The sequence below is a fragment of the Phacochoerus africanus genome, chromosome 9 (genome assembly GCF_016906955.1).
Source record: "Phacochoerus africanus isolate WHEZ1 chromosome 9, ROS_Pafr_v1, whole genome shotgun sequence".
NCBI lineage: Eukaryota > Metazoa > Chordata > Mammalia > Artiodactyla > Suidae > Phacochoerus > Phacochoerus africanus.
Window position 1 is genome coordinate 125,130,008 of NC_062552.1, and position 279,586 is coordinate 125,409,593.

The following is a 279,586-nucleotide window of genomic DNA, read 5'->3' on the forward strand; positions in this document are numbered from 1 at the left end:
CCCTGCCAACCAAGCTCCGTATCTCACTCAGGTGGCGTGGAGGGGCTTCTATTAGTTGAAACCAAGAAACCCTGGGCAATGCCTTGTGTGCCTGGGCGGAGCTCACTTGACCGGGGCAAAGCACAGAGAGTTTGAAGTGGTGGTATTTCTCTCTTGGCGTGAACAGTTAGAAATTCTTCTCAGAGATCCGCTTGGCATTAGGGCTACTTAGGGAGGAAAGAAAGGCACAGACAGGGATTAGCTTCCCCCAAAGAAAACTTTCTCTTGCTGCCTAAGTTTGACTCAGGCCAGCACCTACAGCCATTCTTTAAAAGCAGAAGGCACTGCTGGCTCCCAGGTTCTTAACCGGAGAAAGACCCAAGAATGCCTAACCTGAATCAAAACATCAGACAACAAGAATTAAGAATGTTGGCGTTCCCATCATGGCGCAGCGGAAACGAATCTAACTAGGAACCATGAGGTTGCAGGTTCGATCCCTGGCCTCACTCAGTGGATCGGGGATCCAGTGTGGCTGTGGCTGTGGTGTAGGCTGGCAGGTACAGCTCCGATGAGACCCCTAGCCTGGGAACCTCCATATGCCGCTGATGTGGCCCTAGAAAAGGCAAAAAAAAAAGACCAAAAAAAAATTAGGAATGTTCTATTAAAAAGGGGTGGAGGGGGGAGTTCTCATTGTGGCTCAGAGGTAACAAACCCAACTAGCATCCATGAGGTCGCAGATTCGATCCCTGGCCTCACTCAATGGGTTAAGGATCCTGCATTGTTGTGGCTGTGGTGTAGGCCGGCAGCCACATCTCTGATTCAACCCCTAGTCTAGGAACTTCCTATGCTGTGGTCGCAGCCCTAAAAAGACAAAAAACAGGGTGGGGGTGGGCTGTACTCTTTACAAGTGTCAATTATGAAAGAAAAAGGAAGGAAGGAAGGAAGAAAGGAAGGAAGGCAGGAAGGAAGGGGGAAAGCCTGCAGAAATATTCCAGATGGCATATTCCAGACTGAAGTATGGACAATTCAGAGATAGGACAATTCAGTGCAATACCTGACCTTAGGTTGGATATTATAATGGAGGGAGAAAGATGCCCGAGAAAGCATAATTAGGTCAATGGAAAAATTGGAATCTGGGTTAATAGATGCAAACTATTGCCTTTGGAATGGATTAGCAATGAGACCCAGCTGTATAGCACTGGGAACCGTCTAGTCACTTAGGATGGAGCAGGATAATGTGCGAAAAAAGAATCTATACACGTATGTGTAACTGGGTCACCTTGCTGTACAGTAGAAAATTGACAGAACGCCGTAAACCAGCTATGACGGAAAAAATCAAAATCATTATAAATGAAAAAAAATTAAACACTTGGAATATGGAAAGGAGATTAAAGTACTGTATCCATATGTAAATTTATGCATTTATTGTGCTTCTGTAAGAGAATATCCCTCTTCTTAGGAAATACACACTCAAGTATCAGGGAGAAATACTGTAATATAAGCAACTTACTTTCAAATGGCTCAAAAAAATTATGTTTGTAGATATAGATACATAGAGCAAACGGGGTAAAATGTTAACAGTAGGAACACTGAGTAAAAGGTACATGGGTGCTCTTACACCATTTTCGTTTTCATAAAATTTTATAATTTAGAAAGGATTCCAGAGTTCCTGTTGTAGCTCAAGGGAAACGAATCTGATTAGTATCCATAAGGATGCAGGTTCCATCCCTGACCTCACACAGTGGGTTAAGGATCTGACATTGCTATGAGCTGTGGTGTAGGTCGTAGATGAGGCTCAGTTCTGTCGTTGCTGTGGCTGTGGCGTAGGCTAGTGGCTGCAGTTCTGATTAGACCCCTAGCCTGGGAATCTCCATATACCGTGGGTGTGGCCTTAAAAAGACCAAAAAAAAAAAAAAAAGATTCCCAAATCCAAATTTAAAGGAAAAAGCTGATAGGATGGTTACAGAATGGCTTTGATGGATTAAAATATAACGAGTTTGTTTTTTGGGGGTTTTTTTTGTTTTTTTTTTTTAGGGCTGCACCCACCTCATAGCTTCCCAGGCTAAGGGTCAAATTGGATCTGTAGCCACTGGGCTACACCACAGCCACAGGAACACAGGATCCAAGTCATGTCTATGACCTACGCCACAGCTATACAGCAGCCCCAGGTCCTTAACCCACTGCGCGAGGCCATGGTTTGAACCTTCGTCCTCAGGGATGTTAGATTCTCCTCTGAGCCACAACGGGAACTCCCTCTTTTATTTATTTGTTTATTTTTTATTTCTATTTTTTGCTTTTTAGAGTCATACTCTGCGGAAGTTACCCGGGGAAGGGGTCAAATCGGAGCTGCCTGCCACAGCAACTTGAGATCTGAGCCACATCTGTGAACTACACCACAGCTCACAGCAATGCCAGATCCCTAACCCACTGAGCGAGGCCAGGGGTCAAACCCACATCCTTGTGGATACTAGTTGGTTTCATAACCCACTGAGCCACAATGGGAACTCCCTCAAAAACACTATTTAAAAATAAAAATAAAAAAGGAATTTATCATGAAACAGAATAAAATACTTTGGAATAAGTGTAATCAAGGAGGGAAAAGACTTGTTCACTAGAAACTATAACACATCTCTGAAAAAACAAAAGAAGGTAAAAATACATCAAAAGACAAACGGTGCAGGAGTTCCCACCGTGGCACAGTGGAAACAAATCTGACTAGGAACCATGTGGTTGCGGGTTCAATCCCTGGCCTCGCTTGGTGGGTTAAGGATCTGGTGTTGCCATGAGCTTGGGTGTAGGCCACATACGAAGCTTGGATCCTGAGCAGGTGCGAAGGCCGGCAGCTATAGCTCTGATTTGACCCCTAGCCTGGGAATCTACATATGCCACAGGTGGGGCCCTAAAAGGCAAAAAGAAAAAAAAAAGAAAGACAACTGTGCATGGAGTGGAATGCATAAAATTATTACAATGTCAAAATACCCAAAGCAATCTACAGATTTAATGCAATCCTTACCAAAACCCCAATGGCGTTTTCTGAAGAAATGGAAAAATCCATCTTAAAATTCCTATGGAATCTCAAGGTATCCTAAATAGACAAAGCAATCTTGAAAAAGAAGAACAAAGTTGGAGGTCTCACACTTTCTAATTTCAAAGCGTATTACAAAGCTACAGTAATCAAAACAGTATGGGACTGGCATAAAAGTAGGTGTATAGAAAAATGGAGTAGAATAGAAAGCCCAGAGATAAACCCTCGGACATAGAGTCAAATGGTTTTTAAACAAGGGGGCCAACACCATTCATACAGAAAGGATAGTTTCCTCAACAAATGGTTGTGAGGAAGTTTCCATTGTGGCTCAGCAGGTTAAGAACCTGACTAGTATCCATAAGTACGCAGGTACAATCCCTGGCCTTGCTCAGTGGGTTAAGGATCCAGTGTTGCTGCAAGCTGTGGCGTAAGTTGCAGATGCAGCTCCGATTCAGCCCCTGGCCCAGGAACTTCTATATGCCACAGGTGTGGCCCTTAAAAAAAAATGGTTGTGGAAAAACTGGATATCCACATGCAAAGGAATGAAGTTGGACTTACTTATGCCATGTACAAAAATTAACTCAAAATGAATCAAAGATCTAAACATAAGAGCTAAAACCATAAAACTCTTGGATGAAACACAGAGGAAAAGCTTCGCAACATTGGATTTGGCAATGATTCTCTGGACTTGACACCAAAAGCACAGGCAATACGATAACCAAAAAATGGATAAATGGGATGACATCAAAATTTTAAATTTCTGTGCATCACAATCAACGAGTGAAAAGGTAACCTATGGAGCAGGAGAAAATAATGGCAAATCATATATCTGATAAGGGGTTCATATCCGGAATGTATAAAGAACTCCTACAACTCAACTACAAAAAACAAACGAGCTGATTGAAAAATATCCTTGATTATTTCTCCAAAGAGGATACAATAGCCAACAAGTATATGAGAAGATGCTCGACATCAGTAATAATTGGGGAAATTCCAATCATCTCATACCAGTCAGGTTGGCTACTATCAAAAACATTTTTTAAATAAGAGTTTCCTGGTGGCCTATCAGTAAAGGAGCTGGTGTTGTCATTGCTGTAGCACAGGTTCAATTCCTGGCCCAGGAACTTCCATATGCCAAGGGTACAACCAAAAAAAAAAAAAAAAAGGAAAAAAAAAGCAAGTGTTCATGAAGATGTGGGGACCCCTTGGGCATTGTTGTTGGGAGCAAAATGGCACAGCCTCTTTGGTAAAATACGACAGTTACTCAAAAATTTAAAAACAGAATCACTTTGAGTTCCCATTTGTGGCTCAGCAGTAACAAACCCAACTAGTATCCATGAGGTCACGGGTTTGATCCCTGGCCTCACTGAGTGGGTTGATCCTGCCTTGATGTGAGCTGTGGTGTAGGCTGCAGATGCAGCTTGGATCTGGCATTGCTGTGGTTGTGGCTGTGGTATAGGCTGGCAGCTGCAGCTCCAATTCAATTGCCTTGGCCTGGAAACCTCCAAATGCCTCGGGGTGCGGCTCTACAGAGCAAAAAAAAAATTACCATATAATCGATCCTGCAAGTCCACTTCCGGGTCTACATTCAAACATTCAAAAGAATTGAAAGCAGGAGCTAGAAGAAGTATTTACACATCCGTGTTCATAAGAGGTTTATTCATAACAGCCAAGAGGTGGAACCAACCCAAGTGTCCATCAAGGGATAAACCAATAGACCAAAATAAATAAATACAATGGACTGCTATTCAGCTTTCAGAAGGAAGACTGGGCACAATATGGATGAAACCTCCAGAACATTCTGCTGAGTAAAATCAGCCTGTCACAAAGAGACCCCTACTGCAGGATTCTGCCTGGCTGAGGCAACCCACAGTACCCAAATTCACAGAAACAGAGAGGGACCAGGGGAGGGAGGGAAAAACAAGAAGCTGTTACAGTTCTGAAAGGTGGATAAATTCTGGACGTGAATGTGTGAGTATGGTTACAAAGACTGAACTGTACATTTTAAAAGGGGTAACAGAAAAATCCCTTTTTTTTTCTGCGGTATATGGAAGTTCCCAGGCTGGGGATCAAACAGGAGCTGCGGCGGAGGCTTACAACACAGGACCTGAGCCGCATCTGCGACCTGCACTGCAGTGGGTGGCAACGCCGGATCCTTAACCCGGGAGAGAGGCCAGGGATCGAACCTGCATCCTCAGAGAGACAATGTTGGGTTCTTAACCCTCTGAGATACAAGAGGAACGCCAACAAATTTTATGTTATGTGTATTTTACCACAATTTTAAACCAAAAATTTTTGAAAGGCAGTCTCATATCCTCAGTTAAGACTCGGATGGTGGTTTTGAGGCGGTCTTTTCAGGTCCCCAAGGTGAAGTCGTTGCCTGGAAGGGAATTCTGCTCATGAGATAAGATACTGCTCTCATCTCTCTAAGGCACAGCTGAGGTTTCCTCTTTCTGAACATAAAGGGCAGAAAGATGATGGCAACACGTGTGCGTGTGTGTGTGTGTGCGTGCACATGTGTATACAGCAAAATGTTAGAGTTCTGTCCAGATGGAGATTTTCTTCTTCGCTGAAGTCTGTAGACACATTTTCAGCCCATTACGGTCCGAGGCGCTGACAGTAGCCACGGAGGGTGCAGGGCAGGTTGTAGCGTATCCATCACACGTGGGTTTAGACCGAGGTTTCTCCCTCTCGGCGGCACTGGCACTGGGGGCAGGAGGAGTCTTCGTGGTGGGGGTGCCCCGTGCGTTGGATGAAGCTCAGCGGCATCCCTTGGTTTCTAACCCCTTGATGCGAGAAGCAGCCCCCTCACCCAGTTGTGACAAGCAAAAGTGTGTACAGATATTTCCAGATGTCCCCTGGGGTGGGGACAGAATCCCCCCACTTTGAGAACCATTGGCTGAGGGGGTCTGAGATCACGTGGATTCCACACATAACCCCGAGTCTTCTGAATCCAGCTCTCCCACTTCTCCCTGGTACGGGTTGGTCTCCACTGAAGGCCCCCCAGAGCCCACCCCCAGCCTTCCCTGCCCTGCTCCATGCGCTGCAGTGGGACATCCGAGGAACACATCGCTGGTTCCCTGGCCCTCTGGCTCCAGGCGGTTAAGCCTGCGGGAGGCACTGGGGAGAGGGAGGAGAGGAGAGAAGTTGAGGTTTTACCCCCCCGCTTCGGCTCCCCATACTCAGGGCTCTGAAAGTGACTCTGCCAGGCTCTGGGAGCACCAGTGCCCCCTCTGCCAGGTAGGTGCTGGCAGGTGGACAGCTCCCAGGCTGTCCCCTTTGCTTGGCCCCTCTGTGCCTCTATACATGGTTCTTTCATTCTTTTTTGTCTTCCTTTTCTTTTTTTTCTTTCTGGCTGCCCCTCAGCACACGGAGCTCCCAGGCCAGGGATCAGATCCGAGCCACAGTCGTCACCTAAGCCACTGCTGTGGCCAAGTGGGATCCTTAACTGGCTGCATTGGGCTGGGGATGGAACCCACATTCCAGCGCTCCCAAGATGGCACCAATCTTGCTGCGCCACAGCGGGAGCTCCTCATTCATCTTTTTTTTTTTTTGTCTTTTTGCCTTTTCTAGGGCCGCTCCCTCGGCATATGGAGGTTCCCAGGCTAGGGGTTGAATCGGAGCTGTAGCCACCAGCCTAAGCCAGGGCCACAGCAACGCGGGATCCAAGCCACGTCTGCAACCTACACCACAGGTCACGGCAACGCCAGATCATTAACCCACTGAGCAAGGGCAGGGACCGAACCCGCAACCTCATGGTTCCTAGTCGGATTTGTTCACCACTGCGCCACGACGGGAACTCCTCATTCATTTATTTCTAATTTGACCTTCTGGACTGGGCCATCTGTTTTCTGCCTGTTAAAGCCCCCAAGCCCCAGACATTGAACAAGAACTCAAATTCAGCACTCGCATGCCACAGCTGTTCACCAATACCTTCCCTTCCAGCAGGCCCTCTGCTGCCCGCCATCCTTCGAAAGGGCCCTCCTCTCCCCGGACCCTCCTCACTCCAGGTGTCGTCTAATGCTCTTGCCGTATTCTCTGCTCTCCGACTCGGGTTAGACTATTTCTGTCCTGTCTTTTCTCCTCCACTGGATGTAGGGATTTGGAAGGAAAAAAGAAAGGATTTGTACTGACGTGACAATGAAATTCTGTGTGGTTGCCCATTTTTCTTCAATGCTTAGATACGAAGTCAATTCAAGTATTTTTAGAACTTTCACACATTGGTTTAGGGCAATCTATGAAACTTTAAGTTTTTAGAAACTTCATCGGTTTCTCCCCATTTGGCTTGGGTAGGGAAAGCACTCCAGGCCTGCCCCGTGGAACTGAGTGGTGTTTATTCCCAGCGAGTGGGGACTGGCCCATAGAACTCCCTTTTTTCTTTTTTTTTTTGGCTGCTCCACCAGCATGTGAAAGCTCCTGAGCAGGGACCGAACCTGAGCCACAGCAGTGACAAGGCCAAATCCTTAACCGTTAAGCCACCAGGGAACTCCTAGCTCATGAAACCTATCAAAGCTCTATGGGGGCTAAGCGAGAGGCTCCTCTGAGTCTGACAGAGGGCTCTGGGTGCCCTTGGGCTTAAGTTGATAACTTGGGCGGGGGGGGGGGGGGAGTTCCGTGGATCCTCAGAACTGAGGAGCACATGACATCAAGTCATTGTCCACTTGGTGGCACCCAAACTCTCCGAGTGTTTGTGATGAGGCAGGCTCTCTGGTCAGCCTCTACAAGGATATTTCATTTTAATGTAATCTGACTAAAATTTATTCCCCACCCTCAACCCCAAAGCCGAGGCAAATTTGTAGCACGTGAATACAGATCCAAACTCAACAAGACATGAGTGTTTAATGACATTTCTGTGGAAACAAAGCGAGGAAACGGTAGAGGCAGTAAATGAGTTGAACTTCTCGGGTGGGGAAAGCCTCAGGGGTGGCCTCCAAGAAGCTACTGTTCAGTCCAGGCCGCTGACAGGTGGAGAGCAGGGGCTGGGAGCCTGGCGGTAGGCGTACCCCAGGCTGAGGGGGAGACCAGCCAAAGAGAGGCAGCAGGAGGTCCCAGAACAGTCTGAGATGATGGGCCAAACCGCAGAAGCGGGGGCTCAGTCTCTTCCATAAACACTCAGCACTGGGAAACACAGAATGCCTGGGCCATGAACCCGACCCCAGGAAGCTCAGCCGAAAATCCAAGGACGCAAGACCACCTCGATGCCCAGGAGCCCAGACGGGTGAGACGGCCATGAAGAAACTCAAGCTGGTGGCCAGAGCCCAGAGAGGGAGTTTGGGCTACAGCACAGAGGGCGGGACTAAGTTGGGACCCGTCTCAGAGGGGATGGTGAGGGCGGGGCCTCTGCGTCACAGCATCTTTGAAGATAGGTCGGTGGGAAGACCTCCTGGGGATGGACTAAGAAGGGATGCCATGGCTGATGCCAGGTCGAGAGCCATCGTCTCTCTGCCCGGCTCTCCTGCACCATCCTGCTCCCCAGAGTGAGGAGCAGGACTCTGGTCCGAGGGCTGATAACCGCAGCGCGGCCAGAGAGCCAAGTCCTCTGGGACCCTCTGAGCCCGAGACAGACTTCAGGGACACCATGAAGCCATTCCCTCTGTGAGAAGCCAGCCAGCGGGTTGCTAGGGGCCGCATCAGGGAAGCGTTCCAGCAGCGCAGGGGTCGGAAGGGGTTTTGGGTAACACAGGCCGCGTCTGTATGAAGGCGGAAGGCAGGCATCTGGGAAGGGGTAACCCTCAGGCACACACGCGCTTGCGGAAGAAGACATTCCATCTCTCTGTCCCACTGACAGCCTATTTTGAGTCTCTTCTTTGGAGAGCGGAAGCTCCATCTACCCTTAGCATTCCTGTAAATGCCGCAGCACCAGGATACTGTCCCAGTGCCCAGGGTCCCCTGTGAATATTCTATAACGAACTGTTGGTGAACATTGGCTGGCCTTCTCTAATGTGGGCAAATGAACACCAGTTCAATGGCCACTGAAGACACAGGCCAGCTGATGGTACTGATTCCAATTTCTCTGGTTGCTCTGGCTTCTGAGTCACTGGGTGGTCACTGGGCAGCTCTTCTGCTATCTTGCCCCCTACTTTCCCTCAAACTCAAACTGGCCTGATAAATACCTACCCTAACGTGCACCGACCCTCTGAGGGTCCGATCTGCATCTCCACTGGCCAACTAAGACACCGCTATGGGCGTGTTGCCGATGTAGCACAAACTCATGTCCCAAGGCTGAACTCACATGCCTTCAAAAGCCCGCTCTCCGCCCCTGTCCTCTTCTCATCACTGCGTCCCAAACTACAAAGGCGAGCACTCGCCTTTATCTTCAATTCTGGCTCTCTCCCACCCCGAGCAAGTCTGCCTCCTGGGTATGTGTGATCCTTCCTGCCACAGAGATGCCCCATGAGCACAGGACTGGCCTGTAATTACATCCTGGTTGCTCCCTTTCTCCAACATTCCAACCACGGATGTTTTCCTAAAGCACAAATCTGAGCAAGTCACTCCCCAGTTTTGTACCCTTCAGTGACTCCTAACTGCATTCAAAAAGAAGCCCAGGCAGTTCCGGTTGTGGTGCGGCGGAAACAAATCTGACTAGAACCCAAGGCCAGGTTTGATCCCTGGCCTTGCTCAGTGGGTTAAGGATCCAGCGTTGCCGTGAGCTGTGGTGTAGGTCGAAGATGCGGCTCAGATCTGGTGTTGCTGTATTTGTGGTGTAGGCCAGCAGCTAAGAACTTCCACATGCCATGAGTGTGGCCTTAAAAAGCAAAAAAATAAAAAGGCCCAATTCCTTGCCAAGGCCTACTTGTCTCAGTTGGAAATCTTTGTTCCTTCACTCTCATCTCCAGCCATAACTCCTGTGTTCTTTCACGATTCCAAGTCAGACCACTCTCACGGCAGTCCTTGCAAACTTGTTGCATGGCACGTCTTCAGATTGCTGGCTTTTTTGTGTCCACCCCAAGGATGTTCAGTGCTTGACCACAAAGGTAGTGCCTCGTTCACTTTGGAATCCCTTGCATGGTGCTTTGCCCACAGTGGGCATCCAACAATGTTTGTTGAATGAATGAATGATGTGCAACACTGCATCGAGGGCTATGAAACAAAGATACTAGGCATAGACTTGCCTTGGGGACACCCTTCTGCACCCCACCCCCAACTCCATGATCATAAGCTAACAGTTTCAGAATTAACCTTTTTGATATGGACTTACACTGTTTTTTCAAATTGTCAGCATATATTTTATTTTTCAAATGTTATTAACTAAGGCATTGCTTTATCCACCCCCAGCCCCAAAGTGGTTTTTTTTTTTAACTGTTTTGGAGAAACTATTAACCTACTTAAAAGACCAATCAAAAAACCTTTCTTCTGTACAAATAGCTGTTTAAGGCTGTGCAGTTTACCTGCAGATGTTTGTCTAAAGGCACACTTTCAGACACCTGCCGACAGAACTTACTTTCGGGACCTCCCACGACACTCCTCACTTTAGATTTTTTTTTCCTCCTTCTGTCTTTTAGCTTTCCTGTGTAGAGCAGCACAGAACAACTGAAATTGCTTTGCATGGCAACTTTCAAGAGTGAAAACCGGGGCCGAAGAGAACACAGTGGCTTCTAAGCCCCAGTTAAGATTCAGCGCCAAATCATCGCGGGTTAAGACATGATGCTTCCCGCACAAGAAATCTGCTCGCACAGGAAATCTGCTGCTAGCCTTAATACCTAATGTATTTCTGCACTAACAGATTGTGGGAAGAGCATCAGAGTTAGCCGTCATTCCTTGGAAAAACTCATCTTCCCCCAGAGCTATTTGCGAGGTGAGAGAAATCACGTGATTCCTGGTCACACTGCAGTTTCCTCACAAGGCTTATGATCAAGCTAAATGAAATAATGAAGTCCCATTGGCGAAGCTGGGGCCCGAAATGGGGCGGGGCCAGGCCTGGGGGCGGGGCCGACGCGGCACGGGGCGGGGCGAGGTGGCCCTGTGGGCGGGGCCTAGCGGGACCAGCGAAACCGCTGCTCGCGTGGCTCCCGGCCCGGTCAGACGCTACCGGGCGCCTTCGAGCTTGGCGAGCACCGCGGCGGGGAGAGGACGAGGCCAGCGGCCGCCGTTGGCGCCGGGCCGCGCCCCGCCGGCTGCTGAAGTTGTGCCTTTTCCACGTCTCACTTGCTCCCTGCTCTCTCCGTCCCGAGCCTCCACAGCAGTCGCCGGCCTGTCGCCTCAGTCGCAGCCCCATGCTTCCTCCCCAGACGTGGCTCGGCTCGCCCAGCCGGCCTCTCGGCGCAGCCGCCGCCGCCGCCGCCGCCGCCGCCCCGCCTGAGACGGACGGGAGCCGGAGCGCGGCGGGGCAGAACGAGGCCGCGCGCAAGGGCGGGGATGCCGGCGAGCGGTGGAGCACGTGAGGGCGCCTCGGCCAATGGCCCGGCCGGCGCGGGGGCGGGGCTGGCGGCGCGGGGGCGGGGCTGGCGGCGCGGGGGCGGGGCTGGCGGCGCGGGGGTGGGGCGGGCCCGCGGGCTGGGGAGGGGAGGGGCGGGCCGGGGGAGGGGCGGAGAGACGCCGCCGCTGCCTCTGCCGCCGCCGCTGCCGCCGCCGCCGCCGCGGCTGCCGCAGCCTCTGGGAACCTGGAAAAGGGGAAGCGCGAGCGAACGAACGACTCAGTCCCCGGGCGGCGGCAGCGGCAGCGGCGGCGGCGGCGGCGGCAGCGGCCGGGTGGAGGCGCGACGGCCGGGGCGGGGGCGCTGCTGCTGCGGGGGGCAGGCGGCGGGGGCGGCGGCGGCGGCGGCCCGCACCAGCCATGCCGAATAAAAACAAGAAGGAGAAAGTGAGTCGGGGCCCCGGCCGCCGGACGGGCCGGGCGGGAAGGGGAAGGGGCCGCGCGGAGGACGGCGGGGAACTGCCCGGGAGCGGGGTTCGGCGGGGCTCCGGGGTCCCGCGGGTGCCGGAGGGCCATCTGCCCGCTCCTGGGTGGGGGCGGGGGCGGCGGGTAGCGCTGGGGCCCCAGTGCCCAGGCCGGGACGGGGGTCCCCGATGGCCGGGCGGGCTGGGGGGTGCGGCCGGGGCGGGGCACCTCGTGGGCGTGAGGCGGCAGGTGGGGCCGCGGAGGTGGTGGACCCAGCCTCACAGACGCCTGGACGGGGGCTTCGGGATGGGGGTTGCAGGTTCTGGCAGGGACCCCCGGCCGGGGAGAAAGGGAGCGAATGGACCCGCTTCATGTTTGGGAGGAATTGTCTCCTCTCCAGAGGGACGCTCTGGGGCTCTGAAATACTATTATTATCCTGGGAGGCGGCGGCGATGGCTGGGAGTGCGCTGCGTTTGCATTTGGGGGGCGGGGGGGTTGTTTCTGCTCCAGGTGGAGCTCTGTAGCTTCAGAATCACCCCAGAAATCCTCGCTCACGGGGCTTAGGGTGGGAAGGAAAAGAAGAGATGTGATGTGGCTCTTTCGATAGGCCCAGAGCACTGTATAAATGTGCGTTTACCTGCTTCTGCTTAAAGTTTTCACCGCGAAATAATGCAGGCGAGGAAAACACGGAGCGTCTGAATTTGGGTGGGGAGGTGGTGGGGGGTGTCACAGCACAATATTGTTTCTCTAGCTAAACCATATGGTATGGATTAAAACTATCAAAAGTCATGGTTAAATTGTGTAAACAATTTAAAAACTGCATTTTGATATATCTGATGTTTAGCAGTCTAAAATCGAGAAGCCTAATTGACTCTGCTTGATAATTCCCAGGAATCACCAAAAGCAGGGAAAAGTGGAAAAAGTTCAAAAGAAGGACAAGACATAATAGAATCAGAGGTAACTGTTCTTAAATATTCACTTACCATTTTTCTTTTTCTTCATGAATACCTTTTAACTTAGGGTAGAAAAAACTGAGGGAGTAAAAACCTAGGGTCTTCTAGTTATGTTTCCCTATATGAGATTTTTTTTTTCTTGTGTCTTTCATTAACCCACCATTTTAGGTATTTGGGTTTTAATTATTTGTCTTTGGGGAGCTCTGAATGTTTTCATGAAAGTTGTGCCTGTCTGTGCAGCTGGTATTGTTAAGTTCACACCCAGACCCCCCCACTCCCCCCGCCCCCACCCCCTGCCTCAGATCTTAGCAGCCCTTCTTTGGAGAGTGGTTTCATGGGCTTGCTCAGAGTGAAGCTGTTTCCTTTGGCTTTCCTCTCCTCCCCTTCCTTTGCAAGCAGCCAGGTCTTCTCTCAGTGGTGCCTCTTCTCCTGTCATCCATGCTTTCCCTGGGTGCAGTCCTTGCTGCAGGCTCTTCTCTGTGGAGGTCTGATCACCTGAGCCTCCTTCCCCAGTAGTGTTGGTATATCTTGTCTCCTTCTGGTATTTGTGGACAATCTTCTATCATGCTTTGCTTTTTTTTTTTTCCTGTGTCTGCATCAGCTGGTTCTGACTTCCTGTGCGCCTTGGCTTTGTGCTGGTTGAGGAACGGTGGAAATGCTGGTATCTGCCTTGGGGGATTGTGCTTTGAGAGCATTTGCAGAGCCAGCACTTGGCTTTGCCTTTCCTTCCTTGGGCTCAGGGTCCAGGAGCTGCAGGGACCCAAGCAGAGCTAATAGGCCCCTTTGAATCACTGGTAGCAGAGAAGTTGCTTGATTTGGTGTCGTAGCTCTCCAGAGCTGGATTGTGAAGGTCCCTAGTCTTATCACAGATGACAGTAATTTGCAAGTGTCAGACCCTTTCCTGTAAGCCAAATTAGAATCAAGTTCAGCTCAGTCTGGGAAATAAGTTAAAGGGCCATTATCTGCAGTAGGCGAGTTCTGTTTTTGTTTTTTTTAAGGCCCAGGTTGTCATGTGGTATCCGTATCATTTGGTGCCTTCTAAGTCGCCCTCCTCTTGAGCAGGTGGTTTATGCCAGCAAATATGTTGCCCTCCCCCACGCAAAAAACCGAAATCCAAAAGGTTCCTTAAACATCCGTGTGTTGTGTCAGTCTGTCCCTGTTCTTTCTTTATAGCAGACAGTCAAGTTTTACTGCAACATTCTTGCATTCGACTTGCTTGTTTCTGTGTCGATCTTTTGACCAAAAATTGGTTTAATTGAAATTTAGGGAGTTCCCGGCGTGGCGCATCAGAAATGAATTCGGGAGTTCCCGTCGTGGCGCAGTGGTTAACGAATCCGACTAGGAACCATGAGGTTGCGGGTTCGGTCCCTGCCCTTGCTCAGTGGGTTAACGATCTGGCGTTGCCATGAGCTGTGGTGTAGGTTGCAGACGCGGCTCGGATCCCGCGTTGCTGTGGCTCTGGCGTAGGCCGGGGGCTACAGCTCCGATTAGACCCCTAGCCTGGGAACCTCCATATGCTGCGGGAGCGGCCTAAGAAATAGCAACAACAACAACAACAACAACAACAAAAGACAAAAGACAAAAAAAAAATGAATTCGACTAGGAACCATGAGGTTGCGGGTTCAATCCCTGACATTGCTCAGTGGGTTAAGGATCTGGTGTTGCCATGAGCTGTGGTGTAGGTCGAAGTTGTGGCTTAGATCCTGCGTGGCTGTGGCTGTGGTGTAGGCCAGCAGCTGTAGCTCCAATTGGACCTGTAGCCTTGGACCCTCCATGTGCCAAGGGTGCGGCCCGAAAAAAACAAAAAAGCAAGCAAGCAGTTTGGTCGCTGTGTAAGGGTGTGTCTGCTTTTTCTTTGCTGTGCTTTTGCTCTTACATTTAAACGGCTGGGACTCCTGCTGCCCCGCACCGTTCTTGCTCACATACCTGTCGCTCATTTTTAGTGACACACACACACACACCCTAATGAAAGAAACCCGGTTGTAAGGATGGCACATGTTCAGCTTGAACCTGAAAAAAAAAAAATCTTCCTTCCAGCAACTCGAAGGTAGCAAAGCCACTACAAAGTAAATGCGTGTCTGAGGTGGCTCGGGTCTCAGACTGCCTGGAGCTGTGCCCTGCCGTGTCCAGGGCGATGCTCCAGTGGTCTTTCTGTATCTTTTCCAGCGCGGCTGTCTAAGAGCTAGAGCTAAAGGGCTTGAAATCCCCACTGCAAACTCCTGACACGAGGGGCCCTTCGTCCTTCCTCCTAAGGACCCCAGAGGCGGCAGGTGGCCTAAGCGTCCTAAGCGTGACTCGCGGCGGATGGCGGTGCACGTCTTGCAGGGGCCCGCGGAGGCGCCTCCGGGCCTCCGAACGCTGGTTGAGCGCTGCTTTTCCCAGGCCGCCGTCTCCCCCCAGTCTCCCTGCTTCGCTTCTAGTCCCGCCCACGTCCTGGCACGATTGCCTCAGCTTCCTCTCCCCTCTGCCCGTGTCACCCCGGACTGGGTAGGGCTGCCGTGCCCTCGCTGCCTTTCAGAGCTTCGCCGTCAGCCTGGGCTCAGGTTGCCTTGTGGACGCGCCGCCGGTAGGACAGTGGGCCCCCGGGGGGGGGTCGCGCGCCACCCCCCCGCATCCCCGGAGAGTGCAGGGCAGGTGCTCCTCGGGGCAGAGACGCCGTTCACCAGCTTGGCGTGGGCTTGACCGGAAACACCGCTTCGAGCGTGGCCAAGGCCCTTAGACACAAGTCCAGCCGACGACATCCTGGCCTCGCGGAAAACCGAGGAGCCGGCGGCCTACATAGCAGCAGACCCCTTTGTGGTTAGAGCAAGGGGACCCTTGATAGCGTGGATTTTTAGCAGGAAGATGAGGTCCTGCAGTAAAGGACGGAGTGGTTGGGGGACAGTGCTTCAGCCAGGGCTCAGTTAATAAAAATACTGACCCCCATGGCTGTACCAACCTCCGTGGCCATATTCCCCCCTCTCCGGAATGACCTGGTGAGTTGCCCATTTGGCCATTTTTAACTGTATGCCATAGATGAGACAACTCTTGAAGTTTGCCGTTACGTCGGGTATACTGTTCCGTGTGAGAAAATGCCATTAAAGGTTGTCACTGCTGCGGTGTCACTCTTGCCTCTTAGTGGAAATTTCTACTCCTGGAACGATGTGTATCGATGCATCCTTTCTTTTTTTCCTCTTTCAAATGGAATGTTTGACGTTGACCGGCTTACCCATCGGTGTCCTGGGAGTCAGAGTGTCCACCCAGTGCTTCCTGCTGGTTTAATTCATAGCCCAGGTCGAGGAGTGAGGCTGCAGGTGGGAAACTGGTGATTGGCAGAGGAAGCTCATCTCTGGGCAGCCGTTCTCAGTGCAGCGTTCAGATCTCTAGAAACATAGGCTTGTTAGAATCTTAGTAAATGGCTCTGATGTCTAAAGCCCCTTTTGGAGGATGGGGCCATGCGACCCTGTTTTTTGTTGTTGTCGTTTGACTCTGTGTACTGTGTCCAGAGTTATGTTTTGAAGAGCGTTAATGCTTTTGTAGTTCAAGCGTGTTGGAGGTCATTTGAGTGGTGTTCTCCAGTTGTGTGTTTTACTCATCCTGCTTCAGCTTGGTTTTGTTTGAAAGTCTCTGCAGCAACTCTTACATAAGTTCTGTTGCTGAAGGGAAAGCTGAACAATCAATCCCTCTCCAACCTGTTAGCTTTCGACGCCTTCCACCGTTAGGAGTAGCTTTTCTTTCTGTGGGTAGTCTGTCCCTTTACTGTCCCCTGTCCCTCTCCCCTCTCCCCTGGTTCCAGACGCGGGGAACCAGGCTTGCTGGGGTCCCCTAGGTGTAGGTGGTGGCGTCCTGATTTAGAAGCTTAAACTGCAATTTTAGAAATATTTAGTAATTCGTGTAATAATAGCAGTAACACCCATTACGTGTTAACATGAATTGCACTTATATGAAAGATACCTTTTCATGAAAATGTTTTGGACTTTCTGGTCCATTGACTATAGCAGGAGTTTTAAGCTGGGTGAGTTGGAGGAGGTCAGTGAACATGGTTCTGTTGTGTGTTTTCTGGGGAGGCAGCCGTGACGGTCACCTCCCGAGAGGAGCATTCCCAACTCCCGTCCCCCAGACACGGAAAGCCACTGTGTGGAGGCTGGGCTCTGACCTCGGCTCTCACCGGGGCCAGCCCGGTTCTCTTCTCCACCGTTCTTTTCCCGACACCCCATGCTGGTGTCCAGTGCACTCACAGGACTCAGAGGAGTCGTGCTTTGACAACGTTCTGAAATTCCCAGGAAATCGCTAGGTAGGAAGTGGCCTTTCCTCCCATCAGTCGCTGCCGGCCCCCTCTGCTTAGAGCCCAGGGCTGGGGCGAGGTGCCAGCTCTGCACAGAGGCCAGCTGGCCATGCACAGGGGGCCGTGGAGGCAGGAGGTGCCTGTGCCCCCTGTCCTCAGGGGAGCGAGGGGGCAGCTGGCTCTCCCCTGAGCTGTCCCCTCTCCAGCGCCCACTCCATCGTATGCTTCAGGCTGGATGCTCGGTAGCCCCTGCGTGCCTCCCACTCAAGACCCATGGCACTGAAGCCGTGTGGGCCCCGCGGTCCTGTGTGCTGCAGGGGCTTGGGCACCTTGGGCCTAGTGGCTAGATGCCAGTAGCTCCCACCCCTCCAGTGGTGACAGCCAGAGCACCTCCAGACATTGCCCAGTGTCTCCCAGGGCCCCGGATTGCGACCACTGCTCTAGAAACACCCCTCCCCGAAGCATGTACATGTGCTCGTGAACCACGCCTGGGCCATGTTGGCGAAAATAGCAGTTTTCAACCAAAAGGGACATCAACACCTCTTTGCCCTCGAAAATTCATGAGGATCCTAAGTTTTATTTAGGTGGGCTGTAGCTATCTGCTGTTCTTCATATGAGAAGCTAAAATTGAGAACTTTTTTGTTTTATTTTTTGTCTTTTTGTCTTTTTAGGGCTGCACCTGTGGCATATGGAGGTTCCCAGGCTAGGAGTCTAATCAGAGCTGTAGCTGCCGGCCTACACCACAGCCACAGCAACACGGGATCCGAGCCGGGTCTGTGACCTACACCACAGTTCATGACAACACCGGATCTTTAACCCAATGGGCAAGGCCAGGGATCCAGCCCGGCAACCTCATGATTCCTAGTTGGATTTGTTTCCACTGCACCACGACGGGAACTCCTAAAATTGAGAATTGTAAAATATTCATTAATTCATCTAATAATAACAGCACACCCATTACATGTTAACATAAATAGAATGTTTTTATGAGAAATAACTGTTTATGAAAGTTCACAGAGAAAAATGGCTTTCTCGATGTTTTTGTAAATCCCTTTGATGTCAGGCTTAATGGAAGATAGCTGGTCCCCGGAGTCTGTGCCTGGAGTCAGTCTAACCTGACAGCGCCAGTCTATGCCTGTGAAAAATCAGTGTCCCGGTGGCTATAAAGACAAGGCCGGTCTCAGTATCATAGAAATAGTAGACCCCCCTGGAGTTCCCGTCATGGCGCAGCGGTAATGAACCCAACTAGCATCCATGAGGATGCAGGTTTGATCTCCGGCCTTGCTCAGTGGGTCGGGGATCTGGCGTAGCCGTGAGCTGTGGTGTAGGTCGCAGACGTGGCTCGGATCCTGCGTTGTTGTGGCTGTGGTGTAGGTCAGCAGCCATAGCTCCAATTCGACCCCAGCCTGGGAACCCCCATTGCTGCACCATTTGGCCCTGAAAACAACAACAACAACAGCAAAAAGATCCCAGAAGGGGCCTGAGGGCCTCCACTTTGAGAACCATTGTAGAATTCTCTTCCCATCCTCTGGCCTGTTTAGGTGAATCCTCTCATCTTTTTGTTCAAGTTCATTTATTCTGAAATTCAGTGGAAACCTTTTCTCACCATCTTGGTTCCTGCTAAAAAAAATTTTTGTCTTTCTGTCTCTTCTAGGGCCGCACTCGTGGCATGTGGAGGTTCCCAGGCTAGGGGTCCAATCGGAGCTGTAGCCATCGGCCTACAGCAGAGCCACAGCAATGTGGGATCCGAGCCGCGTCTGCAACCTACACCACAGCTCACGGCAACCCCAGATCCTTAACCCATTGAGCGAGGTCAGGGATCAAACCTGCATCCTCATGGATCCTAGTCAGATTCGTTAACCACTGCGCCACGACAGGAACTGCCTATCTTTCTTACTTTAAATTTATTTTTCCGAGTTCCCGTTGTGGCTCAGTGGGTTAAGAACCCGACTAGTTTCCATGAGGACGCCCATTTGATCCCTGGGCTCGCTTGGTCGGTTAAGAATCCGGCATTGCCGCAAGCTGTGGTGTAGGTTGCAAATGCAGCTTGGATCTGGCATTGCTGTGGCTGTGACATAGGCCGGCGGCTGCAGCTCCAGTTCCCCTGGCCTGGGAACTTCCACATGCTGCAGGTGTGGCCCTAAAAAGAGAAAGAAATTATTTGGGGAGTATTTTTCAGAAGACACCTGCATATTTTAAATATTTCCTAAGCTGTGCGTGTGTGTGTATAGAGAAGGAGAGAGCGAGCTTTGTTTTGAGCATCGCTTGTTCCGTGCAGGCCCCAGGGAGAGGATTGAGGGCTGTTGTCCTTGCTGTGAAGCACTCAGCCCTGTGGTCTGTGAGGCGTCACGCCTGATGCTCCTGTTGCCGGGGAGTCACTTGTTCAGTCACACTCGCAGCCGTGAGTTGATGGGACAAGATGGGCAACGTTTTTGTAAAGAGCCACCTGGAGCTTTGGGTGAGGAAATCCGATGTTTTAAAGCATCTCAGCCAACACGGGCTCATCGTTCAGTCATGGGGCTCGCGGATGCGTGTTGGTGGTGGGAACACGTCGCAGGGGACCCAGCAGATGACATCCGTCAGCACGTCTCCCTCTTAAGTCGAAGCTCTGTTACGGGATGCGTAATTCTAGAGAGAGGCCGTCACGTGGCGTACAGGAAATGGTCCCAGGTGTTCCGTTCATGACGGCGGCTCCTAGTGAGTGCAGACCTGGAGCTCTGCCGGGCGGCGGCGGCGGGGTCTCCGCCTGCGTGTGGGAAGTGAGTCACTCTGCACCAGCGTGAGTCCTGGGGATGCTTTCCTAAGTCACAGGAAAAATTCCTCCGAAAGGTTGCAACTCTCACAAGTCCTCAGTGTTTCCGTAAACATTGGGAACCAGCCAAGTCAGGGTGTGACTGATGCTGCTGGGCGTGGCCCGGCATTTTGGTAACAGCCTCGCATTTTTTTTGTCAGTACGTTGTGTTGAGCAAAGACTTCCCGGGTGCTTCTTTTTTTCTTTTTCTTTCTTTCTTTCTTTTTTTTTTTCTAGTTTTGCTGAAGTAGAGTTGATTTGCAGTGTTGTGATAGTTGCTGTATGACAAAGGGATTCAGTTAGACAGGACCACACATCCGTTCTCTTTGCAGATTCTTTCCCACATAGATGGTCACGAATACTCGGTCGAGTTCCCTGTGCCAGACGGCAGGCCCCCGTTGGCCAGTCATCCCCTGTACCTCAGTGTGCAAATGCCATCCCCAGTCCATCCCCCGACCCCCGCCCTTGGTCAGGTTTGAGAACAGCCCCTGCAGGGAAGGGCTGCTCCCCAAACCCCAACGACAGTGTCATCTTCATTTTCTCCACCTGGGGGAGCGAGAGAGCGGGCCTAGAAATTACGCTTTCGAAGGGGAGAGGGGAAAGCATCGTTCATTTGAGGACTTTGTATTTTCCTTTATCTTGAATGGGCTTTTTGTTTTTTGTTTTTTCGGCCACACCTGGGGGCATGTGGAAGTTCTTGGGCCAGGAATCGAACCTGAGCCACAGCAGCAACCCGAGCCACAGCAGCAACCCGAGCCACAGCGGTGGCAATGCTGGATCCTTAACCTGTTAGGCCACCAGGGAACTCCTCACAAGTGTTTTTTAAGATGAGCTTTAGGGAGTTCCCTGGTGGCCTAGTAGGTTAAGAAACCAATGTTGTTGCTGCTGTGGCTCAGGTCACTGGTCTGGTGCAGGTTCAATCCCAAGCCCGGGAGGGAACTTCCGTGTGCCCTGGGTGTGGCCAAAAAAATAAAAAAATCATAAAGATGAACTTTAGCACAGTTCTAAAGGGATGTTGGCTCTGACCTAAGGCCGTCTTTGCCCAGTGGGATATCAGTGCCCGGTGGCTCTGAGCTGCTGAACCTGTGCTGTCCTACATGTTAGCCACTGGCCACATGAGTCTGTTTAGGGTGAAATTAAAATTAAATTGGATTGAGAAATTCAGTTCCTCAGTCACACTGGGCACATTTCCAGTGCTCAGGGGCCACATGCAGCTAATGGCCCCCTGTTGGATAGCAGATGCAGAGCTTCCCCACATGGCAGAAAGTTCTGTTGGCAGAGCTACCTTAGACCCTGGCAATATCTTTCAAAGTAATTCTAACATGAGCGCATTTAACTTAACTTTTTTAGCTATCACTCTTCTTAATGTGAAATATCAAATTTAAGATTAAATTTAAGAGGAAAGAAGACATAAATTGGCAAAAGAGGAGGAAATGGATAAAATTAGGGAAAAGAGAAAGGTGAGAAGAAAAGGGGCTTTGGTGGTCAGCTGGAGGTAGCGGCCACTCACCACTTAGTCCAGGACCCGCCTGCCTTCCAAAGACCCACACCTAAAACTAGATTCGGCTGTGCTCTTCCCCACGGGAGTGGGCCCTGAGTGACCACAGAAGAACATTTGGCGGGTAGAGGGGTTGGGGTTTAAAAAGTAAAACAGGGAGTTCCCGTCGTGGCGCAGCGGATATGAATCCGACTAGGAACCATGAGGTTGCGGGTTCGATCCCTGGCCTTGCTCAGTGGGTTAAGGGTCTGGCGTTGCCGTGAGCTGTGGTGTAGTCACAGACACGCCTCAGATGCCGTGTTGCCGTGGCTGTGGTGTAGACCGGCAGCTGTAGCTCCGATTTGACCCCTAGCCTGGGAACCTCCATATTTCATGGGTGTGGCCCTAAAAAGACAAAAAACAAACAAAAAAAAGTAAAACAGTACAAAAGTCTGTAGTTTCCCATTTTAGGTGATTTACTCTCAGCCCTGTGTCTCAGAGCAAACCTCTCTAGACTCTTGCTTTTTTGAGTTTTATTTTTGTTTTGTTCTGTTTTAATGGCTGCACCCGCAGCTGATGCAAGTTCCTGGGCCAGGGATTCAGTCTGAACCACAGCTTCGGCAGTGCCGGATCCTTTAACCCACTGTGCTGGGCCGGGGATCAAACCCACACCTCCGCAGTGACTGGAGCGGCTGCAGTTGGATTCCTACCCCACAGCAGGAACTCTCTATTCTTTTTTTTTTTTTTTTTAATTTTTATTATTGGCGTATAGTTGGCTTACAGTGTTGTCTTAGTTTCAGGTGTACACCAGAGTGGTTCTGTTACACGTATGTATACACATCCGCCCCTTTTCAGGTTTGCTGCCGGAAGAGGTTGTTACGGAGCATTGAGCAGACTTGCCTGTTGTCTGGACCGCTTGATTCGCGCCGCAGTCCCCGTCTCCTGGGAGGCAGGTCTGAGCACTAGAGGGAAGAGGCCTTTCTGCTCGTGGAGTGAACTTTCTGTCTCGCAGGGTCACCTTCCCCCCTTTACCTGGCCCTCCCTTCCCAGTCACCCCACAGCTACGTTCCGAGAGCCTGCCTTGTGCTGAGCCCCTTCGCCGGTGCTGGGGGTTCAGCCTGGGACACGGCAGGACCCCCACCCTGGCGCAGTTTGCTTTCTCGGAGTGCCGTGTGCACTCATGTTTCTGAGGGGCACTGGTCGCCTTTGGCGTGAGACCGTCTCGCACTTGGCAGAGCCGTGGCCCTGGGGCTCTTGACCTCAGTAGCACCCCCTGGTCATGGTGACACTGAAACTGCACTCGCACATTTCCAGACACCCCTGGGGGGGGCAGGACCCCCTCCGGCAGCCCCTGTGCTGGAGACCAGGAGGCTGCTTCGGGTGGTCAGGGACCGTCTCCGAGGAGATAATGTCACAGGAGCGACCTGAGTGCAAAGAAGGAGCCGGAGATGCAGAGGTTTGGGGAAGGGTGTTCCAGCCAGGGGAAGCATCTGCGCAGAGGCCCTGAGGCAGGCGTGAGCTTGGCGTGTCCACCGGCGGGAAGCCCACTTTGGCTGAAAGGAGTGAGGGCGGCGAGTGGGAGGGTGGAGTTGGAGAGATGCACGCAGGCCAGGCCCGGTAGGTCTTAGCCGCCGTCAGCAAGGTTTTGGAGTCTTATTTCTAAGGATGCTGGGAAGCCAGTGGGGTGAGCAGCAAAGTGAGAAGATCTGACTTACATGTTTAAAAAGATCTCAGAGTTCCCATTGTGGCGCAGCGGAAACGAATCTAACTGGTATCCATGAGGACAAAGGTTTGATCCCTGGCCTCACTCAGTGGGTCAGGGATCCAGCGTTGCCCTGAGCTGTGGTGTAGGTCACAGATGCAGCTTGGATCCCACGTGGCTGTGGCTGTGGTGTAGGCCGCAGCTGTAGCTCCGATTCGACCCTTAGCCTGGGAACCTCCATTTGCAGCTTTGTTTTTGATTTGACCCCGTTCACCATCTAGAAGCCATCGGGAGACCAGTCATTTGGCCCCTGCCCAGTTGAACAGTAAGGTTTTACATCTAGTTGTGATTTTTTTTGGGGGGGGGGGTCTTACCCACAGTATATGGAAGTTCCTGGGCTAGGAATGGAACCTGTGCCACAGCAGCGACCCAAGCTGCTGCAGTAACAACACCGGATCCTCAACCCACAGAGCCGCAAGGGAACTCCTGGTTGGGAGTTTTTGGAATTTCAGTGTTGGAATGGAGGAGAAGAGGTGTTTGTTTAGTACAGTGATCCTTTATATGGAAAACCATCTAGAGTGAGGCTTTGTCGCAACTCTAGTTGTCTCTTTTGTTGTTTGAATGGAATATCTCAAAGTACAGAGAACCCAACAAACACCCATGTATCTGCTGACCAGATTTTTTTTTCCACTCCAATTTTGGGGTGCTGCCTGGCTGTATAGGAGGTTAGGGGTTTAGGGGCACCCATGGGCACAGAGACTCTCAGGCTTGACACACCTGGTGTTAGTTAGAAACCACGCTTCTCCTGGGGGTTGCTGTGGAAGAACTGGGGTGGGGGCCTGAGCCCCTGGGTAGACAGTGCCCTCTTCCTCCCCCGCTCCCTGGGGCGCTGTGGGGTATAGCGGCCCAGCCAGGGCAGCTCCAGACCCCCACTGCCCAGGCCTGGACGATGCCGGCACCCCGTGGTGACAGACCCCAGCCCTCACCGAAGCCTCTGTAGCCCTCCTCCCATGAAGGGGCCCTGGGAAGGGAAGGCCCCTACCACCCACCTAGAAGTGCCGCTGCCTCTAGCTTGGGGGTGGGGGTGGGGTGGGGGGTCCCCACGCCTGCTTAGAAACCTCTGGGGACTACTGACTTCCAGTGACTTCCAGACAAAGGAAAAGGGCAGCCCTTTGGCTAAGTGATGCAGGGTTTGATGAATCCCATCATGGAGCTGAAATGAAGAGGCCGAAGAAAACCCAGGGGCACATCTCTCCTCACTGAAGGAAGAGATAAAAACAGAACTGCCCACAAGCTCCATTCGGAGAGTGCGGACGCAGGGAAGAGGTCAGCCTGTTTTAGATCTAACCCAAGTCAACTAAACAGGACCATTGCTCTTGGCAAAAACGGTCTGTAATTCCAAGCAAGACAGGCCAGTTTTCATTTTGCAAGTAAGCGCCTGGGCCAAGGAAGCTCCCTATCGTTTGTCAGGCATGGTTCAGCCAGCATCGGTGCCTTCCGCGCCTGAGCACAAGCCAGCCCTGCGAGCCTGCCACCTGCAGCCCGGGCTGCCAGCGAGTCAGCCTGGAGGGACAAGGACCCTTTGGGACCCCTCGTGGGGTAAGTGGCTGTGGTGTGGATTTCTCTGTCCAACACTGGTTCCTCCCTTGCATGCTTTGGTGCTGTCCTTGACATGAACTGGAGTTGGTTCATAGTTTAAAAAAAAAAATGAGCTCTTTCAGGACCTTCTAGCTGTGACTCAGCAGGATTGGTGGTATCTCTAGCACCAGGCAGCAGGTTCGACGCCCGGCTCCGAACATTGGGTTAAGGATCTGGTATTACTGCGGCATAGGTTGCAACTGTGGCTGGGATCTGATTGATCCCGGGCCCAGGAACACCATATGCTGTCGAGCAGCCAAAAAAAAGCAAGAAAAAAACCCAAAAAACAAGCTCTTTCAGAGAGCTACCAGTCTCCTCTTGGAGGGAGACCCACCTCCCATCGCCAGGCCCTATTTAGAGGTCAGTGGGGGTCACAGAAGAGGGAAGCTCCTGGTTCTGCCTGGGACGGGGTGGCGAGGGCAGGGGTTCCCTAAACAAGCTGAAGAGGAACAGATGAGACACGTTTTTATAGGCGGTAAAATAAACAACACGAAACTTAGGGGCATTCAGTAGGTTGACCGTGTTTTGCACGTGTCACCACTCTCCAGTTCCAGAACATTTTACTCACCCCAAAAGGAAACTCCCACACATTAAGCCCTCGCTTTTCATTTCTTCCTGCGCCTAGGCCCTGGCAGCCACTAATCTGCCGTCTCTCTTTGTGGATTTTCCTGTTCTGGTTATTTCATACAAGAGATGGCCTTTTGTGGCTGGCTTCTTTCATTTTGCCTAATGTTTTCAAGGTCCGTCAGTGTCATAGCTTCTATCAAGATAACCATTCTTTTTTTTTTTTTTTTGCTTTTTAGGGCCACACCCGTGGCATATGGAAGTTCCCAGGCTAGGAGTCGAATCAGAGCTGTAGCTGCCAGCCTACACCTACAGCACAGCTCAAGGCAGCACTAGATCCTTAACCCACTGAGCAAAGCCAGGGATTGAACCTGAAGCCTCATGGATTGCTCTTGGGTTTGTTTCCTCTGGGCCCCAGTGGGAACTCTTTTTTTTTTTTTTTAATTATAGCCACCCTAGTGGGTGTGATTCAGCAAGTCGCTTGGTTTTCCCTTGCATTTCCCTAATGGCTAAAGGCATTGCGCCTCTTTTCATTTGCTTATTGGCCATTTCTGTATCTTCAGAAAAATGTCTGTTGAAGTTCTTTGCCAGTTTTTTTATTCTAGTTTTTTTTTTTTTTTTTGAAGTTTAGGTGATTTCTAGTGTGGTGTTGATTTCTGCTGTGTAGCAAAGTGATTCAGTTATACATATATACATTCTTTTTTATTTATTTATTTTGTCTTTTTGTCTTTTTAGGGCTGCGCCCACGACACATGGAAGTTCCCAGGCTAGGGGTCAATCGGAGCCACAGCAACGTAGGATCCGAGCCTCGTCTGCAACCTATACCACAGCTCACGGCAACGCCGGATCCTTAAACCACTGAGTGAAGCCAGGATGCTAGTCAGGTTCATTAACCACTGAGTCACGATGGGAACTCCTATACATTCTTTTTTAAAATATTCTTTTCCAGAGTTCCCATCGTGGCACAGAGGAAACGAATCCAACTTGGAACCATGAGGTTGCAGGGTTGACCCCTGGCCTCGCTCAGTGGGTTAAGGATCTGGCGTTGCCGTGAGCTGTGGTGTAGGTCGCAGACACGGCTCAGATCTGGCATTGCTGTGACTGTGGTGTAGGCCGGCAGCTGTAGCTCCGATTTGACCCCTAGTCTGGGACCCTCCATATGCCATGAGTGTGCCCCCCCCCAAAAAAATATCTATGTATGTGTGTGAACAGCTATATTCTTTTCCATCATGGTTTATCGCGGGATGCTGAATATCGTTTCTTGGGCTATGCAGGAGGACCTTGCTTCTCCAGTCTGTGTATAATAGTTTGCATCTGCTAACCCCAGACTCTCACTCCATTCCCCCCCCCTCCCCAAGCCACAGGTCCATTTTCTGTTTTTTTTTTATTATTTATATATTTTTTCTTTTTTTCCATTGCAGTTATAGTTGTACAACGACCATCACAAACAAACTTTGTAGCATTTCCATCCCAAACCCGCAGTGTATATCCCCCCACCCCCCAACCTGTCCCATTTGGAAAACATAAGTTTTTCAAAGTCTGTGAGTCAGTATCTGTTCTGTAAAGAAGTTATTGTGTCCTTTTTTCAGATTCCACATGTCAGTGGTAGCATTTGATGCTGGTGTCTCACCGTCCGACTGACCTCACTTAGCAGGATCATTTCTAGGTCCATCCATGTGGCTGCAAATGCCGTTGTTTCTTTCCTTTGAGTGGCTGAGTAATATTCCATTGTGTGTATGTACCACATCTTCTCGATCCGCTCCTCTGTCCATGGGCATTTAGGGAGTTTCCATGTCTTGGCTGTTGTATGGAGGGCTGCAGTGAGCACTGGAGTACATGTGTCTTTTTGAGTCATGGTTTTCTCTGGGTAGATGCCCAGGAGCACGGGTCCATTTTCTCTATGTGTGAATCTCTGTTTCATAGATAAGATCATTTGTGTCATAATTTAGATTCTACATGTAAGTGATATCATATGGTATTTTTCAGACTGACTTCACTTTGTATGAGAATCTCTAGTTGCATCCTTGTTGCTGCAAATGGCATGATTTCATTCTTTTTTAGGCTGGGTAATATTCCGTGGCATATATATGGTGCGCCTTTATCCATTCATCTGTTGATGGACATGCAGGTTATTTCTGTGTTCTGGCTGTTGTGAATAGTGGTGCTGTGAACATAGGGGTGCGTATATATTTTGAGTTATAGTTTTGTCTGGATACATACCAGGAATGGGATTGCTGGAAGCGTATGTTTTTGCTGGCTTTTAAAATCTGTGTTTGTCTTTCTGTTGTTAGGGTTCTTAACACAGGCGTATTCACTTTATTGCACTTTGCAGATACTGGGTTTTTTAATAAATGGAAGGTTTGTAGCAACCCTGTGTTGTCAGAAGATAGTTGGCATTTTTTAGCAATAGCATATTTTTAATGAAGGTATGTACATTGTTTTTCTTAGGTGTAATATTATTGCACACTTAATGGTCAACAGTATAGTGAAAAGGTAACTTTTATATGCACTGGGAAACCAAAAACTTGGTCTGGCTTGCTTTATCGTGACATCTGCTTTAGTGCAGTGGTCTGGAGCAGAACCTGTAATAGCTTCGATACCCCTGAGGCTGTTGCCTGTTCTGGATACTAGACAGTATCAGATACATAACCTGCAGATGTTTTCGCCTGTTCTGTGGATTATATCTTCATTTTCCTAATAGTGGTTTTTTTTCCCCCCTTTTTAGGGTCGTACTCGTGGCATATGGAGGTTCCCAGGCTAGGAGTCGAATCGGAGCTACAGCTGCTGGCCTACACCACAGGCGCAGCAACACAGGATTGGAGCTGAGTCTTCGACCTACACCACAGCTCATGGCAACACTGGATCCTTAACCCACTGAGCAAGGCCAGGGATCAAACCAGCAACCGCATGGTTCCTAGTCAGATTCATTTCCCCTGTGTCACGACAGGAACTCCCTTAATAGTGTTCTTTGATACACAAAAGCTTTAAATTCTTACGAAGTCCAATTTATCTTTTTCCTTTTATCGCTTGCACTTTTGGTGTTACAGCTAGGAAGCCACTGTCAAGTCCAAGATCACGAAGATTTACCTCTGTTTAAGAGTTCGATGGTTTTAGCTCTTCTATTTAGGTTTTGATCCGTTTGGGGTCAGTTTTATGTACTGTGAGGTGGGGAGCCAGCTTTTCTCTTCTGCAGGTCGTTGTCCAGGGGTCTCAGCAACGTTTGTTGGAGACACTTCTTTTCCCTTCAGTGGTCTTGGCTCTTAAATCTATGCCATCGATCTCTCTGCACGGCTGTCCTTATGCCACTATCACACTACTCTGGCGGACACTCTTCTAAATATCCTAAAAGGCAACCAGGCGGCGGTGTCAGCCGCTGGTTAGCGTGTTGGAGAAATAAACCAGTCACGGGCTTGATGGGAGAGGCGGGAGCTCGGGCTCCTGGTGTGGTCCTCGTGGAGGTGGAGTCGCAGCCGTAGCTGAACCTACTTCCACCCGCTTCGCCTCCCACGCTGGCCAGGCGGGGCCGGGCAGCGCTCGGCGGCGGGCTCTCCCCTTGGCCCGGGTGCCGGAGCCTCGCCAGCCCCTAGCCCCGGCCTGCGCGCGCTCTCAGGGCTGCGCGCGCCCGCGCACGGACCCGCATGCGCCTGCGCGCAGACGCACCGCTCTTTTCCCGCGCGTCCTTGCACGTGCCCAGTGGGGGCCCTCCCGGGGCTTCGCGGGCGCCCTGCTCTCTCGCGGCGGATGGTCCCCCAGCAGGGGAAGGCCACCCGGTCCTCCCGGCAGAGATGCCTGGGGCCGAGGGGCGGGCCTGCAGGCCCCGCAGGCGGAGGGGGCTGGCGGCCCGAGCCCGCGGGGCCTTCGTAGATGGCCGTGAAGCTGGAGCGGCCGGTGGCTCCACCCTCTCTAGCTGCTCTCTCCCCGTCCCGTCCCGAGGAGAGCGCTCTGCTCTCCGGGGAGGCCAGGGGGAGGCGAGACCTCGGGGTCAGCGGGAGAGGAGACGGCGGCGGCGGCGGTGGTGGCAGGTCTTAGGGGTAACTCTGTGGTCTAGACCTTGGAGCCTTCCGCAGCGGGCCCCCTCCCGTGGAGTGGTTCTCTTTTGTGTGTCGGAGCACTAATCCCCATGTTTTGTTGTGTGAGATGCACAGTCCATCCTCCTGTCAGGGTAGGAGCAGCAGTGGGGCTGTTTTTGTTCATATTTGTACCCAGTTATTTGTTGGGGTCATCACGTGTACAGCACTGGCTTCAGCTTTATAGAAAAATAAAAAGAAACTTTCATCTCCTGGACACGTAACAACGTTTAAAATATCTCCTAGGAGGCGCCCTTCCAGACCAGAGTTAACACTAGGGTTTTCTGGAAGCATCTAGAGAAAGCTGTGCAGGATGGTTTTACTTAACTTGGGGGATTCTGTGGAGAGTTAGGGATGGGATTTTTAAGGAAGAAAGTCCCATGTCACTTCAGGAAAGAGTGACATGTCAAGGTCAAAGCCCAAGAAAGCACATTTTGAGGAAGGAACAGTCGGTCCACTTTAGGAGAAAGGGGAACCCAGGCCCTGGCTCCCAGTTTAGAGTTCTGTCTGCGGGCAGTATGGCATCTCCGCAAACTTCACAAGTATGTTTAAGCACAGGATTAACAATAATTCAGTTCTTACTTCTTTACGCTTACTTATTACTGTTACTTTATTAAAAATAAAGCAGCTCAGGAGTTCCCATCATGGCACAGTGGAAAAGAATCTGACGAGGAACCATGAGATTGCGGTTCAATCCCTGGCCTCGCTCAGTGGGTTAAGGATCCGGCGTTGCTGTGACCTGTGGTGTAGGTCGCAGATGCGGCTCGGATCTGCCGTTGCTGTGGCTGTGGTGTAGGCCGGCAGCTATAGCTCTGATTGGACCCCTGGCCTGGGAACCTCCATGTGCCTCGGGTGCAGCCCTAAAAAAAAGCAGGAAAAAAAAGCATGGGTTCCCATGACTAGGAACCCAGCACAACTAAAAAAATAAATAAATAAATAGAGCAGCTGTTTCTTTTTAGTAAAAATCCCATTCAAGGAGGAGAGCAGATAACTGGGGGCTCAAGTTGGTGTGTCTCCTTGGCGTAATTGGAAGAGGCTTGGTGGGGTCATGTTTTTATGACAAATTTAAAAAGCCTGTGTGCAGATGCCAACTCCACTCTTGGGCCTGGGAGGAGTGAGTGTGTTGCACAAAGAATCTCGGTGGCGGCCACTCACCTTTGCATCTGTCAGCTGTCACCACTGAGGCTGAGCACAGCTGAGCCCCTCAGGGCTCCCAGGCGAGCTCGATCCCTTAGGCCTGCAGGGTGGCAGGGGCTCCCAGCTCCCCTGTGGCCTCCACACTCAGACACCACCGCTGCTTGAGCGCTTGCAGTGCCCCTTCTCACCCCACATGTTGACAGCATGTGGCCCCAGCTGTCACGATGCCACCTGGAGGTGGGCGCGCTGAAGGTGGAGCCTGGAGACGATGCAGGGAGGGGCTCGAAAGAAGTCCGTCTGGGAGGCTCAGGAGGAAGGCGCTTTTACGTAGCCTTCACTGATCTTCAGGGCTGAGTGGTGAACCAGCAGGGAAAGCTGTCCTTTGTGAGGTGTTCAACGGTATTAGTTTCCCGTTGCTGCTGTGCAAATTTGCCACAGACGTGGTGGCTTGAAGAAAGGATACCAGCTCATTATCTTACAGTTCTGGAGGTCAGACGTTTAAAACGGGGCCCTCTGGCACCTTCTGGAAGCTCCAGAGAACAGTTCCAGTGTTTTCCAGCTTCTGGGGGTGCCTGCACGCCTTGGCTCAGGGCCCCTTCCTCTGTGGTCAGAGCACCATCTTCCAGTCTCCCTGCGATCTCGGCTTCGATGCCTCGTTGCCTGCTCTCGTCTTGCCAAGACCTGTGTGGATCCCCAGGGCCCAGCCTGGCAACCCGGGGTCCTTAGCCTCATCACACCCCCAAAGTTCCTTTTGCCCAGTAAGGAAACACCCTCACAGGCTCCAGGATGAGGGTGTGAACATCTTTGAAGGGTCACTGTCAACCTGTCAGCACGTCAGCCCAGGGTCAGAGCGTTGGAAGAAGACCCGCGCGGTTAGGGGCCTGTGCACGGTCTCTGGAAACCCAGCCTCGCTGGAGGTGGGTGGAGGCTCGGGAGAGGAAGGACGTGTGTGCAGGACAGCGAAGGAGCCTGTCCCAGGGTGCGACTTTTGTTTGTGTGTGTGTTTTCCCCTGTTTCAACTGTGCTGTAAAATACAGCCGTTTGACATGTTCATCTGTTGTTGTCTTCACTTTTGGAAACAGATTTCCAGCAGGAAAAACAGCCTTGTTGCTGCCCCGTCTACGGTATCTAATAAAATAAAAGTGCCAGCCCCTCAGCCCATAGTGAAGAAAGACAAACGGCAAAATTCTTCCAGGTTTAGCGCCAGCAATAGCAGAGAACTTCAGAAACTACCGTCTTTAAAAGGTAAGTTTTATTATTCATCTTTTAAACGTTAAAGTTTGCCCATTTGGGGGAAGGAGTAGTTTACGTTTCGATAGTTTGCTAGCTGCTTGTACCTTTGCTGTGTTTAAATTCTGTAAGGTTATTTTTTCTTCTTAGTAAGTTTTTTGTTTTTGTTTTTTTAGATTGAATGCCACTAACCCAACTAATATTTCAAATTACAGAGCAATTTAATCAGGAGCATGTAAACACGCGTACTTCACAGATATAAAATACTGAAAAAAACAAAACCCACCAAGGAAAGGCTTTCAGTCTTTTCATGTTGATTGTAATTAAGCTAGGCAGTTTTCTTTGCAGTAATTCTCTTTCATTCGTCTCAGAACTCCAGCAGCTCAGAAGGGGGTTACTGCAGGTAGAGGACTTGTAAAATCTGTGCCACCGCCGCTTCGTTTGTGCGGTGGTGGAGCAGCGAGGGCGGGAACCAGTCCTCTCTGGACTTTCTCCTGGTGAGTCATGGGAGGGTTTCCTCTCCCCGGGGCTTCCTATGAGTTTGGTCAGGGAGCGGTGCTCTGGGCTCCCGATGTCCCCCCAAACGACATAGCTACCCCTTTCCATCTGAGGGTGATCAGGCCCTAAAAGGGCTCCTCTGGGAGACTTTGAAAAGGTCGAAGCACGTAAGACCTTACTTATCAGGGGAAGTAGGGTCAGGCCCCCAAAGTCAGATGTGAACCCTCTGAAGACTTGCATTTACGAAGCTCTAAGACTAGTGTAATAAAACATGGGGCATTTTTCATTCCTTAAATTCAGAGCAGTGGGTCTGGTACAGTTAATTTTCACCCGAGTGAACTCGGGGCAGGAGGCCCGTCGTCTTGGCAGGTGCACTCCCGCGCCTTCTGCCCGCGGGGCGGGGCGCCGCGGAGCGGGAGCTCACGCAGATGCGCGGGCAGGGGGGGAGGCTGGAGGGCCGGAGCAGTGGGTGGCGGAGGGAGGGACTTCATGGATGCCTTTGCAGCCCCTCACTGGCTCGGCCTCCAGGCCCTCCTCTCCCTGTGTGTCACGGGGCTTGTGTCTGGCTGCCGTTTGCTTTGGCTCTGTGGCAGGTAACGTGCATCCTAGGTCGGGTCTGGGGAGCCTTCCCCTCCCAGGCGGCCCGTCCTTCCTCCGTGTCGCTCACTGTCAGACGCTGTGTGGAGCGCCTGCAGGCCCCCTGCTCCAGGTCCCGGGCGTCCCGCCTCAGGCAGAACCCGGGGCCTGCTCTGCTGGCGCCAGCACCCCACCCCACCAGTGGGAGGGGGCCCGCCAGGGAGGAAGGGGACGCCTGCTGCCCTGAGGAGGCCCAGCGGGAAAACTCAAACGTCGGGGCGGGGTGGGGGGGAGGCTGCCGAGGCCCAGGCCCCAGGGCCCATCGCAGCTGGAGCGTGGGCCCTGCTCTCACGGCTCGGAGGACGGGTTCTCTGTTGCACACCCACGTGTCAGGCCGTGCCCCTCATTGCTGCCTCATTCAGCACGTCGTTCTTGGCTGTTGCAGAGTATCTGTGCCATAAATAACAATTTGTGCGTGTTAACTTTTGTCTGGTTTGGAAAAAATAGGAATTGATTGGGATTACATTGAAGTTATATTAACCGGGGGGAGATTATTATTTTTGTGATATTCTTTTCCCATCTAGGAAAATGGTAAATCACCTCCATTTTTTTTATTTTTGAGTCTTATTTTCTGATTTTTTAAAAGATTTTACCATTTTCTTGGGAATCTTTACCTTTGCATTAAATTTACTCCTAAGCACTTGATAGTTTTTGTCACTCTTAGGACAGAATTACATTTTTTTCATTTCTGCTTCTAATTAGTTCTTACTCACCTAACAAAAAGATGTTGGTCTTTAAATATTTTCTTATTCTGTCACCTTACCAAATTTTCTTATTAATCTCAGTAATTTTTTTTTTACTAGTGTCTGCATATACAGTCTTGTCATTTGTAAGTAGCTGCTTTTATCTCTCTTCCAATATTTATACCAACATATGCTGGTTATTTTAATGTTATCACGCCATTAGCTAGGACCAGTCACACACAGATAACAGACCTGAGAGCAGGCCTCCCGTTATCTGCCATTTTGGTGGAAGGCTTCGGCGTTTCCTTTCTCGGGTGAAGGTAGCCCTGGCTTCCTGACGCCTGGCCTTTACCCACCGCTCGCAGGTGCTTGGTTACCACCAGTACCACCTGTCTCCTTGGTTTCGTGGTAGCGCTGCTGCTGAGTTTTACGGGACGCCTCATGGTCTTTCTCCATGGGATGTTAATGTCGCTGTGTTGATAGCTTTTCTGCTTTTGAGCTCTCCTTGCATTACTGGGATAAACCTCAGTATTGTCCCAGTGTGACTTTTTACATGTGCTGGCTTCAGTGTATTAATTCTCCTTAGACTCTCTGCTTCCATGTTTCCTACATGAAGCTGGTCTGTAGTTTCCTCCCTTTTTTGTCCTACTGTATTTTATCAAACCTAAGATGCACTGATAGTGATCTTTCCTGAAGCTGAAAATGTTTTAGGCCACTCTCTCACGCTGCCATATGATGCCAGGGATGGTAAAATGCACCCGTTTCAGCAAAAGTCAAATACGGAATAACATACGCATCTTACAGGCCATGACATAGAACTCGGCTGGGCCCGCTCTTCGCTCAGTGATAAGTCTGCATGTTTCTTCCCTGTTGGGTCATTTCCGAGTGGGTCCCGTATTAACTCATATGTTCTTTAATGCATCGTTTAGTTTCTTCTGCATCTGTGGAGGTGATCTCTCTTTATGAGTTCGTTTATTCTTTTGATTATTTGTTTTAAATGTATATCATTCCCACTTTTAGTTACTTATCCTGTTTTATTTTATTCTTTTCTCTTTTTGTTAAGTTAAATACAGAGTTCGCTTTATTTAAAGCTGTGTATTCCTGAGTGTAACTTGAGATCTATCCATAGTATTTCTTTTTTTTTTAATTGTACTTTTTTTTAGAATTTTATTAAAGCATAAGTTACTTACTGTACAATTCACTCATTGGGAGTTCCCATTGTGGCGCAGCAGAAACGAATCCGACTGGTAACCATGAGGTTTTGGGTTTGATCCCTGGCTTTGCTCAGTGGGTTAAGGATCCAGCATTGCTGTGAGCTATAGCACAGGTCACAGACGTGTCTTGAATCCTGCATTGCTGTGGCTGTGGCATAAGGCCGGCAGCTACAGCCTCTATTTGACCCGTAGCCTGGGAACCTCCATATGCTGTGGGTGTGGCTCTAAAAAGCAAAATAAAAAAAATTCACTCATTGTATTTGGATATTTTGATTGTTTTCATAAACATGTGGAGTGGTGCACCCGTATGACAATACAGTTTAATGACAATACGTCCCTTAAAAAGTTGCTCTTCTGCCCACTGCCGTCACTCCCATCCCCCGCTCCAGACAACCACTGATCGACTTTCTGTCTCTGGATTGGCCTTTTCTGAACATTTCATTGATGTAAATGAAATTGGCGACACGGAGTCTTTTACGTCTAATTCTTCTTAGGATGTTTTTGCGATTCATCCGCCTTGGGGGTTTGTTCCTTTGGAATGCTGAGTCATGTTCTCTACTCGGTGAACTTGCCACATTTTATTTTTGCATGCCCCACTTGATGGGTATTTTAGCTATTATGAGTAAGGCTGCTCCCAGTCTTTGTTGGAATCTCTCCTGGGGAGATACCCAGAAGTGGAACTGCTGGCTCGTATGTAAATGGAGCTGCTGTATGTTTAGCGTTTTAAAAAACTGCCGAACTGTTTCCCAGACCATTTTAAGTTCCCACCAGCAATCTACAAGGATTCCAGTGTATCCACATTCTTGCCGATACCTGTCATTGTCTGTCTTCTCGACTAACGTCTTTCTTACGAGTGCGTACTGGTGTCTCCTTACGGCTTTAATTTGCATTTCCCCGATGACTACAGATGTGAAGCATCTTTTCACATACCTGTTAGCCATTTGTATATCTTCTTTGATGAAATGTCTATCAAATTTTTTGCCTATTTTTAAATTGGCTGTCTTTTTATTGCTGAATTATAGCAATTTTTTGTATAATCTGGATATGAGCCCTTTATCAGCTATATTATTGGCAAATATTTTTCTCTCAGTTTGTGTCTTAACTTTTTTTTTTGTCTCTTTTTTAGTGCTGCACCTGCAGCTTATGGAGGTCAAACCAGAGCTGGCCGACACCACAGCAGTGCCAGAGCCGAGCCCTGTCTGTGCCCTACACCACAGTTCATAGCAATGCTGGATCCTTAACCCACAGAGTGAGGCCAGGGACTGAACCTGCATCCTCATGGGTGCTAGTCAGATTTGTTTCCTCTGAGCCGCACCGGGAGCTCTGTGTCTTGACTTTTTACTCTTAGGAGTGTCTTTGAAGCCCAAAAGTTTGGAACTTTGATGAAGTCCAGTTTGTCACACTTTTCTTCTCTGGGTCTGCTTTCGGTGTTGTATCTAAGAACTCTGCCTAACTGACGGTCGCAAAGGTTTTTTTCCCATGTTTTCTTCTAGAAGTTTTATAGTTTCCTTATATTTAAGTCCACAATCCATCTCAAGTTCATTTTTTGTGTCTTGAGGTAGAAGTATAAATTCACCTTTTTGCACACGAATGTCCAGTTGTCCCAGCACCGTTTGTCCCAAATGCTGTTTTCCACAGATGTCTTGGGACCCTCGTCAGGACCCAGTTGACCATAAACGTGGAGGTTAATTTCTGGACCCTCAGCTTTATCACATCCGTCTACACGCCTGCCCTGTGCCAGGACCACACTGTCTCACTGTGCTGTCTCATGGTGGCATCTCACTGTTTTATTTTTTATTTAAAACTTCTATTGGAACATAGTTAACTGAGGAAGTTGTGTTAATTTCAGGTGTACAGCAAAGTAAATCAGTTACGCATATGCATGGATCCCTTCCTTTTCAGGCTCTTTGCCCATGTAGGTTGTTACACGGCACCGAGTCAGTTTCCCTGTGCTGCCCAGCAGGTCCTGTTACCATCTGTTTTATACCCAGTACTGTGCGCGTGTCGGTCCCAGCCCCCTAACTTATCCCCCCACTATTTTAATTTGTATTTCTATCACGAGGTCAGGGGGCTTTGCAAAGCTTTACTGGCCCATTTCCACTGGACGAGTGACAGTTTCTTAATTTTTTTTAAAGAGGTCTTTATTCTGCTCTGTTACATGTTAACAATACTTTTTTCCATTACAGTTTGTCTTTCATTTTAGCTGTTCTGCTGAGCTGGTTTCCGAGTTAACTGATGATGAAGTTAAACATCCCTTGGTAGGTTTATCACCTGCTCAGATGTATTCTTTTTTTTTTTTTTTTTCCTTTGGTCTTTTTACAGCTGCACTTGCGGCATGTGGAGGTTCCCAGGCGAGGGGTCGAATCAGAGCTGCATCTATGACCTACACCACAGCTCGCAGCCAACACTGAATCCTTAATCCACTGAGTGGGGCCAGGGATCGAACCTGCATCTTCATGAATACTAGTCAGTTTTGTTACTGCTGAGCCACAGCAGGAACTCCATGCTCAGATATATTCTTTTGTGAAGTGCCAGTTTAAGTCTTTGGGCCCTCCTTTCTCTTGGGTTATAGGATTTTTTTAAAAAAACCCATTTGGAAGATCTCATGGTAGCTCAGTGGTTAACAAACCCAGCTAGTATCCATGAGGACCCAGGTTCGATCCCTGGCCTTGCTCAGTGGGTTAAGGATCCAGTGTTGCTGTGAGCTGTGGTGTAGGTCACAGACGAGGCTCAGACCCAAAGTTGCTGTGGCTCTGGTGTAGGCCAGTAGCTGCAGCTCCAATTTGACCTCTCGCCTGGGAACCTCCATATGCCACGGGCGCAGCCCTAAGAAGACAAGCAATGACAATAATGAAGCCCAGTGATTTGTGTCATTCTGGGTTGGCTTTCCCGCATGCGTGCTGTGTTCCTTCAGGACGTAGTACCAAGTCTCTTGTTCTGGGATTTTTATTTTGAGGATTTGTTCTGTTCCTTTGCTTTTGTTTGCTCCTATGCAGACTCCTCTTGTGTAAGTATTGAATCTTCTTTGCCTGTTTTTATATCTGTTGTCTCAGTGTTTCTGTCATTTCCCTTTTCAGTTTTTTTTCGCTTTTGCAGGTACTATTCCCTGTAAGGCATTTTATGTTGTGCTTATCTGCTCTTGTATTCTTTTCAGCTAGTCTTCACTTCTGAAATTATTTTTTTCTTTTCTTTTTAATTCTTTACAGAGTTATTACCTATTTCTGAGTTCTTCTATTAATATTCATGTAGTCCTTTGACGCATTATGTTATTCCTTTAATGTCTCTTGTCTCATCCTGAAATATCAGGCTGTAGTTTTTAATGTCTTTGTGGGCTGTCTCTCTGTCATGTTTTTACTGCCGTGTAGGTGTCGTTCTGCTCCTTTTCACTTTTTCCTTGTGAGAACTCTGTGTGGGTCTTGACTTTGACTCTTATGATGCCTGTGCGTGTGTGTGCACGTGTGTGTGTGTGTGTGTGTGAACTTAGAGAAGGGGAGCTTGGGCTCTAGCACTCTAGCTGGGGTTCTTGTGAAATTTTCCAAACTGTCTCTGGTGGCTCAGGCCCTGAGCGCCCCAGCTCGGTCGTCCGCCCCAGCTGACGCCCAGTCCTGCGCTCTCCATTTCCTCCCTCCTTCTCTGTTCCCTGTGGATTCTCTTCGCAGAAGTTTCTCCCCAGGGTGACTAGTTCTGGAAGGGAGCTGCGGCTTCTGAATTTTGAGGGTGCCCAGGGCCCCTCCAGTCTTGGCTGTGGACTCCATGCCCTTACCTGTGGGGGTACAGACCTGTTCTGCTTTCGGCTGCCATCCCCCGCTGGGTTCATCTGGCTCTTGCTGGTTTCAGCGTTCCTGCTCCTGGGGACACCCGTTGCCATCTTCCTCCCGGGCTACCCCATATGCTCCCACATCCATGGGGACACTTTTTCACCTGATTTTGTTGTAGGCGTTGGCCATGGCTTTGGGTGTTGCCATCTCAGTTGCTCTGTGTGATTTTAGGTAGGAATTTGAAGTGGTTGGAAAACCATGGCACCCTTTTTTCATAACATCCAACCTTGGGAGCAGCCAAGATGCCCTTCAGTAGGAGACTGGATATGCAGGCGGCGGCGCATGCAGGCAGTGGGGTGATATTCGGCAGGAGAAAGAAATGAGCCGCCCGGCCGTGAAGAGACAGGGAGGAATGTTCAGTGCATCTCACTGCGTGGAAGAAGCCAACCTGGAAGGGCCGCATGCTCTGTGAGTCCAGCTATAGGACGTTCTGGAAAATTCAAAACTGTGGAGACGGTAAAAGGATCAGTGGTCGGGAGGAGAGGGGTGAGGAGTTGGAGATTTTTAGGACAGTGAGCCTCCTTGGTGTGTTACCGTCATGGTGAACACTGGTCTTCAGTTCCTGCTGTATCAGCATTGGTCCACCAGCTGTAAGAAATGTCTCACCTTATTGCAAGATGTTCGTACAGGAGAGGCTGGGGAGGGTGGGGAGGTACGTGAGAACGCGGCACTTCGCATTCAGTGTCTTTGTACACCTGATAACTATAGTATATTGATTTGTTGATTTAGTTGTCTTTTTAGGCCCATATCCGTGACATATGGAGGTTCCCAGCTAGGGGTCAAATTGGAGCTGTAGCCACCCGCCTACACCAGAGCCACAGCAATGTGGGATCTGAGCCACGTTTGCAATCTACAACACAGCTCACGGCAGCACCGGATCCTTAACCTACTTAGTGAGGCCAGGGATCAAATCTGCAACCTCATGGATGCTGGTCAGGTTCATTACTGAGCCACAACGAGAACTCCAGTTTATTTATTTATTTATTTATTTATTTATTTATTGTCTTTTTGCCATTTCTAGGGCCGCTCCCGCGGCATATGGAGGTTCCCAGGCTAGGGGTCGAATTAGAGCTGTAGCCACTGGCCCACACCAGAGCCACAGCAACGCGGGATCCGAGCCGCGTCTGCAACCTACACCACAGCTCACGGCAACGCCGGATCGTTAACCCACTGAGCAAGGGCAGGGACCGAACCCGCAGCCTCATGGTTCCTAGTCGGATTCGTTAACCACTGCGCCACGACAGGAACTCCATCCAGTGTATTAATTTAAGAAGTGGTTGCCAGAGGCAGGAGGTGGGGAGGTAGGTGCCGTGGGTGGAGGAGGTCGGTGGAGCAGCCCATGCGGTTGGAAAGTAAACGGACCCTGGAGCTCAGGTGAGCAGCGTGACGACGACGGGGTCGATGACGCTGCACGGACTGTTGCAGAGTTGCCGGTAGAGATCTTCGGAGGTCTCAGCGCAAGAACAGCTTCTGTCTGTCTGGTGAGGGATGCTCACTAGACTTCCAAGGATGCCGTGATGGATGGAGATAGCGAGTCATTGTGTTGGACACGTGACTCTAATGTGATGCTATATGTCAGTTACACCTCAAAACAGGGGAGCTGCTGCTGCCACCTCTTCCGACTCCCCCGTTGTCGGCTGTCTGAGTCGCAGCCTTTTTAAATCCTCCTCATATTTAGATGTTTCTGCTCATCTTTCATGTTATTCTTCATCCCTTTCTGCATCTCAGACGCTGCATCCGAGGTCAAATCCTTCTGCTTGAATACATCATTTAGAATTTTCTTTAATGAGGGTGTGCTGGTGGCCACTGTTTATCTGGAAAATGTCTTCATGTTGCCTTCGTTCTTGAAAGATGCTCACTGAGTGTCTGACTGTAGGTGGTTCTGTCCCTCCAGTACACTGAAGATAAGCATTTCATTGCTGGAGTTCGTGTGGTGGCTCAGCGGGAGTGAACCCGACTAGAATCCATGAGGACACGGGTTCCATCCCTGGCTCGCTTGGTGGGTTAAGGACCCAGCGTTGCCATGAGCTGTGGTGTAGGATCTGGCATTGCTAGGGGTCGAAACTCTGATTCAACTCCTGGCCTGGGAACCTCCATATGCCACTGTTGCAGCCCGAAAAAGACCCCCAAAAAAGAAAATTTTCATTGCCTTTTGACTTCTATTAATATTGAGAAGCCAGATCATTCTCTCTCTCTCCTTCTTTTTTTTTTTTTTGTTTTTTGTTGGTCTTTTTAGGGCTGTACCCGTGGCATGTGGGGGCTCCCAGGATAGGAGTCCAGTCGGAGCTGCAGCTGCCAGCCGACACCACAACACAGGAACACAGGATCCTTAACCCAAAGCAAAGGATCGAACCTGCATCCTCCTGGATACTAGTCAGATTTGTTTCTGCCAAGCCATGACAGGAACTCCCAGATCGTTCTTTTTGAAGGTATTGTTTCTGATTTTTGGCCACTTTCCTGATTTTTGACTATGACATTGATTTTTCAGTTGTTCCCTGCTAGCTGTCCAAGTATGGATTTCTTTTCTGTCTTTTTTGCAATTCATTTTGAATCTGTGGATTGTTACATTTCCTCAGTTGTAGAAGGTTCTCAGCCATTATTTCTTCAGTTATTATCTCTCTATTTCTTTTTTTTTCTTTTTTTTTTTTTTTCCCCCTTTTGACTCTAATCAAACACGTATTAGAATTGGAGTTCCCATTGTGGTGCAGCGGAAATGAATCCAACTAGGAACCGTGAGGTTGCAGGTTCGATCCCTGGCCTTGCTCAGTGGGTTAAGGATCCCACGTTGCCGTGAGTTGTGGTGTAGGTTGCAGACGCAGATCGGATCTGGTGTTGCTGTGGCTCTAGTGTAGGCCGGCAGCTTGTAGCTCCAGTTCAACCCTTAGCCTGGGAACTTCCATATGCCATGAGTGCAGACCTAGAAAAGCAAAGAAAAGAAAAGAAACATGTGTTGGAATCTTTTACTCACTGTCCCCCCACCACACACACCTTCCCTTCCCAGGACCCGGCTGTGTAACCGCTTCGGGCCTTGTCCATCTTCCTGTTCTTGTTTGTTTAACAGGGAGGCTGAATGGAGAGTCCTCAGGCCCTGTTCATTCGAACATTTCTCTGAATTAGCTTTTCTTTTAATATTTTTTGGTCTGGAAGGCAGAAATGTTCAATGAAGAGTGGATTTTTTTAGGTGACAATGAATCACGGACTTTGTCTCTTGAGGCCTTTCGCTTTGTTTTAGAAAAGAAAGGCCCAAGGAGGCATCGAAGTTAAAATGACACAACTAGGGCTTAATAGCAATTCACTGGCCACCCTTGGGCAGAAGTACAGAGTTGGTAATGAGTGGTAGGCCTTTTGGGAAAGAAATTGTTACATTGCTGTTGGGAGAACATACATTAAATTGTAAAAATCGGGTTTTGGAATGGCAGGTAAAATTTATATTTCCTGCTGTCCTTTTGTGAAAATACAATACTTCAACCTTATTCAAAGCAGGTGATTTTTTGATGCAGCAGAAAGTGCTGCCAGTCAAGTGGGCCGTCGTTTCCGCGTGAGGGAGGCTGAATTAGTACTTGGGTAGAGGAGCCTCCCTGGCGCCACTGGCCGCGGATGCAGATGGAGTTCCAGACGCTCCCGGAGCCCTTGCTCTGGGCTCCCGGGCTCAGGAACTCGGCGCTCGTCAGTCTTGTCTTCTGCCGCGTGTTCCGATCTGTGTCTTCTCCTGAGATCGCCCACAGTAATGGGAGGAGACAGCTTGGTGAGGCAGGTGACAGGTCGCAGCAAATACTCACTGACCAGCTGGGTTGTCCAGAGTGGTAGAAGATAGTTAGGACAGCGACGATGACCAGAGGTGGCCCTTGCCGTCCGGGAGGCGGTGGCCCCAGACCCACTGAGTTTTCCAGCTCCAGCCCCTCGTTCTGCTTGTAGCGAGGCTGCCACGGAGGCTGCTCCTGTGAGTGACTAAGAGCTGGTCTCAGGCAGCGGGAGCCCCGTCTGGCCCCTTAGGGCGGGTGCCCTCCCATCCGCTCTTCCTCAGGGCACAGACGTGCTCCAGAGCCAGTCTCAGGCCTCTGCCGGTCAAATCCTGTGAGCCCCAGGGAGCTGGGTTCAACTGGCATCTGTAATCTCACATTTAATATTTAGCTCAGGCCTTCCCCAGACCTTCTCCAGATTCCTTCTAGCCCTTTACATTCAGCTCCTAACACACACACACACAGACACACACACACACACACACACACACACACACACACACACCCACACCCACCCCTTGCATGTTCCTGCGCTCTGTCCAGGCCTGGGTTTCCCCCAAGCCTTCCCTCCTCCAGTGTTTCCCGAGCCGACCCGACTCAGGCCAGCCTCATCTTTTTCTTAACTTGTACTAAAATGTACCCAGCACTGTATCGATGGTTTCAGCCGTTCACGAGTATGCCTTTCAGAGGTGTTAGAGAGACTCACACACGGGGGGCCGTCACCGCTGTCTGCTCAGCACCCCAGCGGACGCCCCGGCCTCTCCCGTCTCCGTCTTCCCCTCCCCTGGCTCCCGGCACCCACTCTTCCTCCCGCCCTTGATCTGACTCCTCTGGGGCCTCCCATGCGTGCAGTCACACAGTTTGTGTCTGGCCATTTACACTCCGTGAAGTGTTTTTAAGGTTTGCCCATGGCGGAACATGTGCTAAGATTCTCTCCCAACATTCTTTTCTTTCTTTTTTTGAGGGGGGGGGTCTTTTTAGGGCCACACTCGCCATGTATGGAAGTTCCCAGGCTAGGGGTGGAATCGGAGCTACAGGCGCCTGCCTACACCACAGCCACAGCATCTCGGAATCCGAGCCACGTGTGCAACCTACACTGCAGCTCATGGCAACATCGGATCCTTAACCCACCGAGCGGGGCCAGGGATCGAACCCACATCCTCATGGATATTGGTTGGGAATATTTCCACTGAGCCACAGCGGGAACTCCTGTCCCACCTCGCAAGGCTGAATAACATTCCACCATGTGAATGGACCAGTGTTTACTAGCTCCTCAGGGAGGACCCCAGGGTCGTAGAACCCCACACACCACTTCAGTGTGGCTGGGGGCAGAGGCTCTTTGCATCCAGCATCTGTGCGGATCCCCGAGGCACAGGTTTGCTGAAGGGACGGGACCCTCCGGCTGGTCAGCCTGTCCTTGCCGCACCCTCCTGTTTTCTGTAGGGCTGGAACCCGGCCCCGGATCCCCACTGCCTGCACCGTGCGTTCTTCTTGGTGAAACGAGGCTTGTTGCTAATCGTTGGCACAAAAGAGCTTTGACTTGTCACCTGTGTCCTGTACTTTGTGTGGGTTTCCTGCTTTCTTTGAACAAGGAAGGGGTGTGCGGACCTGCTGTGGCTTTCAAGATTTTCCAGCCCAGCTGTGGGAGAGCAGAGGTAAGGAGAGGCCTCTTAAGAGCTGTGCTGGGGCAGATCTTACTCGGTTGGCTCTGCCGGCCTCTGCTGCCCTCTCCTGGGATAAGCTCGCCCACCCTTTAACGGCTCCCAGGACTCGCTCAGATCAACAAGCAGCAAGTGCCTGTCGCTCTGCCCTTGCTGTTGGCGAGCGGAAGTGGCCTGGCAAGCTCTGAACACAGCTGAGTGTGAGGTGTCTTTGATTTGCCTAAGGAAAAAGTCTATTTTAAACCATAAGTGAAGCCAAATTTTTTAAGTTAGATCTCCCACCCAACAGAACATACTTCACCTGTGCCCTCGTGGTTTCCAGCAAAGGGTGGGCTCTGCCGGCAGCACTGGTGCCTTGTAGTGACTATGCCACAGTTCTCTAGGCTCAAAACACAACCTTCTTTAAATGAAGGAAACTGTAAAACTTCTTCATTAAAATATGAGCATATTTAACGTGCCTAAAATTGCTCAGGGAGATGAAAATTAAAACCTTCAGCTGAATTTAGAAATGAAAATCTGAAAGTTTTATTCAATAGTGCTATCTACAAATGGGACGCATTTTAGGCAGTTTGTTTTTAAATAAATACCCAAACAAGGTGACAGAGGAAGCAGAAAATAAGGATTAACTCCTTTTTAACCCTTCATCGTTGTACAGTAGAGATGCGTATGTTTGTGGGCCTTGATAGGCAGACGCACTGAGAGCTGTGTTCGGGTCTGGAAGGAGCTCTGCCCTGAGCCCAGAGAGCGCCTTTCCTCCGAGTTGGCTCTCGCCCTCCGGGCGGCTGCAGCAGCAGCGGGATGGAAGAGCAGCGGGCCGTCCTGGGAGAGCCCACAGGCGGGGCGGGAAGCCGCCGTGGAGGCAGGCAGGGCTGGGCCCAGACGGTGATCGGAGCGTGTGGTGGGAGATGGACGGGGCTTGTGTTCCAGGGCTGGGACCTGGCCTCCAGGTCACTGGCAGGCGGATCCCTCTTGTTACTGCTGCTGGGATAAGGTGGAAGGTGACGGGGTTTCGTAGGATCAGAATTGGGCGTCGTTCCCAGCGGATCCGCCAGTGCCTTGCTGCACCCTCACCTTGCAGCCCGGGGGTCACAGCTGCACCCTAACGCTGCAGCTCGGGGGTCAGGGCCGTGCTCCTCAAGTGCTCCAGCGTCCGCCACGTCCAGCACCTCCCGAGGTCCCCACTCCCGTGACCTTTGTGCCTCCTCACAACCCGGGAGGTGGGGAGACCAGCCCCCCCCCCCGCCCCCCGTCACAGAGGAGGAAAGCAGCAGCAGCCTGGGCTTATCCAGGGCAGCATCTCCGGAGCAGGCAGGAGTTGAGGACTCGCCCAGGCGCTGCGGTGACACCCGTGGGAGCCCCTTGGGGCTGGGGGCGCTCGCTGAGGCCTTGCCTCCTCAGGAGGAGAGTGCTCTGGAGGCCGCGTGGACCACGGCTTAGGTGTGCTCGGGATGCGTGCAGACCTGCCGTGAAAGTTGAAGGAGTCCCTGCCTGTTCTCGCGGCGGGGAGTCGACGTCCTCTCATTTGCTGGTCCGTTGGCCGTGCCTGGTTGAGGCTAATTTCTGGGTGTTTTTACCATAATTCTTCTGCATCGTGGTTCCCGGGTTCCCATCACTGCCCTTTCTCTGTTTTTAGCCGGAACCTGAGAGGCACCATTCACTAAGGAGTTCTCTCTCTGCTGAAATTTAATCTATGTCTTTTTTTAGCTGTTGCCTTCAATTTTCGTGAAAGCATTGTGTGCTTATTTTAGCAATACTGAAAAATATAGGGAAGTTTCAGAAAGAAGAACTACCCATAGCTCAAAGGTCACTCGTGTTGCCATTTTGAGTGGTTTTTTAATGATCATAATATTTTGGAAAATTTTTATGCTGCCCTTTTCACTTTTATTTTACAAATTTAAGTATTTTGATGGATGTGTAGTATTTCACTGTGGAGATAATCCCTTTGACATTAGAGTAGTTTCTGGTATTTTAGAATCATAAATAAAAATCTGATACCCTTGGAGTTCCCATTGTGGTTCAGCGGGTTAAGAACCCAGCTAGTACCCATGAGGATGTGGATTTGATCCCTGGCCTCCATCAGCGGACTAAGGATCTGGTGTTGTCACAAGTTGCAGTGTAGGTCGCTGATGCGGCTCGGATCCCACATTGTTGTGGCCTAATGTCGACCAGCAGCTATAGCTCCGATTCAGCCCCTAGCCCCGGGAACTTCCATGTGCCACAGGTGCGCCTTAAAAAGAAAAAAAAAATCTGATACCCTCAAAAAGAATAAAATATTTGGAATTAGCATAGTGGCGGTGAAAGACTTGCCTGCTGAAAATTACAAAGCATTGCTGAAAGATATTAAAGATACCAATAAATGGGAAAATGTGTGTTCACAAATTGGGAAGACTTAATGTTAAGACGCCAATACTGCCCAAAGAGATCTACAGATTCAGTGCACTCTCTATCAAAGTCCTAACCGTATTTTTTTTCAGAGCTAGAAAAATCTATCCTAAAATTCACTTAGAATCTTCAGGGACCCCAGATAACCGAAGTAATCTTAAAAAAGAAAAACAAGGCGTTTGCACTGAGGCAGAGGAGGTTAGGGATCTGGCATTGTCTCTGCCATGGCACGGGTTCACTCCCTGGCCCAGCACAGGGGGTTAAGGACCTGGCATTGCTGCCGCTGTGGTGTAGGTTGCAGCTGTGGCTCAGATTCGATCCTTGGCCCAGGAACTTCCATGTGTCACGGGGGCAGGCAAAAATGAAGAACAAAATTGCAAGTTGGAAGTCTTAAATTTTCTTAGTTCAAAACTTACTGCAAAGCTACAGATGTGAAGACAGACTTACAGACCAATGGAGTAGATTAGAGAGCCCAGAAACAAGCCCTCGCGTGTACGGGCAAGTGGTTTTTAACATGGGTGCCACCCACTCTGGGAAAGCGACAGTCTTTGCTACAAATGATGCTGGAGAAGAATTGATATCCACACACAAAAGAGTGAACCCAGGGCCTTCTGTCAAACAAAAATTAACTCAAAGTGGACTGAAGACCTAAGTTTTCTCAGGGGAAAAGCTTCATGACATCAGATTTGTCAGTGATTTCTTAGGACACCAGAGCAAGGCAACAAAAGCTGAAGTGGGTAAATTGGACTACGTCATAATTTAAGACTTCTGTTCAGCAAAGGACACCGTCAACAAAGTGAAAAGCCTCCCCCAAAGTGGGGAAAAAAATACTTGGAAGTCATTTATCTGAGAGAGGATTAGTATCCAGAATTTATAAAGAACTGCAGCTCCACAACGGGAAAACAGACAACTCAGTTAAAGAATATGCAGAGGACTAGATGTTTCTCCAGAGGAGATACGCAAATGGCCAATGAGCACATGGAAACCCGAGTGACATCACTGATCGTCAGGGAAACGCAAATCAAACCCGCAGGGAGGTGCCACTTAACACCCGCTGGGATGGCTACTGTCAGGAAAGCCCCGGAAGGAGTTACTGTCGTGGCTCAGCGGTGCGGAATCTGGCTGGGATCTATGAGGACTCGGGTTCGATCCCTCGTCTCGCTCAGTGGGTTAAGGATCTCGCGTTGCTGTGAGCTGTGGCGTAGGTCACAGATGTGCCTCCCATCTGGCGTGGCTGTGGCCGTGGTGTGGGATGGCAGCTGCGGCTCCCCCCCAGCTGGGGAACCTCCATGTGCTGCAGACGCAGCCCTAAAAAGCAAAACAAAACAAAACAAAAAACCTCCCAGAAGAGAGCAAGTGTTGGGGGCCTGTAGAGAAACTGGAACCCTGTTCGCTGCTGGTGGGAATGTAAAATGGTGCTGCCGCTCTGGAAAACAGCACGGCAGGTGTTCCCTCGTAACGTTAAAAACGAATCACCGTACTTGGCACTTTGGGTGCATACCCCAAAGAATTGAAGGCAAGGCCTTCCCCAGGTACTTGTACACCTGTATTACAGCAGCAGTATTCACGCCAGCCAAAGGCAGAAATGGCCCCGGTGTCTGTGGAGGGACACACAGGCCGAAGTGTGGTGTGTGCCCGTGGTAGAACACCCTTCAGCCTTGACAAGGGAGGAGAGCTGACACGGGCTTCCCCATGGCTGGACCCTGAGGACCCGGCCCCGAGGGGAGTAATCCGGTCACAGAAAGACAATCCGTGTGATTCCACTGACATGAGGGCCCCGGAGGAGTCACATTCATGGAGACAGAGAGTAGGAGGGTGGGGGCCAGGGGCTGGGGGGAGGGGGAGAGGAGGGAGGGTCTGGTGGGGGCAGGTGGTTTTGCAAGACGACGTGAGCTCTGGGGATGGCGGAGGGGTGGTGGCGGCACAGCGGTGTGAATGTGCGTGCACCAGTGAGAGCGGAGCCCCGAAGTGATTAAGGTGGTAAGGTGTGTGTGTGTGTACACTAGCACAGCTTTTAAAGTGAGTGTTTTAAAAATGGACGCACAGTCGTGGTTGTTACATTTCTGGAATGGATTCACACAAGTACAGTTACTTAAAGCATCTTGACATGTTGCCAAATTATTTTCCAAAAGGATCAAAACAATTTATAGATTTGTGGGCAAAGTTAGAACATGCCTTTACCAGTATTATAATTTTTAAGAATTATTGCTGATTTGGTGGGTGGAGAAATAGTTTTTTCATATAGTTATTGATCAGTTACAGTTCTCTAAGCCGAATCATGTAAACACTGAGGTATCAGTTTTTATTAATTAATTACAGTATATTATTAACTTGTAATTATACTGTTTATATTTCCTTTTGATTTTTTGTAGAGGACATACGGAAATTTGTTTTGTTTGTCTGTTTGTTTGTTTTGCTTTTTAGTGCCACACCCATAGCATATGGAGGTTCCCAGGCTAGGGGTCAAATCAGAGCTACAGCTGCCAGCCTGCGCCACAGCAACAGGGGAAACAAAGCCATGTCTGTGACCTACACCACAGCTCACCGCAACGCCGGATCCTTCACCCACTGAGCAAGGCCAGGGATCAAACCTGGGTCCTCATGGATGCTAGTCAGATTTGTTTCCGCTGAGCCACGACAGGAACTCCCTGTCCAGTGTTTGTTTTTTTTTTTTTTTGTCTTTTGTCTTTTGTTGTTGTTGTTGTTGTTGTTGCTATTTCTTGGGCCGCTCCCGCGGCATATGGAGGTTCCCAGGCTAGGGGTCGAATCAGAGCTGTAGCCAGGGGCCTACGTCAGAGCCACAGCAACTCGGGATCCGAGCCTCGTCTGCAACCTACACCACAGCTTACGGCAACGCCGGATCGTTAACCCACTGAGCAAGGGCAGGGACCGAACCCGCAACCTCATGGTTCCTAGTCGGATTCATTAACCACTGCGCCACGCCGGGAACTCCTATTTTTTTTTTTTTAATTGTCTTTTTAGGGCCGAACCCGCAGCACATGGAAGTTCCCAGGCTAGGGGTCCAATCAGAGCTGCAGCTGCCAGCCTGAGCCAGAACCACAGCCACAGCCATGCCAGATCCCAGCGGCATCTGTGATCACGGCAACACCGGATCCTTAACCCACTGAGCGAGGCCAGAACTCAAACCCACAACCTCATGGTCCCTAGTTGGATTTGTTTCTGCTGCGCCACAACGGGAACTCCTGTCCAGTGTATCTTTAAATGTCCTATTCTGGCTGGAGAATTGATATTCACTTCCCTTTTTCTCTAAAAGCTGTGGGGATTTGTGGGGAAGGGGTAATTTTTGATCTTAGGAGAACTTAATTGTCCTTTTTTTGAATGTGACCCATGTCCAATTTTCTTTCGGCGTGTGGTGAAGACTCAAATTGACTTTTCCCTACGTACAGCCAACTGCTTATCTGAGTAATTCTCCCGTTTGCGTGGATTTGAGCTTCCTTCTTTGTCGTGACACCACACCTGTGTAGCTTACACCCGCTGGTTTAGCGGCCGCTGCCCTCTGTCCCATGACCCGCCGCCTCAGCACACATCCTCCTGTCCTGAGTTCCTTCCTAAGCTTTATAGTTGGCAGGACCTGCCTCTCAGAAGAGGTGTTCTCATTCTGCTTCTTTTTTATCTTTCCAGGTGAGCTTTAGAATTATTCTGTCAAGTATCCAGAAACATAAGGAGACTCCCCTGAATTTTGACTGGAATTGCTTTAAGACTATAAATCAAAAAAAAAAAAAAACAAGACTATAAATCAATTTGGGGAAATAGTAACATCAGCTTATTTGTAGTGTTGAGTGCTTCCAGTCCAGAAACACACTTTATTTGTTCCAGCGTTTTTTCTTTCTCATGTTGTTTATCTGTTTATTGGCTTCCTTATATTTTAGAGTGTGTTTCATCGGTGATTTTCTGATCACAGACTGCAAGCTCTTTAGGGAACTACTTTATATGCAGAAGGCTTCAGAAGAGCATGGAGGAAAATCACTAATAAAGTTGAGCCTCTTTGATCTGAGATCATTAGGAAAAATACATCAAGAAGTGTCTTCACTTTGACTTTAATCTGGGTTCCGGGAGTCTTTCCCCGTTATTTCAGCCTTCGGCTCCTCAGCACGGTCTTGGGACAGACCCTTCTCCCCCTCACCTCCTGTGAAATAGTCATTTGCGAGCATCCAAGAGCTCTCTTTTAAAGTCGGGATCTGCAGCAGGCACCTGCTTCCTGACCCCACCCCAGGCCCCCTGCCAGCCTCGTTCCTGACGGCTCTGCAGTCTAGTTCATCTGGCGTCACCCCCGGGGTGAGAAGGTGGTGGCGAATCTTGGACGGGAGGCCGTCCTCGCGCTTCTGAGGAGCCCAGTGGGTCAGCAGCCAGGATCTAAGCTCACTGCCCGACTCAGGGCAGGGGCCGTTGAGATGGCAGAGGAACCAGGCTCGCCTGACCCCTGCTCCCCATGCTTGCTGTCAGTAAATCACGGCGGCTTTGGGATCTGGAAGCATCCGTCAGCTCTGTGGAGCGGGGAAGGGGGGGGTTGGTTTGTGATTGTCTTTTAATGGCTGTCGATCGATACCCATAGTAAAACCACATTCTTACCTGTGCGGGGTACTTAGCAAGCACCCCTGAACGCTTGTAGCCCTTCGTTCGCTCACTGAACTGTGTCGAGTGGCTGCCCACAGAGGGGCCTGCAAGCCCGGCCTCTTTCAGGTGTTTCCTGTGGGGAATCATGTCTAGGAATTCCCGTTCACAGCCCAGGAATGGGGAGGGCAGGGGGAGGTGTGTGAAAACGACAGAAGACGACAATATGGTTTGGACGGACTGGGGGGGGGGTGTGCGTGTGTGAGAAGGGAGGAACTTTTTTTTTTCAGTTCTACCGGGCGGAGATCCCTCTCATAGCTTCTTCATTTTCCTCTGGAGCTATAGTAGTAATAGCACTTCCCGTAGGGCCTGGACTCTGCCGCGCACACACGCCTCCCCAGGTTGCTCCGGTTCCGAGATGACGCCCTTCTCTTTGGAATAGCTTTTTCCATTAGCCTCCTTTGAAGATAGGGAACTAAGATCTGAATAGTAGCTTATTAAGAGCTAGCTCCGTAGGAGTTCCCGTCGTGGCTCAGCAGTTAATGAATCCGACGAGGAACCAAGAGGTTGCGGGTTCGATCCCTGGCCTTGCTCAGTGGGTTGGGGATCCGGCATTGCCATGAGCTGTGGTGGAGGTTGCAGATGCGGCTCAGATCCCGAGTTGCTGTGGCTGTGGCTGTGGTGTAGGCCAGCGGCTACAGCTCCTATTCAACCTCTAGCCTGGGAACCTCCATATGCCGCGGGAGCGGCCCTAGAAATGGTTTAAAAAGACCAAAAAAAAAAGGTAGTTTCATAAAAATAAGTGAAAATATTTTATTAAAATAAAATAGTTCCTTTCGTGGTTCAGCAGTTAACAACCCTGAGTGGGATCCATGAGGATGCGGGTTCAATCCTTGGCCTTGCTCAGTGGGTTAAGGATCCAGCGCTGCTGCCAGCTGTGGTGTAGGTTGCAGACAAGGCTCAGATCCCCCACTGCTGTGGCTGTGGTGTAGGCCGGCAGCGGTTGCTTTGACTCGACCCCGAGCCTGGGAACTTCCATGTGCCTCGAGTGAGGCCCTAAAAAGCAAAAAATAAATAAATGAAGTAGGAAAAATTAAAAGTAATATGTTGACATCTTTAAGGTATAAAAATAAACATTTGAATATTTTAACTTTCACAGTGTGTAGCGCTTTCTAGCTATTAACTTTAAAGAAGCTTTTTTTTATAATTTTAAACTGAATTTTTCCAGTAAAAAAATTAGACCCCAAGAAAAACCAGTGTTTGAGGATTAATTAGCTCATGACATGGTAGTAGGAGAGGTTGAACAAGAGTCCAAACTAATGACTTGGGATTGTTTAAAAAAAAAAAAAAAAACTAGCTGGCCAAAACGCTAAAATGATGCAGCTATTAAAGTAATTAGAGCAGAAAATAGGAAGTGGCCAGGTGGGTATGTGGGGTACCAATTAGGGAAATGCTGAAATGTAAAGTTCACATAAACACATATGCACACTTTTTTTTTTTTTTTTTTGGCCGCTCTCTCAGAATCATTTGTTTACGGTCTGGCCGGGTTGTGGCCTCAGCCCTGCCTCTTAAGGGATGGGATCTTTGCCTGAAAGTTACTGAGAAACGAAGACTGCAGAACGCCAAAAAATGTCCAGGCTTTTCACGCACACTGACAGCCAAACAGAACGCTCTTTCCATTTGCAGTTTTTTTAGTGTCATTTTAAGTTGCAGCTTTCGGCCAATCGGCGCGCCCGGGCCTGCTGACGTCACGAAGCAGCCCGTTCCCTCCAGCTGCAGAGCTTCAGTTTGTCTTTTTTTTAAACTAAAATGGAGGCTGGTTTCTTGCCTTAAGGAGTACACTGCCTTTCCCGCTGGAGTCTAGATGTTGACATGTAATAAAGCGGGCAGCAGGATGGTGGTGGATGCGGCCAACTCCAACGGGCCCTTCCAGCCCGCGGCCCTTCTCCATATTCGAGGTAAGTTACTGTGTGTTTCACTGAAACGGAACCTTCTGTGGTTAGTTAACAAATGGCTATTGTGCTTCAGATAAGAGAAGCAGGAAGTCCTTTCTCGCAGAATTCACCCCGTTTCACGGCCCACCTAACCGAGGGAGGCTGGGTGTGTCACTGCAATTTGGCATTTTACGAACTACTTACAGACATTTGAGTCTCGAGAGAGGCCTTGCATGCATAGTTCAAAGCTGGTTTTTCTGCTTTCTGCTCGCTCTCCCCTCCCCCTCTCCGAGCCGCTGAGGTCAGAGGATGTGAAGTCACTGCCGGGGAGGGGGGGGGGTGCTGGGCGGGGGTGGGAAGGAGAGGCGGGCAGCTCGCCTGGCAAGTTGTCCGTGTGGAGAGTTTCTCTTGCATCCGTGGTGTTTAACTCGGGGACACGTCTCTGAATTCAGGATGAATGGCAGTAGGAGAATGTGCAGAAACGTTTGGAAGAGAGCTTGCTTTAAAAGGATTGCTTTCCTTCTTGCTTTGGAGCCCCAAAGCGAAACATGCTCGTGCTTTGAAGCACCGAAATCCATTGTGGGTCGTAATTTCTGAGCTGTTAGGTTCTCATGGACGGGAAGGAAATGCTGTGCGCTTGAGTAGGCTCCGTGTGGACGTTTGTCTTAGGAGTTTAAAATGGCAACAAGTTTTCAATGTGTTAATGGATCGTTTTTACTAATTACAGTTTCCTGCTTGTAGTTTCTGCAAAAATTGGGTTCACGATTTAGCTTAAAAACACAAACACCATAGCAGCTTATCATTATATTAAAATATAGGTATCAGGATAATCATATACTTAGCTTTTTAAAATATTTGTACAAAAATTTTGTTCATAATTGGTGACATAGAAAACGAATGTTAAGCTTCATCAAATCACTTTAAAATTTTTATTGCAGCTCTGCCCTAACGAAACAGTTTGAACTGTCAGAATCTCCTTTCAGGACCCATGTTAAGGAAGGGTGGGGGCAGGATTTCTAGGTGACTGAGAGTCTTCATGACTAAAATGCCAGACAGGATTCGTCAGGTCCTGGGGTGTACCCAGGGAAGATGAAACCGCACGAGTGCCCGGTCAGGTTGAATAAAATGGGTGCTGCTTCTCTCTTTAATGAAGCTGGTGGGAGTTAGTGTGCTCCATGACCAGCCTGTTTTGGCGGGACCCAGGGAGGAGCAAATGTTGACCGCAGTTCGCATTGAGGTGGTTTAGCTGCGGGAGCCAAGTGGGCAAAAGCAAAATGTGATTGTTTCGATTTTAGTGCTTAAACACTGGCTAGTCAGCATGGGAGAGTGTTATTGCATATAAAATCTAGCTTTTATGCTTCTGAGTTTTCTTGCAAATAAAAGATTTTTTTAGTGTGTGAGTTTTCTGATTTTTATTAGACACTTAATGTCCTACTCATCTTTTGAACTGTGAATTTATTCTGAAATGGACTCATTGGATTTTCTATCTTAGACCACTTTTTGTTTTAATTCCAGGACTTATGACGAGTTTGGGTTTTTTTGTTTTTTGCTGCTGGTTAAGTTGTGGGTTGTTTGCTGTCTAATTGTGGAGGGGAAAAGTAGTGAAGTGTATTCGTCTAAGAGAGACTTGGGGTTTGAAGAAGGGGTACTTTTAGGGCCTTCAACTAACTTCTGGTTAAAACAGTGGGGGCAGTTTTAATTTTAAAACCGAAACAACGCTTCCTTTACCCATCATGACTTTTTAGAGCAAGCATGTTAATGTGCATTTAACGTGAATTTATGTTTTTTATGTTTATCGGGTTTCAGAGTCTCGATCAGCTCAGTACCCAGTTAGAAGCTCTGCTTTGTGGTGGGTGCTGAGGACTCATTTTAGTGGAGGTGGGCACAGGGCCCTGCGGCAGGAGGGCCCCGGAGGAGCTGGCCCTGGGCAGGTGCTGGTCGAGGGGGCCGGCGTGATGGTGATGCCGTGGGAAGGGGAGGCGGCCAGGAGGCCGCACTGAGGCTTGCATCCCTCACCGGGAGAGGAGGACCTTCCACTCGGAGGGAAAGAAACCAGCCCAGGGTCACACGGCCTGTAAGCGGCCGGGCCAAAAGCCGACCCAGCAGCTTTTTGTTTTGTTTGGAATCTTTTGGCGGTGGGGGCACCTGCAGCATGTGGAGGTTCCCGGGCTAGGGGTCGCATCAGAGATGTGGCTGTCGGCTTACACCACAGCCACAGCCACAGCCACGCCAGATCTGAGCTGCGGCTGCAGCCTGCACCACAGCTCACGGCAACGCCGGATCTGAGCAAGGCCTGGGATCAAACCCGCGTCCTCATGGATACTACTTGGTTTCGTTACCACCGAGCCACAATGGGAATCCCCCCCCCACCTTTTTTTCCATTTTAAAGTAGAAATTTCAGCTGTTTGTAGAACCTTTCGCCACAGGATTATAATAGTGGGTTTTCCCAGCACCTTGTCAGCATCGTCTGTTGCAGTGACCTCTCGTGTATGACAGTCTTTGTGCCTAAGGTGCATTTCTTCATTCATCTTACAAATATTTGTCGAGTCCCTACCACCACGTGCCAGGCAGGTTCCTAGTCTGGAATATGAAGGGAATCCTCTGGGCCCTCGCAGAGCTTCCCCCCCTCCCCCGCCCACTCGGGGACAGTCAGGTAAACAATTAACATGCTTTGGTGACAAAGCGAGTGCTCCCCAAAGGTTTGAGCCTCCCTTCCTGTCACATAGCCTAGAATTTGCAGTTAATTTAGTGAATTATGTCCTGCAGGGACAGACTGTGGAAAGTCAGCCTGAACTTTTCTGTTTGGAGGAGGCGAACGGGTCACCTGGAACTCGATGGCTGTAAATTTAGCCCGATGACTTAAATCCTGTGCCTGCTTGTCCAAGAGAACTTGTCTGCCGAGGTGGGAACTCTCTGTGCCGTCCCCCTCGGTGGCCCTGGTCACGTGTGACTGTGGAACACTCAGAATGTGGCTCGTGCAACTGAGAAGCCAGATGTTACATTTTATTCCTTTTTAGCTACTCTAAATGTAAACAGTCGTGCTCCGGTGGCTGTGATGGACAGCGCAGTTGGAGACTGGGACCGAGAGACTTTTTCAGGAAGGGCTGCAGAGTGAGTGTTCTTGGCTGTGAAGGCAGCCGCAGACAACAAGTCACTAAGTGGGCATGACGTGTTCCAATAAAGCTTTATTTACAAAACAGCTGGCCAGATCTGGCCCTTTGGACATAGTTGGCTGACTCCTGTTCCAGACTCTTCTTTGACTTTTAATTGTCTGTGAAGTGTACCAAAATACATGTCACTGCCAGAGCCAGGCTAGAGGCAAGAGCAGCCAAGCCGAAAAGGCGTGAGTGGCCGGAGGGGAGGAGAGCGAGCCCCATCCTCTTCCAGCTGGCTTTTGCTCTGGCTCAGGAAAGTTGTTAACTGCCCGGCCTTGCGATGGGTAAATGCGCGCGGCTGGCGAGTGCAGGAAAGAGGAGGCGCCGGCGAGCAGGCTCTTCCTTCCGAGTGAACCCTCTTCTCCTGGGGAGTGGGAGTCTGATGGCGGAAAGGTGCGTTTCCTCGCGCGCGCTCCCAAGTCTGCGGTTTCCCGGAAGAACGGAGAGGAGAGCCCGCGGGGGGCGCTGTGCGGCCGGGCCCAGGCCTTCCTTTCCCGCCGCAGCCGGTGCGATGCCAGCCTGGGTGCCGGCACACAGCGTGGGACTCCGGCTTGGTGGCGGCGGTAAATGTTGAGGATGGAGAGCTGCCTCCCTCCTCCCCACAAGGAGTGAGGAAGAAGGGTTCGTTGACGGCCCCAGTAAAAGACCCTCCAAGGCCAAAGCGGTGTTTCTCTGGATGGTGTAACAGCCCACCTAGCGTCTAGTGACGGGAGACTCTGTAAGCTGTGAGGGGACTTTGTAGGAGTCCCCCTTTAAAGCCACCTGCAGCGATCCTCTGGGGAAAGGTGTTTCTCTCGGGTCCCTGACAGCAGGAGGTACCCGGTAACGAATGGGGGGGGGGGGTGTGTGTGTGAAGCTGCACACCTCTCCTGAATTAGTTCTCCCCGAACCGCCCCTGGCTCCTGCCTTGGAGCAGCAGCTAAACTCCTACAACTTTTTCATTAAAAGATGTTCATTACAGGGGTTCCCACTGTGGCGAAGGGAAAATGAATCCGACTAGTATCCGTGAGGATGTGGGTTCAGTCCCTGACCTCGCTCAGGGGGTCGGGGATCCAGCCGTTGCCTTGAGCTGTGGTGTAGGTTCCAGTTGTGACTCAGATCCCGCGTTGCTGTGGCTGTGGTGTAGGCCGGCAGCTGTAGCTCAGATTCGACCCCTAGCCTGGGAACTTCCACATGCCACGGGTGCAGCCCTAAAAAGCAAAAAAGAAAAAAATTGTGTAGAAGAATGAGACAAAAGTAAAGAGTTAAGGGAGTTCCCATTGTGGCCCATCGGTAATGAAGCCAACTAGTATCCGTGAGGACTTGGATTCGATCCCTGGTCCCACTCAGGGGGCTGAGGCTCCCGCGTCGCTGTGGCGTAGATCACGGACGCAGCTTGCATCCGGTGCGCTGTGGCCGTGGCTGTGGCCGGGCCGGCCTGACCGCTGCAGCTCCTGTTTGACCCCTAAGAAGATAAGGTCCGTGGTCGGAAAGAGTGTGGGCACTGAAATCCAGGGAAGGCCCAAGTCCTCGCAGGCCCAGTGCTTTGGGGCATCTACCCGGTTTCGGTACCAGGTGGCACCGCAGGGTGGTTCTCTTGCGGATCCAGCGAGCAGGACAGGACAAGCTTTGTGGGCACTGCCTGACCCCTCCCCCCCCCCCAGCATTCCTGCTGGGAGTGAGCAGGACATGTCCTAGTCTCTCCTGCCCAAGGTCACCAGCCTGCTCCCTGTGCCCAAGCCACTGCTGCCTGTGCCAGCTACCTGTCCCCAAGCCACTGCTGCTCTGTCCCAGGAGGCAAGGCAGCATTTACAGAGTGCCTTCAGCGTGGTCCAGGGCAGATCCCGCAGCACTTCTGGGAGAGGAGGAGAGCCGTGGGGACAGTGACACGGGAGTCTGAGCTCACTCGTGCCCCACGCCAGGTCAGGGTGCCGGGAGGTGGCTGTGCGGCTTCCACATCAGGTGAACCTGTGACACGTGCGGTCGTGGAATGGGTTTGAGTGTCTGGAGTTCAGTCTGCAGGCCCACTCTCGGTGTGTGGGAGCGTCGCTGACCCCTTCTCCGCTGCCCCATTTCACCTGCCGGGTCTGTCAGGCATCGACTGTGGGCTCCTTGTCTGACCTCCTCCTGCAGTCGGGAGCCCGCTGGGCAGGGTCACGGGCCGCCAGGCGCTTCTCACCACATCTAGCACCTAGCTCCCTGCAGTGTGAGCACACGGTCACCGTCGGTGGAGGGAAATGAAAGTATTTCTCTGAATGACGGCTCAGGTGATGGTTACGTGGTGTGTCCTCAGCTGACGACTGGGTCGGCTCAGCAGCACTCGGGAGCAGCTGTGACTGGTGGAAAAGGCACGCGCAGGTGACCACGCTGTGGGCCTTGCTTCAGACCCAGTCTCCTCTTCCTCTCAGGTGGGAAAAGTACCACCAGACTTGGGGAGAACTCCAAAAATTAGTTTATCTCACTGATGGGCCTAAGGAAAAGTCTTTCTTATTAATCTTGCAAAGACGTTAGCTAAAATGCACAAGGACAAACTACTACAGCAAGAGAAATCTGATTTTGTCTAGGCCCGTGAATTATCCATAAGTCAAAAACCCTTCTAGTTAAAAAAAGAAAGAAACTAAAGAGATGCAGGAGTGAAATACGGTGAGTGAGTTTCTATCAGATCTTTGTTCTAAGAAAAAAACAAACAAACCCCAGATCAGACCTACAGAAGACGTTGCTGTGGCTGTTGGGAAAGCTGAGTACAGAACGTGGGACACTGTGGAGTTACTGTTAGTTTTAAAGGTATTGTGACTTGTAGCAACTGGCCTTATTCTTTTTTCTTTTGGGGCCGCACCTGCAGCATATGGAAGTTCCAGCCTAGGGGTCAAATCAGAGCTACAGCTGCCAGCCTACACCACAGCCACAGCAACGCCAGATCCCAGCCACGTCTGTGACCTACACCACCGGTCACGGTAGTGCTGGCTCCCCGACCCACTGAGCGAGGCCAGGGATCGAACCTGCATCCTCATGGATACTAGTCGGATTCGTTTCCGCTGTGCCACAGCGGGAACTCCCTATCCTCATTCTTAGGAGCTGCAGATGGAAATGTTTAGGGGTGAAGCATTATGATCTCTGCAGGTTACTTCAAATAACAGAGAGAAAAATAACCAGAGCAGATATGCTAATATGTGAACGTTGTTGATATAGGGGAGTGGGCATATAGTATGCAATTATTCGGCTCCTGTGTAGGTTTAAACTTCGTAACGTTTGAGAGAAGTACCTTTAAAATGTTTTGCTTTAACATAAAAAAAGACGTGCAAAGGAAATGTAATCACTTAGAAATTGTTTGCTAAATGGTCTTTTATGTTCCAGTTTTGAGTTTTCCCGTGTTCTTCCTCAGGTGTCATTGTGGACAAATCCGTGGCCGTCAGTGGCATCAGCAGTCAGGGGCTTGGTCATCCTGGGTGGGACGAGGCTGAGGCCCTGCCAGACAGCAGTCCCCTCGCTGCTACCTCCTGGCGGCTGCACAGGCAGCCACACCATCTTACCAAGTGGTGTTTGGAGGTGTGCAACTTTTTTTTTTTGGGGGGGGGGCGGTTTATGGGCATTTCTAATGGCCTTTTAACGTGTAACAGCCTTTAAGGCCCACACTCGGGTGAGAACCTCAGGGCTGGGGTCTGATCCCTGCCCGTACCCCACCACGCCACCTGTCCGCTGAGCCAGCCTGGGCAAGGAGCTCGCTCCTGTGCCTGGAGGTGGGATGAAGCGGGTGTAAAATGACCTGCCTCTGTGCATTTTATGAGGGTGAAGCATTGAATACATAGAAAATGCCTAAAGTGTTTGTGAGGCTCTGGGAGTGTGGGGGTGGCCTGGCTAACGGTCCCTGTTGTAGGGTGTTGTCGTAATCCAGAGCCCAGCGTCTTAACCACAGCCTGTCGTATTTTTCTGCCACTGTGTTACCTACATTTGTTCCTCCTGCAGCTCGTCGTCTGCCCTCTCCCTCCCCGCCTCGCCAGGTCCCTGGTGCACTTTGTCACTTCCCCCTGGAAGACATCGGTCCTTGAGGATCGTGCCGCGTGCTCTGTGTTCGGCTGGTGGGCGGTCCGTGGACGTTCCTGCTGAGACCGATCTCTGTGCGGGGCGACTCCCGATCGTCCTTCTCGGGGTCCAGTCCGTTATAAGAAATCAGCATTTAATACCTTCCTCTCCTCACCCCATGTGTAGCTCTTTTGAAGAGAAGTGTTTTAGCCTGACACGCATAAGGAATGTTGTGTTTAGAAGGTAGGGATTTTGTCTGTGACCAGTCCTAAGTAAGGTGACTTCGCTTGTCATTTTCGCCTTCGTGGTTTTTAAACGCAGATGTTGCTTTCCGACGCGGTCACAATTTGACTTCCAAAAATGTGCTGTGTTATCCTCACGTCCCATTACGTTAAACGCCTCTGAATTCCTTTTTCATCATGGGATTTTAAAATTCAGAGAGTGTTTGGGTCCAAACTAAAACCTTCTACCTTATCATTTGCAGTGTAATAGTGTGTTTTTTTTTTAATTTTATTGAAATACAGTTGATTTACAGTGTTGTGTTTATTTCTTGTGCACAGCGCAGTGATTCAGTAATAGCTGTATATGTGCTCTTTCATAGTCTTGTCCGTTACGGTTTGTCGCAGGATATTGAATGCGGCGTCCCGTGCTGTGCTGTCAGACCTTGTTGTTTGTCCATCCTGCTAACCCCGACCTCCCCGTCCGTCCCTCCCCAACTCCCCTCCCCCCGGCAACCGCACGTCTGCTCTCCTTGCCTGTGAGTCTGTTTCTGTTTTGTAGATAAGTTAATTTGCGCCGTATTTTAGGTCACACACGTGAGTGGTATTGTATGGTGTTCGTCTTTCTCTTTCTGATTCACTTAGCATGAGAATCTCTAGGTCCATCTGTGTTACTGCAGGTGACGTTTCCATTCTTGATGCCTGAGTCGTAGTCTGTTGTGTATATATGTAAAATACTGTATTTTCAGTAGAACTTGAGCCATTAGGTTTCTCAGTCTGTTGTTGATGTGCGTGAACTTTGTATACTAACCTTTCAGTTTTTGTTTGCTGGTTGTGTTATGAGACGTGTGTTCTCATTACGGTATTTTGACTCATAAAATTATGAGCATAGGGAACAAGCCTGGTTCTTCCTGAGCTGCTGGTCCTTTATTCCTGGCAGGCTTCGGGGAGGAAGACGTGGCGGGGGGTGTCTGGGTAGATCTCTCAGTACATATGCAACGAGGAGTTATTTTTCTTTGCCTCCAGGTAGTGGGTGTTACTGCACCCCGTTATCCAGGGTGGCCTTTGATAGCCTTGTTTTCATGACTCTGAAGCCGCGACAGTGTCCTCAGCGTTTGCAGAGGGCAGTGTGCACGCGTGTGGTCATTGGGCCCGTGGTGTCCCTGCGATGCTTTCAAGGGATCTTCAAGGGCAAAACTGTCTTCTTAAGAAAACCAAGGCAGGAGTTCCTGCTGTGGCTCAGCGGGAAGGAGCCCAACTAGCATCCACGAGGACGTGGGTTCGATCCCTGGCCTCGCTCGGTGGGTTAGGGATCCGTCATTGCCATGAACTGTGGTGTAGGTGGAAGATGCAGCTGGGTCTGTTGTGCTGTGGCTGTGATGTAGACCAGCCGCTGTAGTTCCAGTTCAGCCCCTGGCCTGGGGACTTCTGTATGTTGCACCTGCGGCCCTAAAGAGACACTCCCCCCCAAAAAAAAGGAATACCAAGGCCTTTTCTATGTGGCCATTTGCCCTGAAGGTGCAGAGGCGGTGGGGGTAAAACGGCTCCTTTTGTGGGGCAGGCAGTGGTGTCCAGCTGGAGACCACCATGAGCTCCACCATGTCACCACAGTCTGACCTGAGAAGGTCCTTGACGAAGCGTGAAATAAATGCTTGGTGTTATTAAGTCTCGGCCTCACGAGCACACCTTTAACACTCCGTGTGACGATGCACAGGGCGCACACAGAGCCTCTGGCACCTGCGGGACAGCAGCTGTCTCCAGGGACACTGTGCAGTACGCAGGGTGCAAGCTGAGCTAGCCACTTTTTTCAGGAACATCATTTTTACTTGAAAGAACAAAAGACAGATTGGGTTATGGAGACCTGAATAGTTGACAGATGCTTTCTCGAAAAGGAGCAAAGAAGCCCGTCAGTACAGGGGGAACAACAGTGACACTATTTGTTGCCCGTGATAAAATTCAAACTTGCAAGTGGAAACCTGCCTTTTGGAGAGCTTGTGTCTGCCTGCAAGAGCACAACAGCTCCCGATGCTGAGACGCCTGGCGACAGGACAGCGGGGCTTCTCGATGGGAAGAGGCGCACGGCTGCACACCTGCACGGTCAGTGATGCTGCGGACACAGAGGGAGAGGCACTCACGGTGCCGGACACACACGCCTCAGGGCTTGGCGTTGCTGAAACATCTGTCAGTGTGGTTTCAGGCTCCACTGCAAGCTCATCTTTAAGAAGCTACCACATGTTGACTGTTAGCATCGAGTCAAAGACAACCCAGGTTTTTGGAAAAGCCATTGACGGTACTCCCTTTTTTCAACTCAACAGGTCTGTTTGAGGCTGGGCTTCTTCTCGTATTCCTCAACCAGAACAGCTGATCAAGCACATTGAATGCAGAGGCAGAAATGCAGATCTGCCCGCTTTCTCTTAAGTCAGACGTTGAAGAGACGGGAGAATGGGAACTGTGTCATTCTTGCTGATTTTCCTAAAGTTATTTTTGTTGTGATTCTTAAGTTAACAGGAAATGGGCCTATTCCTGTTATCCTTTGTGAATTGCTAGGTGAAAATGTTTTAAACCTTCTCTAGTTTGTCAGCATCGCTGGTTGGCGCTCGCAGGATCTGAGCCCTTCAGGGTCTCCGGATGTTTGAGGACACCGTCCCCACACCTGCAAGTGGAAGGCCCTTGGCCTAGGAAATCTCTCCAGCGTGAGCTGGGTATGACCTGACCCTGTTTTTACCAAGCCTCTGTATTTTTTTCTCTTCTCCCCTCAAAAAAATCATTCCCAGATTAACTAGCCAGCTAATAATGTAAACTGGTCTGGGGGCCACAGTGGGAGGCGGTGACTGCACCAGTGCTTGGTTGGTGGACTCACCCCAGGACTCTCTCTGCCTTTAGGCAGCTTCCTTTTATCTTTTCCTAAACTTAAAAAAATAAATAAATAAATAAAAATTTAAAAATCCATACGTGAATATAGCTACTTTTCAATTTTTTTAAAAATTACAAGTAAAACTAAAATTCTCCATAACCTTATCCTCCAAATCAATCTCCTGCCTTTCCTGGCATCACCGAGCAAATAGTTTGGAGTTTGTGTGTATCGTTCCACACCTCTGTCTATGCGAGCGTGTGGATGTAAATTCACAAGAAGTGTGTGGTATTTGGGGAGGGGGTTATTTCTTTTTCTTTTGGGGGGGGCTTTTTAGGGCCACACCCACAGTATATGGAAGTTCCCATTCTAGGGGTCGAATTGGAGCTGCAGCTGCCAGCCTACACCACAGCCACAGCTACACGGGCTCTTTAACTCACTGAGCAGGGGCAGGGATCAAACCTGCATCTTCATGGATACTAGTGGGGTTCGTTACCGCTGAGCCACGTCGGGAACTCCAGGGGGGTTATTTCTTAAGGAAAAAAATTGACACGGTAGCAGTTTTAGAAAACTGAATCTTTTGCAAGTTTTTATCATCTTGATGATACGTGATGCTCCGAGCTCATGTTCCATCTCGTTATCCTGAATCGTGCTGGACATGCACACGCTGCACAGACGCTCCGCGTGGTCTCCCGCATCCTTCTGCTCATTTGGTGTGAACTCTGGGCAGAAGCAGCAGCTGGGCAGCGCCTGCCCGTGCCCGGGCCCCACCCCAGGGCTGGTGCAGATGCCTCACGCCCCAACCCAGTGGGAAGGAAGCTCTGTGCTTGTTTTACAGGCGTCAGAAGGGGGTGTCGGCCAGCAGACCGGACCAGACAGTGTGACAGGGCTCGCGCTGTCAGACTGAGACACGGGCCACCTCTGCTCCCCACGCTGCTGGAACCGTGGCCTGTTCTCTGCGCTCAGGCCTGTCCCGAGGGGGTGTCTTCCTTACGAGAGAACGCCAGCGACCCTCCTCTGCCAGCTCCGTAGAATAGTGTACGAGATGGGGAGACACCGGGGTCTTGTCGGCTTAGTAACCGCCCCTTCCCCACGCACGCCCTCCTAAGTCGGGCCCCGTGACAGCAGAATCCAGAGCTGCCCATCCCAGGCGAAGGCCTGACAGCATCAGTGACGGGGCCAGTGGCGTCCGTGACTGTGGCCATAGCTTCCCATTGGAGTCTGCGAATACATTATGGTTGAAAATGCAGTTGATAAAGTGACTGGTTTTGACGGGAAGTGAAAGATGGGAGCCTGCATTTGACTTCCAGCCCCCTGCCCCCGGGGACAAAAGCGCACGAGAAGAGCGAGCAGAAGCAGCAGCTCTGAGGCTTAATTGAGACACGTTCTCTGCTGGTAGGAAAGCTGAGGGGCTGTCCGGTGAGTGAGGCCTTTTCAAAGACTTGCGTAAATTCAGAAAAGGGTTTTCTCTGCGGTCACGTCACAGATGCCGTTATATTGAAGAGTGTTATGCACCTTGACCAAAGGTTGACTTAAGCTGACACTTTAACCCAAAGTTACACCTGTGCTGTCCTGAAGCTTTTTGCTTATCGTCCTCTCGGCCTGCTTCCTCCCCTTAAGCGTGCCTTTCTTATTTTATCTCATTGATTTTCCAGATGAGACCTTCGCAGGCTGAAACTGACCTTTGCTGAAGCGTTGGGGGCGGGGTGGTTGGGTTTTCTTACGCAAATAGGGCGCTGTGAGTGGGTAGGAGCTCTGAATTTTTCACTTCTGAGTTACGCGCGTCAGTTAAATGTAAACTTTCGAAATATTAATCCTGAGTTCTTACTTTTGATATGAGTTGCAATTGTCGGTATCCAATTAAATGAACGTAGATTGTCCCGCCTACATAAAGTGGGAAGATACCTTTTGGAGTGTGTGTGTGCTTATGTAAAGTCAAATATCAACTTATAAAAACCAGCTCGGTCTTTAGTCTTACGATGTAGTGTATGGGCTTCATCGTTTGCTTCTTTGAGCCTTTTCTCTGTTTTCAAAAAGGAGAGCCTTTAAGTGAAACGGAAGTTAAACTTGGAGCCCTAAACTACTCTTGAACGCTGTGAACATCGTGGGTGAAAATGTAGAGGGACGTTTAAGAAGCACCTTCCGTGTTGTCCGTCAGAAACGGGCTTAGCAGCCAGCGGCAGGCCTTGGCTGTGGCATCCGCCGTAACCGAACACGCTGCCCGGGTGAATGTTCGTGCCAGTTCAGAGTGTGCGGAGCCGAGGCCCAGCAACCGCCTTCGCCGCCTGCTGTCTCGCCCTCTCTCTGGTGCGCCAAGCGTTCCGGACATGCAGAAGTTTCTTCCAGGGTTTCTCAGAATGGTCTGGCCGGAAGATAAAGCGTTCTGGAAGACCGCTTTTTTTTCAGAGCAGCTTGGGCCTCCCCGGCGGCCGGGTGGCTGACACCCGGACGAGGAGGGAGGCTGTTGTTGTTTGTCCTTCTTAGCACCCAGGCGCCCGCCTCACGCTCAGAGCTCCTTGCAAGTGTTCATTGACCGTCCTCTTGGCTACGAGGCAGCAGGCAGCACCATTCGTCCCGTTTTTACAGCTGTAGAAGCCAAAGCAGTGGGTTCCTGGGCTTGCCCGAGGTCAGCAGGACAAGCTCTTGGGCCTTCTGACTCACCACCCAGGGCTCACACCTCCCTGGCTGTGCCCAGGGCTGCTCGCCAAGGCTCCTCTGTCCTGGAGCTCTGTCTGCGCAGCACTTTCTGCTCAGTTTTTCTGCCCAGTTTTTCAGCAGAGCAGCCGAGACCAGGTTAGTTGATCTCATGGTGTCATCTAGAAAAACAAGAGATGCAGATTCTGGGTCACGAAGGTAAGGCTGTCCCTTGGGGGTTTGTGGGTCTGGATGAGATGATCTCAGCAGAACTGAAAGTGCACCCCTTGCCCCTGAGCATAGCCTGGAAGATCCTGCCAAGGAACAGGGGCCCCGGGACTGCTTTCCGCGTAGTGTGAAGCGCCTTGCCCGGTGTGCAGGGCTCGTTTGGAAGCTGCGTGTTCAGTGCAGCTGACGCAGTGTCTCAGTCTAACATAAACTTCCTGCTGGTGAAGCTGCCTCGTGGCTGATTCTCAGAACCAGGACAGAGGGAGACCTGCCGTTCCCTTGCAAGTCCTATATTAGAGAGCTCTGGGCGCCGGGCAGAGAGGCGCTTTCTCTGAAAACGGGCTCTTGGGTACAGGCATTTGTCCAGGGGAAAACGGCGGTAAAGACGCTGCTTCCCGACGCCGTGTACCATCCTCGAGGGGTGTTTACATTGTAGTTAAAAACAGCCTGTGAGCTCTAGTTGCTGGTGTCAGGAAAGCCCTGCACTGCTTCCTTCCTCGCTCTGCCTTCTGGGCGCCCTGTGCACCTGCTCTTGTCGGCCCTGTCGGCCTCAGCACTGGTGTCGCAGCCGCACTCCACCCTTTGTCGTGCCAGATAAGGTTAAAACGAGACTAAAAATGTGTAGTTAACTGAGCTTGTTTCAAAAGGAAGGAAAACTATGGCATATACCTAACAGAGAGGAGAAGAAAATTTAGTTTGGACCTTCCGCCATGTGGCCCCACCCGAAACTTTGTTTCATTCCTTGGACACATATTTAGGAATCACCACCTGGCCGGGGCTGGTGGCCTGGGGGCTGCACAGGAGAAGTCGCACATGATGAGCTTGCTGGCGGGAAGTGTGTTGTGGACGGGGTGACTGTGACCGTGTGACAGGAGCACTAGAGAAGGGTTCACAGCAAGTGAGTAGCCTCGCTGTGTGGACAGGTGGGTGGAGAGGTGCGAGGGCAGGTGAGTGACCGGCGAGCCACAGCCCTGCCCTGGCCATTCCCAGGGAACCTCACAGACAGGTGGGGGGTGTCACTGTGTGTGTGTGACCCCTGTGACCATATGACAATGATTCAGAAAAGCAAAGGGAAGGCCTCGCATGCAGAGCGGGCGCGGGCGCGTGTGACTCCTGATGGCACGGTCAGAGCAGACTCCTCCTGTGTCTCGGAGGTTGTCGCCGTGCTCTGAGGGGTTAACCGGCTAGAACCCGCCAGTGAGAGGCCACGGGCACGGGGGGTTTGAGGCGGGAGTGCGCTGGGGCCCTGGCGGCCCGGCCGAGCGGAGGCCGCACTCTGGGCAGCCGGGCGCCTCCCTGCTAGGCACGCGGGCCCCTGGGCCGACCGTGCGCTTCTGGCCGAACGGACCTCTCCTTGCTCTGTTTCACCTGAACCCGGTTGCTGTGTTGCGGGCCTTGTCACTGAGCGTCGGCTCCCTTCCTTCCTTCCTCGCGTGTGCGGGTAAGGCTGTCAAAACCAGATCTACAGAGGGGGTTCTCAGACCTTTGCGGGGCAGGAGAGCGGATTTGAGAAGGAGGTTGGGGAAGGTGAGGCCAAATGGCTCTGGTTGTCCTGGCGGCACAAGAGGGGAGGCCCCTGCAGGGGGCGGAGGCCGGGTGAGGGTGAGGGGCAGCACAGCTCTGCGGGCGGGCGGGCGGACCCCAAGCATCCGGGCTCGGCGGGCGCTGGGTCTCTGGCCTGTGTTTTCACTTTCTTGGTGTGTTGTTTGCAACACAGGAGCCTCTAACTTGGAGGAACTTCAGCTTACCTAAATCTGTCTTCCGTTGCCTGGTTCTCGGGTGGTTGTTACACCTTGGTGCATGTGGTTTTTGGCCCGTGATGAGCAGCAGCTTTGGTGTGGGATCTCAGTTCCCAGGCCAGGGCCTGAGCCAGGGCCACCGTGGTGAGAGCAGCCTGTCCTAACCGCCAGACCACCAGGGAGCTGCCCGTGGCCAGGGTCGTGCCTCAGAGTTGGTTTCCCAACCCGGAGAGTTGCTCCTATGTTTTCTTCTGCAAGTGTTACTCTCCCAGCGCTTCCACTTGGTCTTTGCTCCATTTTGAGTTCATTTCTGTCTGTGGTGGCAGGTAAGGGTCCACGTCCAGTCCCGTGGGTGTGGCTTTTCAGTTTTCCCGGCACCTTTTGTTGGAAAGACTCTTCTTTCCCCACTGAAGGGCCTTGGCACGCCTGTCGAGGGTCAGTGGATGGTAGTTGCGGGGTTTATTTCTGGACTTCCTTCTGCTCCACTGGTCTGTATGTCTGCACCTCAGCTTTGCTTACTGTAGCTCTGCCAGAAGTTCTACCATCCGGAGGTGGGGGTCCTCCCACTTGGCTCTTCTTTCTCAAAGCTGTTTGCTTTCAGGGTGCCTCGCGTTTCCACGAAGGTCTTCGGACCTCCTTGCCAGGACTCCTGGCCTCTCGCCTCGCCCGGCTGGGGCCAGAACCTGTCCCCTGAGGGCGGTGCGGTGCGCACTCCCTGCTCCCTGGCAGCTCCTCTGACTGAAGAGAGAACCCGCTCCTGCGGGGGGTCTGGGGCCGTGGGTTCTAGTCAGAACCCCCAAGACGTTTGTTTCAAAATCTCAGGCTTTGTCGTGAAGAGCTATTTGACTTTTGTATTCTCTTTCGTTATTATTCCAGCATCATGTGAAAACGTCAGACACGCTTTAATTGCTTCGTAAACGTGATGTTCCAGGAAGTGTGTCCTGTTCGTCCTGGGGCTTCAGGCCCTTCCTCTTCTCCCGCCCCCGCTCGGAGCGCGTGCCCTAGTTTAAAAGGCTGGGTTGGGGGAGACCCGCCCCAAGGCTAGAGCCCTTGTGTTTGTAAGGTTGTCTCTTTGACCGGCTGCCACCTAAGCTCTCAGACCCCGCGGGACCAAGCAGACCTGCCTGCTTGTCAGTGGGTTGGTGGTTGGCGTCTCCTGCAAAGCTGCCGTCCTTTTCTGTCGATTCTTGAGATGGACAGAGACCTCGTCTGTCCTGGCCACCAGAAAGATTCCCACAGGATGAAGCCCGTGGCCTTCCCTGAGTTATGTCTTTTTGGAAGATCTCCTTCTTGGCCGGGGGTGCCTGCTCCGTTTATCTGGGTTCGCAGGGACGGAAGGCGACGGCCAGGGTCGGTCCTTTCCAGACGCCTGTGCGGCTCTGTGCGAGGCTTTTCTCTGTCCAGGTGATGTGGGGTGGCTTTCTCATAAAGCTCAGTTAATTTAATTTGCAGGGCCCTCTTTTCTTCAGAGATGTCCTTTTTGGAATAGAAGCATCTTGGGTAATTCTTGGGTGCTCGCTCGCTCTCGTCAGGGCGGTGAACCCGTGTCGGTCTCTCCGCTTCCTTGTGCGGTTTACTGGTCTGTGAAATCCTGACTCCGGAGCATGTTTTAAGCCACCAGTCCCAGGTTGACAGGCCTTCCTCACCTTGGGAATTACCACAGTGTTTCAGACAATTTATGTAACTGAAAAGCCCACTTCCTACTTCCTTTCTATGAAACGTCCAGAACAGGCAAGTGCGTAGAGACAGCAGATGAGCGGTTGCCGGGCTGAGGGGGGTGTGGGGGCGGGCTCCTTAAAGGGTGCCCGTGTTCGTTCTTCCAGGGGGATGGAAAGGTTTTGAGACTGGAGAGGGGGTGGTGGCACCACATCGTGAGTGCACTAGATGCCACTGAAGTATACGGTTTAAAATTGTTAATTGTATGTTACGTGCATTTCACCTCGATTTTTTTTTTTAAAGCCTATTTGATTCAGTGGTGTAATTATACATGAGGCCAGACGGTGGGAGGGGGGCGTGTCTTATCAGGTTATATGAATCCAGGTGAGCACAGGATATATGCTTACACTCACAGACATATATTATTAATTTGTGTCTCTAAGCATGATCCTTAGAAGCTAATTAGACAGACAGCCTTTCAGCTCTGGGACAGCCGAAAGGTTTAACCCGCCACCGAAACTACTCTCTCCTGGCAAGCAGGGCGTGTCACCAGCTTTTCACAGCCTCTGCAACTGCAGAGGGGAGGCTTTGAAATCACTTTCAGGAGCTCTCTGAACAAAGCTCCCCTTGCTGCTCGGTCTTGTGGCTCCGTCTTCGTGTCCCCGGGACACTGGCCACCAGGCTGGAGGCTGTCAGCGGCCTTCTGTCCTGTAAACCCGGGGCGGCGGGGGAGGGGGGGGTGACATGCAGTTGGCCCCCCAACCCCAGGAAGGCACAGAGGAGAAAGGGGGAGACCGTCTCTATGTTACCGTTAAGTGAGTAAGAGCCTTAATGCGATTCTGAGGGCAGTGTTGGGGGTTTCTGGACGTTTTCTCCTTGTTGCTTCCGGAAGAAAACCCACGGAGTTAAATGTCAGGTTAGGGCCCTGCCTGGATGTGGGGTTCCGGGGTGACCTGCACCCCCTGCTGTCCAGGCCCCTTGGTTTTCTGAGTGATGGAGCTCGTCGCCTCACCTTCATCTAAGGTGCCGGTGGCGCTTTGCTTTTACCGGCTTCAAGATGCCTCTTAAGGTCCTCGAGGGTGGATTTGTTCAAGACGGGCGATTTTCCCCTCTTGGACTCTACGTTTGCACATGTGCTGCGCGTCGGCGCTGTCTCGATGGTTTTCCTGTGCGTCGGCCCTGGTCGCAGAGGGACGGTCCGAAGCACCCAGGTCTCGCGGGGGCTCCCCAGCCGCCACCCTGTCACCCTGAAGTGGCGCCTTCCAGTGTGTTCCCTCTGGAGCTGCCGGCAGCTCAGCCCCACCCTGGTGGTGGTGGTCAGTGTTGTGTTCGGCTCTGCAGCGTTGCAGTTGGACTGGAAACGGAACGCTGGTTTAGTGTCCATAGTGACCGAAGAGGAACGTTCCGCAGTCGTCTCTGTTTGGTCCTCTGCTGCCACGGTCGCTCGGCATTCTCGTCCCCCGAGAGCCGGAGCTGAAGTAGGGCCTGCGTGGTGTCGGCTGAGCCACAGATTCACGACCGTCTCGTGAAGGGAGGCGGCTTGTGAAGAAACGTCTGCTTCGTTCAGGCCTGTGGTCAAGGCAGAGGCCCGGGATAGGGTGCGACTCAGAGGGAACCTGAAGTTCATCCCTCAAGATGCCAGCCGCTCTGCCACCCGGCCTCCAAGACCCCCGTGGGCCGTCGGCCACAGGAGAGAGGATTTCCAGACCCATCACGTTCTCAATTCGCCTTTTACAGCCTGGAACATTCTGCCTCCAGGCCTAGGACCGTCCGCCAGAGTCGAGAACTGGCTGCCACGGGCCCGAAATAAGACGAGGGTTTCTCCTAAACCCGCCCAGGCCCGTCCACCTCGGAGCCCTAACAGCCTCCCTGGCGGCTTTGGGGTGCTGACCCACCCGGTCCTGCTTTGAGGCCGACGACCACGGAGGGCGGCCCGGATCAGTGTACGTCAGACCCGCCGAGCCAGGGCTTCTGATGGGCCTGCCCGGGAGGGGGCTGCACAGGCTGGTGAACCTTTGGCTCCTAGCAGAGGGGGCTAAGGTTTAACAGAGCGCTCCTCTTCTGTTGAAGAGACGGGATTTCTGTCAAGTTGGGTTCAGAGGTTTAAGTGGATAATTCAGGCAGATCCGTGAAGCAGGGAGCTCAAAGGTGAGCAGAAGGGCCTCCCCTCAAGGAGCTTGCCGTCTGGCAAGGCCCCAGGAAACGGGCAGGAGAGGATGAAGAAATGCTGAGAGTCACAACGGGGCATCTGCCGCCACCTCCGGGCTCGTGGGGGTGGGTGGAGGGGCGAGGGGGGGTTGCAGCCGTGGCGGGGCTTCTTTAATTGCATTCCACCGGCACAGAGTTCTGAGCACTGCCGTATCCTACCTGTCCACCAGGTGAAAACGATAAAGGCACATCTTCCAGGTACGAACAACAGCAGTGCCATGTGGCAGAGCCAGGGTGGCAGCTCTCCAGGTGTGAACAGCCCACAGGAAGGGTGCCTTGCTCGGCTTTGCTGGAGTTCGTTGTTTTGCTGCAAATGAAATAGGAGCTTTCTTGTTGCTGTTTATGACAGTTCAATGTATCAGACGTGCTGGCATATTTTACATTTTGGCTACTTTCAAAACAAGAATTTGATATGACCTAAAACATTGGAACAGTATATTAGAGGAAAAAAAAAATTATTAGAAGCCAGTTTGGAAGCCCTTGAATGGAACTGTTCAGCACAATTGAGAAAAAAAATTCATGTTAATGGCCCAGTGGGCATAGCATCTTTTTAAGCTTCCTTCTAGCTTGTGATGCTAAAACCATTGCCGAACGCACAAAGGGAGGTGCTTACCTGCCTCTGATTTGTAACGTGGACGTGCCACCCTCATCGCTGTATCAGAAGAATTCATCTGATATTTACACTCGTCGAAGTTGAGTTTGGGTTGTCCAAAGACACCCTCATTTTAGCAGTGACGGTATGATGCAGATGTGAAGGCAGAACCCACAAGAACGAATGGCTGGAGGTCGATGGAGTTCCTGATGCCGGGTTCCTGAATGACCTCTGGTTTGTAGAACCAGAGACCGGCCGGGGTCAGCAGCCTCAGTGAGAGAGGCAGGATATCCTCCTGGGGCTGAAAGATCTGGTTTCTCCTTCAGGACGGTAGAGGAAGACCCCAGAGCCTGGGGCTGCTGAGAGTCCATACAGAGAACTGGGAACGAGGTGAAGGTTCCTCAGTCTCTCCAGTCGTCCAGGCTGCCTCCCTGTGCGGCCCGCACACCCCAGAGGTGGTGTTCACTGAGGCAGGGTTGAACTTTTTTTTTGTCTTTTTAGGGCCGCACCCGCAGCATATAGAGGTTCCCAGGCTAGGGGGTCCAATCAGAGCTGCAGGTGCCGGCTTACAGCACAGCCACAGCAACGCCGGATCTGTAACACGCTGAGCAAGGCCAGGGGTCAGACCTGCCACCTGATGGCTCCTAGTCAGATTTGTTTCCGCTGCTCCATGACGGCAACTCCCAGTTGAATATTATTGTAACAGTTTCGTGTTGATGAATGTAAAAATAGGTAACTGGCAAGCCAAGTCCACACTCCTGGGGTTGTTATTGCCCAGGACAGGGTTTGGTAAAAAGGGTGTCCATTTAAATAGAAGCGCCCAGTCATCGATAGGATGGCTGTGCACAGACGCGGCAGGAATCGCGGGGAGAGCCCCAGGCCGGCGCGGTGCGTTCGCTCCGAGCAGACTGTTGCAGAGAGCTCCTCCGTCTCCCACTTGGTTCTGGGCCCAGCAGCCCCGCTCGCAGCCGTCAGTCCGCTTCCATCCCGCCCTGGCCTTGCTCACCCTCTCCGCCCGTCCCCAGCCTCCCTGGCACGGCCCTTGGTGCCCTCGTTCACCGGGTCATTTCTAGCCGTTGCCTCGTTTGCAGATTGGGAATAGTGAGTCCCCCCGTGGAGCAGCGGGGTTTTCAGTGCGATGAGGATGGGCACCTGGCACGGGGTCGGGAGCACGCTGGAACCAGTCGCTCCCAAGTTCAGATCCCAGCGAGTGGACGCTGATGAATGGAATGGGCCTTCAGTGTTCAGGAGAAAAGCTTTGACTTGGCCAGAACCTTGCCCCAGATCAAGGTGTTGGGCTCGGCCAGGCTGCCCGGGAGTGGGGTCCGGGGGGCAGAGAACCCTGGATCTGCGCCTCGGGCTGACCCGGGGCCTGTGAGGGCTCTTGCTCAGCCTCCCGCAGCCCGGAGTCGTGTGACTGGAGCAGGTGTTTTAAGAAGGCGGGGTCACTGCGGCCAGCGGGGGATCCCAGACGCCGTCAGTTTGACGCCGTTGTTGCAGGATCACAGAGTTGCCTGAAGTCACCAGTGTGAGCCGGGGGTACGATTTTTCACCGCCGTGGGTAACCGCTGCTAATTCTGCGTCCTTTGCTGGCCCTGAGCACCGGCCCTGGAGCCTCGCGGCCGGGCGGGCTCTCCCAGGACGGGTTTCTCGTGTGGGTGTCAGAAATAGCAAGCGCTCCAAGTACGTTTTCGTTTTATGTTTTCTCTCCTCTACGGCTCAGAGTGCTTTGGTTCCAACGTCCGTTCACTGAATCCGACGTAAGAATGGTCCGTTCCTCGAGTCGCCCCGATTCGGGCCACTCAGGCAGTCGCATCCCTCGCGACGGCTTACCTCGCGAGTCCGGGCAGAGCGCGGCGAGCTGCCGTGGCCCCCAGAAGCCTGTCCGCGGGTCGGGAAGGCCCTGGTCTCCGCGCTCAGGCCGTGGGGGTTGTGTGCGCGAGGGGAGAAACCGAGATGGCCACAGCGAGGGCCAGTTTCAGGGGGAGTGGTCTTCTCAGTCTGGGCCAAAAGTAGTCTTCTCAAGACAGGAGAGAAGATGCTGACGTCAGGTGACCCCCGGGTTAGGCACCGGAGCCTGGCTGTCGAAGTCCCACAGGCCACCAGTGATTAATCAGAGTAACTGTTTACCTCTCGCGCTCAGAAGAAGAAATTCTCTTCCCAGACTTGGTGTCTTGTAGGTAAAATTTCAGAGCCCCATTGCCAGTCCTGGCACCCAGGTCTCGAACCTGGGAAGTCAGAATGCATACCTGATGCCCAGGGGCTGTCAGGTCAGGGCGTTGGTACAAAGGGTTTGTGCAGTAAGATGCCAACTTGGGGAGTTCCCTCCATGGCTCAGCAATAACGAACCTGACTAGGCTCCGTGAGGATGTGGGTTTGACCCCTGGCCCGGCTCAATGGGCTAAGGATCCGGTGTTGCCAGGAGCTGTGGTGTAGGTCGCAGATTCGGCTCAGATCCCGTGTTGCTGTGGCTGTGGTGTAGGCTGGCAGCTACAGCTCCACTTGGACCCCTAGCCTGGGAGCCTCCATATGCCACGGCTGCAGCCCTAAAAAAAAAGCAAAAAAAGATGCCAACTTGGTCTTGTCGTGAATCTGGTTAGAGACTAGAGCAGCGTCTCTGTGTGATGTGCTGGGAAAATCATACCTTAGCCCGCTGACCGATAGCACTCCTCTTTCCTCTGCCCAAGAGCTCGCATGTCTCCTGAGAGCTCTGAGAAAAAGTCCTCGAATCTTGGCAAGTCACTTTCTTAAAGACAGCTCACTTGTGAGCACATGATTTGAAAAGCCTCAGAGGAAAAAGGTCAGACGGCCTGGCAGGATCTTCTGTTTTGTTTCCCTCTCTCGCCAGATTCCCAGAGAAGCAGTTCACCCTTAGGAGTGTATTCGAAGGCCATTCCCAATAAGGGGGGCTGCAGCCTCTGTCTCCAGGGCTTGGGGTCTTGGGGGGCCCCAGCACTGTTGTGTTGCGGGGCGCAGAGCTCCTTGGCTGCGGCCCCCACGGGAGGCTGGCAGGTGCGGTGACAGCCGAGGTCCCAGCGCCTGGAGCGTGTGGACGAGCTCCACTGGGGAACTGGGACTCTCTCCCCGGTGACTTCCAGCTGAGGGCACGCTTTGCAGTCGGCTGCGTTCACGCGAATCCACTAGAAGGAAAAGATGATGACTGAGATATTTAGTGTGTGGTAGTATCCTTAGGTTGCACGTGGAGCAAAACCCCAGACGTTTGTGACGTGTTGAAAGGGTTCTTTTGTGCATCCCGTGCGTCCATCTAGGACACGCGCTGATGGGGAACTTGGCCCGTGTCCAAGTGGTTTGTATGAAGCACCACTGATCTTAATGCACAGGCTTCTTTTTTTTGGAGGGGGGGAGTTTTTAAGTTCTCAGAAGTAACATTTTCCTAGGGTGTTGTTTAGGTTTATAGAGTCGCAGGGGGGAGAGACACAGTCTTGATCCTGACCAGGTTGAGCAAGGCCGTGCTTCTCCCTGTAAGGAGCACATGGGCACCAGCCTGGGAGGTTTGAAGGGGCTCCTGGCCAACCGTGGAAGCCAGGACTGTCCCCTCACAGGCCATGGACAGGCTCTGAAGCCACACTGCCTGTGCCCTGTCACGTCTGAGCTTCTGAACTTTGTCACCCTAATTTCTGAATGGATGTTTCCTTGTTTGTATAGCAGGATTTATGGGCTTAAGATGAGTTAGAATAATACCTAGCATGCAGTAAGTGTGGAATAGTGGTGGGCTATTAGTATTCCTTAGAAGAGTCAGAAGTGAAGATAGCATGGAAAATTAGCAAGATAGATGCAGTAGGAAATTAGATTTTCAAAATTGTTTTAAGGAAATTCTCTAGTCCCCAAGCAAAAGTAAATAAGATTAGACTTGTAGCAGAAAGTATCCAAAAGGCTCTACACGGTTGAGGCCAGGAAGCTGGATGCGGCCTCACCTGAGCTGTGGATGAGGAGCTGGGGCTGGAAGTCCCCCGACCTGCCCCCTGGGAGAGAGCCGGCAGCCAGTCCAGCCACGGCCACGGGCAGGGACTTCCCTCCTGGGTCCCAGCCTGCCAGCTTGAGACCAGAATCCCAGCTTCTAGGGTCACACACACGTTTACAGCTAAGTTTATCGTTACTATAAACAAGTCATTCTGTTATTTTGGAAAATTCTGTTTCAAGGTTTATATCTCAAGGGTCTGAAGATAGTTCTTTTTCAAAAGCTATTTAAACTAAGTTTAATGTTTCAGTGTTAAATGCTTGACTGGGGTTTTGTATACATGTTTCTAGACTAGCAAAATTTAAGGATTCTTTCCATAATTTTTGAAGTTACATTTACCCTTAGATATATATACACTATCATACGTAACAAATTAAACAAATATGGGTCTAACTTCTGCTTTAAATTCTACCATGAGCAAACTCTTCCATACAGAATGGATAAACAGTGAGGTCCTACTGTGCAGCACAGGGAACTGGGTCCTCTTGGGATAGACCAGGATGGAAGCTAGTATGAGAAAAAGAACGCGCGCGCGCACACACACACACACACACACACACACACTCACACAGAATGTATACATTTCTGCACCGCAGACATTGGCCCAGCATTGTAAATCAACTATAATTTTTAAAAGTGCTTGAAAAAAGGTAATTCCGCAACATAGCAAACTTTATTTTCTGATTTCCTCAAAGAAAAGAAATCCTACATTGAGATGGGTGATAAAAGGGGATTAAAAAGAAATAGAAAGTAAAGCTGTGTTAGGCAGTTGCAAACAACCCCAAGGGCTGTAAATTAGTAGCAGGCAAAGTTGAATCCAGGGCACGGTAAGAGTCCAGGAGGCGGGGTCACGTGCCCACACTCGGCACGGCCTCCGTAGGCCAGCAGAACTGCCTCGTGAACGTGGGCCGTCCACCCAGACGATTCTGCGTCCAGAGCTAGAGGGACCACCAGACAAAACTGCTCATAAGGCTGGCGGGGTGGGGTGGGGGAGCACCTGGACGCCCTGCCCGCCCCGGATCAGGTGGTGACAGCCGGTCGTCACCGTGAACCAGGGAGACTTCAGAAACATGTGCGCCCCGCGCTCTTGGGTTTGACAAGCGATCGTTGGCAGAGAGGACCTCCGCAGATCCACGCGGCTGAACCCGGTGGGAACTGCACTCTTTGATCCTGCTGCGCTGAAAGCGGGGAGGAGGCCAGGGGGAGCCCAGGCCTCGCCCACTGTTCCTTAGCGCCCACATTTCAGCCCAGGTTAACTGCAGGACAGGCCTCCCCGCCTCGTCCGACCCCGCTCCAGGGTGTCTTCATTCCTAAAATCCTTTTGTTTGTGGGATGTGGGGCTTGGGGTTTACTTGCTTGTTGCCCCACGTGGGTAAAAGACCCTGTGGAAATTTTTATCCTCCAACTGGCCACCGGCGGGAATGGGAACAGCGGAACCGCGAGGACCGTGGAGGCGTCTCCCATCCGTCAGCATCCGCCCTCGATTCCCCGACCCACGTCCCGCCGTCCTGCTGCGCAGAGCTCCCGCCTTCCTGCTGCGTGGAGCGCGGGCGCGGCCCACGGCCCGGGCGTGAGGACCGTGAGGCCGGGGCTTGGCCGGGCTGCTGGCTTGGGCCTGGCTCTCCGCGCCGGAACCTCGAGGCCTGCAGTGAGTGAGTGAGGGAACACGGCGGCGATTGAGCCGTGGTTGCTTCCCGAGGAGGCGCCGAAACCACTCCCACACTTGCAACGAAGGCAAAGGGCCGGCCTGCGTTACCGAGCTCCTGTGTTCTGCACGTCCCTGGGGGCTCAAAGGTTGAGGATCCACGCTGTCACTGCTGTGACACAGGTTCAATCCCTGGCCCTGGAACTGCTGCGGGCTGTGGGCGTGGCCAAAAAACCCAGAAAGAGTGACTGGATTCCATGAGGACAAAAGCAGAAACGAATGAATCAGGAAACTGGGTGGGGGGTGGCCCCGAAACCGGCCTGGTTCTGGCAGAGGGGCGGTGGCCAAAGGCAGCAGGGAAGGGGAGAGACGCCTCTGGCCAGCCCGGGGCGGGCGGGACCGGCCGCAGAGCGGGGTCTCCTCGACCTGAGGACCGAGTTTGGTAAAGTTCCACTTTGGTCCCCCTCTGTGGCGTCGTTCCCTTTGAACTTGCCGAAGTAATCTCTAATCTGTAGGAAGATGAAGGTCGGCACAAAGGGTTTCCTTTCTTAGGCTCCACCCACTTGTCAGCGTGGGGCCTGTGCTCTGCCGCTGCCCCATGCGTGTGTATTTACATCCCCGCAGCATGGGGGTCTCGGCAGCACCCCCTCCTTCTGGGCCCTGGCCCCGCTTTGCTACGCCCTGGAGGCGACCCTGGTGTGGGCTCATCTCTTCGGGTTTCTGTTATCTTTTCTCGTGGGTCCTGCGAATCCTCGCCATTTGGTGCGTTCATTGATGCCCTTAAACAGAAGATTAAAAAAATACCATCTCAAGCTTTGCTTGCTGCCACACGGGAGGTTGGCCCTATCTGCTCTGTGGTTTCCCGCAAAGCCAGCTCTGCAGAGGGAGAGCTGTAGTTTTTTCATCAGGGCAGAGGCGTCTTTGGAGGATGGCCGTGAGCACTGTTCTACCAGCTCTGTCTGCGCCCCTGCTCCATGGGGCCTGGGGCCTTGGGGGCCGCACCACAGGACCCCAGATTGCTGCTCCGCCACCTCACGGCCACCCCCATCCTGCCTTCCCCCGCTCCCTGGTGTCCGCCAGCCACCCCCTCCGCCTGCTCTCCAGCCCAGCAGTCCCATTGCCTTGAAGGTTTAAGCCCTTCGCAAAATTCTCTGCCCTTCAGCGAGGTTTTGGAGTAGAACTAGACAAATATGGCCCATCTTTAATCATAAATCAAAGCATTTTGGGTAGTGTTATTTATTTTTAAAGCAATCCACTTCTTTTATTCATTTATTTATTTATTTTGCTTTTTAGGGCCGCACCCGCACCTGGTTCCCAGGCTAGGGGTCTAATCCGAGCTACAGCTGCCAGACCACGCCACAGCCACAGCAATGCAGGATCCGAGCCACATCTGCGACCTACACCACAGCTCACAGCACCACCGGGTCCTTAACCCACTGAGTGAGGCCAGGGATCAAACCCGCAACCTCATGGTTCCTAGTTGGATTTGTTTCTGCTGTGCCATGACAGGAACTCCTGATAGTGTTACTTAAACACACACACACACACACACACCCATGAGAAGGTTGGGTTTATTAGATTTTCGCTCCCAGGGACAGTGAAATTCCGAACAATTACCGATGCCGTTGGTCTGTTTGTGGCTCTTGGGGACATTGTCCGAGGGTTGAGTGAGATGAGCAGCAGGAGCAGCCGTGGGGTTGTCGGTAGCTCCTTCACACGCCTCTGCGCACCTGTGCACGGTGGACCCCCACCCACCCACCCCCGCCACTGCCATCCGAACGCCAGCGGTGCTTCCCTCTGGGTTTGCCTTTCTTAGGATGCTTGCATTTTATCTGTTTTACAGTCAGCATGGATTGTTTTTCTGAAAAGGTTTTTCAGAAATGCAGAATGCTTGTTGACTGCTGGTGAAGGCCTCACGTGCAAGTGCGAGCCCTTGGGTCTGGTGCTCCTCCGTGGGGTGCCCGCTTAGAAATTGCTCTCCTGTGTCAAAACACCGCCCCGCTGCTCCGCCCCCACTTCTGTCCGGAGACTCGGTTGTGGTTTCACCGTCGCCCCTTTAGGACTTGCTGCTGGCACTCTGGCCTCAGAGAGGAGTGCTCTTGCACCTTCTCTGGAGCCAAAACCTTGTCTGTCAGATGTGGAAACTGTGGCCCAGCAATGTCAAGCCACCTGGTGCAGCCGGACGCAGCGGTGTCTCCTGCCGCCCTCGTCTGCTTGACGCTTTCCCGTTTCACTTACCTTCTTACACATGTGAGCTTCAAGCATCCCCACCCCATTCCCAAAAAAACCACCCAGCTCCACCATAATCCTTTAGAAACCTTTCAAACGTGAAGGGTATTTTTCCGCTCACGTCCCGTTGCAGCACAGGTGGACAGCCTCAAACACCTGTGAGCTCATCCGGCAGAGTGGCTCCTCCATGAGCAGCAGGCACGGGTGTAAAAATTGGGTTTGGGGTTCGCTCAGCCCCTCAGCCAGCATTTAAGTAGCTGCCCTTGCTCTGTGCCGTCCTGAGAACCAGAAGAGCAGATTGCAGCCTGTGGCCTATTTGCCAGAACGTCCAAGTGAATTGTGTTACAGGCAAGCAGACCCCGTCAGCCTGGAAGGCCTCCTTTGTCCGGTGCAGATCCCGGGGCTGAGCGCGGCACATTCGTGGCCTCTGCTTGAAGATGCCTGGAGAGGATGAGAAGCGTGGCTCCCGTAGCGGACGGTTTTGAAGGATGGGAGCCGAGGCCAGACTGCGGGGTAGCAGCTAAGCCACCGCTGCGTCTGATGGTGACAGGAAACGAGCCCCATGACCGAGGACCTTCTCTGGCTTCGCCGTCACCCCAGCATCTCACATCTGCTCTGCTCAGCCACCCCGCGAGGGTTCCCCCCGTTTCCCAGTTGAGGAAACCGGGGTCCGGAGAGGTGAAGCATTCTGCAGAGGTCGCCAAGGGGAGCAGGTGGGGCTGGAATTCCAGGCCCTCAAGCCTCTGCTCCCCTGCTGCCGCTGTCTCGGGGCTTAATCAGCACCTGCGAGGTGAGGATTCAGAGTCAGAGTGACCTCAGGCCGCCCCGAGCAAACTTAGACCAAGAAGAACCCGTCTTTGGCAGTACTTTGTCCAGAAACGTGGGATTTAAAGGTTTCCCCAGATGGCACCAGCTCAGGTCACCCATTCTCACTGTGGCCTCAACTCTCAAGGACGGTGCCTGCCGTCCAAGCGCCCTGCCCTTGGGTCCCGTGAGCACACCCCCTGGGGGTACATAGGTGGCGTTTTTAATAAAGTCCTTGTGGTTTCAGATGTAGGAAGCTATCAAGAGTAAAAGTTCCTCCAGGAGTCCCCGCCGTGCCTCAGTGGTTAGCGAGCCCAACTAGTATCCATGAGGACGTGGGTTTGATCCCTGGCCTTGCTCAGTGGGTTAAGGATCCAGCGTTGTCGTGAGCTGTGGTGTAGATTGCAGACACAGCTCGGATCCGGCGTTGCTGTGGTGTAGGCCACGGCTATAGCGCCAATTCAACCCCTAGCCTGGGAACCTCCATATGCCGTGGATGTGGCCCTTTAAAAAAGTTTCCTTGGGGGTGAGGGGCCTGCCAAGGGGGACCCAATGAGGCTGGCAGGCGGGCCACGGGGCTGGCGTCTCATCCCCTCCGGCCCATTTGTGCTCCTGGTGTGGTTCTGGGCATCTGCCCTGTGCCCTGCCCGCATTCAGGAACAGCTTGCCAGGTTCTCCCAAGCTCTCACCAGACCCTGCGCATCAAGGAAAGAGGAACCAAGTAGAAGCATGACTCAGTTTCCATGTGATTCGAGATCAAGTCCTTAGAAGAGGATCAGCTGAATGTCTCTCAACACGCATCAAACACAGTGTTTCTTGTTTTAACTGATAGTAAAGATGTCAGATATTTAGGTGCCGCGCTCTCTCCAAGGGCAGACGAACCTCTTGGTGAGCCCCTTGGATGCCATGCTAAGCGTGTGAGGAGCGTGTGACTCGGGGAGCGGGCTGCCCTCAGCCCTGTGAGAAGCCTGAGTGATGGTGTGATCTGGGGCCTCCCTTTGAGGAGAGAGAGCTGGCCCGGGGCTGCTGCACCCAGCGGCCCCATGGAGTCACTGTTTGCTGGAGGAGTGGGAGGGAGCCTGGCCCTCGCCCTCTGGCCTGTGCCGTCCCTCCGGGAATCCACCTAGACATGCCGTCTCGGTGTGACATCCCTGTGACCAGGTGGTTGCGGAGCCCTGTGTCACCACGACTCACCCCTGCCACCTCGCCCTAAAGGGGCCGGCGTGGTGCTGCAGGGCAGCCTCAGGCCTCACCAACCCAGCCGGACTTCCCACTGGCACTTCGTCTCCCTGTGTGAAATCCCCCCTGTCCTTGAGACAGTGGGGTGACAGGCTGGAGCAGCATTTGCCTTTAGCCTGTGCCACGGGGTTCCTTCCTCCCTCCACGCGGGGCAGCCCATGCGCTGGCCCCAGAGAACGCCCTGCACGGGGTGTCCAGTCACTGGTCCTGAGCACCTGTGCTTCTGTCCTTGTCACACATCTGTTGAACACCTGTCACCTGCTGACAGCAGCAGAGGCGGAGGACGCCGTGCCCCCGATTTCCCTCCATGAGCCTCCCCAGGCGAGGCCAGGTGCCACGTCAGACGTCAGAAAGCCCCCAGGGAGCGTGTCCCGGGCCAAGCAGACCGGAGCTGCCATCCTTTGCTGGCTGACGTCCTTCCGCCCGGCCTCTGAGCGGGGATTAGCTGGCGGGCAGGTGAGAGGCAGCCTGGAACCCTGCCAGGTACATGTTAGCTAATACCAGCCTGCGGGGCGGGGCTGGGGGCACGAGGGGCACAAGGGGCGAGGGGCCAGCCCTGACCTTCACCTGCTTCGCCGCCCAGAGGGGCACACGGGTCTCGACTCCGGGGCTCCGCGGGCCCTCAAGGCTTACCTGACCGTGTCCTGCGCAGCTCCTTCCTGCCACAGCTCTGGGCCGGACCCACGTGGGGAGCCCAGAATCCGTTGTGAGAGCGCGCGTCTGGAAAGAAGCGCTCAGCTCTGTCTGAGGCGCAGGGAGAGGGAATAGAGCACATCAAACAAAAACTGAAAAAACGTCGCATTTGTATCCTGCTCACCGTTCTGCCCTGTCCTGTCTGCTGGTGAACATTCTGGAAGTTTCGCAGCCTTCCTTAGCTGGCTCTGACTTGCCAGACGTAGCAGGAGTCACTTTTCCTGCCATGACACCTGCCCCATGCTCTAGATAAGAGCTGCCACGTTGCTGGAGCTGACGGTCACTTTCATATTTCATCAGAAACGCCAGTGTGAGTGAAAGCTGGAGCCGCGTCGCCAGAAGTGTCAGAGACCTGCTCACCCGAACCGACTCCTTCCCCGCAGGCTGTCGGGAGCAGGTGCCGTGGCAGGACGTGTGGCCTCATCAGCGGATCCCGCCATTTGGGGATCTGGCTCCTTGCTCCTGGAGCTTGACTCAAGTCAAACGTTAAGACCGCTGTTGAGTTCCTCTTTTTTTTTTTTGTCTTTTTGTTGTTGTTGTTGTTGTTGCTATTTCTTGGGCCACTCCCGCGGCATATGGAGGTTCCCAGGCTAGGGGTTGAATCGGAGCTGTAGCCACCGGCCTACGCCAGAGCCACAGCAACGCGGGATCCAAGCCGCGTCTGCAGCCTACACCACAGCTTACGGCAACGCCGGACCATTAACCCACTGAGCAAGGGCAGGGACCAAACCCGCAACCTCATGGTTCCTAGTCGGATTCGTTAACCACTGCGCCACGACGGGAACTCCTTTTTTTTTTTTTTTTTTTGTCTGAGTTCCTCTTAAATGTCCCCGCAGCAGGAGGTGGGGACGCATCCCTGAGCAGACGTGTGTGTCCACCAGAGGCTTTCCCGTTTTCAGAACCCGGGGCTCAGGATCACGCCGTATCCTCGCCCTGTTCTCATGGCAGAGTCTGGGCTAGAAGTCATCCGTTTGTTTCTTCCCTGTGACTTCCTTCCCTGCAAAGTTCACTTGCCTTTTAATAAGAGCTTTTTTCTGGAAACCAGTCTCTACTGGCATTTATCTCATCTCGGTTCAGCTGCTGTCCTGGCCCTGCTCTCTGCCCACCTGGTCCCTGGTGAGGCTGCTGGTTCCTAGGTGCTAAGACAGGAGTGAATTGGACCTTGGCTTTTTCTGAAAGGAAAATACCTGCCTTATAAAATCATACTGTGGGAGTTCCCTGGTGGTGCAGTGGGTTAAGGATCTAGCATTGCCACTGCTGTGGTGTGGGTTCAATCCCTAGCCAGGAACTTCTGCATGCCATGGGTGCAGCCAAAAAGTAAAGATGAAATTATGCTGGGGTTTCAGGAGGAGAACTGGTGGGCTCGAGGGGCGGCGGAGTGGTGAGGAAGGTATCACCCCTTTCCCCGTGCAGAGAAAGGCAGGCTGAAAGGCAGAGAAACGCAGAGGGAGGGAGGAGCACCTGGGCTGGGGAGAAGCCCGTGGGCTCTGGGAGTCACACAGGATCACATGTCTGCCGCGGACTCAGCCCAAGAGGGACCACTCCTGATGGATTTCGAGCTACAGGTTGTCCCCAGCAAAACGTGTGTAAAGCACAAGCGATTTAGGGCAGTCCTGCGTCACCAAGCTGATGCCTGACTTAATGGAGCTGGCAGCACTTGGGTGTTGCCCATGCCCTGGCCTCCACTCTGGAGGACTGGAACAGGGTGCGTTTTGTACCCGGGGACCAGGGAGAGAGCTTGCTGCCTCTGCCAGAGCCCTGGATCTGCACCAGACAGAAAGTAGTTCAGGTAGCCAGGCCCAGTACTCTAGCCAGGTGAGCCCTCTGTCCCCTTTGCATTCCCAGGGGGCTCCTCAGCTCCTCGCGTTAGCAGTGTAGACGGCGTGAAGCAGGGGAGCGCTGGGGCCGAGTTTGAATGAAGTGGCAGCCGCTGAGACACCTGACCAGGGACAGGCACTGATTAAACCACCACCTCCCGACAGACCTAAGACGCCATTGACCGTGTGCCAAAGCTTGCCTTACGAGGTCCTTAGAGGCGCGCGGTTTCTTTGGTCGCAGCCAGCTGGTGACGTTGGGTTGCTCGCTGAGGTTCGCCGGGTCATGGTGCCATCCTGACTGGGGAGAGGACGCTCCTGGGAAACGAATGAGAAACCACCTCCTCCTGCTGTTCAAGTACAGGGGACTGGTTCGCAAAGGGAAGAAAAGCAAAAGACGAAAATGGCTACACTTGTTCTCCGCCCGGCCGCTGCCGCCGACGGCAGTGATATCCTGCGGCTGATCGAGGAACTGGCTAAATACGAATACATGGAAGAACAAGTAATATTGCCTGAAAGAGGTCCACTAGAAGATGGTTTCAGAGGGCACCGCTTCTCCCACTGCCTGGTTGCAGAAGTGCCCAAGGAGCAGCTAACTCCGGAAGGACACAGCATCGTTGGTTTGCCCGTGCACTGTTTTACTCATGACCCATGGATTGGCAAACTGTTGTATCTTGAGGACGCCTTCGTGAGGAGTGATTGAAGAGGCTTTGTCATAGGATCAGAAATCCTGAAGAATCTAAGCCAGGTTGCAGTGAAATGTCACTGCGGCAGCATGCGCTTCTTGGGAGCTGAGTGGAAAGAACCATCTATCGACTTGACAAAAGAAGAGGTGCTTCTGACCTGTCCAGTGAAGAGGGACGGGGACTCTTCAGGATCAACAAGGAGCACTTGCTAAAAAAGGCAGCAGAGGAATGAGGAGCGCTGGTGTGGACCGTGACAGCTCCCGTTCTGTTTTAGAACAAATTCTCAGCTTCCCTTGCTTTCTATCCTATTCGCAGTGGCATAATAGAAGGAGCACCTATTCCAAAGCTTTGTTACCAGTGGCGCTGTTGCATGTTTGAAATAAGGTCTCTTTGCAATGGCAATCTTGTATGCCAGTTGGAGTCAGGTTTCTCTCCAACATCTTTTGATGAACAACAAGGTGGTAGGATAATGTCTATGAAAAATGAATGAAGTTTTCATTCTTGTGAGTCATTTAAGTGTGTACAATGTACACACTGGTATTCAGAGTTTCTGTTTTGATTCTTTTTTAATAAACTGCCCTTTGATTTTTTTTTTTTTTTTGGCTTTTTGCTATTTCTTAGGCCGCTCCCGTGGCATATGGAGGTTCCCAGGCTAGGGGTTGAATCGGAGCTGTAGCCACCAGCCTACGCCAGAGCCACAGCAACACGGGATCCGAGCCGCGTCTGCAACCTACACCACAGCTCACGGCAACGCCAGATCGTTAACCCACTGAGCAAGGGCAGGGACCGAACCCGCAACCTCATGGTTCCTAGTCGGATTCATTAACCACTAAAAAAGAGTTACTTAGAGGGAGTTCCTGTCATTCCTGCTGTGGCTAAGCGGGTTGAGAGCCCAGCTAGTATCCACGAGGATGTGGATTTGATCCCTGGCCTTGATCAGTGGGTTGAGGATCCAGTGCTTCTGTGAGCTGTGGTGTACGTTGCAGAGGCAGGTCAGAACCCGGGTTGCTGCGGCTGTGGTGTAGGCCAGCAGCTGCACCTCTGATTCGACCCCTAGCCTGGGAACTTCCATATATCTCAGACGTGGCCCTAAAAAGACCAAAGAAGAAGGATTGCCAAGAAAGAAAGCAGAAACGGCAAGTGAAAGATGAACTTGAGGAGTTCCCTTCATGGCGCAGTGGTTAACGAATCTGACTAGGAACCATGAGGTTGCTGGTTCGATCCCTGGCCTTGCTCAGTGGGTTAAGGATCCGGTGTTGCTGTGGTGTAGGCTGGCGGCTACAGCTCCGATTCGACCCCTAGCCTGGGAACCTCCACATGCCGAGGGTGCAGCCCTAGAAGGCAACAACAACAACAAAGGATGAACTTGAGTTGTGGGACATGAACATGGAAGAGGTAAGTATTAACATGGCAAAGTTGTGATACATGCGTTGTGACGTTGGAGAAAGATTTATTGTGGCTTTGAAAACCACCAGCCACGTTAGAACCCTTTGAAAGGATTAACTCAGTTTTGAAATGACATAGGTGCCAAGGCTCAGGGCGGACGTCCGCTAATGAGTTTCATCACGTCATCTGCGTGCAAGTATTTCATTCCGTGTGTTTACGGTGCTTTCAGGTTGTAGCAGTTTGGTGTGAGAGACCCCAGTGACCAAAAACGGGCCGCTCCGGGCCAGCACCCGGCAGACCCGCGCTTGGCACGGCCGCCACCGTCGCCGTCACTGCGCGAGAAGAGGGGACGTTGGCTCGCAGACTCCGAGGGTGCAGCCTCCTCCCCTGAGGCAGAGCTTCCTGCCTCTGGCGTCTTCTTCTCAGTCCCCTTGTGTCGTTTCTGAAGAACTTCTTATCCCCAGGTCACGTTGTGATGCCCACCTGCCTGCGGGCCTCCCTCTGTGACCTGACCCCCTGCCCACAGCACGTCCCGGCTCTTCCAGCCGAAGGTGCCCAGGCATCTGACACATGGGTCATTACTTGAATATAAATAAGGTTTAAATTATGGCACCACGTAGTTAAATTACCTGAATCTGTTTCCTTCTGGTCAGTTTTTTTCATTCAACAGATGTTCATGCGCCCAGCGGTTCTAGGTACTGGGAATAAAGCGCCGAACAAGACAGAGCTACCCCTCTGTGAAAATGCAGGGCTCAGCGTCCAGTGTAACTAATTTAGGGTTTGTAAAATGTAATCTACTGTCCTCACTTAAAGTTCTCTCTTTGGGAGAAAAACTGGTTTTCCAGGGGAATTTGTCATATAACTTCAAAGTCCTCTGATTCGAGAAAGTGGACACCTGTGTATAAAGCCTGCCCAAGGAGCGTGACCCCGGCCCCGCCGCGGCCGAGCTCAAGAGCCCCCAGGACACCCCACTCTGCACCCACACCCCCAGCCCACCGCCCCAGGGCCATCGCACCTCGCCAGTCATAGCACTTCGCACATGTTTTAATGGTTGCCTTCGAGGTCAAGTATCATAGTTTTAATTTATCTCTGTGTTGTCATGCCTGGTACAGTGCCTGGCATGTATATGTTGGGGACATTTCTAGATTAGTTCCTGATGATACAGGCTCCACGTGTTCAGGACTCGAGATCTCAGTGTCCGTGTCTCCGTTGCTTCACACCAGATGCTTTAGATCCAGTAAACAGGTCACATCACCATTTTTGTATTATGCATCTGGAGTCATCATTTCCTTGAGAGAAAGAAAGGGAGGAGTTCCCATTGTGGCTCAGCAGTAACGATTCCTGGCCTTGTTCAGTGGGTTAAGGATCCGGCGTTGCCGAGAGCTGTGGTGTAGGCCAGCGGCTACAGCTCTGCTTCGACCCCTAGCCTGGGAACCTCCACATTCTGCAGGTGTGGCCCTAAAAAGACAAAAAAAAAAAAAAGGAAAGGAGGGGGAGAAACTTTAAATAATTAGAAAAAATTAGAGAGTGCTTCAAACTTCATCTCAGTTGGGAAATTTTTTTCAATTAAAAAAAGATATCCAGAGCTTAAATTCTTCCGCATCAATACTGCTGTGTAGAGGGCCGTGAGGAAGCGTTGGGCTCGGGTGTGTGTGTGTGTGTGTGTGTCTGTGCGCTCGCACCAGTCCCGGGCAGATCGAGGTTGGTTTGCAGGTCGCCAGTGTTGATGCCTCTGACCGTCGTGGGAGAGACTCCGTGTGCGCCTCTGCGGGGCTGTGCGTGCTGGGTGGCTCTGGGGACACAGGCCCTGCGCCGTGGCGCCTTTGGGAGGAGAGGCGGAGGCTCAGTCCGCTGTGTATGTCGGTGCTTTGAGGGGTTATCCACGTGTTCTGTAGCCTTTTCAGTGTGTGATGAAACTCACAGAAGCAGATACAACAAATACAAAGTATACGGAATAGATACAAAGCAGACATTCATGTAACCACCACCAGGTCCCCGGCCCCGCGCAGGTCCTGCCTGGGGCTTCGGGCTGCCTGTTCCCAGACTCTGAGCCGAACCATCCGGAGTCAGTCCTCTTTATCTTGCTTGTGGATCTCATTCATCCCTGGAGCCTGGGAGCACTGTGTCAGGTCCACCACAGGCGGGCAGGGGACCTTGGGTTGTTTCGGGTCTGAGCTGTCAGCCCAGCTGTGCTGGTTCTTTCACACGGCTGTGGTGCCCGTGGGTCTGCGTTTCAGTGGGTCAGGTGCCAGGAGCTCAGTTCCCGGCTCACAGGCACGTTTGTCCACCTCCACGCTTGCGGCCCCCGGCCCAGCACACCCCCCCCCAACGCCGTGTCGTCAGATGGGCCTGCTGATCCGTCGGGGGCCTGGCGGCATCTCTCTGTGGTTTTAACGCGCGAGCGGCAGTCCTTTCTCGAGCCGTTGGTGGATGTTCATGCCCCACTGAGCGAGGCCCAGTGAAGACTCTTGCCTGCTTTTCTCTTGGTTCTCTGGGTGTTACTTACTGATCTATTGGGAATGTTTACGTATTCGGGGCAGTGGTTAGTCGACTCTGTGTTTTCAAAGAGTTTCTCTATTCTGTGCCTGGTCTTTTCGTTTTTTGTGGTGTCTGAATGAAGAAAACGCTCTGAGGTCAGGGTACAGCGCTGTGCGTAGGTCTTAAGGTCTTCTCTGCGTGAGACGTTCTTGTGTATTAGTTTCTGCAAGCACTGGAGCTGTGTCTTTGGATCAGGTCCTGGCCCTTGTGGGAACTTCCAGCGTCGTCTTCCTCCTTTCCTTCCCTCCTGTCCGCGCATGCTTCCTTGTCCCAGTGCCACGAACTTAAAGCCTGTCCTGTCCCCGCTGCTGCGTAACCCGCTCTGTCCTAAGTCAGGCGCCTAAGTCCTCGGGGGCAGTGCAGGACCCGGCCCTTTCCCTTTTCCTTTTTTGTTTTTTGCTTTTCAGGGCCACACCTGCGGCATATTGAAGTTCGCAGGCCAGGGGTCAGATCAGAGCTACAGCTGCCGGCACAGCCACAGCATCGGGGGACCCAAGCTGCATCTGCGACCTACACCACAGCTCACAGCAACGCCAGATCCTTAACCCACTGAGCGAGGCCAGGGATCGAACCCGCATCCTCATGGATCCTTGTCAGGTTCGTTAACTGCTGAGCCACAAAGGGAACTCCAGGCCTGGCCCTTTTGATTTGTGAAGGCTTCTAGTGAGTGTCAATTTCTGAGCAGCAACTCCCCCCACCCCCCCACCACCATTGTTCTCCTCCCGGGGTCTTGTTAGTGTCGACCCTTTGTGTTTCCATGGATTTTTTTTTTGTCTTTTTTTGTCTTTTTTGGCATTTCTTGGGCTGCTCCCCTGGCATATGGAGGTTCCCAGGCTAGAGGTCCAATCGGAGCTGTAGCCACCAGCCTACGCCAGAGCCACAGCAACGCAGGATCCGAGCCGCGTCTGCAACCTACACCACAGCTCACGGCAACGCCGGATCGTTAACCCACTGAGCAAGGGCAGGGACCGAACCCACAACCTCATGGTTCCTAGTCGGATTCGTTAACCACTGCGCCACGACGGGAACTCCCTCCGTGGACCTTTAAATTCCCTTCCCCGCTCACAGAAGTCTCTGGATATGGACTGGGACGGCACTGGATCTGCAGGTCAGCCCCTTAGTCTGATAAGCATTGGCGAGTCCTAGCAAAGACCAGGCTGGACGGTAAACTGGTGGGAGCGTCCCCCTGAGATGGGAGGCAGCCCCTGCCCTCTCCTCTGGCTTCCCTGCAGCGTTGCTGAGGCAAGAGCCTCAGCAGTGTTCCCGCGTGGACGGATGGCACACACAGAGAAGCAAAGGGATTTGTGGATAGGTCAGGAGAATTCCTAAGAGTGAAGGTTGCTAGATACAGAAGTCATAGCCCGGGTCTTTTTTTTTCTATATCGCAGCAGCAGCTAGAAAATTCTCAAGTCTTTTTAAAGAGACTGTTTACAGTGGCATCGGGACATGACAAGCACCTAAGGGCAAGTCTGAAAAATGATGTGTGATGCACGTTCAGGAGTAAATTGTAAAATTTCATTGAAAGGCGTTTAAGGAAAAGAGTAATTGGAATAGTCCACATCCATGGGCCGGAAGATTCGGTGTTGCACAGACTGCACGCTCCCGCCATTGGTGTGGGGTGTTTACAGGGCCGCGTGTAGTCGAGATGTGAAGCGGAGCAGACGAGGGACCTGGTCTCCCAGATTCCGGGCTCTGGGACTCGTGGTATTGGTGTCAGAAGAGGCGACCGTGCAGCAGGAGGGCTCTGGGGTCTGCGGACACTTGATTAGCACTGAGGAGACGCAGGAGGCGGTGAGGGAAACGGTCCCTTCAGAAAACGGCCTGTGGGTTTTCTCTTTCAAAATCAGGGTCGCTGAACTTTTCTTGGGAGGGACTCGCCACCTGCTGACTGCCTCCTGTGGGAAATGGAGCCCAGTGGATCCGCTGCATGGCAGCGACGAAGCCAGATTGACCCCACATTGTTGGCAGCTGGACTCAACTTCATGCCTCCTCGCTTTGCACTGAGAATAACTGTGTTAGAAAGACGAGCCCCTGCCTTCGGAGAGTCTGCTGGCTGGGCTCCGTCTGCTGCAGGGTCTCTTGGCCGGGGCTCGGGCATGTGGGAGCCCAGGGCCCTCTGAGAGCCAGCCTGCCTCAGCGGCTCGAAGGGCCCTGGCGGCAGCTCTCCAAGTGACACAGGTGACGTTGGCTGGGCCAGTGGTCGGTGCAGCTCCAGCTCTGGCTCTTTCTCCCCTCAGGGTTGTGTCTGTTTGGGAAGAGCCAGCACCTGTCATGCCGAAAGTTGGTCCTTTTTGTATCCTGGAATGTTTCTCTTCGCCACCAAGACGTGCCTGTGGAAGTGGGCTTGGCTTTTTCTAAATAATTTTTCTACCCATGAGCAGAGTTCCCGTGATGCTTCTTTGCCCAGTCAGCTCTATCCTGTCCTGTCCTAAAACTTGGTGGTTCGAGGGTGCTGTCGCGTCCGGCAGCCCCTTCCACCAGCAAGGTGCACAGGTGATGCAATGGGTCATTTAGGACTCACGTGGGAAAGCCTGCAGTGGCCCCTTGCTGCCCAGCAGTGGCCTCCCAAGCCTCCGTCATCCTTGCCTGGCAGGGAGCGGTCGCACACACGCACCTTCAGTGTGCATCGGTTCCTGTGTTAAATGTTAGTGCATCTTATTTTTTCGTTGTAGAAGAAAATAGACGACCTATGGTTATCATTCTGGGTAACCCCCAGGGATCAGCCCCAGTTTGGAGGCCAGGGGTCAGTGCAAGGGTGTCCCCTCCTTAGAGCTCTCTCTGGGACCACTGCCCTCCTCACTGTGGGACAGAAACACCCCAGAGCTGGGCACGGGGGCTCCTGGCCCCACCCTAGTGGGAACCTTCATCAAGCACTCTTGAGTGTCCTTTCCCCACCCCAGGCCTCCCTTTACTAAATGCGTTTTCAGAAGGGTAAAACAGTCTCATCTTCAGATGCCGGGGGTTAGTGTCTTTGCTCTGCTCGCTTCCCCCTGCAGATTTTGCGTGGCTCTGTCCACACAGTGTGCTCCCGGTGTCATGAAACATTTACCTGGAGGGAGTTCCCTGGTGGCTCAGCATGTGAAGGACCCGACATTGCAACTGCTGTGGCTCAGGTCACTGCTGTGGCACGGATTTGATCCCTAGTCCAGGAACTTCCACAGGCCTTGGGCAGGGCCAAAAAAAAAAAAAAACCTTACCTGAAAATAATTGGAAAGTATCCCAAGTTCACAGTAACCAACCAGCGAAAGTACTTGGGGGGAAAGAGGGCGGGGAGATTTGTACAGACAGGAGGTGCCTGTGACGGTGTTTGTGCAGAAGAGTGTTAGGGCGCCTCACTGCAAAGAAGGATGGGCGGAAGAAGTGACATCAGTCTCCCGCCAAAGCTGTGGCGACCCTCCCGTGCTGCTCTCTCTCTGAGATCAGCAGTTCCCGCTTTGCGGTGCTGCCTGGGCTCCTCCCAGGGAGCTGTCCTCCTCACACCCCTTTCTGGGTACAGAGCCCCGTCCCTGGGGGGTCCGGCAGCCCCAGAAGCTGCAGCTTCGTCTTACATCCTGCTGGTCCGTGGATGCTCCCGGTTGGGCTCTTAGTCTGTCCTGAAGCAAAGGCTACCAGTGTCATCCCTCTGCCTACCACTCAGAGTAACGTGAGCCCCCGTCAGTCATGGGCGGCATCCAGGATCCCTTCTTTTTTTATGCTGCTTCCTAGAAGTACTTGTAAGACTTGGGTCCGATCCGGGGTCACGCCGTAACCACGGAGGAGTCAGGCAGTCTCGAAGAGCACCCACGGCAGGGTGACGGCCCAACAGGGTCCGTCTCCGGTAGTTGTTAACGTTTGGATCACATGACCCGGCAGTCGGAAGAGTAACGCCAGTGGAGGCGTAGTCTGTCGTGCCTTTTTTCTTCCTTGAAGATTAGCTGTGCTAACTTAATAGTTTTTAAAGAGTTTGTTTGTTTGTTTGTTTACTGTCTTTTTAGGGCCGCACTGCTGCATATGGAGGTTCCCAGGCAGGGGTCTAATCGGAGCTGTAGCTACCCCACAGCCACAGCAGCGCCAGATCCTCAACCCACTGAGGGAAGCCAGGGATCGAACCTGCATCCTCATTGATGCTAGTCAGATACATTTCCCGCTGAGTGGGAACTCCAAAGAGTTTATTTTTAATTACAAAAATAGCTTACGCTGTTAAAGAATCGGAATACCTGAAGGTAACAAAGCGTAGTCTTTGACCACCTCTGCTCGCTTTTATCCCCCAGTGGTGTGGTCCTGTTAACAGAAATAGCAGAAAATAGAGATTTTTTTTTAATATGCTGGCCAGGGAGTTCCTGTTGTGGCGCAGCGGGAATGAACCCGACTAGGAACCATGAGGTTGTGAGTTCGATCCCTGGCCTTTGCTCAGTGGGTTAAGGATCCGGCATTGCTGTGAGCTGTGGTGTAGGTCGCAGACGAGGCTCAGATCTGGCATTGCTGTGGCTGTGGTGTAGGCTGGCAGCTGTAGTTCTCTCATTGGACCCCTAGCCTGGGAAGCTCCATGTGCCACTAGTGCAGCCCTAAGAAGAAAAAAAAAAAATATTGATGAGGAGTTCCTGTTGTGGCTCAGCGGTTAATAAAACCCAACTAGTATCCATGAGGATGTGGGTTCAATCCCTGGCCTTGCTCAGTGGGTTAAGGGTTAAGGATCCGGTGTTGCCGTGAGCTGTGGTGTAGGTCGCAGCCGTGGCTCTGATCCCATGTTGCTGTGGCTGTGGCATAGGCCGACGGCTACGGCTCTAATTGGACCCCTAGTCTGGGAACCTCCATGTGCTGAGAGTTCAGCTGTAAAGACAAAAAGAAAAAAATGCTGACGGTAAATTAATTTGCATTCCAAAAAATACACAGGAGTTCCCTGGTGGCCTAGTGGTTGAGGATTCGGCATTATCACTGTTGTGGCTCAGGTTCAATCCCTGGCCCGGGAACTTCCACATGCCTTAAGAACAGGTGGGGGCGGAGGGGGGTAGATTTCCCTCTGTTCATCCTTCTCATCGTGATAGATTTGTCTCAGTGTCGGGGGTCACAGCTGAGTCGCCATGGGGTGCTCTGGGGGCAAACGACAGCTTCTCGGTTCTCTCCAGATGGACAGGCTGTAACCACTCCAGGTGGTCCTGGCAAAGTGGAGGGTAGGCGGAGGTGTGGCTGGAGTCAGGCACGGAGATGATGCAGAAAATGATAAGGCTTGCCGCTGAGAAGGCCTGGATGTTTGAATGTAAAGAGACCCACAAGTCGTGGGCTCAGAATGTTCCGGATCACAGTCTGACCCCGCAGTCACCCGTTGCCAGCTGTGCGCTGCTTTCCAGAGAGTGGGCCATATGGGTGGCGGTCCTGAGTGCCTGCTGCGGGCCGTGGGGGCACAGAGAACCTGGGAGCAGTCGCCTAGCACCTGCCCTCAGAGCGGCGGGATGGGAGGACATGCTCAGCGAGGTGGCTGAGTGTCGGGCACAGGCGCTGAACGACCGCCTGGGACGAGTCCTGTCTGAGCAGGGAGCCAGGGAGCCTGAGCAAGACCCCAGAGGGGAGGGGCAGTTAGGGGCAGGAAGGCGGGGGAGTGGCCTCTGATGTGGGGCCAGGCCAGGCCCGGCAAGCAGGAAAGCCCACACCATGGGGGCCCGCCAGGCACCGGCTGGTGTGGGGCCAGGGGCTCCCAGGAGCCTTCACCTTCCTAAAGATTGTGTGGGACCCGGAGAGCTTTTGTTTATGTGGATGTAGCTGCTGATACTGATCCCCTGCAAAATTAAACCAGAGAAAAAAGTGTTTATTAATTCCTTAAAAATAATTTCCCTCTGTTCATCCTTCTCACTTTATGAAAATAGCTGTATTTCCTAAAACAAAAAAAAAAAAACTAGTGAGAGAGTGGCATCACTTTATAGTTTTGCAACTCTCTAACGTCTGACTGAATAAGAGATGGCTGGAGTCCTGCGGCTGCTGCGTTCAGCCTGTTCCATGTTTCGGTTGAAACAGTGAAGGGAGATGCATGATTGGGCAAAGGAGCTGTATTTTAATGGACTTTTCAGGTGGTTGTGGACATTTTCTTTGATATTACACCAAAACTTAGTGAGAAGTTTCTTTCCTTTCTTTTTTCTTTTTTTTTTTTTTTAAGGCTGCGCCCACGGCATATGGAGGTTCCTAGGCTAGGGGTCTAATCAGAGCTCCAGCTGCTGGCCTACACCACAGCCACAGCCACAGCCACAGCCACACGGGCTCTGAGCTGCGTCTGCAACCTGCATCACAGCTCACGGCAACACCGGATCCTTAACCCACTGAGCAAGGCCAGGGATCGAACCCACATCTTCGTGGATACTAATCAGGTTCGTTACCTCTGAGCCATGATGGGAACTCCTAGTGAGAAGTTTCTTGAAGGAATCTGCAGCGTGGCATCAGTAAGCGGTGTGTCCATTTTATGATGTTAAAACCCAGCGGCTGTCTTGCCCTCGGAATGGCTCTTTCCCTCGACTGATATGTGGCACCGTTCATTGCTGTCGTGGGAAATGCTGGTTCACTGAGTCAGGCGCATCTTGGACACGTCTCGGTCGTCGCGTGTTAGTAAGTAAGTCCCACTTGTTAACGGCGCCACGGATCTCACCTTCACCCAAAAGGCTGCCCAGCTCCCACTGGCACACCGGAGTTTTTAAACTTCCCGGGATCCTGGGCAGCCGGGCAGCGCTCCAATCACTTTGAGCTCCACGCTGACTGACCCTGTCAGCCTGGGTCTTGTCTCTCTCGTACCACTGTAAAGATTACCTGAGAAGAATACCTGTGAATACCTACAAGTGCTTTGAGTCTGGCAGCTGGCCCAGGTGGGCACTCGCTCAGTAGTGGTGATTGTGGTTGTTACCTGTGCTGTTGCTACCTTGTTGTCATCGTATGTAACGTGTTGACCACACCCAGATTGAGGGCTGGCGTGTGCTTTGTGGGGCACCAGGATAGGCACCCTCACAGTTTGAGCAGGTGCCACACCGAGGCCCCCTGCTGGCTGCCAGGTAGCCGGTGCATGTCCCCGGGCCTCCCCTGTACGCTTAGAGCAACAGCTGACCCGAGGGAGAGAGCACCCTTCCCGTGACCTTTCTCACCTCGCCTGTACCTGTGTACCTGTCGTGTACCAGTGTACCTGTCCTGTACCTGTCTGGTACCTGTATACCTGTCGTGTGCCTGCCATGTACCTGTGTACCTGTGGTGCGCAGCCGTCCCTACACTGGCTGTGGTGTGTCTCTGTTCTCCTGCCCTACAGGTGCCGGCGTGTGAGAACTGGGGCTCGGTCGTGTTTGTTGAGTGCACGCGCTTAGAAGGAACTGCCTTTGGACAGTGCTGTCGACGTGGCTTCAGAGAGTTAAAAGCATAGAAACTTTATCATGCGAAGCATGTGATCGGAGCAGCAGCCAGCTGGGTCTTCTCCTTTTGTTTTCATTCAGGAATGTTCGACCTCAACGCCCGCCCCACCTCTTACTTCTTGAGTCTTCTATCACTTCAAATAAAAACAGTAGAAAGTTTAAGAGTGTCTCACAGTAATTCTGGGTTAGGCATTTTCACAATCAATATACTTTGCTTTTTTCTTTTCAGATGTTCCTCCTGCTGATCAAGAGAAGCTTTTTATCCAGAAGTTACGCCAGTGTTGTGTCCTCTTTGACTTTGTTTCTGATCCGCTGAGCGACCTAAAGTGGAAGGAAGTCAAACGAGCTGCTCTGAGTGAAATGGTGGAATACATCACCCACAGTCGCAATGTGATCACGGAGCCGATTTACCCAGAAGTAGTGCACATGGTAAGTGAGGGCCCTGTGGCCACCGAGCCCCAAGCGGACTCTGACGTCCTTACGACACGCTGAGACGTTTGAGCCGGACACGACACTTGCCACCAGAAAATCCTGTTCAAACACGTGTACTAGCGCAGAAGAAGGCCGATCTGTGTAGCATGTCCTGGATCGTGGATCAGGAGAGCGAGGGAGGTCGGGTGCCTTCCGGGGACCAGAGCGTCCTACACGTGTTGCCGCGTTTCCTCCTCACACCCGGTGAGGTAGAAGGTGTTAGAGCTTTGATGTGTACCGTTACCTTGCCCTCTTTCGACTTTTTTAAAGCTCTCTAGCCCTAATATGGGAGTGCCCTTACCTCATTTAGACGTGCAGGAGAATGCTGATGCTGGGAGGAGTTAAAAGAGAGGAGGGACCCAGCTGGTGTCCGCACGGGCCCACCCGATGGCTGTGACACACCCAGCCCTGTCTTGCTGCGTCGTCACTGCTGGTCTCTTTCAGCCCAGCCTCAGTCTTCTTCCATCTCACCCTGGCGTCCTGTTCCAGGTCCTTTGCAGGTCCCACTGTGACCCGGGAACATTTCAGGCTGTACCATTTCTAAAACTCCTAGGCCCAACTCCGCTTTTCTTTTGCATTTTTCTGAATTGTTGGTATTCTATCTGTCTTTGAAATAGTACTCCCTGGAGTTCCTGTCGTGGCGCAGTGGAAACGAATCCGACTAGGAACCATGAGGTTGCACGTTTGATCCCTGGCCTCGCTCAGTGGGTTAAGGATCCAGTGTTGCTGTGAGCTGTGGTGTAGGTCACAGACGAGGCTCAGATCTGGCACTGCTGTGGCCGTGGTGTAGGCCGGCAGCTGTAGCTCCAATTCGACCCCTAGCCTGGGAACCTGCATATGCCGTGGGTGCGGCCCTAAAAAGACAAAAGACAAAAAAAGAAAAAAAGAACCAGTACTCCTCTGTCATTAGGAAAAATCCTTGTTGCTGTGACATTTTAAATCCTAATTTTCATTGAATTCCTTAAGTTCCTTACTTTTTCCTCAAAGCTGTATATTTCAAAATTGACTAGACCTATTGACCTAAAATGTTTATTTTTGACTTTACTCTGTTTGATTTGGAAAAAAAAATGAAAGTCTTGTTCTTTTCACAGTTTGCAGTCTGTTACATCTGAAGTTGAGATCAGCTTGAGTATTACTGGTGACTTTCTTTTCAGAAAGATAGAAATTTTGTTCCGCTTTTTAATTTTTTATTGAAGTACCGTTGATTTTCAATGCTGTGTTAGTTTCAGGTGTACAGCAAAGGGACTCAGTTATACATATGTGTCTTTTTTTTTCCGGAGTCTTCTCCCTTTTCGCTTATTGTAAAATACTCAGTTCCCCGTACTCTTGACTGTCTGTTTCACACAGCGGCACGTATAGTGATGGACTGTTAAAGTGTGGGGCCCTCCAGCTCGCAGGCAGCCGAGGGCTGTGAGGGCCGTTGCTTCCTTCCCCAAAATCCCACCTGCAGAGGCCTCTAGGGGTGTCCTGAGCAGTAAACACTAAAACCTCACCCATACAGACCAAGGAAAAGTGGGGAATATCTCCTTTCTCTCCCCAGTTTCAACTCTCAGTTACTTTGGAAGGCTCCCCAAGCCCCAGAATCACAGAGGGAAATCTCTAATGTTCTCTCCCAACACGTTCGTCCTTCTCTTGTTCACGATACATTTCGTAATCCTCCTGGAACTTTGTTTTTAGGGCTCAGGACAGGGATGTGCCTTTGTCTTCTAAAATGATTGAAAAAGCTTAGAGTTCTCATTATGGCTCAGCAGTAACCAACCCAACTAGCATCCACGAGGACACAGGTTCGATCCCTGGCCTTGCTCAGTGGGTTAAGGCGCCGGGGTTGCCATGAGCTGTGGTGTAGGTCACAGATGAGGCTTGGATCCTGTGTTGCTGTGGCTGTGGTGTAGGCCAGCGCCTACAGCTCTGATTCGACCCCTATCTTGGGAACTTCCGTGTGCCTCAGGTGCGGCCCTGAAAAAAAGACCAAAAAAAAAGATTGAAATCTTTAGTCCTTACGTCATTTAATTCTGAATTAAATGCATTGATGTATTTCCTTTTAAGTTTATAAACACATGCACTTATTCTGTACTAAATGACATTTCTGGCAGGTCTTCCTGTTGGAAGGAGCCTCGGCTGCCCGTCGCTCCCGTCCCACAGGGAACTGGGAGGGCGGGGTCTGCAGAGAACAGGGAGACTCGGGGGGTCCCGGGTGTGGATCAGACGCCCATGCTTTGCACCCCGGCTGGGGCTGCCCGCCTGGCTCCGGCCCTGCTGCGGTTTCTCAGGCCGCGCACACGCCAGCACCGCCGCGGCCCGAGCCCTCGAGACTGTTTTGGGTTGAGCGCTCGTTTCGCCTCATCTCCCTGTCAACCGGGTCCTCCCGCGGTCTTGGCTTGGTCCCCACCCCGAAATTCAAGCCACGTTCAGGTGCCAGGCATTCTGCCCCCGCAGCACACAGCGTGTCCTTTCTCAGTTGAGAAGGCAGAGCGGTGGCCTCCGCCCTCCCGAAGCTCCGACCGGTCACCCGTCACTCGGCTGATGACAGTGCGACCGGGCTGGAGGGAGCTGCAGGACCGCCACCTGCCCACTTGTCCCGGGGAGCCGCGGGCCTCTCCTTGTCGCTGCGCGAGAGGGCCGCTGGTGGCCTCTCTGCTCGGCTGGAGCGAGGCAGCAGGAAGCTCAGCCTCTCCCTGCCCGGCCCTCGGGTGTGAGTGCGGGGCGCGGGGGGTAGGCCTCCTGTTTGATTTGCTGTCCTTTTGTTCTGTAGGCAGAGGGCGGTGATGAAAGACAGAATGAGGGAAGCGCGGGCTAGGGATGGCACTTGGCAGTGGTTTCCGACCGTCTCAGGAGGAGAGGACCAGGGCAGAGTTAGAGCAGCTGGTGGGGGGGTCTCAGCACACCCAGCGCCTGGACCCGCAGGGTTGCGGGGGCCAGGGCGGCGCGGGCCCCTCGTAGTGTCACCTACGTGCCACAGTGCGCCTGTCACCGCAGGGGCCCTCAGCCCACGTGCTTGAAGGACTGCGCCTTGTTGGCGTGTGCGCCTGTGTGGTTTTTGTTTTGTGGTAGTTTTTTCAAAGACGTTAACTCCCCCTCTGAAGACTCCAGAGCTCTTAGCTGTTACACCGCCTACGCCTGCTTCTTTTAAATAGGCCGCCTGTAGACTGGACTGCTGTGTGGTTTTCAACAGATTTATGGAGAGAGAATGCACATCTAAAATCCACCGCTTTAAAGGGGGTATAATATGTTTGGAGGACTGTGCAGCCGTCATCACATCTAATTTTATAACGTTTTCATCCCCCCGAAAGAAATCCCCTGCCCGTTAATAGTTACTGCCGCTCCCCCAGACCCCTTCCACTCGCCCCTGGCAGATACTCATCTACTTTCTCTCTACAGCTTTGCCTTGCGTGCGTATTTCATAGAAATGCAATTCTGCGACATGTGACTTTCTTTCATTTAGCAAGATGTCTTCTGTCACTTTCTTTTGGGGGGGGGCAGGGGGGAGTTGCACCCACGGCATGTGGACGTTCCTGGGCCAGGGGTCAAACCCGCACCACAGCAGCAACACCCAAGCCACTGCAGTGACAGCGCTGGATCCTCAACCCGCAGGGGAGCTGCACGCATGGTATCGTCACGTTTCATCCGTGCTGTCGCGTGTGTCGGGGTTTCTTTTTGTCGCTGGATAATTCTGCATTATGTGAACATAACACCCCCATTTCTTTTTTCGTTGTTGTTGTTGTTGTTGCTATTTCTTGGGCCGCTCCCGCGGCATATGGAGGTTCCCAGGCTAGGGGTCGAATCGGAGCTGTAGCCACCGGCCTACACCAGAGCCACAGCAACGCGGGATCCGAGCCGAATCTGCAACCTACACCACAGCTCACGGCAACGCCGGATCGTTAACCCCCTGAGCAAGGGCAGGGACCGAACCCGCAACCTCCTGGTTCCTAGTCGGATTCGTTAACCACTGCGCCACGACGGGAACTCCAACACCCCCATTTCTTTATCCATTTGTCCATTGATGGGCCTCTGAGGAATCTCTGCTGCTTGGCAGTTATGAGTGATGCTGCCGTGAGCGCTGTGTGCCAGCTTTTGTGTGCGCGTACGTTTTTCTTTCTCCTGGGCGTTGACCTGGGGGTGGCGCCGCTGGGTCACATGTTAACACCTCGAGTTTAGCGCTTGAAGAGCCGCGCTTCCCAAAGTGGCTGCGCGCTTGGCGTCCCCACCGGGAGGGCAGGGGGTTCCAGCCTCTCGCCTGGTCAGCACTGTCGTCCTGTCTTTCCGACACTGGCCGGAGGTGGGTGAGAGGTGGGGTCTCGCTGTGCTTTCGACTCGCGTCTCCCCCGTAACAGGCGTGACATCGTCTCGTGTGTGCTGTGTGTTTCGTACATCGTAGGCTTCGGTCCTAGAGCTCGAGGGAACCCCGTAGGTCATCCAGCCTGACGTATCTTCCAGGTGGACCTGGGTGCGGGGTGGGGGTGAAAAGCAGCGCCGCTCCGGGAGGAGAGCGCCCGGCCTCGGGAGTCTCGGGCCTACATCGCATAAACGTCCTGGTCTCCTAATGTCCGTCACTTAAAAAAGATAACCAGCTCTGTCTTGCTTTTCAATTAAGCTACCTAATTAATCTGTTTCTCAGGCATTGGCATCTTTCTTAGTGTCAAACCCCGACAGCAAAACCAAGTTACCGGTGCGGCCACGTCTTCCGTGACCACCGCTTCCGACTAATAATCAGGCCGTTGCAGCCTGGAGGGTGCAGGGAGCGCTTCCTCACAGAGTGAGCAGAATGGCAGTGTCGCTTCAAGGGAAATAACGGGCAGTGTGTGCTGTCCATGGCAGAGTGTGAGCTTCTGGGCAGAATTTTGAACTTGGGGGCATTTGACTCTGCCAGTGTGAGCTTCCGCTTGACGTCGGGGGGTGGCGGGTACGCACGTGGTCTGCAGTGCCTGGGACCACATGAGGTGGACATGATGCCTGCGCGGTCCCGGGAGTGCACGAAAACCAGTCGGGCTCCGGAGTTCCCGCCACGGCACAGCCTGGCCTCCTGCCTCTTCGGCGGCGTGGGTTCAATCCCCAGCTCGACACAGTGGGTCAAAGGATCTGGTGTTGCCACAGCTTGGGATAGGCAGCACCTGCAGCTGGGATTTGATCTCTGGCCTGGGAACTTCTCTATGCCACAGGTGCAGCCATAAAAATTTTTTTCAATAAAAAGATAAGGTTTATAATTCCACAGAATAGCTAGCCTTGAGTAGACGACTACTTGGTAGGTGTTGGTGTCGTATCAACGTCCACAGTTGTCTAAAAGGGCTATTCATTGACCCTCCCTTTTCCAACTGCTTATCTGCCAGAGACAGATTTTTTTCCCTAGATTTCATACAAATCAACACTCTGAACGTAGAAGCAGATGTAAGAATCCAGCTGTTTTTTACTAAGCCAGACAGTAAAGAGATGTGCAAAAACGTGAAACAGTGCCACTCTTCACACTGAATGTTTTTGGGGAAATATTTTTGTTTAATATGAGTTGTTTTTATGAAATAACTAACATTAGTTAGGAAAAATTCATTATTTGTCTGGATGTCCCCATTGCGGCTCACCAGAAAGAAATCAGACTGGTATCTGTTAGGATGCAGTTTCCATCCCTGGCTCTGCTTAGCGGGTTAAGGATCTGGTGTTGCTGTGAGCTACGGTGTAGGTCGCAGACTCAGCTCAGATCTTACGGCTGTGGCTGGGGTGTAGGCCCGAGGCTGCAGCTCTGATGTGACCCCTAGCCTGGGAACCTCCATATGCCATGGGTGCAGCCCTAAAAAGACAAAGAAAAAAAAGTTATTTTTTATGTTTATGTTATTTATATGACAATGAAATGGATTTATATTTTTATAGTAAATGAGTGTGTTTAAATCGCTCTGGTTTAATTTCTGATGCAGTCAGTGTCAATAGATAAAACTCTCATAAACGAAAGTTCTTTGGGATCCTCGATACTCTTTAGGAGTTTAAAGGGTCCTGAGACCAAAAAGTGTGGGAACCACCCGTCTCCACGGCTGCCACCCCGCTCCACCTGGTGCTGGTGCTCCGTGGCAGGTGTTCTCTGGGTTGTGCAGAGTGGCCCCCCTGCCTTGTCCGCGAGGTGAAACCTCGGTACTAGCGGTGACAGCTCTAACTCCCCTCTGTTAGTTCCGGGAGAAAGACTTGGAATATTTTTAAAATGCATGCTTATTTTATTTTGGTTTGCTTTTTTTTCTTTTTTTTTTTTTTCTTTGGCCAAAGGCACAGCATGTGGAAGTTCCTGGGCCAGGGATTCAAACCTGCTAAAATGTCAGGGAAGCAAATACAGAAACATAGAAGCTAATGTTCTTCCTCCCTCCTCTGCTCCCTAGTCCTGCCTCAGCCCACTCCCACCTCGCCCCAACCAACTCAGAGGTACCTTTTTTTTTTTTTTTTTCAAAAGGCTACTAAGAAACTTTTGGAAATGACAGATATGTTTATTATCCGGATTGTATGATGGTTTCACAGATGGATGCAAATTGTTTGCGTTTTGGGGTTTGTTTTGCTTTTGTCTTTTTAGGGCCGCACCCGCGGCCTATGGAGGCATATCCAGCAACGGCGGATCCTTAACCCGCTGAGCAAGGCCAAGGATTGAACCCGCGTCTTCGAAAATACTAGTCGGGTTCGTTAGCCACTGAGCCACAACGAGAACGCTGCAAATTGTACACTTTACAAACAGTTGCCTGAGTCAGTTATACCTCCCTGAAGCTGGGTTTTCTAAGCTCCTAAATTGGTGGGCCTTTCTTTTCATGAATATGTGTATTTGAAGAGAATCGGTATCTTGAAACTATCAAGCCTGTCAAACTTTGAACACAGCGTATTTCCCATTTTGATCGTCTTTGTGGTTTCCAGGATGTAGACCCATGTATATGTTTCTGCATACGTAGATTTTAGATCCATAAGCACTGCATTTTTTGGTGCTATTGTACGTAGGCTTTTAGTTTTCTAGTTCTAATTGGTTATTGTCTCTTTCTTTTTCTCTTTTTGTCTTTTTGCCTTTTCTCGGGCCACTCCCGCGGCATGTGGAGGTTCCCAGGCTAGGGGTCGAGTCGGAGCTGTAGCCGCCAGCCTACACCAGAGCCACAGCAACGCGGGATCCAAGCCGATTCTGCCACCTATGCCGCAGCTCAGGGCAACACCAGATCCTCAACCCACTGAGCAAGGCCAGGGATCAAACCCGAAACCGCATGGTTCCTAGTCGGGTTTGTTAACCACTGAGCCACAACAGGAATTCCTGTTGTCTCTTTCTTACAGTTGTATCAAATGCTCCATGTTATTCGGTATATAAATATTAGGGTTATTTATGAGTTGAATTGACTCCTTTATAACTATAAAATGATCCTTAAATCACTGGGCATAGTATTTTTCCAAAATGGATTCTGTGCGACGTTAACATAGCCGCTCCCAGCTGCCTTTCCACCAGTGTTGACTTGGCACACTTTTCCTTTCACTTTGGACCAGTTGGTAGCTTTACACAGATACGGATAACATGCAGTCGGGGCTCTGCCTTTTCCTGGGGGTGTTCAGACCGTTTTATTTTCCCGTGAGTATTGGTATCTGCCGTCTTGCTGTATTTTCTCTGCATACCCATCTGGTTTTTGTTTGAGGTCTCTCTTTTTCTGCTTTGTTCTCCCGGATCAATTGAATACTTCTTATGATTCCATTTTCTCTCTTTTCATTAGCGGCACATGGGAGCTCCTGGACTGGGGGTCGAATTCGAGTTGCAGCTGCCAGCCTACACCACAGCTATGGCAACACCAGATCCAAGCCACATCTTCAACCTACCCTGCAACTCACAGCCATGCGGGATCCTTAACCCAATGGGCGAGGCCAGGGATTGAACCCGCGTCCTCATGGGTGCTAGTTGGGTTGATTACCACTGAGTCACAACAGCAACTCCCTTTGTTGGCTTTTTAACTCTCACTCTTTATTGTTTGATCTCACTTACTTACCTTTTCTGGATACGTCTTTAATCGCAGTTGACCTTCGAGTAACAATGCGCCATTTCACAGAGATTATAAGTTCACGACCCACTTGCATGTCTTCTCTCCCAACTTTCTGCTCTTGTTGTCATTCATTTTATTTCTTCACGTGTTTTAAGCTCCACAATGTATTATTTTTAGAACACGTCTGCTTTAAAGAGATTTAAATAATTTTTTTGAAACCTTTTACACTTAACCTAGATAGTCACCATTTGCAGGTTCTTCATGCCAGGTGTGCATCTAACCATTTTCCTTCTCCTTGAGGGACTTTTTTTTTAATTTACTTTTATTTATTGAAATATAGTTGGTTTACAGTGCTGTGCCACTTTCTGCTGTACAGCAGAGTGACCCAAGCCGTGTGTGTGTGTGTTCCTTTTCTGTCTTCTCTGGTGATCTGTCCCAAGAGGCCAGCTCTAGCTCCCCATGCTGTGCAGCGGGACCTCCTTGCTTACCCATTCTAAATAGAATACTTCACGTCTACTGACCCCGAACTCCCCGTCCATCCCACTTCCTCCTCCCTCCCGCTTGGCAACCACAAGTGTGTTCTCTAGGTCTGTGAATCTGTTCTGTAGATAGGTTCATTTGTGCCATATTTTAGATTCTGCATATCAGTAATATCACATGGTATTTACCTTTCTGTTTTTGACTTAGTGTGAGAATCGCTGGTTGCCACCGTGTTGTTGCAAATGGCGTTATTTTGTTCTTTTTTATGGCTGAGGAGTAGTCCATTGTGTATATCTACCACATCTTTTTAATCCATTCACCTGTGGATGGACATTTAGGTTGCTTCCATGTCTTGGATGTTGTGCATGGTGCTGCTGTGAACATAGGGCTGCATGTATCTTTTTGAATTATAGTTTTGTCTGATATATGTGCAGGAGTGGGATTGCTGGATCATATGGTAGGTTTTTTTTGTTTTGTTTTGTTTTTTGTTTTTTTTGTCTTTCTAGGGCCACACCCACGGCATATGGAGGTTCCCAGGCTAAGGGTCTAATTGGAGCTGTAGCCACCAGCCACAGCCACACCAACACCAGATCTGAGCCACATCTGCAAGCTACACTACAGCTGCTGAGCGAGGCCCAGGAACGAACCCTCAACCTCATGGTTCCTAGTCGGATTCGTTTCCACTGCGCCACCACAGGAACTCCCATGTGGTAGTTGTGTTTTCAGCATTCTGAGGAACCTCCACACTGTTCTCCGTAGTGGTTGTACCAGTGCACCTTCCCACCAGCAGTGTAGGAGGGTTCCCGTTTCTGCACACCCTCTCCAGCATTTGTTACTTGTAGACTTGTTCATGACGGCCCTTCCGACCAGTTTGAGCTGGTACCTCGTGTAGTTTTGATTTGCATTTCTCTAATAATTGGTGATGCTGAGCACTTTTTCATGTGCCTGCCTGGCTGGCTGTCTTCTTTGGAGCAATGTCCATTTTTTGATTGGGTTGTTGTTTTTCTCTTGTTGAGTTGTGTGAGTTGTTTGCATATTTTGGAGATGAAGCCCTTGTCAGGTGCATCGTTTGCAACTGTTTTCTCCCATTCCTTGAGTTGTCTGTGTGTGTCTGTGTGTGTTTATGGTTTCCTTTGCTGTGCAAAAGCTTGGGGGTTTGATTGGGTACCGTTTGTTTATTTCTGTTTTTATTTCTGTTGCCTTGGGAGACGGACCTAAGAAAACATTTGTACAGTTGACGTCAGAGAATGTTTGGCCTGTGTTCTAAGAGTTTTGTGGTGTCATGTCTTATGTTTAAGTCTTTAAGCCATTTTGAGTTTGTTTTTGTACACGGTGTGAGGGTGTGTTGTAGTTTCATTGATTTACATGCATCTGTCCAGTTTTCCCAGCACCACTTGCTGAAGAGACTGTCTCTTTCCCATTTTGTATTCCTGCCTCCTTTGTCTAAGATTAATTGACCATAGGCATCTGGGTTTATTTCTGGTCCCTCTATTCTGTTCCATTGATCCATATGTCTGTTTTTGTACCAGTACCACACTCTTTTGATGACTGTGGCTTTGTGATATTGTCTGAAGTCTGGGAGGGTTGTGTCTCCTGCTTTGTTCTTTTTCCTCAGGATTGCTTTTGCAATTTGGGGTCTTTTATATTTCCATATACATTTTTGGATTATTCTAGTTCTGTGAAAAATGTCATGGGTAATTTGATAGGGATTGCATTAAATCTGTAGATTTTGGGGGGTAGTATGGTCATTTTAACTGCTAATTTTTCCAACCCAAGAGCATGGGCTATCTTTCCATTTCTTTGATTTCTCTTTAATTTCCTTTATTAATGTTTTATAGTTCTCAGCCTTCTTGCAAAACTTTAGTATTTCTTGCAGCACAGGTCTACTGGTGATTAATTTTTCGAGCATCTGTTTGTCTGCAAACGCCTTTCTTTTGCATTTGATTTTGGAAGAGATACAGGCATACTTGTCATGCTTCACTTTACTGCACTTTGAGTATGTTATGTTTTTCACAAATTGAAATTGGTGGCAGCCCTGCATCAAGAAAATCTATTGGCATCATTTTCCAAAGAAAACATTGGCTCATTTCATGTCTCTGGGTCACATTTTGGTAATTCCTGAAATATTCCAACCCCCTACCCCCACCCCCACCCCCCAAGAGCAAAAAGGTTGGGACTTACTGAAGGGTTAGGTGGTGGTTAGCATTTTTATCAATGAGGTATTTTTAACGAAGGTATGTACGTTTTTAGACGAAATGCTATTGCACACTTAGTAGAGTACAGTACAATGTAAACATAACGTTCACATGCGCTGGGAAGCCAAAAATTTCATGTGACTCAAGCTTTATCTTGACATTCTCTGTTTCAGTGGTCTGGGACTGAACCACAATACTGGTGGGTTTAAAACAACAGGTCATGGTTTAATCCTCTAAAATTTTTGCTCCACTGTCTTCTTGCTTGCATTGTTTCTGGTGAGAACTCTGCTGCCATTCCAGCCTCTGTTCTTCTGAACATACCATTCCTCTGCCTACAGCTTGGAAGTTCCCAGGCTTGTTCTTTTTCTTTTAGTCATTTTTTCCTTGTATGTTTCATTTGATGATTTCCTTTTCTGTCTTCAAGTTCATTAATCTTTTCTTCAGTGTCTCATCTTTTGTTTTTTGTTTTTGTTTTGCCTTTTTTTTTTTTTTTTTTTTTTAAGGGCCACACCTGCTCCATATGGAAGCTAGGGGTCGAATCTACTGGCCACAGCCACACCAACGTGGGATACGAGCCACGTCTGCAACCTACACCACAGCTCATGGCAGTGCTGGATCCCTGACCCACTGAGCAAGGCCAGGGATTGAACCCAAATCCTCACGGATACTAGTCGGATTTGTTTCTGCTGCACCACAACAGGAACTCCCTGTCTCATCTTTTATTTCCCATCCAGTAAATTTTTCATCTCACGCATCATAGTTTTCATCTCATGTAGTTTGTGTCTTTTCTGTCTTCATATCTCTGCCTAACTTTTTGAAAGTATAAAATATTGTTTTAGCCTTGTCTCTAATTCCACTATTGGGTCAGTTCCAGGTCAGTTCAACTGATCGGTTTTCCTTCACAATATAAATATTCTTTAAGATTTTTGTTTTTTCTATTATAGTTGACTTACAATGTTCTATCAGTTTTCGCTGTACAGCAAAGTAACCCAGTCATTCATACACACACACACACACACACACACACGCACGCATGCACGCACACACATACATATACACACATGTATACACATATATTCTTTTTCTCGTATTATCCTCCATCATGTTCCATCACAGGTGACTAGATATATAGCTATACCTGTATATCTACACCCTGTGTGTATACCTGTAAGTGTCTGTGTGTGTGTGTCTGTGTGTGTGTGTGAGAGAGAGAGAGATCCTGCAGCAGGATCTCATTGCTTATCCACTCCAAATGCAATAGTTTGTATCTTGTAAACGATGATTTCATGCCACTTTGTGTGGTAATTTTTTTTGGACGCCTGGCACTGTGGATTTTGCCTTTATGAGTGTGGCATACTTCCCTATTTCTGTTAACGTTCTGGGGATTATTTGGGATGCAGTTCAGTTACTTACAAACAGTTTGGTCCTTTCAGTTCTTGCTTTCCAAGATGCGTTAGGAAGGACCGTGGGCATAACCTTTCGTGGCTAATTATCCCCCTACTGAGGCAGGCTGTTCTCATGGTGAGTCCAGTGCTGCGTGAATTGATGGGTTTTTCCAGGCTGCTTGGTGGGAACAGGCATGCTCCCAGCCCTGGGTTAGTATCACCTCTCTCGGGTCTTCTCAGGTAGTTCTTTTTGCAGCCTCCAATAGTTTTCTTGCACAAATGTGCTGAACAGCCCTCAGCTGGATAGTCAAGGAGCCTCCGGACTCTCTGGAGTAATCTTTGTGCAGCTCCGTCCTCCCTGGGACTCTGCCTTGCAGGTTCTAGCCATCTGTCATCTGTGGGGCTTCCCTGGCTTCTTTCTCCCTGTGCTGCACCCTGGAAACTCTATCAAAGCAGAATGCTGGGCGTTCGTGTCCCACCCCTCAAATCTCTGTCTTTCCCTCTCTGAAACCCATGTCTTAAAATCCGTAATTCTATGTGTTTTTCCTTCATTTTTTTTGCTTGTTTCAGCAAGTAGGGTAACCCCATTCCGATTACTCTGTCTTGTTCAGAAGAGGAAGTCTCTGCCTCATTTGTAGTGCTCAGTACATAACTGTTCACACAGGTGATCCAGCAGTGGCTCAGCAAAAACATGCTGATCGAAGGGTGTGCGTGTAACGTGTCATTCTGTTACCTGTGTGCGTGTCGTCAGTGGAGGCGGCACGTAGCAAGCAAGCGGTCGGCTGTCCGAGTGTGGCCGGCAAATAAGCGCTTCCACTCTGAAGCTTCCCCTCGCGGTGTACGCGTCACGTGGAATGCAGACCATGTAGTTTTGCTCTTCTAAAGCCATCCTGAACTTTCTCAGTTTACTGAAAAAAAAAATCAGTATTGTAATAAAGCAGATGCTTAAGAATATCAATGGTAAACTCTAGTTAGTGGCTGCATGGTTATCAAATTCAGCTATTTTGCATTGAGGCTTCTCGTAATGATATTGGGTTAAATCATTCAGAAGCCGTGTAAAATTCACCTTTGGCCCAGACTAAATCACTTAAGAGAAACTCCTAAGAGTTCCCTGATGGCCTAACAGATTAAGGACTTGGCATGGTCACTGCTGTGGTGCAGGTTCGATCCCTGGCTCAGGAACTCTTCTGCATGCCACAGGCACAGCAAAAACAAAAACAAAACAAAAAACACAGAGAAACTTCCATTTCCAGTGTTATTTTTAAATAACACTAATTGAGTTCCCATTGTGGCTCACTGGGTTAAGAGCCCAGCTAATATCCACAAGGATGTGGGCTTGATCCCTGGCCTTGTTCAGTGGGTTAAGGATCTGGCGTTGCTGTGAGCTGTGGTGTGGGTCGCAGACACAGCTCTGATCCCACGTGGCTGTGGCGTAGGCTGTCAGCTGCAGCTCCGATTGAACCCCTAGCCTAGAAACTTCCATGTGCCGCAGGTGCGGCCATGAAAAGACAAAGAAAAACCACAAATTGAATTGACTTCTAAGTATTACAGATTCGTGGTTATCTCATGTAGGTACGTTTCTGTTCCTCGTCGTCGTTGTTGTTGTTGTTTGGCCATGATGTGCAGCGGCTCAAAGCAGGATCTCAGTTCCCCAGCCAGGGATTGAACCTGGGCTGCAGCCAAATCCTAACAGGGAAACCCCTAAATTTTCTATTCTTAAGCTCAAAAATAAAAATTAGAAAATAAACTCAAGCGTAATTATAAGTAACTGGCGTATTTTCATTTGAAGAAGATGGTATGATACATTTAGTTGTGAAATAGTCATAAAACTGAAATGTCCGTTGTTTGAAAAATTGAGATTAAGTTTCCTTTATTAAGTATCCTGCAAACGTTTGTAGTTATTTATTTCCGTACCTTTAACTTGGTTTAAGAACATTTTTGCATGACTGTAAAACAGCAAGCTGCTCAGAGTACAGCTTGTAGGGCTTTTCTTCCAGGATCTATTTGGAGGGAAAGCTGCGTTATTTGAAAACAGCTCTTACTTAGAGAAAGTAGCGCTGTCGAGTCATGGAACAGGGGACCTGGCCCCACCCACCTGGCGTGTTCATTGCGGTGCGATGGGCCCTGGGGGGTGGTGCTGGCATAGAGGCGTTGAACCAAGAACTACCCAACCATCCAGTTATATTTCACAGAGAAAATGGGCAGATGGAGTTCCTGCTGTGGCGCAGCAGAAATGAATCCGACTAGGATCCATGAAGATGCAGGTTCAATCCCTGGCCTCGATCAGTGGGTTGGGGAATCCACCGTTGCTGTGAGCTGGTTGCCGGGTGGTGTAGGTCGCAGATGTGGCTGGGACCCCTCATTGCTGTGGCTGTGGTGTAGGCTGGCAGCTGTAGCTCCGATTCAACCCCTAGCCTGGGAACCTCCATGTGCCAAGGGTGCAGCCCTAAAAAGCAAAAAGAAAGAGAGAGAGGAAGGAAGGAAATTGGCAGATGAAAGAAGAGCCTGAGATCAGGGACCCACCTGGTTCTGGGGTCAGGAAGGCTCTCCTGATGAAATTACATGGCAGCTGAGAGGTAAGGCTTAATTGGGAGGTTTTGGCAGTTGTCGGGTAATTAATTTGCATTGCTATTAATTAGGGGACTGGTGGGTGCTTTCCCCAAAGGACCTACTTGCTCTCAGCAGGTCTTTGAGGACCGACTGGGTGCGGGCGCCTGGGCAGGTGCTGGCGAGTCCGCAGTGAGTTCCCCAGGAGGACGCCTGGGTTCTGCTGTGAAACCCGAGTAAACTCGCTTTACCCGTGAGCAAAGGGACTGGTTTTCCCTTTAAGGCTGCTGCTAGCATTTTTATCATCTGAATCTAGATTGGCTGATCGCGGTCATCAAGGACCGGATCCGAGTTTTGTCCAGGGTGCTTGTGGGGACCCACGTCTGTGTGGCCTGGCGCGCGTCACCCTCATCCGTGCGCTGCGATTCCCGGCCTTCCTGGGGCTGCCGGCGCCTAGGCCCTTAGTCGTTCTTGCGGCCACAAACCCTGGGTCCTCCTGGCAGTTCTGTTTCCTGCTCGCCTGGCGTGGGTGGAGAGGGTGTTGCTCTCAGGTTGGCATCTGGGGCTTTGGAGTCGGTGGCCCAGTTGTGATGGTCTGACTGTTGCCTCTGTTGGTTTTCCTGGCTGTGTTTTGTCATCAGTAACCAAATAACAGCTTTCTATTCGGAAACAGAGCTTAGCAGGCAGTACGACCCCCAGAACCTGTTTCAGGAGGAAGAGCTGTAGCCTGGCCTCTGGTGGACTCCCCTTGACAAATCCCATTCACCTGAATAAAACAGTCCAAAACGTAGCAGAATGACCCTTGTGGTTTTCAACAGAGCCCTGAGTAAGCAGCCTTTCTTTCCTTGTCCCTGAAATGAGATTCTTCTCAGTGTTTCTCTTTGGAGACCACCCCTTCCTGCGGTAACCTTTGCATGTGCTGCCGCACTGCAGTTGTGTCCCAGCACGAATATTCTCTTACCTCGCCCACTGGGGGTGAATATTACAGGTATAGGAAGTCTGCATGTTATTGCCGAATTGTGAGAATTTGCCATCAAGTTGCTTCTCGAGCCATTTGGGTTTGCGTTTATTCAGTAAATTTCGCAATTAGGAGAAAAACAGCTGCAGGGTGGTTTAGGTACAAAGAGTAGACACGCCAGGAAAGCTGTAGACGCAGGCAGGCCGTGCCCAGGCCGCTTGGGTCACAGCGCCCACCGGCAGGCGTGGTGCCCTTCCCGAGGACTTCCTCCTTTCCCAATGCAAAGAAGGGGTTCGCCCGCCCTCAGTGGGTGAGAAAACCAAAGCCCGAGCAGGTTTTTCTTTCCCGGGCCCTGCTCTGGGTGAGAGGAGGGCCTGGGAACTTCCACATCCCACGAGGCCGTGCCGCCGCCTCTGCAGACCGGGTCCTAGCTCCTGTCTGGGGATGGGCTCGCTCCAGGTCAGTGGATCTCAGCTGAGAGGTCGTCGTGGTCTGTGTGGCCCCCATCAGATCCGGGACTTCCAGACCTGCAGTAGGAATGGATTCCTTCTGGCTTGCCTGGCACGATGTTGACGCCAGTGGCCTTGGGAGGCTCGCGGACGGCGCGCCGCCCGTCTGGATGGCGCCTGGCCACCAGCACCATGGTGCTCAACTGACTGGAGCCCGAAGCTGCTGTGCTGAGAAATGTCAGCAGGTTAGAAGCCCAGGAAGGCCTGCTCTAGGGCTCTGCTCTTTTGGTGTTTTGTGTTGTTTTGTTTGTCTTTTTAGGGCCGCTCGTGTGGCATATGGAAGTTCTCAGGCTGGGGGTCAAATAGGAGCAGCAGCTGCTGGCCTACACCAGAGCCACAGCAACACAGGATCTGAGCCATGTCTGCAACCTACACCACAGCTCACGGCAACGCCGGATCCTTAACCCACTGAGCGAGGCCGGGGATCGAACCCGCAACCTCATGGTTCCCAGTCGGATTCGTTAACCACTGAGCCACGACGGGAACTCCTTGGGCGCTGCTCTTTTATCTACACGTTGGTTTTTGGTATCTTTAGTCTTCTCTAGAGATGATAGGAAAGGAGAGTAGAAATTACGGTGTGAGGTATTTGTTGTGGGAAAGAAGTAACTTTTTATCAGAGCCAGACAGTCGTCAGACTTCCCGGCTCGAGGTGGCCGTCTTCCCAGGACACTTTCGCATTCAAAGCAAGTTGGCCTGGTCCCCTCGCAGGCCCCTAACTCAGCTCCTGGGCCTTGGTGAATGTGTAGGTGTCAGGGTCAGGCCGGAGCGGACCAGGCACCGGGCAGTGGTGCTTCTGGTCGAGGCTGAATCATCAGCTTCCCTGCAGCAATTTATGGAGGGTCCGAGCTGACCATGGACCAGTTGGAATTCTGGAGAAATGCAGCCGGTAGGATAGAGGCAGACCTGGGGCTGGGGACAGATTTTGGAGGAAGTGTCTGCTGCCATGTGCAGGCAGGTCCAGATGCCCCGGCCCCAGGGAAACCAGTGTTGCTCTGAGGAGACTTTTCACCTGATTGGAATCCGCCCCCACACTCCAGGGTCAGCTCCTCACCGAGAGGGGCCCCCCGGGTGTGACCACGGGGCCACGTGCCTTCATGAGGCACTAACTAGGTCGTTGGCGGAGGAGCAGGTGCTCTGGGACAAGCCAGCACAGCGGGCGTGTTTTATTTTTTTCAAACATGGCCTCTAACCGTGATCTGTTTTATGTCCCTTTCCTCCTGTTATAGTTGTCACGCCCTGAACGCCCCAACCCCAGACTCCCAACCTCACCCGCCTTCCCCTGTGGGCAGCCTGGTTAGGGAGGGACCCAACCTGACAGGGGAGGGCGGGGGCTGGCCAAGCCCTGAGCAGATCTCTGCCCAGCGAGGAGGGGGCACGGGGCGGCGGCGGGGGGGCGTCCTCTGGAGGAGGGAAGACCCCCTCCGAGCAGGGCAGCTGTCTGCCGGCGCCCCAGCCCCCAGCCCCTCTCCGAGCAAGCTGACCGCTCCCTTGGAGTTCCTGGGGGCCCGCCACCCCTCTCCCCCAGCCTCTGTGTCCCTAACACGCAGCCCTGGGGGCCTCGCAGGAGGCGACCCATGTGTGCCCTCTAGGTGTGCTGCACCCCGACATCACAGGCGCCCCAGCAAGCCTCCCAGAGAGGCAGCGCGGGTGTTGGCAGACACCTCCACCCCAGCACGCGTGTGCAACTCCTTCCTCTAAGGCCCCCCGTCTCTAGGCGACTCTCTTGGAGCCCCCTAATCACTGGCTTTGATGGAGAGGAGGGGAGCCCAGCTCAGGAAGCCCCCACCCCCCGCCCACAGGGCCTCAGGCTCTGTGCAGCCCAGGAAGGAGGGCGGCGCTGTGTCAGCTGGGCAGGTCCTGCTGCCCCACGCGCGCAGCCCAGGAGGGGACCAGGGGGCCGAAGGGTACAGCCTTTCCTTAGTGGGTGGGCTTTGGGATCGGGCCCTGGGGGCTGGCGACAGACGACCTGCCCTGCTACCTGGTCACAGCTGTCCAGCCTCTGGTCCCCCATCTGGGGAGCCTCCTCTGGGGCCCTGTGCACACACCCCGTTCACAGCTGCCAGCCCTCTGCTTTCTACGTAACATCTCAGCGTTACTCTTCTTTTTTTGGCCACCCCATGGCATGCGGAGTTCCCAGGCCAGGGATCAGATCCGAGCTGCAGCAACGCCAGATCTTCAACCCACGGTGTGGGGCCAGGGATGGAACCTGTGTCCCAGCGCTTCCAAGATCCTGTCGTGTCACAGCAGGAACTCCGCATTACTCATATTTTTACTAAGATTTTTGTCGTCACTTGTCCCAGCCATTCTTTGTTCCTTCTGTCCCCGGACTGTGTCTGCCCCCCTCATATGACGCAGGCAGCAAACACTTGATACCAAGCGTTCCGGAGCCCATGGCCTGGGAGGGTTTTTGTCCTGGAAAATGGTGCTACAGTGTGGGTTCCATGTCAGTAACAGAAGGACAAGATGAAACGAAACCGGTGCTGGGGAGTTTTAGCTTCTTTACAAGACTGATTTCTGAACAGCCAGGTTCGCCCCAGACACTGCACGGAGCCCTGACTGTGGTTGTGGAGCCGGATTCTGCCTCGTGTGTCAGACCTTTGGATTCTGGGCTCGGGGGCCAGAGAGCTTTTTTGATCCCTGGAGCCCAGTTCTGTAACTGGCATGTGGTGGGCTCAGAGATTCAGGGAAGTAACAAACTATTTAAACTGACTGCGAGAGAAAAAGAAGTTATGAGTTGGCGATAGAGGAGAATTAAACTTTGGCATTTACCCCAGGCCCTTGTCAACGTGTGTCGTGCTTTATCCAGTGTTAACCACGCGGGCAGAGAAGGCACCTGTGCTCCAAAGGAGTCTAGATTTTTTGTGGAAGACACATCTGCTGTAAAACACGCTGATGTTTATGGAGCTGAAACGAATGGGAGTGTGGGGCTACAGACAGCAGGGGTGGCGAGCAGAGCGGAGACCGGAGACTGGGAGTCCTGGGAGGGAGGAAGCTGAGCCCTCAGAGCCCCGTCGGGCCTGGGCTGCCGAGCCACGTCCTGTGATGTGACGCCGCCTCGCTCACCCGCATGCAGCCCTTTTCTCTGGAAACGGTCTCCAGCCGCCCTCCAGAAGTCACTCTGTCTTGACAGTTGCTGCTCCGTCACTGTCACTGCAGAGGACTTTGGCAGCCACACTCCAGTGCAGTGGGACCTCTGCTGTTTCTTTCATAACCTCACCCTTTTCTTTGAACATTCTCCCTGCCCTGCGCTCCCTGGTTATAACCCAGCTTTGGGAGCCACCCCCGCCCATCAGCAGGTGTTGAAGCTGCTCGCCTGAAAGGTCACCCGTCCACAGCCGTGGGTCAGGCTGCAGCTTTGACCCACACTGCTTCTCAGTGTTGAGAGAAGGAGGAGCCGGATAACCACTGGAAGCAGCTATCATTCAGATTACTTAAAGCAATTGTAAATGTTCTCTGTAAATGTTTTTAACGTCCCGATTATAATTACAAATGTGTGGATTTTAGTTTGCAGTTAACATGTTTCGAACCTTACCACCTTCCTCCAACCCTACGGGAGCAGAATTTGACCCAGAGGAAGATGAGCCAACGTTAGAAGCAGCCTGGCCTCACCTCCAGGTACTGGATCTGCGAGGGCGCGGAGGCCGGGGTGGGGGTGCCCTGGGCTCTTCTCCAGGGCAGGTGCGCTGGCCCCCGATGGGCCTCTGGGCCTTGGTGTCGGGCCCTTGCAAACCTGTGCGTGCGGAGAGAAGTATTGTAGCAGCAGAAAGAACATGTTTTTTATTTGTTTGGACACTTTATACGAAGATACGGAATTGTCATGTGTTCTCAGTGGGAATGACCACTTGAGTTGAGGTCAGAGGACCTGGGCAGACATTTCTCACTTTGGTACTTAGACATGCCCTGGGGCTCACCTGCCCACTGAGGCTTTTCTGTAGCACATGTGTTTTTTGGTTTGGTTTTGGGTTTTTTGTTTTTTTGCTGTTTTGGGCCACACCTGCAGCATATGGAAATTCCCAGGCTAAAGGTCTAATCAGAGATACAGCCACTGGCCTACGCCACAGCCACAGCAACGCGGGACCCGAGCTGCGCCTGCAACCCACACCACAGCTCACGGCAACGCCGGATCCTTAACCCACTGCTCAAGGCCAGGGATCAAACCCGTGTCCTCATGGTTACTAGTCAGATTCGTTTCCACTGCACCCCAGTGGGAACTCCCTGTAGCGCATCCGTAAGGAGAAAGGTTGACTGGGCAGGATGCACACCCCACAAGCTGGGCTTGGAGGTCTGGGCCAGCTGAGGGAGGGGAGGCAGGCAGGTGCAAAGCCTGGGAAGGAGCAGGCAGAAGGGCCCTCTCGGTAGCAGGACCTCCCCTCATGGTGTCTCTGATGCTGTGTAACCGTGACAGCCTGCGGCCCCCTCCTGAAGTGGGGAGGGGGCGTCCCAGCCCTGGGTGACTCTGTGACCCACTTGCCCAGCAGTTCCCGCTTCCTGTCCACCTGGCCTTTCTGCCAGGACACGCAGAGGTGACAGGCTGCAAACCTCACCTGGAGTTTGGTCACAGCCTGGCTTGTGGCTGCTGTCACTGTGGTGTCTGAGCATTGGTGACAGCTGCCATGGAAAGCAGTTGTTTCAGTGCCATTTAAGGGCATGGTCCACAGTTGTTGGCCCAAGTAAACAATGACCAGCCTCAGGTACCATTCAGTTAAGCCACGAGATTCGGCATAAACTCTGTAGATACATGCCCCTTTTCTTTTAAGGGTAATATTTGCAAAGATGCGACTCATGGTGTATTTTTTTTTTATCTCCATTTAATAAATACCACGTTTTTTAACTCATTGTTTTTTTTTCCTTCTAGCTTGTTTATGAATTTTTCTTAAGATTTTTAGAGTCTCCAGATTTCCAGCCTAATATAGCGAAGAAATATATTGATCAGAAGTTTGTATTGCAGGTAAGGTACGAATGAGCTGAAACTGCAGACACTCTAACACGCAGAGTGTTGAGTCACTGAGTGTCTTTTTCTTCTTGAAGCTTTTAGAGCTCTTCGACAGCGAAGACCCTCGAGAGAGAGATTTCCTTAAAACTACCCTTCACAGAATCTATGGAAAATTCTTAGGCTTAAGAGCTTACATCAGAAAACAGATAAATAATATATTTTATAGGTAAGTCTGTGCCTGGTGGCGTTTCCCTTTGTGCCTGACGTGTGGTTCGCACTCACCACCCCCGCCCCAAACCTCCTCCCCTTTGGCAGAGGGACCGAGGAGTACGAGTGGCCCTTTTTGAGCAGCCAACCTGTCAGGGACCGGTCTGCTCACGTCTCCTCCCTGCTCCCCCCCCCAACTCACACCCGTGTCTGTTCCGCCCTTTTCCCCCCAGTCTGGTCCCTCTGGATGTGGGCGTCCGTCCATCCAGAGCCAGCGTCTCCCCTGCACCTGGCGGTGCCCATTCTTCCTGCTGCGTCTCCGTGGGAGGAGGGAAGGAGGAGACATGAGCATCTTTGGGGGACCTTTGGGGGTGGGGGGGACTCGCACTCTGCGCCTGCTGGTTTGGGGGAGGCACAGCCCCAGGGTCCACGGGAGAACGCTCCCTAAGAGTCCAGTGTGGTGACCAGTACAGCTTGACTCCTGGACCCCTCACACCCTCCCCGGCCCCACATCTGAGCCCTGCCTGTGGTCCTAGCACATCCCAACTCCCTTCGTCTGCTGTGGCCTCCAGCTCCTCTGACAAGACCTCTGGATGAGCAGGTGCAGGTCCCGGGCGAGCCCTTGGACCCCCTGCCCAGACCTCGCGGCCTCTCTGATCCTCCCGGGATGGGGTGGTCTCACACTCTCCCGCCCGCCCTCTGGTCCCCCTCCCAGGCTTCCCGAGACCCCCAGCTTGGCGGACGGTCCAATCGGGGTGGGGGGGGCTGGCACATGGTGCCGGCAGCTTTATCGTAAACGGCCCCGGCCCCAGCTTCCTGCCTGGCTCCTGGCAGCACCAGGTAAATGCTAATGGATGAGCCCATCAGTATAGTTTCTCCTCCATCCCTGGAAGCCCACTGAACGAGCAGTTACTCCGTCAGGCTGGCTCCTCAGGATGCCCCCCACCCAGGGCCCTGTTCTGGGTGGGGCCAGAGCCCGGCCGAGGGCATCCCGCTGGGAGATGCTCAAGCGGATGGGTTTCCTATCGTCCAGCTGCAGGCCAGAGGGAGGGGAGGGTGCAGGCGCACCCTGGACGGGGGAACCCGGCAGCCCCGCCAGAGCACCCCAGAGAAGCCTGAGCGGGCGGGGAAAGACAAGGGCTGTTCGCAGTGCAGCCGTGTCGTGTCGGGTGAGGCAGGCAGGATTTCCCAGGTGTCAGCGTGAACTCTGCCGCCCTCTGCGGCTTCTTGCTCTGGTCAGCGTTTCCATGGGTGGGTGAAACAGACGGGATCAGAGGTGGCCCTGTGGTGGCAGACGGGCAGCGGGCTGCAGTTCTGCTGCAGAGCAGCCCTGTGGCAGTGACAGCATGACTTCCCACGTTCCGCGACACCCCCCCCGCCCCCCCTCGTGGGGCTCCAGGGACAGGTGTGCTCCACGCGGTCTCCCGGCGGCCAGGGCTGCTCACGGAGTCGAAGGCAGCCCAGCCTCGGGGGCGGGGGTGGCCTCCACCTCTGCCTGTGAACCCCCCCTCCACAGAGGACAGGGGCGCGTCGCCTGGGAGGTGGCCCGTGCCTGCTCTGCCTGCGTCTTTAGGCCTCCCTCCCATGCTGCACCCTCGGGAAGAGGACGAAGGGGAACTTCTCTCCGTCTCTCTCCTTTTTTTTCTCTTTTTTTTTTTTTTTTTTTTTTTCTCTCCCACAGTATGTGGAGCTCCCAGGCCAGGGATCAGATCTGAGCTGCAGTTGCGATCTGAGCCGAACGCCAGATCTTTTAACCCACTGTGCCAGGTGGGTGTCAAACCTGTGTCCTGGTGCTGCAGAGACACTGCCGATGCCCCTGTGCCACAGCAGGAACTCCTTACTTCTCTTTCTTATACCTACTTCAAATCTATAAAATAATTAGGAGTTAAGAATTTCTCTTGGGAGTTCCCATTGTAGCTCAGTGGGTTAAGAAGCAGACATAGCATCTATGAGGATGTGGGTTCGATCCCTGGCCTTGCTCAGTGGGTTAAGGATCCGGTGTTGCTGCAGGCTGTGGTGTAGTCGCAGATGTGGCTCGGATCTGGTGTTGCCGTGGCTGTGGTGTAGACCGAAGCTGCAGCTCTGATTCGACCCCTAGCCCAGTAACTTCAGTGTGCCACAGGTACAGCCTTAAAAAGAAAACAAAGAATTTCTTACTGAGAACATGGTAACGTTGATTGAAAGGAGCAAAGTGGCTTGTAGCGGAAGCCACCCCTGCTTAAACGTTGAGCAGGAGACAGGTCACAGTGACGCAGAGCTCAGCTGCCCAGTCTGTCCCAAGTGGAGTCGACCATGCAGGACTGCGGGAGCCACGCACGCCTACTGGCCAGGGTGCCCAGCCCTCCCAGTTACACGCAGAGGAGCAGGAAAACAAGTGCAATGAAGGGAGCCTCAGGTTGAGTTTCACAGACGGCAGCACCTCCCAGTGTAGACGCCCATGGAGGTGGGACTCCCGTGGCGGGCTTTCCATTCCAGGGCAGGGCCAGCAGCCGGGATGACGCGTCCCAGGCTGGCTTTAAAATTGAGTGAGATCTGGAGGGTGTGTGTGTCGGGGGGCGGGGGTAAAGCAAACAGCAGGGTGTTCCTTGTCAAATCTGGGTGGTGGAAATTCGGGCGCTTGTCGGGGCATCTGAGCTCACCACACGCCCTGCCCTCCTCCCGTGTCTGCATCCAGGCCTTGAGTCTCTCTGGAAACGGCCAGCAGCCCCCAGGACGTTCCCGCAGTAGCTGTGCTTGTTACCCGGCTACGTGGTTTTCTCCCTAAAAGCATTGTTCTCTTATTCAAGAGGCTTTTAGTCTTTTCCAGCCATTGTTTCGGTGTCGAATTCTAAACAGCAAATTGCTTTTTCTAGATTTATTTATGAAACAGAGCATCACAATGGCATAGCAGAATTACTGGAAATATTGGGAAGGTAAGTGTCTCCGTGTTACTCGTAGCGAATGGCCTCAGGGGGAATTTATGCCAAAAGGATCCAGTTCCTTGTGTTCCACCGCCCCCTCCCCAAAGCAAGGCACTTTAAACCGTTCTCCAAAAGATCTTAAACAAACCCCACCTCGCGCAGGGGCTGGCGAGGCCCCGGATCAGAACACATGAAATGACAGGCCTCTCCTGCTCCTGGGCTTCCACGCGTGACTATGGAAACACACTTCACTTATTTCCTCAAGAGCAGGGATAAAAGTAGTTACAATGAGAAGGTTTATATCTGACCCCGAGCAGCGTAGGTCATTTATCATGCAGTTGGGGTGTTGAGCAAATGCTGCTATTTCACATTGCTTTGATTTTATAGATTTTTCATACGTAAGCTGATAAAATAACGTTTCAAAAACTTCATCATATTCCGAGTTCTTGCTTGCGATCTTTTTCTTAAATTTTTTTGGAAATCGATAACCTAACGGTTTTCGATCCGCCCTCCTGGCTCACTGATCCCCAGAGTTCCTCAGGTTCCACGGCCAGGGCAGCCTGGACAGGCTGGTGCCCCGGCACCTTGGTCGGGGTCTCGGCGTAGGTCAGCGCCTGAGGGTTCGGAGGAGTCCTGCGGGGGAACCGGGCTCTTGCTTGTCTCGTCTCGTGGTTCCCAGCACCGCTTGGGCGCATGGCTGTCACCTGGAAGATGTGTGGTGCGGTGCTTCCGGAAACAGCACTCCTTGCCGTTTCTGATCCGACGTCAGACAAGCGTCAGTCCCCAAGCCTTGTGGCCACCTCTGCTCTGACGAGTGCCAGCAGGCGCCCTGTCCCTGTCCTGGCGGCAGCCAGTGCCAGCTTGAGCAGGTGCCGTCCCCAGCGACCGACCTGCTGGCCGCTCCCGCCTTCCGCTGCCTTACCTGCGAGATGGGAAGAGAGTCGCCCTCGGGTCCGAGGTGGTGGCGAGGCTGGGCTGAGCTGAGCCAAGGGGCCCTGTGGTCCCGCCCGCCCGTCCCCTCCTGGACGGCCCTTCAGCCGGGCGTGTGCCCGGGGCTCAGCGGCGAGGGGCAGGTTAGACGTCACCGTGACCGCCTCTGCGGCTCGCAGGAGCCAACCTCCCCGTAAAACCACACAGGCGGACGACTTGATGTCACAGAGAAAACCTGAGCGTGGAGGTGAAGAGAAGGGGCTCCCTTTCCTTGCAGAAGGAGCAACTTTCTTGCGGATTTTTATTAATCTTTGTTTTGTTTCTTGCTTTTTAGGGCCACGCCCACGGCATATGGAGGTTCCCAGGCGAGGGGTTGAATCGGAGCGGCAGCCGCCAGCCTACGCCACGGCCACAGCCACGCCAGATCCTTAACCCACTGGGCGAGGCCAGGGATCGAACCCGCATCCTCATGGATGCCAGTGGGTTCGTCACTGCTGAGCCGAGACAGGAACGCCTCTTGTTGGTTTTGAAACGACGCCTGTCCTGCACACGGACTCTGTCCCGCACGCCCTGGAAGAGCGAGGCAGAACTTGCCCGGGGAAGTGTGAGTCCTGAGGGCGGGCGGGTCTGCGCGGCCCTGCCCGAGGAAGGAGGCTTCGCCCCCGGACTCCCGGCCTGGGCGGCCCCGGTCGGCGCAGGACGCACAGTTAGCTCGGCTGCGGAGACAGAGCGGCTGTGCGTCCTCGACGGTGCTCGGACCTTTAGGTGTCTGTGCTCGTCCTCCCGCCTCCTTTCCGACACATGATGTGCTTGCTGGTTCTCGTGCTAAGAACAAAAACTGAAAGCAAAACAGCAAGGTGCATTTTTTAGTCTGGAATATGTAAACATGCAAATGGGAATACATTCTGTCTTCACAGTATAATTAATGGGTTCGCCTTACCGCTGAAAGAAGAGCACAAGATTTTCCTACTGAAGGTGTTGCTGCCTTTGCACAAAGTGAAGTCTCTGAGCGTCTACCACCCTCAGGTGAGGCTTCCTGCCCGGGACGTGCCGTGACGGGGGCCGCGGGCGGGGGCTCTGCTCGGACCCGAGCCAGGCCGCCCCCGAAACCCCAGCCTCTCACCCGGGAGCGCGTCCTCTCTGCTGTCGCACCGGTGGCTTGGGCGTCAGAGTTCTCGTAGCGATCCCTCTTTAGAAAAGTCAGGAAAACCTCGGGAATGGAGAATTCCAGAACTGATTTTACGCCTCGAGAAGGCATGACAACCGGAGTTGGGGGAGGCGTCTCTGAGGAAGTCTCCTGGGGGGTGACCCCCTCAGAGACAGAGTCTCCACGCCCACGGCCAATAAAATGGCCCAAGAGAAAGTTGGGTGTTTTTAAAGCTGGGGGGTTTCTTAAACTTTGTGGAAATATTCTTACAGTTACACGGAAAAACGGGTCTATAAGTGGCTTCTAACGGGGTGGTCGGCTGCATTTACCCAGGAAATTTGTTCGTCCCTCACTCTTGTAAGTTCTGTGCGGGCAGGACGCAAGCTGCACTGGCTGCAACACACAAAGCTTTCGGGGAGGTGCCTGCCTTCACTCAGGCCGCGTGCGCCTCGCTTGTGGCTGGTCCCAGGCCAGGCCCCGAGTGGGCACATCTGGGAGCGGGGCAGCTCACCTCGTAGGGTCAGAAAATGTGTTCTCAGGAGTTCCTCTTGTGGCGAAGTGAATACGAACCCCACCATAACCATGACGTTGCGGTCTCTGGCCTTGCTCAGTGGGTTAAGGATCCGGTATTGCCGTGAGCTGTGGTGTAGGTCACAGACGCGGCTCAGATCCTGCATGGCTATGGCTCCAGCGTGGGATAGCAGCTGCAGCTCCAATTCGACCCATATGCCACAGTGCAGCCTTAGAAAAGACGGGGAAAAAAAAAAGTGTTCTTCAGATGATTCTAATAATGACGCTGGCTTCCTGGGGAAAGTGGGTTTTTTGTTGTTGTTTCTTTGGTTTTTTGATTTTTGCTTTTTAGGGCCGCACCCTCGGCATAATGGAGGTTCCCAGGCTAGGGGTCAAATTGGAGCTACGGCTGCCGACCTACACCACAGCCATAGCAAGGCCGAATCCTTAACCCACTGAGCAAGGCCAGGGATTGAAGCTGCGTCCTCACAGAGACAGTGTCGGGTTCTTAACTGGCTGAGCCACGACAAGAACTCCCTGGGAAATCTTTTACTTAGAGTTTTTTCTCTGATTCCCACGAACTGATGGTATCTTTATATACAGCCGGTTTGTTATCATGTTAGCTGTTCTATATTAAAAATTAGTAGTTTAGGGATTTAAGGTGGAAACAGATTTTGTTCTTCTCAGCAGTTAGATTACCTGTCTATTACGGTCTTCAAAAGGCCACAAGAAAAACCCCACCAAACCTGGGCTCCCTTGTGCCCTGGCTGTTCACTGTTTTTTGTTTTTTGTTTTTTTCCAGGACCTCACCCACGGCATATGGAGGTTCCCAAGCTAGGGGTCAAATCGGAGCTGTAGCTGCCAGCCTACGCCACAGCCATGCCAGATCCGAGCCTGCAACCTGTGCCACAGCTCATGGCAGTGCTGGATCCTTAACCCACTGAGCAAAGCCAGGGATCGAACCCGCATCCTCGTGGTTACAGTCAGGTTTGTAACCTGCTGGGCCACAGTGGGAACTCCTTGTTTAGCTTTCTGATGTTTCTCCTCCAGCTGATCTGCTACACGTTGGGCCTGGGGTCCCTCCCTGCGAGTCCCACGCAGCACCTCCGGCAGGGCCTGTGGAGGGAGCCTACGCCCAGCTGGGGGGCGGGGGGACTCCAGGGGGAGGGGCAGCACTGATCACGTCCATCCCTGTCTCCCCAGAGGAGGGAGTCTAATGATGAGGCAGCATTTCCACGTTAATGTGAAATGTTAGGCGTTCCCGTCGTGGCGCAGTGGTTAACGCATCCGACTAGGAACCATGAGGTTGCGGGTTCGGTCCCTGGCCTTGCTTAGTGGGTTGAAGATCCTCTGTGGCTGTGGCTGTGGCGGCGGCCTCAGCTCTGATTAGACCCCTAGCCTGGGAACCTCCGTCTGCTGCTGGTGCGGCCCTAAAAAAGACAGAAAAACCAAAAAAATAAATAAATAAAGTGCAGCGTTAATACTTCTCCTCTCCCGCAGCTGGCGTACTGTGTGGTGCAGTTTTTAGAAAAGGACAGCACGCTCACCGAACCAGTAAGTTCGCCCTGCCTGGTCAGGGCCTTGCGGTGGGGGGCGGGTGTGTGTGTGCGTGCCTGTCTGTCTGTCTGTCTGGTCAGGGCCTTGCGGGGGGTGTGTGTGCGTGTGACTGTCTGTCTGGTCAGGGCCTTGCGGGGGAGGGGGGGCATGTGTCTGTCTGGTCAGGGCCTTGGGGCGGGGGGTGTGCGTGTGACTGTCTGTCTGTCTGGTCAGGGCCTTGGGGGGGGTGTGCGTGTCTGACTCGGTGTCAGTATCATAGTCTGGCTGCTTGGCCAAGACAGCCTCTTCATCTTAAGTTCTAACACTGATGAACACAAACTGATTTCATTCATCTGTTACAAATTTTCAAACTGTAGTCATTTGAACTCCAAGTTCCCTTGTCGCAGAAGTTATCCTGTGTGATAAGGTGGCCATCTTATTCCTCGTTGCATTTTACTCCTCCAGCAGCTTGGCCGCCAAATCTCACGCAATGTATTGCTTCCACGTCGTCTGCTTTCACTGCATCTTACTGACTCCAGTCGGGGGAATCGGAGTAAGGATTCAGAATGCTTGTTCTAAAGAGGCTTTGAGGTCTCGAAAATTTTTCCCAAGTTAACGTGTAGATTTTTTTTTTTTTTTTTTTCCCCCAGGGCCACACCTGTAGCATATGGAGGTTCCCAGGCTAGGGGTCGAGTTGGAGCTGCAGCTGCCAGCCTATGCCACAGCCATAGCAATGCACGATCTGAGCCGCGTCTGCAACCTACACCACAGCTTATGGCAAGGCCAGATCCTTAACCCACTGAGCGAGGCCAGGGATCGAACCCACGTCCTCATGGATATTAGTCAGGTTCTTAATCCACTGAGTCACAATGGGAACTCCCAGTGTAACTATTTGATGACCACTGCATCATAAATGAGCGTTAGATTGCTACCAATCAGTGCTTAGATTTCTAAATTTCTCAGCATTTTATCTGTATTGAGGAGTTCCCATCGTGGCTCAGCGGTTAACGAACCCACTAGCATCCATGAGGACCCAGGTTCCACCCCTGGCCTCGCTCAGTGGGTTAAGGATCCGGCTTTGCCAGGAGCTGTGGTGTAGGTCACAGATGCGCTCTGGATCTGGCATTGCTGTGGCTGTGGTGTAGGCCGGCGGCTACAGCTCCAATTGGACCCCCAGCCTGGGAACCTCCATATAATGCGGGTGCAGCCCTAAAAAATAAAAAAAAAATAAAAAATAAAAAACACACAACAACACAGTTTTATTGAGATATAAGTCATGTGCTATACAGCTCACCCACCTCAAATATACGATTCAATGGTTTGGGGTATATTAAGTTAATTTTTCTCAATTGTGGTAAAACATACTATATAGCATACAATTTGTGCTCTAAGTGTACAGTTTAGTGGCATCAGTTACATCCCCTGCGTTGTGTAGCTGTCACCAGTGTTTCTAAATATTTGTCATCGCCCCAAACAGAAACTCTCTCTCCATTAAAGAGAGACGCTCCCCTTTCCGTCAGCCGTCCGCCGATAACCTCACCTTTCTCCGCTGTTGACTCGTCTAGATCCGTTACTTCGCTGGGATCCCGCAGGAGCTGTCCTTTGAGACGGGCTTGTTTCACTCGGCGTAACATGCTCAGGTTTCGTCTGCTTCGCCGGGGTGCCAGCAGTTGGTTCCTTGTTACGGCTCAGCGGTGTTGCATGGATGGATGGGCAGCGTCTTTGTCCATCCTGTCAGTGGACACTCGCGTTGTTGCACCTCCTGCACCCTCCAAACACGCGCAAATATGTCTTGGTCTCCTCGCTTCCAGTTCCTTTGGGTGTATACCCGGCGGCGGAATTGCTGACTCATATGGTAATTCTGCATTCGGCGTTTGGAGGCGATGCCATACCTTTTTCCACAGGGGCCACAGCCTTTTGCATTCCCACTGGCAGTGCCCAGGGGCTCCGCTTACCCCACGTCCTCACCAGCGCTTGCTGTGTTCCCTTCTTCTTCGTATAAACACCCTAGTGAGTGTGAGGTAGACTCCCATGGTGGGTTTTTATATATACATTTAATGATCTTTATCTTTTTCCACCACCACATGGTGGTGTGATTTGTGTTTCCCTGAGCGCTCATGACGCAGCGTCTTTATGCTCATGTGTCGGCCATTTCTCTTTCTCCTCTGCAGAAGTGTCTTTAAGTTCACTTCCCATTTTTTAACTGGGTTTTTTTTACTGTTGAGTAATAAAGCAGGAGGTATGAGATGTCAGTTTACGTGTTTGAACAGCCTTTTAAAAGTCACTTTGGAATAGAACAGGTAAAGACTGTGATTCCTGAGGCTTTCTGTCCCATTAGCCATCTTTCACACTTGTGAAATTGTACTTATTTTACTCAACTTTCTAAAATTGAAAAAAATTGAAATGTAGTTAATTTACAATGCGTTAATTCCTGCTGCACTGCAAAACTAAAACTATCTGACTGAGTTGTCGTGAAATATGTGTATGCATACGCATCCTTTGTTAAAGTTTTCCCTTCCGTCATGGTACGGCTCTTGAACACCGGGGTCCGTGCTCTGCAGTGGGACTGGGCTGCCGTCCTTCCGTATGTGGCGACTTACATCGGCTGTGGCTCCAACCCCCCCGTCCCTCCCCCGGCAGCCCCAGGTCTGCTCTCCATGTCTGTGGGTCTGTTTCCGCTCTGGAGATGGGTTCATCTGTGCCGCATCGTAGACGCCGCGTGCAAATGATGTCGTGCGGCGTTTGTCTTTCTTCTCTGACTTAACTTCGCTCAGTACGAGAGTCTCTAGTTCCATCCATGCTGCTGCTGCAAATGGCATGATTTCACTCTTCCCTACAGCCGAGTGGTACTCCGTTGTGTGTATGGACCACATCTTCTCAATCCATCCGTCAGTGGACACCTAGGTTGCTTCCATGTCTTGGCTACTGTGAATAGTGTTGCTGTGAACATGGGGCTGCATGTGTATTTGTGAGTTATAGTTTTGTCCAGATACATCCCCAGGAGTGGGATTGCTGGATCATATGGCAGTTCTATATGTAGTTTTCTGGGGAACCTCCATACAGCTTTCCACCGTGGTTGTACCAATTTACCTTCCCACCAGCAGCGTGAGAGGGTCCCTTTTCTCCACACCCTCTCCAGCATTCATTATTTGTAGACGTTTTGTTTCTGACCAGTGTGGGGTGGTGCTTCATTGTAGTTTGACTTGCATTTCTCTAATAATGAGTGATATAGAGCATCTTTTCATGTGCCTCTTGGCCACCTGTATGTCTTCGTTAGAGAAATGTCTATTTAGGTCTTCTGGCTATTTTTTGATTGGGTTGTTTGGTTTTTTGTTGTTGAGTCGTAGGAGCTATTTGTATATTTTGGAGAGTAAGCCCTTGTTAGTCACATTGTTTGCAAATATTTTCTCCCATTTTGTAGATTGTCTTTCATTTTGTTTATGGGAAATTGTAGTTTTTATGGTCAAAACAATAGAAATTCTTCATACTGTACTCCTGAGTTAAACTGCTTCTGATCTCTCCTTTCTTTTTAAGCTTCTAAATTCTCTGTGTAGCATCCCCGTGTCACACACAAATTCAGGAAAAACCCCCGTCGCATCCCTCAGCGGCACACAGCCCCTTTCAGAGTGTCCCATCCCTGCACCCGTCCCCGGGTCTGGGCACACCCCTTCTCAGCTCTGTCCAGCATTCTGGAAGCCCCGTCCACGCTAAACCTGGGGTAACATCCGGTGAACATTCTGGAAGCCCCCCAGGAAAGGTGCCAACACTTCCCAGACTGCGGTACCAAACACAAAGTACTGACTCCAGTTGAGGGAGCGGATGTTATTCTGTCTTCCTGCCGAGCCGAAGATGTGTTTGGGTAAGGAAAGACAGGTGAGAAGGCAGCAGTCCTTTTTTAAAAGCCTTTTTAATGTCTTCCTTCAGTGGTGACACATCCTCAGTCCTGCCTGTGTTTGAAGACTGTCCCCACGCTAAAGGGCGAGGCCTTTTGCTGGAGGAGGTCCCGGGTGGAGACCCTCTGACACGCTCCCTGCCCTTTCCCCCCAGAAACTAGGGAGAGGAAGAACGTGCCGCTGTCCTCTGAGGTTTTCCTTTGTGCGTATTTCTCATACTCTCTAGTGGCTAAAGAGTTCACCGGATGTTACCCCAGGTTTAGCGTGGACGGAGGCGAGCTGTGAGGCTGCGGGGACCCCCCTGCCCCCGTGCCTGTGAGAACCTCCTAATCCTGCTGCAGCAGGACTCGGTGAGAAGTCCCCACCCCCGCCTGAAAGTAGCGTGAGGGCTGATGGAGTTTATAGGCTCCCACGGCTAAAGCTAGTGCCGCTTTACAGGGGTGGGAGCGTCTCCTTGCAGCGTCTGAAAGACGCAGGAGGCGGGACGCTGGCTTCAGTGGGGTCCTTCCCCTCAAATAGTAGATAGGAAGCCCCGGCTTGGCACAAGCACAAAGCCACTTCAAGCCCCCACACACCCGCTCCCCCATAGTTCCACCCAGAACCACTTCATTGCTTAATTTCCTGCAGCACAGATAATAAAATAGTAATCTCTTGATTAGAGCAGCTTAAGCTTCTGCACATGAAAAACGTTCAGCCCCTCTCATCAGGAAGTTTCTGCCTTTGAAATTCACGTATAATGACAAGACACAGGGCGTTTTGTCTTCCTTCAGCATCAGAAGCGTGTGGCTGACAGAGGTACAGAGTCCTGGGAAGGCCCTGGGAGGCCCTCGTGGGCATGCGTCTCACTGTCCTGCACCCGGGGTGCCCTGGGTCTGAGTGGGTCCAGGCTCAGAAATGTCCAAAGTCTGATTCCTTTAAAAGACGTTTATGGACCCCTGTTTGCAGGGGTTTTTGGTTCTTGTTTTTTCCTTTTTTAGGGCTGCACCTATGGCATATTGGAGCTGTAGTTCCCAGGCTGGGGGTCATATTGGAGCTGCAAGTGATTCCAGTACACAGAGTATAGATGATAATAAATGTCTGTCAAATGATTTTGAGCAAAAAGTAGGAAAGGCATTAAATGATGTGGTGGGTTTTTTTGGCTGCACCCACAGCATGTGGAAGTTCCCAGGCCAGGGAATGAACCCGAGCCACAGCAATGATGATGCAAGATCCTTAATCCACTGAGCCACAGGGGAACTCCCAAATGATGCATTTTTTTTTTAATTATTTATTTATTTTTGTCTTTTTAGGGCTGCACCTGCGACATGTAGAGGTTCCCAGGCTAGGGGTCGAATTGCAGCTGTAGCCACCAGCCTACACCCCAGCTACAGCAGTGTCAGATCCCAGATCCGAGCCGTGTCTGCGACCTACACCACAGCTCACAGCAACACTGGATCCTTAACCCACAGAGCAAGGCCAGGGATCAAACCCGCGTCCTCATGGATCCTAGTCAGGTTCTTAGTCCACTGAACCGCAGCAGGAGCTCCTATACAGAAGTGTTTGGCTTTTTGTACTTTTAGGCTTAGGGTAGCGATACTCTAGGGATTTTATTTATCCACATTCCGGATCTGATGTTTTGGGTGAACCGCTTTTACTGGTGTGATTGTGGTAGGAAATTTGGGGACCGCAGAACGAGGTAAAGAAAGAGCGCCTGGCAGAAACACCATCCACTGATGGGCACAGAAGGGAACGCCCAACACCCACCAACCGGGAAGCTGCAGCCGCCTGGCCGGCAAACCTGCTCTGGCGGGGTCCCAGCTAAGGCCGGGCGGCCGCAGCCTGCTCACTGCGGCCCCACGGTGGGACCGTGGGGCCCCCATCTCTGGTGAGGCCTCTGGGGTGTCCCGAGGTTACTAACAACGCCAGTGCTTGGTGTCTCTCGCTTTGGTGTGTTTTAGCACCGCTGGGAGCTCTTGGGACCCGCACACCGTGTAGCATGTTCGTGTATAAACCTGCGTGAACAGTCGCCTTGAGACAGAAGCAGGTGCTCCTGTGTGTGTGACTCTCCACACCAAGGCACACACGTGAACTCCCGTGGTCCCCACCGGGCTCCCCCTCTCTGAACTCACCCACTTGCCTGTTTCCTGGATTGGTTTGTTGGTTTGGTTTGTTTTTCAGGAACCGCCTCTCGCTGACATGTTGGTTTAAGCGAGGGTCACATAAATTAAAGTTGTGATTCTAAAGTATAAAATTTGGTGGGGTTCCCGTCGTGGCTCAGTGGTTAACGAATCTGACTAGGAACCATGAGGATGCGGGTTCGATCCCTGGCCTTGCTCAGTGGGTTAAGGGTCTGGCGTGGCTGTGAGCTGTAGGGTAGGTCAAAGATGTAGCTTGGATCCTACGTGGCTGAGGCTGTGGTGTAGACTGGCAGCCACAGCTCTGATTCCACCCCTAGCCTGGGAACCTCTGTATGCCTCGGGTGCGGCCCTGAAAAGACAAAAATAAATAAGTAAAAGTATATAAAATGTTTTCCTACCTCTCAAATTATTTTTAAAGACCCACGTTCTAGTTTACTGGAAAACTGCGCCCTGTACGAGGGAAGAGGCACCGTGTCCCCTGTCACTCCGCAGAGGAGACCCCCGAGCGAGGCAGCGGCCCCTCTCACCGCAGTCACGCAGCCTGTGGTCTCTTGGCAGGTGGTAATGGCCCTTCTCAAGTACTGGCCAAAGACCCACAGTCCGAAAGAGGTCATGTTTCTCAACGAGCTGGAGGAGATCCTGGACGTCATCGAGCCGTCCGAGTTCGTGAAGATCATGGAGCCGCTGTTCCGGCAGCTGGCCAAGTGCGTCTCCAGCCCCCACTTCCAGGTACGGCCGGCAGCGGGCAGCGGGCAGCGGCCGGCGCGCGGAGGCGGCGCAGCTCTCCAGCCTCGAAGCCCCTCCCTCCGTCCGTTCTTCGTTTATGACACGCATGAGTTTGTATCCCTTAGACCTTTAAAAAATGCGTGGCCGTGGTTTGTGCCGCTCCCACACTCCTGTCTGAGAGCAGCCTCAGGCGGGTCACTGCCCACTTCCCGCATCTCCAGCCCGTGGGCCTCCATTCAACACACGGGGACCCGGCCTCCTGTGTCCTTGAGACGATACTTGCTGTGAACTCATCGCGAACAAGGGAGAAGTCTAGGCACAGGTTGAGCAAAACCTCATGGCCTCCAGGGCATCAGCAGCCTGGCATGAGAGGGCAGCCGTGGCAGCCCAGCCCACCTGGCATCTGGTCCACACTGCCAGTGGCTTTGGAGCTGGCCACTGCGGTGGTCCCACGCCTCCCGAGGTGCCCACCCTGCTGCCCCCCTTCATCCTCAGCCACCATCCCCTGCCCCTCCCTGGGTCCCTCTGCAGGGACCGGCTCCACCGGCAATGGGGGCCACGATGCCACGCCCGCCAGCCCCCTGCCCGCCAGCTGCTGTTCCCCAGGGCCATCTCTTCTCCTGGGCAGGCCGTCTGCCCACTCTCTGTTCACGCATGTGGTGGAAGCTCCCCGGAGGCGAGATCACTGCAGGGTCCTCCGTGCCCAACAGCACTGCCCGTGGTGTAGACGCCTGATAGCCAGGTGGTGGACAGTGCAGTGGACTCATTTGACCTGCCTTTTCAGCGCCTGGCCCGTGTCTAGCAGGGGTGTTTATTGAACTCACGGGGAAGTCGGGGGCAGTGATCCTGATGGACAGGACACCGTCTGCCTCTTTGTCGGGGCTCCCGGGGCTGCAGCCTAGAGGGTTTAATGGGCGCAGGTAACAGCTCGCCGGGCCGGTGCCGTTCGCGAGAGGTGGACGTTTGTCGACTGTTTCAGTCGCCCCAGGAGCACCGTGCCCGTCTCTCTCGCAGGTGGCTGAGCGGGCGCTCTATTACTGGAACAACGAGTACATCATGAGTCTGATCAGCGACAACGCAGCCAAGATCCTGCCCATCATGTTCCCGTCCTTGTACCGCAACTCCAAGACCCACTGGAACAAGTAAGAGGACCGGCCGCATCGCCTCCAGTCGTTTTTAAGCTTTGCAGGTTTCGCTGGTACTTGAAACCCATGACCGTTGAGTCCCAGTCTGAATATCAGTGACCAAACGAGAGAGCGACCCCGTGGTGGCTGTGCCCGCCACCCCTCGCCCGCCCCACACGTCACCCCCTCGCGGCCCCGGCACCTTCCGGACCGCCGCCGCCGCCTCCTCAGTTCCCTGCGGAGGCGGTGAGGGTCGGCGTGTCCCCCCGGGGTCTGACCTCTGCATGTCCCCGGCCGGGGACTCGGGGCTCGCCTCCCCGACGCCACCGCCACCTCGGGCCGGCCCTCCAGTCAGAATTCACAGCCGCCAGAGCGCCATCTGTCACCTAGGCCGCCCCCCTCCTCGGCTCGCCCCGTCTCTGGCCGCCGCGGCCCGTCCGAGAACGTGGGCTCCCGCCTCGGGCCTTCGTGATGGGGAGTCACAAACACACTACACGGCGGCCTTTGCTTTCGAGCAGCCTTGCTGTGGAGGCGACGTAGGAGAAAGCGACCCTCGGTCGGGTCCCTGGCCCCTCAGCAGGGCTGGCCGTGGTGCCGCGAGCAGGAGAAGGAAGGACAGCAGCCAGCGTCAGGGACACGCTGGGCGAGTGGTGGTCATTCATGGTGCCTACGTCGCTTCCAAAACGTCTTTTTTTTTTTTTTTTTGGTTGCTCCCACAGCATGCGGCGTTCCTCGGCCAGGCCGAGGGCAGCAACCCAGGCTCCCTCAGTGACCACACCAGATCCTTCACCTGCTGCACCACACGGGCACGCCTCAACCTTTTCTGTGTAATGTTTATTTTTCACTGAGTCAGCAGAGGCTAACAAGCCCCCAGAGTTGAGCCACGGCCCCTGCGTGTGGTTTCGTGTGACGTCAGAGCTGGCGCTGACCTCTGACCAGCCTCCAGTCGCTGCCCGCTGCACAGAAAGAAAGGGCCTTTTAGGTGTTTTTCCAAATAGGATTTGGGTTTTAGGAAGGGAATTAAAAAGTACTTATGACTTGTTTTTGTCGTGGCTCCCAGTTCTGTGTCTTGACCAGGCTCTGCTGGGCAGTTTCTCTGCCCGTCTCTCTGAGGGCCCCTTAGTGGGGTTGCATCTGAGCGGAAGGAGCCAACATCCTCTTGCGGCTCCGCTGGATGTGGGGCGGCTCCCCTGCCCCCCGGCGTGTCAGAGCCTGAGAGAAGGGTTGAATAAGCTGTCCCATGGTGGTGTCGCTGAAAGCTCTCCCAGCCCTGCTTTGGCATTATTACAGTTAACTTGTCTGTCCTCGAGCTGACATTGGTAGCAAGCAGAGTCTTTATCGCTCTGATAAAGTTGGCCTGAACCATATTTGTTGGAGTTTCAGCACGTTCAGACTCTTTCCACGCACGGTGGCTTTTGGCTGCCCTCAGCCGGGACAGCGAGCCCAAGGGCCCAGGCGCCCGAAGGCGGGTGGCGAGGGGGCTCTGCCTTGGATCCGGCGAGCGGCTCAGTCACGGGCTCGGCGCTTAGGCGACTGGGCAACGGGGCCGCGGGCCGGGCTGACCGGTCGGGGGGCAGGCCGGCGGGAGGGAGCGGGCCGGGCTCCGGAGGTGAAGCCCTCGGGGTTTCAGCTCGCAGCTCTCTTTGCAGGACGATACACGGCCTGATCTACAACGCGCTGAAGCTCTTCATGGAGATGAACCAGAAGCTGTTTGATGACTGCACCCAGCAGTTCAAAGCAGAGAAGCTGAAGTAAGTGCCCCTTGCCAGAGCCACTGGGTCCTGGTTAGAACTCCTTTTGAAGAACGTGTGTTTGAAGTTAGCTGTTCCCGCTGTCATGCTCCCGGTTTAATCATCTTCGCCAGAAGGGCACGTAGGCTACGAATGGAACTTTCAGAATGTTCTCTGTTCTCAGAGGACGTCTGAGGCGAACTGGGCGGGACTGTGAGTTGCAGGCTCTGAGGTCGTGTGACAGGGCAGGACTCTTGGTCCAGCCTTGCTTTATTGTTCTAGTTTATTGATCTCCAGAAATGCAGTGTTTTCTGGAATCTGGTACCTAAGACCTTCCCACATCGGGGCCCTGCTCTCATGCTGAGGACTGTAGAGCCCACATCTGTGCGGGGACAGTCACGATGACCCTGTCCCTAGGCCGTGCTAACCGTGCGTTTCATTCTCAAAATCGCCTCCTGAGAGTCAAGTACGGGCTGTGGGCAGACGGGGTTCCCTGTCGCTGGAAGCTGGCCGAGGTCAGAGCCCTCCGAGGCACAGGCGTCATCTGCAGCACGTCCTGGCCAGGTGCTGGGTTCGTTCCTTAGACGTGGTGCATTTCTGTAGGCCAGGCCCCGTTTGGGCTCCAGCAACACGGCGGTGAATAAAACCGAGACCCTGGCCTCGCGGAGTGGGTACCTGGGAAGGGCAGGAGGAGCGAGGCAGTGAGACCCAGATGAGCAAGAGGCCGGCTGCAGGGCTAGGACAGGCGGGCGGCGGGCCCTGCAGACCCTCGGACAGCCTGGCCGCTCCTCCCGCAGCCGAGCGTGGGGTTCAGGCGGGAGGGTGTGAACGCTGGGCCCTTGCGATGGCAGGTCGTCTCCCTGATGGAGCGTCACAGCTCTCCAAGGGGCCCCGCCGGGACGCCGCGCCCTGGCTCTGCGGACCGGCGTGTGAGCTTCTCATCAGGGTCTTAGACGTCCTGCGGCCGGGCACCAAAACAGGAGCGAGGAAGGAGACGGGTGTGCCTGCGCCCGGGTTGCTGAGAGCGTGACTCTCAGACACGCTAAAGTTTCGGTATATGTATACTTTTAACTCTTTTCCTCTAAGTCCTGTTTCCTTTTTCTCCCATTACGAGCTTTGCAGTCCCCACAGTGACATCTGTGGAATGAGACAGTGACAGAGAAAAAAGAGGCCTTCTATTGCTGGCCCTGTATCCCCCTGAGGTTTTCTTGAATTTGATTCGTTTCTCTAACACCAGTGACATTTTACTATTTTTCAGAGAGAAGCTAAAAATGAAAGAACGAGAAGAAGCGTGGGTTAAAATAGAGAATCTAGCCAAAGCAAACCCCCAGGTACTAAAAAAGAGAGTAACGTGAAAACGGCTAGGGTGTGTCTTGAGTGTTTGTATGAGATAGGAATGTGGCTTCATCTGGGGGGGAGTCCATTCCACTAACACTGTATATTAAAACATCTGCAATAAAAATACTTTCCAACTTTTGTATAAGTACTTATTTTGCCCCACCAAGTCTTTACCACAGAAGTGGCTTTTCTTCTTAGTCTGCTTTTCGCATAAGATGAGAGCCTTGAGAACCCACTGTGGTAAAAGAGCGGGGCAGCACCCCTCGCCTTGGGCCAAGGTTGCCATTTGCGCTCTCTCTCAAATGTCATAGATGCTGTAGCTCAGACCCCGTTCCCTGCTCTTTACGGTCGATTCTAACGGAAAAGCAATTAGGTGTGAACTAGACTAAGGGCGGAGTCGATGTCCTCTTTCCGAAAATGAGGTTTCTACCGGCTGAGCCTTTTATCGTTAGTCAGCCGTGTTCACGACTAAGCCCTGATGTGCCCTGGCGGTGGGCACAGGCAATGGGGCTTCTGGAGCCGCAGCTGGGAGGCATGCTCCGCGTGGCGACGACGCAGGTGACTCCCAGGTGGCCGGGGTCTGGGGGCTGCACGTGACCTTCCGGTGGTGTCCCCACTGGTCCAGGGGACGGGGACTGTCCTGGCAGACCTTTCTTTTGTCTTTTTAGGGCCACCCCCATGGCATGTGGAAGTTCCCAGGCTAGGGGTCCAATCAGAACTGCAGCTGCTGGCCTCACCACAGCCACAGCATCGCAGCATCTGAGCCACGTCTGCAACCTACACCACAGCTCACGGCAACGCCAGATCCTTAACCCACTGAGCAGGGCCAGGAATCGAACCCACATCCGCATGGATCCTGTCCGGGTTTGTTTCTGCTGAGCTCCAGCGGGAACCCCCTGGCAGACCTTCCTTCTGGTGCCACGTGCCCATCTGATCATCCCTGAAACATCCTGTGCGTGAATCTGCCGCACCAGGCGTTCCCAGGCTGTCCTCAACTCCCCAGGAAAGAGCTTGCTTTCTGAGGAGTACTGCTCAGCTGCCCCTGCAGTCCTAAAAGGTTCTACAAGGTGAGCCGGATTGTAAGCGGTCTGCGTGTTTTCCTTGGCGAGAGGGATGCGTAAATCACTGTCATCTCAGTGCTGGGGGGCGGGGGGGTTCAGGCTCTCGGTGTCTAATGAAGAGCGTGTGTGGATATGAAGGTGAGAGTGTGTCATAACATACTGATTTGTATTCCCTTTGACAAAGTTACAGTCAAGGAAAATTGAATGACTGCCTTAAGTGTGTGTCTTTGATGCCTCCGGAAACAAGTAACTGGCGTGCTTCTAACCATTTCTATTCCATGGTCTCACCCAGAAATGCTGTTCTAAGGCGACTGTGAAACTGCGCGGTGGTTCATTTAGGTAGACGGCTGTGGGTATACACTTTCGAGAGTAGAATTTACGTTGAATGTGAGATTAATGTACTGACAGTGGTTGGAAAGCCACACAGCTGGGACGGGATCCAGCCCGGGGGCAGACGGGGTCCCCATCGGGCTTGTCAGGCACCCATCACACACCCTCCAAGGCCTGTAGACTACATGGAGATCGCGTGGCCTGGTCGTATTTGCTTTCCCCGGGGTGTAGGCACGGCCTCCTGGAAGAGCGCGCAGAGCTTTCCCGGACGAACCGGGGGAGCCGCTGGCGGTGTGAGCGCACGGTTCTGCCGCTGCGCTGGGGCAGCTGCTGCTTCCTAAATGTGTGTGCCCTCATTTCGCGTGTTCTGAACTCTGCCTGCGCGTTCTTGCATCCCATTTCCATCCCTTTGGCCGCTCTGTTTAAAAATGTCTCGGGCAACAGCATCCGGGCCGTGGGCTTTGCCTGCGCTCAGCCCTGCGCTGCGCTGCGCTGCGCTGCGCTGCCCGGGCGCGGCCGCCGCGTCTCTGCTGCCACCTTCGGTGGCGGCCCCGCCGCCCGGCCGCGTGCTCCCGCCCACGGCGCAGGGTCTGAAACGGAGAATAGGGCGTGAGCTCTTATTTCAGAGCCGAAAGTTAGGGCCTTGGTACCTGCCGCTCCTTTTCTGGAGAGAAAACCTTTTCTCACTTGTAATCACTGCTTCCCATTCATGACAGCAGCAAGTCAGCACGGCTGCGGATGGTAGGGTTTGCTCCCTGCCTCGGGAACGCGCCTACGCGGTTGCACAGGCGAAGCGGGTGCTGCCGTCCGCCCTGTGAGAGGCGGTTTCAGAGCACCTCACCGGAGGGCACGGGTTCTCACAAGCCAGGCTTTCATCCGCCCCGGGGATGCGAGGGTGTCCCCGCTCAGGCCCGCTGGGATTTGGAAAGTGGGGCCCTTCAGGATTTCGCTCACGTCCGAGCAGTGGTGGAGCTTCGGTTGGGGTTTTTTAATGTCAGGCATGATGTAATTTTTTAACGTCATGAACTGTTTAAGATTTCTAACATAGATGTGTTTTTCCTAATCCACCCAGGGGCTGGGTGACATTTTTACGCATCTCCCTTTTGTGGGGATCCCGTGAGATGAAAGCAAGGCTCCCCAGGGACTTTTATGTGTGGCTCTGGCTCAGGGTTCCTGTGCCTTTGCCGTGACAAGGAGGTGCCACAGGAGGCCCGGGGCCCGGAGTCTGACCGCCCGTCTCTCTTTGGGGAGACGTACCTTCCTTACTGCACCTGTTGAGAACTTCTGCCTTGGGAAGGTTTTCGTTCCCGGGGAAAGCCCTCTGCTGCCCGAGCCTGCTGGAGGCCCTGCCAGTGACATGGGTTTACTGTGGGCAGGTTGTGGCTCCTCATTCATAGCCCCCTCTGTCCTGAGCCCAGCAGGGACCGAGCCCGCACTGCCCTGGGCACGGCCACCGGCAGCTGTCACATGGAGCGCTGCTGGTCTCCTGGCGTGGCCGGAATCTGGGCTGTTGGTTAAAAATGATCCCTGCGCCACCTCGTGGTTTGTGCCCTGTGTGCTTACCCGCACCGGCCGAGCCCCTGAGGACAAGGCACGTGCAGGCCCCCAGCTCCTCTCTTGGCAGATGGGGTGGCACCAGCCACGTGTCCCAAGTCGTGGAACTTGCCCAGGACAGAGATGAGAGCGGGCCACGGCCCCCAGTGTCAGGGAGCTGCTGATGCACGAAGGGAGCCGGATAGCAGCAGAGAATTCTGTTCAGGAGTCAGACAGAGACACGCCTGAGGGGTGCACCAGCCGTGGTGGCCAGGTCCTTAGACACGTAAAGAACGGCTGGGATGTCCTCACAGCACCAGGACTGCAGCCCTGTAAGGGCGCCGGGCCCCTCGGGGGTGGGGCCGCCTCTTCAGGTCCCAACGGAGGGGCTCAGCCCAGCAGGGGCTCAAGGCATATGGAGCATCAGCGTGGGGAGGGCTCGGAGAAGGGACAGGACGTGGGGATTTTGTCCCCAGAACCGCGTGCAGGTGCTACAGTGTCATCCAGGGCAGAGCCTGGGCAGACTCGGGCTCCTCTGGGTACAGCGCAGACAGCAGCCTGGAAGGGCCCGCCCTCGGGGCTCCCATAGAAGCCTTTGGAAATGCTGCCGCCAGGCGGGGTTGATGGGAGTGGCGGGCAGAGGACACAGTGGGGAGCTGGCTACCCTCAGGGTTGAAGAAACGAAATGGAGCCAAGAACACGGCTTGTGCAAGTGAGCAGGCTGGCAACGGGGCTGGGCAGAGGCTGGGCGAGGCTCGGGATGGGGAGGCCTGGTGCGCGTCCCATCGGAGGTCGAGCTGCTCTGCCTGGACGCTGGTGGGAGGCAGGGGTCGGGGGGCTAGGCAGGGGCTCAGCTGCGGGCCGGGAGAGGTGCAGGCCCGTGGCCCGTGAGCTTCAGGGCCGGGCCCCTCCTTGCCTCCGTCCTCCTGCCAGACAGACGGGACCATAGCACGCATTTGAGAGGCTTGTACAAGAGGTGTGAGGTGTTGGAGTACCTGGCTGGGGGAAGATGCACAAGGAGGGGACAGTACATACCAGGGACAGTCACCCGTCAGAGGTACCTGAGCTCATTATAAGCATCACGACCACCTCTGACTGGTCTCAGGCCCGCGTCACACTCACCAAAGTCAGAAGTGGGGTGCTGCTCACCCTGGAACCCGGGGCCGCCCTGCGGACAGCAGGGGAGGGAGCCAACAGGCCCCTCTGACGTGGCCACAGTGGCATCGCGGTGGCAGTGAGATGTGAGCAGTGGGGCTGCTCGAGGTTGTGCTGTCTGGGCGGAGCGCAGAGCACAAGAGAATAAGGCCGGGGATGGGGTGAAGCAAGCTGGGGAGGGGCAGGTGGCCGCGGGAAGGCCTGGGGCCCGTCACACTGCTCCCTGGGAGTAAGGAGGCCGGAGGCCACGGCGGCCTGGACGGCAGGAGACGGCAGGGCCCAAGTGCTGCAGCCGTAGGCCGCGCTGCCTCGGCCTGGGCTCCCTTCCGGGGGGGCATCGGTGGGGTGGTGCCGCCGGGACGAGGCCCGAGCCGAGCCCACGCTGACCCCCAGTGACTCCGCGCTTTGCATTGCAGTGCGCAGTGTGTAGCCAGGCGGGCGCCCTGAGCATTCCGGTGGCAATGGAGACAGATGGGCCTTTATCGGAAGAGGCGCAGACGCTGGGAAAGACAGTGAACGAAGAGGCTCGCCAGGTAAAAGCGCGCCCCTTAGAGACGTGTTAAGACGTGCGCGTGACCTCAGAGCTGTGACAGCAGCGCCTCCCGCATCAGCAGGAGCGAAAAAATGTCGGTGACCACATGGGAGACGGTCAGTCGACACCCGGAGTGACCAGAGCGGAAGGAACCGTTCTCAGGGATGAAGTGCCCCTGAGCTGCGCCTCCGTCTGCTCTAACAGCAGCCCTCCCGACTCTGAGCTCCAGTCTGGTGTTAACTAGAGCAAAACCCCAAAGGTTTGCAGTAATAGCCTGTCTCTGCTCCTTCTGCCCCTCTCCGACTTCTGCCTTGGCCCAGAGGGCTCCCCTCTTACTTGTCCACGGAGCTAGTCCCGGCCTCCAGGCCCCAGGACACCAAGCAGAGCCCTGGTCCTGCCAACGGCAAGGTCACCCTCCTGCGCCAGGGCCGGGGCTCTGCCAGGACCTGTGCAACACCCACGCTCAGGTTGTGAAAACACATGTTTAGATGACCACCAAGCCAAAGAAAGATCCTGTCGCTAGACTGGGAACATATAGGATTTAGGTTTTTTTTTTTTAGATTGAAGGTTTGTTTGTTTTTTTTTTTTTTTTTGCTATTTCTTTGGGCCGCTCCCGCGGCATATGGAGATTCCCAGGCTAGGGGTCGAATCGGAGCTGTAGAAGCCGGCCTACGCCAGAGCCACAGCAACGCGGGATCCGAGCCACGTCTGCAACCTACACCACAGCTCACGGCAACGCCGAATCGTTAACCCACTGAGCAAGGGCAGGGACCGAACCCGCAACCTCATGGTTCCTAGTCGGATTCGTTAACCACTGCGCCACGACGGGAACTCCAGGATTTAGGTTTTAACGAGGGCAGTGTGTGGAGTTCCTGCCTGTGTGAGGGGCCTTGCGGTGGCTGTGAACCTCTCATCACGCCCCCTGTTCTCAGTCCACACAGACGAATACAGGGCTAACTGGATTTAGCCCTTTCTGACTCTGAAACTTTAACCCCTTTGAGCTGTGTAAGAATCCCTGAAGACAATGCTGCAGTTCTGAAAGGAAACAGGTTAGGGTATTAGCTGAAATACTGCAGACTAAGTAAATGAAGGTGGTTTATAGATGCTAGAGTCGTTAGGAGCTCAGAGAGGGGTTTTGTGTGTGTATGTGTGTATGTGTGTCTTTTGTCTAGTTAGGGCCACACCTGCAGCATATGGAGGCTCCCAGGCTAGAGGTCTAATCAGAGCTGTAGCCACTGGCCTACACCACAGCCACAGCAACACCAGATCTGAGCCTCATCTGCAACCTACACCACAGCTCACGGCCACACCGGATCCGTAACCCCCTGAGAGAGGCCAGGGATTGAACCCACAACCTCAAGGCTCCTAGTCAGATTTGTTTCTCCTGCAGCATGACAGGAACTCCGTTTTTTGTTTGTTTTTTAATCTGTTTTTAGTTCAAGTAAATTATATTCCCCCCCTTGATGCAACAGGATCAGATGTTACCAAGAGCACACACAGCAGGCCATCAAGACTGCACTGCCGAGCACGGCAGCCCCAATGCCCCTGTGACCTGGGGCTGTCAGCCCTGCTCTGTCTGCCCTGGCTGACACGGGGGCTCCCAAGCTCGGTGTGAAGAAAAGAACCTAGAAACATCTCATTCCTAGTTTCTGTTATTGATGCTATGTTGAAATGAGAATATTTTGGATACACTGGGTTAAATAAAAAAAGGTTATTAAAAGAAATGCCACCTGTTGCTTTTCACTTTCAACGTGGCTATTAGAAGATTTGGAATTGCGTGCATGGCTGGCATTGTTTTCCAGCCTGACAGCACTGGTCCACATGCCTTTTTCATGTTGCTGCTGGGGTACAGTGCCCACACCGACCCATCTGAGCCTCTTCCTACCCAGTGAGCTCTTGGCCTCTCTTTAAGATAGAGGCAGGTGGATGCAAAAACTAAAAACACAGTGGGAGGACTTCCTTCCACGGCGCAGCGGGTTGAGAAACCACCTGCAGCGGTTCAGGCTCGAGTTGCCATGGAAGCACAGGTTCAATCCCTGGCACAACACTGCGTGTTAACAAGAATCTGGCACTGGGAGTTCCCGTCGTGGCTCAGTGGTTAACGAACCCTACTAGCATCCATGAGGACACAGGTTCGATCCCTGGCCTCCCTCAGCGGGTTAAGGATCCAGTGTTGCCGTGAGCTGTGGTGTAGGTCACAGACGCGGCTTAGATCCTGAGATGCTGTAGCTGTGGTGCAGGCCGGCAGCTACAGCTCCGATTCGACTCCTAGCCTGGGAACCTCCATATGCCATGGGTGTGGACCTAAAAAGACAAAAAAAAAAAAAAAGAATCTGGCATTGCCACAGCTGCGGCTCAGATGCAATCCCTGGCCGGGAACTTCTGTGTGCCACAGATGTAGCCATTAAAAAAAAAAAAGCAGAAAAACATCAGGAGCTCATTTTTTACTTAATCCAGTTGGGTTCCAGAATTTTCTCACAGTATTCTTAGCAATGAATCAATTGAATAAAAACCATGCAAAGCCTTCTGTTTTTCTCTGTGCGGGTATTCATTTTCCTTCTCGACTTTTTCCTTCACTCGGAATCTGAGGTCAGCTCTTCGATCACCGTTTTCATTTTCCGGCTTCAGGTGGGCCGAGGACGTGCACACAGGCCTGCTGATGCGGACAGTCCCAGAGGGAGCCACGGCCAGCCTCCCCCGCCCGGCAGGCCTGTCTGCAGCTCTGTGACCACGTAGCCTTCAGGTCGCTCAGGACGCCCAGTGCCCATCGTGGGAAGGGCAATGGATGGCTTACAAGCCGTCTTTCCACGTTAGACGTTGCAGGGTTGGAGGATTCTTTCTGGTCCATCCTTGAGCTTGAGAATTAAACCTAAGAAAGGAACACACCACGCGGGGAATGTCGTGGACGTAGCACGTGATCACCCCATCTGTGGCCGTGGTTCTGGTGGAGGGCTTACCCCGTAGAAGACTGAGAAGCAAATCCGAATGGCTTTCTCCTCTCGAGACGAACGGCCTTGGAAGCGGCAGTGGTGGCCACTGCCCAGGGGACCTCCCAGCTGGCTGACCGTCCAGGGGCCCGGGAGGAGGTGCACCTGCACAGGCGACGAGGAGCACAGTCCCCAGAGTTCTGAGTCACGCTGTGCAGACAGCGTGTTTCCTGGAGAGCTCAGAGCGTGTTTGTCTTGCTGGTTTGTCTTCATGACTCTTGAAATCAGACTGTGCGACTGAGTTTTCTGTGTAATTGACATTCTTGCAAAAACGACTCCCCTCCTTTCCCCTCGGCAGATGTCCCCAGATCTCGTTTCTGGGTTGAAAGACTGGGCTTCTAAGAGAGCAGTTCTCTACCAAGTTGACACAGGCCAGTCAGAACCCCAGCAGTACCTGTGTTTTTAAAAATTGAGTAGCTAAAATTCATGTGGAAACGCAGAGATCAAGAATAGCTGAAATACGAGTTCCCTTCGTGGCTCAGCAGTTAATGAACCTGACTAGTATCCATGAAGATGCGGATTCAATCCCTGGCCTCACTCAGCAGGTTAAGGATCCAGCGTTGCTGTGAACTGTGGTGTAGGTCACAGACACAACTCAGATCCTGCATTGCTGTGGCTGTGGTGTAGGCTAGCAGCTGCAGCTCCGATTCGACCCTTGGCCTGGGAACCTCCATATGCTGTGGGTGTGGCCCTAAAAAGCAAAAAAAAAAAAAACTGAAATAACTCTGGAAAGACTAGCATGGCCCATTTAAGACTTAGTGTAGCTTTCTGTATGTCAGTGTGAGTATTGACCTATGTAGTGGAAGCTGTTTCTTAAACCTAAGAGCGTGGTCTCAGGTACAATACTTGGTGTGACAGACTCTTAATTTGGAGTCACGTTCCCGGAATTCGCCAAAACACTGTGGTTAAAGCAAAGATACCAGAGTTCCTGTCATGGTGCAGTGGTTAGCGAATCTGACTAGGAACTGTGAGGTTGCGGGTTCAATCCCTGGCCTTGCTCAGTGGGTTGAGGATCCGGCGTTGCCGTGAGCTGTGGTGTAAGTCACAGAAGCAGCTCAGATCCTGCATGGCTGTGGCTGTGGTGTAGGCCAGCAACTGTAGCTCCGATTCAACCCCTAGCCTGGGAACCTCCATATGCCACGGATGTGGCCCTAAAAAGACAAGAAGAAAAAAAAAAAAAAAAGCAAAGGTAGCAAGATGCAGGGGAAATTTATATCCATCATTTGGGGACCAAATTGACATAAGACGTTATCAGAGTTCCAAAGTAGGTTTTTCAGTTTTTCTGTGTAGTAGTTTGAACATTTTCAATGCCCTTTTGAGTTCATTTTATTTTTCCAAAGTAATTTCTCATTTCTTTGAAATAATTTGAATGTGGGCTCAGGACATGTGCGAGAGAAATGATGGAATTGTGGAAGAATCCGGGACAGGAGGCCCTGATGCAGTTGGTTAGAACTTCGTGGAGAAATTCTGCTGTATGTTTTCCTATCAGAACTATAATTTCAGGGTTTTTTTTTTAAAAACTCCGGTAACCCTTTTATAGAACCTCCAAAGAAAACTGGTAAATTTCGTGTGAATGATATTTCTATCAGTCTTTTTTTTTTTTTTTTTGGCTTTTTAGGGCCGCACCTGCAGCATAGGGAGGCTCCCAGACTAGTGGTCCAGTTGGAGCTGTAGCCGCTGGCCTACACCAGAGCCACAGCAACGCGGGATCCAAGCCACGTCTGCCACCTACACCACAGCTCATGGCAACACCAGATCCTTAACCCACTGAGCGAGCCAGGGATCAAACCCACAACCTCATGGTTCCTAGTCAGGTTTGTTTCTGCTGCGCCACAACGGGAACTGTGACATTTAAAATGTTCCCAGTTGTCCTTTTTAGCAGAAGGTGGGGAGGAAAGCCATGTCAGCCGTGCAGATCAGGAGGGAGGCAGTGAAGGTTATTCCTCCGTCGATGCGTGGGATGCACGCGAGGCTTGTGCACGTAGGAGAAGAGCTGACGGTGGCGCATGTGGTGCGTGGAAGGAAGTGTCTTCCCCTCCCCCCGCCATCCCAACCTGTGCTGGCGAAGCCAGAGATCTGGCCCCTTAGCAGACTTTGGTGGGTTCTGTCCTGAATTAAGCAGTGAGCCCTCTTCTGTACGGTTCTCACAGGCTCTGCAGGTGCAGCCTCCGGGGCTGCCATTGTCACACCGCTGTTTGCCTCGAGCACCTCCGCAGAGCTATGTGTGCCTGGTGTCACGTGTCTTGTCGGCCCCACCAGGACAGCTTGCTGTGCAGCACAGCCTCCGCCCGGGGCATCTGCTCAGGGTGCCTGGCTGCGGGATGTCGCCCTCTTTTCCCACCTCCCCCTTGCGGTTTGTCACATTGCCCTCTGCTTTCTACACGGGCTTAGAATGGCTGTGCAGAAAGGCTCAAATGGGTCCCTCACACTCTGTGTCCTTCCGGAAGCTTCCAGGGTCCCGTGGGCTTTCTGTTTGCACTTACCCGTTCCAGCGCCAAGGTTTTTATTATTGCCTTTCCATCAAAATGTGCCCTCTCTTCAGAATGCCTCTCGCAGCAGTGATTAAATATCTCAGGCACCCGAAAAGCTTGGTTTCGTTTGGCTTCGCTTTGCTTTGTTTTACAGCTTGACACGGAGTGGCCATAAAATTCAGGGTAGACGTTCCCTGAGTTTCTCGTGGGTCTGAGGCCAACATGTCCCCAGATGAGAGCACTTCTACAAGGACTGTGACCGAGACAAGCAGCCCTTCGGGGACGGGGGGGCCTCCACAGTCCTCTGACGTGGGTGGTGTGGTCCCGAAGCCACCTTGCACTAGTCCCCGGGGAAAGATGAGAATCCTTGCCTTTGCCATGAATGAACGTTCATATTCAAGTAGCATCTCTAGAAATAATCCTGGAATGATGTCGCGCTAGAGTCTGTCCGAGCCTTGCCACGCGCGTAGTTTTCATAGATGACGCTTGCAGAGAACCCTGGGAAGCTGTGGCTCTGCCAGTCCAGGCACTCACCACGCGCGGCTCTAGCAGGTCCTTGGGTATTTCGTTAAAGGGAAGAGAAGGACTTTGCGTATCGTGCCGGCGATGCTGGCCGCCTGGACGCTGGGGGGAGCTGTCAGGGATGTGTTCTTGTTTTTTCTGGTAGCTGTCTGATCACCACCACAAAAGCAACTCTTCTTTAAATGTTGTCTCCCTTTCGCTGGAGACACTGAAGAGAAGGGAAGATGTGATGCTGGCTCGTGGTCCTCACGAGCTGGCAGCCCGCAGGTACCCAGGTCGGGCTTAGGTGATTTCGACGGCTCGTGCTTAGGCTTCAGAGATACTGGGAGTGATACAGCGGTCCTGCCTCGGAAACCGAATACTCTTACTATTCATGGAAACGGACGCATCGCTCTACATACTCCCCACGTCAGGGCCCTTTCTTTGCAGACACAGTTCTGCAAGTCCTCATGCAGAAAGGGATTCATTTAGGGGAGTTCCTGTCGTGGCGCAGTGGTTCACGAATCCGACTAGGAACCATGAGGTTGCGGGTTCGGTCCCTGCCCTTGCTCAGTGGGTTAACGATCCGGCGTTGCCGTGAGCTGTGGTGTAGGTTGCAGACGCGGCTCGGATCCTGCGTTGCTGTGGCTCTGGCGTAGGCCGGTGGCTACAGCTCCGATTTGACCCCTAGCCTGGGAACCTCCATATGCCGCGGGAGCGGCCCAAGAAATAGCAACAACAATAACAACAACAACAAAAAAAAGACAAAAAAAAAAGAAAAGGATTCATTTAACTTTTTTTTTTGAAGTAAAGCCAAAATGCCCTAAGCTTCAGTAAGAAAATGGCAGTCATTTACCCTTCATCTTAGGAACTTTTACATAAATAGTTACAGTGTTTCTCGGTTCTAGAGGATGGGATTTTAGGTAAATATACTGTTTCTAAGCTCCAGAGGATTCTCCCACACATTGAATACCTCTCATCTTAGGGATCTTTTTTCAAATTTGAAAGAAGTTTTAGACCTGTTTGTTTGTTGGGTTTTTGTTTGTCTTTTTAGGGCCACACCCGCAGCATATGGACGTTCCCAGGCTAGGGGTGGAATGGGAGCTAAGCTGCCGACCTACACCACAGCCACAGCAAGGCCGGATCCTTAACCCACTGAGTGAGGCCAGGGATCGAACCCGTGTCCTCATGGACACTAGTCAGGTTCGTTAACCGCTGAGCCATGACGGGAATGCCAGTTTTAGACCTGGTATTGGCTTTGAATCCGGTTGAAAGAGGTGTTCCATTCATTCTTTTTATTTACAGAGGCTTGCTGAGATGCCTCCGTAGCGGGCAGAGCCTTGAATGGCTCTGGTCACAGTTGATGAAATAGGAGGGGCTTAGTAGAGCCGGTCCCTGTGCCAAGTGCGCCCCCAAGAGCCCCCAGGGTCAGCGCTGCACAGGCCGACCTTCCCAGCAGTCGTTGGGTCCCGTTGAGTAGACGAGCTGCCCCCTGGTCACTGCGGGTGGTGACTGTCCCCGCGGGCTCAGCGCAGAGCGCGCACGTCTGGGTCCCAGGTCTGCAGCCAACACCGTGCGTTTTCATTCCAGGCGCAGAAGGACCTGAAGAAGGACCGGCCCGTGGCGCGCCGCAAGTCCGAGCTGCCCCAGGACCTGCACGCCAAGGGCGCCCTGGAGGCCCCCGGCCGGGCCGAGGAGCTGGCCCCCCAGGACGGGCGCTAGCCCCGCCGCGGCGCCACCCTGCAGCACCTGTAGAAGCCCGTGCTCTGTGTGCCATGCCCGTCAGTTACACTCAAGTGCAAGCGCCCTCCGACCCGACCCGACCCGACCCAGGCAGTCACGCCCTCCCGCCTCGGCTCGAGCCCAGAGGTCAAACAAGGGGGACCTCCTGGGTCCGACCGCAGGGCTGCGGGCGCTCCCGGTGTCGCCCCCCCCCCCCCCCCGCACCCCGTGGCCTCGCGCCCCCGGCAGGTCCCAGATCAGACAGTCTCCCAAAGTCAGAGCTAAGGCAAGCGCCCTGGCCGCCCGCGCCACCTTCTGCCCGGATGGGATTGTGGTCATTCGAGGCAGCGGCCCTGAGGGTCCCGGGCCTCTTTCACCTCAGAGCAGCTCCGCCAGAAACCGTGACGTGGCGCTTTCAAGACTTCGCCGCCGGTGAGGTGGTTCCACATGGTGGCCGCGCCAGCAGTTGCTTTCGGGGGTGTTTTGGCTGGTTGGGGGGGGCGGCGGCGGCGGGGGAGTTGTTTTCATTTCATCGGAGTGCTCTGCTGTCCTTGTGACTGCACCCCCTGGGGAAGTGGCGGGACCGCCCTGGGCCCCGCGTTTCCCTGCGGCGTGGCTTCCCCCGCCGACCCCGCGCGCCCCGGGTCCCGTCCCTCTTGGGGGCCGCTCCCGCCGGACAGCCGCACCCGGCGCCGGGCCCTGGGAGACACACGTGGGCTTTAAAGGGAGCCTCCTCTTGACTGGAACCAGAATCTCGACAATGGCGTGTTCGTGTCTTACTTTGCAGATTTTTTTTCTCCCCTGTTCCCACGTTGTTGCCCTGGCACGAGGCTCTCGGATCAGTGAAAGGCTGCTCCCCGAGCCCGGCGCCTTCCGTAGGGAGTGAGGCCGAGAGCGCTTGGGGTGAGGCCGGTTCTCAGCCTGGGCGAGAGCTGCAGCCGCGGCGGGGCTCCCACGCGGCTCTGTGAGCAAGCGCGCTCAGCCCTCGCCTGCGAAGGAGAACACAGCGTCGGGGGTTTCGTGGGTCTTCAATGCTGCTAACTATTTGAGACTTCCTTGCATGTACTGAGCTTTTCGTTTTCGATGGAACAGCACGAGGAGACAAATCTTTAAACTTAGTGCTTTGTCTGTTCTTTATTGCTCTCAGGGTGGCCAGTATTTTGACTTACTTGTCCCGCTCGAAAGCATCTGAGACGCGTGCTGCTGCTGCTCTAAACTAGTGGCTCTGGTTTCCCCTCTCTGGCGTAAGATGCTAGAGCTTAATGGCAAATGTCTCGATGCATCACAGGTAAAGTGTGGCTTCTTTCAGGATCTGTCTCGGAGTCGAGGCCTCAGGAATCCACTAAAGCGATGGGAAGAGCAGCCCGGGGGCTGAATTTAGGTTGGTTGCACCTAAATCCTTGTCGTTGGAGGAGAGTCACGCGGGGAGGAGGGACGCCTTGTGTTCGGAGCGAGCCCTGAATTAGAAGCTTCCCCAGCTGGAAGCAGAGACACCCGCTTTGGGAGAAGAAACACCTGAGAAACTTGACAAGTACCCGCCCGCTTTACCATAATGACATTTATAGTTTTTAAAAAGTTTAGATGCCTTCTCCTTCTGAGGGAAAAAGGGTGCTTTTTATTGTATAAAGCAGCAGCGTCTTATGTATCCTGATATCCCATTGTTTGAACTTGCGTCTTTGGCTGATAGATTCTCAAGTATCCTTGACCTGGTGTTAGAATGTGTGTTCGAGAGGTTTCTGGGAAGCCTCTCCTTTTGCCCTCGGGAAAAAGCAAAATAGCAACGTTTGGGCGATGGGCAGAGCGTGGCATACAGAAGCATCTTTTTGTCTAGGTTTTACTTCTGCTCTTTATTGAAGACAAACATTCACCAAAAGGGAGGGGGAAACAAAAGTTTTGAGAGAAACTCATCTTCTTTGACAAGAGTTATTATTTAATATTTTGGCCTATTAAAGCTTTCCTGGTTAGAACTCTCAGACTCCCCGTGCCAGTTGTTCAACGGACATACTATCCCATACTGTTTCCTCTGTGCCCAACTGATTTCAAAAGTACTGCATTGCAAATAAACTGGTGACTGTTTTTCTTCATAAGGTCTGCATTTGGCATCTTCACTCTTTCCAAAATGTATCTCTACATCAGCAATGTCACTATTCCGAGTGTCTTTTTAGTGTGGCTGTAGTCTGGCTTCCTTTTACTATTGTACATACATTGTATCTTTGTTTTACGGTATCGAGTAATAAAAATGTAGACTTCATATTTTGTACAAAATGTCCTATGTACAGAATAAAAAAAGTTCATAGAAACAGCAAAACTAGGTAAGTGGCACAATTATTTTTCTTTAGGGAAGATCTGTAACTTTCTGCTTTAGTGAAATGTTTAGTGCCTACAACTTTTTTAACATTTTGTAATTCAGGACTTTTTGTTTCGACATTGTTTACGCAGAGAAACTTCATACACTTGCCATTTAATATGCTCTTTTCTCTAATTTAAAAAAAAAACCTCTAAAAATGGTGTATTATATGGACTAAATAAAGAACATGTGAATTTTATTGCTCATCATGATGCTACATTTAGCCATGGTGTTGGGCAAGCTGGTTCTGAGTATCCTCAGGTGACGGTGAGGGGCAGGGCAGCCATCCAGGGACACGGGCTGGAGGACGGGAGCGCCATCCCTCGCCCAGCACGGGCTGGGCGCCGCTGTGCCGCCCACCACCGCCGGGTGGGTCTCGGCCGAGCCCCTGCGGGCTCCCTGTTTTACTTCTCCGGCGGTGGCTTCTTTTTAGTGACCACCCCTTGTCTTGTGAGGAGGCAGAGGAACTCGGAATGCCACGCGTAGGAATGGAACTGTTTGAGCCCTGACCACGACGTTGAAAACTATTCTTGAAGAGACATTCGGGTCCCCAAAACAGGGCGGGATGGCGGCGAGCACCCGTTTGGGATCCTGGCCCCCCCACCGGCTCCCGGCGGGGAGCTCTTGCGAAGGGTCGCCTGGAGCGGGCCCAGCCTGGAGTTGTTCCAGGTCCCGGCGATGAGCTCACCTCCGCAGCGCTGCTTCTTCGGAGGCGTCCCAGCAGGTGCGCGCGGCCCGAGGCCCCCCCACCCCGCTGTCCTTATCGGCCAGGTGGCCCCTGTGACGCCCCCACCGTGACAGCAGCGCAGGGGTGGCCCTCGGAGCTCAGGGGCGGCGACGAGGCCGGAGCCCATCCCCGTGTCTCTGTGGCCTGAGCGTCCGGTGGTGGGCATGTTTCGGAGACACGGGTGCCCGCTGCCGAGCAGCAGGCACCCGGGGCTGAAGACACCTCCGCTCGGGTCCAGCTTCTTTGTCTCCCATCTCGCACACGGGGGCTGGGGGTGCGGGCCGCCGGGTCCGTGCTTAGGACAAGGATTCTGGAGAGAACGTACTGAGGAGAGGAGGCCGGCTTCGCGCTGTCCAGGTAGGGAGGGGCCGGAAAGCGGAGTTCCTGGCTCAGCAGAAACGAACCTGACCAGCTCCCACGAGGATGCAGGTTCGATCCCTGGCCTCGCCCAGCTGGTCAGGGATCTGGCGTTGCCGTGAGCTGTGGTGTAGGTCACAGACGCAGCTCTGATCCCGAGTTGCTGGGGCTGTGGTGTAGGCCGGAAGGTACAGCTCCGATCCAGCCCCTAGCCTGGGAACCTCCATATGCCACGGGTTTGGCCCTAAAAAGACAAAAAGAAAATAATGATAATACAAAGAGGCTGGAAAGCACAATCCAAATGGCCTAGTGCCTCCTTCCCAGATAACCAGTCCGAAACCATCGCCGTCCCGGGACAGCAGCTGATTCTGGCCGCACCCCTGTGCCCGGGGCTGTGGTGGGTGCCCCCTCGTAGGTGTCAGTTTACTTAATTCTCACACCCGCCGTGGTTATACCCCCTGAAAGAGGAGACCAAGGCTCTCCGAGGGTAAGTCGCCGCCCAAGGTCACGGCGGCGGCGGTGGGGAGGAGCCGGGCTTCTGCCCAGCAGGGGCCCTGGAGCACCAGCCCCTCCCCACTCCGCTGCGCTGTGGGGACACCAGGACACGGCAGGGGCTGGGCTAGGGCCAGAACCTCAGGGGCCATCCAGGCCGGTGGCCTGCGCACACCTCAGAAGCTGTGGGTTTTATGTCCATTTAAATCTTGTAACATTTTCTCTAAAGACATTCAAAGCGTGTTATTCCAAGTTGCAACACTTTGAAGGCCACCAACTCGTTAGTTTCTATTCTCGCTAACTTTATTTGACTCATATGAACCTCTCCGTTTGTCAAAACTTCAGCTCTTGCTGCGTATGTGTGGTTTCACGCTGGAGTTCACGGCAGCGGGATAGGTTCCAACTCCCAGAACGTTCGAAATCACTGAGGTTAACATTTTCAGAGAAGGAAATAGTTCCTGCAGGTGAAGACCAGTGGTTTTGATACTGGAAATTCGGTACCTGTCCCCCAGGCTGGATGAGAATAAAGAGGCAGGGTTTTGAGGAAACGGAACGAAGTGTCCAATGTGTCAGCGAATGAAGAGCGTATCAGACCAACGTCCCGAAAACGAACGTCTTGTTTTCTGGGGAGAAAACAGGAGGATTTATAGGGGCTGGGGAGTTGCCCGGTGGCTCAGCAACTTAAGAATCCAGCATTGACAGCGCCATGTTCAGGTCACTGCTGTGGCGCGGGTTCGATCCCTGGCCCAGGAACTTCCACGTGCTTCTAGCACAGCCAAAACAAACAAAAAATTAAAATAAAGGGGCTGGGGCCCTGAGGCTGCGGGCTGATGCCACATGAAGTTGGCGGTTCTGCTGAGACTAGGCGTCTCCTGACCATGACGTCAGCTCTGGCCGCCTCGGTCCTCTGCCCCCGGTCAAGATGCTTTATTCTCCATGTTTTTCCTGCTTTGCTGACTTCGTGGCCTTGGGTTTCTGTGGTCGAGATGGGAGCAACAGGCAGAAACAGCCAGATGCCCAGGCACCCTAGGGACAAGGAGTGCCAGCGTCAGTCCCCAGGGAGTGGAGGGAGCACACGAGAGAAAAAAAAAAATCAGGCACTTTTAGCTCTGGGTCCTGTTGAATTTTCCCACCTCGGCCTGCCCGCTCTCGCACATCTTTGTGCTTTTTACTAAAGGTTTATGTAAATTCCACAGGACGCTACCAGAGGGGCCCAAACTCTCTAATTCGTCTTTTTTTTCTATTCCCAGGTTTGCCTGATCACTTCCAGTTCAGCCTGGTTTACTCCTGAGGTGCTTTTAGAAATACAGTCAGGGGCGTTCCCGTCGTGGCACAGTGGTTAACGAATCCGACTAGGAACCATGAGGTTGCGGGTTCGGTCCCTGCCCTTGCTCAGTGGGTTAAGGATCCGGCGTTGCCGTGAGCTGTGGTGTAGGTTGCAGACGCGGCTCGGATCCCGCGTTGCTGTGGCTCTGGCGTAGGCCGGTGGCTACAGCTCCGATTAAACCCCTGGCCTGGGAACCTCCATATGCCGCGGGAGCGGCCCAAGAAATAGCAGTAACAACAACAAAAGACAAAAAAAAAGAAAGAAATACAGTCAGGAGTTCCCGCTGTGGTGCAGGAGGGTTAGCAGTGTCTCTGCAGTGCCAGGACACAGGTTCAATCCCCAGTCCAGCACAGTGGGTTAAAGGCTCTGGCATCGCCACAGCTGTGGTTTGGATCTGATCCCTGTCCCAGAAATCCATATGCCACGGGGCAGCCAAAAAAGATAGGAGGGAAATACACAGTTAGGAGTTCCTGTCATGGCTCAGAGGTAACAAACCCAACTAGTATCCATGAGGATGTGGGTTCCATCCCTGGCCTCGCTCAGTGGGTTAAGGATCGTGTGTTGCCTTGAGCTGTGGCGTAGGTCGCAGACACAGCTCGGATCCTGTGTTGCCGTGTCTGTGGTGTAGGCTGGCAGCTGCAGCTCCAATACGACCCCTAGCCTGGAAGCTTCCCTATGCCACAGGTGTGGCCCTTAAAAAAAAAAGACAGAAAGAAACATACAGTTAAGTCAGCATAAGCTGGAGCAGAGCCAGGCTTCATGATCCGTTTTTGTAGGATGATTCGCAACATCTAGTCAATTACAGGGTTCATGGGGGGGGGAGGTTTAGCTGTGCCCACGGCCCACAGAAGTTCCCAGGCCAAGAACAGAACAAGCGCCACAGCAGCAGAGCCTCTTCAGTGACAATGCCAGATCCTTAGCCTACTGCACCACAAGGAAGCTTCGATCACGGAGGGTTTTTGGCCCATTTTTTCCCTTTAGTTTCATCAAGTGTAACTGACATACAGCTCTGAAAGTTTGGTACCGCAGAATGACCTGACACATAAGTAGTGACATGATGACTGCAGTAAGTTAATTAACATCCATCGCCTCATCTCGTTACCGAAAAAATCATAATTCTTGTAATAAAAGCAACTGATAACAGATGCTTTTGGTGAACCTTCAGCACAGTTGTGATAGTTCTTGATGCCAGTAAACCAGGTTGCGCTTCAAGGGACCCCCTGGAATGATATGTTTGCTCTGTAGGAGATACAGTGGATCCGGATCCCAGATGTGTCCCCACACGCAACACACACACACACACACCCCGACATGCTCACACTGGCATTACAGACAGAGTCAGAGTACACATGTGGGCACAGAGCAAGGTAGGGTGGCCCCTGGCTGAAATGTCATGGGGTTTTTTGTTTTGATTTTCTTTGGGTTTTTTTTAATTTTATTTTTTGGGGTTTTTTTTTTAGGGCTGCACCTGCCAGGAGGTTCCAGGCTAGGGGTCAAATCGGAGCTACAGCCACCAAACTACACCACAGTCACAGAAACGCGGGATCCAAGCCCCATCTGCGACCTACACCACAGCTCACTGCAGTGCCAGCTCCTTAACCCACTAAGCAAGGCCAGGGATCGAACCTGTGTCCTCAGGGATCCTAGTCACATCTGTTTCCACTGCATCATGACGGGAACTCCCCAGCATTATTTGGCGAGTTTCAAAAAGACTGAAACAAAAAGTCTGCTGCAAAGAGTGAAATGGAGTAAAACCCAGCACCGGGCAGGTCGGGGTAACTAGCGTGATGGGAAGCGAGCCGGTTCCAGATCCCACTCTCAGCCGAGGCTCCAGAGACAGGCAGGGCCGGTGCCGAGTTCGGGACGACCCCGAGAGCACCTTGGATTCAGCGATCCCCTGGAAGGATTCACAGGGGGGACAGCTGTGGTCCCCACGATGATGGGTTATGGCAGCGAAAGGAATCAGCATAGGAGAGAGAGCAGGTCACCCCCGGACCCAGGCTCAGAGCCCCCGCCCCTCCCGGGGAGCGGCTCGGACAGGCCTGCACCTCCCGGCCAGTTTGATCACGGGCCAGTCCCGGTTACATGGCTGACTAGCCCCCCAAGGGTGAGGCTGATTCTGGGCGGCCCAAGACACCCCCCACCCCAGAGTCCACTGTCAGCACAGACTGTCCAGCAATACGGATGCCCTTAGCAGGCAGGACGTTCCCAGGGCCTAGAGGGGACCTGCCTGGAGAGGGGGACAGAGCTGTTTGGGCAAAGGGAGTCTTCAGGGCTGCCTCACGGAAGAGGAAGCCAGCAAGCAGGGGGCAGAGCCGGAGCCCGGCAGGTGGTGCGGGCGGGGCCTCTGACAAAGCGCTTGTGTGAGCCCAGGGCTTCCTGCTGAGTTGTGAGACCTGCTTTGCAGTTGACCTGCTTGAGCAGGTAGAGGCTTCCTCGGGGACACCGGCGGGCTGCTGGGCACAAGGACAGAACCTAAAGGATACAGGCCACCCCGTCACCCCGGGAGGACGGAGGTCCAGGCCTGGGAAGAGCTAAGAGGAGCTGACCTCAACATCAGATCACGATGGAAGTGGACCTTGCTTTGGTTTCTCCCCTTCAACTCAGGAGTGTGGGGTGGGTGTCCACTGCTCCCCGAGCATCGGGCATGGGCTGCTTGGCCAAGGGCGCACTGGGAAAGAGCAGTAGGAGGAGGTGTCAGGGTCACCAGCTGTCCTGGCCGTCAGGCTAGCGCGTCGGCCCAGGCGAGGTCCCCGGGGTGGGGGTGCGGATCGCCAGCAAAGGAGGCGTCCTGGTGCCACTCACTCGTTCAGAACTGCGTGGACACCAGGGTCCCGCTCTGCCCAAACCAAGAAGCAGTCAAGTAACGGCAACCAGCGTCTCATCCCTGGCGAGCTTTTTGCTCCAGCCTCTGTGTGGGCGTCACCCATCCCAGAGTGAGGAGACCGGGGCCCCTGGCAGCCCGGCGGAGCAGCAGTGCCAGGACAGGAGCCACCTCTCCCGAGTCCTGGCCCCTTGCTTGTGTTGGCGTGTTGCCGAGACCCCAATCTGCTCCACCTAAGGTGACAACCTAAGGTGGGACCATGTCGTATCTCTGATGGCCACGCACGGGTCCCCACCACCAGTCTGCCCAGGACAGCGTGCTCTCCCGTCATGAAGATACAAGGAAAGGCAGCAGAGCCAGTCCCTTCCTTTGGCCCCATCCTTCACCCGGCAAGCTTTTCCTCCAATCCTGGCAATAAAGCGTCATGAAATGGCAACCGTAAACAGTAGGGGGTTTATAATTCCCTACCTGAAAACAGTTGGCAGTACTGTGTGCCATCCCCCGTGCCCTGGAAAATTAATAATAGGGCAGTAATGCAGCTCTGCCTCCTGACTTGTGGAATCTGAATTCCAGGAACCCTGGTCTAGTCCAAAACCCTCGTGGGGTTTTGTGGCTGTGGCACTTGATGTGGGGATCTCAGTTCCCAGACCGGGGTTCAACCCAGGCTGCAGCAGTGAGAGCACTGCATCCTAACCACTAGACCATCAGGGAACCCCTCCAAACCCTTGTTTGACAGAAAATGAAGTAGACCCAGAGAAAGGAAAGCCCTGAACTGGTGGGTGCTGGCCCCCGCCTCGTCTGCATATTTGGCGGGATGTCGGAGCTGTGTGTTTAGGGATCATTCTCTGTGCTGCCTCCCACTGGTGCTCTTTCTAGGTTGCGAATTTTTAAAATATCTCTAGGGGAGCTCCCACTGTGGCTCAGGAGTAATGAACCCAACTAGTATCCATGAGGATCCAGGTTCCATCCCTGGCTTGGATCAGTGGGTTAAGGATCAGGCCTTGCTGTGGTGTAGGTCACAGACGGCAGCTTGGATCCCAAGTGGCTGTGGCTGTGGTGTAGGCCATCAGCCGCAGTTCTGATTGGACCCCTAGCCTGGGAACTTCTATGCTGCAGGTGTGGCCCTAAACAGACCAAAAAAAAAAAAAAAAAAGTGTATTTTATGCCCTCACCTGCTCCATAAAAGTTTTTTTTTTAAAGGAGAATGTGTTAAAACTATATGTTCTCACGTGGGAGGTTTACACTAAATACATGTTTAGATGAAACAAGCACATTCCAAAACAGTTTGCGTACATACATTCTATCATATCCTCTATGTGCAAAACCAGGTGAGTGTTCCAAAGGCGTATATATTTCTGGACTGTGCACTGGTTTTACAAGTGTTCATTCGTTTTGTTTGTTTGGTTGGGTGTTTTTAACTTGTGTCACTTCTCAGTGCGACATTTGGCACCAGCCAGGTCCCGTTGGCCTCTGAGGCCTCTGTGCTGCCCCGCAGCTTCCTCACCACCAGAGGGCGCCCGGAGCAACATCAGCTTGGTTACATTTCTCCAGCTTCACCTGAGCTCGGGGAGACAGCAGTGAGCAGTGAGTGATGGCTTGAGGTGAGAGCTTACTTCCCTGCTCAGGAACTGAACCTGGACAGCCAGCGTGAGAACCTGGAATCCTAACCACTACACCATTGGAGGCTAGTGGCTGGAAGCAGAGCCGCTGGATCTTGTCTGCCTTGTAAACAAAAATTTTACAACGTGATGGAAGCTATGAAACAGACGTGGAGTTTATTACTATAAGCACAGCAAATGTGGAAGAGCACAAAGGCAGCTGAGAAGCAAAACAGCACACTCAGAGAGGAGTGCGGATGTCCCTGCCAAAGGGGTGATTTAAATCACTTACGTAAGGGGAGTTCCCTGGTGGGTAGGCAGGTTAAGGATCTGGCCTTGTCACTGCTGTGGCTCCAGTTGCAGCTGTGGCACAGGCTCCGTCCCTGGCCTGGGAACTTCTGAATGCCAGAGACATGGCCCCTCCCTCCAAAAAAATCACTTATATAGGGCATTCTTCCAGGTCTTTGTTTTCCTTTGATCTTTTTGATCTTGTTTTATTTCTCACACCTGTTCAGACCCCGGCACTCCCTGATATGCATACACAACTTTCGGCCAAGATGGATTCCAGTGCAGGGTTTATGAGAGGTTGGCAATACCTATTATGGAATGGCAGCCCCCCCTTTTTGACCCCCAAGGAGTCTTTCTGAGCATGTGTAGTCAGGGAGGTCTCCTTGACCTCAGGAGTGACTGACCTGCTCGTCTCTTTCTGGGGGGCCACACCCCAGACCTGTGGAAGTTCCTGGGCCAGGGATCAACTCTGCACCACAGCAGCAGCCCAAGCCTCTGCAGGGACAATGCTGGATGCTTAACCTTCTGAGCCACAAGAGAACTCCTGATGTGTTCATCTAATCTTTTTAATTCCAGCAGAGCTCAGCTCCTGCCATTAACTTTCTCCTTGAGGTGTCAGAGAGAAACAAGGCCCAATTTACTCAGCCCAACAAGTTTCAGCTGTTCTCAGCCCTGGGACCCATCTAGATTCTACCTCAAACTGTCACAGGCTCTTCAAAGCTGGAAGAGGAGAAAGAATGGAGGTGATACTTCCCGAGCACCTACAACGTGCAGGACTGTCCCTCTGCACATAGCATCTTATCAAATGCTCTAGACTGATGATAATCCCCAGATTTTTTCAGATGAGAACGCTGAGATTCTGAGAGATTGATTTACCCACGCTCACGAGCTAGTCACCGGCGGAATCAGAATCCAGATGCAGGCCAGCAAGGGATCCTAAAGTTTTGCTTTACCCCTGTAAAGCCCTCACTTGTCCCCAAATTTATGGATGAAGAAAGAAAATCCAGGGTATTTTGATGGGAGACCTTCAGTCAGAACTCAGGTGTCCAGGTACCCAGAACGTGCCCTTCCTAATGCTCCCTCTGCTTTCACTCCTGGTGCCCGTGCCACCGTGACCAGGGCGGAAACGTGAAGCTATCGCTCTTGACCTACCATGTTGTTCAAAATTCAAAAAGAAAAACAATTTTTGAAAAAAGTTTCCTGGAGTTCCCACTGTGGCACAGTGGGTTAAGGAGCTAGCATCCTAGGTCACAGCAGTGGCTTGGATTCAGTCCCTGGCCCTGGAACTTCCATATGCCATGGTTGGGGGTGGGGGGGGCTTCTTCCAATCTGTGCCCTTCCTGCCCGACACTGTCCACCCATCCAGTCCCACTCCCTGAGGCAAACTGGCTTATTTTTCCAGAGATCATATGTAGGTTGGGTTTTTTCAGAGTTCGGTTCCCCGGTTATGGCATCCCCTAAAACTCCAAGTCAGTGTGTCACCTAGCATTATTACGACTACTGCCCCCATAGAACAAAGACAAAACCCGAGCCCTTGGGAGCTGAGGTGAACTGCCAAAGGCCCCACAGCAAGACCCCTGTGGGTCTGCATCTGGGGCAGCTCGCTGACCCGGGCAGGCCTCTGGGCCCTGCTCGCCCCTTTGCGGTTGTGTCCCTCTGTCCCTCGCTCACTCCTGCCTCCCTTCCTTCGCCTCATCCCTCTCCCTCCCTGCTGTAATTACATAAAGTCTCACCCACCTGGAGGGATGCTAAATTGGAATCGGCAGTCGGAAAACCTAAAGATGGACAGAGGCCCAGAAAGCCTGCTGCACGTGGTCAGATGCCTACATCCCGCCTCTCTCTGCCCAGCTCCCTCCTGCTCTTGCCCGTCCCATAAACAGCCACCCAGCTCTTCATGTGGGAGCATCCCTGGTTTCGATCTTCCAAAAACACTCATCGTCGGTCTGCACCTTCCTAGCAACCCTCCATGGGTCAAATCGCTGGCCCCACTACCTTCTCTAATCTCTCGTGACATGCTGTTCCAACCTGCTCTTCCCTCTCTCAGCCCGACTTGGTTATTCGCTATTTATCCTTCAGTCTCAGATCTCCCTGGTGACCAATCCAGAGGCGCTCACAGCTTTTCCCTCAGCTCCAGCTTCACTGCATCTCCCCTGGGCCATGAGCTCAGTAGGAACAGTGCCTGAGCCCTTCTCCGTCACCACCGAGTTTCCAGTGTCTGGCACCGTGCTCCACCTCGCCACTGGCCAGATCGCAGGCTCAATTAAGGTTTGACAGAAGGACGAATGAACGAATGATTCCAGCAGCAATCAAGAGTTGTGTGCAGGGAACACCAAGTGTGCCGGGGAGCAGGCTGAGGTGTGTGCAGCCAGTGGCCGGGAGAAACAGGATATACTCTCTTCCCTCTCATAAGCACCAGGGGACACCTGTGCCAGTCCCTGTGCTGACAAAGAGCCCACAGACACACAAAACGGGCCCCTGTTAGTTCTGTGAGGAGCCAGTCCTACGAGGGTCTTCAGCATTTGAGTTTGATAAAAACCCACCAGCAGCAGCAGCAATCCACAGCCGCTCCTACCGTTCATTCTGCATATAATTCGAAAGGGGTCTCAGCCCCCAGAATTCCAGTCAAGGGCCGCAGCTTAAGTACCCCTAGTCTAAGCAGAACGAGAAAAATCGAATGAGTACTGGAAGCGCGAGCCGGGCCAGACAGAAGCGAGGAAAGAAGCCGGGGCTTCGGAGGAGGTGGCAGGGACAAGGCCTTGGAGGCAGGGAAGGGACGGCGATGGGAGGCCCTTGGGTCCGTTTTAGGAAACTTGTTTCATTCCCCATAAGCCGAGGGGAGCAAAGGTTCCAGGGCGAGAAGGCCCCTGACCTCCAGGGCGGCTCAGGAAGATGACGCAAGCGGCCCGCGCGGCGGCCCCGACAGGCAACTGCCCAACCCCGGCGCATTGAAGGCACCAACCAGGCGCGGTCTCGCCAGCGAGCGAGATTCCCACGGATGCCGGGCGGGATCCGGAAGGGATGACAAGCTTCCGGTCTCGGGGCAGGAGTCCCGCCCCCTCAGCTGGGATGGGCCAATCCCACGGCTCCCGGTCCTGGCCGCGGGGATTGGTCCGAGGGCTCACGTTACCTCGCAGGGCCTCAGGGCACGTGACCGAGGGGGCGCCTGTGCACGTGACTAGGGCGGCTGCGGCGTCTTTGAGCGAGAGTTTCACCTACCTCGGCGAAGGGCCAAGAGACCTAGACTCCAAACCCGGGTTCCGCACGGCGAAGCTGGGCGGGCTGCCGGCCAGGCCGGCCCTCTGCACGCGGCAGCCGGCAAGTCGGGTTCGAACAGTTGAATAAAGTCTCCGCCTGAGACGTGACTTGGACCTCAGTTCCGTCGCCTGTGAAATGGGCACAGTCTTGCGGGAGAACAAGGTTGCCCTAGGCCTGCATGCGGCAGGGAGTGTGGAAATGGACGGCCGCGTCCGAAGCGGGGCAAGTGCCTGGCGGGACGGAAAGCGGGCACCCCGCCGCGTCTGCCCAGAAGGCGGACCGTTGGATCACGAGTCCAGCAGAGACCCCCGTCTTTGGCCGACTTGAGCGACCAGTCGTAGATAGCGGGTATGTGGCCGACTTGCAGTCTCTGGATGCTTTTGTTCTCTTACTAGAGCTTTACCACAGGAATGTGGGGTCCGTGCCATAAGAGGGGAGACTTTGCTGAGGCCGCACAGCCTAAAAGTGAAGAAGTCAGAGTTGGACCTAGGTGTCAACCTGCTCCACCCGCAGACCTTCCACCAGGAGGGGGGCTCTTGCAGCACCTCCATAAAAGAACGTGGCCCTCCTCCCTGAGACCCCTTGTCACTCGGGTCCCCTCTCTTTGCATCACCAGCCCCAGTGTCTGGAAAACCTTAACAGGCCTGTCCTCTTCTGGGAGCATAATTAGGATGCTGGAACTAGGACCAGAGCGGCTAGTGTCCCCGTGTGGGGGGGCCTGCTCCTAGGCCATGGCCACTTCAGAATCCTTTTCCCCAAGTGCCAAAGCCACTCACTGCCCTATCAAGATGTCTGGTCCTCAAGAGCAAGGACTCTGACAGATGTGGTCGTCACAAAATCTGCTGCCTCACTTTCTTTTTTCTTTCTTTCTTTTTTTTTTTTTTTTTCTGCTTTTTAGGGCCGCACTCTCAGCATATGGAGGTTTCCAGGCTAGGAGTCTAATCAGAGCTACAGCTGCCAGGCACAGCCACAGCCACACCGGATCCAAGCCCCCTCTGCCACCTACACCACAGCTCATGGCAATGCTGGAACCTTAACCCGCTGATCGAGGCCAGGGATCGAACCCGCAACCTCATGGTTCTTAGTTGGATTTATTTCCACTGCACCACACCGGGAACTCCCTCACTTTCTTTTTTGATAGACTTTTTTTTTTTTTGTCTTTTTGCTATTTCTTTGGGCCGCTCCCGAGGCATATGGAGGTTCCCAGGCTAGGGGTCTAATCGGAGCTGTAGCCACAACAACGCCAGAGCCACAGCAATGCGAGATCCGAGCCGCGTCTGCAACCTACACCACAGCTCACGGCAACGCCGGATCGTTAACCCACTGAGCAAGGGCAGGGACCGAACCCGCAACCTCATGGTTCCTAGTCGGATTCGTTAACCACTGCGCCACGACGGGAACTCCCCTTGATAGACTTTTTAAAAACAGGTTTAGAGTTGCTGAACAGTTAAGAGTAAGGAGTGCCCTTCTCGACTTCCCCACACCCACATACAATTTCTTTCATTATTCACTTCTTGGACTGGCAGTACGTTTGCTTCGACTGATGAAATAATACCGATACATTACAATTAAGTAGAGTTCATAGTTCACATTTTCTCCATTTTTCCCCATGTGTTTCTTCTGTGTCAGGATCCCATCAAAGATACCACATGACAATGTAACTATCCACCTCACTTTTTTCATTCTGAAGGTGCAGGGCGAGAGGGAAGGTTAAAGAAGCACATAATTGCTTAACTATTCCTTGGCTTTAAGTCTGAGTAAATGCCTGGCAGGCAGCTGCTGCCTGTGGCTGTGTTTTGGTGTTGTGTCTGACGGGGGGGGGGGGGGGGGGGGGGGGGGGGAGCGGGGGGGGGGGGGGGCACTAGATCCTGGGGAAAGGTGGGGGCCGGAGGGGGTTCCTCCAGAGTGCCCCTTCTCAGAGCAGCCCTAGGGGTTGGGGTGATAGGGAGTTATTGCTTAGAGGATAGACGATTTCTCTTTGGCGGGGGGTGAATACATCCTGGACATGGGGGGGCGGTGATGGGGGCACAGATTTACAGATTTCCTTATGCTGCTGATTGTGCCCTTAAAAATGGCTGAGTTTTATGAATGTTTTACCACAATTTTTTTTTAAGCTGAAGAAATAAAGGTGCAATTTAAACAAGATGTCTGGTCTTAGATTTTCTTTTTTTTCTTTTTCTTTTTTTTTTTTTTAGGGCCGCACCCGAGGCATATGGAAGTTCCCAGGCTAGGGGTCGAATTGAAGCTGTAGCTGCTGGCCTACACCAGAGCTCACAGCAACACCAGATCCTTAACCCACTGAGCGAGGCCAGGGATCAAACCCGCAACCTCATGGTTCCTAGTCAGATTCGTTTCCGCTGCACCACGACGGGAACTCCCTGGTCTTAGCTTTTCCATAAAGAAAACCTGTATGTATTTATTTGAAAACTAAACCAAACTGTCCCTCGGAGGCCTTGTGTTCCTTGGGTTAAAGTTCCCTCCGCAGACCTGGAATCAAGGCTCAGTGCAGAGGGGGCTCCGGCGCCGCCTTCACTGTTCCTAATGACAGCAGCATCTGTAAGAGCTGCCTGTGCCTGGTCGCTCTCTGCTGGCAGGTCGACCACCTTATGGCGTGTGTTCCTCACACAGCTCCAGGGGCGGTTACACTCATCAGCCTCGTTTAAAGAGGGGGAACTTGGTGCAGAGAGGTTAAGGGACTCACCCAAGGTCACACAGCTGTCAGTGGCAGCGCCTGGATCCTACCAGAACCAAGACTTGCTCACCATGCACTGTCAGGCCAGCAAAGCATTCTAGACCCATCCAAAGCCAGCTTAACGCTGGGAGCCTGTGAGTGAGGCTGGTGGGTAACTACGACTCCTCTATCTGGTCGAATCAATGGGAGGGACTAGTTGCTTCCTTTTTTAAAAAAAAAAAAAAAGCTACGGTGATGGTTTTGTCAAACACATAGGTCACAGATAAATGTGTGAATTAAACACACAGGTCTGCGTCCTACCTGCCGCTCTCTAGTGTCACCCATCCATCTCCAGCCGCAAAAAAGCTCAGCAGCCAGGTGATTTGGGAAATGTCGCACCTGATCCCGGAGACCCACAAGGCCTTTGGGAGGCACTGAAAAGGCCTGTCTGGAGGCACCTCGTTAAACTTTGTCTAGGAGTCCCCATTGTGGCTCAGCAGGAATAAATCTGACGAGGATCCATGAGGATGCAGGTTCAATCCCTGGCCTGGCTCAGTGGGTTAAGGATCCCAAGTTGCTGTGGCTGTGGTGTAGGCCAGCGGCTACAGCTCCAATTCGACCCCTAGCCTGGGAACCCCTATGCAGCAGGTGCATCCCTAAAAAGATGAAAAAAAAAAAAAAAAACTGTCTAACCCCGTGATTCCCAGGCTTAGTTGATCCACGCAGTCCGTCACCAGCCCCTGCCTCCAGGTTGCTGTGTGTGGACAGTGCTGGGCAGCGTGGCCCTAACACGGGGTCTCACATCTTCCCTTCATGGAGGAGGCGTGGCCGGGCAGGGCAGTGAAATGGCTCACTCACAGGCCCCTCTGTGCTCAACTTAGAAAATAAACGCTAGACTGTTCAGGACAGAAAAACAGCAACTCTCATACCTAACAGTAAGGCTGACTGGCAGGGCAGGGGGAGGGTTCGAGGAAATAGTACGTGTTTTCTGATAAAACACTTTATATCCTGTCACTTTTCTTCCTTCCTTCCTTTCTTTTTTTATCTTTTTAGGACCACACCTGTGGCATATGGAGGTTCCCAGGCTAGGGGTCCAATCAGAGCTGTAGCTGCCGGCCTGCACCAGAGCCACAGCAACGCCAGATCCGAGCCACGTCTGTGACCTACACCACAACTCACGGCAACGCCAGATCCTTAATCCACTGAGTAAGGCCAGGGATCAAACCTGCATCCTCACGGATACTAGTCAGATTTGTTCCAACCGAGTCGCGACAGGAACTCTTTTATTTATTTATTTATTTTTAATAGCCGCATCTGCAGCATGTGGAAGTTCTCAGGCCAGGGGTCAAATTAGAGCTGCAGCCACGGCAACTCAGGATCCAAGCCTGTGACCTACACTTCAGCCTGAAGCAACGCTGGATCCCCAACCCATGAAGAGAGACCAGGGATTGAACCTGCATCCTCATGGACACTATGTCGGGTTTTTAACCTGCTGAGGCACAAGAACTCCCTTGAGTTTTATAGGGGGGGGGGGTTGGCAATAAAAACACAGATGTGTCCTCCCCACCCCCATGGTTCAGCATCGCACTGAGGTTCAGCGAAATCCCAACCTAGCAGCACACTGAGCCTGGAGCGTTGCACCTCACCAGAGGGGGGGTTCCGCTGGAAGTTGGGGGCCGCCCCTATACAATGTTTCCATTCTTGGCAGTGAAGTAGGAGGTTCTTTCTTCAAAGCGGATTCTTAACCTTCTGGGCAGATTTTCAGGTGAGCTGCGGTGGCTCTAGGCCAGCGGTTCCCGTGGTACAGGTGGAAAGCTGAAGCTCCAAGGGCGGATGGTGGGGGCACCTGGGGGCGAGAGGACGCACTGGTGGCCGCCCTGTTCTTGGTGCTGCCTTGAGGACCAGAGAAATAGACACAGCCTCCCCCCGCTGCTGGTCACAAGGCCCTCGACACAGGCAGTCTCTGACTTTGAGCTTCCCGTGAGACCTTGGGCAGATTAGTTCTGCCTTCGACTCTCTCACCCTAACTTCAAGCTGCCGTGGTAATGAGCCGTGTCACTGGCGTGGAGGCGAGACAAAGTCATTGGGTCGAGCCAGCTCATGGCCATGGCGCAGCCGCGATCGTCACAGGCGCAGACCTCCGGCCCCAGACTCGGATGTGCAGGCGATTCCACCACCCACGTTTCCTGTAACATCCTAATCTCTGAGGCACATTCCCGGCCCACGACTCCAGGGGCTGGCGCATCACAGGAGGCAGTCCCAGAGGTCTGCCTCCTTCCTGGGTCAGGACTCTGGCAGGGACAGGGTCTTGAGGGGGACCCTAGTGGCCCCTTGTCACTGTCCACACTGGTTACTGCAGCCCCCTGGGTCCTGTGCTGCAACACTACCCCTAGCCTTGGGGGGCCTCCTGAGCCAGCCTGCCTGGGGTCCTGCCACCCGGTGTCCTGCTGCCTGGGAGCACCCCCTGCCCACCACGCCAGCTCAGGGGCCCCTCCCGTGGCCCAGGATGCCTCCTGCCCCCAACCCCCCTTCTCTAGGACACTTGGCCCGCAAGGGGGACTTCCTGTTTCCTCCTCACAGCCCTAGCTTCCTAAGCCCTTGGACACTCGAGGAAGGGTCTATTCCAGTGGCGGCAGCAAACCTGGGCTTCTAGAAGCATAGCTCCAGTCTCTGCCTCCATCATCACACGGCGCTCGGCCTGCGTGCGTCTGTGTCTGGGTTCAGATCTCCTTCTTCATAGAAGGACAGTGGTCACCAGGGGCAGGGCCCACGCCGAGCCCGCAGGACCTCATCGTGATTTGATCTGCAGAGGCCCTTTCTCCAAAGAAGGTCAGCTTCCCAGCTACCCGGAGTTTGGACTTGAGCACGTCTTTTGGGGGACATGGCCCACAAGTGGCCTCTCGAGTACGCAGATACCCCCCCCAAACGGCTCTTCATGGAGATGTACCGAGAACTTTAGATTTGTGCCACCCCTCCTCAAAGTCTTTTTTTTTTTTCATTTTATTTTATTTTGTCTATTTGTTATTTCTTGGGCCGCTTCCACGGCATATGGAGGTTCCCAGGCTAGGGGTCTAATCGGAGCTGTAGCCACCGGCCTACGCCAGAGCCACAGCAACACGGGATCCGAGCCGCGTCTGCAACCTACACCACAGCTCACGGCAACGCCGGATCCTTAACCCACTGAGCAAGGGCAGGGACCGAACCCGCAACCTCATGGTTCCTGGTCGGATTCGTTAACCACTGCGCCACGACGGGAACTCCTTTTTGTCTTTTTTATTATGGCCACACGCATAGCATATAGAAGTTCCCAGGCCAGGGATCAAATCTGAGCTGCAGCTGTGACCTGTGCTGCAGCTGCAGCAACCCTGGACCCTTTAACCCACTGCACCGGGCCAGGGATGGAACTGCACCTCCACAGCGACTGCAGTCGGATTCTTACCCCACTGCGCCAGAGCGGGAACTCCTCAAAGTCTCGAGAGATGAAGGAGCGCGTCGTGGCTTCCATTTCAGCCGTGGCTGGAGATCAACTTCAGAGGCCTGGGGTGACATGGGGGGTCGGCGTGTGCCTGTGACTTGAGGGCGCTGAGCCAAGTTTGGTGATACCATGGAGCTGAGCTGTGGTGGCTTCTTTACAGACCAGCTCTGATGTGTTTGTAGGTACCACTTGCTGAGTAATACTTTTTGTTTTCACTTCTTTTTTTGTTTGTTTTTCGTCTGGTTTTTTAGGGCCAGACCCGAGGCATAAAGAAGTTCCCAGGCTAGGGGTTGAATCGGAGCTGCAGCTGCCGGCCTACACCACAGCCACTGCAACACCGGATCCTTAACCCCCGGAGCGAGGCCAGAGATTGAACCCATGTCCTCATGGATCCTAGTCAAGTTCCTTTCTGCTGTGCCACGACAGGAACGCCTGTTTTCACTTTGTTTAGAATCTCCCCGTAATTCACCTGGAGGGAACAGTAGTCTGTTTATTCACTCAGACTCAAAGCTTTACTCGGCACCCTCAGCAAGCACCGCGCAGCTGCAGCCCCGGACAGGTGCTGAGATTTGGGGTCTGCCGGAGGAAGCCCTTGGCCTCATGGAATCCCGTTCTAGTGGGAGCGCAGACCATAAGCAGGAAGCACGAGTCTGTGTCGTGCAGAGAAACACGCGCTCAAGGCAAGTGGAGCAACACCCAGAGGGGCAGGCGGTGGGCTGCTATTTGGGAGGCCTCTCTAGGGGTCACACGAGAGCAGAGGTCTGGGGGACAGGAGCCAGCCCTTTGGGACCCTGAGGAGGAGGGAAGACCTTCAGGCTGGGGCCTGCCTGCTGGCACGGGGGACAGCAGGAGGTGAGCAGGGCTGAGGGGAAGGGCGGAGGTGAGCTTGGAGGGGGAGCCAAGGGCCGATCACTCAGACCCATCGTGGGGAGACAGAGGCGCGCAGGCGGGCGCTGACCCCTCTCATCTCTGTTTACCGAGGCTCTTCCCCTTGTGCCTGGAAAACACCGACGTGAAGGCCAGAAGAGTCAGAGCCAGGGCAGCAGTGCAGGTGAGAACAAAGGTCAGACCTTGGGAGTTCCCATCGTGGCGCAGCGGAAATGAATCCGACTAGGAACCATGAGGTGGCAGGTTCAATCCCTGGCCTCGCTCAGGGGGTTAAGGATCCGGTGTTGCCGTGAGCTGTGGTGTAGGTCGCAGACGCGGCTGGGATCCCAGGTTGCTGTGGCTGTGGCGTAGGCCGGCAGCTGCAGCTCTGATTAGACCCCCTGGCCTGGGAACCTCCATATACTGCAGGTGCGTCCCTAAAAAGACAAAAGAACAAATAAAATAAAACGTTCCTTTGTTTCTCAGCCAAATTCGGTCCCATAAAAAAAAAAAAAATCACTTCTGGTCAAAGAAAAGACAGGACAAGTAGAAAACAAATAGCCAGTTCACTGTGGAGCAGGGCATAGATCCTGGGACCATCCATGCACTGAGTGCGGCAGGAAAAAACAGACGGTGACTTAAGCCAGCCATGTCTCTAATCCCTCCGCACACGCAAATAAAGCGCAGAGATGGTCAGAATTTTTAAAGAGCAAGAGCCAACTACCCACCTGAAATATAAAGGCACAGACAGGGCAAGAGTGAAGAATGGAAAAGACATCAGACCAACACCGACCCAAAGCCAGAGCGGCTGTGCTAATATCAGCCAAAGTAAATTTCAGAGCAAATAGTTCTAGATGGAAGAGGGACGCTTCACAATGATAAAGGGATCACTTCACGAAAAGGACACAGTAATGCTATATGTTTACATTATTCCATTATATGTCAATAATGCGTCTAATACCAGAGCTGCAAACACAGGAAGCAAAAACTGACTGACTTCGAGGAGAGAGACAAACGCACAGTTACGAGCCAAAAGTTCAACACCCCTCTCGATAGGTGGAACAAGTAGAAGATGAGCACAGACAGAAGTCTTAGCAGTTTTCAGCCAAACTGACCTGGACTGGCATTTACTAGAACATTCCACCCAGCAACAGCAAGTGTGCCTCCAAGGTTAGGGGTCATCCGTGTGCAGATGTGATGGTGTCACAGAGCTGGGAGAATTGACAGCACACAAAGCCCTGAGGTGTGTCCACCGCTCAGGCAGGAGGAGGATCCAGAACTGGTCCCCGGATTTGGCTATGTGGAGGCCATCCATGACCTTGACCACTGCACTTGCCCAGAACGGTGGGGGTGGCCTGGCTGAGAGACAGTCCCCACCAACACTCACTTTCGAGGAGTTCTGCTGGAAAAGGCAGGGAGGAAGTGAGAGGCGCTGGCAGGAAGGGGTGGGTGGCAGAGTTTCTCTCCTCTCTTGAAATTGGGGTGCATTGGAGCAGGTTGGACTGGTTGGGAAGAATCCAGGAGGGAGAGAGGGAACACGTGAGAGCGAGGGGAGGATTTCGGTGCTGTGTCCAGGGGAGAGGGTGGGTACCTCCGGAGAGGGGCGGCCAGAGCAGCAGCAGCCGTCAGAGGGCCTGCGGTAAATTGTCTGCATTAGAGGCAAACGTCTCTAACCTTACCAATGGGCGGTGGCGTGCAGGCTGGACGACAGGCTGGCATTCCCCACTGGTCGCTGCCATCGCTCGCTTTGTGACCCTGGACAAATCGCCCAGGTGACCCTGGGAAGGTGAGCCTGGAGGCTCACGGGGATGGGTGGGCCACTGGCTGGGAGGAGGCCTGGGCGCGCGGCCGGAGAAGGTTCCGGGGTGCGTGTGCTCCTCTAGGCCACTAGAGGGCGCCAGGAGCCCGCTCGGTCCCTTAGGGGACCCTCCCCTCCCGCCCCACGACCGCGCGCTTCAACGGGTTCAGTTTCCGGGCTTCCGGCTGGGTTCCAGCCTAATTCTGAGGCTCGCTAGGCAAGAAACCGACACAGAAAAGGGGGTGGCTGCTGGGACGAGCTTCATCAGAGTGTCCTGTGGCCCAGTGGGCGATGGGTGGGTGGAGTCCCGCGCTGGCGGCCAACGACGCTGCCAGAGTTAAAGCAGCCGGGAAGGTCAACGTCCAGAAATTGCCCTGTGGGCCGGCCGCCGCTGCCACCCAGCTCCCCGTTCCCCGGCCTAAGGCGTGGGTTTCATAGCCACTAACCAAGCACCCACGCTGGGCCAGGCCCTGCCGGTCCCAGGAATGAGGCTGTGGAATGAAGGACTGAGGAGTGGGCGAGCCCATGTGGAATTTCCAGGGAGAAGAAGGGCTTTCGGGCCCAGGGTCTGCAGGGGCTGAGCCAGCCTGGCTTCCGCCGAGGGCCCAGGGTGGGGCGTGGATGTGGGAGAGGAGGATGAGGGTCAGCCAGCCCCATTCTCTCCCTCTTTCTCTCTCCCCGCCCCCCATGGACAGCTCGGCCTGCCCACTGCCAACTGAAAGCAGATTCTACTACGGATATGAGAAAGCTGAGATGCCCAAAGGAGAAGTGACGGGAGAGAACAGGTTTGGGTGCAGGGCCTCCCACCTCCAACAGAGCCAGGTTGGGGCATGATGGGGAGGCAGGGTCCTACCCCAGGAGGCCAAAGGGGCATCTCACCGAAACCCCCCTTCCCTTGTAGGCTGGGGCAGTCTAGCCAGCCCCCAGGGTAAGGGACGCAGGGTCCTGACACTCTGGGTCAGCCTTCAATCAAAGTGGGCCTTTCTTCTTACTGCATGGAGTTTTTGTTTGTTGTTTGTTTTTAAGGCCGCACCTGCAGCAGACGGAAGTTCCCAGGGCTAGGGGCCGAATCGGAGCTGCACTCACCGGCCACAGCCACAGCAATGCCAGATCCAAGCTATGTCTTCAACCTACCTACGCAGCAACTGGTGGCAACGTGGGCTCCTGAGCAAGGCCGGGGACGGAATCCACATCCTCATGGATACTAGTTGGTTCTCAACCTGCTGAACCTCAACAGAACTCCAGTATGCATTTATTAAACACAGCGAACATCTTTAAAAAACAGACATGCACACACGTGTAATCAATGTATGGGTCCTTGGAGTTCCCATCATAGCTCAGTGGTTAACGAACCAGACTAGTAAATAAAAAGAATGAATGAAAAACATATTTAAACTGGGAATTCCCATTGTGGCGCAGCAGAAACGAATCCGACTAGGAATCATGAGGTGTCGGGTTCAATCTCTGGCCTCCCTCAGTGGGTTAAGGATCCGACATTGCCGTGAGCTGTGATGTAGGTCAAAGACGTGTCTCAGATCCTGCGTTGCTGTGGCTCTGGTGTAGGCCGGCAGCTGTAGCTCCGATTAGACCCTTAGCCTGGGAACCTCCATATGCTGTGGGTGTGGCCCTAAAAAGACACAAGACAAAAAGAAAAGGAAAAAAAAAGCGTAGATCCTTCTAGACTGATTGTTCAGGTTCCTCTGATTTTCAGCCTCTTAGAAACGAACACTTTTAATTTGGAGCCTATCATATAGGGCTGCAAATCGGAGCTGCTGCTCTGCTGTCCCGCTGGCTCAGGGCCAGGTTGCAGAAGTTTGCATCCCTGGGATACCCAGGTGGCTGCATCTCCCGGGCGGTGCTGACTCACAGTGTAGACAGTAAGCAGCCTCTCTCCACCTGCCAGGTCACTGCTGGGTTTCTGGGTTTCAAATGGTGTGTGGTCAATTCAGAGTTCACTAACCTGCACCTAATGGATTTTCCCCCATCCCTCTTCCTACCCCCAACGGCCGTGGGGAGGGGGCTGCTCTTAGCAGAGTGGCTGGTGTTGTGTGAGCTCTCAGTGTCAGTTGTTGCTGGCATTACTATCATTCATTCCTACTATGGGCATAGCACAAGCGCACTGCAGCTGCTTTCTGTTCTTCCGGGAAGGTTGTTTAGATCTGCTTGGGCATATGATATGAGTGGACTGCTGACAGAGGGCAGGAGGATAGGGCATTAATCCATCTTTTCTGCCATGAGCTTCTTAAAGACAAGAATCATTTGATTAGTCCTCATGTTCCAGCAGCTCCTGGGGCCTGACACCAGAAAATTGAGCAAGAATAGACATACTGTAGGTTTCGCAGTTTTCCAAAGATGATTTGGGGAAATCAAATCATCCCATCATCATTCCACCAATCAGGACTCAGCTCTCTGACTGTGCGCTTCGTTATAAAAATAGCAGCTTTGGCTTCCCTTCCTCCACCTAACTTAAGCAAGTTATGAGTTTGAACTTTCAAAAGGCAATTAATGCTCCTTATAAGAGACTGTCATTTCTAAACCAAGGATCTGGATCTTATGCCGTCTCAGTTCAAGGGAGGAGGTCCGGGCAGATGGCAGCGGGGGAGACTTCTCAGGCAGGCACTGCAGCCCCTGCCTTGTACGGATCCAGATGCTGGGGCCTCGGAATGAGCTCGTGGTCATCACTGCTCCAGGCGACTGCTCTCCTGTAGGTCTCCCTCTTGGTTCTCACGGCCTCCTAGGGGGAATTATTTGGCCCCTAGCAGCCAGGACCCACAAGGGCTTGGCTTCATCCCACTGTTCAGGGGTCACCCGGCTTTCCCTTGCATTGCACCTACTGCAGTCAGGGCTCCAGCAGTGACAGTCAGGCCTCTCTGCTTCTCCCCCACACCCCAAAAAATGTCCTCACGCTCCCTCTATATATCTAATAACACACACGTCTGTATTGTGACAGAACACATCATAGTCATTCATTTGTTCAAAGAAAGAACACAGGTTAAGTGCCTAGAACAATGTCAGGCACAAGCTAAGTCCTCCAAAACCATTAGCTGGTAACAGCATTCATTCATTCGTTCATTCATTCGATATCAATGGCGAGCCTCAGGCGCCGTGCTGCTCGCTGAGGCCACAGCAGTGTACACGACAGGCGTTGTCCCCGACAACCTCCATCGACCCTCGCTCAAGTCAAGGTTCCCACCTTTGGGGCTTGAGGCGCGGAGCCCGCAGGGCCCCGCCCAGCGCTAGGACTACGAGTCCCAAAAGGCTGCGCGGCGTCGTCCCCGGGCCTGCTTGCGCGCGTGCGCGCCGTCGTGACGTCAGAGCGCGAGCGGGCGCCAGTGGCTGCGGCGGCCGGCGGGCGGGGCGGGGCCGGCGGGCGGCGGCCTTTAGGGCGGAGCCGGCACTTGCTCGCCTTAGTCGGCCGCGGGCTAGCGGACGGTCGGCTTTGGGCGCCGGTTTCTCCTGTGCGCCCGCTCGCTAGGTCTCGCGCCGAGTCGCGGCCGCCTTCTCAGTGCTGCCTGCGGGGCCGGAGCGCGGCGCCATGTCGGAGCCCGGGGGCGGTGGCGGCGAGGACGGCTCGGCCGGCCTGGAGGTGTCGGCGGTGCAGAACGTGGCCGACGTGTCGGTGCTACAGAAGCACCTGCGCAAGTTGGTGCCGCTGCTGTTGGAGGATGGCGGCGAGGCCCCGGCCGCGCTGGAGGCGGCGCTGGAGGAGAAGAGCGCCCTGGAGCAGATGCGCAAGTTCCTGTCGGACCCGCAGGTCCACACGGTCCTGGTGGAGCGCTCCACGCTCAAAGGTGCGGTGCGGGGTGCGGCGCCCCGCGGGCGGGCCCCCGCGGCCTCCCGCCTCGCTCCCCGCCACACCTCCTGCCGCCGCAGCCCCGGGGTGCCCCTTCCGGGGCGCGGGGGCCGAGGAGGGCGCCCCTGTCTCGCCGGCCCCGCAACAATGGGATCGCTTTGTCTGCTCGGCCTCAAGATGGCCGAGTTGGGTGGAGACAGCGTCTCCCGGGCTGAGCGCGGGCGGAGGCCGCATCCCGGCCTCCAATGTCACATGAGCTTTTGGGTTTCGATTTGTGGCCAAGCTGGGCTGGCCTCGGGAGGGATGTGTCAGGGGCAGCCCGCGGAGCCGGGGATAGCCTGGATCCTGGCCTTTCCGTGGTCTGGGTTCAGGGGGAGGTCCTGGCGGGTCGGAGCTGGGGGAGCCCTGGCCGGCGGGCATCCCGGCCCCTGCCCTGGGCGGACCCGAGGCTCAGGTCCAAGGAATGACAGGGCTAGAGCCCGCCGCGAGCGGGCATCCCTGTGCTAGGGGGATAGCGCCCGCCGGCCTGCCTCTGGTCCTCTGGCGTCCATGCTGAGTGGGTGCATCTCCCCATTTCAAACGCGAGAACACTGAAGCTCAGGTGAAGTGTCCGGCCAAGGTCACACCAGCTTGTCCTAGTTCCTCATCTAGACTCCCCATCTCAGTTTCCAGCCCACTGCTTCTCTTTCTTGTATTTGTGTACCGCTTAGGTGATCCTAATAATGACCCAGTGATATTTGAATCTACCTTGCAGATACAAAAAGGACAGAGAGTCGGGTTTGGCCCTAGTGGAGGGAGGGGGGAAAAGGTTTGTTTATTCCAGCAGTTTCCTCAAAGAGTGACACCCCCCCTCCCCCGCCCAAAGGAAGGCTGGACCTTTTGAGAGTAGAGCTTCGGTTCTGGAGGATTTCCCCCGATGCTTTAAGACCATTTTGTAGCCAGTGTGATCGCATTTGACAGCGCAGGTATGGGTGTGGCACTGTCCATCCAGGAACCAAAGGATGATATTAAGTAAATTCTAATTCAGCACCAAGGATGGAGCTTGTCTGAAAGTGTTCCAAGAGGAGCTTCTTATAACCTCAGAAAGCTGTGTCATTCTGTCAATCACAGCGGCTCAATCGGCCTCAGCCCCAGAGCACACACCTAAGTTTCTTTCAGATAGTTTGTTTCTTTCAAAGGCTTTTCTTTCTCAGGAGATGCTTCATTGTAGCATCGGTTTCTGCAGGAGGGTCCTTGAGTCAGGGACAGCGTGGAAGAGTATTTTTCTTAAATCGGCATGAAATGTTCTAAACAAAGAAGCCATTCAGGCATATTGAGAGTGTTGATGAATTGTCTTGGATTTTCTTTTATGTTTGGTGCTGTTTTCCAGTATGGAAACCACTACGGTTTAAAAAAAATTTTTTTTTATCCGCTTTTTTTCAAAAGGAGTATATAGTTGTCTTAGAAAGTTAAGGCATACAGATAAAATCACCTGGAAGCATTTGACCTAGATATGGCCAGCATTTTGGTGTCTTGTCTTTCTGGTCGTTTTTCAACGAATGTACCTTATATTGTTAAAATGTATTTTAATCTGTATTGTTAATGTATGTTGAGTAGCTTGACCTTGGTTAATTCTTGAGTCATATTTTCTTTGCACAGTTTTGGAATCGGTGATTTCTACCTTGGGTCTCAGTTACTCTTTACTGTAAAAATTGTAGGTTTTGTTCTTTGCTTCTAGAGTGTTCAGTAGCTCCACTTTTCTCAAGCATCTTGGAATTGACTGCTAAAATTGGGGGGGGGGCCCTATTTCTCTTGAATCCTTTCTGGTGCAAATCATCTCTTTTTCCTTGATGGGTACATATTCTTTTTTTCAGCAAAGCAAATATTCAGGCATCCAAATCTTGGCTCCATAATGACTTGCAGTTTTGAACGTTGACTAAGGAATGAGACTGTCCAAAATTGAAATCCTACCTCATTCCTGTATTTATAAAAATCCGGGAAGTATTGCTAGTTATTCAGCCTGTCTGTAATTTATTTTTCACATACAGAGCTCTAAGGCAAACTGTGTGGTCCCATCAGTTTTATTGGCATCCTGGCTACACTAGCATAATTTAGATTTAAGTATAGACCTGGGACTCTTAATAGGAGGGCTGCCTGTCCTCCAGGTGATTTTTATGAGTTAACCTTGCTATTTGCACATTTAATCAAATATTAGCATCAAGTAGCTATTTACAGTGGAAAGGTAGGTCTGCACTGTAATGCGGAAAACAAATCTGAATGGTTTAAGCTGAAAAAAGACCACCACCAGGAGTTCCCATTGTGGCTCAGAGCTAACGAACCTGACTAGTCTGACTAGTCGTCTGGTATCGATGAGGCTGTGGGTTCGATACCTGGCCTCGCACCTTGGGTTAAGTGTATGGCATTGCTATGGCTGTGGTGTAGGCCTGCAGCTCTGATTTGCCCCCAGCCTGGCAACTTCCATATACTGCAGGTGCGACCCTATTATTTAAAAAAAAAAAAATGACCACCACCAGCAATGAAGTCGTATAATTTTTTTTTTTTTTTTTTTTAAGGGCTGCACCTGCAGCACATGGAGGTTCCCAGGCTAGGGGGCAAATCAGAGTTACAGCTGCTGGCAGCATCTGCAACTTAACACCACAGCTCATGCCAACACAGGATCCTTTACCCACTGAACGAGGCCAGGGATCGAACCTGCCACCTCATGGTTACTAGTCGGATTCGTTTCCCCTGCGCCACAACGGGAGCTCTGTCATATAATGTTTTTTAATGAACAGAAGAAACTACTTCTACTTTATCCTCCCCACCCCACTCCCTTTTTTTTTTTTTTTTTGGAATTTTCCAAGCATATGTAATTGAATGTGGAAGGGTTTTTGGTTGTTGTTGTTGTTGCTGTTTTGCCTTTCCATGGCCACACCTGCAGCATATGGAAGTTCTTAGGCTAGGGGTCCACTTGGAGCTGTAGCCGCCGGCCTGCACCGCAGCCGCAGCAATGTGGGATCCAAGCTGTGTCTGCAGCCTACACCACAGCTCATGGCAATGCCGGATCCTTTAACCCACTGAGTGAGGCCCGGGATCTAACCTGCATCCTTGCAGATACTGGTAAGATTCTTAACCCACTGAGCCACAATGGGAACTCCTAGCAGCATTTTTTTAATGAAGGTCTATTTATCTATATTTTTTTAACTACTCCAGTTAGCTATAAACTTTTGTTGTTGTTTAAGTATAGCATTTCTTAAAGTGTAGAGTAAAGGTTGTGAATTTAATAGTTTATTTCGATGGCGAGGAGTTGGAGAGGTGATAGGAAAGGGGACATTAAATTGTAGCTCCTCTTTTTTTTTTTTTTTGTCTGTGGAAGTTCCTGGGCCAGGGACCAAACCCACACCACAGCATCAACCTGAGCCGCTGCTGTGACAATGCTGTATCCTTAACTGCTTGGCCATTAGGGAACACCGGTGACTCATCATTTTAAAGAGAGAAATCCCTCTTCTGTAGTTCCTGGCCTATAGAAAATGGTTTTCCTCATAGGGTACTTCTGAAAGTATGGCAAGGAGTTCCCATTGTGGTTCAGCGGGTTAAGAACCCAATATAGTGTCCCTGAGGATGTGGGTTCAATCCCTGGCCTCAGTCAGTGGGTTAAGGATCTGACATTGCTGTGAGCTGTGGTGTAGGTCGCAGATGCAGCTCAGATGCAGTGTGGCTGTGGCTGTGGCCTAGGCCAGCCTCTAGCCTGGGAACTTCTGTATGCCACAGGTACGGCCATAAAAAGAAAGAAAAGAAAGTACGGCCAGATAGTGATCATTACATAAAAGGCATTTTACAGTGTTCATGACATTTTGCAGCGCTTTTTACCTGAAGTGCATCTTTGGCCCTGAGAGGCCAGGTGTTAAAGGTAGGAACAGGTGAGGCTGCTCCAGTTTGTAGCTGGGGGAGCTGGTGATTCCAGGGATGGCCTGTGGGCACCAGCTTGTCAGTGGCCAGGCTGGGAGTAGGTGCTGTGGGATTTTTGTTTTTTTCCACTCAGATGTCTTATCCTTGGAACTTTGTCCTTGAGATTGAAAACAGTGGCTGGGAGTTCCCGTCGTGGCGCAGTGGTTAACGAATCCGACTAGGAACCATGAGGTTGCGGGTTCGGTCCCTGCCCTTGCTCAGTGGGTTGACGATCCGGCGTTGCTGTGAGCTGTGGTGTGGGTTGCAGATGCGGCTCGGATCCCGTGTTGCTGTGGCTCTGGTGTAGGCCAGTGGCTACAGCTCCGATTCGACCCCTAGCCTGGGAACCTCCATATGCCGAGGGAGCGGCCCAAAGAAATAGCAAAAAGACAAAAAAAAAAAAAAAGAAAAGAAAACAGTCACTACTTATCCTAAGCATGGAATTCTAGTTTTTCCTGAGGTATGTAATTTGGGGAGTTTTAACCTCTTCATTAGTGCAGAGATGGACAGCGGCTGGAGTGTGAAAGAAAGTTAATGCTTTTTATAGGACTCAACTTAGAGATAAAGCGGTGTAGAAAGTTGTATGGGGAATGTTTTTGTTTAGTTTGTTTTTTGTTTTTATTATGGCCGTGCCTGAGGCATAGTCGAATTGGAGCTACAGCTGTCAGCCTACACCACAGCCACAGCAACTCGGGATTCGAGCCACATCTGCAACATACATACACATCAGCTCATGGCAACACCAGATCCCCGAACCCCTGAACAAGGCCAGGCCTCGAACCTGCATCCTCACAGATGCTAGTCAGGTTGTTCCCGCTGCACCCCAAGGGAACTCCAGGAGCTTCCTTTTGGTTTGTTTTGTTTTGTCCTGTGTAGTTCTATGTTCTTTTTCTGAGGACTCAACTTCCCTAAAAGATAAAGAAATGTAGTAGATGGATGATTGAAAAGTATTCATCTCTGGCCCTTGCTTAGCCCCCCAAATGGTTACTAGAATGATCTCTAAATTAACAGGAAGCGTTTCTTGTGACAGCAAACCGTCTTGGGCCTGGAGTCCATGTGCTGTTGTGCTGTAGGCAGGGCCGTGCACTCTGCAGGCCAGAGCAGCCTGCAGCGAGTTAAGCCGGGCTGTGCAGTGTATCACCGTGAAGCTCATGTACAAGGGAGGGAAAGCGGTCCTCACTTTTTAAAAAGCGAAGGCGGGTGGGAGTTGCATCCGGCAGCGCTGCAGAGCATCAGGCTGGGAGCCTCGGGGGAGACCGAGCCCAGCCTCTGTCACGGATGGACGGATGGACGGACGAGGAAACGGAAACCCCAGGGGTTAAAGACCCAGCTGGGAGAAGGATGTTTGAGGAGGATTCTGAAAGCTAAAAGTGAACTTCTCTGTTCAGTTCCTTGGTATCCAGTAAGATGGGAGCGTTTGTTTTCATTTTCTGTGTATCCGTTATTTCTTTTGAATTAGTGTTAGCCTCCAAAAGCATTTGTCTTGGAGTTCCTGTTGTGGTGCAGCAGAAACAAATCCGACTCGTATGTATCCATGGGGATGCGGGTTCAAGCCCTAGCCTCGCTCAGTGAGTCAGCCATCCGGCTTTGCCGTGAGCTGATGCATAGGTCACGGATGGGGCTCGGATCCCACACTGCTATGGCTGTGGTGTAGGCCAGCAGCTGCAGCTCCGATTCAACCCCTCTCTGAGACGAGGCTGGCCTTGTGGCCGGGACACACTTGGTGGGGGGGGGGGGATGAGGGGATGCCCAAGGGCGGGGCCTGCAGCCCACCTGGGCCTTTTCCTGCTGCCTGCTCCCCAGACCTTGTGGGCACGCACTCAAGGTGCAGCTGCAAACCACTCGGAGTTGGAATAGATGAAACTGATCTTTCAGTAGAAGTCTATGCACATAGTGCTGAATGACCCCTTCCACATTTCTCGCAATTGAGAAACTCGGAAGTTTTCCAGAGTAGTGTGCGCAGGTCACTGTGGTGCATTAGCAGTATGACTGGCAGCGAAGGAGCTTGTGAGGGGGACCACTGCTTTCTGTGCTGGTACTTTGGTTCCCTGCCTGTCTCTGGATGAACAGGCAGCACCGTATTCCATTAGGAATTAGCTGGTAACTTGAGCATCTTTCAGAAACTGGTTCCAACTTTACTGAAAGTGATTTTACCTTAGACGCAGATTGTGTTTGTATATAAGCCTCTAAATGGAGCAGAATTCGGAGTTCCCGTCATGGTGCAGTGGTAGCAAATCTGCCAAGCATCCATGAGGATGCAAGTTCGATCCCCGGCCTCATTCGGTGGGGTTAAGGGTCCGGCATTGTCGTGAGCTGTGGTGTAGGTCACAGACACAACTCGAATCCCGAGGTTCTGTGGCTGTGGTGTAGGCCGGCAGCTATAGCTCGGATTTGACCCCTGGCCTAGGAACTTCCGTATGCTGCGGGTGTGGCCCTGGGGAAAAAAAGGGAATCTTTCTCTCCTCCTCTGAATAATTTTTTTAACAGTTCTGCAGAAGTAGAATTACTGTTCTTTGAAAGATGGAGTAAGTTATAAAGAAACAGGAAAGTTTAAATTATTTGGCAGTTTGATAAAACAGTGTCTTGGGTCCTTTACAGTGGGGGTCAGACATACTCGGACTTCCTACGGTCTTTGTATTTGTGGGGAATAGCATGTAAAAAGTAACCCAGAAGATGGTCTACGGCTGAGCAGTGATGACTTCCGTAAAGCATGGGCATCAAGGGAAGTTAGAAGTTCGCGGAGCAGTGGAGGGCAGGTGTTTGCTTGTCCTGTCTGAGGATGATGTCACTGGGTGTGCCTGCCTGCGGCCCAGCAGCGCTCTCTGCATTGCAGTGCTGGTCCCAGTCCCGAGGCAGCGTGACTCATCGCCTGGCACGGTGCCCGGCTCCTTTTAAGCCTGTTGGCGTTAGGACGGGGAGGCAGCTTGCTAGATGCTCTGTCCAGTCAGCCTGTTTTCTCTGTGATTTTATTCGTGCAGATGATGGCTCTTTACCGGGAGGAAGAAATGAGTCACAGCCAACAGCGGGTTTTCAGTCATGTCGGTCATCTCCCTGAGGATTATAGAATGTGACTTTTATTTTCTGTATATAACTTGAGTGTTGTTTTAACGGCATGTATTTTATATAAATCACAGAATTAATGAAAGTGCCAAAAATGGAGGGAGAAAATATTCCATAATCCCACTGCCCTGACAGCTCTTTAGTTTGGGGGCATTTCCTTACCCTTGGTCTCTGTGCTTGCATTTTACGGATTGCAGTTATATGTTTGGTTGGTTTTAGGCAGTATGATTTATTTTGTGGTATATCCACAGTTCAACAGTTAGAAAACTGGATTGCTTTGGGTTTTTTTGAGATAGTAATTTTTTAAAACCAGGTAGGAAGTACCTGGCATATTAGAATGTTCTGCCACGCCTCGTCTCCTTCCTAAAATTATACCCAAAAAGCCCAATATTTTGGAAGAGTTATTGACTTATTGATAAATATACTAATATTTTATATTCTTTCAGCGTGAATTTTGTATGTCTCATCTTAAAACTAATGAAGCAAATAGCTTTTGCTCAGACTCTGTACCCCCAGGTTTCATAGTTTTTATTTTTTTAATTTTTTGCATTTTTACTTATTTATTTATGTTTGCTTTTTAGGGCCACACTTGCAGCATATGGAGGTTCCCAAGCTAGGGGTCAAATCAGAGCTACAGCTGCCGGCCTACGCCACAGCCACAGCAACACCAGATCTGAGCCACATCTGTGACCTACACCACAGCTCACTACAGCACTGGATCCTTAACACGCTGATAGGGGCCAGACATCGAACCTGCAACCTCATGGATCCTAGTCGGGTTCGTTAACCACTGAGCCATGAAGGGAACTCCCAGTAAGCTTTTTAAAATTACTGCTGTGCTCATTGTTTGCTGTGTGGTCCTGCCCAGCAAGCGCTCATGTGAGGGGAGAGAGATGCTTTCGTAAATCGACCCCAGAGCAGGCTCTGAAAAGTTCTGCAAGAGCAGAGGGGAAGGCCAGGTGAGTGCCCCGTGGTGACTCTGGAAACGGTCCTTTCTGTCTTTTTTTTATTCTTTGGCTGCGCCTGTGACATACAGAAGGTCCCAGTCTAGGGATCACACCTGGGCCACAGCAGTGACAACACCAAATCTTTAAGCTGCTTCACCACCAGGGAACTCCTGGAGAAGTTTCTTTTTGGTGGTGGTGGTGGTGGTGGTTTTTTTGTCTTTTTAGGGCTGCACCCGCGGCATGTGGAGGTTCCCAGGCTAGGGGTCCAGTCGGGCTGAAGCCACCGGCCTACGTCACAGCCACAGCAACACGGGATCCAAGCCGCATCTGCAACCTACACCACAGCTCACGGCAGCACCGGATCCTTAACACGCTGAGCAAGGCCAGGGGTCGAACCCGCATCCTCATGGATACTAGTTGGATTTGTTAACTGCTGAGCCACAGTGGGAACTGCTGAAGTTCCTTGGTGGGGGTGGCAGGGGGCTTAATGAGGGAGGCGGGCAGGCTGAATGCTGGTAAGGACTCTGGGTTTGGAATCAGACTTCCGATTTCGCCCTGTCCCTTTCCAGTCATGTGTCTGAGGGCGGTGTGCTCATGCTCCTTGCTTGGATAATTAATGATAGTCGCGCCAGCCCCATGGGTTGTCACGAGGGTTACAGGTATGATGCACCTTGGTAACGCCTGGCACATAGAAGGCGCTGAGTAGACAGCTGAGCAGACTACACTGAGGGGTCGGGGTAGAAGTGCCCTCTGTCTTTGGGGGACAGGGGATCCGACTGCTGGGATCGGGTGGGGAGAGCTTGGCCTTAGCAGGACAGCACCGGCACTGCCAGTGTGTCCCTCGTTTACAGACAAGGAGGCAGGGGTGGCGGGACGTTAAGGACCTTGCCCGAAATCACACAGCAAATAAGCGCCTGGGTCCAGCAATCTGAAAAAATGAGTGGAAGGGAAAATTAGGGCGTGCCAGGTCACACAGGGGTTAGGGTCAGGTTGGGGCGGGGGACGGATGTGCTCTGAGCAGTCGATGAAGCAGGACCCGGCATGTTGACAGGGGCTTAATAGAATATTCCTTATGCTTCGTAGAGGATGTCGGTGACGAAGGAGAAGAAGAGAAAGAATTCATTTCCTATAACATCAACATAGACATTCATTACGGAGTGAAGTCCAACAGGTGAGTAGTGCGATTCCACCGCCGTTTCAGACCAAAAGCCTGTGGGAGTCAAACGTCAATGCTGATCACTCAGAGTACGGAAACACGCAAGATTTCTGCTCTTTAATTCAGTTTCTTTGACTTTCTTTATTCAAACTAGGAGGATTTACAGGTCAATATAAAATTAAAATATTTATTTTAATTGCTATTTTAGGGTTAAGCCATAATGTTCTTAACATATCTTATAATACTCTTAGATTATAGCTGAATTTTCATTGGTATAAATAGCTAGTAAACATTCATAGGTACAGGTCCGATTCTTTGAGGATAAGTCCCTAAAGGTAACATCACTGGTTCCGGAGTTCCCGTTATGGCTCAGCGATTAACAAACCTGACCAATGTCCATGAGGATGCGGGTTCGATCCCTGGCCTCGATCAGTGGGTTAAGGATCTGGTGTTGCTGTGAGCTGTGGTGTAAGTTGCAGATGCGGCTTGGATCTGGTTGGTTTTTCTGTGGCTGTGGTGCAGGCTGGCAGATGCAGCTCCAATTCAACCCCTAGCCTAGGAACTTCCACATGCTGTGGGTGTGGCCCTAGAAAAGACAAAAAAAAAAAAAAAAGACTGGTTCAGATGCAGTGCATCATTAACGTCTTTAACGCGGGTTTCAAGATTCCCCACCTTCTGAACAGGTTACACCAATTTATACTCTAACAAACATCCAGATTTAAATATGTGAATATTTAATTTATTCCGCAATGGCTTTTTAAAACTTTTTTTTTTTTTTGTCTTTTCTAGGGCTGCTCCTGCAGCATATGGAGGTTCCCAGGCTAGGGGTCTAATCGGAGCTGTAGCCACTGGCAGATGCCAGAGCCACAGTAACGTGAGATCCAAGCCACATCTGCAACCTACACCATAGCTCACGGCAACGCCAGATCATTAACCCACTGAGCGAGGCCAGGGATCAAACCTGCAACCTCATGGTTCCTAGTCAGATTCGTTAACCACTGAGCCATGACGGGAACTCCAAAACTTTTTATTTTGAATAATTTCAAGCTTACAGGCGTTGCATGGATAGCATATAGAAATCCCAGATAGCAGTTAGCTCTGACCACTTTGGGGTTGTCTCTGCGGTGGTGTGGGTTTGCTCCCTGGCCCTGGAACCTCTGTATGCCACGGGTGTGGCCAAAAAAACCCTAAAACATTTACCACAGTTGTATTATCATTTTGTTCCTGAACCATTTGAGACAGTTACAGACACCCTGCTCTTTTATCCCTAAATTCTTTGCAACATTTCCTAAGAATAAGAACATTCTTGGTTAGGGCCTCAGTATAATTTTCAAATGCCAGAAATTTCAGCACAGAATTATTCTCCAGGTTAAATACATTTTGATATTTTCTTAGTAATGCCCCTTACAGTGTTTCTGCTTTTATCTAGAGTCCAGTATTGTGTTTTTCTTTCTGTGTCTGTGATGGCCTTAACACTTTTGACAAGTGCGGTCCAGTGGTGTGATGGGACACCTCTCCATTGGATCTGCCCGTGTTTCGCCGTGGTTACGTTCAGGTTGTGCATTTTTGGCAGGAATACTGTTGTGACTGTGTTCCTTCTCAGTGTGCCACATCAGGAAGCGTCTTTGACCTTTTTAGGCTAATATGGAGTATTATGTTTGAAATACTTCTATATAGTACGAGAAGTGGAAAATGCAAACATTACTTCTCTTTTTTTTTTGTCTTTTGTCTTTTTTGTTGTTGTTGCTATTTCTTGGGCCGCTCCCGCGACATATGGAGGTTCCCAGGCTAGGGTTCCAATCGGAGCTGTAGCCACCGGCCTACGCCAGAGCCACAGCAACGTGGGATCCGAGCCACGTCTGCGAGCTACACCATAGCTCACGGCAACACTGGATCCTTAACCCAGCGAGTGAGGCCAGGGATCAAACCTGCAACCTCATGGATCCTAGTTGGGTTCATTAACTGCCGAGCCACGAAGGGAACTCTGGAGTTAGGTTTTTAAAGTTGCTTGGAATTTGAGCAGATGAATATAGGTTTCTTAAGCAGCTGTACAAAACACACGATGTTTAGAAAATGGGACTCATAGTTTAAATGGTGTCTCAGGTTGGGGATGGGGGGCGGGTGTGTAGTAGGCAATGAAACTGGGAGGGTTGTTTTAGGCCAGACTGGAGGGGCCTTTGTTTATTTCTTAAGATTTTTATTTTTTCTGTTATAGTTGATCCACAGTGTTCTGTCAAATTCTGCTGCACAGCAAATAGAGGGGCCGTTAACCTGCAGGTGACTTGTTTAGTCAAGCTGACCTGTGATTTAATACCGTAAATGAATGGGACAGAGTGGTATAAAATCAGATGTAAGTTCATCAGAGCATGTAACTCACAGTCGCTGAGGTTAGTTTTAGCGAGGGCAAGGTTGTGAACTTAGCCCACATATGAGGCGAAGGATCTCGGCCTGGTTTCATGGTCCCATGCGATAACCTTGACCTTGATTCAGTGGGTCCCTTGTAAGTGAGTAAGGAAAGAGAAGCATGTTTCAGTGTTAGAAAATCAACCATTGGAGTTCCCATCGTGGCGCCGTGGTTAATGAATCCAACCAGGAACCATGAGGTTGCCGGTTCGATCCCTGGCCTCGCTCAGTGGGTTGAGGGTCCAGCGTTGCCGTGAGCTGGGGTGTAGGTCGCAGACGCTGCTCGGATCCCACGTTGCTGTGGCTGTGGTGTAGGCTGGCAGCTACAGCTCCGATTAGACCCCTGGCCTGGGAACCTCCATATGCCAAGGGAGCGGCCCAAGAAATGGCAAAAAGACAAAAAAAAAAAAAAAGAAAATGAACCAGTCAACTCTTGATGTAATTTTAAAATTAAAACATCCAAATGAGTTTTTAATTTTGTACATAACTCCAAGGAGGCTGCGGTTATTAAGAGTGATTGGAATGAGACTGATTCTTCTTTTCCTTCCTTGTAGCTTGGCCTTCATTAAACGAGCTCCCGTCATTGACGCGGACAAGCCGGTGTCTTCTCAGCTCCGGGTCCTCACACTCAGCGAAGACTCGCCCTATGAAACCTTGCATTCTTTCATTAGCAACGCGGTGGCTCCTTTTTTTAAGTCTTACATCAGAGAGTCTGGCAAGGCGGACAGGTAAAAGCCATTTTCTTTGGTTCACCTGAGTGTCGTCTTTCCCTTGCCGTTCGCGACGCGCCTTGGAAGGTGATGGAGAACGCAGGGGCCGGGAGGGGAAAGCTAGCGGACCAAGAGAAAGCAAGCCTGCTGCGGGTTATCGAAGTGTGTGTGGTTAAAGTCTGACAGGCGTAAAGCAGGAGGCTCAGAGGACCAAGAGCACGCTGAAATTTGGGGTGTCGTCTGTCTCTTTAGGGATGGAGATAAAATGGCTCCTTCGGTGGAGAAAAAGATTGCAGAACTTGAAATGGGACTCCTTCACTTGCAGCAAAACATTGAAATTCCAGAGATCAGCTTACCAATTCACCCAATTATTACAAATGTTGCAAAACAGTGTTATGAACGTGGAGAAAAGCCGAAAGTCACAGACTTTGGTGATAAGGTTGAAGACCCAACTTTTCTCAATCAGTTGCAATCGGGAGTTAACCGGTGGATCCGAGAAATTCAAAAAGTAAGGGCACAGTATTGAAAGTACCATGAAAGATGCTTTACTTTGTCACATGTGCGAGAAGGCTGGTCCGTGTTCTTGTCGGCGAGGTGACCTCTGGGCTGGCTGGTAGAGGTGCCTGCTGTTGGTCCTGGCAGTGCTCGGGGGCGGCCTGACTTTGGCCCATGTGGGGTGGGCCACACAGTACTGGGTGAGACTGTTGACACACCAGTCCTGAGAGAGTGCTAATCTCCGCTGTCGCGGAAGCTTTGACTTCAAAGTAAACCGCTAATAACACAAGGAAGGAAATGCATTTGAAATGTAAAAACTGAGTTACAGTGCGTGTGTTCAGGTAATGATACTTTGTCTACCTTTAGTTAAATACTGAATACACTTGAATTTGATATTTAAGGTGACCAAACTTGATCGAGATCCTGCCTCAGGAACCGCCTTACAGGAAATTAGTTTTTGGCTAAACTTGGAGCGTGCGTTATACCGCATCCAGGAGAAGCGAGAGAGCCCGGAAGTTCTCCTGACTCTGGATATCTTGAAACACGGCAAACGTTTCCATGCCACCGTCAGTTTCGACACGGACACAGGTAAAAACTGGGGCTAATGATCTGATCAGCAAGTTATTGATCTGGGTTTGGGGAGCGCTTGTTGATGAAGATTACTGGATGTGCCATCCTTCCTGGTCACTCCTTGCATCTGTCTCACCTTTTCCCCCGGTTCCAGGTACTCCTCACCCCCAGGGCTTTTGGGAGCGTAAGCAGTTTCTAGGCACGAGTGCAGTGGGCACGGGGCACGTCCCTCCTGTGTCTCAGTTTCTTGGTTCCTTGCGTGGGCTCTGCTTTTTCGGTGTAAAATCAAGTGTGCTTTTGAGGATCCAGGCAGGAGGGTGGTTGACGATGAGCAGTTCTTTGCCCCCAGGGCAGTGGAGGGAGAGCTGATCATACCTTCTCTCTGTTTGCCTGCCCCTCCCCCTCCCTGTTCCAGAACGTGCTCAGGATAGTGTCTTTTCTGACCGGGCAGCAGTGTGTACCAGGCGCACAAACGCCGGGATGGCCGGGCACGGCTGGACGTTCCTCCGTGCCCCAGAGCTGTGTTAGGAGACGTCATTAGGGAAGAAAGGCTGTGAGGCCCACAGCTGAAATGTTAGAGGAGAAGACTTCCAGTTACTTTGGCCACGGCGCGCACACACTAAGACATGGCCATTCACTAATACGGAAATGTACACTCCGCTTTTTCTTTTGCTTTTTAGGGCAGTACCCGTGGCACGTGGAAGTTCCCCGGCTAGGGGTTGAATTGGTTGCAGCTGCTGGCCTACACCACAGCCACTCGCTCTGTGGCCTACACATGACCTACACCACAGCTCATGGCAACCCTGGATCCCCAACCCACTGGGCACGGTGAGGGATCGAACCCTCATCCTCATGGATACTAGTCGGATTCGTTTCTGCTGGGCCACAATGGGAACTTAGAATTGTTTTTTTTTAAATACCTCTGAAACCTTTACGTCTTTCCTAATACATTTTTATGATAGTGTTATGCAGAGGAAGTACCAAAAAAAAAAAAAAAAAGATCAGGATCCAGGTTCTTCTGTGATTTCAGGTCCATAACACACTCCTGGCTTGAGCCATGGGTATAAAATTTCAATTTTAATGTTCTTAGGGACCATAAAATTCTACTGTTCTTAAACTTAATTATTACTAGTGCATTTTGACAATATAGGAAACAAAAAAAGATGAAATGTGTGGGGCTACCGCTCGCAGTCTTATTACAGTGTATGTGAGTTGATGGACAGTCTTAGAAATAGCAAAAGCAAGACCACACTGTGGTCATCTTGTGAATAACGTGTGCTTTTTTCAAATAGTGTGGTTTCTGTGTCACTAAATCTTTTGCAATGTCAACATGCTTTGGGGTGAGGATGTATTTCGGTTATGAACCAGTACTAAGTTTGTGAGGATTATCCTTTGACTTTTTGTAAAAGGTTTGAAACCAACACATGATGACATTATATTGCATTTGTATTAGTTTATGTGAAAACCGTGGACTGTTTCTCTGTTAATGTAGGTTTAAAACAGGCTTTGGAAACTGTGAATGACTACAACCCTCTGATGAAGGATTTTCCTCTGAATGACTTGCTGTCTGCCACTGAGCTGGACAAAATAAGGCAGGCACTTGTTGCAATTTTCACCCATTTGAGAAAGATCCGAAACACAAAATATCCCATTCAGAGGGCTCTGCGTTTGGTGGAGGCAATTTCAAGAGACCTGAGTTCTCAGTTACTCAAAGTATTGGGCACTAGAAAGTTGATGCATGTTGCTTATGAAGAATTTGAAAAAGTAAGTTGTTAACATATCGGAAAACCAACCTCAGGGCATTGAGATGCAAATACGCTTCAGTAATAAGCTTCCTCCCTAAATTGTATCCTAGGTTATGGTCGCCTGCTTTGAAGTTTTTCAGACGTGGGATGATGAGTATGAGAAACTTCAGGTGTTGTTGAGAGACATTGTCAAGAGGAAACGGGAGGAGAATCTGAAGATGGTGTGGCGGATCAACCCCGCTCACAGGAAGCTGCAGGCTCGCCTCGACCAGATGAGGAAGTTCAGGCGCCAGCACGAGCAGCTGCGAGCTGTCATCGTCAGGGTCCTGAGGCCGCAGGTGCGTTTCCCAATCTGCATGTTCATGTGCGCCTTGTTGGAGTGGCCCCATCTCTCTCTTTTTCAGAATTAGCCACTTGTGTCTATTTTACGCCATTAAGTACCTTCTTCAGCTCCACTTTCACCTTGTCATTGTCACCTTTAAGATCTAGTGATTCTGGACCACAGGGTTTCAATCTAAGTCTTTTTTTTTTTTTTTTTTATAGGGCCACACCTGCGGCATATGGAAGTTCCCAGGCTAGGGGTAGAATTGGAGCTGCAGCTGTAGCCACAGCCACAGCAACTCAGGATCCAAGCTGCATCTGCAGCCTGCACCACAGCGCATGGCAATGCCGGATCCTTAACCCACTGAGCAAGGCCAGGAATCAAACCTGCTTCCTCATGGATGTTAGTCGGGTTCATTAACTGCCGAGCCACGGGGGGGATTCCCCCATGGTTTTTTAAATGCGAATCACTCACCTGGTGCCTGGACTTACTGAGGCTCAACCCACTGAGCCACAACGGGAACTCTTCAGTCCAAATCTTGTAACAGTCTCTGTCCATTTATCCTCACCCCCAAATTATGTGGACCTCAGAGTTTAAATCCTAATCCCACCATCTGACCGGCCGTGTGACTGGAGTACATCATTTAACCTTTTCCCTGGACCCCTCGTCTGCAAAATGTGGACGATGACTGCGTATGCCTTAAAAGATAATTGCACACGGCTGAGCGTTATGAAAAGATTTAGACTCCTTTTCTTCACGTTTTTTTCTTCTTCTTCTCAGTTCACCTCTTTTCTTCAGCAATACTTTCCTTTCAAAGAAAAAATCCAGTCCAGAGAGTTCCCTGGTTAGGACTTGGCACTTTCAGCACAGCGGCCTAGGTTCAGTCCCTGGTCTGGGAACTGAGATCCCACATTCAGCCACTGCACACCACAGCCAAAAAAATGTTTTCAGTTAAAAAATCCAGTCTAGAAATAGAAGACGGATTGATGTACATATAGGTGGAGGAATTGATTAAAGGGTAGATATTTACGGTAAAGCCAGTACATAGCCAGTGTTAATTGGCTGAATGTTGATTTATCTACTCGAGGTGGGAGTATGTCTTTCAACCCACCTGTGGCTTGAAAATCTTGTAATGTTAGCTGGGGTGAGGTGGGAGAGAGCCTGTCTCGAAATCACGCCGGCCGAGAAGCTTCATTCTCGGATGAGAAGGGCTGCTCTTCAGGGTGGAGTAGGTGGTCAGTTCTGTTGCTCAGCGTCACTTGATGCAGAGCAGTGCGCATCCCGTGCACACAGGCGCGTGTGCTTGTTCAAGTGTTGACCCTTTATTGTGTCCACGAGAGACCAAGACCAGGGCCGACTCCTCCTGCCTGGGGTGTCTCAGTCCTTTTTTTGCCGTGTCCTTCTTCTCAGATATCATTGTTTAAAACGTTGCATACTCTTTTTTTTTTTTTTTTTTTTTTTGCTATTTCTTTGGGCCGCTCCCGCGGCATGTGGAGGTTCCCAGGCTAGGGGTCGAATCAGAGCTGTAGCCACCGGCCTACACCAGAGTCACAGCAACGCGGGATCCGAGCCGCGTCTGCAACCTACACCACAGCTCACAGCAACGCCGGATCGTTAACCCACTGAGCAAGGGCAGGGACCGAACCCGCAACCTCCTGGTTCCTAGTCGGATTCGTTAACCACTGCGCCACGACGGGAACTCCGAAACGTTGCATACTCTTTAAAAAAATTCTTGTGTTGAAGTGTAGACGATTTATGCTGTTGTGTTCATTTCACATGTACAGCAAAGCGATGTGGTTGTATATTTGTTTTCAGATTCTCTCTTAAGATACTGACTGTCGTTGGCCGTGCTCTACAGTAGGTCCTCGTTCAACCTTTTTTTTTTTCATTTTTTTCTTTTGTCGAAGTATCGTTCATGTACAATGTTCTGTTAGTTCTGTGTACATAGCTTTTTTTCACATTCTTTTTCTTTACAGATTATGACAAGACATTGAGTCTAGTTCCCTGTGCCCTACAGCAGGTCCTTGTTGGTTATCTATTTTACACATAGTAGGGTGTCCACGTTAATCCCAAACTACTAATTTATCCTTCTTCTTCCCATAAGTTTGTCTTCTGTGTCTGTGGGTCTATTTCTGTTTTGTAAATCGGTTGGTTTGTGTAATTTTTTTCAGATTCCACGTATAAGCCGCATCACATGATTAGTTTTGCTTTGACTTACTTCACTCAGCGTGAGTCTCTAGTTCCATCCATGCTGCTGCAGGCGGCATGGTTTCACTCTTTCTTACGGCTGAGTAGCAGTCCACTGTGTGTATGGACCGCATCTTCGTCATCCATTCCTCTGTCACTGGACACTTGGGTTGCTTCCATGTCTTGGCTGTTGTGAATAGAGCTGCCGTGAACATACAGGCGCGTGTGTGTTTTTGAGTTATAGTTTTGTCTGGATATATGCCCAGGAGTGGGACTGTGGTATCATAATGGTAACTCTCTTGGTTGTTTTTGAAGAACTCTCCATACTGTTTTCCATAGAGGCCGCACCAATTTACATTCCCACCAACGGTGTAGGAGGGAGGGCTCCTTTTTCTCCACACCCTCTCCAGCATTTGCTGTCTGTAGACTCCTTGGCGATGGCCATTCTGACTGGTGTGAGGTGATACCTCACTGTAGTTTTGATTTGCATTCCTCTAATAATCCGTGGTATTGAACATCTTTTCATGTGGGATATCTGTGGGTAGTGTGTAATTTCTTTGGGGTGCTGTGGAATTAGGTCCTCTGCCCATTTTTTGATTTGGGGTGATTTGGTTTTTTTGTTAGTGAGTTGTATGAGCTATTTGTGTATTTTGGAAACAAAGTCCTTGTCAGTTGAATCCTTTGCAAATATTATCTCCCATTCTGTAGGTGGTCTTTTGAGTTTCTTTATGGTTTCCTTTGCTGTGCAGTTTGCATACTTCTTGTTTGTAAACCATAGGGTCCACATGCTTTATATCCGTCAAATTTGTAATGGACGAATGTGAACAAGCACACATCCTCAGGGTGATTTTATTGGAGGGTTTAATCAGCTCACATTATTTATATGGTTGGATTCAGAATTGCTACTTGCTGTTTGTTTTCCCTTTGTCTCATTTGTGTTGTTCCTCTGTTCCTGCCCTGACTTCTTTTGTGTTATTTTCAGTATATAATTTGAATTCCTGTATAGACTTATAGGTGTGTTTCTTTGAATTATCTTTTTTAGCCATTACTCTGGGGATTACAGTATAGATCTTTAATGTATCATGATATACTCCATACTGACTTATAAGAACCTTATAACTAGTAGAGCTGTTGCCTCCTGCTTGTCATTTATACAACAGGGAAAATAATGTTATTCTTATCATACATACACGTCATGAGCCCAACAGTAAGGTGCTACAGGTTGGTTGGTTGGTTTGTTTTCTTTTTTGGCTTCCCTGTGGCACATGGAGTTCCTGGGCCAGGGATCAGGTCTAAGCCGAGGTTGTGACCTCAGCTGCAGTTGCAGCAATGCTGGATCCTTAACCCCGTATGCCGGGCCGGGGGATCGAACCTGCGTCCTAGTGCTCTCAAGAGGCTGCCAATCCCATTGTGTTACAGTGGAAACTCCTACAAAGTGGTTTTTGTTTTTGTTTTTTTTTGTCTTTTGAGGGCCGCACCCACAGCATATGGAGGTTCCCAGGTCTAATCAGAGCTGTTGCTGCTGGCCTACACCACAGCTCACGGCAGCGCTGGATTCTTTATATTTTCTAGTTCTCTTCATTCCTTCCTGTGGACTGAGTGACTCTCTGCTGTCTTCTCTCTTTACCTAGAGGAATTCCTTTAGGATTTCTTGTTCCATAGGTTTGCTGGCAACAGATTCCTTCATTTTTTGTTTTTTGGGAAAAATATTTCGCTCTCATATTGGAAGCATAGTTTCACTGGGTGTGGGATTCCTGGATGACAGCGACTTTTAGATTTCCCATGACTTTTCTTCCTGCAGGGCTCCCCAGGGTCTCCAGTGTGTACATGGAATTTCGTACCTTGGCCCTTGTCAGGCTCTCCCATTTCCAGAATCTCCCCTCTAAACAAACTGCTGTTCTGCTCCCCCTTGCAAAGCTGCAGGATTCCCTGCCTGAGCTGGGGCGCCAGAGCACCTCCAGGCAGGACAGCCCTCCCTCCGGCCCGAGCTCAATACAACACCTCAGGTCGTTGGCTGCCTTGGGGTTGCTTTCCATTGACCTAAAATAAAATAGCTGCTTAATAATTTTGTCCAGTTTTGCCCTTAAACTAGCATTGCCAGGAATCCTCAGAGTGTTTTTATTTTATTTTATTTTTTTGTCCTTTTCTAGGGCCACACTCACAGCATACAGAGGCTCCCAGGCCAGAGCCTACGCCAGAGCCACAGCAATGCGGAATCCGAGCCGCACCTGCGACCTACACCACAGCTTAGGGCAACGCCGATCCTTAACCCACTGAGCAAGGCCAGTGATTGAACCCGCAACCTCATGGTTCCTAGTCGGATTCGTTAACCACTGAGCCATGACAGAAACTCCTTTTTTTGTTTTGTTTGTTTGTGTGTTTCCTCAGAGTGTTTTTAAATACATAAAACAAAATGCACAGGTTTACAAAGAAATAGTTGTTAGCCCTTTTGAGGTTGTGATCTAGTGGCTTACGTGCTTCTCCACGAACACGTAAAATGCTAAGATCTGGCGACGGTCCTGATGAGCGCCAGAGGTTTGAAGTCGTGATGAGCACAAACAAGGCCTCAAGGAAGGTCCAGGGGGACGTGGCGGACTCTTCACAGCTGTGACTCTTGCCTGCGTTCATAACTAGAGGACGTGATGAATTCAGTTTGGCCTTAGTGAAAATGATTATAATTTCCCCCAAACAAGTCCAGGCTGTCTGCTCATCTGCGGCATCTGGACCACAGATCAAGACCACTGCCTAGGAGTTTGTGTCATGGTGCAGCGAACACAAATCTGACTAGGAACCATGAGGTTGCCGGTTCGATCCCTGGCCTTGCTCAGTGGGTTAACGGTCTGGTGTTGCCGTGAGCTGTGGTGTAGGTTGCAGACTCCGCTTGGATCCTGAGTTGCTGAGGCTGTGGCGTAGGCTGGCAGCTACAGCTCCGATTCAGCCCCTAACCTGGGAACCTTCATGTGCCGCAGGCGCAGCCCTAAAAAGACAAAAAAGACCACTGCCTAGCTGCATTCTAATCCTGCAGGCATGCGGCCATGAGACATGTGTGGACGTCTAATACGTCCGGAGACAAAGATCACGTGTGTGCCCTGCTCTCTCCCAGTAGCATGGAGAGAACCGCATGGAATCGGCTCTGTTAGCGTAGCACCTCATCTGTGCCTCTGCTGTCGGATTGACCCATGGAGTTACCATTTAAAGCTTTAAAAAGAAAACCCTGTTGGATTGTACATAGCTCCCCTGGGAATTACCGAGCTTTCCAGTGCAACTTTAATCATAGACTCAACATTGTGCGGGAAGTACCCCAAACCCAGGTTTTAGCACATGTTATTGTAGCTTCTTCGGCAGTGAAACTACATGATCAGGCGATCTTTATGGCGCAGAGGTAGAGTGTCCTCTATGGAAATTAACACGACGTTGTAAATCGACCATCCTTCAGTAACGTTTATAAACATGCACTGGTGTTTCACATGGTCTTGCTGAGCTGAGGTTATAAAACGTTGGACTAAGAGTTAAAAGCTGGACGGTGCACGGGTAACTGCGTGGCGTGCGCTGCTGGTGCACAGAATACTGTCACCCGCTCACCGTTTTTCCTGTGACCGCTCCCCACCCAGGTCACCGCCGTCGCCCAGCAGAACCAGGGCGAGGCGCCCGAGCCGCAGGACATGAAGGTCGCGGAGGTGCTCTTCGACGCTGCCGACGCGAATGCCATCGAGGAGGTCAACCTCGCCTACGAGAACGTCAAGGAGGTGGACGGGCTGGACGTCTCCAAGGAGGGCACGGAGGCCTGGGAGGCCGCCATGAAGCGGTACGACGAGCGGATCGACAGGGTGGAGACGCGCATCACCGCCCGCCTTCGGGACCAGCTGGGCACCGCCAAGAACGCCAACGAGATGTTCAGGATCTTCTCCAGGTTCAACGCGCTCTTCGTCAGGCCGCACATCCGCGGGGCCATCCGCGAGTACCAGACCCAGCTGATCCAGCGTGTGAAGGACGACATCGAGTCTCTGCACGACAAGTTCAAGGTCCAGTACCCGCAGAGCCAGGCGTGCAAGATGAGCCACGTGCGCGACCTGCCGCCCGTGTCGGGCTCCATCATCTGGGCCAAGCAGATCGACCGGCAGCTGACGGCCTACATGAAGCGCGTGGAGGACGTGCTGGGCAAGGGCTGGGAGAACCACGTCGAGGGCCAGAAGCTGAAGCAGGACGGCGACAGCTTCCGCATGAAGCTCAACACGCAGGAGATCTTCGACGACTGGGCCAGGAAGGTGCAGCAGCGCAACCTCGGCGTCTCGGGCCGCATCTTCGCCATCGAGAGCACGCGCGTCCGGGGCCGCTCTGGGAACGTCCTCAAGCTGAAAGTCAACTTCCTCCCCGAGATCATCACCCTCTCAAAGGAAGTGCGAAACCTCAAGTGGCTCGGGTTCCGCGTCCCGCTGGCGATTGTGAACAAGGCTCACCAAGCGAACCAGCTCTACCCGTTCGCCATCTCACTGATCGAGAGCGTCCGGACTTACGAGCGGACCTGCGAGAAGGTCGAGGAGCGCAACACCATCTCGCTGCTGGTGGCGGGCCTGAAGAAGGAGGTGCAGGCCCTGATCGCCGAGGGCATCGCCCTGGTGTGGGAGTCCTACAAACTCGACCCGTACGTGCAGCGCCTGGCCGAGACGGTCTTCAACTTCCAAGAAAAGGTGCGCTCTGCGCGGGTCCCCAGGTGCCCGGGTGAGCTGAGCCGGGGCCGCCCCCTCGGCCGGCACGCTAGCTGCCCCGCAGAAGGCGTGCCTGCCGGCCCGACAGCTGAGGGCTGGGGGTGCTGCTCGGGGGCACCAGTGGGCAGCACTCCGCAAAGTTACGAGGCCTGAGCGCTGAGGACCCTGGGGTCTGGCAGAGCGAAAGGCCAGCTTTGTTCCTGTGGCTGGTAAAGCCGCCTGGAGATCGGGCTGCACCCCTGCCGCTCCCCCCACCCCCACACCCCCGGCCCTGACTTCTTCCCCCGACCGTCGCCCAGCTCACACTGGCCTCCGCCCCTGGGCCTGCTGCCGAGGAAAGGACGGAGCACGGGCGCGGGTGGCCGGCTCCCGGGGAGGGAAGGCGCTGAGCCCGTGAGCTTACTTCCTGCCCCCTCCTTTGCCAGTCAGGTCAGAGGTCGCCCCTCCCTGGGGCAGGAATGAGCAAGGAGGGGAGCTGCTGGTTTCCAGACAGTTCCCTTCCCGCGGCAGAGACCCGGGTGGGACATGTCCTCGTGCCACCACGCAGGACTGGCTCTCGGGAAGAAGTTCGCTGCCTCAAACCTTAACGAGCTAGTTGAGAAGAATGCGCCCGCTCCAGAGGCGCAGGGGGAGGCGCTCTCTGGTGACTGTGCCTTTCCTTCAGGTGGATGACCTGCTGATAATCGAGGAAAAGATAGACCTGGAGGTCCGATCGCTGGAGACCTGTGTGTACGACCACAAGACCTTCTCGGAGATCCTGAACCGAGTCCAGAAGGCCGTGGACGACCTAAACCTGCACTCCTACTCCAACCTGCCCATCTGGGTCAACAAGCTGGACATGGAGGTGAGGGCTCTTCCTTTGTCTGCTGTCAGCGCAGGGGTGCACCTCTTCCATAATTCATGAGTTGGTCGCCGAGAGGGGTGTTCGCACGGGAGTTACCGGCGGCAGACCGCCCAGCTCTCCGTGTCCAGAAACCCGTGTACCTAATGACGGGGCCGCGCTGCGGCGCCCGCCGGACTCGCCTTCTGAGGGGGAACAGGAACCGTTGTCTGGGTCTTTGACGGCCTCCTCGCTCCCCTCCCAGCTCTGCTGCTAAGCCAGGCTGTCCCTCCCAGGCCACTTCTCTCACCGCCCTGTCCCCCTGCACCAGCCAAGCTGGACACATGCACCCAGCAGCAAAGTACCCTTCTTCCTGCCGTGGAGGGTCTTGGCTCCCCCCATGGGGATGGGGCGTGGGGAGGGAAGGTGTGTGTGAGGCGTCCTGACCCCGTGCGGCTTTCTCTCAGGTGGATCCAGGGGGTGCAGCTGTGACGTCTCTAGAAGGAGGTGTTTTTACGGCAGAGGCCGCTCAGTGGACACGTGGGGGTTGGTCAGTTCGGAAGTTGTCTGTGGGTCACAGGTTTTCTCCTTTAAAATGGATGCATCGCTTGCGGGGCGTCCACCCGTGGGAACCGAACAGAGTAGAACATTCGTCAGCCCTGTTCTTCTGAGTGTACTTCAACCCCCAGCTTTTCTCACAGCCGCCCCCACTGCGTCCCCAGGACGACTGTGTGGCCCAAGGCAGACCCTGCACTGAGGTGTGCAGACATCCTGTTCCTGGGAAATTACTTGTCTCCTCATAGATCAGAGCAAGTTCTGGCTTCATTCTTTACTTGCTGAAAGAAAACGGTCACCGTGTGGTGACAGCTGTTAACTAGACTTACTGGGGCGACCATTTTGCAATATGTACAAGTACTGAATCATTATGTTGTACACCTGGAACTCATATAATATACATCAACCATGCCTCAGTTGAAAAAGAAAATGGTTTAATCTCCAGATTGTAGTTTTCTAGTTTTATCTCTGAGGCTGCCAGGAAAATGTTTTTGTCTTGAAAATTTTCTATCATTGAACAAATAGCAGACCTGTGCTCTGTCTGCCTTTGTGTTAGCCTCCTTCTCACTCCTAAGCCGGGGGCGCACGGATGGCGAGCAGTCCTCCTGCAGGCTGTGCGCCGCGGTGGGGCCACGAGGAGGAGGCTGAGAGGAGCGGGGGTGAAGGGTCGTGGTCGGTCAGCAACAGCTGCCTTGGGCCTAAAACGCCGGCTCTGTTACCGCTCCCTGTGCGCTGAGTTCGGGGAGAAACACTGCAGCATGTTCTCTCTGCAGATTGAAAGGATATTGGGGGTCCGCCTACAAGCCGGCCTGCGGGCTTGGACACAGGTGCTTCTCGGACAAGCCGAGGATAAAGCAGAAGTTGACATGGATACGGACGCACCGCAAGTCAGTCACAAGCCTGGAGGGGAGCCGAAGATCAAGGTGAGTGTCTTCCTGGTGGCCGACTGGCGAGCGAATAAAGCCAGATTCTCCCCTAGAGAGGAACCAGCAGAGAGGCCACCCACACCCAGCTGACCCAAGTCCACACCCCCAGGCTGACGTGCGGGTGTCGTGGCGATGAGATGAGACTAGGAGGGCTGTCGCCCTCCTCCTCCCAGAGGCAGACCGAGCAGGTCCTTCTACACAACACCCAAGTCATGGTCAAGGTCATGGCAGAAAGCAAGGGGAAAGCCGGGAAAATGTCACAGATCGGAAGCGACCGAGGAGATGTGACAGCTGTGTCGTGGTGACCTGGCTGGGTCTGGACGTCTCACTGATGCCCGCCGTTTCATTAGGAGTGTTCTGCCAAGGCGAGTGTGTCTGCCTGGCTCGTCATAGTTAGGCATATACACCACATCAGAGGAAGCTGCTGGAGGGTGCGTGCGAAGTCCGAACGTTTTTCTTGGAACTCTCCCGTGAGTGTAAAGCAGTTTCAGAGGCAGGGTTTTTTATTCTTTTTTTTTTTTTTGGTCTTTTTAGACCAGTACCTGCAGCACATGGAAGTTCCCAGGCTTGGGGTCAAATCGGAGCTGTAGCTGCCCGCCTACACCACAGCCACTGCAACACACAACCCGAGCTGCGTCTTTGACCTGCACCACAGCTCATGGCAACACCAGACCCACTGAGCAAGGCCAGGGATCAAACCTCCATCCTCGGGGATGCTAGTCAGATTTGCTTCCACTGATGCATGACGGGAACTCCTCTTTTTACTACTTGAGAAGGGTTTTCACTTTGGGGGGAGCTCCCTGGTAGTCTAGTGATTAGGACTCAGCACTTCCATCATTGTGGCCCAGGTTCCATCCCTGGTCTGGGAACTGAGATCCCACATCGAGCTGCTGTACACTGCAACCAGAAAAAAGTTTTCACTTTTGAATATCGCAGATATCCCCAGAGCATCCGTTTTAAAATACTGAGATGCAGAGAAGCCAGTGTGCCTATCCAAGTTGATACAGTAGGACTGAGATGGGATTCTCCATTAGCTTAAAGCACTGGCAGGTGGCACTGCTTGCCCTCAGCTTCTAAGCCACATCAGTAAAGTCAGCCTGGTGTCGCTACGTCAGGCCACAGGGTCCTCGAGTCCGGACGTCATCACGCTCGTCAGAGCCGATGGTGCTTCACCGAGCACCTGCTGTGTGTGCGACACCAGGCACTAGGACCCAGGAGGAGCCTAAGCAGTGCCTGCCCTCTGACCTCTGGGGAGGGCCTCAGGCCCCGAACTGGTGTCGGCGAAGCAGCAGAAGTAGTTCAGTAGTTTGGAGAAGGTGTCGGCTGTCAAAGCCAGTCTGCTGCACTAGAGTGCTGCGTGAAGAGGGAAATCTTTCTTTTCCAGAATGTTGTGCACGAGCTGAGAATAACCAACCAGGTCATCTACCTGAACCCGCCGATTGAGGAGTGCAGGTACAAGCTGTACCAGGAGATGTTCGCCTGGAAGATGGTGGTGCTCTCTCTCCCCCGCATCCAGAGTCAGCGGTACCAGGTGAGCGCCGGCTCCCCGCTCCGGGCGCCGCCTCGCCGCCTGCCTCTGTGCCGAGGCTCTCGGCCGTCTTTTCAAACCCCAGGCCTCAGCTCGACTCTCCAAGCGACAGCGAGCGGAAGCTTTGTGTGACCTGGTTTTTGCCCAGTAGTTACTTTTCAGAATAGTCAGGTTTGCAGCTCTGGTCGCTTAGAAATTCCCTCCGTGAACTTCTGGGGGACTTCGGTGCCTGCGACGTCCTCCCCCCAGCCCCCCCAGCTGCTGCATTTTATTACGGGAGTTTGCAGACATTGGCGGAAGCAGAGGGCATCATGTGAGCTCACACACCTCTGCTCTATTTATCAGCATGTGGCCAGTTTTGTTTCATTTATTCTCTTCCCACCCCCACCCCCAGATTTTAAAGTCAATCCCAGATAGAGTGTACTCTTTTTTTTTTTTTTTTTTTCCTTCACATTAGGGCCGCACCCGTGGCATATGGGCGTTCCCAGGCTAGGGGTGCAGTCAGAGCTGTGCCTGCCGGCCTACACCACAGCCACAGCAGTGAGGGAACTGAGCCGCGTCTGCGACCTACACCAACAGCTGATGGCAACTGCTGGATCCTTAACCCACTGATCGAGGCCAGGGATCAAACCTGCAACCTCATGGTTCCTAGTCGGAGTCATTTCCACTGGGCCATGACGGGAACTCCGGGTGTACTGTTATTAGTGCACTTGCAGAACAGAAGGGAGACTCAGGGGACTGTTGGCGTTTGGTCCCTGCCTCCGGGCGCGGGTACTTCTGAGCAGGACCAGTGGGTTCCAAGTGAATGTACTCCACCACCTCCACTGTAACAGACTCTTGGAGGAGATGGTGATCCTCTCAGGAAGTGTATTCCTTCCTGACTTTGAACGTGAGCTCGGCTCTCTTCTCTCCCTCTGCCCTGACACACGCTCTCCACGTGGCCGTCCTGGCTCTCTTCCGCCTCGCTGCCCTCTGCTGCCCGGTTCTGCACGGCTCTGAGCTCTCGATACCCGCTGAGTGTTCCTTCCTGCCTCCAGCCAGGCCGTAGCCTGAACTCCAGACCACGTGTCCCTCTGCCTCCTTGGCGTCCCCATGTCGCCATCTGATGGGCGGGTCCAACGGAACGCGACTCTCGATCCCCCCTCCAATTTTCGCAGCACCACCCGCAGCTTTGCTTTCCCGTCCTCCGGCTGCTCTGGCCAGACGTTGGGACGGCCTCCTTGTCTTCATCTTCCGAAGCTGCCTGGTTGGGACCACCTGTCCAGGGTACTGCCACCCCTCACTGGGATTATTTCTCGGTGTCTCCCTCTGTCCCCAAGGTCTGTCTTCGGCAGAGCAGCCAGAGCACGCTGTAAATTACGTGTTGACCCTGACTCGGTACTTTTCAGAGCCCATCAGCAGCTCCCCATCTCCCATGTCGGTGGCTTGCCGGCCTACCGAACCCGCTGCGAGCTGCCTCTCTGCCCTCAGCACCTGCTTCTCCGCCCATGGCTCTGCTGCAGCCGCACGCGGGACTCGCCCTCCTCACACGTGCCAGGCCAGCCTTTGCGCCTGGGCCTTTGCACTGCTCGTCTCTGCTTACATGTCACCTCCTCCCTGACCCCCTGTTTAAAATAGATCCTCTCTGGAGTTCCCTGGTGGCCTCGTAGTTAAGGGACCACGTGGTCACTGCTCTGGTGTGGGGTTGGCCTGGGACTCTCCCCGCCCACATTCCCTCTCCCTCTGGCCTGCTCTTCTTGTCAGTACTTGCCACCATTGGACAGTCTGTGTCTTTTGATTTTCCCTTAGTTGTTGCTCCCCCAGACTGTAAGTCCGTGAGATTTTTAGTCTGTCGATTGTACCTACAGCAGCGCCTGGCACATGACAGGCCCTTGGATCTTTGAAACAGATGAGTGACTTGTCGGGGGGCCGGCATCCACGTTGGGGTCGGTGAGGGCTGTGGCCATCTCGTGCCCTCCAGGGCTCCTGTCCGTGTCCTGTGAGGGTGTCCGCCCTGGGGCACCTGCTTCTGAGGTGTCTGTGCTCTTTGCCTGGTGCCGATGGTCCTGCCACGTTTGCGGGCTGGTGGTCCATGTTCTTTTATGGGTTGGATGAGTGAAGTGTAAGAAGGCGCCCATTACCTGTGATCGGCTTACTCTTACCTCATCCCTTAAGAGGCATTGTTAGCGTGAGCTGTTCTTCGGTTCATTGTAATTAAGCGGAAGGTGGCGGATGCACGTTTCTGTCCGCACTACCTGCGTTCATGCCCGACTGCCTTTGGTTAGGTGGGCGTGCACTACGAACTGACCGAGGAGGAGAAGTTCTACCGGAACGCCCTGACGCGGATGCCGGACGGCCCCGTCGCCCTGGAGGAGTCCTACTCTGCCGTCATGGGCATCGTGACTGAGGTCGAGCAGTATGTCAAGGTGAGGTTTCGTTCAGGTGTGGTGCAGCCATCCACGACACCGCGGAGGAGAGATGTAACGGGTGTGGGGCTCAAAGGGCGGGACCACGGGGACAGGAGTTCTCAGATAATGGCTTTTTTTTTTTTTTTCGGTCTTTTTGCCTTTTCTAGGGCCGCACCCGCGGCATATGGAGGTTCCCAGGCTAGGGGTCGAATCAGAGCTGTGGCCACCGGCCTACACCAGAGCCACAGCAACTCGGGATCCGAGCCTCGTCTGCAACCTACACCACAGCTCACGGCAACGCCGGATCGTTAACCCACTGAGCAAGGGCAGGGACCGAACCCGCAACCTCATGGTTCTTAGTCGGATTCGTTAACCACTGCGCCACGATGGGAACTCCGATAGTTGCTTTTTAAAGCAGGAAGTGAGCAACAGGAAGAACCTGGGATGTTAATCATTTGGGGGAACAGGAGACGGTTCTTGTTTGATGTGAAACTTGTAAGAATCTGAAGTGAGAGTTTTTCTAACAGCGATGAAAGAACATGAACTTTTTAAATCGAAGATGAAAATATAAACATTTTACCAAGTGAAAAACCAAACAGTCGTCTCTAACTGTGCTCCCCGTTTGCAGGTTTGGCTTCAGTACCAGTGTCTGTGGGACATGCAGGCTGAGAACATCTATAACAGACTCGGGGAAGATCTCAACAAGTGGCAGGCTCTCCTGGTTCAGATCAGGAAGGCCCGCGGGACCTTTGACAACGCGGAGACCAAGAAGGAGTTTGGCCCGGTCGTCATCGACTACGGCAAGGTGAGCCCTGCTGTCCTGCCCGGGGCTCTTGGGAGCCAGGTGGCCACGAGGCAGCGCCTCTGACCAAGGTGAAGCTGAAGGCACGCACCTGCGGGCAGACGCGTTGCTGATGGGCGTCTGGTGCTCGCTGGCCTGCAGGTGCAGTCGAAGGTGAACTTGAAGTACGACTCGTGGCATAAGGAGGTCCTCAGCAAGTTTGGGCAGATGCTCGGCTCCAACATGACCGAGTTCCACTCCCAGATCTCCAAGGTGAGGCGGGGAGCAGGACCCCGCGGGCGCGGGGCTGCTGGTCGCGCGGCTGCGGTCACAGTCTCTGCTCTCTCAACAGTCCCGCCAGGAGTTGGAGCAGCACTCAGTGGACACGGCCAGCACCTCCGACGCCGTGACCTTCATCACCTACGTGCAGTCTTTGAAACGGAAGATCAAGCAGTTTGAGAAGCAGGTGGAGGTGAGCTCTGGCCGTCGCTTTCTCGGCTCGGGCACGCGGGGTAGCTCTCAGCCGCCCCCCTCCGCGGCCGCCCCACTTGCCAAGGTGAACACGGGCCTCGGGCGGCCGCGTTGGAAAAAGCTCTGCAGGGTCGGAGAACTACTGGCTCTTGGCCGTGAACGTCTTTGTGCTTTAGTCGTGGATTTTCAAGTCCTCAGGCTTGAATTTCCTTCCGTAACTTGGACTGGGGGAGAGAAGCCCGGCTTAGATCCCGGTCAGGGTCCTGGACCGCACCAGGGCCAGCACCAGGACCGGCCCTGGCGGGCTCCCGGGTGTCGTGTGGCCCCGGGGCCGCGGGGGGCGGGGGGTGGGGGGAGGTTTCTGGAGGAGGGCACGGGCTCTGTGGCCGCAGAGCGCCTTTTCTGCCGTGGGCGTCGGGCAGGAGTCGGGCAGTCGTTTGTGGTCACGGAAGAGAGCGTCCCGTGTCTCTCTGCCTCTCGAAGCTCTACCGCAACGGGCAGCGCCTGCTGGAGAAGCAGCGGTTCCAGTTCCCGCCCTCCTGGCTGTACATCGACAACATCGAGGGCGAGTGGGGGGCCTTCAACGACATCATGCGGCGCAAGGACTCCGCCATCCAGCAGCAGGTGGCGAACCTGCAGATGAAGATCGTGCAGGAGGACCGGGCCGTGGAGAGCCGCACCACCGACCTGCTGGCCGACTGGGAGAAGACCAAGCCCGTCACCGTGAGTCTCGCCCGAGGCTCGGGAGCAGCGGCGCGGCCTGGCGCCTCTGGTCAGGAGGCCTGGCTGTGGCTCAGCGTTGCAGAGGGAAGGCTTTGCCGCCTCCCGCTGAAAGGGAGCAGCGCTTGCAGATAGTGCGTTTCCACGTGAGAGAGCCAGCGTGGCCCTTCTACCTGAGACCCCCTGGCGGTCATTTAAGTCGGGAGTGAGGAAGCTAACGCTTTTCTGTTCGCACGGCGTCCTCCTCCTTAGCGCCCCCACAAGTTAGGGTGTCCAGTCGTGCGGACACAGGCCAAGTGTTACGCGGCTGCTGCCGCCGCCACTCTGTGCAGCAGGTGGCAGTTCTGCCATCGTCATCATAGCGATTAAGCCTTTCCATCCCCAGGACCTGCCACGTCCAGTTCTCCTGGGTCATTTACGTACTTAGGGAGCACCAGCTGTGTTCTAGGCGGCAGGGGTGCAGCAGCAGCCAGGAAAGACAGGGCCCTCCCGTTGCGGAGTTAGGCTCCAGTGGGAGAGACGGGATAGCCTGAGCAAGGGAAGCGTGTATTTTGAGTTGGATGGAGCTGGGTGCCAATGGGCAGAGGCGAAGTCAGGTCGTTAAATGGTTTACAGCCTTACGGGAAAGGTGACCAGCGAGTGTGGGGCCAAGGCCTGCCTGGCTCACTGGGGCAGGATTCAGATCGAGACAGATGAGCAGGCGGCGAGGGTGCGGGAGTGCTGGGGTGCTGGCCCGGATTTGTGGTCGGGGGTGCAGGCTCTCACACCAGCCTGGTGGCTGCTGTGCCCTCCACTCCATCTGTTGGGGCAGCCCTCAGCCCCTTGGTCCTGCTTTGTGTTGAGTGTTGGCTGGCGGCGCTCAGCTGTAGGCGGGCCTCTTTACTGATGCCGGTTCTGCCGGGCCAGGTGGGGCGCTAGCTCTGCCGGGCCGCGTGCGGATCAGAGGTGCTCACCGCGGCTGGGGTGTTGCAGCACCGCAGCTTGCTGGCAGCGTGGTCCGAGGAAGCGATGGAAACGGGGAGGAACTGTGGGGTGGTGGCGCCCGAGCGAAGTGGGAATGGGGTCACCCAGCGAGCAGCGCAGCGCTGCTGCTCTCCCTGTCTGCGCAGCGGACACGGCAGCTATGTCCTGGGAGGGAGGGCGTGGCTGGAGCCCCGAGAGCCTCGTCCCCTCCCATCAGGCGTGCCCTGCTCCCGGACCTTGGCTCCATTTCCCACAGCCCTTAGTGAGGCCGCAGCTGAGTCGGATGCGGGAGTAAAAGCCCCACGTCACATGCATGTTACACCCACAGCCGTGTTCAAGGGCTCCCGCGACCCAGGAGCCCAGCAGGCTCCCTCCCCCCTCTCGGAGCCACAGCCCTGCCGTCCTGAGGCTCTGGTCTCTAATGTCTGGCCTCGGCCGCCCGCAGGGCAATCTCCGCCCAGAAGAGGCCCTCCAGGCTCTCACCATCTATGAAGGGAAGTTCGGCAGGCTGAAGGACGACAGGGAGAAGTGTGCCAAGGCCAAGGAGGCGCTGGAACTGACGGAGACGGGACTTCTCAGCGGCAGCGAGGAGCGCGTCCAGGTCCGGCCCACCGCTCAGGGATGGGGGTGGGGGGGCGCCTGGCCCTGACTGCCCCTGGCCGGGCTGTCGCAAGGGGCCTGCCCGATTTGGAGCTGCTTCTTCCACAGCTGAACTGCTTTACTCCCAACTGCAGGTGGCCTTGGAAGAGTTGCAGGACCTCAAAGGCGTTTGGTCAGAGCTTTCTAAGATCTGGGAGCAGATTGACCAGATGAAGGAGCAGCCATGGGTTTCAGTGCAGCCGCGAAAGGTGTGTGCGTTCGAGGGGGTGGCGTGCATGCCTTCACGTCGTCAGTCAGAGACGCTGCTCGGAAGCCTCACCAGCAGGGAACTGTATGGTGAATTGACAAAATGTCACTTCGTGGTCATTTACAGAACTCCCCCAGACTCATGGAAGAGTTCTCTTAAAGCCCGTTTTAAATAGTGCAGCGTTGAGAGGAACGTTGGCATACCGAATACCGTCTTGTGTTTCCCTTGGCAGCTTCGCCAGAATTTGGACGGCCTCCTGAACCAGCTGAAGAACTTCCCTGCGCGGTTACGGCAGTATGCCTCCTATGAGTTTGTGCAGAGGCTCCTGAAGGGTTACCTGAAGGTCGGTAAGCGGCCTACAGCCGTGGGGTCTGTCAGAAGCGCACCGGCCTGGTGACGCCGCCTGCCCTCTCTCTCCACAGATCAACATGCTGGTGATTGAGCTGAAGTCCGAAGCGCTGAAAGACCGCCACTGGAAGCAGCTGATGAAGAGGCTTCATGTCAACTGGGTTGTTTCCGAGCTAACCCTGGGCCAGATCTGGGACGTTGACTTGCAGAAAAACGAAGCTGTTGTCAAGGACGTGCTGCTCGTGGCACAAGGGGAGATGGCTCTGGAGGAATTTTTGAAACAGGTAAGTCACAGACTACGGGCACTTGTATGTCCTGTTTCAGGCTGTAACGCGGGATTCGAGCCCCTCGGTGGTCCACCTTGTCACCTGCGTGGCTGGGGCCTTCCCATGTGTTGATAACACGCCTCTTGCGGTTTCGATTCAGATACGAGAAGTGTGGAACACCTATGAATTAGACCTGGTTAACTATCAGAACAAGTGTCGCCTGATCCGCGGCTGGGACGACCTCTTCAACAAGGTCAAAGAGCACATCAACAGCGTCTCCGCCATGAAGCTCTCTCCGTATTACAAGGTACTTCTGGGGGGAGACTCCGTCCCACACCTTCACTGCGAAGCCTTTAGACTCACAGTTACCAGGTGCCGCCTTTTAAAAATATCAAAGTCAGGAGTTCGCATCGTGGCTCAGTGGTTAATGAATCTGACTGGGAACCATGAGGTTTCAGGTTCGATCCTTGGCCTTGCTCAGTGGGTTAAGGATCTGGCGTTGCTGTGGCTGTGGTGTAGGTCGCAGACGCGGCTCAGATCCGGCGTTGCTGTGGCTCTGGCATTGGTGGCCACAGCTCAAATTCGACCCCTAGCCTGGGAATCTCCATATGCCGCAGGTGCGGCCCTAAAAAGACAAGACAATAAAATTAAATTAAAATTAAATTAAAACATCAGAATCGGGTAGCGTAAGGTGAACTTAATCGGCACTTGTCGGGTGGGCTGTGGCCTGTCTGTGAGTGGAGAGGTTAGCCGCTGACGCCTGCCCGACGTCTGCCCGCCAGGTGTTCGAGGAGGACGCGCTGAGCTGGGAAGACAAGCTGAACCGCATCATGGCCCTCTTCGACGTGTGGATCGACGTGCAGAGGCGCTGGGTCTACCTGGAGGGCATCTTCACGGGCAGCGCGGACATCAAGCACCTGCTGCCCGTGGAGACGCAGCGCTTCCAGAGGTACGGCCTCCAGCCGGGCGGAAGAGCTGCGGCCGTGGCGCCCCGCCCCGCCTCCGCGCGAGGCTGGCCTTAACGCCGCGTCTGGTTTGATCTGCAGCATCAGCACGGAGTTTTTGGCCCTAATGAGGAAAGTGTCCAAGTCCCCCCTTGTCATGGACGTCCTGAACATCCAGGGGGTGCAGAGGTCTCTGGAGAGGCTGGCAGACCTGCTAGGGAAGATCCAGAAAGCCCTGGGAGAGTACCTGGAGCGAGAGCGCTCGTCCTTCCCCAGGTGAGGGTAGCTCTGACGGGGCCTGAGGTGAGGTCCCGTCCCCGCGGGCCTCCTTCCCGCCCCCCGCCCCCCCCCCCCCCCCCCCCGGGCCTGTGTCGTCACCTTGACACCAGTGATCCCTTCGGTGAAACTCTTTCCCTTTCATCCACTGACTCCTGATTATAACAGATAACCCTTCGCGGTCTCCCCGGGATTTGTGTATTCGGCTTCATGGAAACTATCGTCCACTCTCCTAGGCAGCTTGCATCTTAAAAATTTAGTTCTGATTATTTTACTTTTGAAGTGGCATCTTTTTCTTTCTGAATAGTTTACTTAGTATAAATTGAACAGGTTTTCTTTAAAAATTCACAAAGTGAATTACATGCTGTTTTAATTTTAGGTTCTATTTTGTGGGTGATGAAGATTTGCTTGAAATCATTGGAAACAGCAAGAATGTAGCCAAGTTACAGAAGCATTTCAAGAAAATGTTTGCTGGCGTTTCGAGCATCATCCTAAGCGAAGACAACTCTGTCGTGCTGGGCATTTCGTCCCGTGAAGGAGAGGAGGTAGCTGGAGCTGAGCTCGGGACGCGGGACGCCTCGCCCCCACCGTCCCATTCCGTCCTCCTTAGACTCTCCTTACTCACTTCAGGTCATGTTTAAAACTCCCGTGTCCATCACGGAACATCCCAAAATCAACGAGTGGCTCACGCTGGTGGAGAAGGAGATGAGAGTCACGCTGGCCAAACTCCTTGCGGAGTCGGTGACGGAGGTGGAGATTTTCGGTAAAGCCACTTCAATTGACCCGAATACCTACATCACCTGGATCGACAAGTACCAGGTAACAGGCAGTGGAAGGGACAGTCTGAGGGCGCCCGCTCGGGCGGATCTTCAAGGCCACCCTCTGGGGTCTTGTGTCCCGTGTCTTTCAGGCCCAGCTCGTGGTCCTGTCGGCGCAGATCGCCTGGTCCGAGAACGTGGAGGCGGCTCTGAGCAGCATCGGGGGGAGTGGCGACTCGGCGCCCCTGCAGTCTGTGCTCAGCAACGTGGAGGTCACCCTCAACGTGCTGGCGGACTCGGTGCTCATGGAGCAGCCCCCGCTCCGCAGACGCAAGCTGGAGCACCTGGTGAGTCCCTGTCCCCTGTCCTCGCCTCGAGCGGTGGCAAGACGTCATGCTCGAAAAACACCCGCACTGGTGTCGGGGAGGAAGGACTGTCAATGGCTCGTGACGGGACGCCGGGCTTCGAGGATTTGGCTCTCAGTCCCTATTGAAAACCAGTCCGGGCGTCGAGTCATCCACACCGCTCTCAGGTCGCAGGCTCTTCTCCCGCCGAGTGCATGCCACTTGCAGAGTTCGAGGAAGGTGGTCTTGCTTGCTGTCTATTTGTTTTTGTTGCAGCTACTGGTTCTCTAATCGCATTGTGTGAATAACGGTTCTGTTGTTTATAAAAGTGAATTTGCATTTTGGGAGGCTTATGAATAAACCACTGGGGACGGGACCTAGAATCTCAGAGTAAGAGTCTACTAAACAATCCAAGACTGGGAGTTCCCTGGCCTCTCAGTGGGTTAAGGGCCTGGCGTTGTCACCGCTGTGGCTTGGGAGGCTGCTGTGGTGCAGGTTCAGTCCCTGGCCCTGGCCCACGAACTTCTCCTGCTGTGGGAGTGGCCCAAAACCAAAACAGAAAACCAGGCCAACACCCAGAGCATGCGTTCGTGTCCTCGAGGCACTCGCGGGCCTTGGTGTTGGCACTTCAGTTCGTGACGGGTACTTTGTGATAAACTCCTGAAGTGACTGCTCCTTCAGATTACAGAGCTGGTTCACCAGAGAGATGTCACAAGGTCCCTGATCAAGAGCAAGATCGACAACGCCAAGTCTTTCGAGTGGCTCAGCCAGATGCGATTTTACTTCGACCCCAAGCAAACGGATGTATTGCAGCAGTTGTCCATCCAAATGGCAAACGCCAAGTTCAACTACGGCTTTGAGTACCTGGGGGTTCAGGACAAGCTGGTGCAGACCCCCCTCACCGACCGCTGCTACTTGACGATGACGCAAGCTTTGGAGGCCAGGCTGGGAGGGTCCCCCTTCGGTGAGTCACCCCACGATCCTGGACTGGCGGAGCCAGAGAGTAAGCGTGGTTTTCCAGGAGGAAGTAAATGATGCAAATGTATTTCTTAACTGCACGGCCGGTGTCCTCTAAAGCTTTCGAAGTTGCTGGTGGTTACTATATTTATGGCTGACTTTTCGAACAGCGTGGTTTGAACTGTGAGGGTTGCGTCCAGACCTTTGAGTGGTTAAACAGTCGGCTTTCCACATGCTTGGGGCTCGAATCCTCAGACTGGACCAACCGTGGGTTGAACTTGCCATCCAAGGTTGGCTGGATCCATGGCTGTGGAACCTGTGGGTGTGGAGGTCCGACTGTGGGGCTCTGGTGTCCGTGGGTTGTGGTCTGTCCAGGGGTCCTGCACCCGGACCCCTCAGATCCTGAGGGGCCACCGTGCTTTGATTGTGGTGGGGGAGCTGCCCTTTGTTAAGAGCAGAGTGTGTTCTTGTCAATAACAGGACCCGCGGGGACGGGGAAGACCGAGTCTGTCAAAGCCCTTGGCCATCAGCTCGGACGCTTCGTGTTGGTTTTCAACTGTGATGAAACCTTTGATTTCCAGGTGAGAAGCCCCGAGGGGCCCCCTGGCGTCCCCGGGCTGTGAGGTGAGGGGGGCGTAGCACCTTCCGGCTCGGCAGGGCTCCCCTGCCCTGAGTCCTGTGGGGACGGGCCTGGGAGCCATCTGGGGTCCAGTCCGTGCTTGATGTCAGCGTGAGCGTCACGCCTGCCAGGTCAGCGCTGTCGGGTAGCGTCTTCTTTCTTGCGTCTGCGTCTGGGAGGGAGCAGACGTTAAGGGAAGGTGTTCTCAACAACAGAAGGTGTCAGCTGTGTCGCTGTGATCTGACTGGCGCAGGAGGGAGAGTGCGGCTCGCTGCCTCTGCACACTCGTGCCCCTCGCTACTGACAGTGCTGGCCGTGTGTGGGGCTGGGCCCCTTGCCACTCTGGTGAAGCTGACTCCACCTTCGCCGCCCGGGGGGAGGCCGTGCTGTTCCCACGTCAGAGAGGAGCAGACAGATGAGATTTGCCGGGGTCAAGCCCCGCCCGAGCCCTGTGCCGCCAGCCCGAGGCGGGGGTTTTCACCCCTTTCTTTCCGTTCCAGGCGATGGGCCGGATCTTCGTGGGGCTCTGCCAGGTGGGCGCGTGGGGCTGCTTTGACGAGTTCAACCGCCTGGAGGAGCGGATGCTGTCCGCCGTGTCCCAGCAGGTGCAGTGCATCCAGGAGGCGCTGCGCGAGCACTCCAGCCCCAACCACGACAAGGGTGAGACTCCTCTTCCTCCCGAAGGTGGCCTGCAGAGGGCAGAGGGGGCTCCAGGCAGACACGCTTGCCGCTTGGATTAGAAATAAGGGACAGCTTAATTGTGCTGCCTGGACTGGCTGTTGCAGACAGGGCTGAGTCCGGACTAGGATGAAAGGGAGGCCTGCTCAGCCTCCAGGGCTGCTTCACTCGCCAGTTGATCGCAGAGCCTGGGCGTGACCTAGAGGAACGAATAGACGCACCGATGCTGGATACCCCGCGTGCACAGCGTAGCTGTCGCGCTCCTGCTCATTCCGGGGCGACAGCAACTTGTCTTGCCGGACCTCCTGGTGGAGAGGAGCGTGCGCCCGGTGGTCTCTCACGCAGAAAATGCACTTTTATCTCTAGGGCCGGGGGGGGGATGGTTGGTTGGTTGTGGGTTTTTTTTTTTGTTTTTTGACTTTTTAGGGCCATACTCATAGCATATGGAGGTTCCCAGGCTAGGGGTCCAGTCAGAGCTGTAGCCCGTGGCCTACGCCACAGCCACAGCCATGCTGGTCCTTAACCCACTGAGTGAGGCCAAGGATTGAACCTGTATCCTCATGGATGCCAGTCAGACTCGTTAGCTGCTGTGTTCCACAACGGGAACTCCTGTTTTTTGGCTTTTTGATGACCCTAGAAGGGGTCGTTCTCGTGCTCTGAGCCCGTCAGTTCTGTTACGACGTTGATTTTTTATCCCCGCGACTGTTGTTGGGCTGCATCTGTGCTTGCGCCAACCTTGCGGCCCAGAGGAACGCACGAAGAGAAGGGTTGGACTCGCGCCCCGGTCGCCGCATCTGGGACAGCTCCCCGGAGTCCTGGGCGGGCGCGGAGGCGGGGGCCTGGGCGGGTGGTGGGGAGACCTTGGGGGTCTTGGACGGTCACGCGTCTCCGCACCGCCCCCCTGTTTGCAGCCTCCGCGCCCATCACCTGCGAGCTGCTGAACAAGCAGGTGAAGGTGAGCCCGGACATGGCCATCTTCATCACCATGAACCCCGGCTACGCGGGCAGGTCGAACCTCCCGGACAACCTGAAGAAGCTGTTCCGCAGCCTGGCCATGACCAAGCCCGACCGGCAGCTCATCGCGCAGGTCATGCTGTACTCGCAGGGCTTCCGCACGGCCGAGGTCCTGGCCAACAAGATCGTCCCCTTCTTCAAGTGAGCAGCGCGGGCGCGGCCGCGTCTCCGGCACACGCGCTGAATGGGCCGCTTCGCGCCTGCCTGTGTGACCGCGGCGCGTCCTTCGTGTGTCCCCTCTGACCTCTTGCCCGCTGGCGCGGTCGTGTGAAGTGTGCTGGTTTGAGAGACGCCTCTTTCTCTTGCAGGCTGTGTGATGAGCAGCTCTCGTCTCAAAGCCACTACGACTTTGGTCTCCGCGCGCTCAAGAGCGTGCTGGTGAGCGCGGGAAACGTGAAGAGGGAGCGGATCCAGAAGATCAAGAGGGAGAAGGAGGAGCGCGGGGAAGCGGTCGACGAAGGGGAGATCGCGGAAAACCTTCCCGAGCAAGAGGTGTGTGTGGGCGTCCCCGGCCCCGGGCGGGGTCCGTCTCGGGAAGCCGGGGCTGGGGGGCCGTGCGGTGGCCCGGGATGAGCTCACCCCCCCCCGCCCCCTCCCCGCAGATCCTGATTCAGAGCGTCTGTGAGACGATGGTGCCCAAGCTGGTGGCGGAAGACATCCCGCTGCTCTTCAGCCTCCTGTCGGACGTGTTCCCCGGGGTCCAGTACCACCGCGGGGAGATGACGGCGCTCCGGGAGGAGCTGAAGAAGGTGTGCCAGGAGATGTACCTGACCTACGGAGACGGCGAGGAGGTCGGCGGGATGTGGGTGGAAAAGGCAAGTGTAACTGTGGCCACACAGCCTCTGAGACCGCCCCCACGTGGCGTAACTCGTCCTCGGAAGGTGCAGACCAGAGGGGATCGTGGCGGGAAACGTGGGCCGTGGTGGAAGCAGTCGGACGGCGAGGCCCGCGGGTTGACAGCACGGATGCGCGGGGCAGGGCGGGGCTCACGCTGTGCGCTGGCGTTTCTTCCCTCCCTCCACCGTGGAGTCACGTGGGGAAAAAGGTGTGTTGTGTGCCCACACTGCGTGTGCCGAGCAGGGCTACTGTCCCGGCTCAGACGGCCTCCGCCGTCTGCAGAGCTCCTCGTGGGTCTGCGCCTCGGCGGCTCCCCGCAGTTTGGCTAAAAGCCTCCCCATGTTGGCTGTGGGTGCGGCCTGTCTCTGGTGAGAAAGCCCCGTGCTCGCCTGAGGGCTTCACGGGCCCCGCCTCCTGCTTGGCGACTGAGGGGTGGCCCAGGAGCCTGCGCCTTCCTCGCGGGGTGGTCACGCGGCTGGTGTGTTCGGCCCTCAGGTTCTCCAGCTCTATCAGATCACCCAGATCAACCACGGCCTGATGATGGTGGGGCCCTCGGGGAGCGGGAAGAGCATGGCCTGGCGCGTCCTTCTGAAGGCTCTGGAGAGGCTGGAGGGCGTGGAAGGCGTGGCCCACATCATCGACCCGAAAGCCATCAGCAAAGACCACCTCTACGGGACCCTGGACCCCAACACCCGGGAGTGGACAGATGGGCTGTTCACACACGTTCTGAGGAAGTAAGTCCGCCTGGACGGCGCCGCGCCCTGGACGCCCGGGCCCTGGGTGCTGTGCCCTCAGGGGGGCACCGTGTGAGCGCAGTCAGTCGCCTCAGGACCTGTTGGAGGGTGAGGTCTAGAATCCTAGTCACGCGCCGTGTTCACCTCCTCCTGCCAGGATCATAGACAACGTGAGAGGGGAGCTGCAGAAGCGCCAGTGGATCGTCTTTGACGGCGACGTGGACCCCGAGTGGGTGGAGAACTTGAACTCGGTGCTGGATGACAACAAGCTGCTGACTCTGCCCAACGGGGAGCGCCTCAGCCTTCCACCCAACGTGCGTGACCGGGTGTCGCGCGCGCGGGAGCGTTCCTCCTCTGCGGCTGGCGAGCCGCGCTTTCCTGGGCCTGGCTGCTGACGGCCCAGGCACACGCCACAGGCCTCGCCTCCCTCGGGGCGCCTGTAGTTAGGAGCCTGGGAGGCGGCTCGGGGAGGCATTTCGCTGTGGAGGCCTCGGGACCGTTCCTGGGAAATGGGCATCAGGCTGACGGATGAGTGCGCGGGGCGGGTCCGGCGTGGGCGTGCATTCTACTCTGAGCCCCCATTTTTGGAGCGGGCCCTGTTGTGGGTGCTGAGGAGAGCAGTGAGCCGCGTGGGTAGAACCCTTGCTCTCTGGTCCGAGGGCGGGCTGGATCGCGGTGACGGTGCTGCAGAGGAAACAAGACAGGAGGAGAGCCGGGGGGCGGTGCTGAGAGGTGGGGGCTTCTCGGGGGTGCTGAGCTCTGGGGGGCTGGAAGCTGTGAGAACATCGGGCCCTTGGAGGGCCGGGTGGCAGGAGTGTGCGGGTGCGCGAAGCAAGCGGCGCAGGACCTGCGCAGAGACTCGGGTGACCCGTCAGGCTGGGATCACCGTGGGGACTGGGGCTTCCTGCTGGGGGGTCTGGGCAGGGGCAGTGGAACCTGGTTGTTTACAGCCCCCTGGCTGGAGGGTCCTGCAGGGCAGGGTGGGTGCAGCGATGGGCCCAGCTTGGCCGTGAAGGCGCCAGGAAGTGACTGGCTTGTGGGTGGAACTCAACGCTTGTGCCAGTGGGACTTGGTAGTGCCAGGAGGTGGGCATGAGGGAGAGGGAGCCGCTGGTGAGGCCACCCTGCAGAGGGCACGCCGAGGGTGCTTAGGGCTCTTAGACTCATTGGACTCATTATGCAGTGGCGTCTAACTACTGTCAGAAAGAGGTGGATCCCCTTGTGTTGGTGCTGAGGTGAAGGCTCTGCGATCAGAGTGTCTGGTTTGAACGTCAGCCCCACTGCCTCCCTGCAACAGGACCCTGGCAAGGGTGCCACCCCCCTGTGTAAAAGGAGACCCTGCCTGCCTGGTGGGACCAGTGTGAGCGCCGAGTGGGTTCCAGCCCGGAGCGTGGCCGTTGCACCCGGGGGTGAGGCTCTGCCTCCACAGCTGGCAGCCCCGGCCAGGGAGCTGTTGCTTCTGCTCCTCCGAGAGCTCGCTGCTCTTCTCCCCCGCCCCCACACGGGGTTTTTCCTGCCCAGAGTCCTGTGGGGAGAGGTTGGCGAATGTTGTAATGATGCAGGCTACAGATATTTTTACTTTTAAACTGTGGGCAGAAAAGTCAGGTTTAAATTACATTTTCAGAAGTTCCCCTCATGGCGGAGTAGAAACGGAATCCGACTAGGAACCCTGAGGTTGCAGGTTCGATGCCTGGCCTCGCTGAGTGGGTTAAGGATCCAGTGTTGCCGTGAGCTGTGGAGTAGGTCGCAGATGCGGCTCGGATCCCGCGTGGCTGTGGCTCTGGTGGAGGCTGGCAGCTATAGCTCCGATTCCACCCCCAGCCTGGGAACCTCCATGTGCCGCGTGTGCGGCCCTAAAAAGACAAAAGATGAATTAGTTTTCAGTGAGTCTGTGGCTGAAGTAGTTTCGGCAGCCAGGTCTGCGCCAGACCCGTGTTGTTAAATCTGCTAACCTTTCCCTCAAGGTGCGGATCATGTTCGAGGTGCAGGACCTGAAGTACGCCACCCTGGCCACCGTGTCGCGCTGCGGCATGGTCTGGTTCAGCGAGGACGTGCTCAGCACCGACATGATCTTCAACAACTTCCTGGCCAGGCTGCGCAGCATCCCGCTGGACGAAGGCGAGGACGAGGCCCAGCGCCGGCGCAAGGGCAAAGAGGACGAGGGGGAGGAGGCCGCCTCCCCGATGCTGCAGGTACGCGGGCCGGGCTGGGCGTTCGCACGGAGCGGGGTCCGGCGTCCCCCGAGCCTCTGGAAGCGAGGTGGCCACTTTTTCTCTGCTGAGGCCGGGCGTTCGCTGGACGTTCGCGTGGTCAGTGTTGTCCCTCTCTCGCTTCTAAGGAAGCCAGCAGTCGTGGCTTCGAAAGCTAAAACGTGCACAGGAAACCATGAAGCATGCTTTTGGTTTTCTCCGCGAGTTGGTGAAAGGCGTCCGCTTCCCATTTCGACAGCGAAGATCAGCCAGGGAGCGCGATTTTTGAGAACCACCAGGACGGAGAAAGGAGAGCCGCGTTCTGCTCTCTTCCCATCCTCGCCTCTGCTGCCCGAGCCGCCTGGCCTCTCCCGGCCTCCGTGAGGACAGGCGCAAGTCTGGCTCTGAAGTGCCCCCTTCCTCCCTCGTAGATCCAGAGGGACGCGGCCACGACCCTGCAGCCGTACTTCACGCCCAACGGCCTGGTCACCAAGGCCCTGGAGCACGCCTTCAAGCTGGAGCACATCATGGACCTGACGCGCCTGCGCTGCCTGGGCTCGCTCTTCTCCATGCTGCACCAGGCCTGCCGCAACGTGGCGCAGTACAACGCCAACCACCCCGACTTCCCCATGCAGATGGAGCAGCTGGAGCGCTACATCCAGGTCGGGCGCGGCCCCGGGGCCTCGGTGGGCGTCGCCGTCGCGCCTCGCCTTTGCGTGGGAGGTTGACTGGCGCGGGCGCTCCCTTCCCTTCGACAGCGCTACCTGGTCTATGCCATTCTCTGGTCCTTGTCCGGGGACAGTCGCCTGAAGATGAGAGCGGAGCTGGGCGAGTACATCAGGCGGATCACCACGGTGCCGCTGCCCGCCGCCCCCAACATACCCATCATTGACTACGAAGTAAGGGCCGGTCCTGGCCACGGCGGGCCAGCGCGACCCCCGGCAGCCCTCGCCTTCCCTTTCACGCGGGGTCTGTCCTCTTAGTTTGCGGGGTGTGGGGCACGCAGGTCACCGTGGAGGTTCTGGTTTGTGTGAGGGGAGGGGGCCTTGTCGGTGGGGGCTCGAGGGCGGGTCAGGGCGACCCGCGCCGTCCGTGTGCCTAGGTGTCCATCAGCGGAGAGTGGTCGCCGTGGCAGGCCAAGGTGCCTCAGATCGAAGTGGAGACACACAAGGTGGCGGCCCCGGACGTGGTCGTGCCGACCCTGGACACCGTCCGCCACGAAGCCCTCTTGTACACCTGGCTGGCCGAGCACAAGCCGCTGGTCTTGTGCGGCCCTCCCGGGTCTGGCAAGACCATGACGCTCTTCAGCGCCCTCCGCGCCTTGCCCGACATGGAGGTACCGAGGCGGGGGGCCGGCGGGGGGCCTCGGGGGCTCGGTGCAGAGCGGGGGACTGGCCTGTCCTCACTGGGCCCGTGTCTTCCCCCCGCCAGGTGGTGGGCCTTAACTTCTCGAGCGCCACCACGCCCGAGCTGCTGCTCAAGACCTTCGACCACTACTGCGAGTACAGGCGCACGCCCAACGGCGTGGTGCTGGCCCCCGTGCAGCTGGGGAAGTGGCTGGTCCTCTTCTGTGACGAGATCAACCTGCCCGACATGGACAAGTACGGGACGCAGAGGGTCATCTCCTTCATCAGACAGGTGCGCGTGCGTCCGCCAGGCCCCCGGCCCCGCCGGCCCTCTCGCCCCTGCCGCTGACCCGCCCGCTCTCTCCCCCCAGATGGTGGAGCACGGAGGCTTTTACCGCACCTCCGATCAGACCTGGGTGAAGCTGGAGAGGATCCAGTTCGTTGGGGCTTGTAACCCGCCCACCGATCCTGGACGAAAGCCCCTCTCTCACAGGTAACGCGGCCCGTGGACTCCTTGGCCTCGCCCACACCCGTTCCGGGGTCGCGTTAAACAGGGGTTTCCTTTTGGAGGGGTACCAGAGTCCTGCCCACGGGCAGGCCCCTCCTGGCTTACCTCCCTGTACTGTTAGGCTGGGAGAGGCACACAGCCGAGCCTCCACCGCCCTGGGCGTGCCTCTAGGGCTCGAACCAGGCTGCAATAAGCCTGAGCCATCGTCCCACCTTTGCTTGGGGCTTTTTGGGATTTTTTGCTCCTACTGTTTGGTGTCAGCCCCAGGCCTGAGCCGTTTGGGTGAAGCCGGTGCTTGGGGGAGGAAGGCCCCCCGCCCCCCGCCGTGGGGCCGGGGCAGGTCGGCTGAGCCCGTGTCTTCGTGCAGGTTCCTGCGCCACGTGCCGGTGGTGTACGTGGATTACCCGGGACCCGCCTCCCTGACGCAGATCTACGGCACCTTCAACCGGGCCATGCTGCGCCTCGTCCCGTCCCTGCGCACGTACGCAGAGCCGCTGACGGCGGCCATGGTGGAGTTCTACACCATGTCCCAGGTGCGCCACCACCGCCACCCCCCCACCGCCGCCACTGCGACGCCAAGGTGTCAGCTCTTCCCCGCTGTCCTCGTCCGGCCCGTGTGCGTGCAGCCGTCCCCCGACGAGGTTGAGACGGTGCCAGGCAGTTTCTAGAAGGAGGCGTACGCTCCCGTCTCACCAGCACCGCCACGTCTGCGTCTGGTGCTTCTGCTGGGTCTGGGACTGTGGGGCTGCACCTCTCAGGACGGGACGGGTCTCCCTGCCCACAGCGCAGCTTTCGGCTTTGAAAGCTCTTCACTGCGTGGGCCTTCCCCCACCGGCTGAGCAGAAGGGGCTCTCGTGGCGCTGACCTGTGTTTCTTTGGGAAGCCTTCTGCATTCGCCGCCAGTGGGCTCCGGGGAGAGCCAGCTTTGCACTCCGCTAGCCATCCTGCTCAGCTTCCCTTCGGAGCACTTGCCTCTGATACATTGAAATAGTTTAAATTGTGGGTAATTGCGCTTTTTTCCTGTACTTTTTATTTTAATGGAGCTTCCCGGGCGAGGGATTGAACCTGAGCTACAGCTGCAGCAACACTGGATCCTTTGACCCACTGCAGTGGGCAGGGGATCGAAGCTACAGCTCCACAGCAACCCGAGCCACTGCGCCGCAGCAGGCCCTTCTCTGATGCCGTTTTTAACATCATTAAGTGTAGCTCTTAAGTGTCTCTAGAAGAAGTTTTTTTTGTAGTTTTAACTTTTTAACATTTAAGTCTTTAAAAGTAAGTGTCAGCAGGAAGTGAGCAACTTGGGTCTGACTTTGTCCTGAGCGGCAGTGCCGACCGCACGTACTGATTCGTTCTGGGATGGTCCGGGCCCTAGATCCTTTGTGCTCAGGGTAGAGCCACTAGCGCTCCGCCTCTTCCCCGCTTCCGAGCCGGCGGACATGCCCCTTCTCCCCTTCCCGCAGGAGCGATTCACGCAGGACACACAGCCTCACTACATCTACTCGCCCCGAGAGATGACTCGCTGGGTGCGGGGGATCTTCGAGGCGCTGAGGCCCCTGGAGACGCTGCCAGTGGAAGGCCTCATTCGGATCTGGGCCCACGAAGCCCTCCGTCTCTTCCAGGACAGGTGAAGCCCTGACCCTCCCGGCCCCGGGAGTTGGTGTCTGCACGAGGCGGGCTACCCTGGTGGGAGGCGCCGTTTTACCCTCTCGTCTTGGAGTTCCGCCACGTTAAAAAACGGTCTTTTTATGTCATGTGACCTGCTTTCATTCTGCCTCTTTTAATTAAAGAGGGAAAAATGAGCAGCGATACTAATGTCTCAAATTCCTCAACATGTCAAAGATAAAATTTTGTTTCGAGTCAAACTGCTAAAGCAGTTGTGCTTCTCACCTCTGGCGGGCGTCCGGGCCCGCCGGCCTCACCCGGTAGCCCGCCGCGTCTCGGAAGGGTCCTCCCCGCCTTCCGGCTCGGCGAGGCCCCCCTCCTGGCTGCGCGGTTTTCTCCGCGAGCCCCGCGTCGCCACAGCTGCGCCCCTTCGGGTCCTTGTTTCTCTTCCCTTCTGCCCCTTGATGCTGGAGGCGTTTCTGTTAAGCAAGCTTAGGAACTAGAATCAGGTTTGCATTTCTTTGTAATGTTTTCATATTTAGTTTCTAAGCTTCACGTCGCTTAAGTCGTCTGGAGTTTAGCTTCTCGGGTTCTTCCGTTTGTAGAAAGTGAGTGTTTCTGATGAAAGACTGCGATTGGAGCCCTTGGAGTGGCCCACACCACCCACAAAACCTGGCGCTTGGTCTCCGGGCCTGCACCTAGGGTCGAACCCGTGTTGCTTTCCTCCCGACAGACTCGTGGAGGACGAGGAGAGGCGGTGGACCGACGAAAACATCGATCTGGTCGCTCTGAAGCACTTTCCCAACATAGACAAGGAGAAGGCCATGAGCCGGCCCATCCTGTACAGCAACTGGCTGTCGAAGGTAACGAGCTGAGGGCGAGTTAGGGCCCTCCCTCCTCTTCCGTCCCTCCCGTTAGATTGTCTGCTAGGCAAAAACGTCTCTAGGACGTTCCCTGGCGGGCGCAGTAGGTTAAGGATCAGCATCGTCACTGCAGCAGCTCGGGTCGCCGCTGTGGTGCAGGTTCCACCCCTGTCCTGGGAGCTTCCGCAGGCTGCAGGCACAGCCACAGTAATTAATTTTTAAAAGGCATCTCTAGGAGTTCCCGTCGCGGCGCAGCAGAAATGAAGCTGACTAGAAACCATGAGGTTGCAGGTTCCATCCCTGGCCTCACTCAGTGGGTTAAGGATCCACCGTTGCCGTGAGCTGTGGTGTAGGTCGAAGACGTGGCTCAGATCTGGTGTTGCTCTGGCTCTGGCGTAGGCCAGCAGCAATAGCTCCAATTTGACCCCTAGCCTGGGAACCTCCATATGCTGCGGGTATGGCCGTAAAAAAAAAATAATAATAATGATAATAATAATAAATAAAAGGCATCTCTGACTTGAGGTGTGCTGACGTGAAGCTGTTGCCATGATGCATGGGGGGTTTGCAGCCATTGATAGTTTTGGGCAGAAAACCCCAGGAGCGTGGCTGTTCCAAGAGCTGTGGATTCCAGCCCGCAGAAGGTGTGGCTCCAGCATGTCTGCGGTGAGGGCGTCTCTGCTTCCCCTTGCTTTTACTTTCCTCATGGTAGAAACAGGACAGCTGTGAATCGCTTGCATGAAGCTGCAGCTCTCTTTGGCATTGTAGTATATGAAGCGGTTCCTGGACAGCTAGGAGTTGTCCTTTTCTCTGAAAAGGAGAGCAGGGCATCTGAGTAAGTTACAGCCTGGACGCACATCTTGTCCAGCCACAGTGTGGTTCAGGGCTGAGGCCAGTCTTCCATCAGGCATGCAGTCTCCTAGGCTGGGAACGGCCCCGTCTTGGGAGAGCCTTACCCTTGGCATAAGCATTCATCGGCCTCCATCTGTCAGGAAGGGCAGGCCAGCCAGGGGCCTGACCGAGGCCAAGGCAAGGGCAGCAGGGGGGTTTGTTCCGTGTTGCTAGAATTTTCTGTTGACGTCTAGGCTCTAGGTACGAATTCCCGGTATATGGAAATACAGCCCCCTTTGCTCTAACAACTAAGATGACTTCTCCGTGACTGGGTCTCACCTTTTCTCCTGCAGGATTACATCCCAGTGGACCAGGAAGAGTTGCGAGATTATGTCAAAGCCAGGCTGAAAGTCTTCTACGAAGAAGAGCTCGATGTGCCTCTGGTCCTGTTTAACGAGGTGTTGGACCACGTGCTCAGGATTGACCGGTGGGTTTCCGTCGTTGCGTCCTCGCCGCTCCCCTGAGCTGCTCTTGATTTAATTGCCCCCCACCCACCCACCCCTGCCTCGCGCCTCTGCAGAGCGGCTCCCCCTTCTCTTCCAAGTCCAGCTTTGCTGTCCCGGACCCCCTGCCGAGCAGAGGTCTCCTCTGCTCCTGGGCTTCACCCCCACCACGATTACCGCCGTTCGTGCTCTGCAGGAGTTGGCCTGTCCCCTCCGATCCTCTGGCTGGAGGACAGCTCCGTGCCTTTGATCTCTGCAGCCTCACTGGACCTGGCAAATAACGATGGCTCTATAAATGTTCCGTGTGCAAATTCAAGTTAAAACTCACTCCATGGAGTTCCCGTCGTGGCGCAGTGGTTAACGAATCCGACTAGGAACCATGAGGTTGCGGGTTCAGTCCCTGCCTTGCTCAGTGGGTTAACGATCCGGCGTTGCCGTGAGCTGTGGTGTAGGTTGCAGACGCGGCTCGGATCCCGTGTTGCTGTGGCTCTGGCGTAGGCCAGTGGCTACAGCTCTGATTCGACCCCTAGCCTGGGAACCTCCATATGCCGCAAAAGCGGCCCAAAGAAATAGCAAAAAAAAAAAAAAAACTCACTCCAGATGTTGTAGATGAAATCCTGGAACGGTCTAGGACCTGAGCCTCGAAGCGGCCGTGCAGCATAAGAGCCTCACAGTTTATCCTTTCTGATCACGTTTCAGGATATTCCGTCAGCCACAAGGCCACCTGCTGCTGATTGGTGTCAGCGGCGCAGGAAAGACCACGCTGTCCCGCTTTGTGGCCTGGATGAACGGTCTGAGCGTCTACCAGATTAAGGTGAGGCTGGTCGTGGGGTCTCCTTTCTGGTTCACGCGTGTAGCCTCCTGAGCAAGGAGGGGCCTGACCCGCCCCCGCTTCCGTAGGTGCACAGGAAGTACACGGGGGAGGACTTCGACGAAGACCTCCGGACCGTGTTGAGACGCTCCGGCTGTAAAAACGAAAAGATAGCGTTTATAATGGATGAGTCCAACGTGTTGGATTCTGGGTTTCTGGAGCGCATGAATACGCTTCTGGCCAACGGAGAGGTAAGCCGGGACCTGCACGCGTGCGTGGCCCGGGGCGCCGGGAGCCGAGGCCCAGCCGGCCACGGCCCCCACGGCACGTCTTGCTTCCCAGGTTCCCGGGCTCTTCGAAGGAGACGAGTACGCCACCCTGATGACGCAGTGCAAGGAGGGCGCGCAGAAGGAGGGCCTGATGCTGGACTCGCACGAGGAGCTCTACAAGTGGTTCACCAGCCAGGTCATCCGCAACCTCCACGTCGTCTTCACCATGAACCCGTCCTCGGAGGGGCTCAAGGACCGCGCAGCCACGTCCCCCGCCCTTTTCAACAGGTCCGCCGCTCTCCCTCCGCCCTGGGCCTCCCCCCGAGGGCCGGCCCTGCTCTCTCTCGGCAGCTGTTTTGACGTGTGGCGTCCTTCGCAGGTGTGTGTTGAACTGGTTCGGGGACTGGTCCACTGAAGCTCTGTATCAGGTCGGCAAAGAGTTCACCAGTAAGATGGACCTGGAGAAGCCGAACTACGTCGTGCCCGATTACATGCCTGTCGTGTACGACAAACTGCCGCAGCCACCGTCCCACCGGGAGGCCATCGTGAACAGCTGTGTGTTTGTCCACCAGACTCTTCACCAGGTGGGTCTGGTCTTGAGGTGGTGGGAAAAGCAAAACCAGACCGAGGTGGAGCTAGACTGATAGCACACAGACCCGAGTGCTTCCTGTCTGACCCTGTGCTGGCACTTGCGAAAGAGATGCGTGTCTCTCACCTGTTTTCTTAGCTCTGTTGACGGCATCTCACCCTGTGGGGCGTCTGCCCCGCTCTCCCCGCGCAGGCGCCGTGTCAGGCCCCCGTTCTTCCCCCGCCCCAGGGTCGGTGCTCTTTCTGTTGAAGGGCCCGGTGATAGGTGTCTTGGGCTTTGGGGGCCAGCTCCGCCATGGTGGCAGGAGCAGAACTGATGTGGGAGCGCAGCCGCAGAGGCTGTGGTGCTGGCTTGGACCTGCCTGGACCGGCTTGCTGTCCCTCCTTTAGGCTCTCTGTATTAGAAGAGTCCAGCCTGCTACCTTCTGGAAGGCCCTGTGAAAACCACCTGAGCTCGTGGCTCCTAGTGGGCCCTGCCCTGCCACCCCCGCACCCATGGGGTGGGGCAGCTCCCTGGCCAGCCTCAGACACCCCTCCCCCGAGGGACCAGAGCGCTGACCCCTCGGCGCCTCGGGCTGATGCTGTGGCTCATTTGGTTTCTGCTGCAAGTCCGGAGAGGGGAGAGGGCATGACTGGCGCTCATGTAGGGGCGGTGTGTGGAGCCCTCTCCTGGAGAAGCTGGAGGAGAAAGCTTAGGCATGCGGGCACCCCGAGACCTCGCAGGGGGCTGAGTGAGACCCCCGCTCGAGGGACGTGACTCCTGAGGGCTGGGCCGCACCACCACGTCACACAGGCAGAACAGTGGATTTTGAGGTCAGAGAGTCAGGAGATTGGCTTTATTTTCTAAAAGGCGAATGCTCGGCTGGCAAAGCGAGGAGGCAGAACCATGGCCATCACGCCTCGCCACTACCTGGACTTCATCAATCACTACGCCAACCTGTTCCACGAGAAGCGGAGCGAGCTGGAGGAGCAGCAGATGCACCTGAACGTTGGGCTCAGGAAGATCAAAGAGACGGTGGACCAGGTTCGTCAGGGCATGCCTGTCCCTGAGGCGGCGGGCGGGCTGAGCTCCTGGTAGGTAAATCCCTGCGTGGTTCTGGTCCCTCGTGTGGTTTCGTTCCGCAGGTGGAGGAGCTGCGTCGGGACCTCAGGATCAAGAGCCAGGAGCTGGAGGTGAAGAACGCGGCGGCCAACGACAAGCTGAAAAAGATGGTGAAGGACCAGCAGGAGGCTGAGAAGAAAAAGGTACCTGTTTGTTTCCGGAACCGGGGCCGGCGTGGGCCAGGCGTGCTCAGTCTTGTGAGGGAGTTTGGTCTGAGATGGTTGGGGGCACAGGTCCGCGGTGGGTGGGTGGGTCTCCAGGGTGTGCTGTTGTAGGGTTCACGGAACACCCTGATCAGCACGGACCCCAGAGCTAAGCCGGCCTCCTCTCCAGGTCATGAGCCAGGAAATCCAGGAGCAGCTGCACAAGCAGCAGGAAGTCATCGCAGACAAACAGATGAGCGTCAAGGAGGACCTGGACAAGGTGGAGCCGGCTGTCATCGAGGCCCAGAATGGTGTGTGCACGCCGTCGGAGGCCTGGCCCCGGGGCGGGGGGACGGCACAGCCTTCCCAGGTCCCAGCTGTGTCTGTTTCCAAAAGCGTGGTGGCTACGTCCCCAGAGGTTTTTCCAGATACCCCAGACTGCCCTCGTCTCTTAAAGCCAGATTGCCGCAAAGCTAGGCTGCGTAGCGACCCGTGTCCTGAGAAAAGGGACTGATTAAGTTAGTAATCCACACTTTTTAATCTAGCAGTAATTTCATAAGTATGCCATTTATAAGTCCCTGACTTGAAAACTACCCAGGGATGTAAAGTATGCTGCATTGCCATCGTGTTTTCTGAGCGTGTCCTGGTCTGACCAGTGATTACTGATGCAGTTGTGATGCAGTCACTTCCTTGTCCGGTCGTGTGCCTGTGAAATGCTGCGGGAGGAGGGCAATGCCCCTCAGGCTATCTCACTTGCAGTCCACAGTCGCCAGGAGTGGCCTGAACCTGTGCCCTTCCTGCCCACCAGCCTTTAACGTATTGCTAATAACCTGAGCTCGTTACATCACACAAGGAGAGCAATTGAAATGCACCACCCAGGGAGTTCCTCTAGTGGCTTAGGACTAGTATCAATCTACATGAGGACGTGGGTTCAATCCTTGGCCTCCTTCCCTGGGTTAAGGATCCGGTGTTGTCGTGAGCTACGGTATCGATGGCAGGCACAACTCGGATCCTGCGTTGCTGTGGCTGTGGTGCAGGCCGGGAGCTGCAGCTTCAATGTGACCCCCAGCCTGGGAATCTCCATACACCGCATCTGTGGCCCAAAAAAGCGGAGATTAAATAAAATGCATCACCCAAAGTGTAGATTTCCATTCAGAGTTGGGTTTAGAAGAGAATTTAATTTAGCTTTTACCTGCACTGAATAATTTCTGTTTGAAAACATTGTAGGAGTTCTCTTGGGATATGGCAGGCTAAGGATCCAGCGTTGTCGCTGCAGCGTCCCTGGTCACTTCTGTGAACTGGGTTGGATCCCTGGCTTGGGAACTTCCACATGGTGCAGGCACAGCCAGGAAAAAAAGGAGTTTTAATAAAAGTTTAGGCTGGGAAAATGTGCGTTTCAGTCTGTGGGAAGGAGTCCCATTTTTTAGAACTGTTAATTCCACATCTTCACCCAGCCAGTCCGATAACGTTTGAATTGTAGCCTATTGAGAGTGTCTTTGTTTAGCTGGTGCAGAGTAAACGAACAGTCTTATTTTTTTAAATGTTTAAACCTTCACAGAAGTAAAGGCGCTAATGAGGATGTGTCAGACTTTTTTAACGATACTATCCTGCTTTTTATGGCATGTTGCAACTGGGCTCAGTACCATCATTATTAAAAAGTAATAAGCCTTTCCTTGCATTGGTAATTCTGTGAAAGCCTGGCTACATCAGCCCTCCCGGGATGTAAGACAGACCGTCCTCCATGCACTTCGATCTCTGAGCCCCTGTCCCTTTTCCGAGGGGGCCGCAGCGCCTGGCTGTGGCTCGGCCCCTCTCACCGTGTCCTCCCCGCCCCCAGCCGTGAAGTCCATAAAGAAGCAGCACCTGGTGGAGGTGCGGTCCATGGCCAACCCTCCGGCCGCCGTGAAGCTGGCGCTCGAGTCCATCTGCCTGCTGCTGGGCGAGAGCACCACGGACTGGAAGCAGATCCGCTCCATCATCATGCGGGAGAACTTCATCCCCACCATCGTCAACTTCTCCGCCGAGGAGATCAGGTGACGGCGCAGGCAGACGCCGCCGCCGCGGCCTCCCCAGACCCTTCCCAGGATTCCTCCCCCGCTTCCGGACGGTGCTTCTCTGACCCCTGTCCCGGCAGCAGGACGCTTGTTTCTGGCCCACAAACTGCCGGTCTCCTGGGGGAACGGGGGGGGGCGGGGGGCAGCCCCTCCAGCCCCTCCCGGCAGCGGTGTCCCCATCACCCGAGAACAAGGGTCCCTCTGGCTCCTCCTCTGGTCCCTGGAGCGACAGATGGGAACGGGCTCCGGTCTTCACGTTTTGATTTCCTAAAGACGGCTGTCTGCCCCGCGCGTGCCTAGAAACACCGTTCCTCCTTTGCAGCGATGCCATCAGGGAGAAGATGAAGAAGAATTACATGTCTAACCCCAGTTACAACTACGAGATTGTCAACCGCGCCTCGCTGGCCTGCGGGCCCATGGTCAAGTGGGCCATCGCCCAGGTGAGCCCACGCGGGAGCCCCCATGGGAGGGCCTCCTGCCCGGTCCCTTCACCAACAGCCGGCCCGCCTTCCGCAGCTCAACTACGCAGACATGTTGAAGCGGGTGGAGCCCCTGCGGAACGAGCTGCAGAAGCTGGAGGACGACGCCAAGGACAACCAGCAGAAGGCCAACGAGGTGGAGCAGATGATCCGCGACCTGGAGGCCAGCATCGCCCGCTACAAGGAGGAGTACGCCGTCCTCATCTCCGAGGCCCAGGCCATCAAGGCGGACCTGGCTGCTGTCGAAGCCAAAGTAAGGCCGCCGTGGCCGGGCAGCCCTCCTGCCGCCCGGAGCGCTGTGGCCTCGGCGGCGGCAGCTGCTGGGGGCCTCCTGGGCCTCACCTGCGCTGCCCTGCGCGCTCGTAGGGAGCCCTTAGCCGGACACCAGCCGGGCAGTCTAAAGCCAGTGAACGGCCTCGCGGCCAGATCCGGCCCCGCGTGTTCCCACAAGGCCTCCCGTCCATCCCTCGGCCTCCTCTCAGGCCCCGCCGCTCACACCCACCCCTCTCTGGGATCCTCAAAACAGGCTCCTCAGTCTCCTTCCATCCAGGCCGCCCTCACCTAGAGGCCCCTTCCACCCCGAGGCCCCCACTTCCTGCCCCCACAGCTGCTCAGGCACAGCCTCAGGGCTGACGCTGAGCTCCCTCCACCCAGACTGAGCCTGTGTCGGCCTCAGTCTGGGACCTGGGCCCTCCTCCTCGGGGGCCTGGACGGCTCGAGGGCGCCCTCTGTCCAGCCCTCCCAAACCCTGCACGCGATGGGCAGGGACTGACTTGAGCTTCTCAGCCTAGGTCTTGCTTGGTTTTCCTCTTAGGTAAACCGGAGCACTGCGCTTCTGAAGAGTTTGTCTGCTGAACGGGAACGCTGGGAGAAAACCAGTGAAACTTTCAAAAATCAGATGTCCACCATCGCCGGGGACTGTCTCTTGTCCGCCGCGTTCATCGCTTACGCGGGTTACTTTGACCAGCAGATGCGTCAGAACCTGTTCACCACCTGGTCCCATCACCTGCAGCAAGCCAACATCCAGGTAGCCGTCCGGGAGCAGGTGGCATCTGGGAGGCGATGCGCCGGCCTCGCCGCGCAGCGGGGCCCCCGTGGTTCCGAGGACGTGGGAGGGTAAGTGCGCTCGCTTTCAGTTCCGCACAGACATCGCCAGGACGGAGTACCTGTCCAACGCCGACGAGCGCCTGCGCTGGCAGGCCAGCTCCCTGCCCGCGGACGACCTGTGCACGGAAAACGCCATCATGCTCAAACGCTTCAACAGGTGCGTGCCGGGCCACCGGGGACACGCCGGACACTCTGGTGGACGGTGCTGTCATTTTGGTCTTGTTTACCGAACACCTTTGAGAGGTGAGCGGAAAGCCGGGCATGGCCTGCAGGCCCCCCGCCCCCGATGGTCGGGATGTCGGGACGTCCGGGTTGTTCTGCGGACGGTGGTTCTTGCGTAACTTTCTGAAGTGGATGCGCCCCCCACCCCGCCCCCGGTGGACACGCGTGTCTGTAAACGCCCGAACCTCCTCCGTGGACCAGAGACTGGTGGGGAGGGCGGCGCGTCTTTATTACCACAGCCCCTTCCGGAGCTTCTGCGTTGTGTACCAGCACATGTGTGAACTGTGTGCTTTTTAAGATGCTTTTAGGACGTTCCCTTGTGGAGCAGTGGGTTCAAATTTGGCGTGGCCACAGCTGTGACACAGGCTCCAATGGCAGCACAGGTTCAGTCCCTGGCTCAGGAATTTCCACGTCCATGGGTGCAGCTAATGAGCTGTGTGACCCTGGACAAATCGCATTGGCCTCTCTGTGCCTTATGGGTGTCAGGACAGCATCTCTCGGGGGATTATTGTCGGCTCTTGGTGCTGCCGCAGCTCTGGTGTTCACACTGCTGTCCAGGGCAGTCCCAGCGCAGTGCACTCGGCCCTCAAACAGAAGCAGCACCTCTGTGTCCCGGACAGAGAAGAGGCCCAGCTCCAGCCCTTAGCAGAGCCTGGGTCGAGCGGCCTCCTCCTCACAGAAGGTCCTCGGAAAGAGGATCTTAGCCTTCATCCTCGGCCGGGTTGTCTCTGCCGCTCACCCTGGAAACACGCCTGGGCCCGGCGGCTTGGCGGGCCGGCCTCTCTGACCTGCGCCCCGCCCCGCCTGCAGGTACCCGCTGATCATCGACCCCTCGGGGCAGGCCACGGAGTTCATCATGAACGAGTACAAGGACCGCAAGATCACGCGCACCAGCTTCCTGGACGACGCCTTCCGGAAGAACCTGGAGAGCGCCCTGCGATTCGGCAACCCCCTTCTGGTCCAGGTGGGTGCCTCGACGTCCTCCTGCCCCGCCTCCAGGAGGCCCTGCCCGTTGGGGCTGGCTTCAGGTGTTTGCCGACGCAGCTGAGGTGGACTGAGCTGAACCGCATGATGACAGGGCCGCTTTTGGAACTTTGTCAGATGTCATTTGATACGAACGCAAAGGTGAAGGTCTGAGATTGTAAGAAGTCCAACAAAAGCAGTTTGGGGCATAAAATTTCACTGAGAGAGTTCCCTGGTGGTGCAGCGGGTTAAGGATCTGGCATCGTCACTGCTGCGGCATGGCTTTGATCTCTAGCCTGGGCACTTACGCAGGCCGCAGCTGATTTAAAATACATTTTTAGCTGCACCCATGGCATATGGAAGTCCCTGGGCCAGGGATTGAACCTGCCCCACAGTTGCAGCCCATAAAGGGAAGAAGAAGAAGGACTTGCACGTCATCTCGATTGTCACTGCCCGCTGGGACTCCTCGGGGAAAGAGACGCCCTGGAACTTGTGCTGAACTGCACGGTGGCTGCTGAGCGCTTCCCGGGGCCAGTTCACTAAGGGACGGGGGTTTTATTTGTGCTCAAGTAGCTGCGTGTGCCCAGCAGCCACGTGGGGAGCAGTGCAGGGCTAAACGGCTGGGGGCTTGTGGGGAGATGCCCTTCTCTGAAGGAGGGAGCCAGTTATTTGGAGGAAAATAAAGGCTGTGAGGCTCTCAGCGTCTCCAGCTCTCCCATGTACACACAGGACGTGGAGAGCTACGACCCAGTTCTGAATCCGGTGCTGAACCGTGAGGTCCGGCGAACGGGAGGCAGAGTGCTGATCACCCTCGGGGACCAGGACATAGATCTGTCGCCGTCCTTTGTCATCTTCCTGTCCACCCGAGACCCAACCGTAAGGAGCAAGGCCCTCCAGTCACGAGGTGGCGGGGCAGCGGCAGGCGGGGGCCGCCGCGTCACCGCCGCCTGGTCTGTGGCCCCTCCCGGCAGGTGGAGTTCCCCCCGGACCTCTGTTCCCGGGTGACCTTTGTCAACTTCACCGTCACCCGCAGCAGCTTGCAGAGCCAGTGTCTCAATGAAGTTCTCAAAGCAGAAAGACCAGATGTGGACGAAAAACGATCCGACCTTCTCAAACTCCAAGGTACAGCTCCGGCCCCGCAGCATCTGGACCCTGCGCGCAGCTTAGGGGCTGCGCTTCCGCCTGCTCCCCGACGCTTCAGAGCTTTCCTTGGAAAGAACACGAGCGCTGGAGTGAACTCGGGGTGTTTCGGTCGTTTAAGGGGAGTTTCAGCTGCGCTTACGGCAGCTGGAGAAGTCGCTGCTCCAAGCCCTGAACGAGGTGAAGGGACGCATCTTGGATGACGACACCATCATAACGACCCTGGAGAACCTGAAGAGGGAGGCGGCCGAGGTGACGCGCAAGGTGGAGGAGACGGACATCGTGATGCAGGAGGTAGAGACCGTGTCCCAGCAGTACCTGCCCCTGTCCACGGCCTGCAGCAGCATCTACTTCACCATGGAGTCCCTCAAGCAGGTGAGCGTGCGGGGGGCGGGGCGGGGAGGGGGCGCCTCGCCCGCGGGCCCTGCTCACGCGCCTCCACGCCCTTGCAGATACACTTCCTGTACCAGTACTCCCTGCAGTTCTTCCTGGACATCTATCACAACGTCCTGTACGAGAACCCCAACCTGAAGGGCGTGACCGACCACACGCAGCGCCTCTGCATCATCACCAAGGACCTCTTCCAGGTACCGCGCGGCCCGGCGGGGTGGGGGACGGGGGGCGGGGTGGGGGGGCGCTCTCCAGGGACGGCGGTGCTTCCTGCCTCCGTCCCCAGGTGGCGTTTAACCGGGTGGCCCGAGGCATGCTGCACCAGGACCACATCACCTTCGCCATGCTGCTGGCCAGGATCAAGCTCAAGGGCACCGTCGGGTGAGTCGGGGGATTTTTTCTTCCCTAAGCCGTTACTGGTCTTCCAATGATGGCGCGTGCATCCGAGAGACGCTCGCTGACTCTCCCCCCTGCCCCCCAGGGAGCCCACCTACGAGGCCGAGTTCCAGCACTTCCTGCGAGGGAAGGAGATCGTGCTGAGTGCGGGCTCCACACCCAAGATCCCGGGCCTGACCGTGGAGCAGGCGGAAGCCGTGGTGAGGCTGAGCTGTCTCCCTGCCTTTAAAGACCTCATCGCGAAGGTCCAGGCAGACGAGGTAAGTGGTCTTGGGTGCACCGCCTCTGGACAGCTGTCCCAGAGCAGTCGGCGACAAGGGTTCATGCGTCGCGTGGAACCCAGAAGGTCGTGGTGTGTGGTTTTCTCACATCCGACATCTCACGCATCAGTCCCGCCCTCCCTGCCCGCAGAGGTGGGCTCTGCTCCACGGAGACGCCTCCACCTTTGTCTCCACAGCAGTTTAGCATCTGGCTGGACAGCAGCTCCCCGGAGCAGACGGTGCCGCACCTCTGGAGTGAAGAGAACCCTGCAAGTAAGCCCCGGCCAGGCCTCTCCCTGTCCTTTTCTGTCGGGACCCGAGCGTAAGGTTGGGCTCTGCTGCTTAGATCCGGCCATCCTGCTGCTCCCGAGAAACAGAAGCCGCTGACTGCTCAGATCCCTGAGTATTTTGGTGTTAAAACTTTAGGGAGCGGCTTGGAAGTAGGAAAGCAAAAATTCCTAAATTCCTGTTTCTAAAGAGAGAGTGCCTGTGTGGCTCAGAGGGTTAAGGATCCAGCATGGTCACTGCAGCAGCTCAGGTCACTGCTGTGGCACAGGTTCAATCCCTGGCCCAGGAACTTCCACGCGCCACAAGTTTGGCCAAAAAAAGAGAAAGAAATAGATTGGAAAGTCCTTGCCCAGCATTTAGGGAAAACTGGCTGGTTTTGAGCCCGATGGGGAGGAAGAGGCGGGTGAGGTCCAGGTCAGCGGTCACTGTGGGGTCCCTGTGACTTAGCATTTGAGACACTTCAGGGCGTCTCCAGGAACAGGTATACGCAGCCGCTAAAAATCAGGGCCACCGGTACCCGCCAAGAGACCCAGGCATAGGCCTTGTCACAGCTGTGACTAGAGGCTTTTGTGACAACGTGCAGGCAGAGAGGATGGGAGGGACATCGTGATTTTGGGGTGTGCTTTGAGCTGAGTCTTGGACGCTGCATGTGCGGAGCAGGGAAGGGCCCAGGCGGGGACGCGTCTCAGAGCCCCAACCCTGCCTCGTTTCAGCTCCCATCGGGCAGGCCATCCACCGCCTGCTCCTGATCCAGGCCTTCCGCCCCGACCGCCTGCTGGCCATGGCCCACGTGTTTGTGTCCACCAACCTCGGGGAGTCCTTCATGTCCATCATGGAGCAGCCGCTGGACCTGACCCACATCGTGGACACAGAGGTGCGCTCCGGCCGCCCGGGCTCCCCTCCTCGGCAGCCACGCTGTCGCCTGGGCCGTGCTCTCACCTCTCTCCGACTCCCCGGCCGCAGGTAAAGCCAAACACCCCTGTCCTGATGTGCTCTGTGCCGGGTTACGACGCCAGCGGGCACGTGGAGGACCTCGCCGCCGAGCAGAACACGCAGATCACGTCCATCGCCATCGGTAAGGGCAGGGCCCGCGGCCTCAGCGCTCAGCGGGGGCGTTGCGGCCCGAGGCCACCGTGCTGACCCCAGGCGTTCTGGTACCAGGCTCGGCGGAAGGCTTTAACCAGGCGGACAAGGCCATCAACACAGCCGTGAAGTCGGGCAGGTAGGCTGGTTTTGCCCTGGGAGGCCGGAGAAGAGCCCAGGGACCCGGGGCGGCGCGCGCTGAGGCGGGGGCCTTGTCCCGCCCGCAGGTGGGTGATGCTGAAGAACGTCCACCTGGCCCCGGGCTGGCTGATGCAGCTGGAGAAGAAGCTGCACTCCCTGCAGCCGCACGCCTGCTTCAGGCTCTTCCTCACCATGGAGATCAACCCCAAGGTGGGTGGCGCAGTGGGCTCGGCACCCCCCCACCCCCCCCCCCGCGCGGAGCCGGCGGCGGAGACAGTGCCGGTGACGGGCGCCCTGCCTCCCGCAGGTGCCCGTGAACCTGCTCCGCGCGGGCCGCATCTTCGTGTTCGAGCCGCCCCCGGGGGTGAAGGCCAACATGCTGAGGACCTTCAGCAGCGTCCCCGTCTCTCGGATCTGCAAGGTGGGCACCGTGGGGCCTGCACCGAGCGGCAGCCGACCCTGGGGCTCGTGGGCGGCGGGTCGGGGGGTCATGGCATGAATTTTGCAGCAGTTCTGCCTCTGTTTCTTCAGTGCTATTTCCTTTTGTTCCGTAATCCGGAGTTCCCTGGTGGTTCCATGGGCTAAGGATCCAGTGTGGTCACTGCTGCAGCTTGGGTTGTTCAGTCTCTGCCCTGGGAACGTCCACATGCCATGGGCAAACCCCGCCCCCCAACAAACCAGACCAACGAAAACAGACATTTTGTCTCATAATCCTCCTTTTCTGCCGTTTTTAGAAAACTGTGTCTTTTAAGTCATTTTTCGTTGGCCAGATAACTTCTCTTACCGGCGTGATTGGAGCCACATCTCTTGCAGTGGGACACCGGCCCGGTTTTCTCTTGGCCATGGGGCTCGCGCTCGTCACTCAGGCCGGGGGGTCTGGTGTTGCTGCGTGGAAAGCGCTTCCCGAGGCTTTGACTCCGGCGGGCTCGGCACGCATTTGCTTCCTCGATCGAGGGGCTGCTTCTGGGTGACCTCTCCTTGCTGACTGTCCCCCTCTAGTCTCCCAACGAGCGTGCGCGCCTGTACTTCCTGCTGGCCTGGTTCCACGCCATCATCCAGGAGCGCCTACGCTACGCGCCCCTGGGCTGGTCGAAGAAGTATGAGTTCGGGGAGTCTGACCTGCGGTCGGCCTGCGACACAGTGGACACGTGGCTGGACGACACGGCAAAGGCAGGCCTGGGCTGTGTCTGCTGGGGCGGAAGGGGGCACGTGAGGCTCGGGTGCTGTCTGCCGTGGGGGCGAGGAGGGAGCCCCCACCCCACGCGCTGACCAGCCGCTCCTGCCCAGGGGAGGCAGAACATCTCGCCAGATAAGATCCCCTGGTCAGCGCTGAAGACCCTGATGGCCCAGTCCATCTACGGCGGGCGCGTGGACAACGAGTTCGACCAGCGTCTGCTCAACACGTTCCTGGAGCGGCTCTTCACCACCAGGAGTTTCGACAGTGAGTTTAAGCTGGCCTGCAAGGTCGACGGGCACAAGGACATCCAAATGCCGGACGGCATCAGGTGTGTGCCCTCCCCCGGGACCCGCCGTGCAGACAGCAGGCACTTCCGGCGCCGCGCTGACGGTGGTAACGACGGTGCTGCTTTTCCAGGAGGGAGGAGTTCGTGCAGTGGGTGGAGCTGCTCCCCGACACCCAGACGCCCTCCTGGCTGGGCCTCCCCAACAACGCTGAGAGGGTCCTGCTCACCACCCAGGGTGGGTACACGCCGCCCGCCGCCACGGCAGGGGGCAACGTCCTGCTCCAGTGGGCATCTCTTCCGCGGTACAGCCTGTTCTGGGGAGAAGGCTCAGGATCCATGTCAGGGTCTGGCAGTCAGTTGCATTTAGGTTTTGTCTTAGATTCAGAAATGATTTCATCTTTTTTCCTTTAAAATATTGAATTCCTGGCATTAAGTGACATTTAAAAGCTGTTAGCCTCTTTTATTGGAATATACTTTGTAGAGCTTTATTTTAAGGCTCTTCACAAAGGCACCTAACCCAGTGGTTCTCAGAGTGTGGTCCCCGGACCAGCAGCCACGGCCTCACCGGCAACTTTAGAAATGCAGATTCCCAGGCCCCGCCCCAGGGACTCAGAGCTGGGGGTGCTGGGGCCCGGCAGCTGTTTGGATAAGCACTCCACCCCCCGGGGCTAAGACGCCCTCACTTGAAGCGCTGATCTCGGCCAGACATCTTCTGGACACAGGCCAGGAGACGAGTGCTTTGCCAGGCCCAGAGCCGGCAGGCAGGACCTCACTGTGGGGTGGCGGCCCTGGCAGGCCCCTCAGGGGACTAAGGGGAGCGGCGGGCTTTCAGCAGTTGAGTCGTGGATCCGGTCAGGAAGCAGAGGAGGGTTCAAGGCCTGGGTGCTGGTGAGGGGCGGGGGGCATTCTCTAGCGCAGAAGCGCCCGCGTGTTCTCAGGTTGCCGCTGCCTGCTGTGGTGACCAGCAGCTGGGTCCCCTCAGCCCCGTAGTGACCACTGACCGGCCTGTGCCAGGGCTCGGCTCAGGACCTCACGCGCAGTTTGGGAAGTTCAGGGTCATGTGCCACACGTGGAGGCCGTGAGACGTGAATACACATGGGCCTGGCTTGGGGAAAGGGAGCCCTAGCCTCTCCGGTCCAGCCCCACAGTGGCAGCGCTGCTCGGGGGTGGGGACCCCAAGCCTAAGGCGGGGACAGGGAGGGACAGGCGGAGTCCAGAGCACGCCTGAGGCTACCACAGCGTCCTCCCGGCCAGAAGCGGTCACGCGTTAACAAGGCAGGTGGTTGGGGCACCCAGGCCGCTACTCTTTGCCGCTGGTTCAGCCCCCGACCGGTGTTTCCTCTATCGGTGCCACCTTACCTTTCTGGCCGGACCGCCCTACCTTTCTGGCTGGGCCGCCCTCTGGGCTCTAGAAGCCCGGGCTGCGTGGTGCCTGGCGGGCTGTGCGGCTGCTCCTGTCCAAACGCACTGCGTGGCCTGAGGTCCCTGTCCTCTTTCCCTCCGCCCTGCTGCCGTCCCCGCGCGCAGGCGTGGACATGATCAGCAAGATGCTGAAGATGCAGATGCTGGAGGACGAGGACGACCTGGCCTACGCGGAGACGGAGAAGAAGACGCGGACGGACTCCACGGCCGACGGGCGCCCCGCCTGGATGAGGACGCTGCACACCACTGCCTCCAACTGGCTGCACCTCATCCCGCAGACGCTGAGCCACCTCAAGCGCACGGTGGACAACATCAAGGTGGCGGCCGCCCCCCTGTCCGCGGGCTTGGGGTGGTCCCAGCGGGGGGCAGAGCCGGGCCTCGGTAGCCTGGCCAGAGACACCGAGTGGAGGGGCTCGTCTCCCGCGAGGAGACGGAGGCCAACGCCGCCGTTCTCCCTCCGTGCGGCACGGGCCGCAGCTGCCGGGGGCCCGGCTTCACGGAGGTCTCGCCCGCTCACAGCAGCGCCCAGGTGACGCCATGAGTGGCCTGCATGGGGCTCTGCGTCCGGGGCTTCCGGGGCAGGTGCCCTGGTTTTCTTCTCAGCCCCTCTCACTCCGGCCTCCTCTGTCCGTCCCGTCCACACGCTCAGGACCCCCTGTTCAGATTCTTTGAGAGAGAGGTGAAGATGGGCGCCAGGCTGCTGCAGGACGTGCGCCAGGACCTGGCTGACGTGGTGCAGGTGTGCGAGGGCAAGAAGAAGCAGACCAACTACCTGCGGACGCTCATCAACGAGCTGGTGAAAGGTGCGCGCTCGCTGCCGCGGGGTCGGGTCCCAGGGGGGCGGGCTCAGGCGCCCCAAGAACTCGTTCTCGTCCTCTGCTGGTTCCCTGAACGCTTGCTTAGCACAGGCTCTACCCACCTCTGCCGTCTCGGGGGAAACACGGGGGGCGGGGGCCTGGGGTCCAAAGGCACAGGGGCCCGGGTGTCTCCACGGGGCCCGAGGGCCAGCACCGCGGAGCCGCTCATGTGCTGGGCGTCCCCAGGGTGCCTGTGGGACAGCAGCCCATGTGGGCACCTGGGCGGGGGGACGCGGTCAGGACGGACGCCGGGCCCTCGCCTGCAGGGATTTTGCCCCGGAGCTGGTCCCATTACACGGTGCCCGCCGGCATGACCGTCATCCAGTGGGTGTCGGACTTCAGCGAGAGGATCAAGCAGCTGCAGAGCGTCTCCCAGGCCGCTGCCTCTGGGGGTGCCAAGGAGCTGAAGGTGGCGAAGGCTGTTCCGGGGCGGGGGGTGGGGGGGGGGCAGGCGGGTTGGGCCGGGCCGGGCCGGGCCAAGGGACCATGGGGCCTGGCTCCTCACCGGGGCTGCTTCTTCCCCAGAACATCCACGTGTGCCTGGGAGGCCTGTTTGTGCCCGAGGCCTACATCACCGCCACCAGGCAGTACGTGGCCCAGGCCAACAGCTGGTCCCTGGAGGAGCTCTGCCTGGAGGTCATTGTCACCACCTCCCAGAGCGCCACCCTGGACGCCTGCAGCTTTGGGGTCACGGGTGAGTGGGGGCTGCTCTAAGTGCCCCTCGCGGGGGGCCCTGCTGGTGGTTCTGCGAGTGGTAGGTCCGCCCGGGGGCTGGGCCCTGGCGCTGGTGCTGCACCCCAGCCCCCGACTCCCTCCCCAGGTCTGAAGCTCCAGGGGGCCACGTGCAGCAACAACAAGCTCTCGCTGTCCAACGCCATCTCCACCGTCCTGCCCCTGACGCAGCTGCGCTGGGTCAAGCAGACCAACGCGGAGAAAAAGGCCAACGTGGTGAGCGGGCAGGGGCCACTGCGGGCCCCCAGGGAGGGCTGCGTCCCTGGGCGCCCCCACCCCCCGCCCCCTCCCCCAGCAGCAGCAGCAGCAGCAGCAGCAGCAGCAGCGAGCACCCCGCCCTCCCCGCAGGTGACGCTTCCCGTCTACCTGAACTTCACCCGAGCGGACCTCATCTTCACGGTGGACTTCGAAATCGCCACCAAGGAGGACCCACGCAGCTTCTACGAGCGCGGCGTCGCCGTCCTCTGCACCGAGTGAAACGCACCTTTTCTAGCGCTCCCTTTCTGGAACAGTCAAACTAATATTTAATCTTTGTCCATCGTTAAAACGTTTGGTGGGTACGGATGTGTCAGAGGAAGTCGATGGTGAGGCTGGAGCAAGTGGCATGAAGCCTGACGGCGGGCGTGGACGCGGGCGGGAAACGGACGTGGTTGGAGGGCCCCGGGTGGCTTGTACGAAATAAAACACTAAGCATGACACGGCTCCGGCCTCATCTCAGCCAGGAACGGGCGGGCGGGCCGAGCTACCTCAGCTTCTGTTGACCCGGAGGCCACCCTGGACCCGCCTGCAGCCCCTGGCGCAGGGGGCTTGTGCGTCACAGATGGGGCCTCGCGCTGTCCCCTACTTGGAGCCTTCGTTCCCGTGGTCCTCAGGCAGCCGCAGATGGAGGCGCTTGGTGGGGTGACCGGCCACGTGCCATTCTCAGCCAGGGTGGGTGGGGTGTGGTCCCCGGTGAAACCGGCTTCTGGCCTGTGCGGGGGCCTCACACGAGCTGCCAGGGTGGATGGGCAATGGTTCAGGCCCTGCAGTGAATACCTGTTGGCCTGGCTGGTGGGCTGCCACATTCAGGCTCCAGCAGAGCGGTGGTCTGAGATGGGACTGCCAGCCCTGCCCTTGGGGCCCATTTTAAATTCTCCCTGAACCAATAAACAAGGCATTTTAGGGAGCTTCCGTCATGGCACAGAGGAAATGTATTGACTAGTAACCATGAGGTGGTGGGTTTGATCCCTGGCCTCGCTCAGCAGGTGGGGAATCAGATGCTGCCGTGAGCTGTGGTGTAGGTCACAGATGTGGCTCGGATCCGTGTTGCTGGGGCTGTGGCGTAGGCCGGCAGCGGTAGCTCTGATTAGACACAACCTGAGACCCCCCCCATATGCTGTTGGTGTGGCCCTAAAAAAGCAAAAAAGGCTTTTCAGCTTTCCTTTAGTCAGTGGGCGTGTTGAACGGTGCTGCAGGAGGTCACCTGAGAGCAGGTGATGCCACAAGCCCACGGTGGACACAGGTCTCCGCCTGACCCTTCCACGCCCGCCCCACTGATGAGCGAGGGTCCCACGCACAGAGGCTGATGTGCCAGCCAAGGCTCCTGGCGCACAGAAGGAACAACAGCCTAGAGACCCCGAGGCCTGGCTGGGGGGAGTCGCAGGGCAAGCTCCCCAAACGGAGGCGTGGACTGTGGTCCAGTGGTCAGGAGCAGAAGCTGCCCCAGCCTGGGACCTGAGTCTACCTGCCTTCTGCCTGGGCGGCAGGGGCGGGGGGCGCCACAGGCCCAGGACCGACTGAGGCTCCCATCCAGGGTTCCGTGCAGACCCCGCAGGAGGACCTGCGGCCGCTACTCACTACCTCCCAGCCTCGCCCCTGGCAGCTCAGTCCACGGGGCCCAAGGGAGGGGTCCCCACCTCAGACCACCCTCACCAGGGACATGCTGGACGATGGCCACAGCGACAGAGCTGGCAGAAGGGGGGACTGGGGGAGTGTGGACAGCACCCACACAGGCCAGCCCCCCAACCCCACCTGCCAGGAGGGTCAGGTCACGCCTCTGCTCCTGGATTACTTAAAGGCTCAGGACAGCTTGCTGCTGGGGCTGCGGCCACAGTGAGGGGCTCCGATCCTCCCTGCTGGCAAGTTTTTAAAGGCTCAGACAAGAAAAGCAAGCAAGCCCCCCCCCACCTCGTCTCTGTCAGATGTCACCCCACCAAGACCCCACGATCCTGTGGCACCAACGAAACACCTGCTCAGAAAACCAGAAACACGGACAGGAAGGAACAGAGGTGGCTTCTCAGGCCCCACGATCCTGTGGCACCAACGAAACATCTGCTCAGAAAACCAGAAACACGGACAGGAAGGAACAGAGGTGGCTTCTCAGGCCTCGGGGCAGCCCTGGGGAGTTCGCAGGAGAATTCCCCCGGCCACTGAGCCGCCCTTCTACGGCCTCGCCTCCACCTCAGTGTTTGGGCCCATTTGTTTTAAATATTCTTTCGAAACTCCGTCTCGTCATCAACTGCAAGAGCCAGACACCTTCCTGGAGGCTGCTGTGTGTGCCAAGGGGAGCGAGGACGGGCGAGAACCACGGCCAAGACGGAGGTCAGCCAGAGAGCATCGGCCCCCAGAGTCAAGATTTAAAAATACACCTAAGGAGTTCCCGTCGTGGCTGAGCAGTAACAAACCTGACTAGTATCCATGAGGACACAGGCTCAATCCCTGGTTTCACTCAGTGAGTTAAGGATCCAGCGTTGGCATGAGCTGTGGTGTAGGTCGCAGACGTGACTCGGATCCCGCATGGCTGTGGCTCTGGCAGCTCCAGCTCCAGATTCAAACCCTACCCTGGGAACTTCCATATGGTGTGGCCCTAAAAAGACCAAAAAAAAAAATATATATATATATATACACACATATATATATATGTACGTACACACACATACACACATAAAGAGCTCCCGCTGTGGCGCAACAGGATTGGTGGTGTTTCTGGAGCACTGGGGCGCAGGTTCGACCCCCAGCACAGTGGGTTAAGGATTCGGTGTTATCGTGGCTGTGGCTGTGGTTGAGACTGCAGCTTGGATCTGATCTCTGGCCCAGGAACTCCAGGTCACAGGGCAGCCAAAAAATTTAAAAAATTTTTTCAATACACATAAATATTTAGCAGAGCAAGGAAATTCTCTGGGATTCAGGGTGAGGCCTTTCCTGAATTGGAAACCTTTTGAAAGTGCGGGGGGGGGGGGCAGAGACAGATCATCTGGGACGAGACACTAGTAACACCTTTTCTCAGCCTATTAGTCCCCCAAACTACGGCAACACACTTAAGCCTTTTAAAAAGACACGCGGAGTCCCCGCCATGGCGCAGTGGCTAACGAATCTGACCAGGAACCATGAGGACGCGGGTTCAGTCCCTGGCCTCACTCAGTGGGTCAAGGATCTGGTGTTGCCGTGAGCTGTGGCGTAGGTCGCAGACGCGGCTCAGATCCCAGGTTGCTGTGGCAGCTGCAGCTCTGATTTGACCCCCAGCCTGGGAACCTCCACAGGTGCAGCCCTAAAAAGACAAAAAGAAAAAAATATATAAATAATATTAAAAAACAATAAAAAGACACACACATCCAAAGAAGGCCAAGTGTATCATGGAAGCTCTTTTATGTTCATCAGCGTTGGTTCTGACTGGCCCAGGCCCAGGCCTGTCATGGTGTCACGCCCGTTCCCGGGCCCACCCTGCTCGCCCCAGTCTAGGCCCCATTCTGCCTCTTTCTCTTATTTTTCTCTGGTTCTGCAAGTAAAAGTTCCAGTTTCCTCTTGGAGAGTGAGCGTTTGGGCCCCTTGTCTCTCTCAGTCCCAAGTCTGGGTGGCAGCCGGGACACTCTGGCTCTGCCCTGCACGTGTCTGCCCGCCTCACGGGGACCCCCGTCCTCCTCCGCCATCCTCGGGTCCCCCGGGGGGCCGGGGAGCCAGGCTGCCCGCCCCCACACCTCCGGGCTGCCGGCCTCCGCGGGCTGCATGTCCACGTCGCTGGTGGCTGGCGGCACCAGGACTGGGGCGGGGGCCGAGAGGGGGTCTTCCACGCGCCCTTCCCCCGGACTCCTGGGCCTGAGCGTTTGCAGAGGCCCGTGACAGCTCACGTCACCCAGGGGAAAGTTGCTGAAGCCACAGGAGGAGGGGCTGTGCGGGTCCTCTGAGTCACCGTCGTAAGGATCTAGAAGCTGATGAGAAAAACTTTCTGAGCCGGGCAGTCATGTCCCGCGGTGCGATGCACACAGACCTTGGGCGCACAAATTATTTCTCCCGTCACTGACATGGGCAAATCACGCACCATGTGCCCTGCACATGCACCCGCCAGCCCAAGGGCCCCCCCCGCCCCCTCCAGGGGCTCAGCGCCAGCCCTGTCACTTCAAACCCTCATCCGAGCACCTGCCGAGCTCGGGCACCACCCTGTCACCAGGGTCCCTCCAAAGAGCAGGCGCCCGCCCTGCTGAAGGACACTCGGGAGGCCCTGCTCCCTAACCGGCCTGCGCAGGGGGGCCTCCGCCCCCCCCCCCCCCCGCCCACAGGGCCGTCCAAGGGGACCAAGGATGTGAACACTCACTGGTCCCACGGGGCCCGTGGGGGTTCTCGGAGGCCAGCGTGAGCAGCGAGTGTGAGCGGCAGCGGCGGGCAGCGCAGGGACCTGCCCGCCCCGGCAGCCGAAAGCCCCCCGCCACCTCCTCAACTGCTGGCCCCACAAGGTGGCCCCGGAGCTCTCAGGACCCTCCTGGGCCCCGACCTCTGAATCCCAATCTCCTCTCTGCTTCGTCTTGCATTTACTCCCGAGTCAGTGCTCTGGACCGAGGGGCTCTCGCTGGAAAGGTCTCCCGAGGAGCCTGAGTGCCTGAGGCCAGTCTCTGCCACGTCCCGGGCTCACCATGGGCCACCCGGGCCACCCGGTGCTGGGACATCCTTCCAGACCTGCCCACAGGCCCCCGTGAGCCCGGCAAACAGCAGGCGGAGCCCGAGCCTGGACGGCGCGCCTCTGAGCTCCTGGGCCTCTGTCACACCCACACACACTCGGTGACTCAGTCACGCGCTGGGACCCAAGCCGGATCAGCAGCCCCGGGGGAGGGGGCCCCTTGGCGAAAACTCCCCAGAGCTCATTTCCTTCTTGGACAGTCGACACTCATTTACTCCAGAAAAGTAACACGAACAGAAACATATCACCTCCAGGCAGCGTGATCACTGCGGATTCAGACACTGGTCAGAAGTGGTGGAATTCACCAGTCGGGCACTTTCCTGTGATGCCCTCCCCACCCCCACCACAGAGCGAGCCTCCCGCCCCGCCCCAAAGCCCCAGTGCCTAGACTTGGGGGGCAGGGGGTGGTCTCACTGTGCAAATAAACCAACAGTAAAGTCACTGTTCTCAGGGTTCCCGGCGTGGCACAGCGGAAACGAATCCGACTAGGAACCATGAGGTTGCGGTGTAGGTCACAGATGTGGCTCAGATCTGGCATTGCTGTGGCTGTGGTGTAGGCCGGTAGCTGCAGCTCCGATTGGACCCCTAGCCCCGGAATCTCCATACGCCTCGAGTGTGACCCCCCCGAAAAAGACAATAAAAATTTTTAAATAAAAAAAAAATAAAGTAACTGTTCTCACGAGCCAAGGGCCGCCCGGCCAGGGGTCCCCTCACTGGCTTTGGGTGGAATGAACAGCACACACGATGCCCTGGTGCCTTAAGCCACAGGCCACGGGCAACACAAACTGTGATCAGCCAGAGTAATTTAATTTTTTTTAGGACGTGCCCGCAGCACACAGAAGCTCCTGGGCCAGGGATCGAACCCGAGCCACAGCAGCGACAACACCATATCTTTAACTGCTGGGAATTCACCAGGGAACTCCAAGAGAATGAATTTCATCTGGATTGTGATTCATTTGAGGTGACTAACTGCAAACCTAAGGCCTTGTCAATCTTCCAGACAAACTATATTGAGTCTTTCTTCTTCTTTAAAAAATTTGAGGAGTTCCCACCATGGCTCAGTGGAAACAAATCTGACTGGTATCCATGAGGACTCAGGTTTGATCCCTGGCCTCGCTCAGTGGGTTAAGGATCTAGCGTTGCCATGAGCCATGGGGTAGGTGGCAGACGTGGCTCGGATCTGGCGTTGTGGCTATGGTGTAGGCCAGTAGCTACAGCTCCGACTTGACCTCTAGCCTAGGAATGTCCATAAGCCGAGGGTGTGGCCCTAAAAAAGACCAAAAAAAAAAAAAAAAAGAAAGAGGAGAAACAACTTAAATAACAAAGTGAAGTGTTTCCTAAAATACAGGGACACCACGGAGGGCAGAGGAGTTCACGGCGACCGGAGAGCTCTCTCCTTAGAAAGGGCTGCTTGCAAGGTTGTCCTTGGCGGCCCCTGGGATCTTGGCTTTCAGGGGCTTCCCAAGTTCCCCCAAAGACAGGAGCAGCTGACATACCTCTCTCCAGATACCTTCCACCAAGTCCATGTGGTTCCTCTTGTGATTGGCCTGGAAAAACAAAAGGCCTGAATAATCCTCCCTTCGAAGGGGGCAGATGGCAGGGGGCAGATGGCAGGGGGCAGACGGCAGCCTCATGTTCAAAGCCAAGGGTCGAGGGGCCCACTGCCCAGGCCAGTTCCTGCAACACGGACATGCCCAGAGGGTGGTCCTGCGTGGGGGTGGTGACCACAGGCCGAGGACCCCTTCGTGGGCTTGGTTGGTGGGACTAAAATGCCAACTTGGGCCACTGCCAACGGAAAGTAGGACCAGGAACGTGGTGAGGAGACAGACCGGCGGCTGGATCAATCACCAGCGCCGAGAGGCATCACCGGACCCAGCCACTGTACCCAGCGTGAAGACGGTGGGACATTCCGGATCAGCCACCCCAAACCCTCCCTTCACAGACGCAGAAGCTGAGGCCCAGACTGGGGCCAGGCCCTTGTTCAGGGTCCCTGGGAAGAGCCCAGGGCTGACATCAGATTCCTTAGAACGTTCCCCTCTAGCACCAGGCTGCTAGGAAAAGTAACTCTTGTTCTTAATCAAAAAACAGACTCTTAAAGGATGGGTATTTCAATATCTGTAGTTTGAGGGAAGAGAGGAAAGGCCTTAAAAGATGACACCAAGAATGAATGGCTGAGGGAGTTCCCACTGTGGCTCAGCAGTAATAAATCTAACTGGTATCCATGAGGATGCAGGTTCGATCCCTGGCCTCGCTCAGTGGGTTAAGGATCCGGCATTGCCGTGAGCTGTGGTGAAGGTCACAGACGTGGTTCGGATCCCGCGTTGCTGTGGCTGTGTCGTAGGCTGGCAGCTACAGCTCCGATTCGACCCCTAGCCTGGGAACCTCCATATGCTGTGGGTGCAGCCCTAGAAAAGGCAAAAAGACGAAAAAAATAAATAAAACAAATGAATGGCTGAGATGAATTCCAAGGAGGGGCGGGGCCCCAGGAAGGGCTCCTGCTCTGGGGGGTCCCCTCCGGGGCCTCCGGCACCTTCCACCCCTGCCCCATGTCCCCCCCACCCCCCAAGTACCTTGAGGCGCCGGAGCATGTTCCTCTGCCTCCTCCGGAAGCCAGCCCTGGCACTGCCCACGCTGAACGCTGCCCGGATGCAGCTGGGGCGGCTGGACCACAGAGCAGCCATGGCTCGAGGCCGGTTATGCACCCTTCACTTAACTAAGAGACATCAGGTTGACAAGGACAAAGCACACGTCAGTGGTTGCAAGGGCCGGGGGTGGGGGGCTGGGGGGGGGAGGGCTGGCCACCCAGGAGCTGGAGGGAACTTTCTGGAGCTTTGGGCCTATTCTGTGTCCACGGGGTGCATCTGCCAAAAGTCAGAGCTATTTGCCAAAGGGGTGAGCTGGACTGTAAGTTCTAGCTTAGTCTAGGGAGTTCACCTTTTTTTTTTTTTTGTCGTCTTTTTAGGGCTGCACTTGTGACATATGGAGGTTCCCAGGCTAGGGGTCCAATCAGAGCTGCAGCCACCGGCCTACACCAGAGCCACAGCAACGCCAGATCCAAACCACGTCTGCGACCTACACCACAGCTCACGGCGGCACTGGATTTTTAACCCACTGAGTGAGGCCAGGAATCGAACCTGCGTCCTCATGGTTCCTAGTCGGATTCACTTCCGCTGAGCCATGATGGGAAAGCCTCACTTTTTTCTGTTAACTAAAAGGAAACCCAGGAGTTCCCGTCGTGGCACAGTGGGTAACGAATCCGACTAAGAACCACAAGGTTGCAGGTTCGATCCCTGGCCTTGCTCAGTGGGTTAACGATCTGGCGCTGCCATGAGCTGTGGTGTAGGTTGCAGATGCAGCTTGGATCCCGAGTTGCTGTGGCTCTGGTGTAGGCTGGCGGCTACAGCTCCGATTCGACCTCTAGCCTGAGAATCTCCACGTGCCACGGGAGTGGCCCAAGAAATGGCAAAAAGACGAAAAATAAATAAATAATAAAATAAAAGGAAACCCACAGGCAGCTTGCAGCGTGGGAGGACAGCCCGCCGTCAGGACCTTGGTCTGGGGAAAGCCCTGCTGCACGTAGATGTCCCATCTTATAAACATTCACGGGACAGTCACACTCTCATTGACACTGAAAGTTCTAGAATGCTGAGCAGGAAGGGGGCCACATTGGTTTGTTTTCTACCAGATGAGAAACTTAAGCCCAAACTGGGGACTGACTCACGCCAGGGGTGACAAACTCAGACTTTCTCTGAGAAGCACAAGCTCGTTAAAAATATTTAACAACTTTTGGATCAGAACCACGCACCCACAGAAGAGCAGACAGAAAACGACATTGAAAACAGAAGGATGCAGCTTCCGGAGAAACGACTCACCTCCTTGCAGTTGGCATATCACTTGCTTTCTTCCAGAATCCCTGGGGGTGGCGCCCTAGACCCTGTGGGGAAGCACCTCCGTCACAAACAAGCACACCTGCCACCACGCACGCCACCCGCTTCTTGTGGCAAACCCCGGCTTCTGCAAAGCGGGCTCCTCGGAACACCAGTTCTGGGTGAGGAGTTCAGAGAAACAGGAAATGCTGCAGTCCAGACTCTAAAGCTCCATACACGTTAGCATTTGATTCTTTATCTTTTTAAATTTATTTTTGGGGCTGGGCCCGAGGCATGCAGAAGTTGGATCAAACCTAAGCCGCAGCAGCTACCAGAGCCAGAGGAGCAGCGACCACACCAGCTCCTTACCCGCTGTGAAATCCTGGTTTTATTCTATTTATGTTTGGCCACCCGCTCGGCACGCAGAGGTTCTTGGACCAAGGACTGAACCCTCGCCCAGGCAGTAACCGGAGCCACAGCAGTGAAAATGCCAGACCCCTCACCACTGGGCCACCAGGATTCCTCCTGCATTTTACTGATTTTTTTTTTTTGTCTTTTTAGGGCCGCATCCACAGCATATGGAGGCTCCCAGGCTAGGGGTCAAATTGGAGCTGTGGCCGCCAGCCTACACCACATGCAGCCTACACCACAGCTCACAGCAATGCCAGATCCTTAACCCACTGAGCGAGGCCAGGGATGGAACCCTCATCCCCGTGGATGCTAGTTGGATTCATTACCACTGAGCCACGACGGGAACTCCCTCTCCGGAGGTGCATTTTAAAGGCTAGAAAATTTCCCAACAAAAAACAAAAAAACTTTTTTTTTTTTAATATCAGCTAGAAGTCCATGAATTCAGATGTTGCTCATTTTCCCCCAAAGCTGTTCTTCTGAGCCTGGAGCCACCCAGGACACCACGTCACCCTTAGCGCGGGGCTCCCTGGGCTCCTCTTGGCTGCGACAGTGTCTCAGACTCCCCGATTCTGACGACCTTGAGAGTTTTGAGGAGCCTTTTGTAGGCTGTCCCTCGGTCGGGATTTACCAGATCGTCTTCCTATGAACACAGCGGGTCAGGGACTGCGGGAGGACCCCCAGCGGCGAGCCCAGGGCATCTGGGGCACCGCTGTCACCGGGATGGGCCCATCCCCCTCTGGAGCCATGCTGTCAGGTGGAAGTCAGGTCACCACTGTACCGCCCAGGCCTCTTCTCGCCTCCCTGTCCATCCTGTCCCCTTTGAGAAGAAGCCACCCCACCCCTCATCCCTCCCATCCCCCGCCAAGGCATGGAAGGTCGTGCTCAGGCCTGCAGAGGGAGCAGCTGCATAAATTCCTCAGCCTAGGGGACCTGTCTCCCACTTACTGATGCGTCCAGTTACTCATTCCCACCAGTTTGGACTCACTTCTTTTATACCTGGGTTGCAATAAATACTACACCATTCATTTGGTTCCAGCTTCGGCTGGGACCTGCTCCTGTGCCCCTGAGAGGCCTGAACACAAGTCTGATTTCCAAAGGAACACATCCTGTGTGTTACTTGGCGCCCTCTGTAGGCCTCGCTTAGAAAAAAGGATCCAAAAGTCACAGTTCCCATCCTGGCTCAGCGGTTAACAAACCGAATTAGTATCCAGGAGGATGTGTTTCCATCCCTGGCCTCACTCAGTGGGTTAAGGACCCGGCGTTGCCCTGAGCTGTGGTGTAGACCGGCAGCTGCAGCTCCTAGCCTGGGAACCTCCATGTGCCATGAGTACAGCCCGAAAAAGACAAAAAAAAAATTGTTTTAGTTACAGTAAGTCCAGGAAGCAAAGCTCCATTTCTCCCCATTTCCCACCAGCGTGCAAGCCAGGGACCAGCTGGTTGGTGCCAAGTTAAAGGATTTCTTTTGAATGAAAAGGCATCATGCACAGGGTTAAAAAAAAAAAAAAAACCATGGGAATTCCCGTTGTGGCGCAGGGGAAACGAATCTGACTAGGAACCATGAGGACGAAGGTTCAATCCCTGGCCCCACTTAGTGGGTTAAGGATCCGGCGTTGCTGTGGCTGTGGTGTAGGCTGGCAGCTGTCCATTTGACCCCTAGCCTGGGAACCTCCATATGCCGTCAGGGGGGCCCTAAAAAGCAAAACCAAAAAAACCCCACTACGAAACAATACACAATAAGTAAATGAAGTCCCTGTGCCATTTGTTTCTGGTACCGTTTCTCTGATGCCAAGAGGAATTCAGTTACTATAGTTGGAAGCTTGCAAACGGCCTGGGAGTGTCAGCTGGTTTACAGCTGCAGAAACTGAGGCCAAGACCTCAGACTGACCGGGAGGTACAGTGCCAAGGCCGGAAGCCGGTCCTGGTTGCTGCCTTGTGGCTATGCTCTGGTCCCCTACCCGCCTGCCCCCCCCCCCCCCACAGGAAGCCACTCCAGGAATGTCCTGGGCCCCAAGGTGCCAGATCTCAGGGTCCGTGACCCAGCAGCTTCTCCAGCAGAGCAAACGCCAAAGGAGGCAGATAGCACTGTCCCCTCCTCGCCTCCTCCCCACCCTGCTTCCCTCTCCCTAGGCTGCCGGTTGCAGAAAAACCTTTATCACGCAAATCTGCAAATCTCTTTGCAACCGAGTCTGTTATTATCAAACCCTGCAATTCTCCACCTCAACTCAGATACTCCAAGTGACCCAGGGACCTTGTCCTAATCTCCTTTGGCCTCTTTACAGCCACCGCTCCCCTCTCCCTCCAGCTGACCGTCCTTCACCCCAGGGGTGCCCTGCCGGCCCCGCCCGCCCTCGCAGTTCCCTGCTCGGCGCTCTGCCAAGGCCACAGCCTCGCACAGGTGACATCTCCAGGTGGGCACCGCGAGCAGCCTGTGTGTGCTGCCCTGTGTCCACAAAGGCCTTCCAGCTGGGAGAACAGGCGAAGCTTCTCTTGTTTGTTTGAACATTTTTCCTAATGAAGAACTTGCCCTGAGAGCCATGACTCACCACCTGCGAGTCCTGTCCAGCAAGGTCCAATCCCGAGAGGCTGCTACCCAGTCAGCACTGCGGGGCGCACACGCCCGTGTCCACGCACACCCACAAGCCACCCCCACCCCCCCACCCAGGCACATCACCCAGGGCCCCACCTCCAGGCCCCACTGCCCAGCCCCGCCTCGGGTCTCTTAACAGGGTCCTCAAAGTTGACTCGTCCAAGGTCAAACCACTGATCTTCCCCAGAATGAGCCCGACGTGGGCCTCCCAGCTCAGGAGAGGGCAACTCTGAGCATGTGCGGCTAAAGCTCAAAAACCTTCTGGTTCTCATGAGGTTGCGGGTTCGGTCCCTGCCCTTGCTCAGCGGGTTAACGATCCGGCGTTGCCGTGAGCTGTGGTGTAGGTCGCAGACGCGGCTCGGATCCCGCGTTGCTGTGGCTCTGGCGTAGGCCGGTGGCTACAGCTCCGATTCGACCCCTAGCCTGGGAACCTCCATAGGCCTCGGGTGCAGCCCAAGAAATAACAACAACAACAAAAGACAAAAAAAAAAAAAAAAAAACAACCTTCTGGTCCTCATCCCTGCCTTCTAGGCCCCCCAGCCTCTGAAGCAGGAGGGAAGGGTGCCGGGCACAAGCTCAGCAAGGACCTGGCAAAAGCTGGTGGAAACACACCAGGTCCAAGATGGGGGTTGATTCCACTTCCTGCAGACCTGGCACCTCATTATGCGCTCATCCCAATATATTAGCATCCAAGGGACACGCCCACTGGCAAGGCCAACCATAAAAGGGCAAAATGTGGGCGTGGCCCAATTCATGGAATCCCCACCCCCTCCCCAAAATAGCTGGAATAATCCTCCCACTTGGTAGCCTATGACATTACCCAGCCCATAACAATGCACCACCCCAGGAGTTCCCCTCCTGGCTCAGTGAAATGAATCCGACTGGTATCCATGAAGATGCAGGTGGGATCCCTGGCCCCGCTTCGTGGGTTAAGGATCCAGCGTTGCCGTGAGCTGTGCTGTAGGTCGCAGACAGCGGCTCAGATCCCGTGGTGCTGTGGCTGTGGTGTAGGCCAGAGGCTACAGCTCCCATTCAACCTCTAGCCTGGGAACCTCCATATGCCGCAGGTGTGGCCCTAAAAGGACAAAACAAAAAACTCACCACCTCATAGTTTAGAGCCTCTCGGAGACGGCCCACACTCTGCGTCTCTCAAAAAATCTACTACTGGAGTTCCCATCGTGGCGCAGCGGAAACGAATCCAACTAGGAACCGTGAGCTTGAGGGTTCGATACTTGGCCTTGCTCAGTGGGTTGAGGATCTGGCGTTGCTGTGGCTGTGGTGTAGGCCGGCAGCTACAGCTCCAATTAGACCCCTAACCTGGGAACCTCCATATGCTGTGGGTGCAGGCCTCACAAAAGACAAAAATAAATAAATAAATACCAAAAAAAATCTACTACTTAACTTTCACTTTGCCCCTCGCTGAATTCCTTCTGTGCCGGGTGAGACATAAAGAACCTGAACTTCAGTAAGCCCTTGACCACGTGTGTGACTTTGCTTAAAAGACAGTGGGTCCAGGAGTTCCCATCGTGGCTTAGTGGAAATGAATCTGACTAGCATCCATGAGGACGCAGGTTCAATCCCTTGTCTCGCTCAGTGGGTTAAGGATCTGGTGTTGCTGTGACCTGTGGTGTAGGTCACAGATGCGGCTCGGACCTGGTGGTGTTGTGGCCGTGGTGTAGGCCGGCAGCTACAGCTCCGATTGGGCCCCGAGCCTGGGAACTTCTACATGCTGCAGGTGCAACCTTAAAAAGACAATAAATTTAAAAAAAAAAAAAATTTAAATAAAGTCTTTCAAAAAAAAAAAAAAAAAAGGGCAGAGAGTCCAAGTCCCAGACTGAGTTGTGCAGTGTCACATCCAGTGACAGCCATGCTGACCCTGAGTCCAGAACTCAGCCACTGCTCCCACCTCCCCGGCCCTGCCCCTCTCACCCGTGTCTCCTAACTGGCCTCTCTGTCCCCTCCCTGCCCTCAGCCCAGAGCAATGCTGTGACAGCTTAGCTGAGCCTGGTCCCTCAGTGAAAGCCTCTCCCAGGACAACCCCCACCCCCCTCCCCCGCAGCCCTGCCTCCTCCTCCCTCCCACAGCTCCCATCCCTGCAAGTCCACTCCCTCCCCGGGGCTCAGCTCCCCCCTGTCTCTGACTGGCCCCTCAAGCCCATCCTGCCTTTTTTTTTTTCCTCCATATGCCGAACCCGTGGCATATGGAGGTCCCCAGGCTAAAGGTCGAATGGGAGCTGTAGCCACCAGCCTATACCACAGCCACAGCAATGCCAGATCCAAGCCGCATCTTCGACCTACACTACAGCTCACAGCAACACCAGATCCACTGAGCAAGGCCAGGGATCGAACCCGTACCCTCATGGATATTAGTCAGGTTTATAGCCACTGAGCCATGAAGGGAGCTCCTCCCTCCCATCTTGAAGTCCACAGTCTCTCTCTCTCCTGGCTGCATGACTGTACATACCTAAAGCAGCTTCTCCTGGAGCTCCCTTGTGGTGCAGTGGGTTAAGGTGCTGTGGCTCAGGTAGCTGCTGTGGTGCAGGTTTGATTACTGGCCCGGGAACTCCATATTCAATGGGCTCAGCCAAAAAAATAAAATAAAGTAGTTTCTCCTGGCCTCAGTTTCCCTACCAGTAAAATGGGTGAGCAGGTGAGGAGCCCACAGTGGACGTGAGAAGGTTAATATGCTACTCTCTGTGCCGCTTTATTTCTTTCCTGGCTACTTTGAGATGAACGTGTCACTTAAATATCCCACTCCAGGAGCTCATATCATGGCTCAGCAGGTTATGAACCCAACTAGGATCCATGAGGATGCAGGTTTGATCCCTGGCCTCACTCAGTGGTAAAGGACCCAGAGTTGCTGTGAAGCTTGCAGATGTGGCTCGGATCCCTCATTGCTACGGCTGTGGTGTAGGCTGGCAGCTGCAGCTCTGATTCAACCCCTAGCCTGGGAACCTCCATATGCTGCAGAAGTACCGTGTTAAAAAAAAAAAAAATCGAAGGGAAAAAAAAAAAAAAGGTGTTCCCATTGTGGCACAGTGAGTGGAAATGAGTCTGACTATTATCCATAAGGACTTGGGTTTCATCCCTGGCTTCCCACAGTGGGTCGGGGATCCGGCATTGCCATTGCCATGAGCTGTACCATTGCCAGGAGACATGGCTCAGATCATGTGTTGCTCTGGCGGTGGTGCAGGTAGCTCCAATTCAACCCCTAGCCTAGGGACTTCCATATGCCATGGGTGCCACCCTAAAGAGTGAAAAAAAAAAAAAATCAACCCACTGCACGCAAAACACCGCCCAGTCACCAGAAAACGCACTTTTTTGTGCTGCACCTGAGGCACGTGAAAGTCCCTGGGGCAGGGACTGAACCTGCAGCACGACAGCAGCCCCAGCCACTGCAGTGAAAACACCAGTTCCTTAACCTGCTGCACCACAAGGAAACTCCCTGGAAAAGTAGGTTTTAAATCAGAGTGTCACCCGTCCACTGGGGTGGTGACGTCAGTGGCCACGTGGTGTTTCCTTCTTTGGCAGGAGGCCCCGTGCGATGAGGTGAAGGAAGAAAGCCCCTCTCCTAAATACACATCCACAGCCCACACCCCAGAACCTGGGGCTACCGCCTTATTTGGAAAAAGGGTCTTTGAGATGGGCTTAGGGTGGGCCCTAAATCCAATGCCAGGTGTCCTTATAAGAAAAGGAGATTTCCCTCTCTCTCTCTCTCTCACACACACACACACACACACACACACACACACGAGAGGTGATGTGAAAAGAAACAGAGGTTGGAGTGATGCTGACACCAGCCCAGGTTTTCTGGCAACTGCCGGAAGCGGGAGAGAGGCCTGAACAGGGTCTCCTGAGGGAACTGACCAACAGCTGGATTTCAGGCTTCCGGCCTCTGGACCTGCGAGAGGAAATCTCTGCTGTCAAGACACCCAGTTGGTGGCCGTTTGTCACGGCGGCTGTGGGAAACTAGTATGGCTTGTTAAGCACAAGGCTTGGTACTCAGAAAAAGACGACCTCAGAGAATTCTCTTTTCACTTGAGCTTCAAGACATGGAGTTCCCTGGTGGCGCAGTGGGTTAAGGATCCAGGGTTGTCGCTTCTGCGACAGGCGTTCGATCCCTGGCCCGGGAACTTCTGCATGCCCAGGTGAGCCAAAGAGGGAGGGGAAAAGACAAAAACAAAAACAAAAACAGGAGTAGGGGTTTCCTGGTGGCCTAACCCTATTTACCATGGCCAAGAATTTGAAACAACCTAAATGTCCATGACAGATGCATGGATAAAGATGTGGCACATCTAATCTATACCACAGACTATTTACTCAGCCATAAAAAAGAATGAAATAATGCCATTTTCAGCAACATGATGGACCTGGAAATTCTCACACTAAGTGAAGCAAGACAGAGAAAGACAAATACCATATGATACTATTTATATGCAGAATCTAAATCTGCTACAAAGGAACTTATTTATGAAACAGAAACAGACTCACAGGCATAGAAAGCAAATTTATGTTACCAAAGGGGACGGGGGGCGGGCAGGGGGGGGAGAGATAAATTAGGAGTTTGGGATTCACAGATGCACACTATTCTATATAAAATAAATGATAATAAGGTCCTACTGCACAGCACAGGGAACTATTCGATACCTTATAATAACCTATAATGGACAAGAATCTGACAAAGAAAGTGTGTGTGTGTCTGTATCACTTTGCAGTACACCTGAAACTACCATGATATTATAAATTAATCATACTTCAATTAAAAACAAAAAGAAAAACAACAAAAAAACACCTGTTCACAAGGCAGGAGGTGGCGTGGAGATGACGGCCCTTCCCCAAATGGCCCAAACCCCAGAGACTGGCGGGGGGCTCCTCCCTCCACAGCCCAGGTTCCCGTGGTCCCTCCTTCCTCCCTGGGCCTGACCCCAGCACCACCCCCACCCCCAACCAGGCACAGTGGCCCTGCGGGGACAAGCCAGTTCCTGCGCTGGAGCCTCCTCTGAAGGTTCCTACCTGGAGTTCGGGAGCATCCAGGAGCTGAGGCTGCAGACAGAAGGTGGGGCTCAAGTTCAGAGAGCCAGCTTCCAGAAGAGGGGAGCAGGGGGAGAGGCGTCGGTCTGGAGAAGAGAACAGAGCAGAGGCAAAATGACCTTTCTGCCAAAGAGGAGAGCAGCAAATCTACTCTCAAGATCTGCAGAAAAGGAGAAAAAGGAGGTTCCCTTGTGGTGCCGAGGGTTAAGGATCCAGCCTTGCCGCGGCTGCGGTACAGTTTGCAATTATGGTGCCGGTCTGATCCCTGGCCCAGGAACTGCCACTTGCCGTGGGTGTGGCCAAAAAATTAATAAAATAAAACAAAAAGGAGAAAAAATGTCTCAAGCCTCCTGGCCCCCCTTCCATGATCCCACGGGAGAGGCATGCAGATTCAGGATTCAGGCCAGGTGACCTCTAAATTGACCTCTGATTTGGCTCAGGGCTGAACTCGATTTTGCATTTCCCTTTAAGGGAAAAACACATTCCAAAAGGTCTCACGTATCAATGTTCAAAAACTAACCAACAATTCAAGAACAGGCATATTTCCTTGCAATGAAATTTGTCCTGAAATATTTCTCCGACGCCTATTCCCCCAGAGCGGTTTCCAAGAGGATTAGCCTTCCTCCAGCACAGACGGGCTGCATGGGAACGGTCTGTTTCACAGGATGCTATGTCTTTTTCTACCCGCTTGAACCTAAGATCTGGTTCAAGTGTTCAATATCTGAGCACTTTTCCTGGCCCAGGAACCTGGGCGAGCAGGAAGTCTTTGCCAGTGGAATCTCTGAAGGCAAGCCCTGCTCTCTCACAATAAACATCTCAGAGGGGGACACCTCCCAGGATGCCTTCATCAGCTCCATCCGCAGCCCCCGGGCCCGGGCAAGGGCTCAGAAAATGGTACTCAAGTGTGATGGCAAGTCAGGAGACCAAACGCTATCCCCTAACTGCATGCAGAAAAGAACGGATGCTCCAAAGAAATACTTTCTGCCTTGTGTGTGATCAGGTGGTTTATTTTGTTTTTTGGTTTTTTTTAAATGAGAGTTGCAACGTTTATTTCAGGTTCTTTCTTGTTTTTTTCTTTTTTTTTTTTTTCTTTTTTGCCACACAGGCAGTATGTGGGAATTCCTGGGCCAGGGATTGAATCTACACCGCACAGCAGCAACCAGAGCCACAGCGGTGAGAACGCAGGAGCCTCAACCCGCTAGGCCATCAGAGAACTCCCTGGTGGTTTATTTTGGAGGGGGGAACTTAAGGTCTATATTTTCCTGCACAAATCATGACAGGGGGTGGGGGGGTTCTTTTTCTCTCCCCACTGTTAATTTTGGGGGGTGGGGCACAACCAGGGCATGCAGAAGTTCTCCAGGCTAGGGATCAAACCCACACCCACAGCAGCGACTGACCGGGGCCACTACAGTAATAATGCCAGGTCCTTAACCCACTGAGCCACAAGGGAACTCCACACACTTGATGTTATTTTGTAAGACACTTTGGGGTACAATCACTCTGAGATATAAGTTACAAAAGAATGACAGTGAGGAGTTCCCGTTGTGGCTCAGTGGTAATGAGGTAGGTAGACGGGGCCCCTGGGCTGAGAACAGCTGGGACTTATTAGGCTGAGTAAATTGGCCCTTGTTTCACTTTGACATGTTGGAGGAAAAAGTTAATGGCAGGAGCTGAGCTCTGCAGGAGCAGAAAGATAAGACGACCACTTCACTCACTGCTGGGGCCAAAGAGACCTCCCCAATGACACATGCGCAGTAAGCTCCTAGGGGGTCAGAAAGGGAGGGGGCTCTGGGCCATAATGAGTCCTGATGCCATCCTGTCCCAGCACCCTTTGCTCTGGAATCCATCTTTGTCAAAAGATGTGCACGCGTATCGGCGGGGGGAGGGGGGGGGGTCCTGCGTCCCGTCAGATGCGAGAATTAAAACAAGAAAATTGGCCAAGGCCCAAACAAGGACCCGGAAGAACTGTCCTACGTAAGTGATTTAAATCACCTCTCTGGCACCTCCTCTTTGGGGGATGCCCGCACCGGCACCCCCCTTTAGGGTGTGTATTACTTCTTCTGGCTTAAAGAAACAACTTCTCTGGGTGCTCTCCCACATGTGTGCTATGACTCCAACAGTAAACCTTATACCTGTTTTCACAGTCTTTGCTTCCTTGAAACATCCCTGCTTTCAACAGGGGGCAGAATCAGGGCAGTTCTGCGTCTAGCCTCTAGCTGGTCTCCTGACGACAGGACTCCTGGCTTTTATCCAAGCTGCCCAGGCTTAACTCCTGACTAGAACATGAAGATCTCGATCCAAGCCATCCCGCACTGCTCTCTCTCTCAGACCAGGGATGACCCCAACTAGTGTCCATGAGGATGCAGGTTCGATTCCTGGCCTTGCTCAGTGGGTTGAGGATCCAGTGTTGCCATGAGGTATGGCTGGCAGCTGCAGCTCCAATTCGACCCCTAGCCTGGGAAGCTCCATGTGCCGCAGGTGCAGCCCTGAAGAGCAACAACAACCAAAACGAAGGACAGTGAATTTTTTCCACCTTGCCCTCTCCTGTACCTTAATGCTCTCTGAAAAAACAAACTCGTCACTTCAGTTCCGGACAGTTTTGACCAAGCTTTAAAGGGAAAAGCCGTTCCTGAGGTGGCCAGGCCTCATCTTACCTTGTGTGCGTAGGTGAGAGCCTCTCCAGGCCTCCTGGGCTCCCCTCAGAGCCCACCACATCACCAAGCTCTGCAAGCAAAACAGAATAATTCCCCTTCAGGCGGGAGGAACCCACAGAAAAGCCAGAGCACAGCACCACGTGGACTTTCTGTCTTATTTTAAATCGGTTTGTCCAGAGGAAACTACAGGAGAGAATAATATCTTATTTGGGAAAAATGCTGCGTAGCTTTGCACGCAGATGTTAATTAATCCTAGGCTCATTCCCAGGTGTTCTAGAAGTCTCCTGTGGCCTGGGCCAAGGGGAGGTGGTCCAGATTCCCCCAGCCAGGCTGCTGGCTGACCCAGGAGGAAGCAGGGTTGCGAGAGAGGCCCCCCCCCTGGAGGGGGGGGCAGAGCTGGCCCAGGCCACCCCACCTTGGCTCAACCCCTCCCCCTCATACCTGTAACCCCATCAGCCCCCATCTCAGGCCAGCATCTCCCCACCCAGCGGGCCTGATTTCTGGAGGGGGGAGGGCAAGGGAGGGGGCAGTGTTTCTCCCTAAGGGGGGAAGAAAGGGGGCTTTCTGAGGCAGAGACCCCAGCCCCAGAGAGTGGGGCACCACCCTCACTCCGTACTTCCCCAAGGGTCCTTACTCTGCAGGCAGGGACCCGCCTACCAGCATGTTGGGGGGTCTTCACTCCCAAGAAGCAGGGACCCTCCCCCACCCTCGAGGAGGGGCTACGACCTCTCCCCACCACCACCACCACCGGGAGGGAAAGGTTATCTTCATTCCTACAAGGCAGGGCCCACCTCCCACTCCACGGGGACTGGCCTGGTCGTCCTCCCACGGGACAGGGGCCCCAGGCAGGCTCTGGGGTCCGGGCCTCACACCCCTCCTGCTGCAGGCCTCTTCTTGCCGCAGAAGGCCCATCTCAGTCCAGCCAACGTGGCTTTAACCACCGGAAGGCGGAAGGCGCCGCAGGTGGCAGCACCTTTGCACAGAGTGAGCGCACCTGCGCCCACCCGCCCAAGACCCGCTTCCCCTGCTGCCAGAAAAGCAGCGCCCCCCTCCAGCCTCTGGGCGTAGCAAGAACTGGCTCCTGGGGGTGATGCCGGTGGGGCGTGTTGCTACTCAGGCGGGGGCCAGCGGGGTCCTGCTCCGGCGAAGTTGGCGCCGAGGTGATGCTTATTCAGGGCAGCTGGGGTCGGAACGCGAGGGCGGGCTGCGCAGGGCACAGGACTGTCACTGCACACATACCTCGTGAGTGGCCTGTCCATTTTGCTCCCCGAGTGAACATCGCTGAGTCGGGAAGGAAGGTCCGGCGGTCCGGACCTATGTGACGTCACAGGCATCTCCATGGCAACGAAGCAGGCGGCTCCCAGCGATCAGGGGGCGACGCCCGCTACCGGTTCGCGAAGCTCCTCTGATCCTTCCCACCGTGCTAGGCCCCCTGCTCGTGTTCCACTCCAGAGAGGCCTTTGTTTGTTGGTTTGTGTCTTCTTTTCTGGCCGCCCGGCCGTACAGGGAGTTCCCGGGCCAGGGATCAGATCTAAGCTGCCGTTGCTACCTATGCCGCACCTGCCGCAACGCCGGACCCTTAACCCACCCGGCCGGGATGGAACCTGCGTCCCAGCGCTCCAGAGAGGGTTTTTTGCTGTTTGTTTGCTTGCTTTTTAGGGTCCCACCCGCAGCATATGGAAGTTCCCAGACTAGGGGCTAAACCAGAGGCCTGCACCACAGCTCAAGGCAACTCAGGATATCCCACCCACTGAGCGAGGCCAGGGGTGGAACCTACATCCTCTTGGATTAGTTTCTGCTGCGCCACAACAAGGAACTCCCAAATACGTTGTTTATTTAAAGAGAGAAGAGAGAGAAGACAGGTCCACAGAAAGCAGAGGCGGTGGGGGTGGGGGTTGAGAGGGAGAAAGAGACAGAAGGAGCAAAGCAGGAAGCCAGCACAGAGAGGCCTTTTTAAGGGCGCAAATTTGCCACAAAACCTTGAGAGTCTCCCCCGTGGTCTGGGATGACCTTCACAGGCTAACCCTGCGCCCCTCCCCAGCCCCAAGGCTGCGGCCAACCCCACGTCCCCTTCCTGATTCCGGAAGGTACCCGGGCCCCCTCCCTCCCAACCACCCATATCTTTGACCTAAAGCGGGGGAGGCGTTCCTCGCCCCACCCCCACCCGGAGGTTGTTTTTTTTTTTTTTTCTTTTTGGCTCCTCCACAGCATATGGAGTTCCCAGGCCAGGGATTAGATCCCAGCCTCAACGGCAGCTGATGTACATCACAGCTGTGGCCACACCGGATCCTTAACCCACTGTGCCGGCTGGGGACCGAACCCGCGTCCCAGTACCCCCAAGGCCCCTGTATCCCACTGTGCCTCAGCAGGAGCTCCACCCCCAACTTTCTTAACCTCTGCATCTTGGCTTGGCACCTCCTCCAGGAAGCTTTCCTTGACTTTGAAGTCTTAGGATTTGTGCCTCTGTGCTCCCACAGCAGGCCAGGCCTGCCTGTGTAGAAGCTGGCTATAGATTTCTACACAGCTCACTGGACTGTCAACCTGTGAGCCAAGGGACTTTCAGTCCTAAGCTTCCCCATGGGCACAGCATGACTGCTCAAAATTTTATTTTCAGGAGTTCCTGCTGTGGCAAAGTGGGTTAAGAATATGGAAGCAGCAGCTCGGCCGTGTTGGATCCCCGGCCTGGATCCCCAGAACTTCCATCCACTGGGGATGCAGCCATTCAAAAAAATTTTTTTTGATGAATGAGGAATTACTAAATAAATATGCCACAAGTCACATTAGCTGCTCACTGATTTTTAAACATTGACGTATAGTTGATTTGCTTACTATTTTAATTTCAGGTATACAGCATAGTGCTTTAGTGTTTTTGCAGATTATATTCCGATATAGGTTATTACAAAATAATGGCTATAGGAGTTCCCATCGTGGCTCAGTGGTTAACAAATCCGACCAGGAACCATGAGATTGCGGGTTCGATCCCTGGCCTTGCTCAGTGGGTTAAAGATCCGGCATTGCCGTGAGCTGTGGTGTAGGTTGCAGACGCAGCTCGGATCCTGCTTTGCTGTGGCTCTGGTGTAGGCCGGATTTGACCCCTAGCCTGGGAACCTCCATATGCCGCGGGAGCGGCCCAAGAAATGGCAAAAAAAAAAAAAAAAAATGGCTATAATTCCTTGTGCTGTTCAATTGCTTATCTATTTTAGGTGTAGTGGTCTGTTACTTCTTTTTTTTTTTTTTTTGGTCTTTTTAGGGCCACACTGGTGGCATATGGAGATTCCCAGGCTAGGGGTCTAATCAGAGCTGTAGCCGCCGGCCTACACTAGAGCCACAGCAATGCCAGATCCAAGCCACGTCTGCAACCTACACCACAGCTCACGGCAATGCTAGATCCTCAACCCACTGAGCAAGGCCAGGGATCGAACCCGCAATCTCATGGTTCCTGGTCGGATTTGTTAACCACTGAGCCACGACGGGAACTCCGGTCTGTTACTTGTTAATCTTATATTCCTAATTTGTCCCTACTCTTTCCTGTTTCCCTTTGGTAACCACTGGTTTCTATGCCTGTGAGTCTGTGTCTGTTTTGTATATACATTCACTTGTATTATTTTTCAGAGTCTACAAATACGTGATATCCTATAGTATTTGTCTTATTTCATTAAGCATCTATTCCACATTGCTGCAAACGGTAGTATTTCACTCTTTCTGATGGTTGAGTAATGTTCCTGGGTGTGTGTGTGTATTGTGTGTGTGTGTGTGTGTGTGTGTGTGTGTGTGTGTATGTGTACTACATCCTCTTAATCTAACTGTCTGTTGATAGGCGCTTGAGTTGTTTCTATGTCTTGGCTGTTGTAAATAGTGCTGCTATGAACACTGGGGTGCATGTATCTTTTCAAATGAGTGTGTTTGTGTCTTCTGGAGTAAGAAAAATCTCCCAGAAGTGAGATTGTTGAATCATATGTACATCATATATACGTATCACTGAATCACTCTGTGGTACAGAAAAGACTAACACAGCATATTGTACATCAGCTACACTTCAATAAAATTTTAAAAAGTAATGACATGTGTGTGTGTGTTCCTTACAGCTTTCTACATACAGTGTCATGTCGTCTACACATAGAGATAGTTTTTATTCCTTCTTGTTTGATTAGGATGCCTTTTCTCTCTCTTTTTTTTTTTTGGCTGTGCCTCCAGCATGGAGTAGTTTCCATGGCACAGCAGCGACTCGAGCCATTGCAGTGACAATGCCAGATCCTTAACCTGCTGCGCCACAAGGGACCTCCTTCTTTCTTTGTTTTTGGCTTTTTTTTTAGGGCCGCACCCACAGCATATGTAAATTCCCAGGCTAGGGGTCGAATCAGAGCTGCAGCTGCCGGCCTACACCACAGCCACAGCAACTCAGGACCCAAGCTTCATCTGTGACCTACAGCACAGCTCATGGCAATGCCAGATCCTTAACCCACTGAGCGGGGCCAGGGATCGAACCTGCATCCTCATGGATCCTAGTCGGATTCGCTTTGGCTGCGGTACGTTGGGAACTCAGACCTCCTCCTTTATCTTGATAACTGTCCTGGCTGGAACCTCGGGTACAGTGTTGAATAGAAGTGGCGAGAACGAACGTCCTGTCTTGTTTTCACCTGTAATGCCAAGTACTCTGCGTGTGTTTGGGTCACACAGATAAGAGAAGGCAAACAAGATGACATACTCACAGACGAAACATGACCAAATCCAGAAAGTGCTTCAGAGAGCCCGAGGGACGGAGGGAGGGCAGGACCAGAGGGCTGGATGGGACGGAACACCCACAGACACGTGGGGTTCCATGCTCTTGTCTATTTCCTTGTACTTGACATTCACGCAAGGGAAGAGAAAAGAGTAAACTAAGGAGTTCTAGTAGAGCCAAAGAAAGAGCTGAAAAAGAGCAGGAGAGTAAGAGTAACAAAATCTCCACTGAGGAATTGGAGCCCCAGGCAAGAATGCTAGGGAACAGGTAGAACCACCTTTCCCAACTGGGCCGCGCCCGTGCCCAATGCTCCCCCATGCCCAACTTGCGATGCCAATAGGCCTTTATTCTAACTCTGGTTGGGTCCCTTACGTCTCTCTTTTTTTATATAATGATTTTTATTTTTTCATCATAGCTGGTTTACAGTGTTCTGTCAATTTTCTACTGCACAGCATGGTGACCCAGTTACACATACATGTACACATTCTTTTTTCTCCCATTATCATGCTCCATTATAAGTGACTAGATATAGTTTCCAGTGGCTACACAGCAGGACCTCATTTCTTGTCCATTCCAAAGGCAATAGTCTGCATCTTATTAACCCCAAGTTCCCAATCCATCCCGGTCCCTCCCCCTCCCCCTTGGAAACCACGAGTCTATTCTCCAAGTCCATGAGTTTCTCTTCTGAGGAAAGGTTCATTTGTGCTGTATATTAGATACCAGATATGAGTGATATCATATGGTATTTGTCTTTCTCTTTCTGACTTACTTCACTCAGTATGAGAGTCTCTAGTTCCATCCAGGTTGCTTCGCATGGCATTATTTTGTTCTTTTTATGGCTGAGTAGTATTCCATTGTGTGTAGGTACCACATCTTCTTAACCCATTCATCTGTTGATGGACATTAGGTTGTTTCCATGTCTTGGCTACTGTGAATAGTGCTGCAATGAACATGCAGGTGCATGTGTCTTTTTCAAGGAAAGTTTTGTCTGGATAAATGCCCAAGAGTGGGATTGCTGGGTCATATGGTAGTTCTATGTATAGCTTTCTATGGTACCTCCATACTGTTTTCCATAGTGGTTGTACCAGTTCACGTTCCCACCAACAGTGCAGGAGGGTTTGCTTTTCTCCACACCCCCTCCAGCATCTGTTGTTTGTGGACGAATTAATGATGGCCATTTGGACTGGTGTGAGGTGGTGCCTCGTGGTAGTTTTGATTTGCATGTCTCTAATAATCAGTTGAGCATTTTTTCACGTGCTTGTTGGCCATCTGTGTTATCTTCTTTGGAGTGTCCCTTACGTCTCTTTTAAGCAAGAACTGTGTTAACAGCCCTGAATGGTGGGACAGATCAAGCTAAGTATCCTGCAGAATGTTCTAGATTTGTCTGGCTGCTTCCCCAGAGTGTTGCTTAGGTTGTTCCTCTAGCCCCTTCCTCTGAATGCCCTATTAACTACAACTACCAGGATGTTCTTCCCGTTTGTGAGCACGTAGGCTGTTTTCCTCACCACGGTCTTGCAAAGAACATTCTTGGACATTCCTCCTTACGCAAGTGGCCAGAACTTTAATATCACCAGGCGAAGAAGGGCCTTCATTAGAGGTATCCAATTGCTTTCCAGAGTAACTACCACGTCACACTCTCACCAGGGCTACAGGAGAATCCCCACGGGCCAGGCTCCAGCTACAGTCAGAGTTAACTTCTGTCCTCCTAGAGGGTCGGACGTGTCTCTCTTGCGCTGGTTTCCCACTCACGATCACAGTGAAGCCGGGCATCTCCTCACAGGCCTGCTCAGCGTCCAGCCTGAGGAAGGGGACTGAGCCAGTGGAATCCACAGGATGCAGGGGTTGCTTAGAGTTGATGCATACCAGATTTTGTTTTTTCTTTTGGCCACACCGTGCAGCAGCTTGATGTGAGCTCTGTTCTCAGACCAGGGAATGAACCAGGGCCATAGCAGTGCAAGTGCCAAATCCTAACCACTAGACCATCAGGGAGCTCCCTACATAGCAGTTCTATTAAAAGGAGAAGTGCAAAATACTGAATTTTCTTTTCTTTTTCTTTTTCCTTTGTAGGGCCGCACCCGAGGCATGGGGAGGATCCCAGACTAGGGGTCTAATCGGAGCTACAGCTGCTGGCCTGCGCCACAGCCACAGCAACACAGGCTCTGAGCTTCATCTGCGACCTACACCACAGCTCACAGCAATGTCAGATCCTTAACCCACTGAGTGAGGCCAGGGATTGAACCCACAGCCTCATGGTTCCTCATCAGATTCGTTTCTGATGCATCACAACGGGAACTCCCAGAATAGCTAATTTTCTGCATCCACAATGAAGGGCGTTCAAATGTTAATTGTTATGTTGGCTACATCCATTCAAATCTTTTAAAAGTGGGTATCTGATTCATCAAATTTTTTACCTCTGATTTATCAAATTTTATGCCCTCTGTTAGGTTTTTTTCTTTTTTAACTTGGAATAAAGAAAACACACCACCACAGTGCTCTTAAATTTAGAACTTTCATTGGTCAAATGTCGAGGCTTAAAGCACTTTCATAAAAAAATGCCGTATGGGGAGCTCCCGTCGTGGCATGGTGGAAACAAATCCGACTAGGAACCATGAGGTTGCGGGTTCAACCCCTGGCCTCGCTCAGGGGGTTAAGGATCCAGTGTTGCCGTGAGCTGTGGTGTAGGTTGCAGATGAGGCTTGGATCCCACATAGCTGTGGCTGTGGCGTGAGCTTGGCAGCTGTACCTCCGATTAGATAGACCCCTAGCCTGGGAACCTCCATATGCCGCAGGTCATGTTCTGATCAGACAGAGGCACTCGGCAGGTAATGCTCAGCTCCTTGGCGCTGCAATAGCGCCAGAGAATCTTCGTTCTGATTTTGATGGTGCTATTAATACACCGTGACTCACTAAAAGCACTGCTCCCTGGAATGTTCCTTCCTATAGAAGAGTCATCTGTAATCACACTTTCAAAGGGCGGAGCGGATCTTGAAGGCTGAGAAAAAGGAAGAACACCTTCCCAAATTACACAAAATCGTTTAAACAATTTGCCATCCCCCCAGGAGAGGGGAGGAAATACCGGTTGTAGAGACCAGTCACTCACGCAATCTACAAATATGCATCAGGTGTGAGGGGCTGGCACGGAACAAACTAGACACGTGGGCCGACAGGCAGGGAAACAGACCAGATGCCCACTGCAGGACAGCTGAGCAACGCGACAAAGGAGGGGCGACGCAGGGAGAAAGCAACTTGTGGGCTGAGGCCAGAGCGGCGGGACCTGGCCCGGGGCAGGGGGCATGGTGGTTGCGCATTTCGAACGCAGTTGATGCCACTGAGCTTAAACATCTCAACCTCTGAACACCTGATGCTGTGTGTGTTCTACCCCCCCAGGGGGAGGAGCTGCGGTGTGGTGTGAAGCCCTGAGAGCAAGCCTCTGGGACACAGCCCGGGACAGGCTCAGCCGGTCACATGCTTTGAATGGGACCCTGCGTGGAAAGGCTGGTGTGGGGAAGGGCCTACAGCCAGGCATGGCTCTGGGCAGAGCAGCTGTTCCCTCGTCCATTAAAAGGGATCGATAATGGCACTTATGTGATTCCAAACTCAAGTGAGATCCCAGAATAACTGCTCGAACCAGTAGTTGGGTCTGCAGTTGCCTGTAAAACAATTTCCTCTACCTTGTATGTTTGAAGATACAGGGAGCATATCATTTACCATGTTCGCCTTCCTGTTTTTAAGGGCGGCACCTGCGGCAAATGGAGGTGCCCAGACTAGGGGTCGAATCAGAGCTACAGCTGCCAGCCTACACCACAGCCACAATCCGGGCTCACCTACACCACACCACAGCTACACACCACAGCCTACACCTACACCACAGCTCACGGCAATGCCAGATCCTTAACCCACTGAGTGAGGCCGGGGATCGAACCCATCCTCATGGATCCTAGTTGGGTTTAACGGCTGAGGCACAAAGGGAACTCCCCCGAAACCCTTTTTAAGGCTGAACATTTCCCTGAGGATATAGCACATTTTGTTCAATCATGAATTCACTGATGAGTGGTTGGGATGAGCGGCTGGCGAATATGAATCACACACACTGCTGACACACTGGTCTATCGATATCTTGAGACACTGCTTTCACGTCTTCCAAATAAATGCTCAGAAGTGGAATTGCTAGATCACATGGTAATTGTTTAATTTTTTGGAGAGGCCACCAAACTCCCTCTTTTCACTAAGTTTTAGGTATGATTCATATACTATATAATTCAATGACTTTTATTCTATTCACAGTATTAGGCAATCACAATTTTTCAACATTTCATCACCCCAGATGGAACTCTTTTTTTTTTGGTCTTTTTTAGGGCCACACCTAGGGCACATGGAGGTTCCCAGGCTAGGGGTTGAATTAGAGCATCTGCGACCTACACCACAGCTCACGGCAATGCCGGGGTCCTGAGCCCACTGAGCAAGGCCAGGGATCGAACCTGTGTCCTCACGGATGCTAGTCGGGTTCATTAACCGTTACGGGAACTCCCGAAATTCTATGCTCCTTCAGCAGTCCCACTCTCCCTTCCCTGGATCTTCCCCAGGGTCCCTGGCCAACCACCTGTGTACATTCTGTACGTATGCATTTGCCTATGCTGGACATTTCCCATAAAAAAATCAGGTCCAGGTGCCGCCGAAAAAAAGGGAGGGGAATCATAAATACGTGCCTTTTTATGACAGGCTTTTCACTTAGGATGGTTTTCGAGGTGTATCCACACTCCAGCCTGAAATCTGTCCTTCATGCCTGTGTGGCAATAATACTCCAAACATGAGTCCACTGGGTGGGTACGCATTCTATTCACCCCTTCGTGGTAGATGGGCATTTGGGCTCCATCATTTGGCTCCTGTGAGGAACACTGCGCAGGCAGCCGTGAGGACAGACGGCTCGTCTTGGTTCCATCTTCCGTCTCTGCACACACCATTTCACACGGGACTGGAGCACCCTCGGGTCTCCGTAGCCTTGCGAATCCCGGAACCAGGCCCCCGGGATGGACGCCCGGGACGCGGCTCTAAGCGCGTCTGTGGACATGTTCCCGTCTCCCGAGGAGACACCCACGAGTGGAACCACTAGATCCTACAGTAACCCTGTGTTCCCCTTGCAAAACGCTGCCAGGCTGTTTTCCAAGATGGCACCATTTCACACTCCCATCAGCAGCAGGAGAGCACGCGAAGAAGGCTCCCGCTTCTCCAGGTCCTGGTCCAGGTTTGCCTCCCTCTACTTTCGCACGCCTTTTGCATTCTCCAAAGACAGCGAAGAAATTGAACGTGTTTGTGGCCTACGAGGTGCTTAGGCCAACTTGTTAACTGGGCGCCTGTCGTGCGCCCAGCCCTGCTCCAGGTATTTGGGGATCCATAAATGTACACAAACATCTGTTGTCACAACTTAGGACCGGACCCGCTGGCTCTTCCTAAACCCCCGTCTTTGGAGGCAGGGTCCTTGGGCCCCAGAGCGGGGGGTGCAAGAACCAGGACCCAGTGGAAGCCAGGGTGGAGACGAGACAACTTCATGGAGGGATAGAGGGGCAGACTTACCAAGCCCTCAGCATTCCTGGCCCTGACAACATCCCCCAAGGGGCAGGCACAGGCCCCCCTAGTCTGAGGAAGCAGCGCCATGGTCCATTGAGGTGACTGCCTCTCCAACAGCCAAGCTGCTGAATGGTCTGCAATCCAGGCCTAAGGCTGTTTGGGCTAAGGGTCAAGGCATCCCCAGCTTTCTTTTTAGGGCTGCACCAGTGGCATATGGAACTTCCCAGGCTAGGAGTTGAATCAGAGCTGCAGCCGCTGGCCTACACCACAGCCACAGCAACGTGGGTTCTGAGCCGTGTCTGCGACCTACACCACAGCTCAGAGCAACACCGGATCCTTAGCCCACTGAACAAAGCCAGGGATGGAACCTGCATCTTCGTGGGTGCTGGCCGCATTCGTTTCTGCTGAACCACGATGGGAACGCAAGGCAGCCCCAGCTGTCTTCAGACTGCCTGGGTGTCCCTTCCCAAGATTTAATGCCAGCAGGCGCTCAAGCCGTCCTCGCCTGAAACCCCTTGTCACTGTGCCTGCCTCTCCCTTGGGGCCTTCCCCAAGGGCCGAGGCCTAGGCTGGAGCTCATGCGGACGGCACTCCCGAGCAGAATGTGGTCAGGGAGCCCAGGAAGCCTGAGCCAAGGAAGAAACCTCACAGGAAGGTATGAAAGCTGTCAGTTACCAAACATCCCTTAAAGCTGCGAACGAGCCCCACTACGCAGAAAATGCCACAACAGGACTTCTCTGTCCTTTTAGGGCTGCACCAGCGGCATACAGAGGCTCCCAGGCTAAGATTGGAGTCAGGAGTGGCAGCTGCTGGCCTACATCACAGCCACACCACATCCAAAACCTCACAGCAACGCTGGATCGGCAAGGCCAGGGAGTGAACCTGCGTCCTCATGGATGTCCTTCAGGGCTCCCTGAACCCCAGCAGGAACTCCTGTGTTTTGATCAGTCGTCCTTGCTAAATAAACGTTCTTGTGCTGCTTTGATTCCTTACTCAGTGTCCTCAAAGACCCCTGTGTAATCTGAACCAGCTCTTTTCCAGCTTGCACCACTGGCAGCTGAGTGGAAGAGTGGCGGGTGCTGAGGCTTGTTCTCATCTCACCCAGCCAGGCTGGGCATCCATGTCTCTGTGGTCCAGGCCTTGGGCATAGGGGCAGGGGCACCTGGGGGGACGGCCAGTTCCCAGCGCTGAATAGGGACGTGTGCATCTGCCCTGAAGGCTTTCCAGCACCTTAGGAAGGAGGGCTCAGGTGCAAGAGCTTCCATTCAGAGGCTCTCCAGTGAGTCCCTCAAACGCACCTCTTGATCGTGAAGGACATGGGAAAACAGAAGACTTCCCTTTGGCCGTCTTGCCATCCAATTCCTAGTTCCATTAAGCCTCACTTCCTCCCACCTGGTAACATCTTCCAGTAAGCAGCAGACACAACTGGCCCCAGACACCTCAATACCCTCCTTCACAACGAAGGAGAATTAAGGGCTTCGGCCTCACAGGATTAACTGTGATTACCACTCACTTACCAAGCACTAACTAGTCCCACTGAGCACTAAGTGACAGGCCTCTCACGCCAGCAACAACCCCAGTCCGCTCCCTCCCCCGTTAATCACTGCCACTTCTCCCACGGAGCCTTAAGCTCAGGACCCAGATCCTAAGAAGGGCGGGCACGGGTGGTGTCAGGTGGGACGGCCTTTAAGCCTCGTGAAGGGCTTTCAGCTGCTCCAACGGCCAGGGTAGTGAGAGCTGTGTTTAGAGCATCAGCGGTCTCTACAAACACCTCCAGACAGAGTGCAGACGGGAGAATCCCAAGGGAGAGCGGGGCTTAGAAGACACACGGGAAGGCCACCTTGCCGGAGTCCCCCTTCTCGCCCGGATGCGGGCCCACCGCCTGCCACCTGTATGAGCCCTGGGAGTCACACCGCTGAGACCGAGGGCGGTCAGCGTGAACCATCTTCCGCCCAGCCTCCCCCACGCAGGCAGGGCATGTGCCACCCCAGGCCTGACATCGCGGGACCACCCTGGATCTTCCACCCGCCCGGCCCCCCGACAAGACATGTTCACACCGTGTCTGTTTAATTCATCTGTATTTGTTACAACTGCTGAAGCAGAATGCGACTTCAGCGCTACATCTCCACTCACGACGCTGGCAGAGTCACTTCTCAAACAGCTTTACCACATGCCTAGGTGGGCTCTCGACTTCGGGTTCCTAAACATTACATTTCTTTGGAAAACAAGCCCTATGGATAGCTACTCCCATCAACGGGGTTCGTCCTAACTCCTAGAGGACTGATACATGCAGTCAACAGCTACAGGGGATGGAAGGTTTCAAAAGTAGAGCGAGCCCTAATCTACTCGTTGCTTGAACAAGTATTTTTCTCTTAAACATCAAGATATACTCCACAACACTTCAGTGACAAAAGGTGGTCAACTAAAGAATCGCTTGAGAGCTGAACACTTAGACCAGGAAGTTAACATCGGGGTACACACACCTCACAGCACGAGGGCCGTCTGTTAAAGAAGCCAACTGGAACTAGGAAAGGACAAGCTCTGCTTTAGTGCTCAAGTATCACAGTGTCACACTTAGTACAAAGGAACCTTATTTTCCCTTAAGGAACGGTCATGCCATACAACCTTTAACTGTTAACAAAAATAAAATACTTGAAAATATATCGTCAGAGGGAATGCAGACAGCGTTTTAACAGGGGACAAGCAAGCCTCAGGCGGAGCCTAATCGACTTCCTCCATGCGGGATGTGTCGTCGTCCCCTTCCAGGGGTGGCATCTCCTCCGTCACAGCAGCGCTGCTGTCGTCAGCGGTGGGGTCGTCCTCATCAATTCCTTTTTGGAGATAAAACCCGTGTTTTAGATCTCTTGAGGCCAGCTCATCAGCCTAATGCCGCGGGCCTGTGGCTGAGCCGTCACAGCATCTATGAACCTGCTTTTTATTCCTTAGAAATGAAAAACCCATCTATCCACCCCCTTAAACTCTTAGGATTTCAGCGCTTCCTCCCCCAAATGAACTGCAATAGCCCAATTTCCCTCCAATTGCCGGCAGCCCCCCTTTCCAGTCGCTGGGTTCTTTCCCTGACGGTGTTGCGCGTGGGACCGGCAGAAGGGCGGCTTACCAAGGCCAAGTTTGATCATCCTGTAGATCCTGTTAGCGTGCGTCTGGGGATCTTCCAGACTGAAGCCAGAAGACAGCAGAGCAGTTTCGTACAGCAGGATGACCAGATCCTTCACGGACTTGTCGTTCTTGTCCGCCTCTGCCTTTTGCCTCAGGGTCTCGATGATGGAATGGTCTGGATTTATCTCCAGGTGCTTCTTGGCTGCCATGTACCCCATTGTTGAGTTGTCTCTCAGGGCCTGAGCCTTCATGATTCTCTCCATGTTTGCTGTCCAGCCGTACGTGCTTGTGACAATGCAGCACGGTGAGGTCACCAACCGGTTCGACACAACCACCTGTGAACGAGACGTTAAGAGGTAACTGGGCCTAGAAAAAGCTTACCTAACTTCTCGGAACCTGCCATCAGCTCTATTAGGAAAAATCTTAACTACTATTGAATGAACAGTTGAACCAAAATTAAACATAGTTACTCAGAGCTTTCTTCCTAGAGCTTCTGCACTTTTCAGATCTTTCAAAGCTACTTGGGACCTCCTCAACAGACAACTCAACCCCTCCTGAGAAAGGTCCACAACTAGGAGACCTAAGTGGGAAGCCTATGGTCACACACCTTTTCGACTTTCTTCTCCAAGATGTCCTTCATGATCTTGCAGAGGTTTTCAAACTTGCTCTTCTTCTCCTCCTGCTTCTTCTTCTCCTCCTCGTCCTCCGGGAGCTCCAGGCCCTCTTTGGTGACGGACACCAAGGTCTTCCCCTCAAACTCCTTCAGCTGCTGCACACAGTACTCGTCGATGGGCTCGATCATGTAGATCACCTCCAGGCCGTGCTTCCGGAGACGCTCCACGAAGGCCGAGTTGGCCACCTGGTCCTTGGTCTCACCTGAGATGTTCGAAAGTTGAAGACTGTTCACAGGAGGTGGCTTCATCCCCCGTCTTTCCCTGCATAATCAGATCTTCCTACGGATGAAGACTAGCTCACACTGCCTAAGTCAACACCTCATTCACAAGCGGCACCATGCGGGGAGAGAACTCCCAGCTGTTCCTGTGGAATCCCAAGAACAAGAGGCATGACGATCACACCCACCTCGCCTTACCTGTGATGTAATAGATGTGTTTCTGGTTCTCCTTCATTCTGGTGCAATAGTCCTTGAGGGAAACCATCTCGTCGCCAGAAGCAGAAGTGTAGTACCGCAACAGCTCGGAAAGCTTCTTCCGATTTTGGGAATCTTCATGTATTCCAAGCTGAAAGAAACAATGGTAGCTTCAACAAAACTTGGCCTTAAAAACAAATTCATTGAAAAGGAGAAGTAGTTTGGTTACAGCTGTTACCACACGATTACCAACCTTAATATTTTTAGAGAACTGCTCATAGAACTTCTTGTAATTCTCTTTATCTTCGGCCAATTCAGTAAAGAGCTCTAAGCATTTCTTGACCAGATTCTTCCTGATGACTTTCAAAATTTTGCTTTGTTGCAACATCTCACGAGAAATGTTCAGAGGGAGATCCTCAGAGTCCACCACGCCTCTAATGAAATCTGGAAAAGCATACCAAATGCACTCAAAATCACTCCGAAAAAAAACAACAAACAGCTAAAACCAAAGAGAATGCGGTTTTCCCCATGCATTATCAAAGTCTGGAGTTCCGTTGCTGGTGGCACAGTGGGCTAACCATCTGGCAATGCACTGAAGTAGCTCGGGTCTCTGCTGTGGCGTGGGTGTGATCCCTGGCCCAGGAACTTCTGCGCGTGGCACAGGGTTGACAGGATGAATTTGACAGCCGTCGTTTTCTTATGCTCAACTCTACTTACTCAGATACTCAGGGATGAGCTCCTCGCAGTTGTCCATGATGAACACTCTGCGAACATACAGCTTGATGTTGTTCTTCTTCTTTCTGTTTTCAAATAAGTCGAAAGGAGCACGTCTTGGGACAAAAAGAAGGGCTCTGAACTCCAACTGCCCTTCGACTGAAAAGTGCTGAAATAAAACACAGCCATGAGCAACACATACCACCAGCAACTCTTGCTGACAAGTGCGGCTACCTGACAGCGACACATCGGCAGTCACACAAAGCGCTTTGGGGAATGGGCCGGGGTAGGGAGAAAAAGCTGCCAGAAAGCACCCTCACGTTTACCCATTTGAGGCAGACAACCTGCTGACACCGGCTTCAGCAGTCACCTACCTTCACAGCCAAGTGATCCTCCCAGTCATTGGTCAAGCTCTTATAGAACTCTCCGTACTCTTCGTTAGTGATGTCATCGGGATTTCTGGTCCAAATAGGCTTTGTCTTGTTGAGTTCCTCTTGATCAATATACTTCTCCTTGATCTTCTTCTTCTTTTTCTTGTCACCATCCTTCTTTTCTTCTTCCTCTTCATCAGAACCAACATCTTCTATCTCAGGTTTATCCTCAGATTCCTTCTCTTCTTTCTCCTTTTCTTCCTCTTTGTCTTCCTTTTCTTCCGCCTCGTCGTCACTGACTTCTTTATCACGTTCCTTCTCCACCTTCAAAAGAAGACACAAAATCATCACCTCTCCCCCCACCCCAAAATTAAAAAACTAGTAAGCTAAAAGGAACCACAGCATGGACACCAAAACCTCGTCACCCAACTGAGAAACGTTCAGGAGCCAGGAAGCTTCTGGTCAATTCCTCATAAAGCCACATAAATAACCCTAGATACCCCAACACACTAAGAGAGAGCACTTCACTAGTCTGAGTCAATACTCAAGTTTGGATCTCTTCCTAAAAAGCAAGGATTTCAGTTCACTTACTTGGCTGTCTACAAACAAAAGGCACAAATACTCACAAAGAGAGTAATGGGGTAGCCAATAAACTGAGAGTGTTTCTTCACAATCTCCTTTATTCTCCTTTCTTCCAAGTACTCAGTTTGGTCTTCTTTCAGATGTAGAATAACCTTTGTTCCACGACCCATAGGTTCTCCTGAAAAGGCAAGAGACAAACTCAATTTTAATCTTAAGACCCTAATCAAAATTAAAGCAGTCCCCATTCGGCTCTCAAAGCCGCAGATAGCAATACTAAACTGTCCGGAGCAAGATTACTACAGAAGGAAATCGTCCCAGAGCAATTAAGGGCCAGGCCCAAGATAAATAACCACGACGTCAGGCTATCTCAGTTCAGGGAAACAAAAACGGGTTTTTTTTTTTTTTTAATCTTTAACACAAATTTCACAGTATCTTCTGGGGTCCAGTGCCTACCGCACCCCACCCTCCACCAACGCCTACCTGTGTCTGTCCTGACGGTGAAGGATCCTCCTGCAGAAGATTCCCAGGCATACTGCTCGTCATCGTTGTGTTTGGTGATAACCGTCACTTTCTCAGCGACCAGGTACGCAGAGTAGAAGCCGACGCCGAACTGGCCAATCATCGAGATATCTGCACCGGCCTGCAAAGCCTCCATGAACGCCTTGGTCCCAGACTTGGCGATCGTACCAAGGTTATTGATCAAGTCGGCCTTGGTCATTCCGATGCCGGTGTCCACTATCGTGAGGGTCCGGTCTTGCTTGTTCGGAATGAGATTAATGTGCAGCTCTTTCCCGGAGTCTAGTTTACTGGGATCCGTCAGGCTTTCGTATCTGATCTTGTCCAAAGCCTACCAAAACCCGCGAGTGATTAAGCCCAAAACCCCAAAGAAGTGCATTTCACACCGAAACCAAAACCCGATCCCGAAGGCAACTTACATCGGACGAATTGGAAATAAGCTCCCTCAGAAAGATCTCCTTGTTCGAGTAGAAAGTGTTGATGATCAACGACATCAACTGGGCGATTTCCGCCTGGAAGGCGAACGTCTCCACCTCCTCCTCCTCCATCGGCTGGTCTTGGGTCTGGGTTTCCTCGGGCATCTGGAAGGGACACCGAGCCGGCTCCAGCGCGCCCGCCGCCGCCCCGCGGGATCCGGGGCCGCCGGCTGACAAAGGGATGACCTCATTCCGGGCCCAGGCCCCGAGCGTGTGCACGGCGGCCCGAGCAGCTGGGGCCCCCGGCCGGCCGCCGTCGCCCCCGCCCGCCCGCCGGGCCGGGGGCTCGCCTCCCTCGGGGGGGCCCCGGGGATCCCGGGCCCGCGCCTCCGCACGGCCCCGGCCCCACCGCGGCCCAGGCCCGCCCGCTGCCGGCGGGGGGAGGGGAGGCCGCGGCAGGCCCGAGGCCTGCGAGACGCCCGGACGCACCGGCCCCGCCACCCCGCCGCCCCGGGGCTGGACTCGGGGCCCGCCCGCCGGCCCCCAGGCGCCCCCGAAGCCCCCCAGCCGCCCCCTCACCTTGGCTGAAGGACAGCACGGGCTCCGCAGCGACGCAGCACCAGGACGCAGAAGCAACTGGCGCGCCGCCCCCGCGCCTGCCTTATATAGAGGCGGGCCCGCCCAGCGCGCGGCGCCTTTTCCAGAAGCCTCCCGAACCTTCCGGAAGAACCCTCCCCAACCGCCGCCGCGGCCGCGCGCCCGCGCCTGCGCCCTGGCCGCCTCCCGCCTCTCCCCGGACGCGCGCAGGCCCGCGCGGGGACCCGACCGCGCGCCCTGTCCTCCGCGGCCGCGGCGCGCGCGCCTGCGCCGGCCGCAGTGCGCCTGCGTGGCTTGGAATTCTCGCGAAAGTCTCGCGTTTTCCGGGGGCCCCGTCCCCCGCCCTCCCGCCCCGGGTCCCCGACCCCGGCTCGGAGAGTGTGGCTGCGCAGGCCACTGGCGGCCCCTCGCCCCAGTCAGGCGCGGAGCGTGCGGACCGGGGATGGAGGTCCGTGCCCGCGGTTCTGGGAAGTCCAGAAAAGTAAACTTTTCACTTGTTAAAGAATGTCTCCACGTTGTGGACGCTTCGGGTCCCTTGGCCTCACGCCCGCGACTGGGGGCCAGGGGCCAGGTTTAGGGGATCGAAGCAGGGTTGAGGGATCTGGGTCCGACGCCACCTTTATAGGCCTGTGGAGGTGATTAGAGGCTCAGAGGCAGGTTGGCAGTTTGGGGGCCCCAGGCAGCGATTGCAAGTTCAGGGCACAGGAAGTGGGGCAGCAGATGCCAGGCAGAGCCTAGTTACGCGGAGTCTCAGGATTCTCACCCCATTGTGGAGTGTAAGTGTGTCAAGAGGGGTGACCAGCGTATGTGCATGGGGGGCACAGGGGAGCCCCAGCGCTTCGCGGTCTCCATGTGGCTGGTTGTGAGGCTGAGGTGGGACAGGGAACGAGGGTCTCTTCCCTCATTGCCACAGAGTCCCCAACCCCACAGACTCGGCAGTCGCAGGCCACTGCACGGACTTGGGGACCCCACTGTGCACCGCGGAAACGATGAAAGGGACACTTGAAGTCCTGAATTCTCAAGCCCATACTCGAACCCCGTGGGGATTTGTCCTAAACACGGTGCGGGTCCTGGTCTGGAATTCCGGTTTGGTGAACAAGCGTGCTGACCCAGCATCGTGATTTTGTAATGGCCACCTTTTATTCTTTTATGTAATTTTGAAGTATCCATGGTTTGGGTGATTAACTTGCCTTAAGAACCAATTTCTTTCTTTCTGTTAGAACAGCAGGCAAGGAGGAAGCAGAGGCTAGAGCAATGAGATTGCAAGCAGGGTTTATTTACCAATGGAGTGGTGGGGCGCTCTGAGCAAGCAAGACTCAGCCCCCCCTTTCCCACCAGGGAGTGCTTGGGGACGTTTCATTGAGCCATGTTAGCCTGTGGCCTTGGGGTTATCTTTGTCTTTAGGAAATCATTTGTCACGTGGGCCTCTTCTATAAGACGGAGTCTGCAAGTCTGGATTCTGCCTCCTTTTTCCCCACCGTACTAACACTTTTTTTTTTCCTACACTTGTAAAGGACACACCTGTGGCATTTGGAAGTTCCCAGGCTACAGGTGCCAGCCTATGCCACAGCAACTTGGGATTGGAGCCTGCAACCTACACCATAGCTCACAGCAATGCTGGATCCTTAACCCACTGAGCAAGGCCAGGGATCAAACTGCATCCTTGTGGATTCTAGTCAGACTTGCCTGTGTGCCACAATGAGAACTCCCAAGAGCCAATTTTTTTTTTTTTTTGACGGCACCCATGCCGGGTGGAAGTTCCTGGGCCAGGGATCGAACCCGAGCCACAGCCGTGACCAGAGCCACCATGTCAGATCCCTTCACCTGAAAAGCCAATTTCTTATTTGTTTCTTTTTAGGGCCGCACGTGTGGCATATGGAGGTTCCCAGGCTAGGGGTCTAATCAGAGCTGCAGCTGCCAGCCTACACCACAGCCACAGAAACGCCAGATCTGAGCCAAGTCTGAGACATACACCACAGCTCATGGCAATGACAGATGCTTAACCCACTGAATCGAGGCCAGGGATCAAACCCACAGCCTCATGGTTCTTAGTAGGATTCGTTTCCTCCACTACGCTACAATGGGAACTCCCGGAAAAGCCAATTTCTAAATGGGAATTCCAGAAGCGTTTTTGAACAGTCAGTCACAGCTGTAAGACTCTTGGGGGGGGGGGTGTCTTAGGACTCCACCTAGATCAGTAACTAGGGGTTCATGGTTGGGGACCATACTGAGGCCATTGGGCCAGGCCCCCTGCCCGGTGTCCTTGGTGGACCATCCCCCACTTCCCCGGGCTCCTTTGTCTTTAGCTCCTCCCACTATTCCCCCCCCCCCAACAATCTGGAAGCTCCTTAGGATGTAAACAAACTTAACTCCCTCCACTTCCTAGTCTCCAGGGAAACCTAGCTTTTCCAGGAAAGAGGTCCTCACACTGGGGCTTGAGTGCCTGTGGGAGGCTGCGCAGGCAGGGAGTGCGGACGGCGTTGCAGCAGGAAGAGACCCAGACTGCGGCCACGTGGTGAGGCTGGGTGGGGGTGAGCTCCGCGGGCGCACATTGCAAAACGCGTTTCTGATCGCAGCTGCGTCTGGAAGCTCGCAGCGCTGGCAGCCGGGTCTTCCCAGCGTCCTGGGATCCGGCCGAAAGGGGGAAAGGGGATGGGGGGCTCGGAGGAGGGGGAGCACAGGAGCTTCCTTGTTGCCACTGTCAGCTGTGCAAGGTCTCCCCTTGTCGCTCCCCAGCCGCCCTCCTGCTCTCTGGACGTGGGGGCTGGCCCACATCTTCTTTCTAAGCAAGGTCCGCCGTTGCCCAGGAAGTTTTTCTTATACATGAGCCGTTCAGAGCCCCAGCCGTGAAAGTCTCAAGCTTCCCTGCCCCTCTCTCCTCCAGAGGCCACTTGGGGAGCCCAGGCAGGCTCCAGCTTTGACACCCTCTTCCAAGTCTTCCTGCGCCCCCCGCTCTCCCCGGCCTGCCTGCCTCCACAGCTGAACACAACAAGGACGGGTCTCTCCTTCCTGACACCTGGGAAGCTTCCACAGTAACCTCGGCTGCCCCAGGCCTTCTGCCTCGGCGACACCAGTAGCCGGCTGCGGTTTCCTTCTCCTCAGCAGCTCCTTCTCCGTCCCCTCTCCACACTTGTCCCCTCCCCACCCCGGTCTGTGGCTGGGGCCTGGAACAGTATCTGTGCATGGGATTCACAGAAGAGCCCCGTGGGGATTCTTCCAGCTCCAGACTGGGAACCTGACCTCTTTCCTCCACCTCCTCCGCCTTGGTCTGGGGCTCATAGCCAGGGCCCGTCCCGCTGCCTTCTGAGATCTAGAGTGGTTCTGGATACTTTTACCCCCTAAATACCTCTTGGATCCATCCGCTTAGTTCCATCCTCATCCCCAAGACTGCCCCAACACCCCCCCCATCCGTCCACACCCCGGCAGCTCATCTGAAAGACCTTCATGGCCACGTGACTGCTTCCTGCCTCTGCTCTGGTCTGATTCCACCCCATAGCCACCGCCAGTTTTGAGAGCTCAGATCTGGCCCTGTCCCCTCCTGCACACGCTTCCTGGACCCTGGCTGATAGCTGTCACTCTTAGGAGAAGGACGGCTCCTTAAGGAGGCTTGCTAGGCCCTGCAGCCCTGCCTTGCCACCGATGCTCAGGGCTCCTGTCTTCCTTGTTTTGTGTGTGAGTGTCATTTTAGGGCCGCACCCTCAACATAGGGAAGTTCCCAGTCTAAGGGTTGCATCGGAGCTGTAGCTGCCAGCCTACACCACAGCCCACAGCAACACCAGACCTGAGCTGCATCTGTGAATTACGCTGCAGCTCGTGGCAATGCCAGATCCTTAACCCACTGAGCGAGGCCAGGGATCGAACCTGCAACCTTGTGGTTCTTAGTCGGATTCATTAACCACTGTGCCACGATGGGAACTTGTGTCACTCATTTTGAACCTCCCTCCCCAAGCTGCCCCCACAGGGCTGAGCACATGCTCTTCCTTCCGCGCGAAACCTGTTTCCTCTCTTCTAACTTATGTTCTAGTGGAGCTTCAGTGTGAGTATTTCTTAGGAACCCTTCCCACTGCCCCCCTCCCTTCTCCCAGGCCCAGCCCATCCCCTTTATAAACAGGTTCTCAGAAGGCTGGGCGGAATTCCCCTCATGGCTCAGAGGAAATGAATCTGACTAGCATCCATGAGGACATGGGTTCGATCCCTGGCCTCGCTCAGTGGGTTAAGGATCCAGCATTGTCGTGAGCTGTGGTGTAGGTCGCAGATACAGCCATTGCTGTGGCTGTGGTGTAGACCAGCGGCTATAACTCTGATTGAACCCCTAGCCTGGGAACCTCCATATGCTGCAGGTATGTCGCTAAAAAGCCAAAAAAAAAAAAAAAAAAAAGCACCTCATTCTCCAGACAGGAGCCTGGCTGAGCCCGGCAACCCTGCACTCCCTACTCCCACCTCATCCTTGGGTACCCAGCCTTGTGCTTCCTCGCCCCCCAAGTCCAATACATCTCCAAGTCCTGCTGAGTTAGCTCCTAACTATGTGTCGAACT

The 279,586-nt window shown here is 53.7% G+C and overlaps 4 protein-coding genes and 1 pseudogene across 11 annotated transcripts; 3 read left to right on the forward strand and 2 right to left on the reverse strand.

Moving 5' to 3' along the window:
• Window positions 1-11,691: 11,691 nt before the first annotated feature.
• On the forward strand, window positions 11,692-150,574 carry PPP2R5C (protein phosphatase 2 regulatory subunit B'gamma). 6 transcript variants are annotated; one of them, XM_047795495.1, is made up of 16 exons: window positions 11,692-11,804; window positions 12,714-12,779; window positions 31,498-31,660; window positions 96,661-96,860; window positions 116,445-116,555; window positions 117,796-117,888; window positions 117,969-118,099; window positions 120,933-120,992; window positions 122,828-122,936; window positions 125,068-125,121; window positions 131,672-131,842; window positions 132,854-132,981; window positions 134,613-134,714; window positions 135,952-136,024; window positions 140,527-140,643; window positions 142,115-142,366. In XM_047795495.1, exons 1-16 carry the CDS (start codon window positions 11,778-11,780, stop codon window positions 142,229-142,231), a joined length of 1,722 nt encoding a protein of 573 aa, XP_047651451.1. In that variant the 5' UTR covers window positions 11,692-11,777; the 3' UTR covers window positions 142,232-142,366. The 6 variants fall into 6 exon arrangements, with proteins under 6 accessions (XP_047651451.1, XP_047651449.1, XP_047651452.1 ...); XM_047795493.1 differs by lacking the exon at window positions 142,115-142,366 and adding an exon at window positions 148,192-150,574 and having other exon boundaries at window positions 11,693-11,804; XM_047795496.1 differs by lacking the exons at window positions 140,527-140,643; window positions 142,115-142,366 and adding an exon at window positions 148,192-150,574 and having other exon boundaries at window positions 11,694-11,804.
• Window positions 83,412-85,740, forward strand: LOC125135387 (diamine acetyltransferase 1-like; annotated as a pseudogene).
• A 23,152-nt stretch (window positions 150,575-173,726) lies between the features above and the next one.
• Window positions 173,727-238,587, forward strand: DYNC1H1 (dynein cytoplasmic 1 heavy chain 1). 2 transcript variants are annotated; one of them, XM_047796549.1, is made up of 78 exons: window positions 173,727-174,140; window positions 183,160-183,247; window positions 186,190-186,363; window positions 186,598-186,853; window positions 187,242-187,428; window positions 188,903-189,174; window positions 189,266-189,493; window positions 195,276-196,352; window positions 197,035-197,214; window positions 198,519-198,668; window positions 200,056-200,202; window positions 202,464-202,604; window positions 203,215-203,391; window positions 203,530-203,640; window positions 203,720-203,839; window positions 204,322-204,561; window positions 205,967-206,122; window positions 206,256-206,369; window positions 206,601-206,711; window positions 206,791-207,000; window positions 207,143-207,289; window positions 207,765-207,931; window positions 208,029-208,202; window positions 208,582-208,747; window positions 208,833-209,021; window positions 209,113-209,307; window positions 209,986-210,268; window positions 210,742-210,842; window positions 211,381-211,540; window positions 212,470-212,713; window positions 212,881-213,064; window positions 213,175-213,387; window positions 213,905-214,143; window positions 214,301-214,457; window positions 216,107-216,334; window positions 216,763-216,993; window positions 217,090-217,230; window positions 217,434-217,667; window positions 217,763-217,969; window positions 218,049-218,170; window positions 218,553-218,718; window positions 219,646-219,809; window positions 220,521-220,650; window positions 221,832-221,965; window positions 222,681-222,795; window positions 222,882-223,043; window positions 223,135-223,349; window positions 223,441-223,645; window positions 224,500-224,673; window positions 224,775-224,894; window positions 225,085-225,205; window positions 226,732-226,927; window positions 227,271-227,388; window positions 227,465-227,680; window positions 228,242-228,454; window positions 228,564-228,691; window positions 229,567-229,720; window positions 230,449-230,595; window positions 230,691-230,841; window positions 230,981-231,234; window positions 231,312-231,446; window positions 231,536-231,630; window positions 231,731-231,905; window positions 232,103-232,178; window positions 232,907-233,067; window positions 233,157-233,268; window positions 233,355-233,415; window positions 233,504-233,627; window positions 233,725-233,838; window positions 234,417-234,587; window positions 234,705-234,922; window positions 235,012-235,115; window positions 236,408-236,619; window positions 236,952-237,105; window positions 237,426-237,568; window positions 237,685-237,853; window positions 237,980-238,107; window positions 238,240-238,587. In XM_047796549.1, exons 1-78 carry the CDS (start codon window positions 173,885-173,887, stop codon window positions 238,366-238,368), a joined length of 13,941 nt encoding a protein of 4,646 aa, XP_047652505.1. In that variant the 5' UTR covers window positions 173,727-173,884; the 3' UTR covers window positions 238,369-238,587. The 2 variants fall into 2 exon arrangements, with proteins under 2 accessions (XP_047652505.1, XP_047652506.1); XM_047796550.1 differs by having other exon boundaries at window positions 173,759-174,140; window positions 232,106-232,178.
• Window positions 238,588-241,498: 2,911 nt separating this feature from the next.
• On the reverse strand, window positions 241,499-258,980 carry LOC125136279 (uncharacterized). 2 transcript variants are annotated; one of them, XM_047796985.1, is made up of 8 exons: window positions 258,606-258,980; window positions 257,367-257,436; window positions 254,695-254,798; window positions 253,549-253,582; window positions 246,691-246,752; window positions 245,389-245,531; window positions 244,315-244,365; window positions 241,499-242,075 (listed from the first exon to the last, which is right to left on the reverse strand). In XM_047796985.1, the coding sequence occupies exons 6-8, from the start codon at window positions 245,497-245,499 to the stop codon at window positions 241,605-241,607; spliced, it is 633 nt and encodes a 210-aa protein (XP_047652941.1). In that variant the 5' UTR covers window positions 245,500-245,531; window positions 246,691-246,752; window positions 253,549-253,582; window positions 254,695-254,798; window positions 257,367-257,436; window positions 258,606-258,980; the 3' UTR covers window positions 241,499-241,604. The 2 variants fall into 2 exon arrangements, with proteins under 2 accessions (XP_047652941.1, XP_047652940.1); XM_047796984.1 differs by lacking the exon at window positions 253,549-253,582.
• Window positions 258,981-269,712: 10,732 nt separating this feature from the next.
• Window positions 269,713-275,218, reverse strand: HSP90AA1 (heat shock protein 90 alpha family class A member 1). Its single transcript, XM_047795353.1, has 11 exons — window positions 275,034-275,218; window positions 274,458-274,619; window positions 274,003-274,369; window positions 273,567-273,700; window positions 272,944-273,264; window positions 272,573-272,738; window positions 272,109-272,299; window positions 271,859-272,006; window positions 271,376-271,644; window positions 270,770-271,103; window positions 269,713-270,482 (listed from the first exon to the last, which is right to left on the reverse strand). Exons 2-11 carry the CDS (start codon window positions 274,617-274,619, stop codon window positions 270,373-270,375), a joined length of 2,202 nt encoding a protein of 733 aa, XP_047651309.1. The 5' UTR covers window positions 275,034-275,218; the 3' UTR covers window positions 269,713-270,372.
• Between the last annotated feature and the right edge of the window lie 4,368 nt (window positions 275,219-279,586).

Coding starts and splice junctions, on each gene's coding strand:
- LOC125136279 (XM_047796984.1), bottom strand. CDS start 245,499: ATGGCTGCTCTGTGGTCCAGCCGCCCCAGCTGCATCCGGGCAGCGTTC. Junction 244,366..245,388: donor ACATGCTCCGGCGCCTCAAG/GTACTTGGGGGG, acceptor TTGTTTTTCCAG/GCCAATCACAAGAGGAACCA. Junction 242,076..244,314: donor TGGAAGGTATCTGGAGAGAG/GTATGTCAGCTG, acceptor TTTTCTCATCAG/CTTCTAGATCCTTACGACGG.
- HSP90AA1 (XM_047795353.1), bottom strand. CDS start 274,619: ATGCCCGAGGAAACCCAGACCCAAGACCAGCCGATGGAGGAGGAGGAG. Junction 272,739..272,943: donor AGGATCACTTGGCTGTGAAG/GTAGGTGACTGC, acceptor GTTTTATTTCAG/CACTTTTCAGTCGAAGGGCA. Junction 271,645..271,858: donor ACACATCTATTACATCACAG/GTAAGGCGAGGT, acceptor CGAACATCTCAG/GTGAGACCAAGGACCAGGTG.
- DYNC1H1 (XM_047796549.1), top strand. CDS start 173,885: ATGTCGGAGCCCGGGGGCGGTGGCGGCGAGGACGGCTCGGCCGGCCTG. Junction 218,719..219,645: donor AGTTCTACACCATGTCCCAG/GTGCGCCACCAC, acceptor CCCTTCCCGCAG/GAGCGATTCACGCAGGACAC. Junction 233,269..233,354: donor GATCACGTCCATCGCCATCG/GTAAGGGCAGGG, acceptor TTCTGGTACCAG/GCTCGGCGGAAGGCTTTAAC.
- PPP2R5C (XM_047795493.1), top strand. CDS start 11,778: ATGCCGAATAAAAACAAGAAGGAGAAA. Junction 117,889..117,968: donor ATCAGAAGTTTGTATTGCAG/GTAAGGTACGAA, acceptor TTCTTCTTGAAG/CTTTTAGAGCTCTTCGACAG. Junction 136,025..140,526: donor TAGCCAAAGCAAACCCCCAG/GTACTAAAAAAG, acceptor TTTGCATTGCAG/TGCGCAGTGTGTAGCCAGGC.